Consider the following 288,358-nt stretch of genomic DNA (forward strand, 5'->3'; position numbering starts at 1 on the left):
CCTTACAAGTAAATTAAATGTGCCACTTGGGTAGGAAAAAAATTACCACGTTTAGGGGAGAAAGCACATGCACTTTAGCACTGGTCAGCAGTGGTAAAGTGCGCAGAGTCCTAAAACCAGCAAAAACAGGTACAGAAAAATGGAGGGGGGCAGGCAAAAACTTAGGGGATGACTTCCCTAAGGCTGTCAGGTCTAACATCCATTTATACCCAGTTTGTCTGCGGTGCACTTTAGCTGTGTTAGGGGCGAACTTTGTCTTTTATTCAGGGTGCTTTGCAAAATACCCTGGGATAGGCCAATAGTTTGATCCTGGAATGTGAGAATGTCCATCCTTTTAGCACCCCTCATTATTCTTTTGTTGAGTGGGGATGACAGCAAGTTAGCAAACATGTGACGAAACACGTGTCAGCTGTACTTTGGACTCACCATTTCTCGATAAGAATAAACCTTCATCAACTTCAATATAGTGTCTTTGGACTTTGTTTGTACTGTTCCGCTTGGATGAACACTTTTTGGACAACTTTGGTGTGCCCTGGTACTTAAAGTTATATCATACAAAAGTATGTAAGCATTATTGGAACTGTGCCATAGGCAATGTATCTTGTTTTAAGTCCTCTACTGTTTTCCTCATGGTAAGACTCAGAGGTGAAGCTCTAGGCTTACATTAATGGGCAGAGTTCTTAGAGTTAACTGCACTTTGTATTGTGTTAGATTCCTATCACCATTTTTATATCAGATTGAGGGCTTCAAAAACTAGTGGACTAAAGCAATAAGACCATGGTTGAAGTGTTGGGGCTCCTGTGTTGCACTTACCAGTCAGGCCCCCTCTGTAATTGTCTAGATGCTCCCACGCTTTCATGTGGGTTTCCGTTCCAATTTACACCGGCCTCACTTTTGTGGCCATGAGTCTCTGTCAGGTCGCAATATATCAACCACACTTCAGGAACCTGTGCTTAATGCTAGTGATCTGCTCACCCCAAGAGTCACTTATCGGTGCCAATTCGGGACGTCCTCGAATGCTTGCTGTGTACTGCTACTGTAAACGGGCTCACTCAGAAGACACCATATTGGTCTACCTGAAGTCGACCATCCCCTAATATTTTGTTAAGCTCTACATACACAGAAGTTTCTTAGCGCTGCCAGAATTAGTAAAATGAGATCAGACAAGCTCCTGGGCTAAAATCAGAGCTAGAGTGAAAAGTCAGGTTTTCATATTATTCCAAATTTCAGTAACTGAAGTTCCTTGAATAGGTTTAAAAAAAAGGAATATTCCATAGCTTAGCATACAGAAAACATAGGAGCCTGCAATCCCTGTATACAAGTCCATCCCTTATTTCCTCATTATGGCTGAGTTGTGGTGTCTCCAAACGCCTGTATAAACAAAATGACGTAGCAGCATGACTGTAAAAAGTTCTCACAGTTCAGCTGTTACGTCACAGTTAGTGACAGCGAGCAAGTTGAAAGGCAGTTTACTGATTACATTTACAGCTGCAGTTTGAAAAAAAAAAAAACAACCATCTTTTTCCTTCTCCTGTGTTGTTTTTTCGAAAATGAATAGTGACCAGCAAGGAGGTATTTATATTAACATGTTTAATTTTCAAGTTCTAGGTTGTTACAGGAAAGACAGTATTTCTCTACATGTTTTGGCACATTATGAGATTCAGCATTTTTATAACCTGTTCTAGATTATACTTATTGTAATATCTCCTTGCAACAAATTACTGACACCTTTTTGGTGTGCCTAATTTTGCACTGCAGATTAAGATTGTATTCTTCATATATGCAACCATTTTATCTCTTTCATATGAAAGAACAAGGCACCAAATATTTAGGCGATTTGTGTAAAGGACGATGTTGTGAATTTAATATAAGAAATAAAATAACCTGTTGTTAGGCTGGGCATGGTCTCCCCTAACTGTTTGCCTCTGCTTCCCAGGTTGTTGATGTGTGCTGGACTCTGTTTTTGATATTCTGGGCACTTTACCACTGCTAACCAGTGCTGAAGTGCAAGTGCTCCTATATAAAATGTATGTGTAATTGGCTTATCCATGATTGGCATATTTGATTTACTAGTAAGTCCCTAGTAAAGTGCACTAGAAGTGCCCAGAGCCTGTAAATCAAATGCTACTAGTGGGTCTGCAGCACTGGTTGTGCCACCCTCATTAGTAGCCCTGTAAACATGGTTCAGACCTGCCACTGTTTTAAACTGCCAATTTGACATGGCAAGTGTATCCACTTGCCAGGCCTAAATCTTCCCTTTTTATATATGTAAGGTACCCCTAATGTAGGCCATAGGTGCCCCATGGGCAGGGTGCAGTGTATGTTAAAGGTGGGACATGAGTCCAAAAACACTGCTGCATTGTCTATTGGTTTCTTTTACCAATAGAAAATGCTCCCATATTTGTGTTTTTTAAAGTGGTAACAACCTGTTGGTTTTCACAAGCTGTGAGAAGAGCATTGTGTTACAACTCCAAAAACATCAACATAAACACACTGCACTTTAGAAAGCCTGACTAAACGACAGGGTGCCTGTGCTGGTATTTTTTTAAGTTGTAACAGAATGTGGTGGGAGGATGTGGTGTTATGGCCACAACTACTGACTCTGGACCAGGAGAACCAGGATTTGCGTCTCAGCGACCCTCAACATCCTGTGATTCTGGGCAAATCACTTACTCTATTTCCCTGTGCATAGAACAAATTAGTGTGATCTTGTGCAATGTTACTGGTGCTCATGTAAAGCACTCCAGTACCGTTGGATCGAGTTCTTGCTATATAAAACATCAAAAAAGAAAAAAGAACTGTTGGTTTTCACAGGCTGTGACTAAAAACATCAACACAAACGCACTGCTTTTGTCTGTCTAAAGATGTATGGCCGTGTCGCCCGCAGGGGAAACTAAAGGGGACAGCCCCTTAGTGTTTCCTCACTGCACGGGGTAGTAGTTTGTCAGTGGCCACCTGGCTTAGTAAGGTAGACTCGGCCAGCGAAGGATTACTGCTCCCCCTTGGCCGCATGTATATGACATCACTTCCAGCCCCGAGGGGTCCGTCCGCCGGAGTATTTAGGTGGGTTCGCCACCTAGATATTTCTCTTTCAATGGCCAGCAGCAGAAGAATTAATACCCCATCAAATGGGGAGGGGGGGGCGCTAAATATGAGATCCTCAGGCTACAGGGGGGCATTAGAAGAATGCAACGGCGACCCCTTCATCCCATAAGGGGTAGTTAGTATCCTGACAGGTGGGGGTTGGCCTTATCTCGTTCCGTGGTGGCACAGGTGCAGTAACCACTAAAAAAAAATTTGCCACGGCCCCAATGCAAAATATACAGCACAGGACGGATAATTAGACGGCAATGTGGTGCCCGGTGGCTGTAGATTGTTTCAGGATGGGTGTCAGCGTTTCGTCCTAAACGGCGCTGCACTCATATGATCACTCGTAAGTTAACCCTACCTGTGTAATGCAGAACAAATTTGAATAAACATGCAACCGTTTTTTGCCCACAAAGAGCATGTGGTCTGTTTTTGTTGGTGTGCAACTGTATTTGGTTACAAATGTATGTCAGTAGACATGTCAGATGACAGAAGGGCGAGGGGTGGAAACCCTGAGACAGATCATTCATGTTGGTGTTTTTTAAAGCTGTAAATAAATGTTGGTTTTCACAGGCTGTAAAAAGTAGCACTGTGCTAAAACTTTAAAAACAGCCACCACAAGAAGTAAGCCACTGCTTTTTTGCACATCACCATGGACCTCCAGCCCAACGACCAAGTGGAAGGCATTACATTACAATGACCCTGCCGGCTCTGCCTTTTAACACATCAGCAAGACAACAGGGCAGACAATTTACTGGACTCACATCCCATCCAGCCCAATGCCCTAGGAGGAAGGCTGTGTTAATTACTTTATAATTAGCCTGCCCGGGTCATTCTTCAGTTTTTGCGGGGCTGGAAGCTGTGAGTTAAGTTTTCCTGGTTCCCATGCCGATTATTGTTTGGGGGAATTGGCTCGCAAGCAGGCTGGCTCGTAGAGCCAAGCCGGAGCCCTGGCACGGCTCGACCCGTCAATTCTTGAGTTGGTCCACCTCTATACCTCCCATTTCATTATCATTGCTATTCTCGATTACCGAAATTTGATGTGCGTTAGCACTCGTCACTGTATTTCGCTACAAATGAGCTAAAGTGCCGAATTTTGATGCGCGTCAGCCCTTGCCACTGTATTTCACTACAAAAGATCTAAAGTAAGTAACATTTTCCAAATTATCACTCGCAACTGTTAACAGTACTTAAATATGGAGCATAAACGTGAGTAGAAGGGTATACTTCCTGTGTTCCCAGGACTGTAGGCCACCTCGCCTTCCTCTCGGGATCCCTACTGTCTACTTATCAATCCCCGCCTCTCGTCTCAGACTAACCATTTCTCTTCTGCTACCATATGTTGAGCTTCCTACGTCACCTGTTCTGCTCTCCACCCTTCGCTTTTCAATATAACCTGAACTGTCAACTTGTACTTCCTGGTACATTCGTCAAAGGCACTGACTCTCTAGCCCTCCCCGTGCTACTCTATCGTCTTTTCTCTTCCACGCCCGCCCCTTGAGTCTTTCCTAAACCAATAGGATTTCGGAATAATTGAGGACACCGCCCACTGGGGGGAGTTGCAGCTGTATGGGAAGGTTTACGCTAAAGCAGTATGATACTTTGGTGGTGACGTGCGTAACATGTGGTTGTGGCCCTGGGTTGCTTCTTTCGAGTTGATGGTAGTCTGCCTGAAACTATAGATGCGGGTTTATCAGTCTGTTTCCCTCACGGAGCAGCAGGGTCATCATGACCGAGAGAGAGGAAGAGAACTTGCAGAAGCAGGTGAGCGCCTTAGAAGTCGCAGTCTCTTACTTGTCTGTCAAGTTCACACAGACCTGAGAGCTGCACTCTGCATTCTGGTCTCATAAACTAGTGACAGAATGCAAAGTACTGTGGTGGCTGAAACGCCTCTTGGCTGAAGGTATCACAATTTACGTGCCACTGTGTAATCTGTGCTTTCAAGGAAAGTGATTGGCCAATAGGGCTATCATTTCCCGTGGTTCGTATGATTTTGTTATACTGTTAAATTTTACCACCCTAAAACGAGGCCCTGAATTGCTTTGTGGACTGGCCGGACGCTACTCTGCTGGAGTCAAGTGTTTAGTCAAATACAAGGCTTGCAGTTAGTCATGCTATTCTCATTTGGTGCTAACCAATTAGAAATATTATTTTCTTGCAGATTAGCAGATCGCGCGGAGTCCTTATGCAATGCTAATTTAATTTACTTGATTTAGTTGAGTGCTCCCCCCCCCCCCCAAGAGTGCATACGAATGATAAATTTGTCAAACTGCATTCTAACATATGAATAATATCTAATTGTTGTATTGGGTGAAAAAGGTGCAATTTTAATTTAGTGTGTATGAGAATTTAATGCTGTATTGCCTTTCCCTAGTGTCACTCTGGATTTGTTTTGCCTTTTTGCTGAACCTTATTTATGCTGGCTATAAAACTCTGTGCACTTTGTCCTTGCTAACTAGTAGTAAAGAGCCCATGTCCTCCTTTCTACGTGATGAAATTGGCATCTGATAAGCGTAAGCATATTTAACTTACCTATATGTCCCTAATACATGATACAAAAGTGTAAGTTAAATGCCCCAAGTGGACTGCAGCACCCATTGTATCATCCAGTACAGTTATTGTGTAAGCATGACTGTAGGCCTACCATGTGTACTTTTAGTAGTGCAGTTTTAAAATGCAATTTTGACCTGCCAACATAACTCTTTGTGAGAGGCCTTAAACTTTCCTTTAAATATAAACAAGTCCCCCCCGCAGGCCTGTTGGAAATGGCTGTTTTTGCAGGGTTATCCCCATACTTTTTGCCTCTGACCTCCTGTTTTTGATCCTATGCTGAATTTCGTTTTTGATGGCTTTTGGACTTTGGGCTTTTTACTATTGCTGACCAGTGCTAAATTGCAAGTGCTTTCTGTCTAAATTATACTGGTGATTGGTTTATCCATGATTGGCATATTTGCTTTACCAGTAAGCCCCTAGTGTAGTGCACCATGTGTGCTGAGGGCCTGTAAATCAAATGCTACTAGTAGGCCTGCAGCACTGATTGTGCCACCCACATGAGTAGATCTGTAAACATGTCTCAGGCCTGCCACTGCAGCGTCTGTGTGAGCAGTTTAAAACTGCCATTTCGACCTGACAAGTGCGCCTACTTGCCAGGCCCAAACCTTCCCTTTTTCTTTATGTAAGTCATCCCTAAGGTAGGCCCAAGACAGCCTAATAAGCAGGGTGCAGTGTATTTAAAAGATAGGGCATGTAATGGTGTGTTTTACATGTCCTGATAGTGAAATACTGTTACATTTATTTTTAACTATTGCAAGACGTATCTCTCCATTAGGTCAACATGTGGATTGTCTTGAAATCTCTTTCAGGTGTAATGTTGTGCTGGCCTCCTGCTTGCTGCTTCTATCCTGGGAGTAAAAAGACTGGACTTTGCTTTCTACATTATGCTTCCAAAGGCTCTCCAAAGGTCTGGACTGACCTTTGCCTCCTGATAAAGGTCTCGGGGACATTAAAGACTTCATTGGCCTGCACCTGGACTCTATTGCTGAGAGTCCTGACTTGCCAAGTGACGCCAAATCCAGTTCCTGGGCCCTTAGGAGTGAGTTCTGGTGTATCCCAAAAGAAACCAAGTACATCAACTCCAGAGCGACTTCAGAACTGGTGCTGCTGTGCGACTCTGCGCTGCTGCCTGCTCTTGGGCCGTAGTCCCCACTGAGTGAAACGACTGCGAACGACACCGCAGGCCCGATGCCGCTGCAGCGCCTCTGAAGTCCCCCCACAGTGTGAGTGCTGAGTCTCTGACGTCCATGTCACCAGACTCTGCTGCAGCACCTGTGGCCCTGTGGTGTGATTGCGACACAGCAAAACCAATGCATTGCGTCTTTCACCTGCTGGGTTAATCGATCCCGCTGGATCATAAGAAACCAACACCTCGCAATTGACGCCACATCACCTCCCCTGCAATTGTAAGGAGCCGACACCTCACCTCCCTCTCGTAGCAGTAAGGATCCAGTGCTGCACGGACTCCAGTGACACCTCACCAACCTGACTTTGTGCAACATCTTTGTTTCCTCGTTTTGCAAAGGTACTATACCTAGGGTCCGTACGACTCTGTGACTGGCGCGCATTCCCTCGCGAGTAGTGTCGGGCTGTTCGGAACAACTCCTTTAAGATGCTGTGATAGCCCCAGTTGGAGCTATTGTGTTTCTAAGTGCTTAACTAAGATCTAATCTTTGAAAATTATTATCTTTGCTTGTGAATGCTGGATTTTTGACGTTTTGGTCTTGTTTTACTCAGATAAATATTGGCTATTTTTCTATAATTATGTGGAGTACTTTTGTGGTGTTTTCACTGTGTTACTGTGTGTGTACAAATACTTTACACATTGCCTCTGAGATAAGCCTGACTGCTCATGCCAAGCTACCATGGGAGTGAGCAGGGGTTATCTTAGCTGTGTGACTCCCTGACTAAAGTGAGGGTCCCTACTTGCACAGGGTGCAAACAACTGCCAACTAGAGACCCCATTTCTAACAAGGCAGTGCCCATAAAGTGAAGTGCATAATATTTAAAAGTAATACATGTAAAGGTTTAGTTAACCATGTCCTTACAATGCAAAGGCCTGAAGGCTATTTTCAGTGTAGCAAGGTTGGCTGTTCCATAGGAAAGCACTGGAAAACAATATTAGATGTAATAACGTTATCTCTTTCTAGGAAAAAGCTTTAAAAAAATCAATTATTGAATTTTTAAAAATATTTATTACGGCATCAATTCACTGGTGAAGTTGTATGTGTAAAAAAAAAATATATATATAAATATATATATATATATATATATATATATATATATATATATATATATATATATATATATATGTTAAAAAAGGTACTTTTAGAAACTTATCCTTCTATGCCTAAATCCTACAGGGGACTTTTCACATAAGCTTCAGTTATCTCCTAGCAGCTGACTAGGCCCTTTGATAAAGTGTTATCTTGCTCTCAGAGCTGGGACAAAGGCCTTGGTTGTGGGGAGGTCTTTTGTTCCTTTGGCAGGATGACCATGTGGACTGTGCCCTGAACTTGATTAACGTCAGTGAGGCCTACCCTGTCACATGCAAATCTGAGGCCTTTGTAGAGCCCTTCTTTGTTCCCCCAGTCTGTCAGATACCAATCCCAGCTGGAGAAGTGCTGTTCCCATAACTGGTTTAGAGTGACCACAGAGGAAGGGTTGCTCATTTCCCTAGCCAGACCTCTGGGGTGGGCACAAGAGCTCTACACCGGGGGAAAAAAGGCTCTACCATTTTGGTTTTAGGTAGAGAAGGTCACCGTGCGATTGTTTGCAGTTGGGCACATAGAAAATATTACAAACATGGGTAGGGCAACTCCTGGGAACTTTTACTTCATTGATTAGGGATTAGCCAAACGATTCCCCCATGCAGGCAAGGCATACATGTGGAATCCCTATAACCCTTCTTGAAATACTTTCTGGACCTGTGGAAAGACTGAAACTGCTGTCTGTGACCTGAGACGAGGCCTGGACCTGCTCTCCCTCTTGTATCCAGGACAAAGAAGTGGACTCAGGGTCATAAGGCTCACCCCCTGTTCAAACTACAGGGACACACCAAGCTACAAGAATCCTTTTATGGAATTGTCCAGCTAACCTGCACCAGCTGGACCTGCCCTGTTCTTGGCGGCTGGCATCTGCTGGAGTGGGCCATGAAACCCTCTCACCCCCAGTTGTGTCCCTAAGGTCCTGGACCCTTGGTTTGTGTCAAAAGCCTACTATCGACTTTTCCTGAAACCTGAGACTTAGAAACTTTTTTTGTTCCAATGATTTCCAAAGGACTGGGCCAGACCTGCCAAGCTGATCCAACTAAGGCGCATTGCAGTTGGGTGAAAGATTATCATAGCTCCCGCTTGAAGCTTTTCTGTAGCAGCAAATCCTTTGAGGAACCTCCTGCCAATTGTATTAGGAGCCCTGTTCATCTACAGTCCACAGCATTTGTCTGCAGAAGAAATCTGATGCCCATGAAGTGACTAAGTCCGAACATAAAAATCTCCACCGGGATAAGGTACCAAAAAATATGCACTAGTGAGGGACCTTCTCTGGGTGCAAAATTTAAATTTCTCCTGCTCTGAACTTTTACCCCTAAATTCCGGAGCTTCACTGAGGCCTCATCCAGGGCTAAATGGCCACATAGAACAGTCTTTGGCCACCGCCTGCTGTCTTGCCCCGCTGTAGATATTTGACTTCCTATTCAGAGATTATGGCTGAAGGTAAAACATCAGTCAGGTCGAACCTGGTTTCTGTATCCGACCCACACTCCATCGCATTCAGACTTAACTTGTCTCTAGGTACCAGTCAAGCACACCTAGTTGACTATGGTTGGTGATTAATGCTTTCTGGTACTGTTTTCACATTTAAACTTCAAAAATTCATAACTCTGGTTTCCCTTATCAGGTTTTTATTTGTTTTAGCAGGCATCTCATTATAGAAGTTGATATTCCGCGGTAGAAGCATTGGCATAATTTAGTTTCCATATGACGAGGGAAGTGGTTGTTCTATGGGAATCCTAAATGTGGAAACATTTGCCAGAGTGTCCACGTGGTGTCAACTCTAGTCTTTGTTAACTTGGTTAACCTGAGAGTTCATAGTGAGGAATGAAACCAAGATGACTCCAAGGGTTGATACATCTTTTGAAGTGGTGGTGGTGCTCCTAGTTCATTGGGTCAGATTGTCAATGGGCTGTAGTTTTTCTAATTTGTTCACTTTAAGATCTGAACTTTAGATATGTGTGTTTATGGGGGTTCTCTACCATCCGTTGGACTGTGGTACAATGGCAGTCAGATTATTTATGAAACTTAAAGGTCATAAGGTTTTTCCAATTTAATGATTATTTAGGTATCTTTGCTGATGTTCTAGCTTATAAGGTACACAGATTTGATGAGTTCTGGGAGAAGACTAATGCAAGGGTTGAAAAAGAGTAGTAAAATGATTTACCCATAAGGTACTTCTGCCTTGATACTGTATGGCCTAGAGGTGAATGAAGATATAGATATGATGTATGATCTTTCTATGAGTTAGAAAGAGATCCACTTAAAAATGTTTCGGACCATATCACTTTCTTTAATTTGTCGTGTAATGTTTAAGTGATATACAGTGGCGGAGGCTGAAGTGTGATATTGCTGCTTCCCCATTTCTGTCCACTGTAATTTTTAGGTCATGACAGATGGGAATCATGCCAGACTCAGCCCCCTTACTTTACGGATGCCTGTTTGTTGGTCCAATATTCATAAGTTTTATTTCAGAAACTTTGAGATCTGTGAGAAGCTTCCCTTTAGAATAGTTTTCAGAATAAGGGACTGTTAGGAAATGCCTCCTTGGCATGGTTACCCCCTGAATTTTTGCCTTTTGCTGATGCCAGTTCAGTTATGATTGAAAGTGTGCTGGGGCCCTGCTAACCAGGCCCCAGCACCAGTGTTTTTTTCCCTAAACTGTACTTTTATTCCCACAATTGGCACAGCCCTGGCACCCAGATAAGTCCCTTGTAAAAGGTACCCCTGGTACCAAGGGCCCTAATGCCAGGGAAGGTTTCTAAGGGCTGCAGCATGTCTTGTGCCACCCTGGGGACCCCTCACTCAGCACATGCACACTGCCTCATAGCTTGTATGTGTTGGTGGGGAGAAAATGACTAAGTTGACATGGCACTCCCCTCAGAGTGCCATGCCCACCTCACACTGCCTGTTGCATAGGTAAGTCACCCCTCTAGCAGGCCTTACAGCCCTAAGGCAGGGTGCACTATACCACAGGTGAGGGCATATGTGCATGAGCAAAACCTTAGCCATTTTAAGTGCAGGGTAGCCATAAGAGTATATGGTCTGGGAGTTTGTCAAACATGAATTCCACAGTTCCATAATGGCTACACTGAAATCTGGGAAGTTTGGTATCAAACGTCTCAGCACAATAAAGGCACACTGATGCCAGTGTGGAATTTATTGTAAAATGCACCCAGAGGGCATCTTAGACATGCCCCCTGAATACCAGTGTGACTCCTAGTGCTAGGCTGACCAGTTTCTGCCAGCCTGCCACAACCAGACGAGTTTCTGGCCACATGGGGAGAGTGCCTTTGTCACTCTATGGCCAGGAACAAAGCCTGTACTGGGTGGAGGTGGTTCTCACCCTGCCCTGCAGGCACTGTAACACCTGGCGGTGAGCCTGAAAGGCTCATGCCTTTTGTTACAGCACCCCAGGGCATCCCAGCTAGTGGGGATGCCTGCCCCTCTGGCCACTGCCCCCACTTTTGGGGGGAAGGCTGGAGGAGATAATGAGAAAAACAAGGAGGAGTCAACCACCAGTCAGGACAGCCCCTAAGGTGTCCTGAGCTGAGGTGACCCCTGCCTTTAGGAATCCCCCATCTTGAGACTGGAGGATTCCCCCAATAGGATTAGGGATGTGCCCCCCTCCCCTCAGGGAGGACGCACAAAGAGGATGTAGCCACCCTCCAGGACAGTAGCCATTGGCTACTGCCCTCCTGACCTAAACACACCCCTAAATTCAGTATTAAGGAGCGACCCAGAACCCAGGAAATCAGATTCCTGCAACCTACACAAAGAAGAAGGACTGCTGACCTGAAAGCCCTGCAGAGACGACAACTGCTTTGTCCCCAGCCCTACCGGCCTGTCTCCCGACTCAAAGAACCTGCACAGCGACGCATCCGACAGGGACCAGTGACCTCTGAAGCCTCAGAGGACTGCCCTGAAACCAAAGGGCCAAGAAACTCCCAAGAACAGCGGCACTGTTCAAAAACAGCAACAAATTTGCAACTATTTAACAACTCTCAAAGAACTCACTCTTCCCGCCGGAAGCATGAAACTTCACACGTTGCACCCGAAGCCCGCGGCTCGAGCTCCAGAGAACCAACACTGCAGAGAGGACTCCCAGGCGACTGCAACTCCGTGAGTAACCTGAGACAACCCCCCTGCACCTCCACAGCGACTCATGCAGAGAGGATCCAGGGGCTCCCCTGACCGAGACTGCCTGGAAAAAAGAACCCGACGCCTGGACCAAGCAATGAACCCGCAGCCCCAGGATCAAAAGGAACCAAACTCCAGTGCAGGAGTGACCATCCAGTGACCCTCGGCCTAGCCCAGTCAGTGGCTGGCCTGAGAAGCCCCCCTTTGCCCTCCCTGCACCGCTAGAGTGACCCCAGGGTCCCTCCATTGACTTCTATTGAAAACCTGATGCCTGCTTTGCACACTGCACCCGGCTGCCCCTGTGCCGCTGAGGGTGTGTTTTGTGTGCCTACTTGTGTCCCCCCAGTGCTCTACAAACCCCCCTTGGTCTGCCCTCCAAAGATGCAGGTACTTACCTGTTGGCAGACTGGAACCGGAGCACCCCTGTTCTCAATAGGTGCCTATGTGTTTTGGCCCCTCTTTTGACCTCTGCACCTGACCGTCCCTGTGTGGCTGGTGCAGTGACTTTGGGGTTGCCTTGAACCCCCAACGGTGGGCTGCCTATGCCCAGGAAACTGAACTTGTAAGTGTCTTACGTACCTGAGAAACTAACCAATACTTACCTCCCCCAAGAACTGTTGATTTTTACACTGTGTCCACTTTTAAAATAGCTTATTGCCATTTTAACCTATACCGTGTATATTACTGCTCTAATTCAAAGTTCCTTACTTATCTGTGTGGAGTACCTTGCATTTTATGTATTTACTTCAAATCTTGAATCTTGTGGTTCTAAAATAAATTAAGAAAATATATTTTTCTTTATAAAAACTATTGGCCTGGAGTTAAGTCTTTGAGTGTGTGTTCCTCATTTATTGCACATGTGTGTACAACAAATGCTTAACACTACCCTCTGATAAGCCTACTGCTCGACCCCCACTACCACAAAATAGAGCATTAGAACTATCTAATTATGCCACTATCAACCTCTTGGTTCCTCCTTGGACCCTGTGCACACTATCTCTCACTTTGAGATAGTATATACAGAGCCAACTTCCTACAGGGAATATTTGAGAACTGTCTACAGTTGTTAAGGCCAGTCAGATCTAGGTTACTTTTCTCAATAAGTGGTCATATGGAAGATGTCTAAGATGCCTTTAGTTATGGTAGAAACATGCTTCTGGTTAAAGACTTGTTGATTATATTCATTGTTGGAATTTCTGCCATTTGGAATTGCTGATAATAGAATGTAAATGAAAATGTGTGGTGGGGAGGGGGCAAGGCTCTCGTTGTAATGGTGAACCAGCAGGTCTACTAGCGTTTATCAGGTCATGGAATTCCAGAAGGGTCAGTTCTTAAAAAGAAGTTGCAGTAGAAGCCTTTCCTTTTTGGAGTGTTCCTCTATCCTGGTGTTCAGATTGGGAACTGGTTGTTTGTGTAGTAGATGTAGGTCTAATGTTTTTGCTTTCTTAAAGAAGTGATCTGCCATCATATTGTAGATATCTTGTAATTGACATGTTGACATAGACATAAAATCTGGAGTGTGAAATTCAGATAGCATTTTGTTGAGGTCCTTTTTTGTAGGGTACTTCTGTCAGACATCCTGTTTGGGTAGTGGGTCCTTTTGCTTTGATGGACTATTTCACACCTTGTGTTTTTAAAAGTGTATTATGTCTTGACCGTTTTTTTGATTCGTACCTTTGGCACTAATTAGTATATATTTGCGTTTTTGTCTTTCATCTAATTTGTCTTTTGTTTCTTTTTTGGTGTGAGGATGTGTTGATGTGGATTTTCTGTCAAAAGCTTTGTTTTTTCAGTTACACAACTTTTTACTTTGCTTATCTTTTCAAGGTCTAAGTTAGTTACATGAGGATTTTCGGCTCTTCAATGTTGAATTGTTCTTTGTATGTGGGTAGTTGAGTGTGAAGTTATTTACAGGTCTAAATGGGACTCTACAAGTGAAAGAGATGATGTGATGATCACTTCATGAAAGGTATCTGTACCTTCTGAGGTTGACTGATTCTAGTTTGCACAAGATCATGTTTAGTGTATGTCCTGGTATACTGATAGGTCCTAAGTTGAATTGATGGAAATTATGAGAGTCTAAGCCACTTGTCATTATTCATTTATGACCTTTTTTGTTTGACAAACCACATGCTGAAGTCGCCAACACTGCACAAGTTAGGGTGTTTAATACATTGTCTGATATGTGGTCTAGGACAGTGGGTCCCAGTCTGTGATCGGGGGACCCCTGGGGTCCGCAAAGTCTCCTCAGGGGGTCCGTGACCGCTTAGAAAATTTAATAATAACAGATTAGACTCCTGGTTTTCAGTAATGTCTCGTTGGGGGGTAGGTGATTCCAATAATGATTGAGTGGGGGTCCCCGGGTTCCAGTACTGATAAAATAGGGGTCCACAAAAGTCAAAAGGGTGGGAACCACTGGTCTAGGAAACTGCCTGTTTAAGTTCTGTTTATTTTCTGTGGTCTGTGTAGTAATAGAAATGTAGAGGAGACATTAGGTGAGGGGTTGCAATGACTTGCAGTCTGACAGCCGCATATCTTCAATCCGATCCTTGAAAATCATTACTAATCCTCTTATTTTGTCTCTCTTTGGTATCTTGGTGGATTTGCCTCTTGAAGCATCGGTGCCATGTTCTCTCCCTGTGAAATTTAATGAAAAGCAGGTCCAGACTTAGGTAATTTATTAGGCTGTGGATGTTTTGTCAATTTCTCCACATTGATCATGCCTTGATTTGTACAGCTTAGTGGAGGGTGAGCTAGTGTGTGAGTGGAAGGGTGTGATGAGTATGAGAGGCTATTGAAGTACATTTAGAGTTAGATGTCACTGTGACATGAAGTGGTGGAGTGAGTTTGCAGGTGAGGGGGAGGTTTATAAGAGTCGAGGGTGCAGAGATTATTGTGGTGATGCATTCAATGCTGTCTGTGAAATAATTCTTTTACAGAGACTTAGAAGAGATTTAGTAGGCATTGTATGGCAAACAAAATGTAATGTATCTCAATGATGGGTATTAGAAGCTCTAGAATAGTTTGTAGTTTGCAAAATGGTTGTTAGTGGTTGTGATTTGTTGGATTGAAGCATTAGAGAAGAATAACATTCAAGTTAGGAAGGTAAGCTATTACCTTTTTTATCTCTGGATACAGAAACATTTGCAAGTTAATGGTGGTGGGAAGAGGTTAAGTCCAGCTTGAAAGCAGTGGAAGCTGTGATTGATGTTAATCATGTATTTAGTTCTGTGTAGCACACAGCTGTTATAACAGGTGAGGATGTAGTCTATTAGTTTGAGAGTGTAGTTGATCTTGTGGAACAGTTACTGTTGTGCAATAAGATTATCACACAACATAAAGTGATACTGGTAGAAGGTGGAGGTGTAGACTACTTTGGTGACATTGAGGAGGTGCTGATAACTGGAGACTAGGAAGTTGCTAAAATGTAGTAAGATGTACAGTTCAAGGCCAAGTTAGCAGAGATTACTTGACCAAGTGGGGCAAGTATTGGTAGTCTTGTAGTCTGAGATGGGTATGAACAGATGTATGTGGGATGAAGGGGATTTTATTTTATGATGTGGACCCCTTAATTACCGTATTAATCTCAGGAATATAATAACAGTGGAATTAATTTTAGGATGCTTTGTTTTTCCTTTATTTAGAAAACCTATTGCACTAAACTGATATTTTTATTTATTTTCTATTTTTTTTAACAAGTAGATAAGGTCTGTTACGTCTGGTCTATTTCTCTTCTTTTTTTAAATGTATTTCGTATCTTCTTTACTTATTTGTAATTTTCCCTTAAGTAGGTATAGTGAGGACCTGGTTTCTAAACAAAAAGTGTTTTTTGTTTTGCTAATTACTTTGGCTCCATTTGATGAATCTTCACAAAATGTTTACAAAAATACGACACTCTTTTCAGGGTCTGTCTAGAAAACTTTTAGGTGATCCGTTTAGTGGGGGCCAAGAAAAAGGAGGGGGGTTTCCATAGGCAGGAGGTGGGGAGCCAGCTGGGACCGCGGAGGCCTTCAGGCTCCCCCAGCAGTCTCCAACTATATTGACTGGGGGGCAGCCAGATGACATGGATGGGACCCCTGGGGCCGATTTTGGCCTGGGGAGTGGGGCTCCCCCCCCCCCCAAAAGAATTAAATCGGCTCTCCACAAAAAAATATATATGAAGGCTGGGCCCGGGGGTCCCTGGGACGGAAAACAACTGGGAGACTAGGGCCGCCTGGCTCCTCCCCCCCCCCCCCCAAAAAAAATGTAGAAGGTGGGACCCTGGGGATAGGGCCCCGTGGCCAAAATTGGCCAGGGGAGTGGGTCGCATGACCACTCTACATGGAATTGTAGTAGGCCCTGGGGAATGGGCTCCCTAGGGCCAAATTTGGCCAGGAGAGGTGAGCCACACAGACCTGCTGCCAGCTCCTGCTGCACATGGCCAAAGGCCGTGCGCAGCATGGGATCGGGTGGTTAGTGGGGTTGGACATAGGGAATGGCTGCAGGCCAGGCCCTGCGGCCAACCAGCAGCCAGTCTCTGCGGCCAACCACACCACGCACGGCCGAAGGCCGTTCGCGGTGCAAGGTTGGGTGGTCGTACGCAGCAGTGATTAGATTAAAGTATAGTAATGAATATTTACTTTATGTTTAAAAATCATAGAAACTCACTGGAAAAAAGACAAAGGTTACAGGGACGTTGTAGTTAGGAAATAGAATAAAAAAAAACACATAGCAGTAAAATGTTTGACGAAAAAACTGTGCATGGCAGGGCCGCTAGTTATAGTTCTCTTAGGGCACAAGTTTTTATTTTTTTAATTTATTTTTGTATTTTAAATCAGGCAAACATCGGCAAACAACACAAACCAGTGTTCACAAACAGTATACGTAACACTGATTCCGTTGGGATGGCTCACAGAAACACGAACATGTACAAATTGCAAAGGAAACCGCAGGAGAAACTTGACTCACACAGGAGCACTTCTATTCTGTATTGCTGGTGAATTTGAGAAACAGAAAACAACAGAGAGGGGAAGGAAAGAGAGAACCGAGCAAGAAGAGAAAAAAGAAGTAAAGCAGCTCTGCCAACATACTGCCCGCATAGAAAGGGGGCACACGTTAGTAGCGCAGGAGGTATAGCTGTCGCCAAGTGAACCAACAAGAAGTGGCTCAGAAAGCTAGCCATCTCCATGCGCACGAGCTGCAAGAAACGTTTCCAAGGGGGCCCAGATATCCCTCGGTCAGGAAACCTCCAGCATCAACTCCCAGTACACCGGCAGCTGCTCCTGACAGTATGCAGCATCTCTCAGCCAATCATCACAGCCAGGCATCCACTTCCGCCCCCAGCACATTGCCACCCGGGGATTAGCCAGTAGCAGCAGCAGACCCACCAATCACTTGGACACAGAGGGGATCTCCTCCACATAGCCCAGAAGCGCCAGCACAGGAGCACGCGGCAACACAAGTCGTCATCTCCTCTATTGCATGCAATACATCCGACCAGTAATCACGCTGCGCCCACAGTCCCACGACAAATGTATGAAGTCCGCCTCTGATGCCTAATGGCGTGTGCAATTAGCATCCGCTCTAAGGCCCATTTTTTTCAGTCGACTAGGTATATAGTACAGTTGATGCAGAAAATTAAAATGGATGAGGCGCAATCTATAGTTAGGGGAAAGCGGCGCATTAGAGCACAACAATAGCGCCATTGCTCCTCCGAAATAGGCACACCCAAGTCTGCCTCCCAGCGGACTCCGGCCTTGGAATTAGCCCGGGACTCTGTAGCCTGCGAGCAGGCTTACAGACTCATAATGAGGCGGCGAGCAGTTGGTGCCTTGTACAATAATTCCAGCGCATGGCAGAGAGGGGGCTCTGCAGGAAAGCAGGTATACCGCGCCCGCAGCAGATCCCGGATCCTGAAAAAGAGCAAACGATATAGGGCAGCATCACCATGCACACCTAGCGCCACTTCCAAGGAGATAAACATCCCCGCCGAGAACCAGGACCCCAAAGTAACCATATCCAACTCCCGGAGACGTTCAGATATCTGGCCGTCCTCCAGCAGAGGGAAGCCTAATGCAATACGCACCGGCATCGAAGGCGCAAAGACCCCGTGCACTCCTGTCCGCCTCAGACACGTTCAAGCTCTCACCTCAAGGTGTCCACATCCCGTCAACGGGACCCAGCAGGGCTACCTAGTACCCCGTCCAACCTATTTGGCCAAACCGAGTCATGTTCTGCTGCCAAATGTGGCAAATAGCATGTAGGATACAACCAAAAATGGATAAAGTGGTCCTGTGCGCAGTAAAAATGCAGTTCCAAATCCGGGGCCGCAAGTCCTCCCTGCTCAAACGGCAGAGTCAGAGTCTCCTATGCAATTCTGGATGGTCCCCCCACCCACACAATATACACCAGCAAGGAACCCCCGCCTGCCGTCTCTAGAAACCCGACGTAAGCGACAGAGGCAGGTTAACAAACAAATACAAGAACTTGGGCAATACCACTATCTTGGCTATCGCGATGCGCCGAATCAGTGACAGCCAAACCGTCACCTTGTCCTCCAGCCATGCAACCGCCATACCGTAGTTAGCCGACCACAGCGCATCCACCTTCCGGCTCAACCAAATACTGAGATAACGCACCAGCCCATCCGCCCAACATAGGGGATAGCTAGACCGGCACTGCCCAGTGGCATCAGACAATGGCAGCACCACTGACTTGGACCAATTAATCTTTATCCCGGAGAGCTGGCCGAACTGGACAACCTCATCAAGCAATACATCCAGATGCGCCTGGATCACGGACGTACAGCGCCACGTCATCTGCATATAGAGAAATTAGAACATGCCACTGTTGAAACGCCAGCCCCCTATAATTATGGTGTTGCTGAAGTCGCGCCGCCAGGGGCTCCATGGCCACTGCAAACAAGAGCGGCGAGAAAGGGCAGCCCTGATGTGTTCCTCTAGCAATCGAAATAGGAGCCAACAGCATCCCGTTAATTCTCAACCGAGCAGACGGCTGGGAATACAGAAGGCGACCCACTCTGTCCAGTAGAGCAAACATATATGACCAGCCCAGCGAATCAAACGCCTTCGAAGCGCCCAGAAAGACTGCCGCAGCGTGATCGTCAGGCCCGCTCAGATTAGAAACCGCAAGAAAGGTACGCAAGTTAAACAGTGTTGAACGCCCGGGCACAAAACTGGACTGGTCCAGCAAAACCAAGGATACAAGCAAGGGTTGCAGACGCGCTGCAGTAAGCTTAGCCAAGATCTTATTGTCAGTGTTTATCAAGGAGAGTGACTGATGCGAGTCACAGCTGCGAGGATCCTTCCCAGGTTTCATAATCGTCACTATTAGAGCCTCCCGCAGCGAAGCCGTAAGAACCACCCTCTCGAGGTCCTCAGCATAAACCTCAAGAAGGGGCAGTGCCAAGACATCTGCATATCCCTTATAAAAAGCCGGCGTCAAACCATCCGGCCCCGGAGCCTTGTCGCCCGCCAAGCTACGTATGGCCTGGATCACATCTTCAACCGAAAAGGGGACGTCCAGGTAATGCCTATGAGAGTTCTCAAGCTGGAGCAGGCTAACCTCGTCGAAATAAGCATCAGTATCAGAACCACTCACACCTGGCCGCTCAGCGTATAGATCCGAATAGAAGTCAGACATGACACGCCGAACCTCCGTAGCACCCGTCTGAAGTGTCCCAGTTGAGTCAGTCAGCTCTACAATGTAATTCCCAGCACACGGCCTGTGGGGCATAGACGCCAGAGTCCTCCCGGCCTGCTCACCCTCACCATACCAACGCACCCTCGCCTCATTACAGAGTAAGCACACCTCGTGCAGCGCCGCCTCCTCTCAGCAGGACCACGCCTCTCGTATCTCAGCCAAAAGGTCCGCCGACCAGTCAGAAGCCAGCCGCCTCTCTAACTCGGCAAGGTGTGTTTCTAATGCCACCAATTCACGCTGAATTGTCTTCAGGACGCCATGTTGCTTAGCCAGGCAGACACTGGGGATCACAACCTTAAAGGCCTCCCAGAGAGTGCCCACGACGACACAGAGCCCTGATTAATCGGGAAATAATCCTTGACCACTCCACTAGGCAGCTGCCACATAAACGCGTGGCCGGGCCGCCCCGCAATTGCAACTCAAACAAAACTGGGGAGTGATCCGAAAGCGTACAGGACATATGCTCAATGGACGTCGTTCATAAGTCCACATCTCAAGTACCTAGCCATCTATCCAATCTAGACCAGCTGCATGTGTGTAATTAGCACACGTACCCTGCCTGTCTCCACCATGTTGGGCCCTCCACAGATCCACCAAAGCGTCCTCTTCCACGATGTGCGTCAATACTCTCGCAGCTGCTGCATGCTGAGGTCTGGCTCAGCTCTCGCAATCTGCCACTGGGTCCAAGACTGCATTGAAATCACCGCCCCACAAAATTGAACCCGGGCCCAGTGAACCAATGAAGCGCCAAACTTCCCCCAAAATCTCTGGGTCATCAACATTAGGCCCATAAAGAGATATCAAACAGAACGGTTTATCATACAAGGTGCCCCTGAGCATAACATATCTCCCTCCCGGGTCAATCACCACCCCACCAGTGCGCCATGGCAAGCCCTTCCGGTTCAAAACCACCACTCCTCGCGCACAGCCCGAGCACATCACCATATGGTTCTTTCCTATCCAGCCAGCTCTCACTCTCGCTCTCATACAAGTGGGTCTCCTGAAGTATGCAAATATCTATCGCATGGCGCTGCACATAAGCTGATACCAAGCGCATCTTGCGACCATCATTGAGCCCCCTGACATTCCAAGTGAGACACCTAACAGCTGTGGCACCGGTAGTCACCGCTCCAACAGCCATCCAGACGCACGCCCTCAACAACCATTCCACACAACGCAGCAGCTGCTAAGGAAAGAGGAAGAAAAAGAGAGGGAAAAAGGTAGAACATCAGCAACTCCTTCAACCCCCCTCACCCACGCTGGCCTCCCCAGTCGGGCCAGTCCGACAAACTCACCCTGACCCGAACACAAAACCCAAGACAACACAATGCTCAGTTTAAGAGGATTCATTCAAGGGGGCATCAGCGAGGCCATCCAGAAACCTCCCCAAGTGGACCGGTGTGCCCGCTCCACCACCAGCACCTGAGATAGCTCACCAGGGAATAGCGATGCAAACATAGTCTCCATACGACCCATAGCCGTCGACTCCGGCAGACCTAAAATACGCACATTTTTGCGGCGGGACCGGGCCTCAAAGTCCTCGTTTTTATTGCAGATAAGTTCTAACACCCGCTCCATCCGCAGCAGCTTCTCACCTTCTGCACACGACCATCCTCTAAATCCGGTGTGCGAGACTCCACGTGCTCAAGCCGGGTAGCGTGGCTGTCCACGCTCTCCTTCAAATGGTCCATCTGTTCAGTCCGGTGATTCAGCTTCCCATCATTGCTAGCCAGGCTATGTTTGAGGTCCACGAACATAGCTTTCACAGAGGGCGATGAGACGTCCTCCTCTTGAGGTGGATCGTCAGACGTCCGACCAACTTGGTTGTTCTTCTTCTTGCCCTCAAAGGTAAGTTTGGGCTGCTTTTGATCCGCCTTACCCATGGTGAACAGCACTTTCTACATAACTCAGGTGAGCACCTCAAAGGGCGCCAGCAAGGGCAGCCAACCAAGCGAGAAGGAGGGCAGGGGCACCAGCAGTCACCCAAGGCGCCTGGGGCCAGGCCCCCCCGCCTGTAGACTCCAGTGAAACACAGCACCTCGCAGCTGAAATGAGACAGGATGGCCTCCGGTCCGCAGCGCCAAGGCCCTCCAATGTAGGTGCTGCCTCTCTGTCCTAGACGCGGCAGCCAAAGCTGCAGCCACGTGTCCCCAGCCACAGGGGTCGCTCCAAAAGGCCACAACAAGAGGCCTGCCTCCGAGGCGTCAGGCAGGACCCCAGAATATGCCACCTAAAAAATAAATAAATAGGGGGGGTCACAGACCGAACGCTCCTCCCACGCAGCAGGGCAAGGCTGGATGGTCCCCAGCACGTAGCGCCAGGCCCTTCAATATGGGCGCCACCCCACAGGCACAGGCGCCGCCGCCATGCGCCATCGACCACAGGTGCCGCCTATATGGGCAGAGGCAGGAGGCCACGTCTGAGCGTCAGGCAGGGGCCCCCAAAATAAGGCACCCAAAAAATAAGGGGGGGTCACCTGTCACACGCGCACCCCCCCCGCAGCAAGTTGCGGCAAGACCACAGGGCACAAGCATACCGGGGAACCCAGAGCTTTTCCACTAGGCCACGTGGCGGAGCGGAGCACCAGAGTAGCCCAGCCCGTAGGCCCAGGCACTCCGCGCCCGCACTGTGACTCCCGAGGGCCTGTGCCGATACGGCCCCTCGGATGCACCGCCGGGCCGAGAATAGATAGGAGAACACGGGAAGGGAGCGGCCGCACCTCACTTCCAACCGCGGGAGCGCATCTACTCTAGGCGGCTCCCGCGTCAATTCAGGAAGGATGGCGCCAGGCCCAGTGCCGCCCTCGTGAGTCGTGAGGCGCACGCCTCACGCCTCACCAGCAGAAGAATCGCTTCTGCCCAGCGGAGCCTCACACAGTGGCGGCCATTTGCGGGACGGCCAAGCCACACCTACCAAGGCACAAGTTATAGTTGCTTGAGATAACAAATTAATTTCAGTGGTTTTGTATGTTTTAAAAGTGGGCCTAAATATAACGTCCCTGTAACCTTTGGTGATGTCAACAACTTCATTTATAATGTCATGAGAGATGTAATATGGTAAGGTTGAAGGTCATAAGCAGTGTATGCCAGGGGCAGAAGTTACAATTAATTCACTAAAATGTAGCAGGCGACTTTTAAGGGTTTTTCATTTTTTAACCATTATTTCTTATCTCATTTCAACACCTAACTATAAAGGCACTTTAACCTTGGCTTTTCCAGTGAATTTCTGTTTTTTAACTCAATTTAGATTTTATTATCCTACTTGGCTGTAATGTCATTTAATCCGTTGGTCTTTTGTTGTTTTTTTGTGATTTAGTTTTTTGGTCATATTCAAAATTGAGTATATACTCAGCACCTTCAGGTTACCTCTCACCAACGCCCCTGCTGGCCATGACTTTCAGCTGTGTGCAGTGGAGGTTGGGTGCTGAGCCTGACCACAACATCCATTCCCACACCCACAGCCCTCATTCTCCTCCTCCACAGCCACCCACCCTCCTGCTGCGCATGATCTTTGTTCATGCTCAGAATTGATACTTCACACGCTTCGATTTTCCACAGTCATAATGAAGAATTACCCTGTCCATCCTTACTTGTCCCAGTTCTCCTTGATGAGATTTGACTCTACATGCACAGACCTTTTAACAAGCAGATATGATGAAAGGTGCAAGGCCTCTTCACACCAGGTGCAATCTACCTTCAATAGGACATTTCCTCTTTACTAAGTTCTGTTGTTTCTCTGTGCCCATAGGGTACCTTTAAAGCAAGTAGGCTAGGGCTCTAATTAGATGCTGATTGTCATTTCTGCTTGATTTACTTGTGCAAATGCAGGTTATGGTCTGCTCCTGCACTGTGATTATCCGGGTAGGGAACAGTTTGGGTCTTTGGGACTTGTTTTTTTTTAATTTTTTTTTGTCTCCCCGCTTATGTTGCATTCCGCCTTACAGGCATGGTGCTTGTATGACCGTTCACCGCTCCATTACCCAACCTCAACTGCCTGCACATTTCATTTTGCTGGTGGGGAGTTTTAGGCAGACTTCCAGTAAATTGGTGGTACATTTTAAAATGAGGCTCTTTAAAGGAAGTGGCAGCTTGATATGCTGCTGGTATGAGAGACGCCAACACATTTTTGTTTAATTTTTATTTTTATTTTTTTAGAAATCTCTTTATAGATTTTCATACAACTGGATAGAGAGTGGCCATCCACTCCAACAAGTACAAAAAAAGTTGAGACCTAATATATAAAACAGTACACAATCTCACAACCGAGGCACCAATCATACTGAGCTAATTTGGAAGTATCCCAGAGACCCCCGCATATGGTGTTGACTGTATATCTCAGATGCCAATTGGGCTTACCCTGTGCCCCTGACCACACCCATCACTCAGAAAATATCCCACATGGCTTGTTACCAAGGCCATGAACGTGACCTAGTTCTTTAGCTGCTGCCCATTCCCTTTAAGTGAAATGTTGATAAAATAAAAAAATTATAAATAAAGTCAGCAGACCTAAGTTGCATCACTGTGAAAGATACAAATAAACACACCTGTGAAGATCTTATTAACAAACTATTGTGACAGTATACGGCATGGGGCAGTGGGTCAGCCTACTTCACCTATTGTCTCCCTTGCACTGTGAGTCACTGAATTTTTAGTGCTCGTGTGCACAGCTGTCTAAAAAGGTGCGTGCTTCATTATTAAGTCTGGTTTCTGAGCCACACCTTTATTTTTTAAACGTTTGCCACATTTCTTTCCATATTGCCTATGTTTTCAAGCTTGCAAAAAAGCCAGAATTAATGAGCATCTAAATGCTTATTTGCTATGACCTGAATTTTGGTGTTGGCTAAAGCTGCATCTTGCCAGACCCAAAAATAATCTCCATTTCCTTTTGTGAGAAATCGATCATCATTCAGGAGTATCCTCCTAAATATCCTTAATTGGCTGGGTGGGGGAAACCATCAGAATTTTAGGCCCTAGTATGATAAAAAACCAAGATCTAATGCAAACACTAATCTGTTGTTTTGGCCATATTATGCCAGCCACAAGTAATCAGTTTGGTATTGCCTTTGTGACTCAAACAAAAGACATAAACTTGTCCTTGTGGATTCTTGATTTGCCAGAGGCCAGAAAGGTCTAATACAGAATTTTAAGGTTTGATGGTACCTCATACCAGACATTCCCTGGCTCACCGGTGTGCATTTATGATGTTAAGAGAAGGACTAATTATGCATTACAAGGTTTAATTTGCGGGTTAATACCAGTGAGCCTCTAAGGATGACCATGTTAGTTAATTCCTCCTTCTAGACCCTCAACAAATCTAAATTGTGGCCATAAATAAAACATGTGTTAAATATTTGTGTATCACAGGCTACCGTGATCAGAGCTCAGTGGTAACTTGGGTCACATTTGTGAAATATTACCAAATAATCAGGGCTAAATAATAAGGTAGTCAAAAGTTAGCAAAGCTGTCTGGGTGGTAGTGAAGAGAGCTCTTCTATTGAGTCAGTATATATTTGGCATTCCCTATATGCTACACTTGTCTCCTGAGAGGAGGCAATGAACTGTTTGAGATGCTACAATTTAGCCCTGTGACTGTCTGGATTGTATATTTTGTGTTTTGACTTTGCAAGTAGTAATCCGAAGTATGAGAGACATAATGCATCACATCAATACCTCAAGTTCCACTGTTGTTTTCTATTTTCTACCCATTCTAACCCTACACCACCAATACCTTATGTCCTCCTTGATCCGATCCTTCCCCCTGCTCCTTCGTACTGTGCCCATGCTCCAACAGACCTCCCTCTCTCTCATCATTAGCTTACCCATACCTTCCTTGCTAACCTAGCAATAAACCACAATCCTGCTGCACTCCAGGCAAACCTATGTTTTTACCACTTATTCCCATGTATGCTTATTTTAATAATTTAAATTAATGACAAAGAGCTAACTTCAAAATTAACGTTAGATCAAACTGCAATACTGTTGTGCTGTCAATGGCTGTCAATGATGATATAATTGATATTAAAGAGATGAGACTTGATGCTTCTCACCTTCCCTTCGGTTGAAACAGTTCAAAAAAGCTTGCTTTAAACATCTCAATTCTGAGTCCAACATTTTTCTCTCTACACTTGTTACTGCATATCTGAGCATATCCCGGTCTCTGCTGGTATTGCCTTGTTTGGCTGAATCCTATATTTCTTGAAGCTTTGCCTTGGCTGAGTCTTGAAATTAAAAAACAGGCGATTAGGAAGTATAGTTTGTTAATATTTTTCTTTTTCTTTTTCTTTAACTGTATGTGCTCTGTATCTCCTGTATAAAAGCCACATCTGACAAGTTAGGGAGTGCTTGTTGTAGGAGTTGGCTCACAAAGTAGCACATGTCCGACACTTCTATGTTCTTATAAATGTTAGGTTGCTGTAGAGTCTGCCTTAGCTGATGGTTTTCTAGATTCTAACCCTATCTGGTTGTTGAATCACACCAGAAAACTTTTTCAGTCTTTGCCACACTGGTATTGCTCTTCCAGTGCAGCTTTATTTTGAAAAGGATGTGCAATAGCTCAATGTTTGTGCTTTCACTTCTATTATCTCCCAGAAACAGACAGCAAATTATTTTCTGGATCGCACCAACAAGTTGATAATTGCTATTAGTGTGGGGGTCACCAGAGACGTCTCTTGTGCATTAGCTCTGGTCAAATTCTCTTTGTCATGATAACATACTGAGTCTACACTTTCCGTAGCGTTGGGCAGCTGATATAAATGACATCCAGACCTTGCAATGTCTTTCCCAGTAATATTTATCAATGCCATGCTGTAGTTGGAGATGCAGTCCAAGTCTAAATTGATCAGTAAGTGTTACAGAGCCATGTGCAGCCCTAGCTCACTGCTCTGTTACTTTACCTTTTGTTTAGATAATACCATCAGCCACGCTGACAGTAACAGTCCTGATCACAGTCACTGTCACTCAATCCAGTCATTTGGAGCCATATGGTTCTTTGCATGTCACTGATGCAATGAGCACCCGGAGCCTTGGGCAGTGTCTTGTTCACCCACTGCCATCTCATTCACCCTTTGAGTGAATCTTTTATATTTAATGGGAGTCTGGCAGAATAAAAAGATACACTTTTAGACCTTAAATACTTGAACTAGTTATTTAATATTTAGGCTTTATATAGGATGTGCAGCATTTCAGTGTCTTTGTACTTCTGTCACCATGCTGTATCTCTTGGTATCCTTCATGGTCTTGCCATTCTGGCCTCCAAATCCAGTCTTCACATGATGAACCACTGTTCAATTATATGGACACATTTAGAGGAAAGCGTGTCTGCTTATTATGTTTTTGGGCTTTAGTGTCTGTCTAATAAGCTGAGAGACCCATCATGAAACTGGCTTTCTGACTTCTTGCATTTGCAACATGTTTAGTTGAAATACATTTTATTGGTTTTATTTTCCTTTTACATGCCAAACACCAAATATTTCAGCAGGGAACAGTAAAAAACAATGAGCACTCCCACTTCTTCTCTACCACCACGCCCGAAACAGTCTCCGATACCCTGACTACATCACATCTCTATTCACTCTCTCTGTCCTTTTGTCCACCACTATTTATTTTTTTAAATAGTTTGTAATAGTTTTTTTAGAAGTATCAACAGGTAGAATTGGCAATATTTGGCTGTTTTGAACGAACATATCCATACATGTTTTGAGACATTGAACATAGATAAGAAGTCTGCAGACATGTCGGGGAGATACGTTGCAGACGTGGATGTGTTCAATGTACATGTTAGAAAGTTAGGGGTGTGCTGTCATAGGAATAAAAACTGGGGTCTGGTTCGCAAACTGGGGTGTAAATGGGTTAGGGTAAGCAGGAGGGAGGGGAGCAACAGGATATGGCTTTAAACGGTTGAGACGAATAGGTGTGGGCCATGTGACTTGGAGCTGGTAGCTGAGGAAAGAAGGGGAGATATGTTGAGAGTATGGTGAGAGGGAGATTCATCATGGCTGCAGCATCGGGCAACGGGGTTGTCATGAGCCTGTCCCCGGGGGGTGATCATCTTTGCTGCTGCATTGTAGAAACTGCAAAAGGAGGGTAGCCCAGTGGGAGGAAATAGGACATTTGCGCAAATTGCGCACTTCCTTGTATTGGAGAGCGACCTGTTTGCCCATCCCCCTTTGCGTTGTAGTGGATCCTATTTAGTTCTAATGGGAATCAAGAGTTAGCTGAGCCTTGTGGCTTGCAGACCTGTGTCCCTGTCACCCAGTGACTTTTAACCTACCTAGCTTGCTCTGCTTTAGCACATCTATTTAATTAATGCTTCCAAGATGACTGCCATGTTCATAGTTAGGAAGATGTTTTAGTTTCACGTTATCAGTGCCATTCTGTAAAGGCGTCAATATTAGCTTCGAAGATAAAAGAGATACGTAGGTTGTCACATTCTGTACTTTCCCATTTTTGTGTGGCAGTAACACAATGTATCTTTTCAGGGAATTGTTTACAGAATTGTCACCCAAGCATGCCTTTTTATTTATTGTTTGGGAACATACCTGCGTCAGGTGCCCTACCAGATATGTATAAATACATCTCACACAGATAAGATAATCAGAGGTATTCCTACCAGATGTCATCGACACTATCTATGCTGCACGTCGCCTTGATGCTGACCCAGTCTTTGTGTCCCCACGGAGTTTGATCTAAAGGCCTTATTCCAAGGTAATGAGGGTTGGGGGGCTCTTCTCATGGACATGTTACGGGCAGATTAAGTTTAACACACCTAGCTCTCTTTAGGTTAGAGACTAGGGTATTCGAGCCTATTTCACATCTTTTTCATGTTGCATACTATTGCAAGATGGTGGGGGTCTTTGTGTTCATGACTCTCGTTTTTACCATTCTGTTTCTTGCATTGTTCATTATGCTAATCATTGCAGCACACTCAGTTTATCCTAGATTGCAGTCTTGTTATTAAAACCTATTGAAAACTTTACTGCATCTCTTTCATTGCCTGTGTTTGATGGAGACAAGTTTTTTATGTGAGAAAGTGGTAATCTCTGTTTAACCACGACCTCCCTGAGATGTCGCACACTTGAGTCTATGCGTGAAGGTTGCCACAAATCACCTTTTACTGTTTGGGTGTTTGGTGAGGTACTGTTTGTGAGCCGGGAGGGTTGGGACGACAGTTACGACTTGTTGTAGGATTGGCCTAGTCCCCTACAAACATAAGTACTGTCATCCTTAAACCAGCAGTCTTGCCTAGAGCAAGAGTCAAACTATGAGTTGGCACCACCAACGATGGTGTTTAGGCACTAATTTACGGATACCCTGACTATCATTGTCTCACATACAACAGGTACCCTAAGTACTATTATACGGAGACATCCGTGGTCTTGGGGAAGATCCTCCTCAGCTGGACAGGGAGCACCTAACTAAGCTGTAGTTTGTTCGAGCTTGAACTATTAAAAGGACTTTTCTCCCCACTTGGTGTTCCATCTCTTTACTGATTTCACAATTTGGCGAACACCATAGACATTCCTGAGAATGCCAGACAAGCATTAACACTGCACCTAGTAGCGCATGGGTTAACCGATGAGGGCAGGGATGTCACATTTATAGTAGAAGCTAGTGAAGCTTACCAGCAGAAACATTCTACTCTTGGGTCACCTTTCCTGAGGAAGACCAAAGATCGTTCGCATTTCACACATACAGAAATGTGAACGTACCTCAACGGTACCAAGCATACCAGTATCTTGAAATTCCGATTATTTATCAAGAACATCAGAACTGGTTTAATGGCGCCCTACCACACGTAATACAACCTGTGAGATTAGGTCCTTAGGTAACAAAGGACCAAAGTGGCCTATGTTTGCCACATATACACCTCACTCCGGTGTACAAAACATGCAGGCAGCAGATCTGCATAATCTATACCTTGAGATAGTAACGCAATATAGACGACTTGTTCAGTTCGTAATGCCAACTTTGAACACTACAGCAGCGCGTCCAGCACCACAAGCACCTGCTGGTTACCAGTTTGCTACTACTGGGATTAATCCACAAGCAGTACATTCTGTTGTGAGTAAAGTGCCCTCAGAACAAGAGAAAATCCCATTCTAGATAGCCCAGAAAACTAATCAGCTGGAAGCTGTGTTTCCCCATACGGGACCACAGGAAAAACATAGAATTCTTACAATGTGCTTGCTCTTCAGGATGGTGCCCTCAGTGGACGACTGTGCCACATGGGGTAGTCTTTGGTGCAATTTATACTACCACACATCGTATCCCGACACTTGCCAATTTACCGGAAGTGTTAAAACAAATTTATGGGTAACTTTTACGCAGTCTCCTCAATCATACTCAGTAATATTAAAGGGGAAGCGGTAGCACTGGCTATACTTCAGCGTCTCCGGGAGATTCCACATTTTGGATCAGGAGAAACAACTACTGAAAATTTCCTATACCAGTATAGGACGGCATAGTTTGGAAGCCAAGCCGAAAAATCCTGAAATACAAAGTACTACCCCTAACGAAGGTACTGAACAAGCACAGGAGAGTTCTAAAAAGAGCTGGGATAGACAAAAACAAATTAAAGACAGACGAAGTCGGAGAGCAGATTCATTACACCCGGAGAACTCCGACAGGAGATATAATCTCAGAACTAGAGAAACTATAAAAGCTCCTGACAGATATACTGATTCACTCAGGGCTCGAAAAATCTACTCGACCACTCACTATGGCGAGTTTTATTTTATGAGGTCGAGCTATGTTTACGCTCCACTCGTCATTTCTGGCAAGTGGACAAAGAAGAGGTGTTCCGTTCAGTCAGATACTGAATTAGCAATTAAGATGTCTTTAAATCTTATTCTTGTCAGACAATGTATCAAGCCACTCTGTGACTTAATACGCCCTGATTTTTCTAGCCAATACTGGACAATAGAACACACACTCATCCTTAGAGGACTGCAAAAGGACATGATAGAAGCAAAACACTTACACACCGGGAAAATAAAACCAATTTGGTCATCTGGTGCCATTTGGTTCACTTATGTCACCTTTCATGAAGGCGGCACCGTGCCCATAGCATATGAATCACACTTATAGTCCAATGCAGAACAATGTTTTGCACCCACAGAAAAAATTCTGACTGCTGTACAGATGGATGTCTTCAAGGAGAGACCACTTGCCCAAGGGAAACACATTATTGTTGTTACCCTGGTGCCAGCCTTAGAAGCCGTCACCAAAGCTGCCGTTCCTAATGCTAAAGCCCTACATCCACGCTGGATTCAGTGGGCAACCTCCGTGACTGCCACCTATGTTGATTACATCTTTGATCCAAAACTTCAGACACAAGAATTTCTCTAGTACAAACAGTAGTACCCCGCACCTCTCGACATCTTGCCACTTGACATATACCATACTGTCATCTACACTGATGCTTCAGCACAACCAGCTGTGGGTACTAAACATCAATACTCAGCCGCTTGCACAGCTGTGAGCGGAGTTATGAAGGATAGTGTATTCCACCCTCACAATACCTACATGCATACCCTAGGAGACTTCACAGCACACCTGGCTGAATTCAAAGCCCTTATTTTAGCGCTAGAGCATACAGAGCCAGGACTACTCACTTTGATTGTCTGTGACTCCTACTACTGCGTCCAGTCCTACAATGATTATCTTAATCATTGGCGACTGAACAAGTTTAGAGATTCCAAAAGGAACACCATGAAAGACAGAACTCTTTGTGGGAGGGTGTCTGACCTGAAGGATAAACTACCAAGTGCTCATGTAGTCCATACATTAAGCCACCAACGTGTAGGAGAACACGTTATTGGCAATAATTTGGCTGGTGAGCAGCAAAATCTGCAGTAGCTATGGCTTCTGTGGCTGCAGTGACTCGTTCTTAGACAAGACTGGATGATGACATTTTGGCTGCTGTGGAAGCTTCGGCTGAAGGCAAGCATTTCCCAAAAGCATGCCCTGCAAAATACTCTTACCACATCAGTGCACAGAATGTTGCCTACGCAACACTTTCTGGGGTTGGAGATGGAGTGATCCCCAACCAAGACCAGAGATTAGATCTAATAAAAGCAGCGCATGAGCGTGTTGCTTCAGCACATGCTGGTATTGCGGCCCTGGTCACACTCTTACAGAAACGCTTCTGGTGGCCCTGTCTATGCAAGCATACCAAGCAATATGTCCTTTGCTGTGACATCTGCCAGCAGATAAAGAGCTCAAACATCAAACTCCTTCTGCAGACATCTCTCTTAATGTCCAACAGGCCACTACAGTTTGTGTACCTGGACCATTGTGGTCCTCTACATCCTGATGGTGCATACAAATACATCTTAGTCGCTGTAGATTCTTGTTCTAGATTCCTGTGGGTATGGCCACAGCGGTTGGCTGATGCTTGAACTGTTATAAAAGACTTGCTGATCTTTATTGGTACATATGCAGATGCAGCATTCCATTCGGACCAGGGCCCTGCTTTTGCGTCTAAGGCATTTAGAGACACCATGGGGACGATGTGTCTTGAACTCTATTACTCCTCACCTTATCATCACGAAGGAAATTCGGTTGTGAAGACGAGGAATCAAGACCTAAAGCAGTCCTTAAAAGCTAGAGTATTAGGTTCTGGCCACAGTTTGCTTCATTACCTAAATGGGGTCCAGAGAGCACTGAATAATCTGCCAATAAGGTCCCTGGGGACGCCCTCCCTATGAGGTTCTCCTGGGATACCTGGTATGTCCCAGATCTTGGTGGCCCTGGTTTGGTGGCAGAAGATACACCTTTTGACATAAATGAGTGTCTCACGGTCTTACAGGAGGTTCAGCAATTTTATGATGATAAATCATCTGCCATTGCTGCCACCTCAGGAATAAGGGATTTGCCAACAACTTCTACAGGCTAAATTCCTAAAGTTCGGGATCTGGTTCGTGAGAAGATTACTGTGAAGAAGGATTTCGGCCCATCCTACAGAGCACCGGTCCAAGTCCTGGGAATACAAGGTACCAGAACTGTCATCCTACCACCGCTGCCTGTTTCCAAAGCAAACAGATTCATCTCGATTGACAACATCAAACTTCACCACATGGCTGATCCTGCATAGTAGACCCAGAGGTCGCTTGGGTAGTTCCCGGTCCTCTCTCACTACCCAACAGGACATACCTCTTTGAAGAAGAAATAACTCTTCTGATTGCAACAGCAGATCCAACAATGCTGGAAATGCCTCCTCGAGCATAGGGAAAGCAGAAAATGATCTTTTGCTGATTGTACTTGCCACTTCAATGACAACACCTGTCCAAGATGTGGCTATATTCAATTTCAACACTACACAAACTGACAATATCATCTGCTACGAGCCTCCACATGAAGTGGACTCATCCACTAGTAATGCATCAGCACCTGTGTTTGCAGAGACTGCTTCTGGTTACTTCATCGACACTGATGACTTTTCCTCAACTTCATCCGCACCTGCTATTGAAACTGTTTCAGAGACACTTAAGCTGTATAGATGGCTTAAAAATAACTATTTAATTTATCCATGGAACTATCTGTAGTTATTTCTGACATTGCTTGCATTTTTTTCTATGGATTGGGTTTGTGACTGTTTTCTTCCTGCTTATAAATGGTCATTTCCTTCCTGATCACTCCTCTGTTGAACCTTTGGATGAAGTCCTAACTCCATATCTTTTCTCACATAAGGTCCAAAGAGACTTTTCCCTTGTGAACATTTCAGCAGTACCGATTGCTGATTGGATCGTGTGGGGTAAAGTTCCATTTGATATATGTTGGCATACTGAGGTCATTCAAATTTCGTATGTCTTCAAAATTTCAGTGATTGATGCAATTACACCTGGTGTTATATCTGATGATTGGGATGCCCAGACAGTTCATTCCATGTTAACTGAAATGAAGGACTACACTGTATTTGAAAGTGATGATGTGTACACCAACACAAAGAATTATGGGGAAATGTTCTGTTATAACAACTGGGGACATTACTACCTGCACTGTGCAACTAGACACAGATCAGTATTCAATTACATACAGTGGGAACACTGTAGAACTCCACCTGTGGGGAGCCCAAAACATTATTCCGATAAATTAACTTATTTTTCTGGGCATGATACTAAAAATTCGGTCATACTAATACAAATTACCTCATTCAACAATTAAAAAAATGTTGCTAACTAACACAAAATTGAGTTATTTAGATTCCTTTGTTTCCCGTTTGGCAGTTGAAGGTTATGAATACTGGAAGAACACCATTGATATCAAGAGTGTATGGGGAACATAAGATTGGCAAATTCAGGGAAGGGAAGCTTTATTTAGAGTGTGCCTTATTCCTGTGCAAATGATCTTTTTAAATGACACTATTCAACAGACATCCTGTCTGTGGTAAGCAAAAATGAAGGAAATGAATGCGCCCAGTATCCCCACACCAGCGAAATCCACTGATTGGCAGTCCTTCCTGAATGTCACAGAGGAAGACCTAGATGCAAAGGTTCAGGCTGGTATCTATAATTCTTCACTTTCCAGTCCCGGCAGGTCATTATTATGGCCAGTGGACACAAATGAGTGTCGGGCGCGTTTTGGAAATTTCTCAAGCAGTTTCAAGATTAGCCGGCCAGACCCTCGCTTTGTCTCAGGTCAACACTCTAAAATAGTTAAAAAGTACAATGTGGGTAAGCTGTGCCAACAAAGGTTACAGACTAACACCTTAGCAGCAGTTAAGGAACATCTTAATACTCTTTCTGAGAATATAGACTTGTAGGACTTCTTGTTAGGTCCGAGAAAAACATGCTGTAAAAGATTCATCTATACCATAACAATGAGATCTGGAAGCTTCCTCAAATAGAAGATGCTGCGCGTTTAAGGCAAGTAGATAAAGAGAATTTAAAAAAGGCTTTAGCTGTTGTCGACAACAGCATGAACACTCTGTCCAGCAGGATTTATTCCCTTAATAACATTGTGTCATCTGCGATTGACATCATTCAGTATTACATGACATATCAGGGATATTTGCATATGCTTTTCTGCCGATACCACTGTTACACAGGGTGATCAAGAAATGCAGGAGAAGCAAGATGACTCTAATACTAATTGCCCCTCAGTAGGCAAGGCAGACTTGGTTTACAGGGCTGATGGAAATGGCACAAGGGATCATTCTAAAACTACCAATATAACAAGACCTGTTGTCAGTGGAAGAAGGAAGTGTGCTACACCCAGAACCAGAGCCTTTAAGCCTGGCAGACTGGCTCCCGAATGCTTAGAATTTGGTCATCTAAAAATACCAGAGAATATAGTGGCTGTTCTTAGAGACGCATGAAAGCAAACAAGAAAGTGCCACATTGCTAAGTGGAATCAATGCTCCTTATAGTGTCTTAAAAGAGGCTTATTAAATAAAAAAAACTAAGGACACAACAGTGTTAAAATATTTAACACACCTACAGAGCCACAGATAACTATCTTGTCTTCAGAAAACTACTTAAGAGTTGGCCCTTTCCTTCATAATCACCATATTCAAACAGCAATGGACTCATATGCCTATGTTGATAAATATTTTTTATCTGATTGTGTATATTCTAGTTATATATAGTTCTTTAGAAAATATGTATCACTACTATGTCATAACAATAAACTACACACATACTCTTTAAACCTGTTTAACTAATGTATATTTACTCATGGTTTAAATATGTACATGTATGCATATGTGTGTATTCGTGTGTGTGTGTATATTCGTGTGTGTGTGTGTATATATGTATATATATATATATATATATGTTTGTTATTCAATACTTAACTTGTTCATAGGTCATTGCATAGCTCCTAGATAAGTTATATTAGATACTTATGAATCCCTGCTCTCATTTTATGTCACACTTTGTCTACCCACCACCATATGTCATGTCTCTATCAATCTCCATTCCCACTCTGACTCATCCCAAATCCATTCTACTACTTCCATCTCCTAAATAACCCTGCCTAAGCTCTTCCCTCCTCTTCCACATCTAACTTGCCCAAACCTCACTTTACTACCATGATCTCCCAAACAACCCTACTAAATTCTCCCTCATATATTTCAACCTGCTACTATGATCTCCCTAACCCTTTCTACAGACTCTTCTCTCCTCCATCCCCCCTTTACTCATCCCAAGCCTAAATCCTATTACCATAAACTCCCATTTAACACTTCTGGATTCTTCCCTCCTCCACCCCTCCATTACTCCAGTCAATCCAACTAACAAACTCACATATTCGCGGCTCAAATTAACTCATATTAATACTAAAACTGTACTCATATTTCCCTATACTAATCCACCACTAATTCCTTTTGGGCTCCGGAGTAGCGTGCTACTAGCCGAAAAGCGTTTCTACGCCTCGTCAGGGGTAGTAAGCGCTATATAAATACTATCACAATACAGTACAATGTCCCTTTTACACCATGGACGAAGTCAGCTGCGTTCCATCATATAGTTAGTTTGGATACTACAGATTCTGAAAAACAGCCATGTTCCATGGAAGTACATTACCAGTAATGACTTGTTTTCTGCTTTTAATTTATCCAGGGAACAACAGACAATAGCTAAAAGGGAAGCAAGTTTTACAATGCTTCACATAGAAAAATTAGAAAAGTTGCCTTTCACAGTTGCAGAGAGTCCATTGACAGTTTGGCTCGTACATGGCATTATAAATGCGCCCATTTCCACTTTTCGTTTTTCGAAATGCTTGAAACACCTTGCCGTGGGCAGGTACGAGGAACTAGGCAATAACTATATTAAAGAAGGGAGGGAGTTGCCCTTTGAATATATGTGTCTGAACTTTCTTAGCGGAATTGAATGTGAGACTACTGTTAGTCATTCCATGAGCTGCAAACTGGTGTCCCTTCATGGCCTTTGCAATGCAGGGGTCGCAATCTTGGCCTGTGTTCTGAAGGGTACTACCGTCCCTTTGAGTCTTCCGGCATTTAATGTACTTTAGAATGGAAGTTATGTAACGCTAAATTACCAAAGCGAATGCGGTATGCGACCAGGAATTGCCTATGCAATTTCAGTCTCTAAGGTCGCGCACATGTTTTATTCCCTTCCCCCAACACAAGAGATAAGACTAGCAGAAATGTGGTCTCAGGTTGATACTACTGATGTAGATTATAACAAGCTCAGCAGACTAAAGGCGCTACTGTTCCAGAATCAGGTTGCGTTGACATCGGCTAGAGATCCGTATGCTCTCCAGATAGCGAGATCATCAGCCGAGCTACAATCCATATTAAATACCAACTTCCCCAAGTACTTTGGAGAGCTGGTATCCAGAATATTCAATGCTTCAAGCACTACTGGGATTGTCCATTTCTTAAATGCTGTTGGGTCTGGATTTGTGTCCATCTTCCAGACTGTCTTCAGAGTCATTCCATCAGCCATCCATTCACTCTTTTCCAGTGTGTGTTTGGTGGCTTCCCTGTGATTTTGGTATTGATTGGCGGGATACTACTGCTGTTGTTTCTGATACGCAGTGGTTGTGCCTTCCCAGCTAAGCGGAATGATGGAGTTACTACCACCAGCCCAGCTGTGCAATGATCGCATGGTACAGTTCTTTGGTGCTTCGTTGCTGGAAGAATTGGAGCATGATTGATCATTTTCATTTGACCAGTCCTACTGTGTGTGCAACCAGTCTTTCATTGCACCTGGTGCCTGTTTGAACATCTACCTTTGGTGTGCCTTGCCTTTCCGCCAGTGCCTCCTGTGGACAAGGGACTGCTGATGTTCCCGATGAGGTTCATTCACGGTCATGCCCTATGAGACTAAGGCTGATTTGCGAGGTTACTTAGTAGCTGCCCTTGGTGAACTGTCTGGCTCCTTTGGGCACTTTGGATGGTGCTGCCGTCGTGGGAGATCCTGCATCTGATACTTACTGTTGCTCACTACTGATTCGTGGATCCATCTGCCAATCTTGTCATCAGTCTAACATCTGACCATGTGGCTTCTTTCTTGGATGCCTTTCCTTTTGATGGCTTCGAAGACATTCTTTAAGATCATGACTTCTGTTAAATTAATTTGACCTTTTGCCTATACAAAAATTTAAAGTTTGCCAACATTGCCTTTAACTTTGGCCTGGTGTGCTTTTCATGGTCGACATTGTGTCTCTTTGTATGTTTTAGCTATTTTTAACCAGTTTTATTTAGGTTTTAGTTGTATTTTAATATGTTTTAGCTCATTTTAGTCCATAGCATTTTAGCTTGGGTTCATTCACTTTCTCGGGCATCATCATTATGGCGTCATACTTGTTCCGGCAATGGGGAGGGTGTAGTGGAGTCTATTTAGTTTTAATGGGAATCAGGAGTTAGCTTGGCCTTCTGGCTTGCAGGCCTGTGCCCCCGTCACCCAGTGACTTTTAACCTACTTAGCTTGCTGTGTTTTAGCACATTTATGTAAATAATTCTTCCAAGATGGCTGCCATGTTTATAGTCAGGAAGATCTTTTAGTTTCACGTTATCAGTGCCATTCTGTAAAGGTGTCACTATCAGCATCAAAGATAAATGAGATACATAGGTTGTCACATTATGTACTTTCCCACTTTCGTGTGCCAGTAACATAATGTACCTTTTCAGGGAATTTTTTATATAATTGCATGTCCCAACTATGCTTTCTTATCTATTGTTTGGGGACATACCTGCATCGAGAGTCCTACCAGATCTGTATAAATGCATCTCACACAGACAAGATAATCAGAGTGATTACTACAGAGAAGCCATCAACTCTATCTATGCTACACGTCGCCTTGATGCTGACCCAGTCTTCGTGTCCCACAGAGTCTGATCTAGAGATCTGATTCCAAGGTAATGAGGGTTAGGGGGCTCTTCTCATGGACATGGTACTGGTAGATTAGGTTTAACACACCTAGCAGTTTTTGCAACTGCGAATTGTGGGACCTTCGTGGGGTTGCGATGTGCCGCCTTACTCAAGTCTGCAAGAGGTTTCTCGGCATCTACGATTTCTCTAGAGCTTTGCGGACGCCAACTATCTGTTGTATGCATAGGCTGTGCATCATCGCTTTAAAGGCGTCCCATTCCAGCATTCTGGTGGAGGCTGTGTTATGATTCTCTGCAAAGTAATGTCAGATGTGGTTTCCCTGTTCTTCCTGGAAAACCGTGTTGTCCAAACAGTCATGTTGGGTCTGTCAAGTGGGGGCCTGAGGTCAAAGGGCCCCCCATTGGCATTGTGGCTTAAGTAATCAGAGTGTTGTATCAGGGGTGACAGGGGTGCAGAGCATAGGAAGCGATCAAGGCTCATATGGAGCTTGTAGAGTATTGAATAGAATGCATATAGTTTGCTAGTGGTGTTGTGAGGCTGGCAGGCATTTATCAGGGACCAGTGGTGTACCCAGCTTTAGAGGTGTGCAGTTTGTGTGTGAGGGGGAGAGTGTGGGGGTGTGAGGCCTGTCAAGGTTGAGGTCTAGGGTGCAATGATAGTCACTGCCAAGTGTCCAGGGGAGCAAAGTTTTGTGGGCCAATAGAGTCAAAATGGCAGCCCAGAAGGATCTTTAATCAGAGTTGGGAGCGCAGATGCTCCCAAGGAGTAGGGGACGGCCTTATAGGAGTCCTTCCTGGGGCACATAGTGGCCCTCTTTGTCCATGATGGTGTCTGCTACCTGGAAGGGGAGGCTGGGTCTGACCCAGATTAAGGCGACACGCTCATATGCTGAGTAGGTGGTTGCATACAGGAAACCTGTCCAGCGTTTACACAGGTGCTCCAGCTCTTCTGTCGTCATGTGTGTGTGTCTCTTGTAAGAAATGTATCTGTGCGTGCTGGCACTGTATGTAAGAGTATACTGAGTAACGTTTCCAGCGGTGTGCATGCCGTGCATGCTCAGTGGTGACTCGTGGTGGTGGTAGTGTGGAGGGGGAAGGGTTCTCACCATTTCTGCCAATATATCAGCCCAGCTGTCTTTTAATGTTTGATTGCTCATCTGTGGCCCGCCGTGCCATGTGTGGGTGATGGGTATAATGTGGGATGTAGAACCATCTAAAACTGGGTGGGTGTAACAGGGGGGAGCCTACTGCAACCAGGTATCTGCTGTTTGTGGTGTGACCCTCTGGGGGAGGAGGTCATTATCAGTTGTGAAAATATGCGGGCCTTTCTCATCATCTGTAGTGACAGTGTTAGTTCCCAAGTCCCCTGCCACTTGCAAGGCACCCCTTCTATTTTCAATGATCTGTTCAAAGTTTGGTATTGTTGCTGAGGTCGCCCACAGCGTCTTTTCTTTCTGCATTTTTTTAATGCAGCTTTCGTCTTCATTTGGATGAAGGCGAGGGGGGTCTGGGGCTGTCTGATGCTGTGGTTCCATGATGCTGATCCGTCTAGTGCCAGGCGTTTTGGGTCAGTGAAGAAGTGTGTAGTTCTGTCGGAATTACCGCGAGGCGAGCCTGGAATAGTAGTGTATACTGAACCTCCAAATGGCGTAAGCAGCGTTTGACCTCCAAGAAGGAGGTCTGCTGCGATTGAACCGCCCAAGTGTAATCGGGGGAAAAGCAGGTATTGTATGGGGTCCTGGCCTTCCACACCTTTTGGTAGGCCCATTATTCGTATGTTACGTCCCTGCGACTGACCTTCAGTATATTCTGCTCAATTTTACTGTTGACAAACTCATCCCTGTAGGTCCTGGGTGATTCGCTGATTGCCCATTGTGATGGGGTTGAGGCTGGCCAGTGTTTTTTTTCTCTCCCTCAGAAAGCCTCTCTGAGAGCTTACAGTGGTCATTGCAGAGGAAGCTTAGTTCAGTGGCTAAAGCACCCAGGCTCTCTGAGGTTCTCTGCGGTGACTCGCGAGTGATCTATGGCGTCCAGTACTTGGTCCAGAGAGTCTGATGTAGTTGCCATTGGAGTGGATCCCACTGGTGGTGTGTCAGGGATAGCAGTGCGTGGAATTGTGGTTGCTGAAGTTGGAGCCAGGGTGGCTGAGCAGAGTCTGCCCATGTTGAGGGGCTTTGCAAATGTCTGCCACATGAGGTGGACTGGGTGTGCTTGATGATTGGAAAAGCTGATATAGGTGCCTACTGAGCGGAGTGATGTAGTAGTTCTCGTGGGTGGTACAGCAATGGAAGGAGGAGGTGCTGTTGAGGAAATGTAATGCTGTAGAATCTTCCTGGCCCGCCCCAATCCCTGATGCCGTGGTGATGCATTAGTTCAGATGTAGTGAGACAGAAGTGGATGTCCCACCCCGCTGATTCTGCGGGAGTGCAGAAATTCACCTCTGGGGCCAGTGACACACAACCAGAATCACTTTGATGCTACGTTACAGGTGAAGTTAGCTGGGCCTCCCATAGGTCTCAGTGGTGATATAGAAAGAAGGGGAGGAGGAGGCTTCATAAACCAGGAAAGGTCCAGTCTGAGTGCAGGTAGTGTCCGACAGTAGTCTTTAGGGGACGCTCCTGCTGCACGCCACAAAATGATCATCGGAGTGGGGGGAGTTGGCGGGTTCAACATTGTGGGCCACGCACCAGTCAGGCAGATCTTTGTGGTCCTGGGCAATAGTGGGGCCCCTACAGTGGAGTCTTTGAGTTCTGAGCCACCTGTTGTGGCCCATTGGGATGTGCTGCTGTGCAAATGGGGTGGGGAGGGACACCACTCTGCCTGTGTGGGCTTGTTGACGCTGGGGCTGTCCCACCTTGCCATCAGGGAGGAGCTACCACGCAGTGCACAGTTGAAGTCCGGTACCTACCAGTGATAATGAGCCGCCAGGCTGCACCGCATGCCCCTTCCTATAATAGCACGTAGGCGGGGGCCCTACCGATGGTGAGTAAGGGGCTTGAGGGGAGAATGTTGGATTCAGGGGACCCTGGGCAGTGCGCAGTTCTTTTGTTCTTGCAGGCCCCTTCCAATGTGAATGGTGAGGAGCCCCACCTCATGCATCCCAATGTGAACGCCACTGTGGGGTCGTCTCTTTAGCAGGAATCAAGCATGAGGGAGGGTGCATCTTTTGGAGATCAGGGAGGATCGGGCGTACCGCAGGCGGCACTGCGATGGCCCACTTGAAGTTTTGCTGGAGCTCCCTGAGTCGGTGGCCCTTTCCTGTGAGGAATATGTGAGACTCCCCCTTGTGCATCCCGATGTGAATGCCGATGCGATAGAGAGAAGGCCTTCTGGAGAGGAGCTCAGGAGGCAGCTGGGGGGTATGCTGGTGAGGGTCTGGTGCTCTGTAAACCGTGCCACAGCATCTCACCTGGGGTTTCCAGGGCCTCCTCGGGTCGCCCGGCAGTGGTGCTCTGCAAGACTGTGATCAGGGCCCCGCCGGCATGCCTTCAGGGTGGCCAAAGTAGTCTTGGTGGGGGAGGGCAGGGCCCTGTGTTTTGGCAGTTCCCACATTCGTAGGTCCAACAGAGGGATTCCACCACCAGCAGGTTTGACTATGCGTCTAGCGGGAGTGGCGGCGGGCCCTCAGATTCAGCGGTTGTCGGGGTCATTGGATATTATTCTTGGCCCCAGGTGGTCCGCGTGTAGGGTCCCCATCCAGGATGAACTTGGATTTGCAGGCTGACGGACAGAGTTTCCAGAGATTGCTTCCGCATCTTGACTGGCTTATTCACGCCCCCTTGTCCACCACTATTTCTTAACACTCCTGCTTTAAAAATCTCTCCTTGCAATTTAACATTACATAATCTCTGTTTGCCTGTCTATCTCACCAGTCATTCAACTGAAACTACATGGCCTCCACAGGTGATCACCGCTAACTGGTATTAATTTAATCTATCACAAAGTATTTGGAGTAAAGTGTATGTCATTTATTTTTTTGAAGGTACATGACTAATCACAATAACCAACTTAACCACTGGAGTAGCCGGTAACCTAGGATCCGGAGTAGGGTGCTTCTCTCCGTAAAGTACTTCATCGCCTCATCAGGTATAATAAGCGCTATATAAGTACAATTTCAATTACAGTTTTCTCGTTCTGTGATAATCATCTAACCTCAGTTCCTATAGAGCACTCTGAGTGCCTCTGAGCAAACCATTTCCTTGACGTTTTAGCTGAAATATTGCAATGTCCTGCTCCTTTGCTTTCAAAACTTCTCCTTGCCCACCAGCTGTCTTTGCTATCTTCTCCATGCCCACTATCAGCCAAAACGTAGCTATCCATGTAGCTTTTGTTGGCACTGCCACTGAATCCCACATCCCTTTATTGATTCTCTTGCTGCCAGTAATATATGGGATATTATTTTATTCCTCTGGGTGACTAGAGGGTATACTTCCTCGGATGGGCTTCCAAACAATATCATCTCTGGACATTGTGGAAACCTGACACTTCTTCAATAGTCTTGAGCACATCTTCCAAATTGGGCTCCATTGTACACATGACCCCAGTACTTGCGTCTGCATATCAACTTCCATGCACGCCCTCCAATCCTCGCAGTGACCTATTTGTCCTAGTTTATCCGGGGCGTAGTACTAGCTATAGAGGATTTTAGAGAGTTTTTTTCCTCCACGAGTAACTACTCTAGTACACCTTTGTCAATATAGTCTCAGTGCTTAGAATCCAGGACTATTGCCAGTTCCTTACCGCAGGCCTTTTAAAAAGGATGTTTTCTGGACTTCTTGGCCATTAAGATGGCATGTATTAGGGCGTGTTTATTGTTTGTCTCATTGTTCATATTTTGCACAGTTTCAGTGCCTTCATTAGTTTCCACTGCTTTTAGAATTACTGGACTTTACTTTTTAATTATATATATATATATATATGATTGCACTGCCCTGCTTTTGAGAATTTTTTTCTCCCTTTATCTTGGGTGTGCGTTTTGTCAAATATGTATGTAATTGGAAGCTGGATTTCACGGTGACAATGTGCTTCTTTCCTAGTGTTCTGGTAAGGACTCGTGAACCATGTTTCTCAGAAGGCTACATTCTGTATATGTTTCTGTCTCACCCTTCCTAATGGCTAGATTTGTGCATATTGTTACAAGGAAGGAGTCTGTTCTGCATTGTATTTGCCTTCTTTGGGTTCTTGTTGCATCTAAGAATCGCTGTTTGTGTTGTTCGCTGGAGTAAATTTGCCTATCCGCTGTATCCAGACTCGCATCATTTGTCGTTCCTCTCTCCTTTATTCTGATTTCCCTACTATGCCCCCTTTCTGTTTTTGGATTTTCCTTGTGTTTTGTTAATTTTGGTTTTGTGGGACAAGTGGAGCAGGTGTTCCCAAAGTGGACTGATTCTCCCTGTCCTGGAATTAGGTATGTCTCTCTGATTGGGAGGGGCACATTTATTCCTTTCTATTGGATTATTCCCTTCATACCAAATGGAAATGCATGTTTTCCACTATAGCAAGGTGCTGTTTGGAATAGTTGAAGTGGAACTGCTTGTGGTTTTTGACACTCTGTTCTTCAGAAAGTAAGAGAAACTTGAACATGCTTCATTTCTGATAGAGGTTTAGGAGTCACAGGCATAGCTTCCACTTTAACTGTTGTCAGTATCGTGTTTTATACTTATTCTGTTATTGGTGCTACAGTTCACACAACAACATTGCTTGATCAATGATTCACATCTAAGACTTTTTTCATCTTTGTAATCCCTAATTAACTGCCTTTGGGTTGTGGCCAAAATGCACAAAAGAAACCTGTGTGAAAATGACAGCTTTCTTTGTCCACGGATCCATCAGAAGTTTGAAAGGCCTGTTGTGTGGCAGGTAAGCTTTCCCTGGGACTTTTGCTTGGTTGCCACACCTTCGAGCAAACCATTTTGTTCACCTTTTGTAGGTTAAAGGCACCAGACATCCTGCCTGGGAAAGCCCGTTTGACATCATGTCAGCTATCTCAAGCTTGTCTTCTAGGGAAATGAAGAACCCTGCAGATTCTTCTAAAATGCCAATTACACATGTTGGTCATTGCCTTGAGACATGGACAGGCCTAGTGATTGCATTACTGTTGCATAAAATTGTCATTTTTTAGTTCTTTGGCAAAATCAGAGCTGTACACTGGTGGGTTTGGTGTGATAAAGTGGTTTATTAGTTGGGGTGGATTCGTACCCCACAAGTAAGGAAGTCACTGTCTTGTTAGTTCTAGTCAGAGGATTCAATAATTTAAATCTGAGCTCATTCCCTCGTAGCTGTGGCACAGAGCAGCGATGCTTAACTTACAGAAAGTGTGTGAAGCATTTAGAAGTATCAAAACAATTAAAAAGTCAAAAAAATAACACAATAACAATCTCACTTCAATTCATAAAACTAGAAAAAATGTAATATGCAAAATGACACCAAAATGACAAAAATGCAATAAAGGGAAGCAGAGGTATGATTTGTTTTTTAAAGATTTAGTGAAAATAGCACCAAAAAGTGCCGATAGTAGTCAATGGTTGCAGTAGACTGGGACTTAGATGTGGTTTGATGCCTACCACAAAAAAGCACTGGTCAGTTACCACAACTACGTTGGCCCCTTGATGGTCCTGGAAGTAGAGAAATGAAAAAACAATCCAGGTCCCAGTCTGAAAACGAACTTTGTTGTTTTTCTGAAGAAAAACTGTTATCCGCATGGGACAACCCTGAAATTCAGTTTGACGCTGTGGAACTGCTCGTTGGATACTTTTTGTGGTCGATCCCTTTGAAGCTCTGGAGCAACAGTTTGAAAAAGTTCCCAAACTTCTGTTGGTGGCCCAACAACCACAGAAGTACATATGTAAGGACCTCAGGGGGAGCACTTTGAGTCTCTCATAGTGTCAGGCAGAGGCCAAACAATGTCCATGTTCAGTTACCACTGCTTGGATGGGAATCTTCAGCTTTTTATGTTCCCAGATCTGCCCAGAAGACCAGGCTTATGATTTGGAGATCCTCCAGTCAATGGATTTCCAGTGGAAAGGTTCCAAACTCCTCTTTCCTGCTCACATGTCCATTATGCCTAGTGCAGGAGGTTCAGTCCACCTGATATCCTTTTGCAAGCCCATCAGTTTTCTGTGGAAGGATGGGTGAGGTTCTAGCTTTGTAGGGTTCAGCAGTGTGTTGGTGGGGGACACCCTAACACACTTCTAGTTCCTCTCCACCAATGGAGTAAAGGTCCACACCCAATTGAGTAAAGGAACTACACATTTTTGCAGTAGTTCCTGGTGCTTTACTGCAACCAAGGCCAAAATGCAATGTGTTGGTGCAAATTCATGATAGTGAAGGACTTCGGCTTCACTAAACTTGAGCTCTGAAGCTTGGGTCGTGAGTTGGGAGTGTGCAAATCCTAGTGTCCTCCCACATATAAGACTAAAATCTAGTTTGAAGCAAGCACTGTACCTACAACAAACCCAGAGACTGGCATCTGGTAGGACAAAAGCAGGGTCCTTCAGTAACCAGACAGGCAATACACAAGAATTGTCTTAGCATCCTTTGAAGGGCACAAAACGATCATGCACAATTAGACACTGGGATATAGACAGGAGGGGCACAACCCTTACCCCTGGATAGGTTGTTGAGTTCAGAGGAGTCATCTCTGCCTATTCAGGTCAGCCTATTATGTTCTGTTAGGAGAATTTTCACACATTTTTTTAAATTATTCTCTGGGTTGAAAACAGACTTGGAACTGGCATAGGTTTATGCTAATTAGCCTTCTCACAGCTCAGGCAGATAAAGGGTAACTTTCTAAAAGTTAGGTCTACCAAATAAATTGAATACATTCTTGGAGAACCTTAATAAGAAAAAGCTAGCTGTAAATGTGAACAAGACCAAGGTGATGGGATTCGGGAAAAAATCTGTTAAATTTGAATGGTACTTGGGGCCTAATAAACTAGAAACAGTGAATAAATATAAGTATTTTGGGGGTATGGTTTTAAAAGAGACTAATGTGGAAAGAGCATATTGAATCATTTAAAGTGAGAGCCTTGGTGTCAGCTAGAAGTCTTAAAAATGCAATAAATGCTATGGAGATATGTCGCTAGGACCTATTTTAGATGCCCATTGCGCCTATAATCAGCCCGCAGTTCAAGTATGTAGTTGAATTGCTAAGCCTAAGTGTCAAATCAAACTAGGAATATGAAGAGGGGACATGTCTGAAAAGCCTACTACCAAGATCATCAATGACCCGGCAATAAGGATGGAAACAGGAATAACATCCAGGAGCTATCTAGCTTATGCCAAGACTGTAAGATTCTGGATGCGCTTGGAGACTGGGGAAATACAAAACCTGTTGTCATTATGTAAAAATGATATCATGCACAGTCGGTTGAAGTGGGCCAGAAAACACCTGAAGGAAATATGTAGGATGTTGATTTTGAATATAAGAAGCAAAAATCTACCGAAAGGGACCACAAAAGAGGAACTCTGTATACTGACGAAAAAAATAAATCCAGAGAACAAGGATAGTATTTGAAGGGGGAGCCGTCTATCCAATTTATGCTCTACCAAATCCCGCATTTAGATCTGAGATTAAGATCAAGAACAGATCTACATACGTGCTACAACAATAGCAAGGCAAAAGTGGTAATAATGGATAAACATGCGCTTGTGGGATAAACGTAAAGTGTGACAACCTGCACATTATTTTAGACTTTATAAATTTTCAGACTCCTCGGAAGGTGATCTTAAAGCCTCTTTTTCTGAAATATGGTATCCAAGAATGGCGCCAAGCAGTACCACTTTTAACTGATATGTAATATTTAGACATGACATGTGCCTTAGGACGATTTGCCATCAACATTAAGGCCATTTTATTAGATTTTTAATTGGACTTTTTAAAGCATTTTTAAGGAATAGATACATTTTATGTATAAATTGTGCAATATGATTTTATTTGTTTTTACATGCATCAGAGTGATTAATTCTCATATAGTTTTATGATGTTTTAAAACTAAGCTCAAAATAAACATTTCTTGACTGACTGGTAACTTTCTCAAAGTTACTTTTTCTTAATAGTTATTATATGGTCAGTTTTACTTTTCTTTAGTTTGCACCCCATTTTAATTGCACCTCTTTAGAGGGTGGTCTTATAGGTATTTTCACCAGCAATATCGAATATGTTTGTTAATGCGTGAGTATCATTCTGTCTGTAATGAAGTCATTTTCCTTTTTAAAAGAAAAAACACTCCCTGGAAAGTGAATTATTGTTGTTTGTTGTGTTGCTGAGTTGTCAGTGTCTACCCCTGCTCTGTGCCGGGAGGTGTGCCAAAAGGGCAGGAGCCCTTTAAAACTTTCTTCACGCTCCCGCCGTCGCGGGAAGCGCTGCTCTGTGCCGGGAAGTGTGCCAAAAGGGCAGGAGCCCTTTAAAACTTTCTTCGCGCTCCCGCCGTCGCGGGACGCGCGCGGGCGGCGCCCGGGCCAAGGGCGGGCCCGTCTTTGCCCGTCTTTGCCCGTCATTGCCAGGAAGAGGCAGGGCAGGGCCACCCCCCTGACATCCAACCAAAGACGTGGACCATACAGCAAACTTGTCTATGGCTGCCTGAAGGAGATCTCAAGTTCCACTGCTCGGTGCGTGGGTAGTCCTCTCACAGAGCCCCAGGCCCCATCAAGTACGCGGAAATCTATTAACCTTAACCGGATACTTGCAGACTTTTCCGTGTACCCAGTCTATTTCGGTTCATCATATAACTGCTTATTGAATCACGTTTTTTGGAGGGTGGCAGGAGGTGGCACCATTCTTCCTCTCCCAAGGGCAGGAGTCCATAATTCATTACCCGCCCTGTGCCCGTCTGCGCCCGATAAGTGGTTGGGTCTGGCGATATATATTCATATATACGCTTTGGGCATCTTACTGTGGTCCTGTCTTTGAGATTTGCTAACAGTAGGGTCAAAGAAGCTTATTAATCACACTATAGTGCCAGTTGCTGGGTCTCAAAGGCCTACACATCCACATAAGCCGGGGGCTCACTAAAGGCCCCTGATTTAAAGAATAATGGGCCGTCGACGTGGGGGTGGGTTGGAAGGAAAGCAGCACTCTAACAGAACCCTAGATGGTTTCTTGCAAAAGGCTGTTGGGGAACTTGAAAAAGAAATTGAGTTAGTGCAGCGACGCTTAGCTGCCCCCTCTTCTTCAACCAACATCCTAGTCCATGATAGCTCGGCCCTACAGTCCTCCCCGCGAATAGAATTTCAGCCTGTACTGACTTCCCCTTTCCCTTCCCCCTCTAAAAACTCCCAGGAGAACCAGGACGAAACCACAACTGTAATCACCACCTGCGCTGTCCCTATTCTGCCGGCCCAGAGTCTCATAAATGAAGGCCCCCTCACCTTAGCAGATTCCAATACCAAAGGAAAAAGGAAACAAAGGGAACCCGCTCTTAAAAATAAACGATCTACGACTTTGAGCCCCCCTATCATGGCCCAACCCTCTAAAAAGGATACGGCATTAATCCCCTTACACAACACAAACGAGTGCCATGCAAATGAGCACACCAGGGATCTCATAAAAGATGAGCTTTCCAAACTATTTCTCCCAATTCTAACTCGCCTCCAATCAATCGAGGACAAATTGGAAAGCCTTATTAATAGTCAGCCACCTAAAACTGTTACACCCGTAGAAATCCAATCCCATCCCCTTGTCAACCATGACCTCATCACTGCTAACAGATCCACTGGCCAAACAGCCAAAATCCCTTTTTCTTCTTTAAATCAAGATTGGCCCAGCACCGTCAAAACAGCTAGTATTTTAATGAATAAGCCCCACAGGGTTTCAGTTCCCTTCATAAAAGGAAACGCCCCATTGAATAATCCAGTAACTATTTTGGGAGTTGGCAACCCCACTTGGGAGTACCCGCATACAGAACACCAGAAGAGTGACAAGACCAGGGGCCTCCCTGATCAAAAAGTGCTTCATTTGCCTCCAGAATCATGTCATTATGCACTCATTATATCGAATGTCCCTGAACTCAAACCTCATTCCACTGAATCTTTTATCGAACTTAAAAACAAGGTTATCCATTGGTTGCACGTGAATGCAGGGTTTGCTTTTTCCATGACACCCTCAATACTGATGGTGAGAAGGGTAGGGTGGGTGGGCTCCCTAGCGAAGATCGGTTCAGGGGACTGCATAGTCATCAACTTCAATTCTCCTGACCTTGTTCAACGGCTCTTTTTAAATGCTAATAGACCTTATCCTACAACTGAAAAAACCTCCCTTTGCAGGCTACAAGTGTTTTATCCACCTCCCATGCCAGCTTGGAGTAGACAACTGCCAACGTTATACGGGGCTCCCTCGGCTATCCACACACAGTCTATCCCTGCACCTGGCCCTAAATGCCCTTCGTCATCTCTTTCTGAGACAGACTGACTAGGAGATGACCTTTCGGAAGTGGCTTTGAGCAATGGTGAGACTGAGGTCATTCATCCCACTGCCCTCAGCATCTCTAACTTTGTTGCCCCTTTGACCTTGGCAGATCCTGTTAATCAGGGATCACCCACAAGCATCACGAGTCAAGCTAGCAAGGAATGTATTCTGTTCCCGGCAACTGTTCTACACATTCTGGGGTCTAATCTACCTAATTCATATATAGCTGGGGATATATACAGCGAGGTTATCAAGGCACATATTGAGATAGCCACTGGTCCTAATATACCTGAGGGAATTAGCATGGTTCCTAGCAGTCCCCCCCCGGTGGGAAATATCCTCAGAATAAAGCAGGGTCCATAAAAACAGAGGATCTCGATAAGGTACTCAGCTGGAATATAGCAGGGTTGGAGAGCAAATTACAAAGCCCAGGATGGGGCTGTCTTATTGATGATCACCTGATCTGTCTCTTCCAAGAAACGTGGGCATTAGAACCCAAATATAGACTTGGCTTCAAAAGCTATTGGGTTCCAGCACGCAAGTCATCTCCTGGGAGACCATCGGGAGGGCTGCTTGTGTGGATCAACACTTCTCTTAGGTGCAAGATAAAAGAAATAGATACGGGTTGCCGTGACTTGCAAGTCCTATTAATAATGATTTCTGAAGAGAGACCTTTACTTTTAATTAATATCTATAACAGGAATGTGAGCTCCCATGCTGATTCTGATGTCCTGTCCATTTTGGACAGTCTCCTCAAAAACAATCCCTCCTTCTTTGTTTTGATTGGAGGGGACTTCAATGTCACTTTTGAACCTAATCCTCTAGTCCAAGGAATTTATAAAGAAGAGGATGCCCATTGGGGCATCCCTCAGCTAGTCTCCAACAAAAAACCAAGGCTGAACAAATCTGCGCGCTTACTGGCCGATATCACACTAGCCCATGGCCTCCGAGCCTGTAATGGTCGCTCGCGCTCGGATGTAAATTTGCAAGCTACCTTTAGGCGCGGAAGACTCAGCAGTCGCATTGATTATATACTTCTTGACATCCGACTGTGGAGCCACATGTTCGATATGAGGGTCCAAAAGCAAATTGAGAGTGATCATGACCCGTTGATTTTATCGACCAGAGGACTTTTTCCTTCGTTCAATGTGCCCTACTCCAAGAGTCATGCCTTCCAGCTGGCTCTAACTAATAACAGACGCAACCTAAAATGGGAATCTATTAGTTCTTCCCCTAAATATCTGGCACCTATTTACAACCTGCTTGCCAACCAGATGGAGTGCATGATCCGGCTAAATGAAAATGGGGAGGGTGACAAAGTCTTAGCAGCCCACACTGACCTGTTCCAATCTTTAAAGCATCTCTTTACAAAAAAAATTCTTAATAATCCTAACAAAAAGCACTGCGCTCCTTGGTTTGACAATTGTTGCAGAGAAGCACAACTGTCTCTCCTGGAAGCAATAAAAGATGGCCATGTTGAGCTGTTAAGAACAGCCAGAAAAGTTTATAAGAAGGAATGTTCTAAGGCACGCAGAAGTTGGGAAGAGGCCAGATGGGTTACTATTTTGGAGACTGCTAAATCCAATGATACATCTAGGTTCTGGAAACTAATAACTGACGATTGTAGCAATTCCCCTGCCGCACCTGGTTCTTCAATCCCCTCAGTATCATGGGTAGAGCACTTTGGGCAACTATACGAAGGGCCATCTGAAGCATCCCTGTGGGCCCCCGATGCCTCAATAAACCAAGAGACCACCTCGATCTCATTCTCTCTAACCGAAACAAGAGCAGCAATAGACTCACTGAAATGGGGAAAGGCCCCTGGCCCAGATAAGATTCCAGGCGATCTATTCAAATCAAGACCAGACATATGGGCACCATACCTCAACCTTATCTGCAATGCTATTGCAGCAGGGGCCCCCGTTCCACCCACTTGGAAAGGGGCTGAAATAGTACCCATTTTCAAAAAAGGAAATCCGAGCATCCCTGCCAACTATCGTCCGATTAGTCTCCTTGATAACTCCCAGAAAATCTATGCAAAGCATCTTCTGTTCCATCTCGAGGAATGGATTATGGAGTCCGAAGCTCTCTCTGACCTACAAGCAGGTTTTAGACCTGCAGTGAGTACAGTTGACCAAGCCCTAAGATTCATGTCAATAAAATGGAAGAACGTTGACCTGGGGAGGGGCAATCTTTACGTGGTCTTCATAGTCCTCAGAGCCGCATTCGATTTGATCCCCAGGAACCTGCTGTGGTCAACATTATCTAACATGGGAGTGCCATCTGGTCTCCTGAAACTCATTGCTCAACTGCATGAAGATACCTTTGCTCAAATTAGATGTGGCCAGGGGGGCGAGTTGACTGACCCCGTAGCTATTAAAAAAGGTGTTAGACAGGGATGTGTCCTGGCACCCACTATTTTTCTGCTATATATCAACAATTGCATTCACTACTTAGAGAACTGTATAAATGATTCACCTAAATTGGTTGGGAAAAAAATCCTGTGTCTGCTATATGCAGATGATACAATTTTGATATCTAAATCGCCAATGGGAATCCAAAACCTGATCAACCAATTTTGTGTTTTTTGTAGTGATTATGGTCTGGACATAAACATCAAGAAAACAAAACTCATGATATATAGTACCTCCAAGAAACGATCACGTGCTAGCATAGAAATGAACTCGATCCCTTTGGAGAAAGTAGAAGAGTTTGACTACTTGGGTTTCAGACTATCGACCACAGGCAAATGGAAGGCAGCCCTTGACAAAGGGGCTCTCATTATAAGCCAGAGAGGTGGGGCCCTTGTCCGTAGATCGAGAAAGGCTCCGAGCCCCCCCTTGAACATACTTGCAGAGATTTACAATGTCCAAATCAGAGCAGCGGCCCTTTATGGAGCGGAACTTTGGGGGTCCCACAAAAACCTTGATATCCTGCAAACCAAGGAAAACCATTTTCTTAGACAGATCGCCCGCCTAGGTATGGGCTCACCAATGACCCCTCTAAGGCTAGACCTAGGTTTAAACAGTATTAAAACCACTGCAGCCCTAAGGCCTCTTTCCTATTGGATTCGTTTATGGAAATCTGTTGAACTCGAACCATACAGGCTGGCCATAAGAGAGCTCATAGCCACCCCTCAGGCACTGGAGAAAATTCCATGGCTGAAGGAAATGAAATCTGCCTGGGTCAAAATAGGTTTTCCTTCCTACTGGAAATATCCGGAGCAAATCCCCGATAATGCAAGGAAACTTGTTACTAAAAGATATTGGGAGAAAGTAAATGAAGACTCCTTGCATCAAAAAGGGGCGGGCAGGCTAACAATGGAATTTCTCCAACTTAAGCACGAGCCCTGGCCTGAGAACTTCTTGAACCTTCCCATGCCTCCGTACGCCCGTGCTTTATATCTCCAACTAAGATATGGTACACTGCCTATCAATGGTTTTACGGCTCACTGGTCCTCTAACATCGTTTCAAATGATAGATGTATCTCTTGCCAAAATCGTAAAGAAACAATAGAGCACATACTATTTTTTTGCCCTTCGTATAAGAGTCCCAGAGGGAGGTGGTTCATTCCCCTCTGCAAAAATATGTCATTACATGATAGAGCAAGCGCCACCAGAATCTGTACATACGACACATCCTCCGTGGTAGCTATTACAGTTACCAAATTTTTAGCGGAGGCCTGGTACATCCGGCGTAGGCTTATTGTTTTAAAGGGCATGTGAGCCATCTTGACATTAGTCGACAGAAGGAGTCCCAGCTGTTATTTTTTAGTAGTATCAGTAGAAATTTCTTAGCAGGAACCTGTTGCCCCCTATATGAGGATTGATGATGACCAGGTCCTACGGGGAAACACTTGCACACATTGGTATGTTAGACAGAATTTTATATCCTAGTTTTTATCCTTTCTCTCTTAACATTTTAACCCATGTCTTATTTATTGTACTTTTTATCTACAATCAAATATCTAGTCTTGTTGATCTTATTCTAATACTGTCCTGATTACTACTGTTTTTATACTGTTATTATTATTATTATTTATTTATTTATTTTTTATTTTTATTTTTTCTCCCCAAACAAACACTATTTATTATGTATGATTGTTATCTCTGTTATTTTAAATGGCCTAGATTTGTAGACCGAATGAACTCAAATAAAATACCCCCAGCACCTCCCTTGAGTAAGCTTCGTACTCCTCTACCTTGCCACCCTCAGGGTCAAGTGCTAAAAAGAGTAATTGGTTCCCAGTTTTTCTGCCGCAGGGCACCAGGGACGAAAGGAAAGACCCTGGCTGTTACAACTGGGGCTCCGGAGCGTACCACCTGTCTGCACTGGTATGCTCCTACCCAGATTTCTCACGCATTGCATCTCAAGTATTTCTTAGCTGTACTTGCAAATGGAGGCCACCAGAGGGCTCTATCTCAAGGGTTCCCATATGTGACGACAGTACTCCCATGGCATGGCAGATATACCGCCACATTCTTTTTTTTCTGGCCAGTTCAGGGAAAAACGATGTCACACTGACTGCATCTTCAAGTTTAGGACTAAAGGTTTTACGGCTTGACATATCTGTTACAGGAAGAGGCTTATAGTAGTCAAGTAACATACCTATCACTCATTTAAAAAGTGTCAGAAATACAAAGAAGCTTTATAAATGTCTTGAAATTGGGCTGCTGAACATGTTTCAGTCTGTTATCATTTAACCATAGTGTTCGTAACAAAGTGCACTCTTGAATGGATTTTATTAAACTATTACTATTTTCATCATGGCCTTTTATGTGTTCAGTGTTTTAAATGACCATCCACATGCAAACTGTACAGGTTCCTGTGTAACCCCTAATTTTTGGCAGTGTTACCTTCACAACGCTTTGTTGGGCCCCTCACTTTCTTGTCAGTAACTGGTTAATTCAGTGGCACGCTGTTTATGCGGGCATAAGGTTGGATCTCAAAGCCACAGTTGAGATTCGTGTAAATGTTGAGTTTTATTTTGTTTAGATTGACGAGATTGAAGCACTGTCATCCATCTACGGAGACGAATGGTGCGTCATTGATGAAGCTGCAAGGATATTTTGCATACGCATCAGTGATCCTGCCAGCCTTTCTAAGTGCAGCCTTTGCTTACAGGTAACATGTTTAAAACATTTGAAAATCATTTTAAACTGACGTTTTGCTCCTTGGGAAATGTCCTTGTGAATGCTGAGCACGGAATTGTGCGAATGATGTATCAAACGTTTCTGCCCCTGTTGTTTCTGCAAAAACATTTTGCCAAATTTTGCATTGCGTATTTGCTCGCAACTGCTTTTATGTAATATTAGACTGTTGATCTCATAACTCTAATACAAATTATAATGTTCTATAATTATATTTTGTAGCAGAATGACAATGAACTTTTATTGGAAAAGGTTGGGGAAAGTCTGCAAAAACATTTTGTCAAATTTTGCATTGCGTATTTGCTCGCAACTGCTTTTATGTAATATTAGACTGTTGATCTCATAACTCTAATAAAAATTATTATGTTCTATAATTATATTTTGTAGCAGAATGACAATGAACTTTTATTGGAAAAGGTTGGGGAAAGTCTGCAGGTACACGTTTCTTAGTGCCTGTTGTCATATTTAATTTTATTCATAGTACACCTTCACGCTTTGAATCACTCTAGGATTTATTTCAAACGATAGTCTGCCACCGCATACAAAATGTACTCGCCATGTTAACTCCTATGCGCCTTCCAACACAGCAATCACTTTGTCAATTCCTGTTATACTGTCTTCAATTTAAGCTTTGTTACTGCAATGTTTCCTCCATTCTAGATCGCTTGCTATCGTTCTGTTAGCTTATGGTGGGCTTAGACCCCACCGATTGCTTACTATTGGTTGGCTTCATTGTCACTCTGATTTGCTTGCTTTTTAGGGTCGAGCGTGCAAAGTGCTCTGTCCCTGGTATAATTTCTCTGTGGGCTTTTAACCACGCCCATCAGTTTGATTGGTTCGTGGGCTTGCCCTTAAAATTGCACTTTTGCCGGTTACATGGATAATTGCACTTTTGCTGATACGTTTCACTGCAAGCAAACTTCTGTTCCCCTTTGTGTGTCTACTTTTGCGCTCATGGCGGCTCGCTTATGTGAAACTGTTTTACTTTTCATTTAAGGCCGGTTAGGAGTTTACAACGCTAATAGCTCCAACTCGAGCAAACGCGAGACACATTGCATTGCAAATGCTTGCTTATTTGTTACCATGTGTGAGCTTTCTTTCCTCTTTTTGTGTTTCGCTCTACTCTGGATTATGGGCGCATTTCTGTGTCCTGACATTGCTTTCTTTTCAGGTGCTACTTTTTTCTTTTTGTTTTAGCAATGTACAAGAGTGTTTTCTAGCTGTCTCCCATTTGTGATTCCTCCCTCAGCTCCATTTTCCCCTTTGCTTCTCTCTTGCCCTTCGCTTCCCTTCCTACGCCGTGCTTGTTCTTTACTTCATTCTCGCCATTTACTTCCCTCGCTGCACCTTGCTCGTCCTTTGTTTCTCCCTTCCCTCCCTGCACCTTTAATTGTCCTTTGCTTATCCATCGTCATTTGCTTCCCTCCCTGTACCTTGCTTGTCCTTTGCTTTTCCCTCGCCATGTGCTTCACTAGCTGCGCCCTACTCGGCGCTACTCCCAGCCCGAGCCTGTGTTGATTCCCCCACCCACACCCTCCGTGTTGCTTCTGCCTGTGTGTGCGCCCCCGTTGCCTGTCACTCTCCCTGTAAAAGAATAAGGAAGTAAATAAAACAGGAATCATACATTTATTTTCAAATTAAGTACTACGTTTGAAGTGAAGGTCCTGTTATGTTTAATTTAACTACTCAGTCCCTTACTTGCCAACATTTTGATATCGGAAAGAGGGAGAGCGAAATAAATATGGAATGTCTGTATTTTACCCATAGACTTAATTTGAAATAGAGGCAATTTTAGGCGAGAGAGTGAAATAACGCCAATTTAGGTACAACGAAGTCAGAAGTCTCCTGCCTGAATGGGGTCTGTACTCGGCTTTTTCTGCCCTAATTCAAAGCACTTGCTTTGGAATTGATTCGAAGTTGATAGGAAAGCCGATTGACGGCAGCAGCGGATTTGGTACCAGACGAATAGTGGTGCCAGGCTGCCATCTGCTGGACATTTTAGGAATAGGCTTTGAAATAAACAGTTCGGGGGGGGGGGGGGGGGGCGATTGTTGCTCACAACTAATAACAAGCATTTGCAATGCAATAAGTTTTGCATTTGTGAGAGTTAGACCTATTGGCGTTGTAAATGACAATGTATTTTACCCATGTGTTTTGGTTTGGAGTCTAGTGGATGTATGCCAGGTGCCACAGCAACCCCCCCAGGCCTGTTGTTGCAGGAGAGAGGACACAACAGGGAACCCATCTTGGGAGTGTTTTTGCCTCATTCTTACAGACTGGCTGTGATACAGTAGAGATGCAACCCTTTCTAGTGTGTTTACCTAAACTTTTATATCACCAAACAAGCCACAAATAGGCACCTTTGTGGCATTTAACCCGGAGAATGAGGGTGGGGGGTCAAAAGAATTAGGAGCAAAGAAAAGAGGGCAGCCATATATTTCTGTGTTAAACTTTTAAAATAATTATTCCTCTACATTGGTAGTACCAGCCTAACTTTTAAAAACATTGGCTGTACACAAAGAGAATAATAGAAGAGGCAGCTTAACTGCAAATGAATTATAGTTATTTTGTTAAGAATGGTACCTCCTTTTTTAGTGCTATTACATGGCAGAACCTGTATTAGCAAGTGCTATTTAAAAAAAATGATTTATCCTCAGACTGCCCCAACGTGCACCAGACATAGGACCTTCGGGGAGAGGATGTGGTGTAAGGGTCAGAGCTGCTGACCTTGGAGCTGGGGAACTCAGTTTGAGTCTTGGCACCGGCTCAACATCCTGTGATTCTGGGCAAATCACTTAGGGACCGATTATGATTTCAGCGGACCGAAAAGCCCGTCTATCAAAATCCTGACAGGTAGGTTGCCGCCAGTGTGGCAGCCTCCCTGCTGGGCCCATTACGAGTTTCCTACTGGGTCATCGGGCAGAACCTCAGTTTCCGCCCGCTGGTCCAGAGGGAAACGGCCTACAGCATTGTCTCCATCTCATAATAGAGCTGGTGGCAATGCTGTAGTGCCTAGGTGCACCAGCACCTGTTGCAATGTTCACTGTCTTCAAAGCAGACAGTAAACATTGTGATGGTGCTGGCCAGGGGGTCCCTACACTGCCTATGCGAAGTGCATGGGCAGAGCAGGGGCCCACCAACACCCCTTCTCCGTCAGCCTTTTCATGGCGGTGTTACTGCCATGAAATCGCTGGCAGAGAGGGGGACTGTAATCCCCAGGGTAGAGCTGCTTGCAGCGCTGCCCTGGCAGATTAGGCCGGCCACGACTGCCAGACCACCGGGACGCCTAATTCTGGCAGTCCTAATGTGTCAGGAAATGACTGCCACATTTGCAGTGGTCTGACCGCCACCGTAAGTCTGACGGTCTGTAGACAGCCAGACTCGTAATGATGCCCTTAATCTCCCCTTGCTACCAAAAATGAATGTGTTCTTGTGTAATGTAACTGGTGCTCATGTAAAGCGCTATGATACCTTTGTATTGGGTTGGCGCCACTTATTTGAAGAGGCCCAATTTTCATCCAGAGGCTGGGTATTTTTTGCTATCAAGCTTGAGGCAGTGAAGGCCTTGGGTCTGGAGACCCGACTCTTTTTTCACCATTTTGGAGGCAACACTTTTCACCTTCTTCTTGCCTAGAACTAACCTATGTGCTTCGTTGGTGACCCTCAGGAGGTTATCAAGAGCACGTGCTATCGCCTAGTGTTAAGCTCTACTCAAGTCATTTGGTTAATGCACCTACTGCAGGGGTCTTGACAGAACAAGAATGTCACAGATTACAACCCTGACATAGCTTTTTCACCTCTTCATCTCTGCAAGGTTGATGCAAATTAATTATAGCGATTTTGTTAAGAATGGCACCTGCTTTGCAGCGCTATGAAATGGCAAAATCTGTATTACCAAGCGATATATTAAAAAAAAAAAAAAAGTTATTCCCAGACTTCCCCAACATGCAGTAGACAAAGAACCCTAGGGGAAATGATGTGACGTAAGGGCCAGCCCTGCCGACTTTGAGTCTGGGGAACACAGTTCGAGTCTCAGCGCTGGCTCAACATCCTTTGATTATGGAAAAATCACTTGGGGTGCGATTATGATTTTGGCAGACAGAAAAGCTTGTCCGTTGAAATCCCGATGAGTAGGTTGCCGCCAGTGTGGCAGCCTCCTCGCTGGGCCCATTACGAGTTTGCTGCTGGCCCAGCGGGAAATGGCCTACAGCATTGTCTCCGGCTCATAGTACAGCCAGCGGCAATGCTGTAGTGCATAGGGTGCACCAGCACCTCTCGCAATGTTCACTGTCTGCAGAGCAGACAGTGAACATTGTGACAGTGCTGGCCAAGGAGGCCCCTGCACTGCCCATGCCAAGTGCCCCCCCTGCACCCAGTCTCCGCCAGCCTTTTCATGGCGGTGTTATTCACAAAAATGAGTGTGTTCTTGTGTAATGTAACTGGTGTTTATGCGAAGCCCTATAATATCTTTGTATCAAGCTTGTGCTATATAAAACTGCCAAAAAATAAAAATTAATAAAGTGCTCCAATATCTGTGTCGAGTTTGCGATACATAAAATGGCAACAAAAATAAATAATAGTAAAAGAGACCCCACAGGCATTGCAAAGAAACAGCAAGATGCCCGAAACCAATGAAGACCAAGAAACAGCATACTGCCATGAGTGAAGCAGTGTTTCAAAAGGAAAAATTGTGTGCCGTCACGCAGCTATCTGGCCGACGATACATTAATCCATGTAACAGCGTCCGTCTTCAAGACAATAGCAAAACAGCCTCAAGGCAGGGCAAACGTAAAGCATTTACTCACAACATCAAGGGATTTTTGAAAGGCAGGCCCAGGAACAAATGGAAGTAATGAGTGTGGTTAAAGCTCACAGAATAGATTTCAACAGGTCGGAAAGCAGCGCTTGCTCGCTGCTATACTCAACCTAAAACTGGATGAGTCCTTGCAGAATACAGTCTAGGCTCCTAGAAACTCGATGAAAGAAACCACTGTCGCCCATAACAATAAGTAATCATTTTATGACCTTTAGCTCACACGCTGTAGACCACCTTTTCACTTGTAAACTTGAGGGCTGAAAACGTGCCTGGATTTCACGCCACACCATGAGATCTAAACCATTTACTAAGGGGTTATCCTACGAATTTGAGGGATCGCTGCCCCAAATTACAAAGCTGGGCCCTTGTTGTAATGGAGGATGGGTACAAGTAGGCAAGTATTCAGTCAGGCAGTGATGTAGGTATATGAAGAAGGTTGATTGTTAAAGATAAGTCTTAGTTGCAGGAAATCTAAGTAAGATGGTAAATAGTAGCAGCCCCACCATGAGCAGCATCCTTGCTGCTCAGCCCACTCATCCACTGACATTAATTCCCAATATTCACCCATCAACTTTCCATTATATCACACTCACACTGGCTGAGCAACAGGGAACTGGTAACTAAGGAGCGAATGCATAGCAACAATTCAAGTGACAACACTTCTCCCCTCCTTAGAGAAGACACGTGATGGAAATAACATTGTCCTTTAACACCAGGACCAATAGATGATAGTACAAATTCAAACTGAAAAAAATCAGTAAATAGATAGGAATAAAGATGGAAATAAGTGATAAACAGTCCTAAAATATCAGATACAGTAATAATCACATAATGCAATCTAATTACACTCACCCCCTTTTGCACACCCAACAACAAGGAAATTAATACTAATACGAACACCCCCACTCACCCCTCAGCAGCACACTATAACAAGGAGGTGCAACATACTCATCAACGCAACACCACACTCGCCCCATTCTGCAACACACCATAACAAGGGGTGCAACATACCCAACAACACAGCAACAGAGTACACAACCCTGCAACGCAACACTAGGGTATACGACCCTGCAATGCAACACTAAGGTACACAACCTTGCAACGCAACACTAAGGTACTTGACCCTGCGACGCAACACTAGGGTACTTGACCCTGCGACGCAACACTAAGGTACTTGACCCTGCGACGCAACACTAGGGTACTTGACCCTGCAACGCAACACTAGGGTACTTGACCCTGCAACGCAACACTAGGGTACACAACCCTGCAGTGCAGACTAGGGTACTAAACCCTGCAGCGCAGCACTAGGGTAGACTGCCCTGCAGCGTCCCACTCACACTAGGATTCTCAACCCTGCAACACACACTAGGGTACTCAACCCTGCAACACAACACTAGGGTATACAACCCTGCAACGCAACACTAGAATACTCAACCTTGCAATGCAACACTAGGGTACACAACCCAACTCTAGAGTACACGACTCTACAACATAACACCAGGGTATCATGACCCCAAAAACTCAACATGAAGATACACAACTGTAGTAAATAGAACTTAGAGGTAAGTAGAACTTAGATTTAGAACATAGAGTGTTTTTATGTGTAATGTTCTATCACAAGCTAGGATGCATGTACATTGTTCAGCCTAATATGATGATTTATTCTTTCAGTGTTATTGGTTTTCATATGTTTACCCCTGATGTGCGTTCTACATACTGGAGAGATCTTTATTCAGTTGACTTCTCTCCTCTTGAGGTATGGATTTTTCAATAAATCTCTAATAATTTATTTCTTCTGGAAAGCCTTTCATTTACTGCAACGAATCCACAACAAAACACTGCCCTTAACACTCAACACCATTCTGCGTCACACATGCCACACACCTTACATGATCGGAGTAAAAGACCATAGACCCCAAATCAAGCATGGCATAGTACACCTACACAGGCAGCAAAAGAAATAGAAATACATTTGGGAAACAAATTCAGCATGGCATAGATAAACAAAAACTTATGCAGCAAGTTCAGCACGGCATAAATAAAAATATGGTTAGGCAGAAAGTTCAGTATGGCACAAATAAAAATATACTTTGGCAGCAAATTCAGCATGGCATAAATAAAATTACACTTATGCAGCCAACTGATAAACGCTCTAAGACAAATGCTGACATGGCAAGCCGAACTAGATGTCACAGGACTATAACCAGCAAAACAACATTTTAAAGTCCTCAGTGAGCGACCTCTCACCCAAAATTTATTTCAAACCTCGGATACCTGGAGACACTTCACCACATTTTTTCCGATGCACAGTTGGAAATCTTATGTGACATCAAGTACAATAGAATTGAAGTTAAGTTTAAAAAAAAAATATATATTTTCCTCACAAACTGCCATGGTGATCTACTGCTCACAGATTAAAAACCTTACTTTCTTAAAAGGAGTGGTGCACATAGAGAAATTTTTATCAATCGGAGTGCACACATCTAATTGTGTCAGTACCAGATGTCAATGCCTCTTCAAATGCAGTTCTGTATCGTGTTCGCAAAGCACCTGGGCGAGTGCAAAAGCGCGTCCTGCTACTGAAGCATTCCTGGACAGCACGTGTGATCATTTTGTAATACTGTAAGCGTTCAAGTCAGCCCACCTGTGACGCCACCTCATAGGCTGCACACACGTTCCTTCCGCCAGGGGTGTGGAATTTATTAAAATATCTACTTGTCCAGGGGACAGGTTGCTTCTCAAATCTACTTGTCCTGTAAAAAGATCTACTTGTCCCTTTGGTGCCATGTAGTGTGGCGACAAATTATGGCAGCAATCTCATTATGTAAGAGCTCTGATAATAGCCTCTCTGATTATGCCAGGGCTACTACCTTAGTAGGGCTTGAATACTTGCAGTTTCAATCCCTACTGTAGCAATTTCCTTATTTTGCCACCTTTCTGCAGATCTGCATACTGGGGCTGGAGGAAGCAGTAAGCAATAGTTCCAGGGCTGGAATGCCTTTGAGTCTGCAAACCTACCAACCTGCATGTTTTAAAGATTTTCACCAGCTTCTCTCTAATATTTTCCCATAATAAGAAAGGTTGGACATTTACTCCTGACAATGGCAGAATTAGAACTTCTTCTAGGGTTGGGAAGAAAGTGGCTGGAGGGAAAATGAACTTGCAAATGCTCAATAGATTTTCACATGAGCAAATCTACACATCGTATTTACCCATGCTAAAATACAGTTCACAAATATTTTATAGGGGTACGACATATACCATGGGTGCACTTTTGTGATTTTCTTTAAGAATTTGGGGCCACATGTCGGTAGGTTCAGATTTGCGACCTGCAAATTGCGAGTCAGAGTGACTCGCAATTTGCGAGTCGCAAATCCGAATGTAGGATGGTGTCCCTGACACCATCTGTGATTCGCAAGGGCTTCGCAAATGCCCACCTCATGAATAATCAGGAGGTGGGTCGCAATTTAAGACCCCCTTACGAATGGCGGCCCTCACAGGGATGGTGGCCTGCTGGAGACAGCAGACCACCATGTCTGTGACTGCTTTTCAATAAAGCAGTTTTTGTTTTTTTTGTAATGCAGTCCGTTTTCCTTAAAGGAAAACGAGATGCATTACAAAAACGAAAAATGAAACGTTTTCGTTTCATTTTTTCAGAGCAGGCAGTGGTCCGCTCTGAAAAAATGTTTACAGTGACATTCACAATGGGGAAGGGGTCCCCTGGGGGCCCCTTTCCTTTAGCGAAAGTGTTAGCACCCATTTGAAATGGGTGCAAACTGCGATTGGTTTGCTCCCGCGGTTACAAAACAATCCTACATTGCACTGCGAGTCGCAATTAGGAAGGGAACACCCCTTCCTAATTGCGAGTCACAAACCCGTTTTACGATTCGATAACCAGGTTACCGAATCTCAAAATTGAGTTTGTGCATCGCAATGTGCTTTTTGCACGTCGCAAACAGCGAAAGTCGCTGTTTGCGACATACAAAAAGCTACCTACATGTGGGTCTTGGTCCCTAATTAGGTCTGGTGTTAACAAAGACATTTTGTTTTTATTAAACTTCTATTTCTCTCTCTTTCGGCTGGCTTTACTGTGAGTGATCGCATTCTGCTCTTCCACAAGGAGCATATTGGCACACAAAGTAGTTTTGTTCAGTGTCGGGAACTACAGTGGCAATCAGTGACGTAACGAAACTGGAGGGTGCCCCTTTGCAAAGAACATGGAGGAGCCCCCTCTCCAGACTCACTCAGGCCAGGTGCTGTGCTGAAGGGGCCCCCTGGAGGGTGGCTGCGGGGCCTTTGTTATGCCACTGGTGGCAACGTGTGCTTTTAGAGTTCAAAAACTTTTTTTTTTTGCCAGTGTTTGTTACAGTGTTGAGGGCCTGGTAGCTCCCACAACAATAAAGTGTTAGAAAAGCCATGTCAAAACAAGACACACATTGATGAAACTAAAAGACTTATAAAAATATGTCAGATCAGTTGGCTTTGTCAGTGTTTGTTTATTTTCATGCTTCCCATAATCATGTTGAAAATTGTTACACTGATTTTCCATTAGAAATATTTTTGGGAAATACTAGCATGCATCAACACATTTTACTAAATGACACTTCATTTGCATCTAATCAGAGAGCATTCTGGGAGCATTATACTTAGCCTCATAGCCTAAACTTTTCAAACATGTGTATACACTTTTTTTTTTTTTTTTGTACTGGAACCAACGTCAGTAGTGAAGTGTGACCTTAAAACATCTATTTACAGCACTCACCCTAATAATGAAGGCTTTCAAATAATGAACCATAAATACAAGTTCGAACAGCATTATCTTTTGGAAACACATTACCTCAACTGCAGAGAGTTCCACTCTCTGTAAACAGGCAGCCAAAGGGTTTATGCTGCAGAGGGTTGGGCCTACTTGTCCCAAGGACAAAGTAAACATAAAAACTTGTTGCCCTTGACCCCAAACAAGATGTCCGGCGATAGGAATTCCACATCCCTGTTCCGCGCATTCAGTTTCTTGTTCTGCTCTCGTACCGGGGACTTACTAGAATGCAGTTACATCTGTTTTCACAGCAACAGCGCACACCAGCCTTGGGGTTCGTTTCAAATGCTGCATCCATATCCTCGCTCTACTAACGAGAGGAACCTGTGACCCTCTCTGAACCTATGGACTTAGGCTGGTAGTCTTCAGTAGTGGTTGCCCATTCAATGTCCACTCAATAAAGCTTCACTGCAGCCCTAAAGTAGCTGACTGCACACACTGCCGGTTTGCTTGCAACGCTTGGTACGTACCTCCATTTCTTGATCACCAGCACTGCCAGCATGTTCACATCACTTAATGCATTTCTTGAGCATCAGGGCTACTGGTTTCATTCTCCACCAGCATGTATATCAAACCGATGAGATGCTGAATACGCAAACTTTACTATTGTTGGCACAAAAGTCACAATAAATCAGCTTACATTGGCGTTAATTAGGTCAAACACCATTCACACTAGAGGAACCGCAGAAGTTACAGACACCAGTAGGGCTTCCAGGTCGTTCCTCTACACTTCAGGCTTCCACAACTTTACTTTTAGTTTCTTCAGTACTTCTTTTACTCTTAGTTTCTCTTCCTTTCTTCCTCACACAGGTTCTTTCTCCAATCGTATCCAAGTGGTGTAATTGAAGATGGGCACTAGGGCGCAATTATCCAGGTAGGCAGTGATGTAGGTATATGAAGAAGGTTTATTGTTGAAGATAAGTCTTAGTAAGATGGTAAATAGTAGAAGCCCCACCAGGAACAGCATCCTTGCTGCTCAGCCCACTCTCACCAACTGACATTCATTCCTAACAGGTGCACATCAGTATTCCATTCGATCACACTGGCTGAGCAGTAGGGAACTGGTATCTAAGGAGAGAATATCTAGCAACAATTCAAGTCACAACAGCTTCGGTACTATTACTGTCAGCATTTTGTGCAACACCTTTTCGATTTGGTAATAATTAAAAAATGCAGACAACCTGCATTATTCTCAAGCATTTTTGAATTTTAGTGAGTGATAAGTCAGACTGCAAATCTCTTTTTTATATGCAGTCAGACATGGAATTTTTCTTAGAACGCTATTGTGCTTTTTTGTTTTCCTTTTTAGTTATGTACATAGGGAAGCTAAGAAGAATAATGCACACCCACATGGCTTTGTAGGTGCTAGAAAATGGCGTAGGTGCGTACATGCCAACAGACCCGATTCAGGCAGGAGACTGTCTCGATGTTTGAACCCCAAAATGGCCTTATGTTTTCTGTCTCCCACCTGAAATTGCCTCCGCTTGAAGAGAGGTTAATGGGGGGAAATAAATTCTCCTGGTTATATATATTTTTTTAACTCTTCCACTTTACGCTTCTAAAATGTTGGCATGTATGAAGGTGGCGCAATTACTGGCAAAGCCAATTAGTCCCAAAGAAGGGTCCCATTGGCTTTGCCAGTGCTTTTTCATTTTTACAGCACAATGCAGCAAATGTACAAATAGCCATGAAATCTTTTTTTTTCTCAGAAGTGGCGTAGATTGACCTTACCTTTGAAATTCCCTCCAACCTCTGCAGTTGTCTCATTATTGAATTTATAGGTATTGTACTATCCTGGGCAGTGGTGGAAAGTAGGGGAATATGTTATGTTATGTTATGTTAAGTTATGTTATAATGGTTTATATAGCGCCTAACTGCCCAACGGCCTCGTAGCGCTTATACTGCCATGGCAGTGACATACTGTTTATATTTATACAAGAGATTTAAATTTTAAATAGCCAAGTCTTCAGTTCCTTCCTAAACGACAACTCTTGAGGGTTTGCTCTCATCTTGAGAGGGAGATTATTCCAAAGCAAAGCGCCTTGGTATGCTAGCGATCTTCCTCCCCATCTGGCTTTCCTCGTTGTTGGAATTATGGCCAGATTAGCTGAGGAGGATCTAAGTGGCCTGGCTGGAATGTAAACCTGTGCCAGTGTTTTCAGCATTTCAGGTCCCTTATCAAATATGGATCTATGAAAGTGGCACAGGGTCTTGAACTGAATCCTTTCCGCTACCGGGAGCCAGTGTAGGGAGACAATTCCTGGGCGTATCGAATGTTGTTTAGGAATATTTAGTAGCATACGAGCCGCTGCATTTTGTACCCTTTGTAGTCTTTGAATTACATATTTCGGAGAGCCTATAAACAAAGCATTGCCATAGTCAATCCGAGAACCTATCAGTGCCTGGACAACCATTCTTCTGGCTGAGAATGGTAAAATAGTTAAAACCTTCCTCAGGGTCCTTAGCAGAGCAAAAGCAGTTCCTGCTATTCTATTCGCATGTTGGGCCATTGAGAGAAGAGGGTCCAGCCATACTCCTATGCTTTTAATGAGACATTTAGGGGGTGGGAGGGTAGGCACCCCTCTCAGTAGGCTGGAGTTGAATGGGAGCAATTTATTTCCAAAAAACATGACTTCCGTTTTGTCATCGTTAAGCTTCAATTTACTTTCAGACATCCAGGTTGCAACTGCTTTCATGCAAGGACCTAGTGCTGAGCCCATATCTGGGCGGGCATTGGAAAAGGAGACTATCAGTTGCGTATCATCTGCATATGATACCAGATTCAGTCCAAAAGGCTCGACTATACCTGCTAGTGGCCGCATATAGATGTTGAAAAGTAATGGACTTAGAGCCAAACCCTGAGGAACACCACAGGTACTGAAGGTGCTCCTAGAGATATACTCTCTCTCAAGTACCTGAAATGACCTCCCATATAAAAATGAGCAAATCCAGTCTAACGCAGTACCGGCAATTCCATATCCTCGCAATCTGTCTATGAGGATTTTTAGGTCAACTGTATCGAAGGCCGCACTTAGGTCAAGGAGGATAATCGCGGTTTCCATACCTTTATCCATCCTCTTCCTTGCTTCTTCTGTGATGGCAATCAGTGCGGTTTGTGTGCCATGTTTAGGTCTAAAACCCATCTGAGTATGGTGTAAAAGTTTATTTTCTTCCAGAAGCGTGGATAACTGAGAGTGTACGTGTTTCTCCGCAAGTTTGGCAATTAGAGGCAATAATGAGATTGGTCTATAGTTGCTCAGAATCTTAGGATCTAGATTAGTTTTCTTCAAGAGCGGCTTGACAATGGCCTGTTTCCAGTGGTCAGGTACAGTGCCGTCACTTAATGAGGTGTTAATAAGTTTTGTTATTATCGGTCCTAATGCTGAAATTCCCAAGGATAAGATGTGGGGGGGGGCAGGGTCTAATGGGGAGCCCGATTTCGTTGAGCTCAGTAAGTTGATAACTCTATCCAGACTGATAGGTGTAAAGTTTGTGAGAAGAGTTACCTCCCCGACCTCTTGGTTCATCTTCTGTTCTTTACTAGGGGGGTTAGGGAAGGCTAGATAAATATTCTGAATTTTATTTAGAAAGAAACTGGCCAGATCTTCTACATGTTGTTGTGGGGAGTCCCTAATTTCTGCTTCCTCCCTTGGATGAATGAGATCTTTTAGGGCAATAAAGATCTCCTTGGGTGAATTAGCTGCTGCTTCAATTTTTCCTGAGTAATAAGTTGCCTGCGTTTTTTTAATTTCTAAATGATATTCTCGAATCAGATTTTTATAGTCCCTTTTCATGGATTCATCTTGGGTGCATCTCCATCTCCTCTCTTGCTTCCTACACTCTCTTTTCTTCTCTAATAGGCATGCATTGTACCATGGAGCCGACTTCTTTCGATGGGTGCTTTTGGACGAGGAGAGAGGTATAGTCTCCTCTAGGCTGTCCTCTATCCATTTATTAACAGAGTGCGAAAAATCTGTTATATTATTTATATTTATACTTCCTGGTCTATTTTTCTCCAAAGCGGAGATGAAATCTGTGGATTTTAATCTGTGCCATTTCCTTCTGCGGGGGGTGCCCCTATGTGGGTGATCTTTTAGTAAGTGAAATGTAATTCCAGTTCTTGAAGGAAGTGATCCGACCATGCTAGTGGACAAGATGATAGAAATTTTATACTTGGGTCATTAGAGAAAACCAGATCAAGTGTATGACCCTTAACATGAGTAGTCCTTGAATAAGTTGTCTTAAGTCACATGCATTCATGTCTGCTATCAGCATCTTAGTGGAAGCATTATCTGTATTCTCAGCATGTAGATTAAAATCACCCAGCACTAAGAAGTTTGATTTAGTATATATTAGTTGTGAAATGTTTTCTGCCAGTGACATTATGAAATCTCCCATGGGACCAGGTGGGCGGTAAATCAAAACACCCGAAAGGGTGTAATGAGGGTTCACATTGATGGAGAAAGACATACTCTCGCAGTCTTTAATTAGGGAGGAAGCGATATTGATCTTACACGTGTCTCTGAAAATGACTGCAATGCCTCCCCCTCTACTAGGTCTGTCCACTCTGCTGATCTTATATCCTGTGGGAAGGGCCATAGCGACATCTGGAGCAGAGCTTTCATCCAACCAGGTTTCTGTTAGAAACAAGGCCAGGGGTTTAATTTGTTCAATTAAAAGATGAATATCCATTATATGAGCTCCTAATGAACGGCAATTAACTAGGAAATGGATAATTTATCAGAATTCTCCGCTTGTAGATAATCTGTGTGCGTTTTGAGAGACCATGCGCACCTGGGGCATCTAAATTTGTCCCTGTGTGGGTCTAGGCTTTTACTACACAGTGCATGAGATTTATTGTTAAGGAGGAGTAATTCATCTTTGGAGTAAGTGATAACTACCTTTTCTGTTAGGACTCGGGCATAATGTTTTGGCTCTTGGCTCGTTCTGGCGCGGACGGGCGGATCCCTGGGTCCAGCAGCTATTTCTGTACTAGTTCTGGGATCCGGCCAACCCAGGGAAACATGCTGAAACTGTCTTGGTATCACATTCTGGTACTGGGACATAATTCAGCAGCCTGCATTCTGTTCGGAGCAGCAAGCTGCAAGGGGGCTTTCTTATTTTAACATACATCTGGGCCCATAACAAAGGCCTGATTGAAAGGGCCAACAGAAGGCCTTAGAAAGAATGGTAGGGAACACTAAAGGCCTGATTACGTCTTCGGCGGAGGGGATTATTCCGTCCCAAATGTGACAGATATCCCACCCACCGCATTACGAGTTCCATAGGATATAATAGACTCGTAATTCGTTGGGCGGGATATCTGTCATATTTGGGACAGAGTAATCCCCTCCGCCGAAGTCGTAGACAGGCCCTATGTCTCTTAGGTCTAGGGGACAGGGTAAAGTACAGTACTGTCTACACAAAATAAACCCCCCATGACCTATATTTTTCCTACACTACTTCTAGCTAGCTTGTACATTTTATGATCCAACACTCAGTAATGTTTTTTAAAAAAGTTTTTTGTTTGCCAAATTTAATTCATACCTAGGCTGTATCTATCCAGGGACAGAAGTTAACAATATAAAAAAATAATTGAATTATATACCTCAAACCTCCAAAAGTGAAATGAGAGCCTGTACTTGAAGACAGGAGAAAGTCAGTTCATTTATTGCATAGGTCAGCTCCAAACCAAAGGACAAGCATTGGCAAGGCCAATAGGTTTTGTCTTTGTTTTTTATTTCTATCTAAGTGGATTGTAAAATATCAGGAAATGTTATAATAATTTTTGTTTTACATTTGATAAACCGTTAATAGTTTATCAAATTATGAAACAAACATTATTATAACATTTGTGTAATATTTGTATTCCAGTAAAATAGAACAAAGAAACGCAAAATCTATTGACATGACGCAAAGTAGACAGAGAACCAGCTCCCTGTATTGTAGTACTGATACGCTTCAAATACCCTCAATACGCTGCTCCCTGTATTGCAGTATCTTATACTTCTGATATGTTTTAAGTGCCCTCAGTATGCGCCTGGATGCGAGAGAGAGACAGGAGAGGTAGGTGTAAGTAGAAGGAGGTTTAGGTAGAAGGAGTTGTAGGTAGAGGGAGGTAGGTGTAGGTAGTGCTAGCTGTCGGTTTAAGTAGGTGTAGGTAGAGATAGGTTTTTAGTTTTGTTCCTTTCAATGATATAATCATCAAAAAACATTTACATGTTAGGTTTGTTTTCTTTGTGTTTACAGCTTACCTTGAGTATAGCATTTTATTGGTCAGAAGAGTTCAAACCCAGTGATGTGATGCTATAGAAGCAGAAACCCTTGATTCTGAGTTCTGTAGCATTTTTATATCTGGTGTTAGCCAACACTTTTTTGTTCAAATATCCTTTAAAAATACATACATACGTACATACATACATACATACATACATACATATATGTGCAAACCACCAATACTCCTAAACTGGACTGACCACTTTACATCCCTATCTTTCTGCTCAGCACCCTACCAAAAAGGAAAGTTAAACTCAAAAGAGCAGGTCAAACGTACAGATCCTTGAAAATCTTCTCCATGGAGCTTAAACTCATGACTCACCCTTGTCTGATGCCAGCAGCCTTCTAAAAGATGTGGACATTTTGTTTTAGAAAGATACATGAATACCCATGCCCTAGTTGCGACACGCAAGTGCAAGCCAAAGCCTTAAGCACTATGGTACTCTAAAGAACTTGCTGACAGTAAACAATTCCTTTGCAAACAGATCAGCCACAGCAAAGTACTATATCAGCATCCTCAATGAAGCTACTCAAGTACTTCATCAACGCCTTGTCAGACTCCGCTATCCCTCACTCCACTTCTTCAATGAACAAATACAAATGATCCAAACCGATCCAAAAGCATATTGACGATACCAAGTCTGCTTCATCTTTTACATCAGCCCTTTCCCATAGAATCCCTCAATGATCAGCCTTCAAAGACCTTTCTCTCTAAGATCTCACAGACATACTCAACTCCCTCAAAGTTACTTCTTATGAATACATCATCCTTCATCAAAGCTCTGTCTGTAGATGCTCTGTTACCCCTACTTATCATTGTCTGGGCTTTCCTCACTTAAGGCATTTTCAAAGAAGCTCTCAAGACGGGCTGGGTCATTTTATTCCCAAACAAAAAAAAAAGCTATACTAGACCCTGATGACATCCCCAACTACTGGCCTATCACTCACCTGCCTTGGCAAGATCTTTGACAAAGCATTCTATATTCACCTCCACAGATGCAGATGACCCATGCATCCTGTTATTTATAGACCCCTCAGCTGCCTTTGGCACTGTCGAGTATCCCACCCTCATACATACTCTAGAGTCTCAAATGGGATCACCAGCAATGCCCTACACTGGTTCTCCTGCTACCTTTCCAATCAACACCTTTGTTCAGATGGGGACCTCTAATTCGCAGATGATCCCTATCACATGTGAAGTCCCTCAGAGTTCCAAACCGTCTCCTGTCGTCTTCAATCGTTGCATGTAGCCCCTTGGTGCTCTACTCCTAGATACCTAGATTCACCAATATGCAGATGATACACAACTCTACTTGAAAGTCTCCACTGCTTCAGAAATCCAATACCTCAAGCACTGCTTGCACATCATCCAGACCTGGATGCTCAGCACCGAACCAAAGCTCAACCCAACCAGGACAACATTCCTATCAGTTGCCAAGAACAACAAACAAAATACAGTACAAACCTAGCTCAATGACTTGAACCTTGGCTGCTTCAAACTCAATCTTCACTGAATGCCAAATCATTTGGATTCACAGTGGATACCAACTTCTCTCTTGAGGCACACATTACCAAAAAACAAAGACGGTCTGGTAGCAGCTCCCTCTTCTAAAGAAAGTCAAACCCTTTTGTGCAGAAATCAACTTTGGAACTGCTGCTAAAACCCTTCTACTCTCTCACCTGGATTGTGGCAATGACCTAGTCGATGGTCTCCCAGACTCCACACTGGCAGGGGCATGTTACACACCACAGCATGTCTCATCCAGGGCATGTAAAAATATGATCACTTCATCCCTATCCTGGTGGAATTCAATTGGCTTCCCATGCCAGCTGCACCATCTTCAAATCCAGCTGCATCATTTATAAAGCCATCACATCGAGCACCCCTGCTTTTTTTGCAGACAAGCTTACCATTTCTGGTGGTTCTCCGCACACCCACAGCCAGAACACCATCAAACTGGAGACAAAGAAGTAGGAAAAAACAAAGAAGCAGGCCTTTTCCATCTCTGCACCCCAGATCTGAAACAACATCCCTATATGCTTCAGGATGCCCCAACACTACTCCAGTTTGAGAAAGAGTTGAAGGCTTGCCTCTTTAAAGAACACTACCCAAATGCATTAACAATCCATAACCGAGCTTCCTTTCCCATTGCTCTTTGACTTTATGCTGGTCTTTGACAATGCTGCCTTTTGGTTAGGTTTGCGCTATAGAAATACAATATACATACACATCCACCTATATTCCTATTTACAAGGGTTTTCAGTTGGACTGCTTCATCCATTGGTCTGTTTTAGTGTCAATAACATTTTGTTTCTGACCACTACAGCACACAGCATGGGGATCTAGGTGAGCCCACTTCAGCCATTGGTGCCCTTTATTGTGAGTGATGGCATTCAGCTTGTGCACATGTGCCAAAAAAGTAGTTCACTTTGGTGGCAGAGGCTCGTGTGCCTTTGTGGGCTTTTTATGAAAATTAAAAAAATGTTTTCCCTTTATTAATCTTTTTTTGAAAGGTGTTTATGCCACTGGAATATATGGCCATTTACAATGCAGTTATGCAAAGTACCAGGAATACAAAAAAATCAGAAAAAATTATATTTCAGAACTTTAACATTCATTGCTTGCGGATAATGTCTCCTTTCCATGCACCAACTCTCAGATTTTCTTTTTCCTTATCGACGAGTGCCTGGCAGGAGAAGAAGGGGAGCTACTTCAGATGAATGCTGAGTTTCATAAAACTTCTGTCGGCCATCATATCTCTTGACAGATTCTCTCCCTTCAGCCCTTTAGAAGACCTGTATTACTGGCTGACGAAGCATTCTGATGGCATGAAAATAGGGCCACTTCATGCAGTGTTACAACCACAGCTGGGTTGGCCTATCTGCCTTGTCGTTAGCCCCTTTGCTCTGCCTATTTTTAGGGATGTATGTGTGTGTGTGTGTGTGTTTATATATATATATATATCTATCTATATATATATATATATATATATATATATATATATATATATATATATATACGTATGTTACTCTCTAAGAACTTACAGCCTCAGGCCTTGTGGGAAGTATGGGGCATACTTCCTTCCTGTAAGACGTGTGCTTCCTTAAGTGGATGAAAAGGTAAGGTTATAACAATGTTGTGATGGTACAGTGGGTTGAATTGGATTGTTTTATAGGTTTCATGTATCAATTATCTAGTTAAAGACTACGAGTGTTGATGCATAGGTATTCTGGACTAACTGATTCTTCATAAGAACTTGTGAGTCTCCGTAAGTCTAAAGTCATATCAGATAACTTATGTGAGACAGGATGCCAGGTTAAACCTTTTAGGTTTATTCAAAGTCAAGATCATTACAAAAGGCAAAAAGTAGTCTGCGTTAGGAGAGTCAGTCCCTGAATCAAGCCATTAGCCATAACCAAGCCAATAGCCATAACTGAAATCAAATAAATAAGGTATGAGATTATATAATTCTATGTCTGGACACCTCGTGTCCTTAGAGCCACCAATCCATCTAGGTATCCTGTTTAAGAATGCTTTAAAATAGCCCCCTGATACTTTAAAATCTACATATTCCAAACTATCATAATAATCTCACAGTCACAAGAACATGCTACTCAAATAAAAATGACTCCTGGGACATCTAGTTCAGTTTTTGGTGCTCTCTATCTGTCGATACCTGGCATTTGTGTTGCAGTCTTATTCTGTAAGATGCCTCATGCTTGCTCTACACCCACTACCATTTATACCCAATGCTTTAAGCAGCTCCTTCAACATCTTCCCAAAAGCCATTGATTTCCATGCATTGGTTTCAACAGTAGTTATTGTTTGCCACATCAGCTAGTGTGTAATTTGTAAAAGAATAAGTGCAGATCCCAAGGTTTGGCTCAGAAGCTAATGGCTGAACATACAGATTATCAGGGGTGCCAAGCACCAAAGCTGCCTAGTCTTGATCTGACCTCATACCTCTTTCATTTACCATAAGATATTCCCTGCCTTTTTACCTCACTTTTGCAGGTTGGTTTTCATCCCTGCTTTCTGCCTGTTTATCCTTTTTTTCTCATGCTTGTTTCTCAGTCTCTTGCACTGGGCCAAAATCTGATGAGAAAAAATAAGTGTCTATCCCTACAAATGAGAGCTGGTGGGCCCCACCTGCAACCACTGGGTCAAAATTAGCACTTCCTGTCACCCCCCCTCATTTGTTCCACTATCCTGCAGTATGAAAACCTCATCCGCGACCCTTTCATTTTTAGATCTAGCCTTTGTGATCATGCACTAGCACATGCACACTTGCTGGAAAGAGTTTTGTGTTAGTAATAAGCTTGAAACCCACCCACTGCTCACCATTTGGTGTTATCATTGCCCCTATTCTTTGCTGCCTTTTAATTGGACAGCACTTGCCATCCCTCACTTCCTTTTCTTTCTGTGGTGCATGGATCAACCGCACATTAGTTTAGTTTAATTAGAGTCCCTCTACTGTCCACCCATTGCTTGCTTTGTGATTCCCCAATCGGGCAGGAGAAGACTCTGGATATGTGTGGATCTTGTTTCCAAGCCTGGAGCTCTCGTAAGGGTCTCAAATGAGTTGCAAAGCCTGCCCTCCTTTTACTGTTTTCAAGTCTGTACATTACAGACATGCTAATTTCTTGATGTTGTGAATTTAACATTTAAAATAATTTATTGTTTTAGCAAGATTGGGAAATTGGTAATAATTATTCAGATTACATAGAAGGCACCTGAGTAGTTACTAAATGTTAATGTTATGCCTTACATCAACCTATCCAGGGGCATTGCACCAAAAAACGTGATGGGTTGTCCTCACACACCACCAGGTGTCATATTCATCATAGGACTTCCCACGCTCCTCAAAAACCCGGTTTGAAGAAGAGCAGGCGTACACCTACATTCAGGGACTTCACAAAGCCGGCATCAGAGACATGGCCCTCGACTAGATCCAATCCTTCCTCTCCGGCAGAACTCAACGAGTGAGACTTGCCCTCTTCATCTCGGACCCCACACCTACCACCTGTGGAGTTCCCCAGGGATCCTTCCTCAGCCCCACGCTGCTTAACGTCTACATGGCCCTGCTGGCCACCATCATCAGAAGCTATGGAATCAACATTGTCTCCTACGCTGACGACACCCAACTCATCCTCTCTCTAGCCAACGAACCCAACACAGCCAGACACAACTTCCGCGATGGCATGGGAGCAGTCGCCAACTGGATGAAAAACAGCTGCCTTCAACTCAACACGAACAAGACAGAAGTACTCATCATGGGCCGTCAACCCGACGCGTGGAACGACTCCTGGTGGTCACCCACCCTCGAAAACCCACCCACCCACACGAACCAAGCCTGCAACCAATGGATCATCCTGGACTCCAAACTCAACATGGCCCGCCAAATCAACTCCATCACTTCCACCTGCTTCCACACCCTCTGCCTCCTATGCAAGACCTTCAAATGGATCCCCCTCAAACACAGAAAGACCATCACACATGCCCTTATTACCAGCAGACTGGACTACGGCACCAAGCTCTACGCCGGGATCAACAAGAATTTCACCTGCAAACTACAGAACATCCAGAACGCCGCCGCCAGACTGGTCCTCGACCTGCCTCGACACTGCCACATCTCTCAACACCGCCACATCTCTCAACACCTGCGCACACTACACTGGTTTCCCATAGAGAAAAGAATCACCTTCAAGATCCTTACCCACGCACACAAAGACCTCCACGACACCGGACCAGCCTCCCTGAACAGGTTACTCAACTTCCACGTACCCCACAGGACTCTACGCTCCACCCATCTCTCTCTCGCCGAAGTACCCCGCATCAGGAAAACAAGAACAGGGGGACGCTCTTTCTCCCACCTCGCAGCCACCACCTGGAATGCCCTTCCGCTTCACATCAGACAGACCACCCCCTCCTCAACGTCACGAAGGAGCTGAAGACATGGCTTTTCGACATGACATTTGAAGAACCACCTCCATGTTGATGCTACACGTCCCCTCCCTCCCCCCCTTCAGCGCCTTGAGACACTTGTGGATGAGTACTTGTGCTTAACAAACACTGACTGATTGATTGAGGGAGGCACTTCTACTTAGCTGTGAACCTGTGACATAGTGAAAATTAAAAACCAATGTGGTATATCCAAGTGACTCTTTTAATTGAGGGATACAACTTAGTTTTAAAAATTCAAAGTGGAGATAAGGTGAACTAGTACCCAATTGCCACTCACACCAGCAACATATTTCTGACTGTTGGCTCAATAGTAATCCACGGCGTTCTTCAGACGGAAACACGGAGTCTCTATAGAGCACACCATCTAGAGTGTGCCACTATACCTCAGGTTAACCTCTGTCAACCTTCTCACTTCAATAGGTCTTTATGTACCTCCACTGCGGGTCTACTGTGCTCCATGGAGGAAGAGTCAAGTAACCCCTATAGTCACACATTCATCAAGCTGCGTTCCTTTCCTTCATCTTATGTGCATCGACTCCTTCCTCCCAATGAATCGTTAAGATTGGAGGCCATGTTACCCTTGAGGCCCCATAGCCTCTACTTCCCTACCACGGACAGTGTCCTAGGTTGATGTGTATCGAAAATAATTATTCAGGAGGCTTTATTCCTGTGTGCCTTTTGGTCATAGGTGTTTCATTGGGACCCCCATGCTCGCCACCAACCTTTTTTGGAGTGTGGAAAGAGCATTGCTAGGTGCTTCGTGGCAGACACAGGCACGCACCAATGTTATTTGATTGATGACGTTGTTTTGATAAGTACATGCTTCCACCTCATCCACATAGTTGATGAGGGACTTCAGCCAACCAATGCCCTATTTTTGCATTCATCTTTTCACTGGCAAAATGTGTCTCACCTCTGTATCTGGACAAAAGGGAACGTCCACCTTTTTCCATTAACCATGTGTGAACATCGCAAGACCATGCACTGACGCAAGGACGTAGAACTGTTCTTCCAAAATATAGCCATACTTTGCCTCCTACCGCTGTCTGCATCCAGACTTATCTAAAATAGCACCCTCTGCAGCTCTTTCTCTTTGTGTGTTTCTTCCCCTGCCCCACCCCAGCAGGCAGAAGCACTGTCCACTTCATAGTGCTTTTTTAGCGTTATGCTTTCCACCAACCACATGCCCTCCAGTTCACCACCCCCACTCCATTGCCAAAGCCAATATCTCGCCCATAGGCAAGACTTATTAGCTTTGCCAATGCTTGTTTTTCTTGCAACAAAATAATTTTGCAATGGTTGCAATACATTTTACTTATGTTTAACATCAATAAAACCACGTGTTTTTCTGAATTTCAGCCTGTGTTTCAGCATCGTCTCCCACAAGGGATCTCCTACCAGCCAGTCAATGTTATGAGAGCTCTGTTTTGTGAAATTTCAGTGATGATGAACTTCTTTGATGTTGGTGAGATTTTTAGTTTAGTATTACATTACCTGGATTGCTTGTAGGCACTTCTGTGGATATAGTACACAAGAGAATGGGTGGCTGGTAGTACTGGAGAGATCCGTGAATGAATGCTGTGTTTCCTGAAAGAACACCCATGCTCTAGCTCTTGGAGCTCCCCTGATATCTTGCTGTACCAGGACAATCTGTGAGGAACTTGATACGTAAGTGCAGAGCAGACACTTGGCAGTTTGCTGCCAGATGGTCTGCTGGGACAGTGGAGTCAGTAGGATAGTACGATGTCAAGTAGTCTCGGTGGACAGTAAAGTCTGATGAGTTCGAAGGCCAGTACACAACCAGGTGGTTTGGTGGACACTGCAGTCTAGTAAATGATATGGTAAGGCCAGTACACACCAAGGTGGTCTTGTGAACAGCACCGTCATTGAAATAGTATGCAACCTAGTGGTCTGGTTCATAATAAGGAATCGTGAAGAGGACAGTCAGGGGGTCACTGCACATCCAGGTGATTTGGTGGACCGTACAGCCGGACAGTGTATACCCTTGCAGTCTGGTGGACTGCACAGTTTGGTTATTGGGTCATTCAGTATGATTGTACACAGTGATATGATCTGGTGGACAGCAGTCTGGTAGTGGTTGAGTTAGGTCATAACACAGCCAAGTGGTCTGGTGGACATTAGATTGAGGTAAAAGGTGCAGTCAGGAAAGAGCATGAGGCAAAGGCATGTCTCCGTGAGTGCAGGGTAGGGTGCATCTCTCAGTTTGGAAGGAGGGGTATGTCTCTGCGGAGGGTTAGGTGCCTGCCCCTGTAATTGTAGCTGAGCAGTGTGCACATTCAAGCCAGACCATGACCTATGGGCATTGCAAATACTTTTTTGTATTTATAGTGCTTAAACCTTCAAGAAAAAAATAGTGGGGCAAGGTTTTGAGATGCCTAATTTGCAGCAATGTTCAACTTTTTCCTTTGAAAAATAGTTTACTTTCCATTAGTGCTGATGCACCTAAAAAGCATTATTTCAAGTTGTGAAAAGCCATTTGGATTAAAGCAAGTTGATTTTTATCTTCAGCACTCCAACCAAAAGGTAGAAGCAGGCCACATTTTACTAGAATGTGCAATTTGATTAAGAAGTACTGAGTGGGCGCTATGTTACCCATAACAGCAGTCGCATCACAAGAAGAGGGTGTAACAAAAGAGGTTATAGAACCTAACAATGAGCATGTGTGCTAGAGAAGATAACTATGTTAAGTAGATGAAGATGATGAAGAAGACTTCTCTATTATATCTGGGGCTGTGTTCACTGTATCTGCTCCCTTTACCAATTAGTACAGTCGCACAGAAAAACTTGCCTGCAAGTGATTACTGAATGGATTGAAATATTTGTCTTCGCCTGTAATCAGTAATGCCAGTTGCCTACTGTGCTGTTATATGCATTCCCTCTGGGACATGACCAGCAAGTTCTTCCTGGCAGAGCCAGAATAATTCAGGGCTCTTTGGTTCATTGTGGAGGGGCAGGATGCATCTGTGTATTTAATTTGAGCTGGCCTGGACACTACAGATATAATTATCATACAAGGCTGAGTGTCCTGATGCCATCCCAAAAGACACACTCGACATGGCACACTGCCTATGTGCCCTGTCCTCTACCCACTGCATGCAGTATAGGTAAGACACCATGTGGCAGGCCTTCCAGCCCAAAGGCAGGTTGCACTACACTGTGTATGAGGGCATAGTTGCATGAGCAGTATGCCTCCCCTGTGTCCTTGCCAAACCTGGGACCTAGTATGTGAACAGAGCAACTGTTTTTAAGAGCATGTGCTGGACACTAGTCAATGCCAGTTTCACAGCTACATAATGGCCACTTGGAACGCATGGTTGTTTGGTATCAAACAACTCAGTATGATAAGGCCTAGCTGGTACCAGCATTGGATTTATTACAAAATGTACCCAGAGGTCACCTGTGAGGTACCCCCTGCAAAAGCCAACTACCGTGGCATGGTTTCTGGCCGGTCACAACCAGCCTGCCACCACCAGATAAGAGCCTGAATCCCTGGGTGTGAGATATTGTGCTCTCTGGGATTCAGAAAAAAGCCCTTTCTGGGTGGAGGCGCTAACTCCCCCTCCCTCAGGAATGTGCTCTGCCCTGCTAGTGAGTTTCAAAGGCCTTACCGCCCATGAAACTCAACACCAGGGCCTGCTGCTAGCAGCAGTTGGCTGCCCCTGTTGCAAACCCCACTTTTGTCAGGAGCAACGACGGGAAAGCAGACAAAGGACAGGAGGAGTGGTCAGTTCTGGCTTGCACGGCACTCTAGGTGTTGCATGCGAGGTGACCTCTCCATTTCATTTTCCTCTATCTTGCATGGAAGGAAAATAGCCAATCAGGTGTAGGGAAGTGACCACTGCTCACAGAAGTGTCACTTAGTGGGTGTAGCCATCCTAAGGTAGATAACCCATTGGTCATTAATATGATCCTCACTAAAACACCCACAAAATATAGTATTTAGTGGCCATCCCTAGTCCAAGAAATCAGATTCCACTGACAAAAGAAGACCAGCAACAAAGAAGACCCAAGGCTCGAGAACTGAAGTCCTGCTGCGCCAAGTAAAGGTGCCAAACCCTGCCTGCTGCACCCAGGACTCGCCAATTGCTGCTGAGGGGTTGCTTGGATGTCGGACAGACTCTACAAATCCCCAGAGGACCTCCACTGTTCGAAAATCGCCAAAGATCTCCCTCCAAAGTGAATGTATCGCTCTGCAACCCCAAGGAACCAAAGACCCAGTGAATGCCGCTTCACTGACCGGCTGCTGACCAAGGAACCGGACACCGCAGCCAGACCAAACTTCGTTAGTCGGACCATAAGGATAAAACCTACCAGTGTGCCTAGTTTGGTGACACTGCGACCTCCAGTGGCCAAACTGTGCAACAGACCCTGGTACTGGTCATCTCACAGAAGGACAGTGCATTCCGGACTGTAAAAAGATCAGGAGGAAGCCCCAGGCGAGTCACTTCAGGAACCACCCGCACCTCCCACCAGAGTGCCTCTGCCGACCTGTAAGTGACCCTCAAAGTAACCTACCTCCTGCTTCCAAGGGAACCATTGCGGACAGTTCCTGGCTCACCGATTGGCTCTGCACCCAACCGCCCTGTGCCCTGCACTGAAGATCCAGCTGTGCCCTAAGGGTCCTCCACACCTTGTGACCTCAACACCCTGAGGTGTCTGACCAGACTTACCTTTAAGTCCACCTGTGCAGTGCTTTTGTAAGTGGTCTCCCACAGTGGCCTACCATCAACACCATCGACTTTATTTAGCTGCTCCCGCCAGAACCGGGAATCGCCTGAACTTCTCCAGCTGGTCCAGGGTTCCAAACGACAACTTCGACCTACCTGCAAAAGGAGAAATTGGTAAACGAATTGCCTGATTTACTATGAGTTTTCAAGGTATTCTTCGATTGTACGTAATTATGCACAGAAAGACTAACTTTATTAAAACTTAAAAAATTCATAACTTAAAACATACTAGCCCATTTTGATGATCTTGTCTTAAACATTTTTATAAAAATCTGAAGTATTTTTGTAAATTGGTCTCGAGTTATTCTTTTGAGTTTGTGCCTTGGTTTATTGATACTGTGAGTACAACAAATGCTTAGCACTTCTACAAGATTAACCTAACTGCTCGACCAAGCTACCATAAAAATTAGAGCATCAGGTCGTCTAGTTTTTACCTCTGTAAACCAACATGTGGTTAACTAGACCCCCTGCACAGTGTGACTAGCTTTTCACACTACATTGAGGGCCAGCCTCCTACAGTGCACACCAAAGTGTGGCTTTGGTCTTGACAATTGAGCTCCCTGGGTGATAAAACTGCAAACTTCGTAGAAGTCTCAAAAGGGCCTCCAATCCTGCTTCAGTCTTACCCAACTGTGGCTTTCAGAAGTGTCCAGGAGCTGTGGGTGTCAGCCCCGTGCTCCAGTGACAAACAGCTTGCACTACACCCTCCCTGTAGGGTTGCGCACTGAGAAGGCCGCAAATGCCAACAGCTCCCAGGAGAAGCAGCTCTTAACTAGCATTTCTCTCCTATAAGGTGGCAAAGCAATGGCTAGTCTTCAGGATGGCCTTTGATCTTGCTTCTGTGTCCTTCTACGGGATGCGGGAACTCCTCTGACATGGCCCCAATGGTCCTCTCGACCTAATCCCGGTGTCCTGGGGACCTGGGCACGTGTGACTGTCCCAACAAGATCTTATCTGGATGGCTGCCCCGACAGATTCGGTGGCCCCCTCCTAGTTTACAGGTGTCACAGACACAGAGAAGAGCCCCAATACTCTTAGTTGCAATGGGAGGTGGTTCCAACAGTCTCTGTATCAACTGGCGACGGTCTCAACAGTATCTTAGTTGGTGGTTCACAGACATGGACAACAGCCCCAATGAGATCAGTGACACCGGGCGAAGGCCCGCAACTTCACAGCCACCCCAACTAGGGTTTCCGACTTCCACCAGAGAGCAGATTGCTCTCTCGCAACACCAGTCCCAACTAGACCAGACACCTCACACTCTGCTCACCAAGATGCACTTGGCAGAATGTCTGCTGGGCCTCGCTCCCTTCCAGCCATCTCCTCCTCCTCATAGGGCGCATAATGGTCCTGGCAGAGAGACAGGACGCTGGTGCTCCAGGCACAGCAAAAACAACATTCTTGGCTTCCTAGGTGATAGCCCTTAACCCAACTGGGATACTGGCAATCCTTGGTCCCCAGACCTGGTTGCAGCAGCTCACAGTATTGGTCACCTTGTTGATAGGACTGTTGAACAAAGAGTGAAACTCAGGATCCCACCTTGTTTTTTAGTGATACAGTGTCTGAACCTTTGAAATTCGGTTTGTGGGTGTAAGCTCCTCTTGAAGTACTCTCCTCTGCACTGCCCTTTGTCAAACGGACAGTCTGCAACAGCAGATGTGGCTCTGATATGATTGACCGATAACACAGGCCAAAGATATAACCAGGCATCACGTCTTGCTGTCGACCTCCACTAAATTATGCCCCACTAAGGTTTACTTGCCTAAGCCTCTCTCTCTATCAGGATACCCTTGCCCACATGCCAACCTCATCAGTGCCACCATCTTCCTACAGTGCCCCACTGACCTGTAACTCTTCCTGGAAACAAAGAAACCGTTAATGTGCACAGAGGATGCTCTGCTCCCCTCTCCTCCAGTGTGTGTGTTACCACCCAGCCCTCAGCATTACAAATATCCTGTCTAGGGTTGCAGGGCTTACCTCCATAAGTCTCTTCATGCCCTGTGCTTCCAAAATAGAACCCACAGGGCTCCATGTTCTGTATCATACACAGGCACACATGCAGTCCAGCTCACATATGCAAGTATCATGCTTGTCCAACACTACACACAGTCCATGTAGGCCAAGGGTAAATTAAGTTAACAGAACTTTACATGAATGGACTAGTATGCCCCATTCCAGTGACACAGGTAAAAAGGCGTGTACACACTACTTAAGATGAATAAACACAAACCTATGCTGCCACCGCCGTGCTTGTACCTCTTATCTGCAGGTGAGGGCAATATGCCACTGCCATCACGAGGGTACCACTTAATGTGCCCTCTCAATCTAACCAGACCACATTACTGTGAAACAGTCCTAGGTTATGGTGCACATGCATGATTCGTGTTCACCCACAACCAGAAATTATCATCAGAGGACTAGCTCTCCATGCAGCTGGGCACTCTGAGCAGGGCAACACATCTGTCACAATGCAGGGGACTTTTTTTGTCCCATTTGTCCTTTGCATCATGATATCCTTATTCCGATATAAAAACACACAGGTCACAAATATAAAGATTATTTTTATTATTTTTTGGCATTCCAGAAAGATGTTCTCTATATGAAGTCTCTAGTTAATACGGGGTTCAACCAGCATGTGCTTCACAGTTGAGATCCACTTAGGGCCGTAAGAACAATGACCGACAGAGGATTCAAATCTATTACATAAATTCTTAGTAATCTCTATTGCTCAAAATATGCAATATTTACTCTAAATGTTCTGTACTAAAAATATTTGTAAGCACATTTAATCGTTTAAACATTCTAAGAGTATTCTAATTGCTAATTTGATAGGCGATAGTTCATTGCAGACTATTTTGATTCTGTGAAACTTTGAACTCGTAGTTGTTAGAGTGTTCTGCAGAAGAGATCAAAAAAATATTTGCTCACCTGTTTGATTGAATGCTACACAGCCAAATGTAAAGCAAAGTGATGCTAATATAATGTCATATCAAAACGTGTTCTTACACATCCTTTTTGTATGCACTTGAGTGAATAGGGTTCTTCCTATATATAGTTCATCCACATTAAAACTAATGATACTTTTGAATGGTACAGAAATTCTCAAACTTTGAATTATGCACATAAGGTGCTGTTTCCCCCTAGAAGAAGTTAAGAAATCACTGAAAGTTTAATCTAACTAAATCAAGATTTCTTCTTAATTGATTTCGAAAACCTCAATTATTGTGGCACCAAATGGAAGTCTAGCCTCACAGTAACCTGCCTCCTGCTTCCGTTGATAATAATGGTAATGTAATAGTTTTCGTCAACATGTAAATTTCAGTCTCTCCGCAACAAAATTAAAAACCCACAAGCCAGTCTTTAGCAGACTGAAAATCTCAACATATCCCCCACCCCCAAGTTAGGCCTTTGCATTTTTTATAATTTGCTTTGTCAAATATCGACCCTGTTCTCACAGTTTTTAACCATTATCTCCTCAATTTTATACTATTAATCTCCTCTTGGACTCTGGTCAATTTACTCCCTAGTATACTCACAAAAAAACATAAATATTTTCAAACTCACATTTACTGAAAAGTGGTTGATTCGAATTGTATAAATTAGATCAGAACAAATTAATAGTGTAAGAACTATACTGTTGTCGATGCACAATTATGTATAGTACTGCAAAACCTTGTTAGACTCCTTAGCGCTTGAAGCATACCTGTTTCAGTGAACGGATTGCTTTTAGACACACGTCTGCGCTATGATGTGACCAAATGGTTGGTATTTGCTCTGTTCATTGAGTTAAATAATTTCTGTGGTTTTTATTCCTTCTTATTGATGCATTAACTTCTGAATGCAGATCACACCTCCTAGGCAGTTAGGTAGAGGGAAATAGCAAAGGTATCTAATATAGGACAGCCCGAAAATTCAATGTACTGTATAAAATTTTAGCTTTACTTGTTTAACATATTTCATTTTCTTACAGGTACTACTCCCTCCCGCATACCCAACAGAAGCACCACCGATTTATCAACTTAAGTAAGGAATGCCCTTTCACATATGATAAAATTCTGATGATCGTGAATCGCCTGTAGATTTCACTGTTAATGTCATTCTCGTGTACTGCAAACTCAGTATCCACAGCAGTTTTGTCGACAACCTTGCATATGGCTTTCGTTGGAAAACTTTAGCAGGATTAACCAGTTATTCACAGCAGTGACCTGACAACAGTGGTTAACCACTGTGGTGACATCACAAAGGTGAAGTGCTCACTTCCTCTTTGTTTTCCCATGTTACCCAGTTCTTTAGAGACCTGATTGTGGCGGCGAAAAAGGCAGTTGGCAGCCTCACCCTCCTTCCCTTGCATTTCTCTTGTCTCCTGAAAGAGAGGTAGAACGCTGCCGGCGCTGTGACTGCTACAGTCACCTTCTCCACTGTCAGTGCAGGTTTCTGCAGATCCACACTGAGGGGGAAATGCAGCTTTGGTGACAGATGGCTCTCACAGACCTTATGTCAACCCAGCGCTGGGTCTTTGTTCTCAAGCTGGGGTCTCAGCTTTGGACCGGAGGGGCGGGTTTACACAGATGGTGGTATGCGTGGGTGGCAGTTGGTGAAGTTTTTTTTTTCTATTCATTTTTTCACAAGTTCCCTATGGTTTCCCATTTACTCCTTTACCACTGAGTATATGTTGGAAGCAGGAGAAGATAATTTTGAGGGCATATACAACACACAATTATAAATTGGTAAAATGTGAATCGAGGCGATGTTTTACACCAAGGTGTTCTGAGTGGCATAAAAGTCTATTTGATATTGCTGAGAACCCCTCTTGGAAAAACATCCTTGTAATTCATAGTTCCCATCTTTAATTTTGAAAATCACGTCCGTTCTCACACTATTGTTACACCACAACGAAGTTTGATGATGGCATTTTATTCCAAGGGCTAATATCACAATATTATCACAAGGATCACCTTGCTTGCCTGAATGTTTACCACCATGATTCGTCTGTGGGCTTCTAGAGCGAGGAAGTATTACCACAGCATACTTAAAAAGTCAACGTTCTGCACATTTTCAACTATATTTTTCTTATCTTTGTTTCTTAATACATATCAGGGCCTGAGGTCAGTGTAAACATCAGGAGAAAACACTTTTTTGTATTAATGATACTATTTCCCCTCTTTAGAGTTCTACAATGAGGGCTTAGTTGAGCAGGGAAGTGAGGTTACTCTCTCTGGAGCAAGTCTATAGAGGTGTACTGAGGAAGACCCACAGCATGAAGAATAATGTATCTTTATAATCCGGTATTTAATAAATGAAAAGGCTCTTTTACCCACACATGTATTGTCTGAAGTTAAGAATTGTTCTTTTTGTGGACACAAGATTGCTCTTCCTGTTTCTACTCAAACTGATTTTCTTGTACTCTAGTGCTCCATGGTTGCGAAGAGAGGACCGCTTAGAAATCACTAACAGCTTGGAAGAGATCTATGTGTAAGTTAACGTTTTAATTTGCTCCTGTTTGTGAATTATTTTACTGTATCAACTATATCACCTTGAGGTCACTGCCAAGTACTTTGCAGCTGTGAGAGAAAAAGTTTATTTTATTTTGAAGGAATCGTAATGGTAATGCTCATGAACTTCACATAGGTCGCTTTTGCAATAGCGATTGTGAACATTCCAGTGAGAGCAGATACAAGACTGATCGTGACACATTTGTGCACAGTAGTTTGTATGCCTACTCTTAAAGGTCCTGAACATCTTTTTAAATGAATGGTAAGGTGAGGATGATGCTGTTAGAAATGGGGTCTCTGGTTGACAGTCAGTTTGCACTCTGTCCTAGTAAGGACCCTCGCTCTAGTCACAGTGAGGGAGATACACACCTAGGATAACCCCTGCTCACCCCCTTTGTAGCTTGGCACAAGCAGTCAGGCTTATCTCAGAGGCAATGTGTAAAATATTTGTACCATCACACACAGAAACACAGTGAAAACATCACAAAGGGACTCAATGCCAGTTTAGAAAAATAGCCAATATTTATCTGATTAAAACAAGACCAAAACAACAAATATCCAACATACACAAGCAAAGTTATGAATTTGCTAAGATTAAACTTCAATATAGCGCTTAGAAACACAAATGCTTCAAATTGGTGTTAGCACGGCGACATGACTGAGTCGTTCCCAACAATCCAAAGCCAATGGTGCATAGTCGCATGGACCTCCAGGTACAATACCTTTTGGGAGTGAGGAAACCAGCCGGTGCACGGAGTTGGGGAAGCGAGGCGTCACTGGATCCAGTGTGGTGTCGGTTCTGATGTTATGGAGAAGTGGAGCAGAGGCATTGGTGCGAAGCGTCGGTTCCTTGCTGCAGAGTAGTGGAGATGAGGAGGTGTTTGTGCGAAGTGCCGGTTCCTTACGCTTCAATGGGGTCGCTGTCCGGTGGGTCAAGACGCAGTGGGGTGACCTCACAGGGTCGCAGTCATGCCACCGGGCTGCAGAGGCTGGGGCTGGGTTTGGTTTCACGGATGTTTGTGACATGGCTGTCAGGACTGACTAGATAACGGGATGTCAGAGGGGCTGCAGCAGCGTCAGGCCTGCAATGTCAGTCAGGGTTATCGCACTCCAGCAGGGACCACGGCTTTGGGTGGAGGTGGCATTGCGGGGTCAGGCCGCGGCATCAGTCCGGCGTCGCCCGAAGCCAGTGCACTTGGTTTTTCTTGGTTTTAAAGCAGCTTTTTCTCCGAAGGGCCCAGAAAGTGGAATAGGCACCACCTGGCGAGTTAGAGTCCACAGCAAGTGAACCCAGAGGCTGGTAGCTGAAGTCTTTGCTGTCACTGACACTTCCTAACAGGAGGCAAGCTAAGTCCAAGCCCTTGAAGAAACTTCACAAGCAGCATACACTGCAAAGTCCAGTCTTTGTCCTTGAAAGGCGAAAGCAGCAACTGCAGGCCAACCCAGCAAAGCACACGCAGCAAATGGGCAGTACTCCTCCTTTAGCTCTTCATCTCTTCTCCTTTGCAGAGGTTCCTCTTGATCCAGAAGTGTTCTAAAAGTCTGAGGTTTTGGGTCCACTACTTCCTTTGAAGTAGGCAAACTTCAAAGTAAAGTCTATGTTGTTGACAAGATCCTGCCTTGCCCAGGCCTGGCCCCAGACACACACCAGGGTCGGACAATGCATTATGATAGGATAGGGACAGCCCTTTCAGGTGCAGGTGCCGGCTCCTCCCTCCCCACTTTAGCCACTCCCCTGCTCCCATTGTATCACTGTCTAGATGGAATTCACAAACAGCCCAACTGTCAGTCTGACACAGATATGGAGTCCACAAGCAGGCAGAGGCACAGATTGGTTAAGCAAGAAAATTCCCACAAAGTGGCATTTTCAAACTGACAATCTGAAAAACAACTTTACCAAAAGATGTATTTTTAAATTGTGAATTCAGAGATCCTAAACGCCACATCTCTATATGCTCCCAATGGGAAACTGAACTTAAAAGATATTTAAAGGCAGTCCCCATTTTAACCTTTGGGAGAAATAGGCCTCGCAATAGTAAAAAACAAATTTGGCAGTATTTTGCTATCAGTACATGTAAAACACACCAGTACATGCCCTTCCTTTTAAATACACTGCACCATGCTCATGGGGCTACCTAGGGCCTACCTTAGGGGTGAGTTACATATAGTAAAAGGGAATGTTTGGGCCTGGCAAGTGGGTACACTTGCCATGTTGAATTGGCAGTGCAAGACTGCACACACAGACACTGCAGTGGCAGGTCTGAGACATTTTTACAGGGCTACTCACGTGGGTGGCACAATCAGTGCTGCAGGTCCACTAGTAGCATTTGAGTTATAGGCCCTGGGCACCTTTAGTGCTCTTTACTAGGGACTTACTAGTAAATCAAATATGCCTATCATAGATAAACCAATCATCAATACAGTTTAGACAGGAAGCTAACAAAAACTGGTCCGCAAAAATAGGAGGAAGGAGGCAAAAAGTTTGGGGATGACCCTGCAAAAAGGCCCAGGTCCAACAATGGCGAATAAAGAATGGGTGCTGCCCACATACAAACCATATTGTCAGACTATTCCCTTACAGTCTTTTCCTCCCTCTTGCCTTTTACCTTCTGTATCTGTCTGGACCAATACCACAAGGATTTCTACAAGAGCAGACTCTGGAAAAGTGTACTTGTGCCATGCCACACAGGCACCAGCCTCACAAAACATTTTGAGAGCAGAGCAGTGCCTGCTGTTTTTCAGGTCCTCTCTTAGGTGTTAAAGGCTACTCCGTCTTGACAGGTTTGATGCCCTGCTGAAATTCTGCTGGCCTGCCCTGCTGTTTACTTTGGCAACCTTAGACTGCCTTGAACTCTTAGGCATGCAAAGTTGCATACACAATTTCCCAAGGTGGCCTATCTACTGTACATCCTATCTGATGGTCTGCTCATGATAAACCTACAATTAGGGTGGATCACAGTCAGTTTTTCATCTACTTGATAACATTTTATCAAATGTATATGCTGATGGTTATCTGGCAGCGACGATTTCCCAAATTATGAATTGCGACTATAGCACAACTTGTATACGTTAATAAGAACCAGGAAGGGTAGTACCACCTCGTCTGTGACTTTATGCTTATTCATTACAAGGCAGTCTGGCTGAACTAGTTATCCTACCCATATTCATGGTGTTTATCATTGCAAGTGTCTCAGAGCCTTGGGCATTTCTTTCTTGTTCTCTTTAGACTGGAGTTAGTGCAAGGGGGCATTTGGGATGTCATAATCCCTTACCTAGTCCTCTGGTGCGAGCACATGTCCATCAGCCTCCACAGTGGCCTAGGTGGGTGGAAAAGGTACCCCAAGCCATGGTTGGGTTCACTTGACCCTGCTTTCTGCTGTGTAGGGTCAATTGCCTGTCAGGCTGAGTGAGCGTTTTATCATAAACTCAAAGCAGTTGTGTGTGGTAGTTGTGGGTAGGGTTGGGTGAAATAATTAGTACAAAAGTGAACTGGCCGAAATCCACCCTTTTTATTTCAGCAGTGTAGTGGGCTAAAAACTCCCAACTCTCCTTTGTATAGAGACAGATCTGAGTTCTAGAGCAGACTACCCAAACTGCCTGAAATTCCCAAACTGCTAAAATCCCATGGTAATTTCTTAGCAGTTTGTGTTCTGCTGTTGAACTACTGCCGACAGATGGCCTTTTTGTGGGCTTTATAGGTGAAGGCGAATCCAATGAAGTATGCAGATTTGCTCTGTGACTTGTATCTGCATACTACAGATGAAAAAAATTACATGCATCACTTAAATGTGTGGAAACTAAGGCTGAGAAAAAGAACGTCTTTTCTCTGTAACTTGGGTCAATTAGAGTCAATGGACTATATTACACAAAATACTGTTGGCACGCAACAGGTGTGTGTACCTGTTATTTGTGGCTCAGGCCATTTTGGGATTTCAGATTGGGACCCCGGATGTTTGTGTGATCTCTTCTGTGGTATGGATCACAGCACAAAATGTTCACTGTCGTGATTAAAAGGGGGCATGCCTTCATTTGCATGATAGTTTTGCCCCATCCAAATGATAGAACCCTTTGCCATTGGGCCTGTGCCATATTACAGAGGTGCAGTAACAAAGAAATTGTCAGGACATGCAGTGACTGCTTCACACAGAAGGTGTCACACAGTCATGGTGTCCTCCGAAGGGTGCACCTTGGGACAGTGATTGAGGTCACAGCGACCTCTCAGGTAGATCCCTGAGGGCAGGTGCACTAAGTCACTATGCCAACTATGAGAATCATTGCATCGTCTTCAAAGTGAGGCCAGTCCGCCACCAGTGCAAAAACTGAGCCCAGGTTTCAATGCGTGGTTTTGTCTTTCACTAATGCTTTCTCAGTGCAGGTGCATACTGTCAGTGTCTGTGCTGCGTTCAGCACATTTTGTAGCATAACTGAGCATCTTGGTCTGCGCCAGGGCGTACTGTGGCACAAACTGAGATAGTGCCTTGATGTATAATTGGGGTCCTGCTAGGAGAAGGTGGAATGCTAATGCTTTCAGATACCCTTGTGCTATCTGCCTTCACTCGAAAATGTTGGAATAGTGCCCCCTTGTGCACGCCACCAGAAAATATATTACAGAAACACAGCTAGTGTTCCTCAGGTTCCTTGTGGCATGCTCTTGTCCGCAACTTTTTTTTCTTCACTTTAAACAATTTTCTGGCAGTTTGAGGGCTCTGGATGGGCCAAAGTAGCACTTTGTGGAGGCCTGGAGATGTAAGATCCTGGTTTTAAAGCACTCAACATTTTTTTGATTTTGTATGTTTTGCTTTTTTTTTAAATATTCTTTTTATTGAGAGTTTTGTAAAGCAGTAATAGGTACAGAAAATCAGCAAGGATAGACATCTATTATAGCATCAATAGCATCACCCAGTAATAACTGTAGAAAGTGCTACACATTATTTAATAAGCAAAAGGAGCCCCTGCAAGACAAATCTCATAATCAAGAATCGTAGAGCAACAAATATCAACTCAATAACTGGGAGTGGAGAAACGGTTGAAAGCTGTGCAGCAGTTGGCTAGAGAACATGAAAGCAGTGTGAAGCTGAGGAAACCGGCATGAGTGGTCGTGCTTGGGGTGTAGTTGGGCGGGGAAGCAATGCCCGCATATGGGAGGGGGCCATGCATAGCCCTTTCCAGTGTACGGTTGATGTCCGAGGGCTGTAGCTAGGGACAGGTGCCTTGGATTGTTAGGGGGAAATGGCTTGTGAGTTGGGTGCTGGGGATCGGTCAGCTCGGGAGGAAAGTTGAAGAAAATGAGAGAGTATGGTATCCCACGTGGGGGCGGGAGGTGTAAGGCATGTTGAACGATGCGTCTAGCCTCTTCATAGGAGAGGGCCATGCCCTATGCTGTTCCCCATTGCCACACAGGGCGGTATAATGCCTCTTCAGTGGGGGCAGCAGGCACTTTCCAGTGTATGGCTAGTAATAGGGCCAGGCTGGCTAACTGGATGCAAGATACTTGGTGTTTCTTGCATCTAAAGATTCTGAGGGTTCTGGCCTCCCAGGAGTCGAGGTCAGTAAGTTCTGAGATGTACCGGAGGATGGTATGTATGTCCTGCCACAAAGGGCGGAGTATGGGGGATGACCATAACATGTCGAAGGTCCGCCTCGCTTGAACTGCAACGAGGGCAAATCAGATTTGCTGTGGGGAAATATCTACTAAGTTGTGCGGGAGCGAGGTACGCCTGATGCAGAAGGTAGAACTGTATATATATTTTTGGGATAATGTTATTATTAAACACCTGCACAGTATATCTTACATAATACTGATAAATTAGCAATAGTTACAACAGCATTGGCGGCTCAGTCTTAAGAGATACAGCAGAAGTTGAACACATTATTATTATACATATAAACATTGCAACTCCTGTACCAGAATCCCAGTCCTAATAGCAGGGTCCAATATCCCCACAGCTTCTGTCCCAGTAAGTTAGCCAATTGCCCCATATCTTCTTCCATTTTTTTAGGGCACCCCTGCTTTGGTATATCACCTGCTCAGCACGCTGGCACCAATCTAGTTCATATTACCAATCTTCTAATCTAGGTGGTCTGTCAGCCCCCCAGAAACTGTATATTTTTAAACCTCTCATTCCCGGAGATGGTGTGTAGGAATGCCAGAGCCTGGGCCCACTCCTTATCGTTGAACATCCTTCCATTTGGCTTGGAGGGGACCCAATGAGATGCCCGTGTGGCCGCGGAGCCCTTTGTAAAGCCAACTAATCAAATGACAACCAGTCTGTGGGACATTATGTGTAGGGGGCTCCTCATCTTGCGTTCCCCATAGCCTACTGCATTTATTGTGTAATCGATAACAAGTGAGGAATTGCCCAAGGGGGAGGTCAAAGTCCTCCTGAAGCTGGGGGAAGAAGAGGAGGTGGCCATCCGAAAACAGGTCTCAGACTGTGGTGACCCGATGCTCCTACCAGTTGCGCGAGACCCAACTGGAGTAAGAACCAGGATAGCAAGGGAGGGCTACTGGTGAGTAGCCAGAGGTGTATGGAACAACATGGCATGTAAGAGTGCAGAGTCTGCGCAGGCACCTGCTTGCCACCCACAGCTGGAGAGCCCGCTGAGGGCGGGGCGGCTGGTTTGAAAGGAAGAGCCCCCTGATAGCAGCGGGAGTGAGTGTGAGAGGTTTCAGCAAAGTTTTTACCTGCTATCCGCCAGGCGACCCATTGTAGTTGGGCCATAAATAAGTACAGTTCAAATGAGAGGGCCTCCAGCCCACCTCGTCTGGGGGTAGTTGCAGCTTGCGTAGGGCCACCCTTTGACACCCTCCTACCCCTCCGTTATAAGTTCAATAGATAAGGAGTCCAAGTCATTAAAAAACAGGTGGGATGGGGTCACGGGAAAATTGTTAAAGTATTACAGGAGGCGGGGCAGGATAACCATCCTTGACAGCCAAATCCTCCCCATTGTGATATAGGGCAGCTTAGTCCAAAATGCTACTTGAGCGAATTAAGCACTGCGCACAGGTTGCCCTCAAAGAGAGCATCCGGGGATTGGTATAGGCAAATGTCCAGGTAACATACTGATGATTTAGGTCTCCTTGACTTGGAGGCCGGACACCTTGGTGGATGTCTGTAACACGTCATGAATGGGAGAGGGGGGGGTCATCCGGACATCACGGAGGAACAGGAGTAGGTCATCCGCATATAGTGAGACCACGTGTGCCTGTGCCTGTGCCCTGTCCTTGAGGGGATTCCCCAGTGTGTACCATCTGTGCGGAGCTCAGTCTCCAAGGGCTCCATGGGCATCATGAAAAACAATGAGACAGAGGGCATCCCTACCTGGTACCACACACTATCACGAACGTGTCCGAGACGAGTCGCCCACCCATACCAGTGAGAGGCCAAGGTCGTAAAAGAGATAGGGCCAGAATATGGAATCAAAAGCCTTTTCTAGGAACAGCACCAGACATACCGAGAAGGGGTAACGGTTTTGCTCATGGTCCTTAACATGGAAGAGGCGGTGGAGATTGTGAGACGTGCTGCAACCTGGGACAAACCCGTTCTGACCTGGATGTATGAGGTCCTGTTCGATACTGGCATATCTAGTTTATAATAGCTTACCCAAGATCTTGTAGTCCGTCCCCAATATGGCAATGGGACGATATGATGCAGCATCTGTCACATCTCTGTGGGGCTTGGGAAGGGAGAACAATACCAACTCCCTCAGCTAGGGGGGAAGCTCGCCCATCTGGAGGGCCTCATTGTACATGGCAGCTAGGCGGGGTGCAAGAAAGTCAGCGAACGCTTGGTATTATTTAATAGGGAGGTCATCTAGGCCCGGGGATTTATTACTGGCTAAGTTCAGAGTAGCCTGTTTAATGTCTGCCGGCGATATGATCCTGTCCAACTCATTCTGAGTTGGCGTATCAAAAAAGGGATGGTGAGGGGGTCTAGGAATGTGGCAACAGTGTCATCCTGGATGTCTAATGGCATTTTATACATGCCGGAGAATGATTGTAAAAGGTTGAGAGGGTTTTCTTTTGTGTATGGAGCGATGCTCCCAAGGGAGAGCGAAGCTCCAGGATGGGGGTCTCCCTCTGCTCTTGACAAATTAGCCAGGCAAGGAGTTGTCCTGACTTATTACATTTTATGTCAATTTTAGCCTCATATTCAGTGAAATTAAAGCAGTGCAATTGCTCCAAGAGGGAGACATGTTATTTCTTAGCCTCTACCTGTCACACCGCGGCGGACCGCAGCGCGAGCTGAGCATTCAGCTCGGGGTTCGGCCGAGGTCCGTGGCAGCTAGGTGTGCCACGCCCCTGCCATTCTTTACTTTTCTCAAGGCCCCAAATTGGGCATGCCTCGGCGAGTTGCGGGTGCGGTGCGCCCTCACTAGTTTCTTGGACACCTCCCCACACACCCCTCACTTACCTCATAGTCTATCCTTTTTTCCTTCCTTCTTTTCTTTCTTCTTCATTTCCTCCTGTATTTATGCACTTCTCCAGCTGCCATGTTCTTTCTTCATCCCAGCATACCTTCTTTTCCCTGTATGCCTTAGGAACCTTTTTTAACATGGTGTCTTTCTCTATATGTTTCTATGATGTATTCCCAATCCATTATGGTGCCTTTCTACTTCCTGTTGGTCACTTCCTGATCTTGGGTATATAAGGTGAGTGATTCTTGTTCTCCTTGCGCTGCAACACTTCCTTTGGTGGTGATCTTCGCTCCTGCTTCTTTCTTCGCCAGTTATATTTTTTCCTAGCCCGTTCCAGCTTTTTTCAGTACTATTTTTTTGTCCTGTTGGAAAGTCTTACCTTTTTACTTTTTGTTCTTGTTCCAGGGAGTTCCTTCTTAGAGGTTTTTCCCTTTTTAGGTTTTTTCCCGTCGGCAGCATCATGGCTACCAGAAAGGGCCGCCCCTACCTGGGTCAAGGCAGAACCTGCAAAAATCAAGACCTCTCTGCAGTTCCAGTGGGCCAAAGACATAAATGATGTGTAGTCCATGACAGATTGCAGCGCCCAATGAACCAGACTTCATCCAGCGGAATGGAGAATACCGCAACGGCTGCTGCAGAACCAAACCAGTCACTACTCTTAACTATTCAACAACAAGCTCAGGAACTGCAACAATTAAGAAATGAAAATGTGGCTTTACGACAAGCTCTGGCATCCCGAACTACTGATTTTCCCACCGTCTCTCTACTACTACGCCTCGGTTCTTAGGAGACCCAAACAAGCTATTTTGCCTTTAGACCAACACAATTGGCGTAAGATAAAACAAAGGTGGGTTATCTCATCAGTGCCTTGTCTGATCCTGCCTTGGCGACTCAGTTAGTAGCCTCCATCGACCCTGTGCTGTCTGACTATACAACTTTTGTGAGAGCATTTAAACAAATGTTTGAACACCCAGGATTGGAAGCATCAGCAGAAGAAGCGCTATGTGACATTCAACAAGGTAACCAAGATGTTCTCCAATACATCACACGTCCATCATCCTGAAGAACCTCGACCTGCATTAAAGGAGACAACCGAAGGAGAACCTATGCAAATAGACACTGCTCATGGTCCTCTCTCTACTAGCGAACGTGAAGATAGACGGAGAAGAAGATTATGTCTATATTGTGGTGCTGCTGGCCATTTGCTCCGCACTTGTCCAGTTTGTTTTGTGAAGACTTCGGGAAATGCCACTTCCCGTCCTCTGTGAGAAGGGAGAGGATGGGCTATTCTGCGATACCTTCCATCAGTTCTTCTAAGGAAGATGCCACTGTCCTGTTTCTGTTACCTGTTACTCTGCAATTACCTGATGGTCGTGAAGAAAGGACTTTGGCATTATTAGACTGTGGAGCCAGTGGTGTTTATATGGATGTGACCTGGGCTAAGAAACTACAAATTCCACAAATACCAAAAGACGTTCCAGAACAAGTGCATACTGTAGATGGATCCCTATTATCATCCGGTCCCGTCATCAAACTGCAACTCTAGGTCTACACTTTGAAAAGCATCAGGAACATGTCTCTTTTGATTTAATCTCCTCTCCCAATCATACCATAATCCTACGAATACCTTGGTTTATGAGACACAATCCGTATATTAATTGGTAAACCAGACTTGGGAAACCAGAACCATTTCTCTGTCTTCTAAATTCTGTCAAGGTCATTGCTATGCTTCCGAAACTTATCGGTCCCCCAGAAATATATTATCCCCAGAACAGGAATCAGGACATTCTATAAACTCCATCCAAGGAGTACCTAGTCATTATCTGGATTTTATAGACGTGTTCCAAAAACCATCGAAACCAGTACTACCCCGCACACAGAGACTATGATTGTACCATTCTCCTGGAACCTGGAGTGAGGGGTTCCCTTTGGTAGAATGTATTCTCTCACAGAACCTGAAAAACAGATACTCAAGGACTATCTGCAAGAAAATCCACAGAGTGGTCTTATTACACCATCTTCTTTTCCTGCTGGGGCTCCCTCTTCTTTGTACCCAAGAAGACAAAGGATCTTCGTCCCTGTATAGACTTTCGTGGATTAAATAAAATCACTATAAAAGACCGATATCCACTACCTCTCATCAAAGACATTTTGGAGGCTGTTAGAGGGGCACAGATGTTTAAGGAAGGAGATGAGTGGAAAACTACCTTTCGAACACCCTTTGGACATTACGAATATAAGGTAATGCCTTTTGGTTTAACAAATGCCCCCTCAGTTTTTCAAAGATTTATGGATTCGATATTCTCCGGCTTATTAAATCACACTGTGGTGATTTATTTGGATGAGATCCTTATATATTCCAGACACCCTGAACTCCATCCTGAACACGTAAAGCAAGTTTTAAACAGACTTAGCAACATCAGCTCTACTGTAAACCCGAGAAATGTGCATTTGAGAAGACCGAGGTGAAATATTTAGGCTTTCACATTAATCAGATTGGTATCTCCATGGATCCAAAAAAGGTTCAGGCCATTCTAGATTGGCCGTCCCCTTCATCAGTCAAAGAAACTCGATGTTTCTTAGGGCTGGCCAACTTCTACTGTCAATTCATCTCAGACTTTGCTAAACAAACTAGTCAAATCACACAGTCGCTCTAAAAAGAGAGTTTGCAAAACGGTTTCATCTGGACGGACATGGCTGAGACTGCTTTCCAAAACTTAAAACAGGCCTTCACCCAAGCACCCATACTAAGACATCCAGACACCAATAAACAATTCATAATTGTTACTGATGCTTCAGAAAGAGCTATCGGGAAGCATTAATACAACAACAGGATGACGACGGATTAGAACATCCAACCAATCTTTTATCTGTCTCATGTGCTCTCTGATTCTGAGCAAAATTATTCAGTACTGGAAAGAGAACTCTTAGCTCTAAAAACAGCCTGTCAAGAGTGGGGACAATTCCTCATGGGTTCAAAAGAACCCTTTGAAGTAAGAACAGACCATCGTAATTTGCAATGCGATGCTTTATCACGACTGTACCCTGACAGTTCTAACACTCCTTCACAATTTCTATTTGAACCAGACAAAATAATTAATGTAGTCCATTTATTCCTCGATTAAGTACAGTCTGAGTACTCAACTCTCTCAGAACAAGAACTAAAGGATCTACGTCCAAAAGTATACAAGAATAAAGGGTACTATTATCATAAAGACACATTATTTCTACCTTCTAAGAAAGTGCAAGAAAAGGCACTACATATGTGTCACGATTCCCCTGTAGCTGGTCATCGTGGTATTAAAGCCACACAGGAATTGCTCCTGCGCTTTTTTTGGTGGCCTACACTGAAACAAGACGCTGAAAGATACGTGGAATCTTGTCCCATAGGCGCCCAAGTAAAAGTACCCCATACAAGGCCTGCAGGACTACTTCAACCATTACCGGTTCCACAAGCCCCCTTGCACACATTATCAACCGATTTTATGTGTTCTTTACCTCCTTCGGTGGGAAACCAAGTTATAATGGTGATAGTATATTTGTTTACTAAAGTGGCTCATTTTACTGCCTTGAAGAAGTTACCTACATCTCAAAAATTGAGCCAGATCTTCATCCAAGAAAATGTTAGTCTCCATGGCCTCCCTCAAATTATTATGTCAGACCGGGGTCCTCAATACATATTGCTGTTCTGGAAACACTTTTGTAAGATCTTGAATATCAATGTAGCTTTATCTGTTGGATTTCTTCCTCAAACCAATGGGCAGACGGAACGTCTGAATCAAGGACTTGAGCAATATCTTCATTGTTTTTGTAATTCCACTCAGAGCAACTGGACCACGTACTTACCCATTGCTGAGTTCTCTTACAACAATACCGTCCATAGTGCCTCTAAACTCACTCCTTTTCTCTGCTCATATGGATTCCATCCCACATCTTTTCCTGCCGCTCCTAAGTCCTATTCTACACTTCCTGCTATCACCTCTTTTTCCCAAAGACTGCATAGAGTTCAACGTCTTATTCGGTCTAATCTTTTATTTACTAAAAGACACACGAAAAGAATGGCCGATAAGAAACGATGTGAGGCTCCATCTTATCAAGTCCAAGATAAAGTCTGGCTTTCTTCCAGATTTTTGCCTCTACGTTTTTCCCAAAATAAGTTTAAACACGTTAGTATGGACCCTTTTGTATCCTTCAAAAGATCAATTCCGTATCTTTCCGTCTCCGTTTACCTAGAACATGGAAAATCCGTCCAGTTTTTCATGTCTCTCAATTGAAACCCTATACACCTGACCCTTTTCTTCGTCAATTTACATGTCCTCCCCCTTTGTTGGTGAATGATGAACCGGAATATGAAGTGCAAGAAATATGTGACTCTCGCATATTCCGGAACCATCTCCAATACCTCATTCACTGGAAAGGCTATCCTCTTAGTTAATGTTCTTGGGAAGATGCCTCTTCTGTTCACGCCCCAGTTTTGATCCATTGTTTTTTTTGTCTATATCCGCACAAACCCAGGGCTCCGGGGGGGGGGGGATGGGAAGGTCCTACTGTCGTGCCGTGGCAGATCGCGGTGCGACCCGAGCATTCAGCTCGGGGTGCTGCCACAGTCCGTGGCAGCTGGGTGTGCTGCGCCCCTGCCATTCTTTACTTTTCTTGAGGTCCCAAATTGGACATTTCGGCCTCGCAGATTGCGGGCGCGGCGCGCCCTCACTAGTTTCTTGGACACCTCCCCCTACACCCCTCACTTACCTCATAGTCTATCCTTTTTTCCTTTCTTCTTTTCTTTCTTCTTCGTTTCCTCCTGTATTTATGCACTTCCCCAGCTGCCATGTTCTTTCTTCTTCCCAGCATGCCTTCTTTTTCCCTGCATGCCTTAGGAACCTTTTTTAACATGGTGTCTTTCTCTATATGTTTCTATGATGCATTCCCAATCCAATATGGTGCCTTTCTACTTCCTGTTGGGCACTTCCTGTTCTTGGGTATATAAGGTGAGTTATTCTTGTTCTCCTTGCGCTGCAACACTTTCTTTAGTGGTGATCTTTGCTCCTTCTTCTTTTTTCGCCAGTTATATTTTTTCCTAGCCTGTTCCAGCTTTCTTCAGTACTATTTTTTGTCCTGTTGGAAAGTGTTACCTTTTTACTTTTTGTTCTTGTTCCAGGGAGTTCCTGCTTAGAGGTTTTTTCCCTTTTTGTTTTTTTTCCCCTCTGGGACTCCTTCTGGAGGGCACTGACTGCTTTTGGCGTTCCCTCTGTCGGCAGCACTGTGGATACCAGAAAGGGCCGCCCCTACCTGGGTCAAGGCAGAACCTGCAAAAATCAAGATCTCTCCGTAGTTCCAGTGGGCCAAAGACATAAACGACTAGTAATCCGTGACACTGCCAGCATTGGGAGGCAGGAGGAGTCCAGCGCCACCTGATCTTCCAGCTGTGGTAGGCAGCCCTCAGCCTCCCTAATAAACCTGTGGAGTGAGGGGCGGATCCTGACGATCACCTGCATGCAAACTCTGCGGGTGACCACTTTAAACGTGTCCCATTCGAGGATCCCGTTGGAGGCCCTGCTATCGTTTTCAATAAAATATTGATGAATATGAGAGGCCTGGGAGTCCCTAAGAGCTGGGTCCTCCAGGAATTCGAGGGGTAGACGCCACATGGGTGTGGGAGGGTGGGAAGCACCCCAGGAGATTTCCACAGTGTGGGCATCATGGTCCGAACCTAGATAATGAGCCTTTGGCAAAGAAGACCTGAGGGTTTGGGACCAGAGTATGCAGTTCAATTGGACATATAGATCATGGGGTGGGGAATAAAAGGAGAACACCCGAGTGTCGGGATAGAGGGTACTTCAGGTGCCCAACAGCGCCCAATGCTGCATTCAGTCGACATATCTGGTTGAGTGTGAGGGGAATTGGAGGGGGATCGATCCAGCAAGGCCTTGAGGACGCAGTTGCAATCTCACCCTATGATCCAGGGTAGGTGCATTCTTTGGACTAACAGACCATGGCATTTAAGATAGGAATAAATTGAGTAGCGTTTCCAAGCAGTGTGCATGCCCTTAACATTGAGGTTGACGACTCTAGTGTAGTCAATTGGCGTCATTGTGAAAGATGTCAGGTAGTTGGGTAAGAGGTGATGTCCTCGAGTAGTGGTATTACCCCCTGACCAGTGCCCTGTATGTGCGGTGTAGTCAGTGTTCTGTGTGCTTCCATAGTGTCCAGACACAAGCAGGTTATTGTAAACAGACAGAGCCTTCTGCAACAAGCAGAATGCCCAAACCAGGTTTCGTGAATCCCCAATCTTATAGTGAGGGGAGTGGCCTAAAGATGTGGTGTGTGTAAGCATAGCTGGGTACCCCGTAAGTTGCAAGTGAGTGTATTGAGGCTGTCTGTGATCTGGATGCTTCTGAGTGTAACAGTGCATTGGAAGGTACTTGTCACATGAAAAGGAGGAAGGGCAGTACAATGTTGACATAAACAGGCTGCAGAAGTATGTAGCTGGCAACAACCATTTCAGGAAGAAAAGTTCAGATTACAGCATTGCCATTCTGAGGGGTGGCCAGAGTGAGATCATGAGAAGGATGAGAGGATGCCTGCGAGGAGTCCGACTCGCTGTCCAAAGAGAAAATCTGTGGTCTGTTATCGACATTGGAGAAAATGGAGCCCAGCTTCAGATGTTTAGCTGCTGCCAAAACTTGGCATTGTTCCTCCATTATTTGCTCCAGGTCAGGGGTTGCTGAGGAGAGAGATTCAAGGCCAGAGGAGGTCCCTCTGCCGGCAGGCTCCCAGTTTTCATCTCTGTGTAGCTGAATTGGAGACGCCAGCAATAGGATGGCAGAAGGAAGTACTGAAGTGGCGGTCTAGCCAGTTCCAAACCTTCTATGGGTCCGTGTAAAATTAAGTCTCGCCCTGATATATTATTTTGAGTCTGGCTGGGTACAGTAGGGAGTACTGGACTGCCAGTTGACTGAGACGCCGCTTAGCTTCAAGGAATGTGGTGTACTGGTGTTGCTCTGCAATAGTAGCGTCCGGTAAAATCATCACACATTTATCCTCTATTAGGAGGGGACCTTTCACGTGGGCTGTGTGAAGAATGGCATCCCAGTAGTGGAGTTTTGCCAGCATGAGACGAGATGGAGTCCCCAGGGTACCCCCGTTGCGCTGGGATTCAATGCACCCGTTTCAGGGAGAAGAAGGCAGGGACAAAAGAGCAAAACCATGTGTCCAAGGACTGCAAGGGATTGTTCCCCTCAATCCCCTCCGGTAAGCCAATGATGCAGACGTTGCTTCTCCAGGAACGGTCCTCCGTGTTGTCCGCTTGTTCCTCCAGCATGTGTACCGGATCTTGGAGATCTTGGATAGCTTACACATTATCCAAATTGTTTGGTTGAATTGCAGACAATGTCTGTTCCCTCACGGTCATGCGGTCCTTAAGCTTTCAGTGCTCATCCCTAAGTAAAGTCAGTTCTGTTGCCATGGACCCCAGGGTGGTCTCCATGGTCTTGCAAGAGTTTTCGATGACTGATAGAAAGTGGTCAAGGTTGTGCTGCATGGGTTGTGCAGGGGCAGCAGATTAATCCCTCTGGGGGTATCAGGGACCGTGGATGGATGGTCCGGGAGGGGATCCCTTGGTGTCGTCGCGGATGTCTTCAAGCACCCCATAGTAGCCACACCCCAGTCATGGTGCAGAGGAAGCCAGAAATGGTTGGTGGAGCCGAGGGAGGCCTGTGGGGTCGTGGTGATGCTCTGCCACTCACTTGCACTTTGCCCTGATGTGGACACCGAGATTCCCGCAGCTCACGCTGTTTCCCCGCCTCATGGCACATGGCACATGGTACAGATCCAGGAAAAGGGGGGGAGGTGGAAATCTAAGCAAACTTCACTTGTCAGTCTATTGCCTTGGGCGCTACCGGTTTCCGTGCGTTGCCCACGGCTCACCTGAGTATCTCCCATCCAGCCCCAGTCTGCCCCCAGAGCTGTGCAAGACCAAGAGTCCCTTCAGTGGGTAGGTGAGTGCCAGTACGCTTCAGGGTGCAGGGGTGCAGGACCCTCCGAGGGTGATGCAGCCCTAGGCAGGAGGCAGGGTCGCAGCTGCGCCAAGAGAGTAATTAGGGGAGGTTAAGAGTTTTGCCTGCGGACCCCGACCTCTCCTGCCCAGTCACGCAAGTTCACCCCCCCCGCATGTCTCCTCTGCAGGCGCTGTAATGTTAGCTGGTTGTTAGGAGGTACCTCCTACTCCCAGATGAGCCTTGAAAGTTGATTGAGCAGGGTGGGGAGGAAGGCCCTCCCCTCCCTCTGGTGCACTGTGGTCTCGTCGCAGGTCTAATGGTCTCACCAGGGCGGTCTGAGTGCAGTCCCAGTCCTGGGCAGCACTTCCCCTGTCACGGTTCAGCTGGCGAGTAGGCGAGGGCAGGTGAACAATCCTCCCTGAGTCCGCACCAGGCGTGTGTAGCATTGTCCCTTAGGTGTGGGCTGCGCAGCGATCAGGATCTTGTACGCGAGTCAGAATCAAGTCTTGTAGACCCTGACGGACATGGGCAGCCTCAAGGATCTCCCAGGGCACCTTCTCAATATTACCAGCGCTCCACATGCATGGGAACTCAGCGCTGGATTTCAGGTGGTGTCTCCCCAGTGACGCTGTCACAGGCCTCTGGGATAAGGGGTCGGCAAACCGCAATGTGTCTATAGGTAGGCTGATGTAGTGAAGTTGGGTCAGTCCAGTCGTGGTCTGCCCCAGATGCAGGAGTTCGGCAGTTGGTGAGGACATAGTGAACTACTGCGCCACCATGATGGATGTGAGGTTGCTGACTGACCTTGGATGCGTCTGTGCCAGCAGGGCCAAAGATGCAGTGAGCGGGAGACTGGTCCGTCAGGGTATCTTTCTTTTGTCTGTCGATGATGGGGCCCCCTACAGTATATCTCTGTGATGTGGGGTGACAGGCACGGAGCGTCGTTAGGGCGCGTTCACCTTTGCTGCCTGCCAGGACACATCCCTTGTCCCTCCTGCTCTTAGTGCAGTATTTCGGTAGCTAGATAATGCCACTGAGGACTGACTTTAAAAAATAAAGTGCAAGTGTTGGAAGTGTCTGATCTTTTTATGAGAAACCTCAGGACCACCCAAAGAGCCTGCATTCACCTTTGTGATTACTGTTAAGTACTCCTTCGTATGCAGTTGTCATAGTTCACAACGAGATCTTTTTGAACTGCATTTAGTGTGCATGATGCAGTTTCTGCTCATCAAAGCGTCATAGCCTTGTAATTATGGGTGTGAGGGGAGGGGGATTTTCTACGGCATGTTGTTTCAAGAGATGAATCTTCTGTTACAAGAAAGATCATTTCCACTGAGCACTTTCAGTCCCTTCTTGCATGCTTGAGTAGACTCTCAAATCATGGACTATCCCTTAGTTAGACAGTATTCCAGTATCTAATGGATAATAATATATGCCGTGCAGCCAAGAATGAAGAATGAAAAAGCCTTGAGTGTCACGCAGGTCAGTGGTTTCTCTCACTATCTTTGCTTTCCTAGGCCCTTGTCTTTCACCATCCTGCTGCCTCCATTTCTTATGTAAGACCTGCGTGGTAAACCTTCTACTACGTTGCAGTAGTTTAGATTGGGGCCACTAATATCATTCTAATGTTAAGCAAGTAGTGTCCCTTAGCTCTGAACAATTGCACAATCTTTTAAATGCTCCTTGTCTTCCTATACAAAAGAGTTTATTTTTGGTTTAGCAAAATGAGAAAGTCATTGTAAATCAAAAGGTCTCCACCACTCCATACTTGCTTCACTGCTTGCCTTTGCCTGATTTGGACTTGGGGTAACTGGCAGGTTTCCAAAGGTGGAACCTCAGCTGGCTTATCTGTCTGAAACCTTTAACTGGCAGCCCTCGAACCATGGGGCTGCCGGCCCCAGTGTACCGGGAGGATTGCCTATTTAGCGAGGGCCTTCCAACTTAATTTTTTTTATATTTTTTTTTTATCTGGGACACCCATACGAGTCATAGCAGATAGGTGCAAGAAAAATATCAATCGCCCCCATATGCTCCGAGAAAATTTCCTCTGCACCTGTATGGTAAATTCTTCCCTAAAAATGCCGACCAGCTGTCATTACGTAGTGGCCAGAGGTCATCTTGTTTTACAAAAGTACACTAGCCATATTGGTGGAAGTGCGTTTGAGCTAAACAATGTCCACCAGACTGGCAGGAATATCTAAATTCAGTGGGCAGCCTGGCAGTGGGTGGGTTTTACAACAGATGTCGTGCATGTGCGAGGTTATTAAACAGAGCTAATCCGACAGGATGCCGCCATCTGTTTCTCCATAACTTTACAACTTTAAAGGAATACCCAGTATTGATCACATTAAAAAATTGTGTTATAAGCCTGGAGGAGTTCAGTGATAAAGTCGCTGATTAAAAATGCACAGGAGGAGAAAACACTGACACTGATGTGTCAATATTTCACTCAAGAAATTAATTAGAAACCATATTCGTAGGCAGGATTGATAATTCTGTTGCTCAGGCGGGTAACCATGACCTTTCCTTAAGTGATTTTTTTTTCTTCTTTCATATTAAGGTGAGGAGGTGAAACTGGGTCCGTTTTTTTTTTTTTACTTCCGAGCCAAGTGAATTTCGAAGCGCCCCTCCCTCACCTACTACAAAAGCTATGCTTTCAGCCCTAAACTGACAAAATGCAGGTTTGTCTGCATTTCAACCTGCACAAGAGAGGTTGGTTGCAATATCTTGACAGCTTCCAGATGGTTGCAAGTTGGATGAATGCCAGTGCTTTACAGTTTATTTGAGTTAGGACTGAAGTATTTCTTATTGTCTCTCATGTATGACATTCCCTACTTTTGAGACTGTCCTTGTAGGAGAGTACCATCTTGCATGGCATGTTACCCCCATTTTTACATGTATGTAAGTTTGTTTTTGTCTGTCTTACTGGAATCCTGCTAGCCAGGACCCCAGTGCTCATAGTTTGTGGCCTAAATGTGTGTACCTGTGTAGTGCCTAACTGTGTCACTGAGGCTCTGCTAATCAGAACCTCAGTGCTTATGCTCTCTCTGCCTTTAAAATTGTCACTATAGGCTAGTGACCACTTCTACCAATTTCAATTGGCACACTGGAACACCCTTATAATTCCCTAGTATATGGTACCTAGGTACCCAGGGTATTGGGGTTCCAGGAGATCCCTATGGGCTGCAGCATTTCTTTTGCCACTCACAGGATGCTCAGACAAACCTTTACACAGGACTGCCATTGCAGCTTGAGTGAAATAACGCACACGTTATTTCACAGCCATTTTCACTCTACTTAAGTAACTTATAAGTCACCTATATGTCTAACCTTCACTTGCTGAAGGTTAGGTGCAAAGTTACTAAGTGTGAAGGTGCCCTTGCACTAGCAGAGGTGCCCCCCACATAGTTCAGGGCCATTTCCCCAGACTTTGTGAGTGCGGGGACACCATTACATGCGTGCACTACATATGGGTCAATACCTATATGTAGCTTCACAATGGTAACTCCGAATATGGCCATGTAACATGTCTAAGATCATGGAATTGTCCACCCATGCCAAATCTGGTATTGGAGTGCCAATTCCATGCATCCCCAGGGCTCCACTATGGATCCCGGGTACTGCCAAACCAGCTCTCTGGGGTTTTCTCTGCAGCTACCACTGCTGCCACCCCACAGGCAGGGTTCTGCCCTCCTGTGGTCTGGGCAGCCCAGTCCCAGGAAGGCAGAACAAAGAATTTTCTCTGAGAGAGGGTGTTACACCCTCTCCCTTTGGAAATAGGTGTTAAAGGCTGGGGAGGGGTAGCCTCTTCCAGCCTCTGGAAATTCTTTGAAGGGCACAGATGGTGGCCTCCTTGCATAAGCCAGTCTACACCGGTTTAGGGAACCCCCAGTCCCTGCTCTGGCGTGAAACTGGACAAAGGAAAGGGGAGTAACCACTCCCCTTTCCATCACCAACCCAGGGGTGGTGCCCAGAGCTCCTCCAGTGTGTCCCAGACCTCTGCCATCTTGGATCCAGAGGTGTGAGAGCACTCTGGAGGCCTCTGAGTAGCCAGTGCCAGCAGGTGACGTCAGAGATCCCTCCTGATAGGTGCTTACCTGACTAGGTGGCCAATCCTCCTCTGAGGACAATTTAGGGTCTGTCCAGTGGGCTTTTCCTCAGATAACGACTTGCAAGAATTCACCAGAGTTCCTCTGCACCTCTCTCTTCGACTTCTGCCAAGGACCGACCGCTGACTACTCCAGGACGCCTGCAAAACTGCAGCAAAGTAGCAAGACGACTACCAGCAACATTGTAGCGCCTAATCCTGCCAGCTTTCTCGACTGTTTCCTGGTGGTGCATGCTTTGGGGGCTGCCTGCCTTCATCCTGCACTGGAAGCCACGAAGAAATCTCCTGTGGGTCGACGGAATCTTCCCCCTGCTTCAGCAGGCACCAAACCTCAGCGTCAGCTGTACTCTGGGACCCCTCTCATCCTGACGAGCGTGGCCCTTGGAACACAGGTGGTGGACCTAAGTGACCCAGACTGTCCAGTGGTCCAACTATCCAAATTTGGAGGAGGTAAGTCCTTTCCTCCCCTCTCCAGACGGTAATCCTGTGCACCGCGTGAACTGTAGCTACAAGGGCTTCTGTGCACATTTCCAAGAAATCCTGCATGCACAGCCAAGCCTAGATCCCCAGCACTCCGCCCTGCAATGCTCAGCTCCCTGAGTTGATCTCCGGTGTCGTGGGACCCTCTTCTGCAGAGTTGAGAGGACCGCTGTGTTTAGACTTCTTGAACCTGTGTTCAAGGACTTCTGTGGGTGCTACCTTCAGGTGCGTGGGCTCTCTACGTTGCTGAGGGCCCCCTCTGTCTCCTCTCCCAAGTAGCGACATCCTGGTCCTTCCTGGACCCGGGCAGCACCCTTTTCCTTCAACCTCGACTCTTGCAGCTAGCAAGGCTTGTTTGTGGTATTTTGCCAAGGAAACAACTCTGCATCCTCCAGCACTCCGTGGGGCATCTTCTGCATGAAGAAGAAGTTCCTAGCACCTTTCGTTGTTGCAGAATCCTCAGTTTCTTTCATCCAGAGGCAGCCATTTTGCATCTTCATCTGGGGTTTAGTGGGCTTCTGTCCCCCCTGGACACTTTCGTGACTCTTGGACTTGGTCCCCTTCCTTTGCAGGTCCTCAGGTCCAGAAATACGTCTTCAGTGCTTTGCAGTCTGGTGTGGTCTTTGCAAAATCCTCTATCACAACTCAAGTGTGTTTCTGGGGAAATAATAGTACTTTACTCCTACCTTCCAGGGTCTTGGGGTGGGGTATCTTGGACACCCTTAGTGTTTTCTTACACTCCCAGCGACCGTCTACACACTACACTAGCCTAGGGGTCCATTCGTGAAAAGGCATTCCACTTTCTTAGTATATGGTTTGTGTTGCCCCTAGGCCTATTGCATCCTATTGTATTCTACAGTGTTTGCACTACTTTCTGACTGTTTTACTTAACTGATTTTGGTTTGTGTGTATATTTTGTGTATTTTACTTACCTCCTAAAGGAGTATATCCTCTTATATATTTTGGCATATTGTCACTAAAATAAAGTACCTTTATTTTTATTAACTTTGAGTATTGTCTTTCTTATGATATGGGCCCTCATTACAACCATGGCGGTAAATGCCGCCTACCGCTGTGCTGACGGCCGCCAACATACCGTGTCCGCGGCGGTATTCCGCCACGGGTATTATGACCCACACTAGGAATTCCGCCACTAAACAGACACCCACACAAGTCCACCACACCAAAGGTCAGTGATAAACTGCCGATAGCAAAACCCACACTGTTACGCCAACAGGAAAATGCGGCAGTATCATGACCCACGAATCCCCGCGGCGGTCTTTCAATCGCGGTAAACCATTGGCGGTACACAGTGCTCAAAATACACACACACTTCCAAAACTATACCACATTGGACAATTCAAAATACACAAACCTGACACACATACACACACCACACCCACACACTCACACCGCTATGAAACACACACTCACATTACCCACAACCCCTTACAGCGAAAAAATAGATATCAGTTAGAGAGAGACAAGGCAGGAGCACTCACTCAATCAGAGCCACGGAACCTCATCACTTATACACCATTCACGCGCATCACAGCTTACACCCCAACACTTCACCCCACACATCCTCACACATATCACACACACCACATCCATGGCACCCCAAAGACACCCCAGGTTTTCTGAGGAGGAGCTAAGGGTCATGGTGGAGGAAATCATCCGGGTAGAGCCACAGCTATTCAGATCACAGGTGCAGCAGACGTCCATTGCAAGGAAAATGGAGCTATGGCTGAGAATCGTGGACAGGGTCAATGCCGTGGGACAGCACCCAAGAACCAGGGATGACACCAGGAAGAGGTGGAACGACCTATGGGGGAAGGTGCGTTCCGTGGTAGCAAGACACCAGGTAGCAGTACAGGGGACTGGCGGTGGAGCCCCACCTCCTCCCCCACAACTAACAACATGGGAGGAGCAAGTCTTGGTGATCATGCATCCTGAGGGCCTCTCAGGAGTAGCAGGTGGACTGGATTCTGGTAAGTCAAATCTTAACTACTTTATCCCCCCCACCCTACCTGCATGCCATCACAAACTCCTACCCCTACCCTCACCCCATATCTCCACCACCTCACATATACCCCTCTAATACAACCCACCCATCCCAATACCAAGCCCTGCATGCAACAACAATGCATGGACACCCATCACAGACCTGCATGGACATCCATCACCACAGTATGCCCAGTAGAGAGACTCACCCAGCCCACAAAATCACCACTCACACAAGGCCAAGCTGATAGGGAAATCACAATCATACAGGGAAACACACCCATGCACAAGATGGCACACGCAGACACATTAACAATGCATTTGCATTCCCACAGGCCCACAGTGTCTACAGCAGCTCTGCGCGCCTAGATCAGGATGACCAACCTGGCCCATCCGGAACCTCCGGACAGTCGGTTCCCCTGCCACAATCCCAACCCACCACAGAGCCTCCCCCCTCAGGAAACACCAGCACAGCACCCACCCAGCGGGACCATGCCACTGTCCCCAGGACACGTCAATCAGCAGTGTGTCCACCACTACAGGACCCCAGGCAACCCCACAAACCAAAGACAATCAGGGACCTGAGGTCGGTAGCAGTGGGCACACTGTTCAGGGGACAGAGGCACAGGACAACAGGGAAGCTGGGAAGCTGGGAGCACTGCTGTGCGACAGGGGAAGGACAGGCCCAGGGAACCGACCCTGCAGGAGGCACTCACTGCGATCCTGGGAGCATACCAACATTCCCAGTATACTCTGGGCCAGATCCTTGACATGTTGCAGGAGAACATGCGGCTGCAGGAGGGACAGTATCTGGGGGTCATGGAGGACTTAAAGGCCATGAACACCACCCTGGTCTGCATTGCAGGGGTCCTGGCTGACATGGCAAACACCATGAGGGAGGCAGTGGCACAACAGCGGGCCCCTGACACCAGCCACACTACTGAACAGCCCTCCATCTCTGCTGTTGCTGGTGGACAGGAGGCCCCGCCACAGGACCAACAGGCACTCTCCAACATCCTGGGAGCATACCACCATTCCCAGGAGATTATGGGCCAGATACTGGCCAAGTTGTAGGAGACCCAGCGGCTGCAAGATGGACAGTAACAGGGGATCAGGGAGGACCTAACAAAAATATACAGCATCCTGGTCACCATTGCAGGGGTGCTGGCTGACATGAGCAAGACCATGAGGGAGGCAGTGGCACAACAACGGGTGCCTGACACTAGCCAAACTGAGGAACAGCCTTCCACCTCTGCCTGTGCTAGTGGACAGGAGGCCCCGCCACTGGAACAACAGGCTAACCACACCCCACCCCCTGCAGAAGGACAACCACCCCGCAAATGGTCCCTGCGATCCAGGCAGAAGCCAGAGAACATTGCAAAGACCCCTGCCAGGAAATAAGACTCTACTGATTGTCACCCCTGTGTCCCACTCTGTTTCCCTGTCCACCTTGAACTGCCATTGCTCCCCTTCCTATGCCCAATTGGACAATTCACCTGCGATACCAAGAAGCTGGACTCTACCCTGGACTTTCCTCCACCATCACCCCAGCCCCTTGCACATCCCCCTCTACTTATGAGCACCTAAATAAACACCCTTGGAACAAATACCACTCTGGAGTCTGTCTAATGATTCACAACTGTATTAGTACAAAATTATCAAAGCATTGCAACTCAAATGTACAGTGAAATATAGTTTAGGATGACCTTTGGTGGGCAGCAGTACACATAGCAGGAGCCAGATTGGGGCACAGAGATCTGAAAATAGAGATTCTATAGGGAACAGTCAGTGGCCATAGGCATAGGGAAAGAGGCTGCCTTGTACAATGTCCAACAGATAACTAAAATGTAAAGTGGAGTTACAGTGTCTTACCTGTGTGTCACTGGAAGTACTGCTGCATTATATTGGTTCTGTTGTCCACATCTTCTTCCTCTGCCTCCTCTTCCTCACTGTCCGCATGCTCCACCGCTGCCACAAGACCATCTCCAGGCACATCCTCCTGCAGAAAAGGCACCTGGCGTCTCAAGGCCAGGTTGTGCAACATGCAACGATGATCTGGCACACCTTCTTGGGTGAGTAGTACAAGGATCCACCTGTCAGATGGAGGCATTGGAACCTGGCCTTCAGGAGGCCGAAGGTCCTTTCAATGATCCTCCTTGTACGCCCATGTGCCTCATTGTAACGTTCCTCTGCCCTTGTCCTGGCATTCCTCACTGGGGTCAGTAGCCATGAGAGGTTGGGGTAACCAGAGTCACCTGCAAATATCGAGGGGTAGCTGTTAACCACACAGTCACCCTTAGGGACAACCCCATACCCATACCCCAATTCATACTGGCTAGGGACCTTTGGCTCACCTATTAGCCACACCCGGTGCCTCTGGAGTTGTCCCATCACATATGGGATGCTGCTATTCCTCAAGATAAAGACCTCATGCACAGAGCCTGGATATTTGTCATTCACATGTGAGATGTACTGGTCCGCCAAACACACCATCTGCACATTCATCGAGTGATAAAGTTTTCTATTCCTGCAATCCTGTTAATTTCTCCGGGGGAGGTCTGGCTCCAATTGGGCACACAGTTCTTGGATTGTGGCACGATCAAGTCTGTAGGAAATGATAATGTGTCTGTCCTCCATAGTCGCAAGGTCCACCAGGGGTCTGTACACCGGAGGATGCCGCCATCTCATATTCTGCCTCAGCGGTTGAAGCCTATGGAAGAGAACGGTGAGCAGAGGGTCATATTCCCACATCTACTGCACTATTGTTGATTTGTTTACTTTACAGAAACAGTATGTGGACTCAAGAGTCAGTTGATGTGCCAATGTCTGCTGTGACGCAGTTAGGTGCCATGCCCTGTGCCCCCCTGAAATGGCGGCTGCCTGACCTGTGAGGAGGGACAAGTGGAAATGAGGTAATTGCGCTGGTGTTGTGCACCGTTGCGGTAGGTGGTCGATGACGGCGGCATAACTTTGCATTGGTTATCATTGGGCCCTATGGGTTCTAGGAGCCAATGGCGATGTACGCCGGCAGTGACGGTACGCACCGCCGCAGACGTGACCACCATTTTCTATCTGTTCACTCACTTGCTACCTGACCTTCAACAGGAGAGGACCTACACTGCAAGTGCTGCTGTGAACTGTGTCTGGAACTGACCATGGCTCATGTGTCTGGGGAAATGGACCCTGCCTTCACTGCGGAGGACTTGGAGAAACTGGTGGATGGGGTCCTACCCCAGTACATGTTAATCTACGGTCCTCCAGACAAACAGGTGAGTACACTGTGAGCATGATGCGTGGGCCATGAATGTATGGAGTGCTGTGTATGTAAGCCACATGTTGGCGGGTGCAGAGGCATCCTGGCCAGAGTGCAGCATGTAAGGTGGTCAATGTATGTGCGTCAGGGGATGGGTGGGATCTGGTGGGCAATGAGTGTAACGGTCCGGATGGATAAATAATTCCCTTTTCTGCTGTCTTTTCCCTCCAGGTCAGCGCCCACCAGAAAAAGGGTATTTGGTGTGCCATCGTCAAGGAGATGCGGACCCTGGGGGTCTTTGACAGGCAGAGCACCCACTGCCGCAAGTGATGGGAGGGCCTGCGCCACTGGGCAAAGAAGACGGCGGAGGCCCAGGTGGGGCCGGCATCCCAACTAAGAAGGGGTGCCCGTCGCACCATGACCCCCCTGATGTTCCGCATCCTGGCAGTGGCCTATCCGGAGTTAGATGGGCGCTTGAAGGCATCACAGCAGCCACAAGGGGGTGAGTACAGATTCTGAAAGCTGACTTCGCACGCGTTAGGAGGTACATGGGTGGGAGATGTGGGTTGTGGGTGCCCCTAGGCCAGGGCGAACATGGCAGGGTAGGTCCCCTATTGGGCAGGCTCTGGAGCACTCCTACCCTAATAGTGTAAGTGGGCATCTACTACTGGGCAGGGTCCTGTGGGTTTCTGGTGTGCAGATGCTGGCGTTAAGCATTGTACCCCATGGGCTGGTAATTGTCTTAGTAAATGGTTGGGCATGGCCTAGTGCATAGGGCTGTTCCCTGTGTGTTGTGGTGTTGCTGACATTGACCAAGTGTTTCCCTGTCTCTTCCCCCCCCTTTTTGTTTTGTCACCTTGTTCTTATGTGCATTAGCATCATCTGGTGGAGGAGCAGAGGCACCGGAGACGGAGGGAGCTGCATCCCACATGGGCCTGGAGGACTAATCCACCAAGGGTGAGGGCACCAGTGGGACAGAGGGTGAGGGGAGCACAACTACGGGGACAGGAGGGGAGACCACAGACAGTGACTCCTCCTCTGATGGAAGCTCCCTGGCGGTGGCAGACACCTCTGTGCCCACCCCAACAACAGGTACAGCCGCCACTCCCCCTACCAGCACCGCCCTCCCAGCAGCCCCTCAGCGTGTTTCCCGTGCCCGCTCACCCAGGATGGTGGGCATCTCCTTCGCCCCAAGCACCTCAGGCCCTGCCCCAGTCAGCCCTGCAGCCCTCAATGAGGAGGCTGTTGACCTCCTGAGATCCCTCACTGTTGGGCAATCAACCATACTGAATGCCATCCAGGGTGTCGAGAGGCATTTGCAACAAACAAATGCATACCTGGAGGGCATTCACTTTGGCGTGGCGGCCCAACAGAGAGCATTTCAGGGTCTGGCCTCAGCACTTGATGGCAGCCCTTGTCCCTGTGTCTAGCCTCCCCCCTCCAACTTCCTCTACCCAGACCCAATCCCCACACCCCCAGCCTATCCCAAGCACACCCTCAGACCAGCATTCACCCAAATCACCACACAAAAGTGGCTCAGGCAAACATAAGCACCACACTTCATCTCACAGGCACTCACACAAGCACCAGACCCATGCAAACACATCAACCTCCACTGTGTCCCCCTCCTCCTCTTCGTCCACCTCCCTCCCAGTAGCGTCTATACTCACACCTGCATGCACTAAATCTTCATCCACTACCTCCATCACCACCACGCCCATCACAACACACCCCTCACAAGCAGTCACTACCGCCACAAACATGCACACGTCCCCTGTGTCCTCTCCCAGTGTGTCTGTGACCCCTCCTCCCAAAGCACACAAACGCAAGCACCCACCCACCCAACAGCTATCCACCTCACAACAGCATCCAGCCCATGCACCTTCACCCAAACTCAGCAGACAGACACCTCCTACAACCACTCCCTCTTCCTCCACTCCCAAACCCTCTCCATCTTCCCATCCCAGTGTGTCTAAAAATCTTTTCCTGGCAAACATTGACCTGTTCCCTACCCCTTCCCCCCCTGTCCTTCCCCTCGGGCCAGGGTGTCCAGATCCCAGGCCAGGACCAAAGCCACCAAGTCGGCATCCGCTGTGGTACCTGCAACTCCCGGAGGACCAAAGGGGGCATCTGTCAGGCCAGCCAGTGTGTCACCGACCCCTGCAAAGGACCAAACCATTCCGCCACCTGCCAAGGTGAAGAAGGGGACAGCATGCAGCAAGGGCAAGGAGCACGACCCACCCAGCAAGGCCTCCTCCAAAACTCTACCTGCCTGAGCCAAGATCCCAGCAGCATCTGCCAAGGTGAGGAAGGGGCAGAAAAGCCAAGCCAAGGCACTTCAGGCTTAGGAGGCTCCAGGTGAGGGCCTGGTGGCCACCATCAGAACCGACAGCCCCGCCACCTGTACCACGGCCAGCATCCCAGCTGCAAGCACCACCACCTGCACCGCCGCTGCCACTATGACTGTCAGCAGCAGCATCCCCAGTGGGCAGCCGTCCGAGGCTGCAGGAGACGGGCTGGTGCCTCCCTCCACCACTGGCAGCACCAGCACCTGCACCCCGGGCAGCACCGCCAGCATCACCCACCGCAAGCACCGCCACCTGCACCGCTGACAGTAGGACCACTACCAGCAGCAGCAGCCCCAGTGTGCGTCAGTCAGAGGCTGCAGGAGATGGCCTGGAGCCTCCCACCACCACTGGCAGCACCCCCACCAGCACCGGCACTACCACCAGTTTGCAGCCTCAGTCGCTGCAGGATGGCGTCTGGCCCTGCCTTCATGGAGTATCATGCTACCTCGTCCCTGCAAATCTTGTGCCTCAGACACCCAGGTGAGGGAATGTGAATTGTCACATCCCAAGTGCTGCATCACTGAGTACAAAGCCCCCTCCAGAACCAGTGGAGATATGCATCCACTCACCCTATCCTTGGCAGGATGAAGCGAAGCACACTCGGCACAAAACGCCTCCAGAACCAGTGGAGATATGCATCCACTCACCCTATCCTTGGCAGGATAAAGCACACTGGGCACAAAGCCCCCTCCAGAACCAGTGGAGAAAGGCATCCACTCGCCCTCTCCGTGGCAGGATGAAGCACACTGGGCACAAAGCCCCCTCCAGAACCAGTGGAGAAGCCTGTGTGTTTTCAACCTGATGCCCCTGCAGTGTTTTCTCCGTATTGAGGCAGGAGTCAAGTGTGGACTTGGCCCATGATTTTTGGCCCAGTGCCCCACGGACATTTGGAAAGGACAATGTACTTCCTTTTGTACATACTGTAAATATTTGTAAATACTGTTTTTCTATTTGTTACGTATATCTGCCTATTTCTAATATATCACTGATTTCACTCAATTCCTTTTGTCCTTGCGTTCTTCCAGGGGGTTACGGGTGTAAATGTAATGTTGTTGCATGTGTTTGTGTGTGTGTGGTGTTGTCGGTGAGGGTGGGGGTGTTGCATGTGTGTGTCACTCTCTTTTTCCTTCCCCCCTCCACTGTGTGCTAGGTGCAGTACTCACTGTGGTCGTCGCTGCCGCCTTTGATATTCCTCGTATATGTGGAGATAGACCATCATGGGCAGGACCTGTAACTCGGGTTCCATGGCGTCCTGGTTCTTCGTTGAGTGTCGAGAGGTGAGTGGTTTCCCTTTCAAACACTGTTACCGCCGTGCTTTTGATGGCGTTGGTACCGCCTCGGAAAAGCTGGCGGATTGGCGGGTTGTAATGGGGTAGGCGGTACATTGACTTCCGCCTGTCTGTTGGCATTTACCGCCGCAGTGTTTGTTGCTACTGCCGCGGCGGTCGGAGTGTTAAAGTGGCTCTCTGTGTTGGCGGTTTCCACCGTGGTCGTGATCCCATTTTTTTTACCGCCGGCCTGTTGGCGGTATTACCGCCGCTTTAACACCGACAGCCAGGGTTGTAATGAGGGCCATAGTACCTATATGATATAAGTGGTATAATAGGAGCTTTGCATGTCTCCTAGTTCAGCCTAAGCTGCTCTGCTGTAGCTACCTCTATCAGCCTAAGCTGCTTGAACACTACTAATCTACTAATAAGGGATAACTGGACCTGGCACAAGGTGTAAGTACCATTGGTACCCACTTTAAGCCAGGCCTGCCTCCTACAGTCCTCTCCCTCCTTTTTCGGTCTTCTGCAAGCTCTGGAAAATGTAGAGCATTAGTAAAGGGTTTCCTTTTTAAGCTTTGATGACTCAAACATGCTGTTCTATAGCTTGTGATGAAACATCAAAAAGTCATGGTGGAAGCTTTAGTTAACACTGGTCAGGAACCGGTGATCTTGGGTAAGAAAGGTCCTCCACACCTTCCAAAGCACTTCAGTGTTCACATTACCTTAAACAAAACTAAGGCCATTCACTCAACAATTCCAAACCCTAGTCTCTTGGACATTGATAAATGTGACTTGTCTCTCTAAGCTCTATTCTCTCCTAGGTTGTTCATGCCGCATTATCTGAGGTCTCCAAAGGTTTGTCTATTTCAGACACAGCTTGCCAATTATAGACATCTACAATGCTAATCTAGCAAGCCTTTTGCCTCTTAGTATAGGCCCCTTGTCTCACCAAATTGATAAATATCTTTCAGGCCATTGGAATCATTCTTCTGAAAACCAAACACTCCATGTTTCCTCAAAATATCTGGATTGGACTGACACATTCTTCTGTTTGTCTGTTATGAAGATTTCCCTGTTTCAGACATGACTTATCTAAATGCTCACCTCATTGCTCACTCTGTCCTTGGTGATGTTCTTTCTGGCTTCCGCCTGACTGAGGGTGAACTGCCTTTATTATTATTTATTTTATTGAATGATATGCAACAACAAACAAAAGGTGCAATTGAACCACCATTTGCATTCAGAATGGTGACTGAACAGATATCCTCAACCATTAATAAGCAGCCTGCTAAATAGTTTGTAATGCAGAAGAGAGAGCCAACAAGTTAAAACATAGAGGACTAAGAAAACAACAAAAAGATGAGGAAAAAAGAACAGAGGAACAGCAAGACATCTCCATGATCGTAGGCGGCACTGTATATAGTGTACTGAGGAGATCCATGAAGAAAAGGATTTTGGCATGCATGCGCTCTCTTGCATGACAGTCCCTTGGTGAAAAGCATGCAAGTACATAACATGTACTAGTTACACATTCACACCCAACCTACAATAGCCCCAAATATGTAAACAAGTATCAAATCTAGTCTCACCTACGATCCCTGACCCAAGTGACTCAGCCATTTATGTTAACGCAGGTGACCTGGAACCCATAGGGGAGGCCAGGTTAGTCAAAGGTCACCATGCAGTTGCCATTTGGAAACACCCAGTAGTGGCCCAGGCCCGTCCTCCTGTTTTGTGAGAACTTCATGGTGGGACCCATATGTCCCTGAGCCTGGAGGGTTTAGGCTGCAGCAGTGCATAGGTAAGGGCCATATTATTGCGCATTGACGTATTCATAATCTGAACTGCCATAATTAACATCAAGGGAAAAACTACTGACATCCCTGGATCAGGTCAACCCTGGGTTTCCCTGTGTACTTAATAGTTCTAATGCTTTGTTTAAATAGGGCATATGATTTAAGTCACTCACTTAGTTCCAGTGTGATATTTTTAGGGAGAGTTTCAGATTTAGCCAAATATTTGTGATTTCAAATACCAAGGGCCTGATCCACAAAAATGCATTGGTGTATTTGCTAAAACTTGATTGCTCTTATGGGTCAATTATTTTTATTCGTAGCCATATCAGAACATGCATATAGATGATGGCTATCTGCCTACAACATTGGGGCTGGCAGTGTCTATTATTATACAGTTAAGATCAAGACTTAACACAGCTGTCTGCCTAGAAACTTGGGGCCGTCAATCTCATTAAGGCATTTTCAAAGTAAAACAAAACAAACATCCCATGAAACACCCCCCCCCACCCGATCTCCTTCAAGAAAGATAGTTGCAGCGACCTATGACTTAAGTGTGGTAGTGTATACAATAGACTAAAGTGAGTGCATGTCAGCCTGTAATGGTTAGGTCGGGGATGAGCCTTCGGGCGACTCACTCTCTGGGAGCAGATATAGGCCCTCATTCTGACCCTGGCGGTCTTTGACCGCCAGGGCGGAGGACCGCGGGAGCACCGCCGACAAGCCGGCGGTGCTTCAATGGGGATTCCGACCGCGGCGGTAAAGCCGCGGTCGGACCGGCACCACTGGCGGGGTCCCGCCAGTGTACCGCGGCCCCATTGAATCCTCCGCGGCGGCGCAGCTTGCTGCACCGCCGCGGGGATTCTGACCCCCCCTACCGCCATCCAGATCCCGGCGGTCGGACCGCCGAGATCCGGATGGCGGTAGGGGGGGTCGCGGGGCCCCTGGGGGCCCCTGCAGTGCCCATGCCACTGGCATGGGCATTGCAGGGGCCCCCGTAAGAGGGCCCCTACATGTATTTCACTGTCTGCTGCGCAGACAGTGAAATACGCGACGGGTGCAACTGCACCCGTCGCACAGCTTCCACTCCGCCGGCTCGATTCCGAGCCGGCTTCATCGTGGAGGCCTCTTTCCCGCTGGGCTGGCTGGCGGTCTGAACGAGACCGCCCGCCAGCCCAGCGGGAAAGTCAGAATTACCGCCGCGGTCTTTCGACCGCGGAACGGTAACCTGACGGCGGGACTTTGGCGGGCGGCCTCCGCCGCCCGCCAAGGTCAGAATGAGGGCCATAGTAGTTTAAGATAATTCGGACAATAAAATAGCAATGAATGGTGCCCATGTTTCGGAATAAGAGTCACTTTTCTGGTCAACAGCTAGAGGAATTTTTCAATTCCCAGGATGAACCACAGTTTATGGAGCCACTCTGTATAATCAAGGACCCTATCAGAATCCCACATGGAAAGAATAGCTTTGTGGATGGCCCTCTAGGCCTCCCCTTCAGGGGATTCATGAGAAAGGTGAGAGGGTTGGGAAGCCCCAATATAGTATAGGCCCGGAACCTCAGGATTGCGGTGTTGAAGGCCTTGTCTATGACATTTAATATAAGTTCCCAGTATCGAACCAATTTAGGACAATGCCAGAAAAGGTGGATCAAGGTGCCCATTCCTCCACATTCCCTCCAACATTCTCTCAAGCGCACTGGAGACTATTTTGTATGCCGTCTCCGGGCTTGCCATGTTGTGAGCAGTGCGATTGGTCTGCTAATAGATGTCTTCTCAGTCTTTGACAGAAAGAGCTCTGACCAGTCCCTCCCTGCTCCCACTTTTTCTGTCCTGTGGACCTGGGTGGTGTAGTCCCCCCACCCCACCTAGTAAGACGTAAAGTTCTGTAATAAGACGTTTGTCATTCCTTTTAAGGAAGACCCATTTTTCAAAAGGTGTAAGGGGCCTTTCTGCATGCAGCTTAATGATAGGCTTTAGAACCCAGTGTCTTATTTGTAGATATTGGATGCGTTCTGTCTCTTCTAAGGCATAATCGTTTTTTAATTGTTCAAATGGGATTATCCCTTGTGGGTCGACTAAGCAACCTATGCCTGCCAACCTCCCTCTCGCCAGCGTTTGAACTTCTCCTGTTGTATCCAAGGAGTAAAATCCAGGTTAGCTAGGCTTGGCGTCATGCGGGAAGATAACGAAGTCTGACCGGCCTTGGACGCCACTCCGTCCCATACCTTGGAAGCTGAGCTAGTCAATGGGGAGAAATAGAGACCCCCTGCTCGATGCCTCCGGGGAAGCCATGGCTCTTTCCAAATCTGGGAGCCCGCTACAGCCTGGTCCATAAAGCACCAGTGCATTTCCGAGGCCGATCAACCCCACTGTACGAGGAAACGAAGTTGACAGGCATGGTACTAACATGTCATCATAGGTACAGCAAGTCCACCTTCTTGTGTCATGAGATAGAGTAGGTGTTTTTGTAGGCAGGATTTCTTCCCATCCCAGAAATCTTGTTGACCTCTATTTGCATAGACCAGAGTGTGTGTTTTGTGGGCCCAGTAGTAGGGCCTAGAGATATAGACATAGAGAGTCCGGGGAGGATTGTCATTTTGACAGCCTTTATTCTACCCAACCAGGACAGGCGCAAGTGGTGCCAAGCAGCTAGGTCTGCAAATACCTGTGAGGTGGGGATGGCATAATTGAGAGTCACAGTCTTAGGAACAGATTGAGCTAAAGTAATACTGAGATAAGGTATCGTTTTTCTGTCCAATCAAAAGGGAACAATGAGTGGAGGTGGGCCTCTAGTGGTGGGGCTATCAAGAAGTTAAAGATGTGGGATTTTTGCACATTGACCTTAAACCCGGACACTTCCCCAAAGGTGTGAAGTTCTGCCACAAGGGCAGGGAGGAATGATGCTAGGTCAGTGGGGGGGAAAAATCACATTGTCCGCATATAAGCTCATAAGGTGATTTCCACCAAAAGGTATCCTAGAAATAGCCAGATTGGCCCTACATCTTCATGTCAAAGGTTCCATGTCTAAGACAAATAGGAGGGGGGTGAGGGAGCGCCCCTGCCATGTCCCCCTTGCATAGGGAAGTGTTTGAACATTATGCCATTGACTCTCGCTAACCCTTGGGGGGCACTGTAGACACTGTGGATCCATATCCAGAATTTGTCTCTGAGGCAGAATTTTTTTAAGTCTCAAAGAGCTAGGGCCATTGTACTCTACCAAATGCTTTTTCAGCGTTGAATGAGAGTAAAAGGGACTCCTTTTGGGATCTGCGGACCTTGTCCAATAGGTGGAGAATGGGTTTGGTGTTGTCTCCGCATTGGCTTTTGGGTATGAAGCCTGCCTGATCTGGGTAGATCAGGCCAGGCATTAGAGGGTTTGGGCGGTGGGCCAGAATGCTGGTAAAATGTTTAGCATCAATGTTCAGGCCTGAGATAGGCCTATAGGACCCACAGAAGTCAGGGTCCTTGCTGGGTTTTGGAATTACAGGGATTGAGGCCTCTAGCAAGATATCCGTCAGGGACCCGGAGTCAGCAAAAGAGTTATAAAGTCATGTAAGCAATGGGGCCAGTCTTTGCAAAAAAACTTAATAAAACTGTGGCGAATAGCTATCAGGCTTGGGGGATTTCATCAGTTTTAGGAGGGCAATGGTTGAGATGACTTTCTTGATCTGAATGCGTTTCTTCCGACCCTCAGTGTCATGATGCGAGAGAGGGGTAGTCAGAATTGCCTTGAGGGAACCAGAGAGATCACAGTCATGGCAGTCAGATACTTTGTATTGTGTACTTTAGAAATCTTGGTAAGCCCTTGCAATTTGAGCGTCCCCGCAGACTTAAAAGACCGAGCTGGTATGTATGATTTGGACAGTTCCTGCATGGGTTTTGGCCCTGAGACTGTGCAAGCATGCAGCCACAGCGTTTGCTCCCTAGATAAAATGTATGTTTTAGGGGGTTCCGTTACGTGTTCTGCCCTGTTGAAGTCAAGTGTTTAAGGAGTAGGCTGCCTTTTCCAGTTCCCTTCACACTCCTGGGGCCCAATGGGCTTATGTATGGGCAAAAGTTCTACGACTTTCTGCTCCTGCTTCTGTCATCTCTCCTGTCGGTGGCGATTGTCAGCCGCTGAGAGTGCTATCAGTTCCCCCCATACGACTAGTTTCAAAGTCTCCCATATAGAAGCCAATGATATCTCCCCAGTATCACTGTTCAGGAGAAAGTCAGTGATCACCTTTCACAACATTTCTATTGTTGGTTTGGACTGGAGGAGACTATCCCAGACTGGCCAGTGGGAAGCCCAAGTTGGACAAGAGTCTAACTGCAACACTACAGAGAGAGGAGTGTGGTCAGAGAGGGACATGGGAGCAATGAAGGCTTTTTGGATGACTGTTTGCAACGCAGGGGTCCCTAAGTAGTGGTTAGTGCAGGCATAGATTTTTTTGTGCCGCAGAGTAGTTGTGTAGTAATGTGTTAGGATGGGATAGACGCAAGATCTGTCCTAGGCCGCAGTCAGCGAGCCATCTAAGACCCTGGGTTGAAAAGGCGCCAGATTGGCCGAAGCATTGGCCAGAGCAGTCCATGTTAGTGTCCATAGCTAGATTCAGATTTCCCCCCACCAGTATAGTGGCGTCAGGAGATTGTAACACAGGTGTGAGGGCTCCCATGATAACTGATTCCTGTTGTTTGTTGGGTGCATACATGGAAACAAGTGTAAAGTGGAAGTTAACCCAGCTGTAACCTATAGGCCAGGAGTTGCCCTTTAAGTTTGACTACCTTAATCAGGATCTCTCCCCTGAAACCTCTGGAGAGAAGGATCGACACTCCCCCCTTATTCGTAGCATAGAACCTGAAGACCAGTACTTGCATGGAAACCACTAGGATGTCATCCTATTTACATCTTTGGACAGTAAGTAGGTCTCTTGTAGGAAGCATATATCATTAACTGAGTGTTCTAAGAGAGATAGGACAGCAGACCGCTTGGTTGGGTTATTGAGTCCCCACTCATTGAGGCAGGTCATTTTGAACTCCAGTAAGAAGACATGAGGCTCTGTGGCGTGCTATAAAAAGGTATTGCTATGATGTGAAATATATAGGGCTGGCATGATAATGAGTGGTTGGTCTCGGAAACCTGCTTGGTAGCATCGGTAGGTCGTGAAGTGTGAAGGAGTAAAAACAAACAAGAACAGTTTTCCAACAGAAATTGTATCAAAACAATAACAGTGAAAAGGCCATTAGCAATGGAGGGATGCCTATTGGGCATGGTCTGGTTAGACAGGCAGGGTGCGCCTCTTGGTAAGCGTATTTATTCAGCGAGCCCTCCGTCATCACAGGCCGTGGTTGGAAGGGAGTGACCCTAACATGGTGTAGGTGGGCCGAATGCAAGTTGTTGATAGGTTTGAGTTTCCCGAAGTGGCCTTGCTAGCCCCTGAGTCTAGGCTGTCCAGAATCGCCAGGCGTTCCTCTGACCCAGAGCATGAGTACTTCTTACGTTTGACAGTCTTTTACCATTGTGGTGCTCTTATCAGAGAGCCAAGGAGAGAGCCAAGGGTAGAGTGGGAAGAGGAATCGTCTGGCAGGTTAAGAATGCTGTTGGCCTTTTTAAGCGTTTAGAGTTGATGGACATGGCCTTCCCAGCAAAAAACTAGACTGAAGTGGTGTCTGCAGCCATGAGACACCTCTTTTGAGCGCAGGAAATCAGTGACCAGTTTAAATTCCCTGTGGCGCTGGAGGGTGAGGAGTGAGATATCTTGGAAGAGCCCAATAAGGTGACTTTGGAAGTGTATGGGTTGTTTAGCTCTGGCTGTCTTCAGGATATCCTCTTTGGTTTGAAAGTCACGTACACAGGCCATGATGTCTGGTAGTTTTGGCGTTAGGGCCCCCAGGGCAGCTGACCCGGTGCACTCTATCCAGACGCAGTTCAGAGTCCTCTGCCCAGCCCAGGATTGAGCAGAACAGTACCTCTGTGTAGCCCTGGATATCAGAGCCCACGGGGGTCCCTCTGAAGCAGGTGTTATTGCGTTGGGATCCGTTCTCAAGGTCTTCTGCCTGGGTCCGAAGATTGTTGTGTTGCTCGTGGAGGCAAGTAATCTCCTGTTGCAGCATTTCCTCCGCTTTGCCTCTCGTGGATTTGTTATCCTCTAAGGCAGAGACCCACTCTCCTACCAGAGGACAGGTCCTATCTTACCTCCCACATGTTTTGAGAGACGTCTCTTTTGAGGTTCTGAATGTCTTCAGTGAATAAAATAGGGAGGCCAGGAAGGCCCGGGTCACTGGTCTTGCTGCGAGTTGGGGGCCTCCTCCACATCCGTTTGCAGAGATCAGTGCGGGTCTTAGGCTGAGTCTTTATAGGAAGCCGATGTGTAGCAGGTGAGCATGTCCTGGACCGATTGGTCACAGTTGTTTTTGGCCACTGCCATGGCTTGAGGTGCGAATGTGCATGTGTGGACCCTGTTCCTTGTGCTGTCTATCACGCCTCGTAGCAGGGGGTCTCTCCTGGGGCAGTGTTTCAATGTGCAGTGGAGTGTCGGGGGCAGAGTGGTCCGGCACCGCACGGTGGTTCGCTGGTGCATGCAATGGCCCTAGGCTTGAGTGGGAGGGCAGCGAGGCCCATCCAGCACACACAACTCCTGTCTGGACCGCCCCCACAGAGTACCCCTGCTGGGTGCTGTCCTCTGCCCCTGACTTTCTGTATTCACTGTGCTGGGTGCTGTTTGTCAAAGCTTGTCTCCAGTTAAAGGTGCAACTCAAAGTTAATATTGCTGCACCGCTATGGACCCATTTACTGGGCAGAGAGGGGGCTCCTTCTCTGAGCTCTGGTTGTGGTTGGGATAGTCTGGTCAGCAGTCCTCACAGGCTGCTGCTCTGTGGGTCTCCGACCCCCTTTTCATTGTGTTGCAGGCAATATGTGATGTTGGGGCCCGAGGGAACACTCCTGGGGCCCATGTTGCAGTCACCAGGCAGGTGGGGCCCCAGCCAGGATCCAGTGAGGTTCATCCATTTCAGTCCCCCCCACCCCCATCTGGGGTGACTTGCCTCCTCGTGTGATGTTGCCAGGGTTCAGGGCCTGATCTCAGAAAGCTCCTACCTGCGTCTCTGGTATCACCGCCTGGGTGCCGTGGGCACCATATGGGACATAGCATGGGGCATTAAAATGGCCAGAAGGGTCTCCTGGGGTCAGCTGGCTCGTCCTCTATGAGCGCAGCAGGAGAAGGCGGTATGGTGCGGCCGGCAGCTCCCTGTCTCCATTAGCCACTATCTTGGTCAAAGCACGGTGTGCCGCTCTGGCTGTGGCAGTACAAGCAAAGTATCCCTAAGGCCTGGAGCTGTTTCTCAGCTGTTTAATGGCAGTCCCTGGAGCCCGGGAGAGGGGACGTGCCGTGATGGGATAGCCTGGGGCACTGCTAGGCATAAGTCCTGAAGGCCTGGGTGTCAGAGAAGCAAGTAACATGTCCTACTCTGCCGTCATCCTGGCCACCCCCCCAACTTTTTTTGCTCCTAAAGGTTTGGAGTGCATTATTTCTGTTAGCAGGTCTGAAATTGCAAAATTACCTGCATGAAGTGAAAAGGTCTAGGCCAATGGCATTAGTTCCAAGCTAAAGTCCTATGCTACTCTTACTGAAAACTAAAGCAAAGAACATATCAGCTGCTCTACTCCCAAGAGCCATGTTAGTGGAGGCACAGTGGCGGGTACATGCCATCAGATTCCCTTCCCTACATGGGTCAGCGAGCACTTGATCCTACATGGATCTTAAAGGGCCTGCACAGAGATAGGTAAATTACTTCACATCTACCCTTAATCTAGGAATAGACATTATATTGTACACCCCAATGCTCATGCCAAGTGGTATTGGTATACGAAACCTTCATTAGAGTCAGTGAACTATTTTGCCTTACTTGCCTTTTGACTAAGAATAAGCGTAGTATTAAATATGTTCAGCTTGGCCTTTCACACAATACAAGATGGGGTTGTGGGAGGTCAATTTCCATTTCTTTTGGACTAAAGTGTGTATCCTTGCTACTAGCATTTGTGGTGAGTGTGTATGACAAGCTTTTGCGGGGTGAGTTTGAAATTTATTTTACGAGTCTTGAGAGAGGAACATGGCAAGGTTCTCTTACTTAAAAGAACACACCCTTTTAGGTTACGAAAATGCTGACGTAAAAAGACTCATGCGAAAGGTAAGGCTCTAATACAGGTTACTGATGTAGCATGTGACCCTGCAAAATACCTTGGTAAAAGCACACTAAGCGTTTGCATTGACCGTGAAAACAGCAGGGACATATACAGGGAAATCCTGCATGTGGCCCCTTGGTTGGTTAAGATGATGCTGATGGCCTTGCCACATTAGAACCATGATAGTGTTACCAAAGTTTGGGAGGACCGCTTGGAACGAGACTGAGTGCCTTTTACATGTTGGTAACACATGCAGGAATTGCGCTCTAAACACGCAAGACCAATAGAATATAAAATGGATGGATGTTGATAGTGCACAAGAAAAAAATATAATGGAGTATGATTTAACTAAATGTACATGTTGAAGATTGAAGAACAATTTGAACCTTTTTCATTTTAAGTTGGATGCACGGTGGGTGAGACAACAAAAATGTTGCCCACTAAGGACGTGCATGTAAGGATCTCAGTGTTGAAATCTGAGTAGAAGGCACCCATGCACATGCTGACAAGCTACTGTTGTTTCTCTTTAGTGTCTGGTGAATGAGGCTGATAAACCAAAAATTATACAGTTTTGTTGATATATCTTTGAGTTTTTATCCACTGAGTAGTGGGTGCTTAAGCAGAACTATCTTCACTCTGAGCTGAAGAACAGTGTAATATTTGTATATCCCACCTGAAGAACATACAGTCTTTTTCTGTTGAATGATCCCCAGTAGTTGCCTCACAGCTCTACAGGCTTGCTTAGCACGTCTTAGTTTGTAAACAAGTTTAGAAAATAATTTGAAATACACTTGTTTTTTGTAAAATGCGTTGTATTATGTCACTTATTGTAAAGTTGCGAGCTGTATCACTGCCATCCCCTCACCACATGAACTTCAGAATAAGTCTACCATTTCTGTGAGTGTTTTGCAGGTTGGAATGGGGTCTTTATGATGACGCTGAAAAGGTTTTGTTTTGTTTGTTTTCTAGGCAATGCCTTGGCGAAAGTATTCTTTACCAATGGGTGGAAAAGATTCGTGAAATACTTGTAGAAAAATCTTGCTTTGTTGATTCAGGTAGAGTAGAATGCGTATGATTTACTGAAAGGTTTGTGCCATATTATTCATTCTGAAAAGAATCATTACAATAATGTTCCATCATGAGTGACTTTGCCCCCTTACAGTGTGTATTTGCCCGTTGTCTTCAAAGTCAAAAACAAAACACAGTAAGGTCAGGAAGAGCTTCTTTATAAAAAAAAAAGAAACAAACAAAAAAAACGTTGTTTCTGTTTGTCTTTGCAAAAAATTCAAAATAATGTTGCACAGTACATATAGCGTGCACCTGTGGTCACACAATAAGGGATAAACATGTGATATACCAATAGAGACTGAAGACATTGCGCATATGTGGGGTGTCACGGGCACAACTTAAAAGCAGAGACACAGAAGGAGTATAAAGGGGGCATAGTGCATGTACATTCTACAAAGATCAAACGTCTACAGGGAACACAGAAGATCAGGAGCAACAAGCTCAGTCAGCGGTATCCTCAAAGACATCACATTCTAAAGTTAACAGATAGTCACTTAAGGGTTGCTAAATCTCTTTGGCCCTAGAAGCTGTAGGCTGCAGTAAGGCGTAGATTTTTCTGGTGGTGTTGCACGAAATTATGTCTTTCAGCCATTCATTCGTGGTGGTGATTATACTGCTGCCCAACCAAAGGGCTATCCGTCGCTTGGAAAATAGTAATGTGATGGCAGTGAAACACCTATGACTGGGTCTCAATGGATTAACATAACCTAATAGTGCCAATAATGGATCAGGGTCAACTATGTGCTCTGTCATGCCTGGAATCAAGGCAAAGATTCTCACCCAGTATGTACTAATAACAGTGCAGTTCCAAACAAGGCGCATAAAATCAGCATAGTTAGTTGCACATTCAGAGCATTGGTGTGATCGGGCAGAATCAATCTTCACTAGGGCCTGTGGTATAGCGTATGCACTGTGCAGATACTAATAATGTAATAGTTTGTGTCTATGGTTGGAGACATTTTTTGTGTGTGTCCCAAATCGTGCTCCCACGCCGCACAGGACTTCTCAGTACCTGTTGGCTTCAATGCCAGGCAACACTGGGAGTCTACATCTTTCTGTAATTGAGGTCACTAGTGTGGTGGGGGGGGTTGGGAGTCAGCAGGCTGTTCGCTTAATGTGGGTAGTTTGTTGTGCATTGTACCGTGCAGTTGGCAGGGATAAAGTGATCCATGAGCATGGAGACCCCTGTGGCCATGACTGCAGTGTGTGTGATCACCTGGCTGCCCGATAAAAGATCCCCCATTGTGCATAGGTAGTGAGTTTCCAGAGTACGCTACACTCGTCTTTCTTGGGTCAGTGGTAACAAGGGTTATTGATGAGTGGAAAGGGTGCAGAGTATAGCATTCTACCTCCCAGGCATCTCCGAAGTTTGGACCATGCCCAGCTGGTCGTGGAAAGCATTTGGATGTCTGCAGGGTCATATGACAGCTCGAATGGCAGGAAAGAGGGGTATTCTCTGGTTGGTTCCATTCTGGTTTTATGCATGAGAGTCCGGCATCAGGGTTCTGCCAATAATATAAGTGACATTGTGCCTCCAGATAATAAAAATTAGAATTCGGGACACTGAAGCCACCTTACCTGTATGGAAGTGTCAGAGTATCCCATTGGCTCCTAGGGCATCAGAAGACTCCGCAGAGTGACAAACTGTTACCTAAGGTGAACGGAATATTCAAGAATAAATACAGAAACTGCAGAAGAACTAGCATTTTAATAATAGTGATCTGCCCTGCCAAAGACAGTGACAGATTAATCAATTTTTCAATCTGAGTGGTGAGTTTGTCGATTGCAGGGCTATAATTCAGATTTATCATGTACTCTTTCTGTCTATGAAGAATAATACCTAGGTATCTGGGGGTGTCCACGCACCAGCTGAGAGGATAATCTAGGTCAAAAGGTACAGCAGGTCATTGAGTGGAAAGAGTTCGGATTTGCTCCAGTTTTTATAGAGCCCATAAAAGCGACTGAACCAAATAATCTCTTGGATAAAAGGGGAGAGATGGGTGACGGGATCCTGAACAACTAGCAAAGTATCATCAGCATACATAGATACAAAAAGTGGTCCTCTCCGACACTGCAATCTGCTGTGCAAGGGGTGTTCCTAAATTTGTTGGACCTATGGGTCCAGGGCAGTGATGGAATGCTAGGGCGACAAGGGGTAGCCCTGACGGGTCCCTCTAGTCACCGAGGACGTATCCTTGAGGGAGCTGTTAACTCTCAGATCAAGAAAGCCATGGGGGGGGGTCCCAGTTTAGCTAAAGTTGCCCTCGGGAACTGCCCTTCCTACGATACAAACGCCTTCTCTGCATCAAAAAGTGCAACAGCCACCGGGAGAGTTGGGGAAATGTGGTTCAGGACAGCAAATATGGAGCGGAGATTGGTGGTGTCAAGCGGTGCAGTACAAAACCTGTCTGGATGGGCAATATGATCTGTTCCATCAAAAGAGAGACATGTGGCAGTGACCTTGGCTAGTGTTTTGTTATCTTGATTCAGTGGGTGCAGTTGATGGTCAATTGGTACTGCGGCCTCGCACTCAGGCTCACCTGTGTCCCTTATCGCCGCGGGCCTCCGAGGGCTGCATCAAGTTGCAGCGTTCATTGGCATGTTGTTTTCTCAAATCCACGCCCTCAGCAGCCAGGAACGCAGCCACCTGCAGCAGAGAGCATTGTCTTCAAAGCAGTCCATCTGGAGCATGAGGATGATCACAGATTACCACCAAACAGCGACAAGTTTGGGCATTTGGTCCCGGAGCTTCAGCACTGTGCGGCTATCTCGGTCACTGGCTTGCCCGTGCCCCCCAAGAAGAGCTTTTTAACCCTGTAGATTAAAAAAAAAAATCATTGAAAATTATCTGTGGCTGTGCTGCAAGCATCTTGCATCATTAAGGGCCTGGGAAATCAAACTGTTACATATTAATAACTGACATCCCTGGAAATGGTTTCCCTGAATGGTAGCATCCCAGCAGTTACCTGAACAAACTCACAGCAAATTAGTAGCAGTACCAGCTTTCTAAAAAAAATGGTTTGGTTCCTTCTCCACAGGACTCTTTATGCACACCCTGCCACTTTCTTCTAAGCCTTTGCCCTAAAATGGTGTAACTAGCACCATTAAAAGTACCTGCATTATGCAGCTATTTCACTATGTAGCATGCAAGTTCGCCATAAATCTTTTGTCTATGCTAGAAATCGAGTCTTTAGGTGGCAGAGGTATGCACCCTGTCCAAGTAGGGACCATAATCCTAGTCAGGGTAAGTCAGATACACACCCTAAATTAACCTGTGCTCACCCTTTTGCTTGGCACAGAGCAGCCAGGCTTAACTTAAGAGACAACGTGTAAAGTATTAGTGCAACACTTAAGAACAGTAAAACAGTGACAACTCCACACAAAAGTAATCCACACCAGATTTGAAAAATAGATCTCAATTTAATGAATAAAACAAGCCCAAAATGACAAAAATCCAATAAGTAGAAGTTTAGATATGAATTTTATAAAGAATAGCTGCAAGTGTAGTACTTAGGAACTTAAACGGCCAACCGGAGCTATCTGGTCATGCTAAACCAGGGTAAATCCAAAGTCCAGACCGACCGCAATGGAGTCTGGGCCAGCTACAGGGACCAACCTTGTCGTGCTAAAACAGTACCTTGGATAGAGAGTTGTGTTGACGTTGAACATCTGATGCATGGATCACAGGAGGTGATGCGAACATGATACGCTGGTGCCTATAAGAGTAGTCAGGGGATGTGTCCTCATCGAGCCTCGCAGTAACTGATGCGATGTTCTTGAGGTGCGGTGTCGAACCCTTTGCGATGAAGGCAATGCATCGTTGTTGAGTCACAAAGCCAGGGGATGCGAAGGTAATGTGCTGGAGCTGATGATGATGATGCGTTGATCCTGAGCCGCTCAGTCACGATGTGAAGTCCTCGTCCTCAGAGACAACGGTCATGCTTCAGCATCGAGGGAGGATGCAGCAGTTCTGATCAGTGCAACGGCTCTGATGTGTCAATTTTTGTAGACGAACAGATGCAAAGCCCACTTTCAAGGCCATGGACTGGATTGGCACCTCTTGGCAGGGCAGGGCTCTCAGTTGGCAGAGTCCAGCAGCTGAAGCAGGATTGAAGGAAGTCTTTGATGGCCCCGAGACTTCAGAACAGGAAGCAAGCTAGAAAGCCCTTTGAGCCACTTGGCTTGGGGATGAAGAGATGCAAGTCCAGTCCTTCTCACTCCCAGGAAAGGAGGGCTTCAGGGCAGGCACAGCAAAGCAGGAGCCCAGGAAAGTCTGGCGAGTTCCAGCAGAGGGGCAGTCCTTTCAACAGCTCAGCTGTCTTTCTTCTTGGCAGAGTATCCTCAAGCTCAGAAGTGTACTGATTTGATAGGGTCAGAAGTCCTGCTCTTATACCCAGTGGTGTTCTTTGAAATGGGATGACTTCAAAGAGGGGATTCAAAGTGCACACAGGTCATCCATTTCCTGCCCTGGCTCCAGACCCACTGCAGGGGGTGAGCAGCTCTTTGGGTGGGGACAAGTGCTAGTGTCATTTCCTCTGTCTCATCTAGCTCAGAAAGGCCCATCAGCCTGGTGAGGGGCCATCAGGATGTAAATGGCACCCCTCAGCTCCCTTTGTCTAGAAGAAATGCACAAAGCCCAGCTGTCACCCAACCCGGACGTTTACTGGAGGCAGGTAGCAGGCACAGGACTCAAGAGCTGAAAAATGCCAACTTTCTAAAAGTTGTAAAACATAAATTCAACTTTACCCTCAAAGAAGATTCATTACAAGTCAATAGGTACCAAACATGACTGTCTTACTACTTCTCAATCAGGGATTACCCTTAATAAATGTATTAAGGAATACTCATGCTATCCTATAATAGGGGTAAGCCTCACAGTAGTGAAAAATGAATTTAGGAACTGTTCACTACCAGGAAATGTAAAACTAAGAAGCATATGTCCTGCCTTTTACTTACTCAGCACCCTGCCCTATAGGCCATCTAGGGACTACCATAGGGGTGTCTTATGTGTAATAAAAGGGATGTTTAAGGCTTGGCAGGGGGTTTAAATGCCAAGTTTTCATGGCAGTGGAGCTGCACACACAGACTCTGCAGTAGCAGGCCTGAGACATGTTTAAACGGCTACTTAACTGGGTGGCACAATGAGTGCTACAGGCCCACTACTAGCATTTAATAAACAGGCCCATGACACATATAGTGCACTAGGGACTTATAAGTAAATTTAATATGCCAAGTGGGGATACATGTTACCATGTTTTAGGGGATTGAGCACATACACTTTAGCAGTGGTAAAGTGCCCAAAGCCCTAAGGGCAACAAATACAAAGTCAGCAAAAAGTGGATAGAAAAAGGCAAGAAGTTTGGGGGTGACCCTGTCGAGAGGGCCATTTCCAACAGTCTGGGTTGCTGTTTTGTGGGTTCAGTTCATGGATTGGTGAAGCTAATCTGTGTTATGCAAAAACAACCAAAGATGACCTGTCCCAGTTCTTGGAAATTCACCCAAGCAGTGTTGGGTTTGAAGGGAATTAAAAATGCAAGGTGGTCCCCCACAAGCTTGATACCGTGGAGGTCTCACATTCTACCCAACACAGAAGATGCTTTGGCTCTTAGATGGAGATAACCAAACTAGAATCCTGTCTGTTGGCGTCAGAGGGGTTTTATGCGCTGCACCCAATTCTGCGTATCGCTTGTTAGTGAGCAATACTATAGTCTGACAAATGAAGATTGTCATTCAATTTAATACTCAAATTTCTTACTGAAGTAAAAGGTGTAGGGTGGGCCAAGCTCACCTGGCCACCAACAGCTGGGATCTGGAGAGTGTTAAGCCCCAAAGTAAAGGATTTTCATTTTATCTGAATTTAATTTAAAACAATTATTGCCCATCCACTTAGCTACATCTCTCAAACAGCATTTAAAAGAAGTCAGAGAGATGGCGTGCTAGATGGCTGTACTGTTGTGAGGCTCCTGCCGTCAGGGGGGAAAATTCGTCATTTTCCTCCCTTATTTGGCCCCATCACAGCTAAAACCCTGACAATCTACAACCTTGATGACTGCAGCGATCCAGTCGTATAACCCTGGTTGGAAATGATACTGCACATCCGTAGATCCTAGTCTGTTATACCCCAGCCCGCATGGACAAAATGGTGGCTACCCTTTCAGTTTGAACGCGCTCATCATCACTTGCCAGTATGTAGAAGCTGCCGCCTCCCTGAAGGATCGGGAAAGGACGCTACGTGCCGGACCTGTCGTAGGTTGCTGCTTACAACTATTGTTACAAGCCGGACAGTGAATTGGATGAATCGGACGAATCGTCTGATGCCGTACGCAGGTGTGTGGCTGCTGGGGGCTGGCGGGACTGGTGCAGCCTGCCTACCGATTGCCTTGTGGGGCTTGGGGCACCGGAGGTGAGTGTGCTGGCCGACGGTTCGTGCATTGCTGCGCTTGTGGATGGGGCAGCTGCAGCCCACCGTGGGCCATTCCTGGAATAACGAGGCAGTAGTCAAAGGTATCGGCTACATTGCTATGGGCCTCGGCTAATGGCTGATCGCTTGCTGTGACCTGGACTGTGCTGACCTTGCAACACTCACCCAGGGCCTCCGCCCTGCATCTGCCTGCTTGCCGGTGCCTCTGGGCTCAGCGAGGTCTCTCTCGGTTCAGGGCCCGGCACACCATCCTGACCAGCTGCCCCCAGCAGGGGACCGCATTGGAGCGTCGGGGGAGCACATCACCACGCCTCTTGAATCATCTTCCCCCTGTACACACAATGGCGATCATGCTGTTGCCTTGATGGGTGCAGACCTGCGGGGACAATCCCTGTACAACGCTTCTGCTATAATGCTGCCACATTGTAAGCAGGCCTCTCTACTTGGACATCACAGCCTCACTGCTTGAGCCTCCAAATTTCCTTCTATTGTAACACTGCATTAGTAAATAGACTATAATAAGGGATATCTAAATTCAGTAGTCAGGTGGTAGTTATCTCCTTTTGGCCTCAGACTTGGCTGGGCAGTGGGGCGCAGTGGATGAACCCAAGACTGCTCGTGCCCCCCCATTAGAAAAACTGAAAAAATGAATTGTGGGAGTGAGACAAGATTGAGCAGCCGAAACACATTCAGTCACTATCATGCCGCAAATACTAGTTTAGCAGTGTTCCATCTCTTGGCAAACTGGCACAATGGGTTGCTATAGTCTCCCCTTTCTGCTGTCCCTACAAAAACAGTGGCTCGTCGCTCAGGAACGCCTGCTGCTGCTGGCCCCAAGTAATTTATCCTTCACTTAACCATCATGGGAAAACACGAAAGGCGGCAGACTTAACTCCAATTTGACTCGCAAAGAGCTGCTAGGCGCAGCTGATCTTCCTGTCTAACCAAATGTGGAGGATGCATCTGCAGAGAACCCTGGTGGCGCAAAGACATGGCGGCATTACTTCTGGCCATGCAGCAGAGCCTTACATCTATCGAGGAAACAATAGACAACATGTGCGCCAGGATAGATTTAATCACAAATACTGCAAAAACATGACAGTCGCATAACAGAGGCTGAGCAGAGAATATCAACAGTAGAAGACACTATCCCCCAACCGAGGCGAACAGCTGCTGAATATGGAGAAAGTATTGAAATTCATCCCTTCCAAAAATGAAGTTATCGAGGTGCGATGTCGCAGAAACAACTTGTGGATATTGGGTATTCCGGAATCCATCAATACTGGAAAAATGGAGGAATATGTGGTGATGCTGCTGATCATGCTCCTTGGTGCCAAATTATTCTCAAAAATGCTTATGGTCGAACAGACCTACCGGGCCTTGATAGCTCACCATTCGCTGGGCACCCTGGTGAGACCAGTCAACGCTAGGCTTCTGAACTCTCGAGACCGAGATGTTGCCCTTTTTTGGGGGTGGGAAAAGGTCATTCTCCAGTATGATGGCAACACCCTGACCATATACCCAGACTTCATAGTAGCTGTACAGGAGACGCAGAGGAATTTTACACCGGTCAGGCCGAAGCTGAGTCTAGCCTCTAGCCTCCATACCATATACTTCACATTTCATTCCAGGGTAAAGATCATATTTTAACGTCTCCACAGCAAGTAACTGAGTTTATGCATCGCAGTGCCATACCCTCATCCCTGGCAGGCTCAACAAATACATCATCTAGACTGGCTATGCCAGTGTCAGAGACTGGCTGATTAAGCACCTTGGGGACCTACAGTACTCCTGGCTCAACTATTTTCAGTGACACTTTGCGGACATATTTCACAGGTGCCTTGATTGTGGGCCCCTCGATGGGCTACCATGGGTCAGCTCGGGTGCACCCAGACTGTCCCCTAACTTTGCATTAAGCCCACTGACTCATCCTATTCCCCTATGTGCTAAGTAATTGCAGTGGCACTATGGGCTACCTCAGGGACCATATGCTACACCCTGATAACCCCTGTTCATGCGGGGATAAACCCGACAGACTCTCTGGATGACCCCCTGCGGGAGATCCCCCTAACTCATTTCAGTTGTAATGTACTGCCTTGCTCTCTTAATCATTTTTTCTTTACAAAATTTACTGTCTTTCCCTGTCGTATTTCTCTCTATCTCGCTCTTACTCTACCCTTATCCACTTTACACCCCTCTGTCTCCTCCTGAAGTTTTCTATTTCCTCAAGACGTTCTCTCTTAAAAACATGTGTCAATGTCACTGTGTTGGTATTATGGATCTTGTTCTGTTAAGACGTTTATCGGAGGGTTACACATTCCTGACAGGATTGGGCTGTCAAGTATGGGAGGTGGTTGGAAAAGGAACTGTTTGACTAACGTGCACATGCTCTGCTTCTGGTGATGCCACTCTGCATATTGTTCGCTGATTTGCGCCTCTGCATATATTATATCCCATGTAACCTCTACACCTGCCTTCAGATGGCTAGTACCGACACTGCCGGGATCAATGCCACACTAATAAAATACAACTGGCTCTCCTGGAATGTCAGAGGATTGTGTGATCCATGTAGACATAAAGGGCCTCATTTGGACCTCGGCGGTCTTTTCCCAAGACCGCCGAGGTACCGCCGTGCTGAAGACCGCCAGTGCAGGCGGTTTTCTGCACAGCGTATCATGACTGCTGGCAGCCCTTCGCCCTTTTCCGGACGGAGAGCTGCCAGCAGTGATACTGGCGGTCAGCGGTGAAGTGGAGGCTGCTCCACCTCCACGTCATCAGAACACCGCCCACCGAATCACGCCCCAGGATTCGGTGTGGTGGTGTTCTGGTGATGGGGAGCTGGCGGCGGAGCAGCCCCCATGGATCCCGTTCCCTCCGGGAGGATAACTGGACCAGATAAGGTGATCGTCGGTTAGGGGAGGGGGGTGGAGGGGTGTTGTGTGCGTGCATGGGGGTGTGCGTGGGCGTGTGTAGAGGGGGTGTATGTGTGCGTGTATGCATGCGGAGAGTGTATTGTGTGTATGGGAAATGTGTGTGTTTATGTGCGTGTATGTGTGTGTGTATGTGTAGTAGTTGTGTGAGTGTGGAGGGGTATGTGTGTGAATGTTTGGGGGGTGTGGGTCCTACTACCTTTGGGGGGTGGTAGGGGGGTCGTAGGTTTGGGGGGAGGACTCTGGGGATGGGGTGGGGGGTTGGGAGACCCCTATCGGTGCCAGGGAACTAATTCCCTGGCACTGATAGTGCCTACAGCCATGGATTTTGTGGTGGTACAGAACCCCACGAAATCCATGGCGGTATGCGGGGTCATGATACCGCCGGTGGTGTAGTGACGGCCGTCGGGCTGGAGACCAATTCTCCAGCCCAGCGGCCGTTACCACCCTGGTGGTTGGAGTGGAGAAGTGGCGGTTTGGCATGGCGGTCACCGCCATGCTTGTAATTTCATTTTTTTTTACCGCCGGCCTGTTTGCGGTATTACCGCCACTTCTCCACTGACCGCCAGGGTTGTAATGAAGGCCATAATCACCTATCTGGAAAGACAAAATATCCATATCGCCCTATTACAGGAACCCCTTTTTAAAGGATTCGGCATGCACAACATTTGTGACTCGATGGGCATCCCATAGGCAGTTTTCTACTTTCTTCTCTTATGCACGGGGAACTATTATCCTTATTCATATGGGAATCCCATACACACCACTGGGCGCTATGAATGATGACCAGGGGCAGTACACATTGATGTGGGGGCGGCAAGCCTCAACATTGGTCACTTTTGCAAATTTTTACGGCCCCAAAACAGACGATCAAACATTCTTTGATAGACTCTGAGGATGGATTGTAGACATTGGTTCCATGGATGTCATGTGAGGTGGAGTCTTCAACATATCATTAAATGTGACATTAGATAGACCAGACACCCAAGCCATATATCATGGTACAGCAGCAAGACGTATTCGAGAAATAATGGAAGAGCACAAATGAGTGGATGCATGTAGGGCACTGCACCATTCAGACACGGAAGGTACCTTCTACAATAGTTGGCCATGCTTAGACTATTGGCTGGTTTCCAAGCGACTGAGTAGCTGGATACACAAGGTCACTCACCTGGCATATAAGTACTCTGAAGTCCTAATTGAATTGTGAGCCACACACTTGTATCCCTAGGGGATCAATTGGATGCTATCCCCTACTTTGTTACTTGACACTCCTCTTTGAGAGGAAACAAGACAGGAAATTGCAGATTTTTTTTGATCGGGAGAAAGGCTCAGTCCCGGCAACAGGTACTATGTGGAAGACCTTCGAGGTCACCTGCGAGAAATCTGTCTAGCTAAGGGTGGTGGGATACTGAGATCAATACACAATCAGCTTAGTAAATTGGAGACCAGCTTAAAGGTGTTTGAGTCTAGACTGAATGCTTCTATAGACCCCAAACTTTCTCAGCAGATACGCCTCACCATGTCCGAGTATCGGGAAATGGTAGAAAGGTAGGTTCTTTACTGTGGTAAATATGTAAAAGTTCGGGCCTGTGGTGAGGGTGAACACCTGGGACACACGCTGGCGACCATGGTCTGTAAACCGCGCTTCACAAATGATATCATGGAGACACAGGATGCAAATGGTACACTGCTTAGAGACATGCCAGATGTCCTACGAGCATTCTCTACATTCTGTGGTGCTCTGTATACGGCTTGTAGCCTGCAGACCCTGGACATTGATGCTTATCTTGAGGATGTGGCACTGGGATGGCTAAATGATGGACAAAGACAATTCTTGGCAGAATTTGAAGATGACCAAATCAGGGCGGCCATAATGCAACTGCAGTCTAGCAAGTCCCCAGGCCCAGCCGAGTTGCCTGATAAATTCTGTAAGACTTTTATTGATGCCCTGCACCCAGTTCCGAAATCGGCCCATCAAGAGGCACAGGAGCTGGGCCTCCTTTCGCCCTTTATGCGAGAGGCAATGATTATCACTCTACTTAAACCAGGAAAGCCGGCAGAATATTGTGAATCACATAGGCCTCTCTCACTCAGTAATTGTGATGCCAAGATTCACACAAAAATCCTAGCTGATCAACTTTTCCTGCCTATGTCCTTTCTGGTTCAAGCAGACCAATCGGGCTTTATACCCAGACAGTCCACATCACATAAATTGCGGATCCTTTTTGTGCTATTGCAAGATATAGATCCAGATATTGCTGCAGTGGCAGCCTTTCCAGACGCCACAAAGGCTTTAGATTAATTTGAATGGGACTATCTGATGATAGTACTTCGGATGGGATTGCTGCTTTCCTTTTTGAAATGGATAGCTCTCCTCTATTATCAGCCCATGGCGAAAGTCAGAATCAGTGGTGCAGACTCAAGGCTGTTTTGATATCTTGGGGCACAGGACAGGGATGCCCACTCTCGCCATTGCTCTTTTCGCTGGCGATAGAGCCACTACCTGCGAAGCGCGTGAGCACCACTGGGAGTACGCCATCTATTATCCATTTTGCCACATATTAGACTCATCATATGCAGACGATATAACGACATACCTGAGAGGACCATGTACTAGTCAAAATGTGGTATTACTCGAATGTTTTCGCTTTGGAGAGCCCTCAGTCATCCACATAAATTGGGGAAAGTCCCAGTTATTCCCTCTAACAAGTGCTACAGTACAGTTCACTCCAGACTTCCCTTTAGAGTGATGCCATTCTGGGTTGTTATGTAGGAATATTGGTATCCAATGACAAGAAAGATATTAAATGTGTGAATTAGAGTCACTCTTTCCAAAACCACAGACAGCATCACACAATGGATTTTGTTACCTTTCTCCTTGGCGGGGAGCATTGCACTTATGAAGATGGTATCCTGCCCAGATTGTTAGATCTATTTCTCTACATCCCCTACTATGATACTTCTTTCACTCACTCAAAACACAATTGGTCCGCCTGGCATGGGCAGGTAAACAACCTCGCATGGATGGGCCACCCATACAATACCATTTTGTAAATAAGGCTTTGAGGCTCGGACATGGGGAACCCTACTACTTATGTGCCCAGGTGCACTACGCCATTCACTTGTGTAAGCCCACCCCATAATTGCTGCACCTGGCAATTGATCAAGGGTACATGGCCCCTATACATCCCTCTTCATATTTGGATTCACGGATGCCCTCCTCCCTCTATGCAGATGCCACTGTTGCATGTATGTCATTGGCATGGGGCAGACTTCCTAAAAAATGAGGCAAACCGCTGCTTTATTCCCCACTGTTGCCACTCTCCTTCCCAGTCACACATGAAGAAACTTGCAAACAGATGTTACAGAAATACCATCCTAGTGCATGGGGACATCTATACCGCAAGAGCACTTTTATCACACAACAGCCACTATTTGAGGTGAGAGACCTGACCTCCTTAGAAATCTTCCTGTACCTACAAATATGGCATATTGTGAGGGCAGTCACCACTGAGTTCCCGCAAGAGCCCTCTCCTCTAGATACTCTACAAATGCTGCTTAAGTCCACAGGTCCCAGACGCCTAGTATCGATTTTGTACCATGCCATCCAACAAGAGTATCCCGAACCTAAGGGCAGAGCACACACCCAGTGGGAACTGGAATTGGCAATATCAACAATGGAAAAACAGTGGCAATACTGCTGTACGCAGAAAGGGCAGTTAACCCCCAGCTGTAGATTACACATAATACACTATACATTTCTACACAGACTCTACTATACACCTGTCAGGTTACACAGATTCCGCCTGCGTGCTGATGATCACTGAACACGATGCAGGATGGAGGTAGCCATCTTCCTTCACTTGGCTTGGTCATGTGCCCCAGTACCTGCATGTTAGAATGAGATAGAGGTATTGCTGACCGTTATGATAGGGCAAAATATTACCGTCACCCCGCTTATAGCACTCCTAGGATATGTTGGGGAAATTGACCAAAACTATCGGAAATATACAGCATTGGGTCTACTCTTAGCAAAGCGCATAGTTTGGGGCAGGGACGGGCACCCAAATTTAAGTACTGGCCAGGTAACCTGCTCTATTGTCCAGACCAAATGACTATATATGCTGAACTACTACCCATGAGGTCTAGTCCCAGAGACATAGGGGATTCCTTGCAGTCCTACCTCTTGACTCTGTCACCAGACACGGAGCCAGAGACCGAGCTTACCACCTCACGTTGAAATTCCTCACTCAACTCATATACTCACTGGGGCTACCTGCAACGATGTGGACACGTTTACAAAGTGTTGCACTTGTGATTCCAATGTTCATCAATGCAATAGTTTGTAATCACAAGGCTAGCTGCCGGTACGGTGAAATGCAATAAAATGAGACAAATCACATGGACACCTCTCCTGTTATGTGCACATGCCCCCGCTGTTGAATGTTAGTCTGTTCCTGCTCAGTGTAAGGTAGTGTGAACCAAATGTTGGCATAATATATCAGAATTGAACAATGCCGAGTTGTAACACAGTTGAACATAAATGTCATGGATTACAGTTACATTATGCATTAACTGAAGACATTAATCAAGTAATAGAAGTCAAAGGCCCTTCCTGTTATTCACCTGAAATGACATACTGAGTTGGTTATCTTCTGCAGATGAAATAACTTGTATGTCCCAGGATTCAATAAAACTGGCCAAAGGTTCTATGTATGTTTTGAATAAAGTAGGGTTTAAAGCGGAGCCCTGTGGGACACCATAAAAACAACTTTTGTAGTAGATTTGAAGGGCGGGAGATAAATCACCTGTTTCCTGTTCTCCAGGAATAATTTTAGCCAGGCCAAAGCTTGAGCTTGTGCAACACGCTGGGAAACGTCTGGTCTGCAGTACAGCAGTAAGAGAGGCGCTGGATACACCTACTGACAAAACACAAACGAAAGACAGTACATAGCCCTCTGGGCGTTGCTAGCTGCTTCTTGGTGCACCTTGCAGCACTCTGCTGCCCAAGACTTCCCAGCCCAGGGCAGACATGCAACAAGAGTTTGTAGGCACTCTCTCCACTCCATGGCTTGACTGGGATGACTCGCTGGCCCTAGACGGGGAGACTGGAGGACTGCAGTGAAAGACTCCTAGTTTGAATATACCCTCCTCCCCAGTTCTACAGATGCTTGAGGAGACTTGCAGCTGAACCAATATGAAAGCTGCTATAGGCAGCCAAGGGAGAGGGAAGACCACTAAAAGACTTAGGGACTGCCACCATATTCGAAATCCACAAAAAGGAGAAACCCCTGGACCAATGTGCCTCTTACAGGCCGATCACCCTACTCCATTCTAAAGTCAAAATCCTTGCAAAACTTTTAGTCAACAGACTAACGTAAGTCATTGACAAATTAGTGGCCCCTTCCAATCAGGCACCATGCCCTCATGTTCGATCTGCAACAGTCTGTGACGTCTTTGGCTTTATGGCCAGGAGACAGAGCCTAGGAAAGCCAGAGGTACTGTTGGCTCTGGATGCCCAAAAGGAGTTTGATTCAGTCGAATGGGACTTCCTATGGGCGGTATTGGGTAAGATTGGGTTTGTAAAGAATATATGTCATAGATATGCCTGCTGTACACCAGTCTGGTGGTTTGGATCTGGCTAACGGGTCACTCTCCAAGGCATTCAACCTGAGACAGAGAATGAGTCAGGGTTGCCTGCTCTCCCCCCTGCTGGTTGCCCTGGCCCTGGAGCCCCTCGGTTGCTGGGTGCAGGCTGATGCGGAAATATGGAGCCTTAGCTGGGAGGCTGACTGAGGAGACATCTCCCTGTACGCTGAGGATGTTCTACTGTACCTGGCAGACAAACTGTGCTCTGTGCTCAGGCCCGCAAGAAGATTCTTGATATGTGCGGAAGATATTCTGGGATCTGCATAAACTACAAAATTCAGTGCTGTTCCTCATGACCAGCTGGAGACCCCCCGCTAGGCCCCAACAGGAGTTCTCTCTGATGGTAGACTGACAATGCAGTGGGACAGGATTGGGATAGTTAGTTTTGGAGTCATCTAGGGTCCTCAAGGACTCCTTGCTACAGTGTTCCCCATAGGGCTTTTTGTACTTGGGGATTCACATCAGTGGGCGATCTGAAAGACATTTTGAGTTGAAACTTTGAACGGATCCTGGAAGAATATAGGGAAGACGCCAGACGCTGGCAAACACTCTCTATATCGCTCATGGGTTGGGTACCCTGTACAAAATGATTGTACTCCCAAAGTTCCTTTACCTACTCCAAAATACACTTTTTGATGTCCCAGAGGAATTTGGGATGGTATGTGGGGTTACTAGATCCCAAGTTTGAGGGGAGGGGGAATGGGCCCCCCTGCATTGCCCTACTCATGCTGACCAGTGACCCAAATGGGTGAGGGATCTGACTCCAAGACCATTGGTTATACTGTTGGGTAGTGCAACTGTTCACCATCAATGACTGGGTGTTCACCCCTCAGCAGGAGCCTTCTGTGATAGCAGATTGACAATTGATGTGACCCTAGGGATACCCGGGACTGCCTATGACGCTGGCTGCCCCGCATATCCTTCCCCAACCAAACTAGTGATACATATTTCGAATAAAACCATAGACAATGGGTTGAAGAGGAGGTACCACACAGGAGACCCCGCTGTGGAACTCCGTGGTCCTAGAAGAGCTCCAGGAACTGGAGTGCTGAATACAGTGGGACAGGATTGGGCTAGCTAAGTTGGGAGTCATCTGGGGTGTGTAGGAAAGTACCATCTTGCCTGGCATGTTACCCCCATTTTTAATGTATGTATGTTTGTTTTTGCCTATGTGTCACTGGGATCCTGCTAGCCAGGACCCCAGTGCTCATAAAGTATGCCCTGTATGTGTTCCCTGTGTGGTGCCTAACTGTATCACTGAGGCTCTGCTAACCAGAACCTCAGTGTTTATGCTCTCTCTGCTTTTAAAATTGTCACTGCAGGCTAGGGACTCATTTTACCAATTCTCATTGGCACACTGGAACACCCTTATAATTTCCTTGTATATGGTACCTAGGTACCCAGGGTATTGGGGTTCCAGGAGATCCCTATGGGCTGCAGCAATTCTTTTGCCACACTTAGGGAGCTCAGACAATTCTTACACAGGACTGCCACTGCAGCCTGAGTGAAATAACGTCCACATTATTTCACAGCCATTTTTCACTGCACATAAGTAACTTATAAGTCACCTATATGTCTAACCCTCACTTGGTGAAGGTTAGGTGCAAAGTTACTTAGTGTGTGGGCACCCTGGAACTAGCCAAGGTGCCCCCACATTGTTCAGGGCAATTTACCCGGGCTTTGTGAGTGAGGGGACACCATTACACGCGTGCACTACATATAGGTCAATACCTATATGTAGCGTCACCATGGTAACTCCGAACATGGCCATGTAACATGTCTAGGATCATGGAATTGTCACCCCAATACCATTCTTGTATCCCCGGGTCTCTAGCACAGAACCCGGGTACTGCCAAACTTGCTTTCCAGGGTCTCCTTCAGCTACTGCTGCTGCCATCCCCTCAGACAGGTTTCTGCCCCCCTGGGGCCTGGGCAGCCCGGTCCCAGGAAGGCAGAACAAAATAATTTCCTCTTAGAGAGAGTGTTACACCCTCTCCCTTTGGAAATAGGTGTGAAGGGCTGGGGAGGAGTAGCCTCCCCCAGCCTCTGGAAATGCTTTGATGGGCACAGATGGTGCCCTCTCTGCATAAGCCAGTCTACATCGGTTCAGGGATCCCTCAGCCCTGCTCTGGCGCGAAACTGGACAAAGGAAAGGGGAGTGACCACTCCCCTGACCAGCACCTCCCAGGGGAGGTGCCCAGATCTCCTCCAGTGTGTCCCTGACCTCTGCCATCTTGGATGCAGAGGTGTGAGGGCACAATGGACAGCTCTGAGTAGCCAGTGCCAGCAGGTGACGTCAGAGACCCCTCCTGATAGGTGCTTACCTTTCTCAGTAGCCAATCCTCCTCTGTGGGCTATTTAGGGTCTCTCCTGTGGGCTATTCCTCAGATAACGAATGCAAGAGCTCACCAGAGTTCTTCTGCACTTCCCTCTTCGGCTTCTGGCAAGGATCGACCGCTGACTGCTCCAGGACGCCTTCATAAACGCAACAAAGTAGCAAGAAGACTACCAGCAACATTGTAGCGCCTCATCCTGCCGGCTTTCTCTACTGTTTCCTGGTGGTGCATGCTGTGAGGGCTGTCTGCCTTCACCCTGCACTGGAAGCCAAGAAGAAATCTCCCATAGGTCGACGGAATCTTCCCCCTGCCAACGCAGGCACCAAACTTCTGCATCACCGGTCCTCTGGGTCCCCTCACATCCTGACGAGCGTGGTCCCTGGAACACAGGAGCTGGGTCCAAGTGTCTCCCACAGTTCAGTGGCCCTTCTGTCCAAATTTGGTGGAGGTAAGTCCTTGCCTCCCCACGCCAGACAGTAATCCTGTGTACTGCGTAAACTGCAGCTGCTCGGGCTTCTGTGCACTTTTGCAAGACTTCCTTCGTGCACAGCCTAGCCCAGGTCCCCAGCACTCCGTCCTGCATTGCATAACTCGCTGAGTTGGACTCCGTCGTTGTGGGACCCTCCTTTGTGACTCTGAGTCAACCGCTGTCCTCAGATCTTCTGAGTGCCTGTTCAGGTACTTCTGCTGGTGCTGCCTGCTTCTGCGGGGGTTCTCTGAGTTGGTTAGCGCCCCCTCTGTCTCCTCCTCCAAGGGGCGACCTTCTGGTCCTTCCTGGGCCCCAGCAGCACCCAAAATCCTCAACCGCAGCCAGCAAGGCTTGTTTGCGGTCTTTCTGCGTGGAAACAACTCTGCATCCTCAAGCACACCGTGGGACATCTTCTGACCAAAGGAGAAGTTCCTGGCACCTTCCGTTGTTGCAGAATCTTCGGCTTCTTCCACCCGGAGGCAGCCCTTTTGCACCTTCATCCGGGGGTTAGTGGGCTTCTGCCCCCCCTGGACACTTGCGTGACTCTTGGACTTGGTCCCCCTCCTTTACAGGTCCTCAGGTCCAGGAATCCGTCTTCATTGTTTTGCTGGCAGTTGTTGTCCTTGCAGAATCCCATATCTCAACTTTACTGTCTTTCTGGGGTAGTAGGGTAACTTTACTCCTACTTTTCAGGTGTCTTGGGGAGGGGGTATCTTGGACACCCTTAGTGTTTTCTGACATTCCCAGTGACCCTCTACAACCTACACTAGGCCTGGGGTCCATTCGTGGTTCGCATTCCACTTTTGGAGTGTATGGTTTGTGTTGCCCCTAGGCCTCTTTCTACCTATTGCATCCTATTGTGATTCTACATTGTTTGCACTACTTTTCTAACTGTTACTTACCTGATTTTTGGTTTGTGTACATATAATTTGTGTATATTACTTATCTCCTAAGGGAGTGTATCCTCTAAGATACTTTTGGCATATTGTCACATAAATAAAGTACCTTTATTTTTAGTAACTCGGAGTATTGTGTTTTCTTATGATATAGTGCTATATGATATAAGTGGTATAGTAGGAGCTTTGCATGTCTCTTAGTTCAGCCTAAGCTGCTCTGCTATAGCTACCTCTATCAGCCTAAGCTGCTAGAACACCTCTATTCTACTAATAAGGGATAACTGGACCTGGCACAAGGTGTAAGTACCACAAGGTACCCACTATAAGCCAGGCCAGCCTCCTACAGGGTCCTCAAGGATTCCTGCCTTTTATGGAACTAATTGGCAGCCTCAAAGCACTTCTGTTACAAAAGAGCCACCGGAAGTGGCAGATGAAGTGTCTCTGGAGTTCTGACTCCTTTCGGCCCTCCTGAAAAAACATGCCATATCCTCAATATACTGAACATTGGTGTCAAACTGCCAACAGTCCCTTGATGAGCTGCTAGACCGGTGGGAGGAGGCTCTAGGGATCCTGTTGGATGGGGAGTGGGCGGGAAGGGTGCCGCCACTGGCAAGAGATCACCATTAGGGTGGGCTTCCACCTGGTACAATTGAAAATCCTGCTTTGAGTCTATTACACCAGAACAGAGCTGTCCTCGTGGGAGGGGCAAAGAACGTCAGATGCCTATGAGGCTGTTGTCTCAAGGAGACACTGATACATACCCTCTGGGACTTCCCATCGATTCAGAGTTTCTGGGCAACCCTCAGTAAAAACCTTTTGTCAATACCGGGGAAGCTAGTGGACCTAACTCGCAAACTATGCATTCCAGAGGTGTGGGGGACCTGATTCTACCTAAACATGCCCTGCACCTTTGTAATGTGGCTGCTACTGTAGCCAGACTGGACATAGTCCATGCGTGGGGAAGGTCAGAGGTAACAACAGTCTCTCAATGGCAACATGGGATGGATTGGTGCATATAGGCTGAGCGATGCATCAGATGATTTTTTTTTAACCTCCTCCATGGTGACGGCCACTGACCCGCACCAGGGAGGTAGTCGCCCTCACTGTAGAGGTTAAGGCCAGACTTTCCTTGTGGCTGGTTTTAAAATAAAACGATGTCCAAATCCAACTTTGGAATTAAAAGTGCACTCTCTTTTTATAACTTATGTCACCCCCCTAAGGTATACAATAGGTGTCCCCAGGGTAGGGTGCCTTGTTATAAAAGGAGGGGCAATTTAAAATATGCTTTATATGCCCTGGTAGGGAAAAACTGCCAAATGTGTTTTTCCCTATTGAAATGCTGCTAGCTCCATTGGCTAACATGGGAAGACTTTAGTAAAGTTTAATAAAGTCTATCTTCACTCGGGAGCTAGCTAGCAATGTCATTCAAAGTATCAAAATAATAGTTGCAATAAGCTCAATAACTTGCCAAGGTTGGCTTTATTATAACTATTACCTGAAAGTAGTTTTAGAACTTACTATCCTGAAGTTACCTAAAGCAGCCCTGTAGCAGCCTCTTCTGATTGGTTGACCTTTTTTACACCCTGAGCCAAGCTGTCCCCTGAGTAGGTGTGAAGAGATCTGGGGCTGAATCAACACAGCCATTTGGTGGGAGGAGATCTGTATCCTGGAGAAGCCAGGACTTGAAAGGGGGCTTGGTATATAAACTGGACTTAAAAGGTAGAAGCACAGATGTCACAGGACCCAGACTGCCCCCACAATCTTGATCCCCATCCAATTACATTAGAAGTGGGGCTGCAAAGGGGTGTGTAGGGAAATGTTAGCCACACCTGTGGGTTGTATTTGCCAGACCTGCACTCCAAGGAGAGAATTTCTCTATTTCGATTTTTGAAGAAATGTGCATTCTGGGACAGAAATATGCTACACTTCCCTGGAAGTGGTCATAACAGAGGGTGGCAGCTTGAATCCCACTTGTTTGGGTGCCCCCTCTTGCCATCCCAGAATGTGGAATAAATGTGGGAGATCTGCAGGAGCCTCTCAGATCCCTGCCTGAAACATCCAAAGAGGGACTGCCTTGCTGGACCCTTGGACTGCACGACAGAGGACTGCACTCAGAAGTGCACCTGCTGCACTTTAAAGGCTTCAAACAAAAAAGATTTTGCCTGTCTTCAAGGATAATGATAAGGATTGGATTCCCTGAGCAGTAGCTCCAGAAAAGTGCTGGAAGAAGCTACCTGCAACATCCACTAAGAGGACAACTTCAGCTGACCAACTTTAACCTGGAATTTTGTGGACTGACCAAGTGTGTTATGGGAGTTGGAGTCTCAAAGCTCCAAGAGGCAAACCAGAGCTTCTGAACCCTTGGCTGGTCCTGTGGATCCTTTCTGACCATCAGGGAACCTGTCAGAAGAACATCTGAAAGTTTGGGAACTTTTTGCCAAGTTTTGTGAGAAAAGAAGACTGGCATTGACAAGGAGTCAAGCCAGCGATGTTGAATCGGAACTCGGCCTTATTGTGGTAGGTTTGCGTTGCTGAAAGCTCCAGAACTTGTCACCGTTGACGATGAAAACAATGGCCTCCAGGACTCTCCGAGGCATTGCGCTGCAGCAGGCCGCCGCCGTCGAATATAAATCAGGATGCGAGCGCTCAATTTGAGAGAAAAAGCTCTGAAAAAGGACCGAAGTGCAAAGGTAAAATCTTGACTGGGACCTCTCGATTAACCTATTCGACTCGCACTCCATTGCGGGCGGCCAGCAAAGCTTTGACTTTGTCCCGGTCCAGCGTGACCAGATGGCCACATTAGGCACATTATGCTTTTTTTGCAGTAGAATGCACATTTTTAAAATTGAATCTTTAAACATTGAAATCTCTGATTCCTTCCATTTGACTTTTGTCATTTTGCTGTCATTTTAAAGATCAAAATATTCTCCATTGGTATAAACTGGTGTTGGACTTTTGTTGTGTTGGTTCATTTACTTATTTACTGTTTGGTGATATTAAATGCTTTACACTTACCTAAGGTAAGCCTGACTGCTCATTGCCAAGCTACCAAGGGTTGAGTAAGGATTCATTTATCGAGACTTGACTGATTTTATTAGTGATTGTGGTATTATTAATAGCTGAAGGTGCATACCTCCACCTAATAATCCACTTTCCTACAGTGGTCTTATCCATTCAGATTTTTGGATGCTTAAATGTCTTCTCTAACACCATTTAGGAGAGTTGGAAAAAACCTTCCTGAACTCAAGGGTGGGGAGACCCCCAGGGAAAAGGGTAAAGGGACACGTTCTCCATACACTGAACCATTACTTTTTTTTTTTTAAATCCGTTTATGGCGATTATCAGATATTATACAGTGATTACAATATGTCATCGGATCAATATTTCAGGTTACTCAACCTGAAGAAGAACGCTTTGCACTTGTCACTATATATTAAAAGAATCTATGTTCCATATTTAAACAATAAATGTAAATTGACTATTGTTTTGTTAACTGCTAACAGAAGAGAACAAGCATTTGCAATGCAACGGGTCTCGCGTTTGCTCATGTTAGAGCTGATAGCGTTGTAAACTCCTAACCCGACTTTTCACCTATCGGCAAAAGTGCATTTATGTACGTAACCCGAAAAAGTGCAATTAACTGTGTAAAGCGCTCGACTTCTGCCAAGCGAAATCGCGCTAGGAAAATAGAGAAAAAGTAGTCCACGAGCCGGACAGAAAACAGCGAGCCTCGCATGTTTTCTGTACTTGGTCGATGCGCTCGAGGAGGGCTAGCTACCGGAAAAGGCATGACGTATGCATGCCCTCGACTAATGAAAGCAAGCAGATTTTAATAGGCAAGCCCACGAACCAATGAAAAACACTGACGTGACGTCGACAGGGCTCCGAGCCCTTTTCTAATACCTAAAGCGTCTCACTGCGATACGCATGCGCGAGCGCATGCCACGCAGGCTCGACCCTAAAAAGGAAGAGAGAGGGAATAAAAAAATTTAAAACGAATAACCAAAGCAAAATGATAAATTAAGAAAACTGGTGAGGAGCCGATCGTTTGGAAAACCACCTGCGTGCGTGGGTGATGGGTAAGGGAGCGGAGGCAATGGCGTTGAAAGGGGCGAACCCGTAGCACCTCAGTGCCCGATCATCGAGCAGAAGAAAGCACGAGGGAGAGGGGGGACACCCCTGTTTTTCATGTCACGCCGGGTTAGCCCCACCGAGAGGTATCGTATGTGTTGCCTGCAGACAGGTCCGCGTTTTAGTCCTGTAATTCTAGCATCTCTGGTGTATAGTGATTGCATCAATCTGTATGGGTATTGTGTCTGCGGTTCATGGGGGCCTGGTGTCGTCTTTTTCCTTCAGTTGATCTATGAAGGAGTCCCATATATCCGCTCCCTTGACCACCACTCCAGTGTCACGTAGTGTGTGCAGTACTCGTGCTTCCGCGTTGGCCCAGTGTAACAGGTCAGTTACCCATCTGTGTGTGTCAGGGACGCTAGGTGATTTCCATTGTGTTGCAATGAGTCGCTTAAATATGATAAACGCTGAGTCTGCGCACCTGTGTTTTTGTTTATCTTTTATTGCTTATGGCGTATTCCTAATAAGCAGGACTCAGGGGTAGGAACTAGGGGCAGGTTAATGCATGTTGCAGTCTGTTGTGTGATATCGTGCCATACTCAGAGTATCGGTGGGCAGTTCCAAGTCATGTGATAGAAGTCTGCTTCTGCGTGACCACATCTCGGGCAGTCAGAGCTAGCTTGTAGGTATCTGCGTTTTATTCGTGCTGGGGTCAAATATGTCTGATGTAAGTAATTGAGTTGAGTATATCAGAAGCGGAGATTACGAGACACCTCCCGTGTAGTTGTGAGGGCCATGGACCATGTTTGTGTATTTAGGTCCGTCTCCCATTTAAGCTTGGCCTGTAATTGTGCTTCCCCTGGACAGTGCTGCAGTGTGTTGTATATCCAAGATATGCCTGCTTGCCTTCCGGAGCCTGCCAGCAATTCGTGTAGGATAGGCGATGTTTGTGGTTCATTGCTGCCATTCCCCCATGTATTAAGTATTAGGTATTGTAATGCCCCGTGTGTGATGAATTCGCCTGGCCCTAGTTTATATGCTTCCGCCAATGCTTCGTATGGTTTTAGTCGGCCCTCAGCGAACAGTTCACCAATTGTCTGTATACCTTTTGTGGTCCAAGACGTTAGACCCAGTCGACCCTGTAGTGTCTCCACTCCTGGCGCAGCCAGCAGTGGAATCTTTGGTGAATATGGCGGTGTGCGGGCTCCCGGTGCCACATAGCGGCACCAGACGCATTCAGCCACTTTCATCAGTATGTTACCATTTTGCGGAGAGGTCACACGTCCTATGAGGCAACTCATCACGTCTGATCGTCCTAATTGTATTTTCACCAAGTGGCTTTCCGGGCTGAGGGGATCCAGCAGCCAATGCATGATCCAGTGTATTTGCGCCGCTGCATAGTAGAGTTCGAATTGTGGCGCTCCCATCCCGCCCTTCTCCAGAGGGAGATACATTTTAGTCAAGGCCACGCGTCGGCGTCCGCTTCCCCATATCAGTTCAGTCAGCTGTGCGAAAAAGGTTTTTGGGAGCACGAGTGTCAGTGCAGTCAAGTAATATAAGAGCCGGGGAAGGATGATCATTTTAGCTATAGCCACCCTTCCCATAGGTGAGAGTGGTAGCGAACGCCAGAAGGGTAGTGACCCTTTTATTGATCCGACCGCCCTGTCGAGATTCCCTTCCATTACATCTGATTCATCATGGTATATGTGCACCCCCAGGTATTTGAAGGTGGTGCAACTCCATTGCAAATTATGTACGGGGGCATGCTGTCCTGTGTGTCTAGGTGCGGCTGCATGGGGAACAAGCATGTTTTAGTCCAATTCACGCAGAGACCAGACAACTCTCCAAAAGAATTCAGCAGGTGTAGCAAGTTTGGTAGGGATTCAGAAAAATTGCATAGATATATTAGTGCGTCGTCTGCGTATAGGGAGATGATGCGGTGCTCCGCTCCATCAAGGATACCCCAGCGGGTTGCCTCGGTTCGCAGTCTCGCTGCAAGGGGTTCGATTGCTAGTGCGAACAGGAGTGGCGACAAGGGGCAGGCCTGACGAGTGCCTCTCCTTATCTCGAACTCCTCTGAGATAGTAGTGCCGGTTTTGACTCGTGCTTTTGGATTAGCATATAGTATTGATATCCAGCACGAGAACCCTGCACTGAATCCCATTTCTTTCAATGTGGCCATCAAAAAGGGTCATCCTAACGTATTGAACGCTTTTTCAACGTCAAGTGAGACCGCTACACATGAGTGGTCTGTTCCCGGGGTTTCAGCGATTAGGCGCAGGAGATTTCTGATGTTGGTAGAGGTACTTCGTCTGGGTATAAAACCGGATTGGTCCGGGTGTATCAGGGTGGGCATTAGTGGGAGGAGGCGATTCGCCATCACTTTCCCAAAAAGTTTGCAGTCCGAATTTAATAGTGATAGGGGACGGTAAGAGCGGACATCCAAGGGGTTGTGGCCCTTCTTGTGAAGGACCACGATTATTGCTTCTCGCTGTGTTTCCGAGAGAGTTCCTAATTCATATGCCTCCTGAAGCATTGTCAGATAGGGTGTAAGCGTTTGTGTCGAGAAAGTCTGATAATACTCGATTGGTAATCCTTCTCCCCCTGGGGCCTTGTTGCGAGCCAACTGTTTCAATGCTTGTAGTATCTCATCCCTTTCTATGGGTCTGTCTAGGTCCCGTTGCTGTTCCACCGTCAGGCGAGTCAGTGGGGAGGTCCGAAAGAATTCTCCCAATTGTGTCACGGACAGGGGAGGACCCGCCTTGTAGAGGGCGCTGTAATATTGTCTGAACGCGTCGTTAATCTCTGATTGGGTGTTGACTATTGTGCCCGTGTCTAGACGGATGTCATTTATGGGAGTATGTCGTTGCTCGCCGTTCACTAACCAAGCTAGCATTCTACTAAATCGATCGCCCTCAGAATTAAGTGACGATAGTCAAATTTTCTTAAACGGGTTTTGGCATCGCCCCATTGTTTTTTGAGTTTGGTCGCTTCTATGCGAGCGTCTACGCTCGAAGCAGCTCTACATTCCGCATCTCGTAATTTCCCCTCGATGTCGTGCAGTTTGAGGGCTAAGGTGCGCCGGACACCCCCGCTATTGACATGCACATGCACCTTATCACCACCTTATGTCCGTCCCACTCGATCGCGCGCGTTGTGGCCGTGTTGTTATTTATTTTGAAGTAGGACCCTATAGTGTCTGCTAGCTTTTCGCAGAAGGGGGGATCTTGCAGTAGGGTAGGCTGCAGGCGCCATGATGGAATGCATGTGTGCTGTCTGCCCCATCGCATTGTAACAATTAGGAGGCAGTGGTCCGATAAAGTTTTGGCCAAATAGGAAGCACTGTGCATTGAGTGTGTGATCGTGTCCTTGCATTGCAGTAAGTCGATACGCGTGTGGAGTTGGTGCACCGGAGAGTAGAAAGAGTATTCCCTGTCTATGAGGTGAAGGTCTCTCCATATATCGTGCAATCTCCTCTCCGACATCTAGGACCGTAGCATCCGGGACAATCTCCTACTCTGGGCGCCTGTTAGTGGGGGATGAGATCTGTCTAATGACGTGTCCGCTATGCTGTTGAAGTCTCCTCCCCAGATGATGGGCACTGACGGTTCATGCGATAACAGTATAGATGTGGTCCGGAAGAACTCTCCCTGTCCCGTGTTTGGCGCATATATGCCAGCCATAGCTAGTTGTTTGGCGTCTAGGTTTCCCATTAAGTAGACATACCTGCCATCTGCATCTATATGTGTGTTTTGGACCGAGTAGGGGACTCCGGGGCGATCCATATTAGTACCTCTTTCGTATATGTGGATGTTTTGGTACCGTATATTGTGCCCGACCACCTCTTGCCGATGGTACACAGTTTGTGTGCAGTAGCATGAGTCTCTTGCAATATGTACTTTGTGGCGTTTGAGATAGGCGTGTACTCTATGACTTTTAGTAGTGTTGGCCAATCCTCTTACATTCCATGTTGCTATGTTATAGGACGTCATTTTGTTTTGGAATTGTGTTGTGTTGTGGTCCTTCCTTCCCATGCAGTCCCCCTGTATCCCAGCCCCCGCCCCCCTACCCCCAGCCCTCGTCCTCCCCACGAGCGTAAAGGAATTGGTGCATGTTGAAGAAAATGAATACAGTGACACAACTTATAAGAACTCAAATAACTGTAAACAACCAGGCACAACAGGTGCTGGCATAAACGTGAGTCCTAACTAGGTCCATTCGGTGAACCATCTGGGTTAGGGGGCACCACATGTATGTGGTTGGGAGCTGCTCCTAGTTTCGGCCCATTCAGATGATACTGTTTCCCTTACAAGTTTCTGAGTTACATCCTCCGGAGTCTTTCCATGCGTATTTCAGTGGATAATGTGGGATGCTGACCCTCGCATATCTCCTGCGAGGGTTGGTGGGCGTTAGCGAGCTGCAAGATCTGTGTGAACTTAGCCATAGGGTGTCCCGGTTGCTCAGAGGCGTCTCTGACTGTTGCTTTGTGCTGCAGGGATCTAAAAAATATCCGGGAGTCCTGATTTTTACTTTGTGGTTCAGAGGTCATTGGCCGAGCTTGGTGTGAACCCTCGGCAAGAGGTCAGTGGTGATGTGGGGGGACTCTGCTGGCTTGTTATTGATTCCGAGTCTGTAGCACTAGTTTCCTCGTTGTGCTGCGATCGTATGGTCACAAACATATTAGCTTCCTTTAGTGCTCGGGCTTGCTCGACCGCTGCCTGTGACTTAGTCGGGCGAGTCGTGATCCCATTGTTCGATCTCTTCTTCCTCATTGAACCATTACTGTTAGAAATGGGGTTTTTGGTTGGCAGTCAGGTTACCCTCTGTCCAAGCAAGAACCCTCACTCTAGTCAGGGTAAGTCACACACAATCCAAAATTATCCTGTGCCCACCCTCTGGTAGCTTGGCACGAGCAGTCAGGCTTAACTTAGAAGGCAATGTGTAAAGTATTTGTGCAATAAATCATACAGTAACACAATATAGCACGACAAAAATACACCACACAGTGTTTAGAAAAATATATAATATTTATCAGGATAATTGCAGGTCAAAACGAATAAAGATGCAATGTGAAATTGTAGAGATATCACTGAAAAGTGATATAAAGTGTCTTAAGTCTTTAAAAAGCAAACAAAGTCTCTTTCAAGCACAAAGTACCTGGTTTAAAGTGGAAAATCTCCGCAAAGGGCCGCAGAAGAAGAAATACGTGGAAAAATGGTGTGTGCGTCGATTTCTCCCCTGCACATGGACTTGCGTCGTTATTTTTCACGCGGGGAAGTTGTGCATCGTTTTCCGGCACGCGGACAGTCTCTTTCTGTGGGTCGTGGGATTACCAGATGTCCCGGGGTCTGTGCGTGGATTCTTCGGCTTGTTTTCCGTCTGCGCGTCGTTCCGGGAGGCTGTGCGTGGAATTCTCGTTCTCACGGCAGGCGTCGCGTCGATTTCCCCTCTGGAAGTCGGGCGGCGTTGTCCTTGCGAGGCCGTGCGTCGAAGTTCCGGTCGCCGCGAAGGTGTCGCGACGATCAGCGTCGGTGTGCGCCGATTTTCTTGCCGCGGAGCAAGCTGTGCGTCGAAATTTTCAGCGCACGAAGAGTCCAAATGAAAAAGAGAAGTCTTTTTGGTCCTGAGACTTCAGGGAACAGGAGGCAAGCTCTATCCAAGCCCTTGGAGATCACTTTTACAGCCAGACAAGAGTTCAGCAAGGCAGCAGGGCAACAGCAAAGCAGCAGTCCTTTGTAAAAAGCAGTCAGGTGAGTCCTTTAGGCAGCCAGGCAGTTCTTCTTGGCAGGATGCAGGTTCTGGTTCAGGTTTCTTCTCCAGCAAGTGTCTGATGAGGTAGGGCAGAGGCCATGTTTTATACCCAAATGTGCCTTTGAAGTGGGGGAGACTTCAAAGAGTGGCTAAGAAGTGCACCAGGTCCCCTTTCAGTTCAATCCTGTCTGCCAGGGTCCCAGTAGGGGGTGTGGCAGTCCATTGTGTGAGAGCAGGCCCTCCACCCTCCTAGCCCAGGAAGACCCATTCAAAATGCAGATGTATGCAAGTGAGGCTGAGTACCCTGTGTTTGGGGTGTGTCTGAGTGAATGCACAAGGAGCTGTCAGCTAAGCCCAGCCAGACCTGGATTGTAAGGCACAGAAAGATTTAAGTGCAAAGAAATGCTCACTTTCTAAAAGTGGCATTTCTAGAATAGTAATATTAAATCCAACTTCACCAGTCAGCAGGATTTGGTATTACCATTCTGGCCATACTAAATATGACCTTCCTACTCCTTTCAGATCAGCAGCTACCACTTCAATACTGTATGAGGGCAGCCCCAATGTTAGCCTATGAAGGGAGCAGGCCTCACAGTAGTGTGAAAACAAATTTTAGGAGTTTTACACTACCAGGACATGCAAACCACACAGCACCCTGCTCTAGGGGTTACCTAGGGCACACAGAGGTGACGTATATGTGGAGAAAGGGGAGGTTTAGGCTTGGCAAGTACTTTTAAATGCCAAGTCGAGGTGACAGTGAAACTGCACACACAGGCCTTGCAATGGCAGGCCTGAGACAAGGTAAAGGGGCTACTTAAGTGGGTGGCACAACCAGTGCTGCAGGCCCACTAGTAGCATTTAATCTACAGGCCCTAGGCACCTATAGTGCACATTACTAGGGACTTATAAGTAAATTAAATAGTCTAATCAGGTATGATCCAAGGTTACCATGTTTAAAGGGAGAGAGCATATGCACTTTAGCACTGGTTAGCAGTGGTAAAGTGCGCAGAGTCTAAAAACCAGCAAAAACAGTGTCCAAAAAGTGGAGGGAGGCAGGCAAAAAGTTAGGGGTGACCACCCTAAGGCTGTCAGGTCTAACAATTACTAACACTAGAGTATCCATGAGGCACTCAAAAATAGAAGAGAAGATTGCTTGCTTCACATGTATGCCACACCTATAGACGTGGCATGCTTCATTATCGGCTTCACCCTGACTCCTAAAGGTCAGGGTGGGCTCAAGCCATCTTCCAGGCAACTCTTGTCAGATATAGGAAAGGGGCAAAACCTTAAGATAAAACTTTTTCAGCCAAACCCCAGGTATCCCTTAATTAGTAGGGTGGATAGGAACAGCTAAAAATACACTATGAATGGGTTTTAGGACATAATAGTCCTATGACCCTAAAATCTCCAATTACAGCAACATGTTTCAGCCCTACACTATTGTCCTTTGTAGCGCCTGGGCTTTCATCAGGGTGGGTTATAGCTCCTCATGCTTTCCTGTGACATGTTTTACATAAAAGTGTGGCATGCAAAAACACTTTAAGCATGCATAGGCAGTGAAATACTTGCCCCTTTGATTTGTACCCGATAAATGGGGGAAAACTGCTTACATGGGGTGGAGGGGGGTTGGCCCGTAGTCACACCTTATTCAAGGGTCCTTACCCTTAGATGCACCTACTTGGCTCTGATCTCCCCAGCTTGTGGCTTGAATTTCTTCCCAGTAGCCTGGTGAAGAGTGGACCCAGGCTTAGTTCATGCCACTGTAATGACTCGTGCCCACTTAGCCCTAAACCCCTCTTCCTTCAGATGGCCCACTTGCTGTCTTTGTTACTTACTTTCATTTGTTCTTACCTAGGCTTGATGGGGATAGGATTTGGTGCAGTGCTGCGCTGCTGTCGGGATTCTAGAATGACCATGAGCACAAGTCATTGCACTGAGTAAATTGTATTTTATATTTCACAAGTTATTTGCAACTGTGTAGTGTATTGAATAAAGTGCAATTTCTGACATCGGTACCATGCCATTGTATACAGGTGGCGCCTCCGAAGTAATGTCTGCATTCTGATCGGGTTTACTTTTATCTACCAGATAGGAGTATTAAAAAGACAACTGAAGAAGTTGATGTGCATTTTGAAGATGAGATGTTTGCTGGGTATCAGCCAAACCAAGACCTGCCTAGCCCACCAGCTGTAATATTCAACTTCACTGAAGGTACAATTCACCGGGTTATTTGTGTTGTGATAAGGTCTTCTATGCTTTGCTTTTTGTAATGTTTTATTTGTTGCCACACACCTGCACACAAATCCTGATCATTTTGATGCCTTTAATAACATTTGAATTTCGTGTCTCTTTCTTCTCACCAAAATCAAATAATGCCTTTATTCCATATGCGTAGACGAAGAACTACCACCAATAAATCATAATGAACCCATCACAGACCGTAGAAGTACATTTCAAGCTCATCTAGCTCCTGTTGTGAGCACTAAACAGGTTAGTAGCACTAGTAATGTAGGATTTGTTTTTGTCTGCTTAGAAACACTGTGAATGTCCCTCTCACACTAATGAAATACGTGTGTTTCCTATAACATCTTGCATGCCAGTGCATTCAAATAATCATTGCTGGGGGGTGTCACCTACATTGATACCAGCAACATCCTCCCATGTTATGTAGTGCCATGTTTCAGCCCAGCCAGAACTTTCCTTTGTCGCAAGCCGAATGTGAATTATATCTAATGGTAGGAAAACGGTAGGAAAACAAGGTGATTTCAGAATGACACAGTTCCTGAAAAGCAGTGTTTTTTTTCCTAGGGCCAGGCAATATTGAAGCATATATATTAAGTCAGGAGGCCGCTGCATGTACTAATGCAGGTTCAATATACTATGATTAACCGTATTGATCTCAGTTTGTTTGGCAGAGGCAATTAACTCCAAAATGGTAGCCAAAGATAGTAAAACTATATGTTTTCTACACCGTGTGAAATCCATAGGCAGACTGAAACTGTTCACTGCCTCTGTTTTATATACATCTAGGCCCCCCATATTCCCTTTCATAGTTGTTAGATCAGAAGGCCACACAGAAAATAGGCCACTGAAATTTTCACTAAAGTGGAGTCTTAACTGTGAGCAAATTCTCACTGAATATAGAATAGTTATTCTTTGATGAATTTAAAGTAACCACATGACTGCAGCCAAATATAATGCAACATATGTGTATTGTTTTAACATATATATCCCTTTGAAATGTAAGCCACTCGCTCCCCTTTATTGCCAGTCGGTGAGTCTTCTTGATAATAAATCAACGTTTTCCAAAAGCAGATATTTCTATTTTGCTTTACTAATAATGAATAAATAGATGAGACAGACATCGAGCTTTATTTTTCGATGTCTGTGTTTGAAGGCATCTGATTTGCACATATTTATAAAGGATTTGGATATACTTTATACACTGGTGCATTATGAATGCATGGCAGCCTCTCAGGCGAAGTTACCATATAATAGGGATAATGGCTCGCACGTTTGTTTCTGATCCAAACTTACTCAAGCATATTCAATGAATCTGAACAATTAATGGAATCAGATTTGAAAATATCAACATTTTATTGTGCCTCCCTCACTCGGGAAAATGTCCATTATCACATGAACATTAAGTGTGCCAGAATGCATGGGTATGCAGATGAGCTCTGGCTTTCCAAAGGTGCTGAGTAGTAGGAAAATAGCAGCAAATTCACAAGGTATAAACAGTAGGAAATTAAACCTGCAATTTAAGTAGTTATATTTAACCTGTACTTTCTGTTATTCTACGCAGCCTGAGAATTTAGTGGATTCATAGCACCAGTTCTATACCTTGTTATCACATAAGCAAACCTTGGTCAAAAGATTGATCTCAATTTTTACAGTCGAAATCTTTATTTGCTGTTCTACCTCCTGCCCACAGGAACAAGCTAACTCACAAGTGAATACTGAAGTTTGTCTTCCTGTATCGCATAGGTGAAGAGGTACCAGATGATCAAGTAATCCATTAAGTCCTCCACATTAAGTGGTAGGGTATACCCTTTCATGGAGCAACAAAAATGTAACGAGATATTGGAAAGCAACGTTAGGCCTTTTCCACCAAGGGACTCATTATTGAACACAGGAAGTATTCTTATGGTTGCGTAAGGTTACAATCTCCATCTAAACAGAGCATAGGCATCTTCTGCATAATTGTAGACGGTATTCAGGTTTTTAGACGTATTATGTTTAGTAGAGCAACAATAACTTTGCACCAAATTTCAGAAACACCATATACATATTCCACTTCCTAAATAATCCATGGATGGGTGACAGACACCCGTATCATTTTGGTGGTTGTTTGTTTAAGTAATAAAAACAAAATGGAACATGGAATTCTTATACTACTTGTTTTGAAGGTTAACATTTCTGATGTGTTTTCCACTAAGTGCCTGCCTTTGAGTTAGGTGGAGACATGGAGCTCTACCCCTTGATTCCCTGAGAGTCTGCACATAATTCGTCTCGTTTTTGTGAGTGGTAGAGTATCAAAAATATAGATTTGCAGAGATATCAGTAGCGCCACACATAGTAAACTATAATTAACGCCTGACAGTTTATATAGTAGGTCGCTATGTAATGTTCCAATTTTCATGTGAAAGAACATAATCACATAAATATGCAGACAATATGCACATTGATAAAAAAACATATTTTATGGGTAGTAGCTGTGGAAAAGCAGTCGAAGTGCAGTGTGAAATGTGTGGCTTGGTGACAGCACTGCAGTAATAGCTGTTGCTGTCTTAGGCAAAGTGACAGGCTAAGACCTACATCTGGAATGGTAACATTTGCTGCTTAAAAGGGTACTAATCTAGTGTGTTCAAGGGGTACTGATGAAAAAGTCTATGCCCCTGCATTATTTAGTGGTGAGTCTAGTCATAGCCGATTTGGGTGGGAGAGTTCATGGCACCCTGATTATAGGTGGTGATGAGTGTTTGTTGCACCACTACTTCAGCAGAGCACTATATCCTTTGGGGACTAAATAACAAATCAAGAGTGTATCCAAGGTCTCAAATTCCTAGTTTATGAGAAAAAATACACTGTGCGCCAGGAAAAGGGGTAACTGGCAGGATGTTATAATCTGCTCCTCATGCAATGACTTTCATTTCACAGATATCAAATAAATCAGAATTGGCAAATTCCTCACATTCTCCATTCTGAAGGGAATGAGAGGAGGTTAGTAATTATTCCATATTTGGTTTAATAACTGCAATAGGAACAGAATACATTTGGTGCAATTAGATACATTTACATTTTGAAAGCAAACTTGAGGAGACGGGTGGAGGATGTACTTCTTACTGCTCGCTGCAGCTTATATGTGTGGAAGCTGTGCTCCAAATCCACTCATGCCTTGTTCATTCCAGTGAGGAAAAGGCAGGCGTTCTTCAGTTAGTGTGGGTACTGTTTGAACTGAAGCTGCGTGTGTGAGCATGATGCTCTGTGGCAGCATGCTGGCAGTGAACTTCCTGGCAGGCCACAAACTCTCAGGTTTTTTTCAGCCATCTTGGACTACCTCTTGTAACTCTTCTTGCGGTTCACACATTCGTGCCTAGGCAATCGTGCTATAATTTTGCCACAGCCAGGAGCATGCTTCTTGGCTTCTGTATTTCCTGGCAAATGCCCATCGTGTTTCTGCGGATTGCTTTGAATGAACAATTGTATTACAGAGCAGTATCCTGAAGTCGTGTTATAGATGTAAAGGATCTTTGAACTATTCTCTTAAACATATATCTGAACTGTTAAGATTGGTGCTATATTCTACCAAGATTACCCAAACAATGTGGACTCTCAAGGTGGATTATTACATATGTATTTATGAATGCCATGTAGAAGGTGTCAGAGTTTCAGTGTGCACATATAATTGCTAATATTAGGGAGCAACAGGATAACACCAATATTGGTTAGTTTGCCGTTCTGTAAAAGTCAAGTTGAAACTATAACTCACAAGAGAGTGTGTAGTGACGAAGGTGGCAATAATTATCCAGTACATAGGGAGAAATTCTAGTGCATGTGTGTATTTGAGGTACTTAGTTTTCAGGAATTAGTAGTCTCCAATTGAAGTATAGAGCGTGGCTTACACGGAGACAGTGCTCGGTATATCCATTCACAACTACAGTTATAGTCAGTACTTTAAACAGCAAGCCACTCAAGATATGTCCTTGCCTTGTATCAGTTCTACTACAATCTGCAGAACTCTGGGACCAGCCGAAGTGGCGAGACAGAGTGCTTCCATGCTTGTGCCACTGGTCCACATGTCCTGTATATTTGGTCACTGGTGAGGGTGGCAAGAAACGGAAAAGTCATTGCTTCCATTAGATCATCTGCACAAGGTTAGTGCATCCTGTCAAAAGATACATTCTGGTTTTACTTTATCAATTTTCTCTGTCACATTTTAGGGAGCCAGGCTAATTCCCATGGAATACCAGCTACAATTGTTTGGTCCAAGTGGTTCATTGTTGTCAGAACAACATTCAGACCATTCTATAGTAACTGTGCACTGTGTAGTAATTAAATAAATTTGAGAGTGATTATAAGTATTTGAAGTTTGTTTAAATTACTTCAGTACTTCAGAGCCATGCAATGTAATATTTCTGCCGTTTTGTGTCGAGGGTCTCATGATTGCTACTCCTTTTTAAAAATAAATAAATAAATGTTATTGGTATTGACATGTTATTATGTACAAGCATAACTGTTATAAATCCACTTTAGTCGTATTACCCTCTTCCCTCAACTCAATCTGCTTATCAGTGGTCTCTTCTCCCAACCATAGGATTACAGAACTCATAAATGATTTAGAGACAAATTCATCCCCTTTCTATCTCACATGGATAGAAGTAGCAAGTAGTGTAGGAATCAGTCTTGGAGGGTACCAGTCATCAGTGCCAGCGATTGGTGGGGTCAGGAGCTTCTTGGGCATCTACCAGTGTTTCTCAGGCCCATGCTACGTTCAATTAACCTTGACCGTGCCGGGCAGTAAGCTCTCTCTTCGCAAGTAGAAGAGCAAGGTCCTGGAAGATACTTGTGGTCATAGTTTTAGGAGTGTGCAGGTACCATCTTAAGAGACAGAACTCTGGGGTACATGGGACCGCCCTCTCAACTATCTCAGTCAGTGTGCCAGTGATGTCCCTCCAATAGTCAGTGAGCATCGGGCATCTCCAGAACATGTGTATAAAGTTGACCCCCATTTCACCACATCGTGGTCAACGCGCACCCTTTATTGCATATTATCTATTCTATCAAGTGTGAGGTATGCCCTGTGCAGTTCATACAAGTTTATGAATTTGAATCTAGCATTTCTAGAAACCTTGGAGATCCTGTCTAGTATGTGCACCCAGTCCTCATCTGGAATCAGAATTCCCAGGTCCTCTTTCCAGTGGATTTTGAGGACATTCAAGAGTAGTAGTAGCAAACCTCCCCTGATTTTCCTATACAAACATGTGAAGGCTTTAAATGTTCCCGACGAGGTGCCCAGATACTGGCAACTCGTGGCTTGGGGGATGTTCTGGCAGTCCCGACGCTCCGTGCTTGTGGTCATCACTACTCTCTGCAGGAGAAAGTGGCCCTGTGGTAGATCATAGCCTGAGTGGAGCTCCTCAAATGGGAGGAGAACCTGCCCCATTGGAATAAGTCCCCAATGGTCGCTGCACCAGAAGCCACCCACTCTGACAGCCCTCTCTAGGCAGCCACCATGCAAAAGCACCTCCAACAGCCACACTTAGATGTCCGCAGTGTATGGGATCTTCACCGCTATATTCGGCGGGCTTCTAAGCCAGCATCTTTGTAGCACTCGAAATTCTGTGGAGGCAGGCACAACATGCTGCTGGACACTAAGAACTGTTCTAGCCAGGGTGTGCAGATCGGGCACCCCCAGTCCCAGTTCTCATACTAGAGTAAGTCTCCCTGCCATCCAACGTGTCAGCCACTGTAGCTGGGCAGCAAGTAGTACAATTCAAAATCGGGGGTTACCAGCCCTCCGTTCCCCTCAGGACTCTGAAGCGTAGGCCACATGCCTGTGACCCAAGCCCCAAAGTAAAGGTGTTGTTTGTGAGTCAGGTTCCCGGAACATCATCTGGGGAAACCAAATCAGAAGTATCACAAAATAATTGAGCAGGCGGGGGAGGACAACCATTTTCAAAAGGGCAACTCGGACTGCCACTGATAATGGGAGCAATTTCCAGAACTCAGTGTTCACTTTGAGTTTGCTAATGGCCATTCCTGTATTGCCTTCCAGTATGTCTGCAGGCTCATGATAAATCTGTACCCCCAGATAATGTAGACATTGGGGCTTCCATAGCAGTTCTTCCAACCACATGGAGGGGTCCTGAGCAGGCAGCACAGGAAATAGTCAGGACTTCGGCCAGTTAACCCGCAGCCCCGAGAGGGAGACGAAATGTTCCAATACTGCCCAAGCAATTTTGAGAGCCCACGACATGTCATGCAGGAATATCAGAGGTCCTTGGCCTATTGTGCGATGTAATGCATCTGGTTGCCAACCAATGTGCCCCCTGATCGCTTCTCCTAGCAGAAATTACCTTTGAAATATTTTTTGGGGGCAATGTTTATATGTGAGTGGGGGACATTTTTCTGTGGTTCTTGAAAGGTTGAAAATGTTGAAAGTCCTGTGCAGCGATGGATAAGCTGGTGTACAAGGCACGGTGGTCCGTCAAAAGTACATCTGTATTTGGAGTGCATGGACTGGATTTAAGGATTAATAGGCAGAGACCGTGGCCAGGTGGTGAAAAGCTCTTAACATCTGAAGGGACTGCAACTACACTGTCTGCTGGAGTGGAGACAGTGCATATGTACTTTGGTGTGGGTAACTCTGCTTGCATTAAGTGTCAAGATTGTTGTTTATACAATGGCCCCCCAACCCTGAGCTCTGATACTGTATGGTTTGGTTTTCATACTTATGCAAAAAAAAATGTTATAAAAAAAGAACAATTTGAAAGTGACTAAATATTATTATGTAAGTGTTAGACCTGACAGCCTTAGGGTGGTCACCCCTAACTTTTTGCCTGCCTCCCTCCACTGTTTGGACACTGTTTTTGATGGTGTAAGGACTCTGGGCACTTTACCACTGATAACCAGTGCTAAAGTGCATATGCTCTCTCCCTTAAAACATGGTGACATTGGTCCATACCCAATTGGCTTATTTAATCTACTTGTAAGCCACTAGTAAAGTGCACTACATGTGCCCAGGGCCTGTAGATTAAATGCTACTAGTGGGCCTGCAGCACTGATTGTGCCACCCACATAAGTAGCCTCTTAACCATGCCTCAGGCCTGCCATTGCAAGGCCTGTGTGTGCAGTTTCACTGCCACTTAGACTTGGCATTTGAAAGTACTTGCCAAGCCTTAAACTCCCCTTTCTCTACATATGTCACCCCTAAGGAAGGCCCTAGGTAATCCATAGGGCAGGGTGCTATGTAGATAAAAGGCAGGACATGTACCTGTGCAGTGTATATGTCCTGGTAGTGTAAAACTCCTAAATTCGTTTTTACACTGCTGTGAGACCTGCTCCTTTCATATGCTAAGATTAGGGCTACCATCATATACTGTTTGCATGGTAGATTCAGATCTGAAAGGAGCAACAAGGCCATTTCTAGTATGGCCAGAATGGTAATACAAAAGCTGACTGGTGAAGTTGGATTTAATATTACTATTTTAGAAATGCCACTTTTAGAAAGTGAGCATTTCTCTGCACTTAAATCCTTCTGTGCCTTACAATCCACCTCTGGCTAGGTTACCTGACAGGTCCCTTGTGCATTTCACTCAGACAACCCCAAACACAGGATGCTCAGTCACACTTGCACACATCTGCATACTGAATTGGTCTTCCTGGGCTGTGAAGGTGGAGGGCCTGACACTTACATTTGAAAGTACAGTGGCCTGCCCTCACACAGTGGACTGCCAAACCCACCACTGGGTTCCTGGCAGACAGGATGCAACTGAAAGGGGACCTGGTGCACTGCTAAGCCACTCTTTGAAGTCTCCCCCACTTCAAAGGCTCATTTGGGTATTTAAACAGGGCATCTGACCATACCAACTCAGACACTTCTGGACAAGATACCACTGGTGAAGAAACTTTTAACCAGATTCTGCAACCTGCCAAGAGGAAATGCCTGGTTGCCCAAAGGACTCACCTGACTGCTTTTCTGCAAAGGACTGCTGCCTTGCTGTTGCCCTGCTGCCCTGCTGCCTTGCTGCCCTCTGGCTCTGCTGGGAAGTGCTCTCCAAGGGCTTGGATAGAGCTTGCCTCCTGTTCCTTGAAGTCTCAGGACCAAAAAGACTTCCTCCTGCAAAGAACTCCTTGTGCTGTGAAAATTATACTCAAAACCTGCCAGAAACGATGCACAGCCTGCATCGCGGTGAGAAAATCACTGCACGCCTAACCGGAACAACGCAGCCCGGCTCCCCGAGTGGAGATCCATGCAGCGCCAGCGTGGCGACTGGAACTTCGACACATGGCCCACTGGATTAATGCAAAGCCGAGCCGGAACGACGCAGCCTGACTTCCTGAAAGAAGAATCGACTCAGCGCCTGCTGTGTGACAGAAATTTCCATGATTCGCCCACCGGATCAACGCAGCTCCTGTGACTTCATCCTGCAATCACAGGATTTCTTCCCATCGTCCCCGGGGTGTCCAAAAAGCCTGCAACAGGAAGAGGATACAAGTCAGCGTTCTAGAAATCGATGCAAAGCCTTCCCTGCATGGAAAATGATTGATGCATCGTCTGTGCGGACCTGGAGAAACCGATGCACACCTTCCTGTTTTCCACGCATCTCCTCTTCTGCGGTCTCATGCGGAGAATTTGAACGCAAACCAGGCACTTTGGGCCAGATGTAGCAAAAAAGCAATTTGCGACTTGCAAATTGCGAGTCCCTGCGACTCGCAATTTGCAAGTCGCAAATTGCTATGCAGTACGGTGTCTCAGACACCGACTGCAACTCGCAATGGGGTCGCAATGACCCACCTCATGAATGTTCATGAGGTGGGTCGCAAATTGCGGCCCCATTGCGAGTATAGGCACTCGCTAACATGGAGGCCTGCTGACGTCAGCAGACCTCCATGTTAGCGACCTGCTTTTAAATAAAGCAGTTTTTCTTTTTTGTAATGTAGCCCGTTTTCCCTAAGGGAAAACGAGCAGCATTTCAAAAAAATCCGAAACCTTTTGTTTCGGTTTTTTCAGGGCAGGGAGTGGTCCCTTGGACCACTCCCTGCCCTGAAAAAATGTTTTGGGGTCCAGTCTCAAACTGGAAGGGGTCCCATGTGGACCCCTTCCAATTTGCGAGTGGGTTACCATCCACTTGAAGAGGATGGTAACTGCGACTCCATTTGCGACCGCGTACCACTGCGACTCGCAAATAGGAAGGGAACACCCCTTCCTATTTGCGATTCGGAAATGCATTTTGCGAGTCGGTAACGACTCGCAAAATGCATTTCTGCATAGGAAACACACATTTGCGAGTCGCAAACGGCAGATTTTGCCGTTTGCGACTCGCAAAGTGTTTCCTACATCTGGCCCTTTGTGCTTGCAAGAGACACTTGTTGCTTTTTAAAGACTAAAGACTCTTTTTATAATTCTCTGAAGTGATATTTCCATGTGTACTTATTGACTCTTGATTGTTTTGACCCGCATTTATCCAGATAAATATTCTATATTTTTCTAAATACTGTGTGGTGTATTTTTCTGGTGCTATACTGTGTTATTGCATGATTTATTGTACAAATACTTTACACATTGCCTTCTAAAGTGAAGCCTCACTGCTTAGTGCCAAGCTACCAGAGGGTGGGCACAGGATAATTTGGATTGTGTGTGACTTACCCTGACTAGAGGGAGGGTCCTTGCTTGGTTGGAGGGTAACCTGACTGCCAACCAAAGACACCATTTTTAACATTAAGATTCATCAGATGCATAAGAGCCACATGAAGTTAGTGGGCAATGTGAATTCTTAGTCTCCAGCCCATATAAAGTACACCTCAAACGATTTAAAAAAAAGAATCCTACCATACATAATTCACTATCTGTGGACACCAGTGAAGTTTGCATTTTGTGCTATATTTGTAAGTTGCCTGACCAGTTAGCAGGACAAGCCCCATCTTGCAAGTGGTAACAGTGGCATAAATGTATGACTTACTGTGACGTTTGGAAAGCCACAGACTTTAACATGGGTTAGCAAAGCAATGGATGTGGCTTTAATGTGATAACACATTAAAAGCCTGATTTATTAGATTTGCTAATGCTAAGAACATTTGCTTTAACTTGTTCATTTTTGCATCAGGAACGTAAATATATTTAGCCCTAGATTTTGTATTTGGGTTGCATCACTTTGTGACTCGGACCTGATGCAATATCCTTTTTGGTATTTAAAAATCTTTGCAAATGTTGATTTGCATGATTTTGTAAGAAACAGTAACGAAATGCAGTCCATTGCTCTGCCTTGCATTATTTTGCATCAGGTAGGTGTTCCTTGGGTGGCATTTCCTTGCATCTACCCATGCATTTGGATATAAAAACTATATTTACACAGGACCATACTTACAAAGATTTTGCGTCTTGGTTGTGTCACTTTTTTGACGCAGCCTGAAGCAATTACAAAGTCATGCCAGTGTCATTTTACGAGGCTTTGTAATGAAAAGTAATGGAGCACTTGCTGCCTTGTGTTTTTTTACGTCACTTAAACGTTCCATGGTTGGTGCATGGGCTCTTCTGAGGCAGACCCATATTTTAAGAGTTGTAGACATGGAAAATGGTGTGCCTGCCTGAGGTTGGCATATCGAGGAGAAATATCTTCATTGCTCCTTGGTATTTCTTGTTTGCATGTGTGCTGCATTCCGTGGCATAAATGCAAAGCAGAAAAAGCCTCCCTATAGTAGGTTTTGTGCAGGAAAGCTACCTTCCTGCCCAATAACTATCCTGATCATAATGCAGACTCCCTTGTGCAAGGGTGCTGGCATTGCTGCTGGTCGGCCTATAGCTCGCATGAGCGTGGAGAGAGTATAACCGCATCATTTAGTTGAAGATATGGAGCAGTTCTGCTCTCTTCAGGTGACGCAACGCAGTGCAGGAACTTTTTCCTACACTGCCTTGCACCACTTATTTGTAAATTTGCCCCTTAGTGACTGGTTTTCCAAAAAAGTAGATACAAATATACTAGTTTTAGAACTCATAAAAATTGGCAGTAGTAATTCACCCAAGTCTTCTTCCATAGTGTGGAGGCAATTTTTGTTTTTTTGTTTTTTTTTGTTTTACTGTCCTTCACAATCTATGATTTACCAGGCTGTGACAAACAGTTAAAAAAAAAAAGTCACTTGACCATCAACTCTAAATAGGATGGATGGTGGATGGCTTACTTCTGATTGTACATACTCTAGCAGGCTGTCTAAAGAAGGTTTATACTGACAGAGTACATTTTATTCGGTTGGCATAAAAATTGCGATATGCCCGACTCAAAATCGGGTGGGTGACGTTTAGTGTAGTGGACGGGGTACTCCATTTCCATTCCAACAGAGTACCTGTCCGGCAAATTCTAAAACAGCCGCATAAGCCCAGTACTGCAAATCAGTACTGACCCTGCACCTCATAGGAACAGTCCCTCCTGAACCTTGGTCAGCTCACACATTCATCCTGTGGATTGATGCTTTTTTTGTTGGGAAATTTGAGGTTCATAACCCAAATCTTACTGAGTTAGTCATACCCCTGGAATTGTTGGAATTGCAACATTGCAGTACCAGCATTCATGAACGCAGATTATGTTAATTTAGATTAGTTCTAATTAGCATTTGACCTAAATTGTTCCCTATAACAACAGGTTGAATTTGAGGTTTTTTTGTGCCTTACAGGCCTCCATCTCTACATGCACAGCTGGCTGCGATGATTCGCAAAAAGAAGCAAGTCTTATGGAAATTGATGAAGCTGGATTTCAGAAATTGCGAGTCGCAAGTTCCGAGTCGCAAAACCTAGTTTTGCAACATCTGGCCCCTTAACCCTTAATTTAATTTCATTAAAACATTATCCCTAGCCTAGCCACAATACCAACAGTAACCTTTTTCCTAATTTATATTTGTGGGTAATGAAATTAAAAAATAATTTAATCCTAAACCTAATGCTTGCTTTATAACAATGTTACTCAGTTTACATTGAATTCAAGTTTAGTAATTTCAATTAAATAACTAACATTTAAATACATTTACTTAAAGAAATTGAACTAAATGATCATTATTATTTATTGTATTATTTAGTGAACAAGTTATTACCTTACAGTGTCTTGTATTTGAATGAAATGCTATTTTAGTACCTTCGAAATTGTAGTGGCATTCTGTGCAGTGTTAATACATTTAGGGGGTCATTCTGACCCCGGGTCGGCGGGAGCACCGCCGACAGACCGGCGGTGCCCCGCAGGGCATTCTGACCGCGGCGGTTCGGCCTCGGTCAGATGTGGGAAACCGGCGGTCTCCCGCCGGTTTCCCGCTGCCCTTGAGAATCCTCCATGGCGGCGGAGCGCGCTCCGCCGCCATGGGGATTCTGACACCCCCTACCGCCATCCTGTTCCTGGCGGGACTCCCGCCAGGAACAGGATGGCGGTAGGGGGTGCCGCGGGGCCCCTGGGGGCCCCTGCAGTGCCCATGCCAATGGCATGGGCACTGCAGGGGCCCCCATAAGAGGGCCCCACAAAGTATTTCAGTGTCTGCTATGCAGACACTGAAATACGCGACGGGTGCCACTGCACCCGTCGCACCTTCCCACTACGCCGGCTCAATTCTGAGCCGGCGTCCTCGTGGGAGGGTTGATTTGCCCTGGGCTGGCGGGCGGCCTTTTGGCGGCCACCCGCCAGCCCAGGGCAAATCCCAAAATACCCTCAGCGGTCTTTCGACCGCGGAGCGGTATTTTGGTGGGGGAACTTCGGCGGGCGGCCTCCGCCGCCCGCCGAAATTAGAATCACCCCCTTATTGTCACACTAATGTAGTATCATCAGTGTAGAAACTCATCTCATGACAAGATCTAAGGTGGGCTATTCATGGACTTTCCCTTGCCCTTGCAAAGCGACAAATATCCATGACCTGGAGAGCTAGATTCGCTCCCGATTTAGAGTACTGGAACTGTGATCTATATGCATACGCTAAGGCTGAGTCTGACCTGTCTTTGGATCTGGCCAACACCACAAGCAGAATCGTATTGAAACTTTACTGGGAACTGTACTGGCGTGCCCTAAGCCCCATCTGACGAAAACCGCCCTAGGGGAATAACCCTATTACTGTAGCATATATATTTGTGGGAATGATTGACCTTTAGTGCCCACCAAAATGCATTCCTGATCATTACAATATGCCGGTTTTGGTGTTTCAGTTCTAGAGAGATGGGAAGAGGCTTTTTGCATTTAAAGGCTGGATATGTTTTTGGTCAGTGAAGGGGAGTTCAGGGAGGAGATTCATTTGAGATTAATTCTGTTGGCTCTGTATTTCTCATATAAAATGGCAGTAAAGATGAATCTACAAAAAAATCAGTGTAGCAACCAATAAGTGCAGTGACCCGTCATAAATCTAGGAGGTGGGGGTGCCCCTCTGAATATCAACCTTTTCCCTCCAGCCCCTCGCCCAATAAAGATGCACTAATAGTTCAAAATAATTAAGACACCAGATCTTTCCTTTCACTTTTCCAAGGTCAAACACACCTAGAATCGGAGTTCCCTTGCCAGCAACCCTGAGGTCTTGGTAAAAGCAATATTCAGAATCTCTTAAATTATTTTTCGTTTAACTCTCATTTTCAGATTTCCAGCTCTCTATTTAGACTAGCTTTCCTTCTATAGTTTTAACAGGTGTTTGAAATTGGGTTGTTGGTTGAAGGGGTGTGATTCCCTCGTCAAGCAGCAACCACAATTCCTGTCAGGATAAGGCACAAGCAAACTCCAAATTAACCTGTGCTCACCCTCTGGTAGCTTGGCACAGACCCGTCAGGCTTAACTTGACGGCATGTGATGTATTTGTACAACACTTCAAACAGTAAAACAATAGAAACAACACACAAATATACCCCTCTCTAGGTTATTAAAATAGAGCATCATTTATTTAATAAATAAAATAAGACCAAAACTTCAAAAATCAATCAGTAGAACCGGAGTTATGAATTCTTAAGAAAAAACTGCACTTTAGTGTTTAAAAGCGCAAAGCGTGGCAATCTGGTCGCGCTTGACCAGGTCAAAGTCAAAGGTTTAAGCCGACCGCAATGGAGCGTGGGTCAGATACAGTCACAGATTAGTCCCGCTGAAGGTTTACCCCCGTTTGGGTGGAAGAAGTTCGCCGGGAACAAGGAGAGCGTCGCTCGCAATGGTCGTCATGGCGTGGGGCGCAGGCTAGGCATCGTGGACTGGCAGGAGCCTCATGTTGACGATCATTGATCTTCCGTGCAAAGGTGCGGTTCTGGTGTGAATGGGCCTGTTCACGGTCACAAAGAGCCCAAAAGCTTGAAATAAAGAGCTTGAAAGCCGCATGAAGGGCCCAGGACCCTCGTGAGGGTCAGGAATGTGGAAACAGGTCCAGGAGCTGTGGGGAGCCTGTTATGTCCCTGAAACTCAGATCAGGAAGCCAGCAGACTAGCCTTTTGAGTTACTCTGAGATCCTGGGTTTAAGACGCAGTTGCAGATCTAATTCGTCTTCCCCAGGCAAAAGGGCAGCAGGCCAACACAGCAAGACAGTAGTTCCTTCAGGGTCAAGACTGATTTGCACATGGCTGGGTCCAAACTGGGGTGGCATGGTGAGCAAAAGAGCGATGGATTAAACCCAGATCTTTGACTGGGGGTGAGTGTTTGACAATGTTCAGCATTCCGTCCATCACTTGTTATTTTTGCTTTGTCGCCCTTAGTGGGAAGGGTATGCCCAGACTTGGGTCCTGTGCTTCCCATGCCACTGGATTCAAGCTAGCCTGGCTGATGAGGGGTGAAACCCCGAAACCAGTCCCAGGATGCTTGTTTCCGGTCCAGTGAGGACCTGGCTTGGCAGTTCGGGCTGGACTGTTCCCATGAGGAACAGGGTCAAGACTGATTTGCACATGGCTGGGTCCAAACTGGGGTGGCATGGTGTAGGAAGTTAGCTCTGTATGTACTATTTCAAAGTATGGAATAGCATGCACAGAGTCCAAGGGTTCCCCTTAGAGGTAAGATAGTGGCAAAAAGAGATAATACTAATGCTCTATTTTGTGGTAGTGTGGTCGAGCAGTAGGCTTATCAAAGGAGTAGTGTTAAGCATTTGTTGTACATACACACAGGCAATAAATGAGGAACACACACTCAGAGACAATTCCAGGCCAATAGGTTTTTGTATAGAAAAATATCTTTTCTTAGTTTATTTTAAGAACCACAGGTTCAAATTCTACATGTAATACTTTGCATGAAAGGTATTGCAGGTAAGTACTTTAGGAACTTTGAATAATCACAATAGCATATATACTTTTCAAATAAAACACATATAGTTATTTTAAAACTAGACACAGTGCAATTTTCACAGTTCCTAGGGGAGGTAAGTTATTGTTAGTTCTTGCAGGTAAGTAAACCACCTACGGGGTTCAAATTGGGGTCCAAGGTAGCCCACCGTTGGGGGTTCAGAGCAACCCCAAAGTTACCACACCAGCAGCTCAGGGCCGGTCAGGTGCAGAGTTCAAAGTGGTGCCCAAAACGCATAGGCTTCAATGGAGAAGGGGGTGCCCCGGTTCCAGTCTGCCAGCAGGTAAGTACCCGCGTCTTCGGAGGGCAGACCAGGGGGGTTTTGTAGGGCACCGGGGGGGACACAAGTCCACACAGAAAGTACACCCTCAGCAGCGCGGGGGCGACCGGGTGCAGTGTGCAAACAAGCGTCGGGTTTGTAATAGGAATCAATAGGAGACCAAGGGGGTCTCTTCAACGATGCAGGCCGGCAAGGGGGGGCTCCTCGGGGTAGCCACCACTTGGGCAAGGGAGAGGGCCTCCTGGGGGTCACTCCTGCACTGGAGTTCCGATCCTTCAGGTCCTGGGGGCTGCGGGTGCAGGGTCTTTTCCAGGCGTCGGGATCTGGGAGTCAGACAGTCACGGTCAGGGGTCGCTGTGGGGGCTCAGGGGGGACAACTTTGGTTACTCACAGTCTCGGAGACGCCGGGGAGTCCTCCCTGAAGTGTTGTTTCTCCACCAGTCGAGTCGGGGTCGCCGGGTGCAGGGTTGCAAGTCTCACGCTTCTGGCGGGAAACTCTGTTGTTTTCAAGTTGCTCCTTTGAAACAAAGTTGCAGTCTTTGGTGAACAGGGCCGCTGTTCTCGGGAGTTTCTTGGTCCTTTTAGAGCAGGGCAGTCCTCTGAGGATTCAGAGTTCGCTGGTCCTGGGGAAAGCGTCGCTGGAGCAGTTTTCTTCCGAAGGGGGGAGACAGGCCGGTAGAGCTGGGGCCAAGGCAGTTGGTGTCTCCGTCTTCTCTGCAGGGTTTTTCAGCTTAGCAGTCCTCTTCTTCTTAGGTTGCAGGAATCTGAGTTCCTAGGTTCAGGGGAGCCCCTAAACACAGAATTTAGGGGGGTGTTTAGGTCAGGGAGGGCAGTAGCCAATGGCTACTAGCCCTGAGGGTGGCTACACCCTCTTTGTGCCTCCTCCCAAGGGGAGGGGGTCACATTCCTATCCCTATTGGGGGAATCCTCCATCTGCAAGATGGAGGATTCCTAAGTGTCAGAGTCACTTCAGCACAGGTTGCCTTAGGGGCTGTCCTGACTGGTCAGTGACTCCTCCTTGTTTTTCTCATTATCTCCTCCGGCCTTGCCGCCAAAAGTGGGGCCTTGGCCGGAGGGGGCGGGCAACTCCACTAGCTGGAATGCCCTGTGGTGCTGGAACAAAGGGGGTGAGCCTTTGAGGCTCACCGCCAGGTGTTACAGCTCCTGCCTGGGGGAGGTGATAGCATCTCCACCCAGTGCAAGCTTTGTTACTAGCCACAGAGTGACAAAGGCACTCTCCCCATGTGGCCAGCAACATGTCTCGAGTGTGGCAGGCTGCTAGAACCAGTCAGCCTACACGGGTAGTTGGTTAAAGTTTCAGGGGGCACCTCTAAGGTGCCCTCTCGGGTGTATTTTACAATAAAATGTACACTGGCATCAGTGTGCATTTATTGTGCTGAGAAGTTTGGTACCAAACTTCCCAGGTTTCAGTGTAGCCATTATGGTGCTGTGGAGTTCGTGTTTGACAGACTCCCAGACCATATACTTTTATGGCTACCCTGCACTTACAACGTCTAAGGTTTGGCTTAGACACTGTAGGGGCACAGTGCTAATGCACTGGTGCCCTCACCTATGGTATAGTGCACCCTGCCTTAGGGCTGTAAGGCCTACTAGAGGGGTGACTTATCTATACTGCATAGGCAGTGTGAGGTTGGCATGGCACCCTGAGGGGAGTGCCATGTTGACTTACTCGTTTTGTCCTCACCAGCACACACAAGCTGGCAAGCAGTGTGTCTGTGCTGAGTGAGGGGTCCCCAGGGTGGCATAAGACCTGCTGCAGCCCTTAGAGACCTTCCCTGGCATCAGGGCCCTTGGTGCTGGGGCTTGGTTAGCAGGCCTCAGCACACTTTCAATTCAAAACATAGCATCAGCAAAGGCAAAAAGTCAGGGGGTAACCATGCCAAGGAGGCATTTCCTTACACAACCCCCCACACCCCCCAAACGAAAGAGGATGAGACTAACCTTTCCCGAGAGAGTCTTCATTTTCTAAGTGGAAGAACCTGGAAAGGCCATCTGCATTGGCATGGGCAGTCCCAGGTCTGTGTTCCACTATAAAGTCCATTCCCTGTAGGGAGATGGACCACCTCAACAGTTTTGGATTTTCACCTTTCATTTGCATCAGCCATCTGAGAGGTATGTGGTCAGTTTGAACTACAAAGTGAGTACCAAAGAGGTATGGTCTCAGCTTCTTCAAGGACCAAACCACAGCAAAGGCCTCCCTCTCAATGGCACTCCAACGCTGCTCCCTGGGGAGTAACCTCTTGCTAATGAAAGCAACAGGCTGGTCAAGGCCATCATCATTTGTTTGGGACAAAACTGCCCCTATCCCATGTTCAGAGGCATCTGTCTGCACATTGAACTGCTTGGAGTAATCTGAAGCTTTTAGAACTGGTGCTGTGCACAATGCTTGTTTCAGGGTGTCAAAGGCCTGTTGGCATTCTACAGTCCAGTTTACCTTCTTGGGCATTTTCTTGGAGGTGAGTTCTGTGAGGGCTGTCACTATGGATCCATATCCCTTCACAAACCTCCTGTAATACCCAGTCAAGCCAAGGAATGCCCTGACTTGAGTCTGGGTTTTTGGAGCTGCCCAGTCCAGAATAGTCTGGATCTTAGGCTGGAGTGGCTGAACTTGGCCTCCACCTACAAGGTGTCCCAAGTAAACCACAGTTCCCTGCCCTATCTGGCATTTGGATGCCTTGATAGAGAGGCCTGCTGATTGCAGAGCCTTCAAAACCTTCTTCAGGTGGACCAGGTGATCCTGCCAGCTGGAGCTAAAGACAGCAATATCATCCAGATAAGCTGCACCAAAGGACTCCAAACCAGCAAGGACTTGATTCACCAACCTTTGGAAGGTGGCAGGGGCATTCTTTAAACCAAAGGGCATAACAGTAAACTGATAATGCCCATCAGGTGTGGAGAATGCTGTCTTTTCATTTGCTCCAGGTGCCATTTTGATTTGCCAGTACCCTGCTGTTAAGTCAAAGGTACTTAAGAATTTGGCAGCACCTAATTTGTCAATCAGTTCATCAGCCCTAGGAATGGGATGGGCATCTGTCTTGGTGACAGAATTAAGTCCTCTGTAGTCCACACAAAACCTCATCTCTCTCTTTCCATCTTTGGTGTGAGGTTTGGGGACTAAGACCACTGGGCTAGCCCAGGGGCTGTCAGAGTGCTCAATTACTTCCAATTCCAGCATCTTGTGGCCTTCCACCTTGATGCTTTCCTTAACTTGGTCAGACTGTCTGAATATTTTGTTTTTGACAGGCATGCTGTCTCCTGTGTCCACATCATGGGTACACAGGTGTGTCTGACCAGGGGTTAGGGAAAAGAGCTCAGCAAACTGTTGCAGGACCTTCCTACAATCAGATTGCTGTTGGCCAGAGAGGGTGTCTGAATAGATCACTCCATCCACTGAGCCATCCTTAGGGTTTGATGAGAGGAGATCAGGGAGAGGTTCACTCTCAGTTTCTTGGTCCTCATTTGTTACCATTAACAGATTCACATCAGCCCTATCATGCAAGAGCTTTAGGCGGTTTACATGGATCACCCTCTTGGGGCTCCTGCTAGTGCCTAGGTCCACCAGGCAGGTGACCTGACTCTTCTTCTCTAGCACTGGGTAAGGGCCACTCCATCTGTCCTGAAGTGCCCTGGGAGCCACAGGCTCCAAAACCCAGACTTTCTGCCCTGGTTGAAATTCAACCATTGCAGCCTTTTGGTCATACCAAAACTTCTGGAGCTGTTGGCTGGCCTCAAGGTTTTTACTTGCCTTTTCCATGTACTCTGCCATCCTTGAATGAAGGCCAAGTACACAGTCCACTATGTCTTGTTTAGGCTCATGAAGAGGTCTCTCCCAGCCTTCTTTCACAAGAGCTAGTGGTCCCCTTAGAGGGTGGCCAAACAGAAGTTCAAAGGGTGAGAACCCTACTCCCTTCTGAGGCACCTCTCTGTAAGCGAAAAGCAGACATGGTAAGAGGACATCCCATCTCCTTTTGAGTTTTTCTGGGAGTCCCATGATCATGCCCTTTAATGTCTTGTTGAATCTCTCAACAAGGCCATTAGTTTGTGGATGATAGGGTGTAGTGAATTTATAAGTCACTCCACACTCATTCCACATGTGTTTCAGGTATGCTGACTTGAAGTTGGTACCTCTGTCAGACACCACCTCCTTAGGGAAACCCACTCTGGTAAAGATACCAATGAGGGCCTTGGCTACTGCAGGGACAGTAGTCGACCTAAGGGGAGTAGCTTCATGATACCTAGTAGCATGATCCACTACTACTAGTATGTACATATTTCCTGAGGCTGTGGGAGGTTCAAGTGGACCCACTATGTCCACACCCACTCTTTCAAAGGGGACCCCCACCACTGGAAGTGGAATGAGGGGGGCCTTTGGATGTCCACCTGTCTTACCACTGGCTTGACAGGTGGTACAGGAGACACAAAACTCCTTAACTTTCTGGGACATGTTGGGCCAGTAGAAGTGGTTGACTAGTCTCTCCCACGTCTTGGTTTGTCCCAAATGCCCAGCAAGGGGAATATCATGGGCGAAGGTCAGTATGAACTCTCTGAACTCCTGAGGCACTACCACTCTCCTAGTGGCACCAGGTTTGGGATCTCTTGCCTCAGTGTACAGGAGTCCATCTTCCCAATAGACCCTATGTGTTCCAGTTTTCTTGCCATTGGACTCTTCAGCAGCTTGCTGCCTAAGGCCTTCAAGAGAGGGACAGGTTTCTTGCCCCTTACACAACTGCTCCCTTGAGGGTCCCTCTGGGCCTAAGAGCTCAACCTGATAAGGTTCCAACTCCATAGGCTCAGTTCCCTCAGAGGGCAGAACTTCTTCCTGAGAAGAGAGGTTCTCTTTTTGTTGTTGTGTTGCAGCTGGTTTCCCAGTTGTCTTTCCTTTTCTCTTGGTAGGCTGGGCCCTTTTTCCAGACTCCAGCTCTACTTTTTAACCCTGAGCCTTGCACTGTGCCCTTGTCTTGACACACACCAGTTCCGGGATACCCAGCATGGCTGCATGGGTTTTCAGTTCTACCTCAGCCCATGCTGAGGACTCCAGGTCATTTCCAAGGAAACAGTCTACTGGGATATTTGAGGAGACCACCACCTGTTTCAGGCCATTGACCCCTCCCCACTCTAAAGTAACCATAGCCATGGGATGTACTTTAGTTTGATTGTCAGCATTGGTGACTGGATAAGTTTGTCCAGCCAGGTATTGACCAGGGGAAACCAGCTTCTCTGTCACCATGGTGACACTGGCACCTGTATCCCTCAGGCCTTCTACACTTGTCCCATTAATTAAGAGCTGCTCCCTGTATTTTTGCATGTTAGGAGGCCAGGCAGCCAGTGTGGCTAAATCCACCCCACCCTCAGAGACTAATGTAGCTTCAGTGTGACACCTGATTTGCTCTGGGCACACTGTTGATCCCACTTGGAGACTAGCCATTCCAGTGTTAGCTGGAGTGGAGTTGGAAGTGGTACTTTTCTTGGGACAGGCCTTGTCTCCAGTTTGGTGTCCAGACTGATTACAGCTACGACACCAGGCCTTTTTGGGATCAAAGATTTTACCCTTGTACCCAAAATTGTTTTGTGAAGAGGCTCTGGGCCCACCCTCCTGTGCAGGTTTTTGGGGGCCTGTAGAAGACTCTTTACTATTTTTGTTTTTGGATGTCTCAACACCTTTCCCCTGGGGAGGCTTTGTGACCCCTTTCTTTTGGTCACCCCCTGTGGAAGTCTTGGTCACCCTAGTCTTGACCCAATGGTCCACCTTCTTTCCCAATTCTTGGGGAGAAATTGGTCCTAGGTCTACCAGATGCTGATGCAGTTTATCATTGAAACAATTACTTAATAGGTGTTCCTTCACAAATAAATTGTACAGCCCATCATAATTACTTACACCACTGCCTTGAATCCAACCATCCAGTGTTTTCACTGAGTAGTCTACAAAATCAACCCAGGTCTTTTTGAGCCCCCCTGAATCTAATCCTATACTCCTCAGTGGAGAATCCAAATCCCTCAATCAGGGTTCCCTTCATGAGGTCATAAGATTCTGCATCTTTTCCAGAGAGTGTGAGGAGTCTATCCCTACACTTTCCAGTGAACATTTCCCAAAGGAGAGCACCCCAGTGAGATCTGCTTACTTTTCTCGTTACACAAGCCCTCTCAAAAGCTGTGAACCATTTGGTGATGTCATCACCATCTTCATATTTAGTTACAATCCCTTTAGGGATTTTCAACATGTCAGGAGAATCTCTGACCCTATTTATGTTGCTGCCACCATTGATGGGTCCTAGGCCCATCTCTTGTCTTTCCCTTTCTATGGCTAGGATCTGTCTTTCCAAAGCCAGTCTTTTGGCCATCCTGGCTAACTGGATGTCCTCTTCACTGGAGTTATCCTCAGTGATTTCAGAGGTGTTGGTCCCTCCTGTGAGGGAAACAGCATCTCTGACTAGTATATTTGGAGACAGGGCTTGAGTGGCCCTGTTCTCCCTAAGTAGGACTGGAGGGGGGGAATTCTCCTCCAAATCACTATCTTCATCCTCTGTGTTGCCATCCTCAGAGTGGTTGGCTTTTTCAAACTCTGCCAAAAGCTCCTGGAGCTGTAGTTTGGAAGGTCTTGAGCCCATTGTGATTTTCTTTATTTTGCAGAGTGACCTTAGGTCCCTCATCTTAAGATGGAGGTAAGGTGTGAGGTCGAGTTCCTCCACATTCATCTCTGCACTAGACATTATGGGGGTGATTCTGACCCCGGCGGTACTAGACCGCCGGGGCCAGGGTCGGCGGGAGCACCGCCAACAGGCTGGCGGTGCCCCGCAGGGCATTCTGACCGCAGCGGTTCAGCCGCGGTCAGAAGAGGAAAACCGGCGGTCTCCCGCCGGTTTTCCGCTGCCCTTCTGAATCCTCCATGGCGGCGCAGCTCGCTGCGCCGCCATGGTGATTCAGACACCCCATACCGCCATCCTGTTCCTGGCGGTTCGCCCGCCAGGAACAGGATGGCGGTATGGGGTGTCGTGGGGCCCCTGGGGGCCCCTGGAGTGCCCATGCCAATGGCATGGGCAGTGCAGGGGCCCCCGTAAGCGGGCCCCACTTTGAATTTCACTGTCTGCATTGCAGACAGTGAAATTCGCGACGGGTGCAACTGCACCCGTCGCACCTTCCCACTCCGCCGGCTCAATTCTGAGCCGGCGTCCTCGTGGGAAGGGTTTTTGCACTGGGCTGGCGGGCGGCCTTTTGGCGGTCGCCCGCTAGCCCAGTGCAAAAGCCAAAATACCCTCTGCGGTCTTGCGACCGCGGAGCGGTATTTTGGAGGGGGGAAGTCTGGCGGGCGGCCTCCGCCGCCCGCCAGACTTAGAATGACCCCCTATGTTTCTAAAAGTTGGAATACTTTTTAAGAATCTAAAACTAGTTCTAGGTTCTAATTCAAACTTTCACAAAACTTTTAAACTCTAAAAGAACTGCTAACAGGGACTAACACAAGGCCCTAGCAGGACTTTTAAGAATTTAGAAAAATATTTCAGATTGCAAAAATCAATTTCTAATGACAATTTTTGGAATTTGTCGTGTGATCAGGTATTGGCTGAGTAGTCCAGCAAATGCAAAGTCTTGTACCCCACCGCTGATCCACCAATGTAGGAAGTTGGCTCTGTATGTACTATTTCAAAGTAAGGAATAGCATGCACAGAGTCCAAGGGTTCCCCTTAGAGGTAAGATAGTGGCAAAAAGAGATAATACTAATGCTCTATTTTGTGGTAGTGTGGTCGAGCAGTAGGCTTATCAAAGGAGTAGTGTTAAGCATTTGTTGTACATACACACAGGCAATAAATGAGGAACACACACTCAGAGACAATTCCAGGCCAATAGGTTTTTGTATAGAAAAATATATTTTCTTAGTTTATTTTAAGAACCACAGGTTCAAATTATACATGTTATACTTTGAATGAAAGGTATTGCAGGTAAGTACTTTAGGAACTTTGAATAATCACAATAGCATATATACTTTTCAAATGAAACACATATAGCTATTTTAAAACTAGACACTTAGTGCAATTTTCACAGTTCCTAGGGGAGGTAAGTCATTGTTAGTTCTTGCAGGTAAGTAAACCACCTACGGGGTTCAAATTGGGGTCCAAGGTAGCCCACCGTTGGGGGTTCAGAGCAACCCCAAAGTTAACACACCAGCAGCTCAGGGCCGGTCAGGTGCAGAGTTCAAAGTGGTGCCCAAAACACATAGGGCCTGATTACAACTTTGGAGAAGTGACGGTAAAGTGACGGATATACCACCAGCTGTATTACGAGTCCATTATATCCTATGGAACTCGTAATACGGCTGGTGGTATATCTGTCACATTTGGGACGGATTAACACCTCCTCCAAAGTTGTAATCAGGCCCATAGGCTTCAATGGAGAAGGGGGTGCCCCGGTTCCAGTCTGCCAGCAGGTAAGTACCCGCGTCTTCGGAGGGCAGACCAGGGGGGTTTTGTAGGGCACCGGGGATGACACAAGTCCACACAGAAAGTTCACCCTCAGCAGCGCGGGGGCGGCCGGGTGCAGTGTGCAAACAAGCGTCGGGTTTGTAATAGGAATCAATGGGAGATCAAGGGGTCTCTTCAACGATGCAGGCCGGCAAGGGGGGGGGGCTCCTCGGGGTAGCCACCACCTGGGCAAGGGAGAGGGCCTCCTGGGGGTCACTCCTGCACTGGAGTTCCGATCCTTCAGATCCCGGGGGCTGCGGGTGCAGGGTCTTTTCCAGGCGTCGGGATCTGGGAGTCAGACAGTTGCGGTCAGGGGGAGCCTCGGGATTCCCTCTGCAGGCGTCGCTGTGGGGGCTCAGGGGCGACAACTTTGGTTACTCACAGTCTCGGAGTCGCCGGGGAGTCCTCCCTGAAGTGTTGTTTCTCCACCAGTCGAGTCAGGGTCGCCGGGTGCAGTGTTGCAAGTCTCACGCTTCTGGCAGGAAACTCTGTTGTTTTCAAGTTGCTCCTTTGAAACAAAGTTGCAGTCTTTGGTGAACAGGGCCGCTGTTCTCTGGAGTTTCTTGGTCCTTTTAGTGCAGGGCAGTCCTCTGAGGATTCAGAGGTCGCTGGTCCTGGGGAAAGCGTAGCTGGAGCAGTTTTCTTTCGAAGGGGGGAGACAGGCCGGTAGAGCTGGGGCCAAGGCAGTTGGTGTCTCCGTCTTCTCTGCAGGGTTTTTCAGCTTAGCAGTCCTCTTCTTCTTAGGTTCCAGGAATCTGAGTTCCTAGGTTCAGGGGAGCCCCTAAATACAGAATTTAGGGGGGTGTTTAGGTCAGGGAGGGCAGTAGCCAATGGCTACTAGCCCTGAGGGTGGCTACATCCTCTTTGTGCCTCCTCCCAAGGGGAGGGGGTCACATTCCTATCCCTATTGGGGGGATCCTCCATCTGCAAGATGGAGGATTCCTAAAAGTCAGAGTCACTTTAGCTCAGGTTGCCTTAGGGGCTGTCCTGACTGGTCAGTGACTCCTCCTTGTTTTTCTCATTATCTCCTCCGGCCTTGCCGCCAAAAGTGGGGCCGTGGCCGGAGGGGGCGGGCAACTCCACTAGCTGGAATGCCCTGTGGTGCTGGAACAAAGGGGGTGAGCCTTTGAGGCTCACCGCCAGGTGTTACAGCTCCTGCCTGGGGGAGGTGATAGCATCTCCACCCAGTGCAGGCTTTGTTACTAGCCACAGAGTGACAAAGGCACTCTCCCCATGTGGCCAGCAACATGTCTCGAGTGTGGCAGGCTGCTAGAACCAGTCAGCCTACACGGGTAGTTGGTTAAAGTTTCAGGGGGCACCTCTAAGGTGCCCTCTGGGGTGTATTTTACAATAAAATGTACACTGGCATCAGTGTGCATTTATTGTGCTGAGAAGTTTGATACCAAACTTCCCAGGTTTCAGTGTAGCCATTATGGTGCTGTGGAGTTCGTGTTTGACAGACTCCCAGACCATATACTCTTATGGCTACCCTGCACTTACAACGTCTAAGGTTTGGCTTAGACACTGTAGGGGCACAGTGCTCATGCACTGGTGCCCTCACCTATGGTATAGTGCAACCTGCCTTAGGGCTGTAAGGCCTGCTAGAGGGGTGACTTATCTATACTGCATAGGCAGTGTGAGGTTGGCATGGCACCCTGAGGGGAGTGCCATGTCGACTTACTCGTTTTGTCCTCACCAGCACACACAAGCTGGCAAGCAGTGTGTCTGTGCTGAGTGAGGGGTCCCCAGGGTGGCATAAGACATGCTGCAGCCCTTAGAGAACTTCCCTGACATCAGGGCCCTTGGTACCAGGGGTACCAGTTACAAGGGACTTACCTGGATGCCAGGGTGTGCCAATTGTTAAAACAAAAGTACAGGTTAGGGAAAGAACACTGGTGCTGGGGCTTGGTTAGCAGGCCTCAGCACACTTTCAATTCAAAACATAGCATCAGCAAAGGCAAAAAGTCAGGGGGTAACCATGCCAAGGAGGCATTTCCTTACACATGGTGAGCAAAAGAACGATGGATTAAACCCAGATCTTTGACTGGGGGTGAATGTTTGACAATGTTCAGCATTCTGTCCATCACTTGTTGTTTTTGCTTTGTCACCCTAAGTGGGAAGGGTATGCCCAGACGTGGGTCCCGTGCTTCCCATTCCACTGGATTCAAGCTAGCCTGGCTGATGAGGGGTGAAACCCCGAAAACCGGTCCCAGGAGGCTTGCTTCCGGTCCAGTGAGGACCTGGCTTGGCAGTTCGGGCTGGACTGTTCCCATGAGGAACAGGGTCAAGACTGATTTGCACATGGCTGGGTCCAAACTCGGGTGGCATGGTGAGCAAAAGAACGATGGATTAAACCCAGATCTTTGACTGGGGGTGAGTGTTTGACAATGTTCAGCATTCCGTCCATCACTTGTTGTTTTTGCTTTGTCGCCCTTAGTGGGAAGGGTATGCCCAGACGTGGGTCCCGTGCTTCCCATGCCACTGGATTCAACCTAGCCTGGCTGATGAGGGGTGAAACCCCGAAACCTGTCCCAGGATGCTTGTTTCCGGTCCAGTGAGGACCTGGCTTGGCAGTTCGGGCTGGACTGTTCCCATGAGGAACAGGGTCAAGACTGATTTGCACATGGCTGGGTCCAAACTGGGGTGGCATGGTCAGCAAAAGAACGATGGATTAAACCCAGATCTTTGACTGGGGGTGAGTGTTTGACAATGTTCAGCATTCCGTCCATCACTTGTTGTTTTTGTTCTTCTTATATAGACATTTTTGCCTTTGAAATGGGAGGAACTTCTAGAGCATGCTTTTGAAGAGCACAGATGCCCTGCCTTCCCAGCCCTGGCTCCAGATTAACTACAGGAGGTGAGCACCCCTTTATGTGGAGACAGGACACAGCCTATAGGTATAGGTGAGGCTGGGTCCAGACTCCCGCCACCTACCTTCCAGCAATGGCCCATTAAGTCACATTTAAGCTCCCATTGTGTGTGGCTGTCTTGGAGGAATACACAAAGCCCAACTGCCAACTACACCCAGTCATGTGACTCCGGCAGGCTGCAGGTGTCAAGTGGCTAAGGCAAGAAAATGCCAGCTTTCTCAAAGTGGCATTTTCAGAAATGCAATTTAAAATTTGACTTATTTATAATTGATGATTCCAGGGATGCCAAACATGAAGGAGCTATCGCTTCCTATTTAGAAATTACACTTATAAAATGTAATAATAAGGCAACTTCATTGTTATCCCGTGAGAGAGATGGGCCTTGCAGTAGTGAAAAACTAATTTGAGTTTTTCACTTGCAGGACATGTAAAACTTAAAAGTACGTGTCCAACTTTTTAGATCTATTGCACCCTGCTCTCTGGGCTACCCTGGGCCTTTCCTAAAGGTGATTTAAATGTATTAAAAAGGAAGGATTTGTCACTATATACTCTCTTGTGGAAAATTGGTTATAATATGTACTTAAATTCTGAAGAACTGTAAACTTCCTGTTATTCTCTACGCGTAGCTCTTTGTATGTGCATACGAGATCTTTATTAGCCCTGTTTCAAGAGATCTGTATATATTTATTTACTGTGCAATATATTCAGTCCAAGAGTCCTTCCTGTATACTCACAAGATAATCTTTAAAATAAAGCAACAACCCCAGCCTCACAGAGTTTAATTAAACTTTTGAAGTTTTCCTTCATCAAAAACATGGCTTTATGAGTAGTAATTTGTGTTCCTAAAGCCTTTCAAAAGCAATACGAAATCTTTAGGAAGCTGTAGATCCTGGCACTGGAATTCCAAGGCATAGGTAGTGAGGTTCTGGCTGCAGCAACATTGTATCATAACTTCATATCAAAACATGTTCTGACACCACAAAGGAAGTTAACCCAATAATCAAAGTGGCTGCCATCTAACCAGAATACTCAAGAGTTTGTGGCATGCTTAGAATCTTAGTTCATTGCCAGCATGCCGCCACACAAAGCATTCTGCACATGCAGCCTCAGCTTAGCTAATGTTGACACTCACTGATAACTGCCAGGCTTTCCTTCATTGAAAAGAACTTAGCTCTAGAGGGTAAAGGGTGGTGCAATTAGGCTGCACCACCCTCGAGCCACACTAAGCGATAAACATTATCTCTATCCGCACTCTCTGACAAACAGGACCTTAACTACATCCCCCTTCATTGGGCCATGACGACACTTGGTGAGTATCTTAATACAAAAAATTATTTGCTCTGAAGTTAGACCTTATACTATGCATATTCAAAACATATATTGCATTATTCATTAGAGAATAATGGATTTAATATGCTTCTTGTAAAATAGCCATTTTTCCTCCTGTGCAAAAGGTAACTTTTGTTACTTTCATTAGGCCATCATCTTTCTTCATATGGTAGAATCTGAGTGTCTCAATTGTATTTTCTGCAATTTACAAAACAGAATATTTGTTTTTCCTATACTTTATACCGTAACAAGCAACTTGTTTTATTTTAAGGTGAAAATGGTTCTGAATAAATTGTACGAGAATAAGAAAATCGCAAGTGCGACTCATAATATATATGCATACAGGTGAGATCATCTTTTAGATACAATCATTGAATATTTGCATCAATTTTAATTTGTACCTTCTTCTTTCACTGTTTGAAATTTTGTGTTCAGGATTGTACCATTCATTCCCTTAAGCCTAGGGTGCATTGTACCAAAAGAATATTCCCTAACCAATATTCTTTGTCAGTCTGATTAATGTTGTAGTTGTCTTTTTCTGAATGTAGGCTGCACTTCCTTATCAAGGAATTATGTATTTCAGCAGCACTATAAATATCCACTTCAGTTTCGAGATATCTATCAAACAGATTCCCATTCCTAGAAATCTTCCTGCTAAATTGTTTGCAATGCCTGCTAATGTTGAACTAATTGGTGTAGAGGATTTGTCAGCAACTTTGAGTTTGCACTCCACTTAATATACTCTGGAGTACAAATCACATATTTGTCCAAGGCTTAGGACTGTACTATCTATGTGGTCAATCTTCTTCTGCAGAGCCTGGGGGAAAGCTTCCATGATTTGTTCCTTGTTTTTTTGCACATACCTATTTAAATTTAGATAACAGTCTGGTTTTACTTTAATATCTGTTGGGATTGTACTGTTGTTTTTAACACAGAGGCTTATATTCTCCTTATAAATTTGAAAAACAGGAGGACTGTCTGGGGGGTGGGGGGGCTAAATTGATTCTTCTGAAAACATGTTTATTGCCCATTCGTTTATGGCCTTAAACCCTTTGCCGCTTCTTTTACATGCAATTTGATGCATTAGGGGCTTTCCATTTTCAGTCTGAAAATAAACTTTGAACTAAATCTTTTGTAGATTACTAATATGCTTTGAGAGGACTATTGTTCTTGCATGTTTTTTGAGAAGCAATTATATAATGATATATAAGATTAAATTAATCTTGCTCTTGTAGTGGGCTTCTCAGCAAAGGATCCGCCTCTGCTTTACTATCTTTGGATAGTTCCCTCTTATCAGGCTAGAACTCTGAAAACAACCCATTATGAACATTTTGCAAAACGTTTAACATTAGAAATAGGTGGTCCCTTTTTTATTTTTGGAACATATGGTAAGTAATAGTTATTGTTAGAAAAAAACTGTTGGAAGCTACGACTTTGTATAATATGTTTGTATTGTAAATGTACAGTCACCATACCTCCATTGAGCTTGTGATTGGAAGCCTGGAAAGGAGAATGCCTTAGCTGGAAGGCTGTTATTAAAAATACATACATTTTTTTTTTCACCTGGAGGTAATCCTGACTTTTATCTTGATCCAAACAATAGTGTGTGCAGAAAAAGTGAAATCCAGGTAATTGCTTTCAAATCTTCATTTATGGGTCATTGTAGAACAGAGCAGCTATTGCAACTTCCTTGCTTGTTGAGTGCCCTCTTACCTTTCCAGGTAGCTATTGACTGAAAAGCCATTATGGATTTCACAATATATTTTACAGTAAATTGCTCGTGAACTGATTTTCTTACATTTCTTTTGTCATAAGAAACCAGAAGGTGCCTAGGTATCTTTAGATACAAAACTGTTTTAAAGGTGAATAATCTTATGGTAATATTCTTAATCACTGGACTACATTGTTGACCGAGAATTTATTTATGAATAATGCAGTTGTTCATAACCTAGTAATAGTGAAACACCTGTAAAGATTCCACAGTAACAGTGGAGCACAATTTGGAACAAAACCCATAAACGGGTTGCTACCAATTTGCTTCATCTCTGTCTGCTCAAATGCTGGAATTCCACTTGCTGGCATAACTAATCTGGGATCTTTCTTGGCTTCCCTATTTGCCTTCACCAATACAATAAGGCTCTTTGATTGTGTTTCCTTCTTACACTATGAAGAAAAACATTGCCTAGTATGTCACTAGCTTTTAATCCACTGTTAACGTTTGCCCAATTCTCATCAGTACAAAGTATTTACCTGCTCCTGGAACACACTGATTTTTAAAAAAAAAATTTGCTCACCTTGCTGGCTTCAAGTATTGGCTTCTTCTCAGCCCCTGAGTGCAAAAACTGACCTATACGTTATTCAATACAGTGCACAATAAGAATTGGCTGATACCAAGTAATTTATCCTTATGGCCTCTTTAGTTTATCTTGATGTTTGACTAGTGCTGCAAACAGAAATTGTCTTGCAAGGAATAATCTTTTCACCAGTCATTTTGTGATGCATTACAATTTTCAGGAACGCTTGTGTGGTACAGGTAAGCTAGCTTCATTACTCTTTAAATATCAGCTTCAAGAGCAGTGGCAATGTAGTTGTGAGTTGTTCTTGCATCTGCCTTTTAAATTGATCTGGAGCCTCATTTCAGCTGTGAGGTCACTCCAATTTAGAAAGCTGATAACATTTTCGATATGGACCTAAACGGGAACCTCCAGGCTCACTCTCAGTTAGTCAGCTTCTCCCCCACAAGATTCCAACTGTCATTACAATAATGGAATGTGCCATTTGTGGAATACCAGGAGGAAGGGGGGACAACAATCAATTGAATTGAAAGAACAGACCGTTAAAGAAAATATGACATTATGAAAAGTATGTAGTTAAAATACAGCACATCTCCTTTCCATAATGAGAAAAAAGTATATTATTGTTTTCACATTTAGTCTAGAACACAGAGAAGAGGAAAATCTTACTTACTTTTGAATGTAGATTTTAACAGCACATAAATCTCATGCCAATTAGGCTCAGTTCTGGTTCTTTGAATGTGTTTTTCACTTACCCCTTCCACTTCATAGGGACAGTTGTGATTGGTTTGGATTGGAACTGTGTACCTCTGGAAGAGTAGAGCACGTAGGCCAGTCCGTTCTCTGTGTTCTCCCATCTTTCAGAACAACTGCGTTCCTTTTAACCTAAATAATTTTTAATGGTTTGGAATATACACTTTTTCCTTCATGTGGAATAGATAACCACTACAAGATCTCTCCTCTCCCATTCCTGTATCTTTGTACTGTGTTTCATGTCTTATATTTTTCTTGTAATTTAAGTAAAGATGGATCTCCTGCTCATTCACATCATCCCTTTGTACCCAAACTGGTTCTTTTCTTTTCAGCCAACCGGGAGAGAGCTTTGTTCCTTCTTACCTACCTTTTAGTGACATGGAATGCGATACCCTCGTAACGGAATTGAGTGCAATATAACCATAACATGTTTTAGGGAGACTTGTGTGCTGGTTTTCTTAAGACACAAGAGCATTGCACACATTCTTTAATCATTCTGTTCATGCATTCCACCAGCCCGTTAGCTCTCGGGCAGTATAACACTGTCTTAATGTTTCATATTGACATTTTGGATAGGAAATTCCTCCTCTCACCTGAGGTGAATTGCGCATTGTTATCCATCACAATTGTGTTGGGAATGACTTCAGCTATAAAGGTGTCTGTCAGAAATTCTATAAAGTCTCTCATGGCAATGAAATTTTGCTAGTTACTATCCAATAGGAATGGTAATCCACCAACAGTAGCATGTACTTGTCAGCCCATGCAGAGTGTCTGAAAGGTCCAGTTACATCTATGGCGAGCTTGTCCCAAGGTTATTGGGGATGCTTACTGGGGACAGTGCAGTCTTATTAGTGGTCTTAGTTTTATCACTTATGGCACAACTTGCACTGTTCCTTACCCTGTTCTCCAGAACTGAATCCATGCTAGTATACCAATAGGACATCCTTGTTTTACTCTTATTAATACTTCTGCCCAGGTCCCATAGTTCTGCTGTTGTACTAAATTGCTTCCTATCTTTATCAGATTGTTTTCTATACTAAATTCATGTCTGTCACTAATCTTGTATCTCATATTGTTGGATTGAGCAGGCCATCCTTGAAGAATGTTTTCTTTCAGTGTAAAATGTTCATCATTACTTATACATCTCTCCCATTTCACCTTTGTGGTACCAGAGATTGTAACTGATAGTATAGGTTCTTCAACGTTGCATTTCTCTTACTCAAACCATCTTAAGGGCAAATTGGAAAGACCGTTTGCAGCCACATTTCTATTACCTAGGAAATATTTGATTTTAAAAATGTATGCTTCCACACCCAACATCCATCTGGCAAAGTAGGTTGTGGTGTGTTCCATTCCTTGATATGTTATAATGAAAGTGAGAATTTTGTGTACTGTGCGCAAGTTAAAAGTTAATCCCCATAGTAAATATGTAAAATTAAGTATGGCCCATTATCAAGCTAGAGTGTCCTGCTTTACGGTGGAATAATAGAGCATTGAATCCTTAAGGGTACGTGATGCAAATACAAAAATTACCTCCTTGTCTTTCACTTTCTGTGTAAGTGTGCGTCTCTATACCTTTAGTGCTGGCATCTGTAGTTACAATGGTTCTGTGGTTGACATCAACATTTTCTAGGGAAGGGGTTGCTATTATCGCTTGGTTGACCTTATGAAGAGTATTTTGACAATTAGGAGCCCAATTGAGCTGAATACTCAAAAGGTCTTTCGGTGGGGACACAAGGTCTGCAAAATTCTTTATAAATTTGGACATATATTCAGAAAGAACAAAGAAGGGTTTGAGTTCTTCCTTGAATGTGAAAGGAGGGGCTTCTCCAACTGCCTCAGTCAGGTCAAACTTAGGTTTGGCCCCATCCCTGGACATAATGTGGCCTAAGTAGTCAACAGAACCAACCATGGAATTAGCATTCCCAGGTTGGCTCAGCATTTCATTACCCCTGGGACAGGGAATTCGTTAGCCCCATATATTTGCATTATGATCTCTCAAGTTGAGCCAGCCATTCTGAACTGTCAGTGGGTTCAATAACCCTTTGCCATACATATTTTTTTTTATTTATTTTATTAATGGCTCTCATCAGAAAGTGAATGGGCCTGACTTACTGCACCACTGATACTGTGTTATTTTTTAGGCACATTTTATGTTGGCATTTTAGGAGGAAGCCCAACCTGTCTTTAACTAACCCAAGGAATTCCTTACATACCCTTACATACCCCTGTTATTTACATTTCAACTAGGAGGAATTGTTCAGCATTGTTAAGATCTGATTTCATTCCAAGCTCTGTCTGGTGTTGCAACTCTAACCAATTAGATCTTTAGGGCCTGATTTGGATCTTGGTGGTAACAGTCCCTTTGTGGATTTCTGACTGAAAACCCATCCACCGCCTTAGCTGTCCGCCGACCTGATTTAGATGTTGGCGGTCCTACAGGCGATAGCCTGCACTGGTCCTGCCGTCTTCGCCAAGAAACTCCACTCATGTCTACGGCACCATAGGAAATAGTGACTGCCGGCGGGACTCCAACCACCTTTACCGCTGTGCAGATTTGGATGTGCCTTACCACCAAGCCAACTGTGGCTGTCTGACCTCCACACCTGAGTTGCCATATTGAGGGGGGAAAAGAGGCAAAAACATACCTTTTTTCCCCCAATCCCATTTTCGACTGGACACAAGTGGACAAGACCTTCCATCACTGCTGCCACTGCACCATGGAGAAAGCACAATCCCCCATCACCTAACTCGAAGATAGGGAACTCGTATTGCCAGTGTACGCTTTGTGGTCACAGCACATGAGCCGGGACCACTGCAGTCATATACATGTCACAGTAATTCTTTAAAACTACTATGACATACATATGTCGGGATCACTAATGTGTCACACATGGATAGGGACACACTGGTACAAGATACATATTGCACACATACAGAAATTTCATTTTGATTTCAGTATTCAATCAAACCAATCAAATCACTTTATTCGGTTAAAAGATTTTCAACCATAAAAACATACAAATAAGCAACATATCTCATAACTCTCAAACCTCATCTCCCCCACATATTTTACAAGAAACAATTAAGAAAAACAATTACATTCAAAATTACAGTACTCATTTCATGGTTCCATAAAAGGATAAAAAAATATATATATCAAAAGTAAAAAATGAACACTATCCCTCCCTATTACAGCTCCCTTTAGAAAGGAGCCTATCCCTTGCCATACCAATACATCAGAAGTCATACACAACCACATAAAGTCTGGGCGATATTGCACAATACCCCATCCCTCAAAAGGGGTACTAGGTAACGTGTCCTAAAAGGTGCATAAAACTCACAAAACATGATAAAATGAATTAAGGTCTGCGGGGATGCTCCGTCACACGGACACAGTTTTATTGAATTTTAGTCAAACTGCCCTAATGGAAAACACAAATTGCTTCTGATTACTTCCAAGCGCAATCGCGTAATGAGGGTCCTTTCCCATACGTTTTTAACCTCCAAGCGGTAGGTCTCTGGGCCCACCCCCATCTTTATCATAATAAAGTCCCTCACTGATTTTTTCCTAAGGTCTACCTCCTCCCTATTAACCCCTAAAATGTTTAAAAAGTTCTCCTTCACCCACCATTTATCATATCTAGTTAAACCCTCTGGTGCGTCAAAAATGTCTGAGCGCCCCAATACACTGGCTACCTTTCTTATATAAGCCAACCAGGGAATTTCCTTAGCATGAGCACAAAGTAAACAATCCCGCAGGATTTCCCTTTTGAGAGACGTAAATTCATTGGTCCAAATAGAAACCCACAATAAAAGGGTAGCTATTTTAATGGTGTCTTCTATGAAATCCAGACCCAGTTCAAAATGCAGGCAAAACCCAGGAATATTTTGACCCACCCCGAGTAACTTTCTGCAAAATCGATTTTCTTCAATCACGAGGGCCCTATTTTCTGTCTAACCCCAGAGTGGGGCCCCATACATCAGAATTGGAAGGCATTTATGCGTATGCCCCGCGTAAGGGCTTAATGGGTTTATTGCCCACCCTAGCAGAAAACTTAAACGTGGCCCCTACAGTGGAGTTAAATAACCTCCCTCTCTTAGAAATGCATGGTTTCCAGGTACCCTTTTCATCAAAGTTCACCCCTAAGTAGCGGAAATCCTAAACTTTTCCAATTACCTGTTCCTTTATTTTCAGCACTCCCACATGAATCCTGCCACCACAGTGACATTACACTCACACTTGCCAGCTGTGTCCATGTATGCACAATGCAAGGGGACCTGTACCTGTGATGTTGTTCTAGTGGTGGATGTGAGTCAGTACGTGTGTGTGTGTGTGTGCAATTCGATTGGCTGGTTGGAGTGGAGGGAGCTGGAGTGGGTGATGTGGATGTGTCAGGATGCGTGCTACTTGCATATGGGTCCGTTTTTTGTGTCTTGTTGTGTGCAACATTCAGGTGAGGGTTTTTGTGCGGCAGTCGTCGTGATGTGTGTAATTGTGCTTTTATGTGAATGTATTTATGTAGACAAGTGTGTGGTTGTGTCATCTGTGGGTGCAGTGTCCATGGTGTGTGTGTTTTGTGTCATGGATGATTGGCAATGTATGTTTGTGGCATGTACGGTTGTGTGATGTTGGAATGTCAATGTATAATGGTGTGTATATGGTATGTTGTGTCGGGTGTTGTGCAGGTCGGCACATGGCTAAAGTACTGTGTGTGTGTGTGTGTGTGTGACTTACCTATATTTCATAGCCATTGCACAAAGTCCCTTGGGTCCAGCGACAGCCTCACTCATCAGCAGTCCGCTGACAGTACACCACCACTCATCTAAATATGGCTGGCAGAACACCGTTGACTTGACGGAGTACTTGGGTCTGCCGCTGGCACGGATTAGTGGTAATACCGTCAAGATCTAAATCAAGGCTCTAACCAGCAACGCATACCTTCCCCACAGTGGACCAAACTATGAAAGAAACACGCATGGGTTACCATCACTCCTGGGGAATAGGATCCGTGTTATATTCTCCTGGTTTTACACCTCCTTCTTGTAGACCATAATACTTTTCAATAAGCTTTTCTAAGATGTTTAAAGTTTCGAAGTTTTTATCTTATAAGGGTATTGCAGGAGCATGAATCGGCAAAAACATTAACCTCCTTCCCATCAAGAGTGATAGTAAATGTAGGGTAGTTAGTGTTGGTCCCTTTCTCAACATCATCGATCTGAAAAACATAATTCCCTTTATTTTCTTCAGTATTTATAACAGCATGTATTTAGTTATAATCCATGTTTCTACAAAATCTAGCAAAATATCCCCTTTTGCTACACTTCCTGCATAAACTAGAGCGAGCTGGACCATTAGAATTATTAGCAAGGTGGTAGCTGTTACCACATCTAAAACACTTTGCTTTAGGATTGTCCATATTTGTGAAAGGTTTACCTTTGGTTTGTACTTTGTGTACTGTCTGATGTATTTTTGTATCCTTGTCAGTCCCATTGGTTATTCAAAGCTCCTTAACTTGGTGTACAGCATCTGCAATTGAGGGGTGTTTCATTTCCGTAATGTTCCACATTCTTAGCAGTCTCAACAACCTCTCTGAGATCAGTGTTATGGGTGAGTAGCTTTTGCTAGATCCTCAAACTGTTAGTGCACCTGAAAAGTTGGTCTGTTATCAAGGAACCACCAAACTTGCAGGTGTTAGAAAGGCCTTTTAATAGTGCAGTGTACCAAGTCAGTTTTTTATTTTTCCTTAGTACTGACGAATACGTGTCTTTCTAAGACTACATTAACCTTGTGCCCTAAATGCTCTTCTAACTTGCGATATGGCAGCTGGTATACCTTAAGTTCTGCTTCATCATTCCCACCGCCTCTGTCACAAGATCTATTAAGTTTTCAAACACCATCCTGACCTGAACTCCTAAATTAAATATGTTTTTTTCTGAGTGAAGTAACTTTTTTCACACCAATCTGAATGAGATATGATTCAAAGAGTTTTGCCCACTCCTTCCATGGCAGAGTTGGATCCCGAGTGCCATTCAAGAAAGGAGGGGGCTGAGCCATGCTTGCTTGCAGCATAGTTATATATGTTATCAGAAGGACTGAAAGTAACTCCGAATGTTCATATGCCATTACACTGGAATAAAATAAGGATTTATTGTAACTGTCACTTTCAGTAAGACAATTGTGCTTGTGGTACTGCAATTATTTTTCTTTGCTGATCGTAAGTTTGATGAAATAGTCCTCTTTTAATGGTTGTGACTCACTGGGAGAAGGTTGGAGCACCACAGTGTCAATGGTGCTTGCACCCTGAAGGACAAGCCTAATGAGGTGGAGCAATCAGAGGGTGGAGAATATCGAGTCCAGGTAGCAAGAACTTGTCACGTCAGGATTCCCTTCTTACTCCTCTTCAACAGGCTGCTCCCTGCTCCTGAATTAACCTAATTAAGGTGATACTTATTAGGACATGCTATCTCAGTGCCTCTGTGATGGTAGTGAAGGGCCAACACGGTTTGCAGCTTCACTAAACCCCTCCCAGTCTTTTCAGTCTAATCTAAATGGGTGCAAAGCATCCCCAAACTGCCAGCACCACACAATAACCAATAGGTGGTGAACAGTTTTGAGTATGAGCTCCTTTCTTGCTGCAGTCCCCCCTCGGGGCATTCAGTATGCAAGTTATGTGCCCCCAGTGACAACAGAAATGGAGCAAAGAGTGACAGCTCTCCAGTGTCCCTGTATCCCGGGGTGACACAGAGGGCCACTCAAGCACGTTGATTTCGGATCATAATATGAGCTTGCTCCACCAGTAAGTGCTAATTATAATGTTTACATTATGTGTATATTATATGATATTGAAGACATCACCAAGTCCCAGTCATTATGATTGATCAGGTAGATAACTCTTTAATACAGCATTGTCCTACAATAAGGCACTTGACAGTAAGGTAATTACTTGGCAGGAGTAGAGGTGTTAAAGGTTGTCCGCTGCACATCCAGATCCCCTCCTCATCACCAGTGTTAAAAAGTAAACTCCTCTCCAGTTTAGAATGCTGATGACATTTTCAATATACACTTAAACGTAACCCTCCAAGCTCACTCTGAGTCAGCTTCTCTGCCCAAGACTCCAACTGTCTTTACAAAAATGATTTGTACCATCTGCGGGATAACAATAGTATTGGGTTAAAGGGAGGACAACAATCAAGGGAATTGAAAGAACATACTATTAAAGAAAATATGAGGATTTGGAATATGTAGTTAAAAGACAACAGTTACATTTTTAATTCTGTGCTTTCAAATTCACCCAGAGTTATGGGGATATCTGATGTCCTTGCAGATTAGCATGCCATTGCAGTGCCTCTTTTGCAAGGACCATTTCTAAGTCCACAAATTTATTATAAACCATCTTCTAGCAAGGGTGAGGCATTCGCCCCCAGTAGATCTATTTTAGGCTTCAAGAACATCAGTCCCTTCTCCCCAGTACCCTCCAATTACAGGGCAAGCTCAAACCATATAAAAAAAATACACATGCTACATAAATTATTAATCCGTATCAGTTTAAATAGTGCATTTCAAGAGATCTTAGGAGTGTGAGCAAATATCAATTGCTAGTATTCTTTATTCAGTTGCCTATTTACAGCTGCCAACCATTTTTCTTGAAATGGTCTTTTGTGCACTTAGATTTATCTAATCCATCTCTGTACAGTGATGATACTGCATGCATCCTTCACCACATTGACAGTAACTTTTGTAGTAAACCACTGTCTGTGCATATTATATCAAAAGAGCTGATTGTTAGATTGGGGTTTGGTGAGTCTCAAAGAGGTGAGAGCCCTAAACACAGTCTTAGAATTTAGCCAGAGGACAAACATAAGACCAAACATGTGAAAATCCACACATGAAAATGTACTTGAGGCAAGATTCTCAGAACACACTATGAAGACTTATTTAAAATTTAGAATCCGTACAGAAGGCAAAAGACAATGATTGGTAAATAAAATCAAATATCGCAAAACATCATTAGCAGCGGAATTAGAACCGTAGTCGAGCCGTTAGCCAGAACTGGTCACAGATCATGCATAAGGTGAATGGAATTTAAACTGACATGGACTGCTCAGGTCAAGGTAGGAAAGAACATGGGAATATTCAATAGCAGTTAGATAAACAGACTGACAGAGATATGCTCTCAAAAAGGACAAGGGGAAGTCTTGTCTTTCCCCCAAAATGGTGAATTTGTATACATTTGTAGACCAAGAATCATGCATTCACTGCAGTGTGACAACGAAAACTGCACTGCTAGATCCAATAGTAAAACAGAACACACATCACATAGTGTTCATAACCTCTGCTCTTCATCTAATGAATACGCTGTACTATGCCTTACACAAAAAACAAAAGCACATTCAAAAAGTATATAAACCACAACTATATTTTACTGAAGTAAGTGGCCTACGGTTGTGTACAGTTGTAAACCTGTTTCTCCAGGAATGTTAGGAACACAAAATAAAACGTTTATAAATATCACAGAGCAAACAATAATGTCGTTTCTGAGGGTCTTGGTGCATAGGCAAAGAAAGAAACAAAGCACATTTTATTATGCTTGCAGGATGCACTGAAATGAAAATAAAAACACAAGTAGGCCAGGAGGTCCATCTTGGCTAACTTAAACATTTTACCGTGTTAAAACGAAATGCAAGCTACATTTATTTAGTCTGAATTGAAACACAAAAATACTAATTTTAAATTTATCACGCACACCAACCGTTGCCTGGCTGCTGTCATTTCAGTCATCTATCTGCCACCATTTCACTTTAATTTTGTTCTCCTCCCAGTAGGGTCTGTCAAGGATCTTCATCCAGTCCCACTCTTTTCACCAACTGTGGATTGCCCTTGCTAGTCTTACCCACTCATATGACCTGTCACGGATGGCTTACGTAAGGATTTTGGCAGACCTACAGGTGACTCTCATGGATCTTCTGTTTGATTGCTCCCTCCACTTTGGCGATAAAGCTGACTCTGACTTGGAGAGATAAAAGGTTGTCAGAGCGACTGCTAGATGTCTAGGGTTGCAAACGCCTCAAAAAGATTATAAGCAATTTTGCTACTTTTGAATCTCCTGAGAATCTTCAATTCTTGTCAGTGGCAGGCCGCTACATCTTAGCAGCAGCAATCCTAAATTCCCCTCACCAGGGGCAGAGGAAAAAGTTGGGGCTGATGGTCCCCAACACCTCTTTCCCCTCCTCCTTCTCCACCTTCTCCTCTTCTGCACTATTGTGGAATCAGGCCTAGTTTGCCCCTACCAGAGCACCACAGCGATAGCAGAAATGAGTGTAATCTACCATTCCTAAAGCCCCTCCCATTTTCATCCTTCCCAGTCTTCTTCCCCATCTGCAGATCACCTCTCCATCTTGCAGCAGGATTTGGCAACACAACTTTTGAAAGGAGCAGTGGAATTGGTGCAGGAGCAAGAATTGGGCAAGGATACCACTCGCTATACTGCTTGTTTCCAAGAAGAATGGCAATCTGCATCCAATTCTAGACCTCAGGATCCTGAACTTTTTCCTCAGGAAGGAAAGTTTCAGGATGTCGACCCCAGACCAGGTCCTCTAGGCGTTGTAAGCTAAAAGGTAATTGGAGTCATCCAATTTGCAGGATGCATACTATCATGTTTTGATCGTGCGGGCTCATCGGAAATACCTAGGGTTTATGGTGGGTTCTACCCATGACCAATTTACGTTACTTCAGTTCAGCTTGATGTTGGCATTCGGGGTTTTCACTGTCTTCAGGGGATCGAAGACATCCATCCGATGGCTCCTTTTTTTCAGTAAGGCACTCATGTTCCAGTCCTGATGGTCTTGCATCTGCTAGGTCTGCTGGCTTCCTGTATTCTCCCGGTTGTGCATGCACCTTGGCACAGGAGAACTCTGCAGTGCTGTTCAGTAAATGGGGGATCCGTTTGGCACCCTTAAGGTTTCCCAGAATGCTCCTGTGGATGAGGTCTGGTGGGGTAACAAGGAGCACATTCTCTGATGGAAACCCTTCTGAACCCTTTCATCTGTGGTCGTGGTAGTGACAGGTGTGTCTACGTTTGGGTGGGGAGTCAGGAGGATCTGGAAATCAGGCGCCTCTGGTCTTGAGAAGAGCCGGTGCTTCATATCAACCTGCTAGAGCTGCGAGCAATTTTGCTGGCATTCCAGGCCTTCTCCTTTCCATTCATGGCCAGCTCTTCCAGACCTTGACAGACAATTCAACAGCGATGTTGTATGTGAGCAAGCAGGGGGATTAGGGTCTCAACTCCCTCGTCAGGAGGCATTGAGGCTGTGGTCTTTTGCACAGCATCAAGAGATCTGGTTAACAGTCACTCACCTGGCAGGGTCTCTGAACTCAGAGCCAGCAGCCTGTGCCAGTGTTACCATGCTGATCCCTAGCGGTGTCGTTCACCAGAGCTAGTCCTGTACATTTTTGCCCTGTGAAGTTCTCCTGAGGTGGACTTGTTCACTTCCTCAGAAAGTGCTCAGTGCCAGCAGTTCTGCGCCTTCCATTATCCACTGAAAGGAGCCTTGGGATAACATTTCAGTTGAGGTGGAACTTTCCGTTTCATTATGTATTCCCCTACAAACCCTTGATTACTCGATTTCTGAGGAAGGCTTGCCAGGACCAGGCCTTAATCATCTTCATCATAACAGATTGGCTGAGAAGAATGTGGTAAGCAGACTCCCTGTGTCCTCTGCGTGCCTCCCTGTGTCTTCTGCTTTGTTTTCCTCTCAAGGCAGAGCTACTCTGTCAGGAAGAATGGTCCTGCACCCCGTTCTCCATAGCTTCAACCTTCATGCCTGCAGACCCAAACTCCTTTCAACTGCCACAAAAGGCGGTGGGCACCATCTTGTCCAATCTCCGCCCTTCCACAGAATTTGTATATTCTGGGAGATGGGACAATTTCACATCATGATGAGCGGACAGCATTGTTGATACCTTTAGGATTTGACTGTCAGATTGCAATTTCTCTGACTTAGTGTTGTTAGCATTCCTATGTCTCCCAGGCCAGCCTTCTCTATTCAAGTCTCCTATTTTGAGGACATTCCTAAAGGGGCTGACTAATTTGTACCCCAACTTCTTTTTTTATGCCCCAGTGGGTCCTAAATATTTTTCTACCTATTTTGAATGGGGCACTGTTTCAGCATCTTCATATGTACCAATTAGGTTGTTGATTTTTAGGGTAGCCTTTTTGGCCTCCATTACTTCTGCAAGGCTGGTGAGTGAACTGCAAGCAGCGAGTGTCCATCCACCATTTATGACCTTTACACTGACAAAGTTGTGGGTGAACCAGAGCTACTTTTCTTCTTAAGGTATTTAATTACTTTCACTTGGGTGAATCCATCACTCTTCCATCTTTCTATCCTCTGCCGCATCCCATGAAGAAGGCGGACTGGCTACATCACCAGGATCTTTGACATGCCATCAGTTTTTGTATCCACCACACAAAGGACTTCAGGTCATATGATCAGCTCTTTGTTGGCTACTGTGATAGTAGGAAGGGCAAAGCAGTTCAGGAGCAGGCGTTGGCCCACTGGTTAATTGTAAAAAATTGGGTTGTTGGTTGACTGGGGAGTAAATCGTAGTCAAACAGCAACCACAGTCCTAGTCAGGGTAAGTATCGGGCAAACCCTAAATTAGCCGTTGCTCACGCTCAGGTAGCTTGGCACAGGTCAGCCAGGCTTAACTTAGGGACAGTGTGTAAAGTATTTGTGCAACTCTTCTAACATTAAAACAGCGAAAACACCAGACAAAGTGAGCCAACATCAGTTTAGGAAAAATAGGTCAGGATTCAATTAAATAAAACAAGCCGAAAATAACAAATCCAATAAAATAATGCTTAAAAGCAATAAATGCCAATCAGGGATATCTAGTCATGCTGGGCCAGGACAAAGTCAAAAGTTCAGGCAGACCGCGATGGAGAGCAGGCTGGCTACACGGACCCAGATAGGCCCACTGAACCAGAATACCTTAATTGCTGGTTGCAGAGCGTTGCCTCAGTTCGGAACCATGCAGTAGAAGGGATGCGTTGGTTCTGTCCATGCAGCAGTGGCGATGCATCGGTTTGGAGCTGCGTCAAGGCAGTGGTGTGAGTTCTTGATGTGCCTGAGTCAAGAATGAGTTGTGCAGTTGAGGCGATGCATCAGTTCCGATGAATGCAGATGGCTGCAATGCAGAGTTTTGCCGTCGTCTGCGATGCTGCCATCTTCCAAGATGAGTCTCATTGCACTGGTTCCGACCCACGCAATAGAGGTGATACATCAGTTTTGTTCCTCGCAACAGCAGTGATTCTGCTCCCTTAGCAGAGGATGAAGCTGTTCTGCTGAAGCAAACACCTTGGCCCCACCTTCAAGGATCCAGGACTGGGGTGGCACCACTTGGCAGGGCAGACTAACAGATGGCAGAGTCTAGGTGCAGGAGCAGGGTGGTTGGAAGTCTTTTATGTCTCTGATACTTCAGATCAGACGACCATATAGCTAGTCCTTGGAGTCACTCTGGGTTCAAGTGATGCAGGTCCAGTCTTTCTCACCAAGGCAAGGGAACAGCGGGAAGCACAGCAGCAGTCCAGCAAAATGGCAGTCCTTTAGCAGCACAGCAGTCCTTCTTCCTGGCAGAACATTCACAGGTCCAGAAGTGTACTCAGTTGGTGGTATAAGAGGTCCAGAACTTATACCCAATTGGGACTTTGAAGTGGGGGGGAGACCTAAAAGACAGGCCTTTGAAGTACACAGAGGCCCTTCCTGCCTTGGCTCCATATTCACTACAGGGTGTATGCAGCTCTTTGTGTAAGGACAGGACACAGCCTATTCAAGTGTAAAGCTGGGTCTAGCTACTCCCTCCCATCCTCCCAAGATTGTTCATCTATCCATGCCTAAACTCCCATTGGGTGTGGCTGTCTACGGGGAATACACAAAGCCCAGCTGTCACCCATCCCAGACAAGTAATCAGAGACAGGCAGTAGACACCCAAATGACTAAAGTAATAAAATGCCCACTTTCTAGAAGTTGCATTTTCAGAAATACAATTTTATATTCAACCTTTCCATCAGTTGAGATTTGAAATTGTGATTACAGACACCAAACTCGAAAGGCTAATCTCTTCCTGATTGCGAATTGCACTAATAAGATGTAATAAGGTATCACCAGTGTTATCCTGTGGGAGAGATAAGCCTTGCAGAAGTGAAAAACAACTTTAGGATTTTTTTCACTACCAGGACATGTAAAACTAAAAAGTGCGTGTCCTGACTATTAAATACATTGCTCCCTGCCTTCTGGGTTGTCTGGGGCCTGCCTTCGGGGTGACTTATATCTATAAATAGGGAAGGTTTGGACCTGGCGAAAAGAAAATTTTGCCAGGTCGACATGACAGGGTAAAACTCTACATACAGACTGTACAGTGGCAGGCCTGAGACATAGTTAAGGGGCTACTTGAGTGGGTGGCACAATCAGTGCTGTAGGCCCACTAGTAGCATTTCATTTACATGACTTTGGTACATGTAGTACCACTTTACTAGGGACTTCTAAGTAAATTAAATATGCCGATTTGGGATAAACCAATATTCCCATGTTTAGGGGAGAGAACACAACACATTAGCACTGGTTAGCAGTGGTAAAGTTCTCAGAGTCCTAAAATCAGCAAAAACTAGGTCAGAATAATAAAGGAGATAGGCAAAACGCTGGGGGAAGGGGTAACTAAGGCTGTCAGGTCTAACGGTCATCATCTGCATCAAAATGTATTTTGTCCTTTTAAAAAAAGAAGCACCTCCAGGTATCAGGGCCCATTCATCATAATTGGCTCTTGCAAGAGATGTTCCCACTGCAGAGATTTGTAATGCAACAATGTGGGTATCCTTCCACATTTTCACCAAATATGACTCTTTGGAGGCGTGCAGGGACTGACACTTTGCCAGATCTGTGCTGTATGATTTCCTCATCTGATCGCCGGTGAGCCAGCCTTCTACGAAGGTATTGCTTGTGAATCTGCTCAACAAGTGAGGAATCTGTAGGTGGCAGTCTTCATCAGAAATAAAAAGTTCTGACCTTCGGTAACGATTCCTCTGATGCATACCATGTTTACTTGCGGATTCCTGACTGATCCAAACCACCTCCATGTCTGATGGATGGATGGATATACAGGGAATCTATTACTAAGGTATGAGTAAGGGAGTATTAATAAGTTATGAGTTAGGGTTTTGCACTGCACTGCACTGTTTCTGATTGATGTTGCTCTGTCAGTTCACATCCAAGGCACGAACAAATAGATAGAAACTGACATTGTTTCTCTAGAGTAGGAGCTTATGGCTCTGATGGCAAGATGGAGCCATCCCCACACCGACATCAAAGAACTTTGAAGCTTCCAGATCCAGTCTGACACCAAGAATTAGTCAACAGGTGAGGAATCTATAGGTCGATAGAGAATCCACCAAAAAGGTAAGGAACATTTTCTTTTTGACTTGTTAAGGACTAAGGCTCACTGAAGCAATATGGAACTTTTAATATGAACTACATTCTGGTGTTGTGTTCGACACTGAAATCATGTGTAGCACCTTTGAAATATGTATACAAGAACTGAAAAATAATGGTTTGAAAGTTGATTTGCTCTGACAAAACGTTGAAAATAAAAATTGCTAGTGTAAATTGATACAATGAATTAAGATGAATCCACAATTACTGCATCAAGGGAAATTTATTTAACCTGTTTTTGCCATTTATGATTAATTAGATGGATGAAAATTACAACACTGTGGTGGTTCTAATGTGTAAATAAAATATTGTGAAAGTAATATGTTTGCAGTCCAGTAATGACAATAGCATTATTAATGATCACAATACATATGTGTATTTATCCCTTATGGAGTCTTTCCCACTTTGTGTAATTGTAAATTCACCCAGGTAACATAAGGGTCTGTCGGACCACCCGACCTATACCTTATGTAGGCAATGTAGATAATGAATATGACAGTGTACAGTATGGAACTTTTGGATACTGCGCAGGTGAGAGGGATCTTTTGGGGCCTGGAGGTGCCTTTTTGCGCAAACTGGTGTTGGCAGGAACACCTGTGATGAACAAAATAGGTGACTCCCGTTTGAGCCTCCAATGTACTTGTGAGGGTGGGGATGGTATGGAAGGCAGCTGAGTGGTCCCACAAAACATGTAGAAATAAAGCAGAGCAATTTATTTCAGTGGAAAGGGAGAAGCAATGTTAAAGAAACTATTATTTACTCAATATCATCATCAATCCAAACAGAATATACTGTGAAGACAAGCAGACGTTCCTGCAGGATTGCGAAGATGATGGTGAGACAGCAGCCGGTGGCCGCCTTCTACACTTGTTGCAGGTATTACATGATTCTAATGGTATAGCTGTTGATTAGTTTGCTGCATCCATTTCCATATCCAGTTGATTTTTAGGTAGATATATAGTGCCCTAAAAAATCTTCAATTAAACATACATCATGGTTAAAAACCTAAAAAACCTGAGAAATGTGCTATTTTGCCTTGTTTGGTGAGCCGTTGAATCATGTCTTCCACCTTCTCGTGAAGTGCACTGATCAAGCTGATCAAGTCTTTATAAAGGAAATTACTTATATAATCTCAGATGACAACATCAGTAATATTACTGGTGGCATCACTTCATCAGTGAGCTCAACAGTGGTATTTCTGTTTTAAATGCAGTTGCAAGATGGGAGCATTGCTCTCCACAGTTCTTAGTCCTTTAAAAAACAGAAACTAAAGGCTGCTGCAAGTACGGTTACTTGTAGTAAAAGTCTAATTGAGATTACTTGTAAGACTGCTGGACCACTTAATCATACATATATCCCCACAGTGTATTCGTATTGAAACTCAGCTATGTTTCCATGGCCGGTCAATATAAGTTAAAAAGAGCTGATTTTGTTACATAATGTGTGATGGCATGTGCAGTATGTTGGGGGAGAGACACGGTTGAGCCACTATTGCACTTACAACTGGGGCATATCGTACGAGACATGCAGACATGCAGGCATGCAATGCCGCAACTGAATTTTCAGTGTCTTAATCAGAACAAGGTACTCTGGGCTCCCTTCTGTGGCAAAGGAAAACATTGTAACAACACCTCATGTGTCCCAATACAAGAATGTAGCTGGGATAGAGGAGTACAGCAACACAGCCTTTACTGGAACTGTGCCATCAGTGCCTTGGACACTAAAATACATCTTCACCATGGACGTTCAGTTGTCTGGCAATTCTAATTAAAAGTACCAACTCTGAACATCTGTCGTTTTCAAATAGTCATGCATATATTTCAGGGTGCTCCGCCTTCATGCATCGTCATGATACCCCTATGGTTCTCAAAGTCACACCGTATGACTCTATCTTTGTCTCATGGAAGACTATAGTATTGTAATTAGTCAAATGAACCGTGACGATCATAGGAAAGTTTGTGGCCCTCTTGTGCGTCAGTGGTACATGGATCTGCGTTCTGCTGTCAGAGCCACCTTTTGCCAGAAAGTTCATCCTACTCTAGTTTATTCACTAGGCTACTGGGCAGCCACAGTTTCAATCCAATTCCAGACAGGCATGGTGGCACTATTTCCATAATTAGAAGAGGAGGGCAGTCTCTCTGAATGTAAGGACATGACCCCTTATATCTGGGCCTGACGTACAAAAGTAACGTCTCCTAGTGGGGGCTTGGAGGTCATCTATACATCCATGGCCAAAGATTTCAGAGAGACATGTAGGATCCTCAAATTATGAGGAAACTAAGAGAAACTTTGCATTGTACTGAAAATCATACCCTTGCTGGTTCCAGGGGCTGTTTCACAAGGTTTACAGTCCTTGGGGAAATATTCCTCATTTTTAGTAGCGTGTTCTGCAGTTAATACCCTGTTGCTATTACTGGAAAGAGGAAAACAAAACGGGGACGCGTGGATTCATTGAATTAATCTCAGCCACTAGCAATCCAGTCCATTGTTTTTCCATCCACCATGCCATCTCAGACAGAAGCTAGCCATTTGCAAGTCAATCTTGGTCCTGCTCCAGTTGGAGCAGTCCATCCCTGAGTTTCCAGGTCTATTGGAGTCTCTTCAGTAGAGTGCAGCTTGTGTCTAATGGCACACAGTGCTGATCCCACATCTAGGTGTATCTGTCGTACAAAGGGCAGCGCACTGATAAAAATAAAAAGGTGATGGGTGAATTGCTTGAATTAATCTCGGCCACTCTAGGGCACAATGCAGTCCATCACACATCCCATCCAACTCCTTATTGTTTGTTTAAGTTGGCTATGGGTTTAACTGTAGAGAGGGCAATATGCTTCTGTTTTTTTATTTAGGGTTTTGGGTTTTGCACCGGATAGAAAATAAAATCACCAGTTTTTATATGATAGTTTCAGATATTATATCTACATATCATCAGAGTGACAGCAGCTTCCATGCTAGTAAGAGGGGGCTGTCTAATAATAGTGGTGGGTGGCTGAGTTAGCTTGTTTAGTGTTTACTGTGGCTTTTGAAAAGTTTCCAGAGATGAATGATTTTCAGACCCAGAAACTCCGAGCCAGATTTATATCTTTAGTTTCCTTCCTGCCAAGACTGTGGTACGTCCGCCTGATTTAAATGTTTTTTCAAACATCTCTGCTGAGTCAGGGCTGTCATAGTTTGGGCTACCTGTCCACCCACTTACTTTAGATGGGACATATAGCTGTTTTTTAATGCCTGTCACTGCCTGGAAAAACCTGGGGGATATTGTGTGTCATTTTTTTTTCTTTTATTAAAAATCAAAATCTGCTTTAAGATTTTCTTTTGAAAATAAAATAAAAGAAAAATGTAACTTTGATTCATAGCACCATCATATTTGATGGAGCTGTCTGGGAAAATGCACTGGCAGGAACTACCTTGACATCGACTCCTGTCAATAAGTGAAATGTAAGCCAGGCTGGCGAAGATCTCAAAATTAGGCACGCAATACCTCCGACCTCCGTCAGGATGACTGAGAAATGTACTCCATTACCCTGGTGGAGGATGGCCAATCTGCCAAAAAATAAATTGGTTCCTCTGTTTCAGGCGCAGCTTAGACACTCCCTCTCTTCTCCTGGGTTCTTAGAGTAATTATTTGTGTAAGCCTCAGTCGTGGTTAGCAGAAAGGAGATCTGTCTGCCTAGTAATAGTTGACTTCCTGCCTGGTGATGAACAACCACTTTCAATAACAGTACAGAAATCTATTCCAGGTATGTATATATTGTCCTGTCCGACTCACCCACATTTTAGGACACTCCAAGTAAAGGAAGTAGTGGTACAGACATGCCAGGATTCATTCCCTTTTGGTCCATTGACTGTATAGCATCATTTAGAGAGGTACAATACAAAAAAAAAACCTTTATTCGACTTTCAGCAAGTCATAAAGTCATAAAAACATAAATAAAGATCTCCAATTATAATACATTTCATTATATAATAAAAAAGATTGAATAAATGAAGTAATAAAAAGAATAAAAGGATACAACAATAAACTGTCTAGTGTATCAATAAAAAACCCTGTCACAGTAAATTACAATTGCATCATCGCCCCCATAGATTTCCTTATCTTTAATACTATACATAAAAAGTTAGCCAAAGTTCCACACATCTCTAAAGAAGGTAGTAACTGAAGGCAGGCATAGGCTGTGCGGCACTGGGGGAGGTTGATTGACCTTAGGAGTGGGACTACTAGGCGCTTCCTCTGTAAGGCATAGAAATTGCAAAATAAAACCACATGAATTGTGGATTGAGGTGTCTTTGCATCACAGGGGCATGGTTTTAACGAAGTGGACCAGTCATTCATAGTTGGAAATGAAACTAAACGGTGAAACGTATCTAGCCTGAATCTAGTGAGAACGTAACGATGGCGAATATTTACCACGTTTGCCAAGTACGGCTGCATGCCCTCAGCCGTCAGAATTGTTTGGTTGTGAATGACAGTGTTTTTTTTTTAGATTCAGCCCCCCAACGTATGTCTTCTAGATGCTTTAATGCCAAGATACTCAGGTCCTTCCTGGATATCTTCCCCATTGAAGCTGGGTTTGTATAATAGTCTTTATTGCCCATTTTTTCGAAAAAAGTCCTAATATATTTTAACCATGGTGCCCTTGATGTATATAATGACTTCATACAATCGGTCAAGATGGCCTTATTAAAACCAGTATGTTCCGAGGTCCACACTTTATGCCATAATAACAGTGGCTGTATCTTTATCGAGTCTACAATAAAGGGAACCCCGAGTTCCGAATGAATGACATACGATGAAGTGCCATTTGGTACACTCAACAAGTGTCTTAGGAAATCGTTTTCCACTGTCTGCATTAAATCACAATTTGTATATCCCCAAATTCCTGCCCCATACGTGGCGGCCGGGATGCACTTGGCTTTATAGATCTTTATCATGTTTGATGGTGTAATCCCCCCAAGCCTTTTGGAGAAGAGTCGTAATGCCATCGTTGTTTTGATCAGGTGCACTCTCTTCGTCTTCCTACAGTTGGACCAGGAACCCAGCTTATCGAACATTATGGCCAAGTACGAAAAAGATTGCGCGATCTCGACCTTGCTTTCCGCAGTAGTGGTGTTATAGGTCTTACCGCGCTTCCCTCCACAGTTCATGATAAAGGTTTTGGAGCGATTGACAGTAAGACCCAGGTGTGACATATATGTGATACAAGTTGTTAGGAGTTTCTGGAGTGCTATTGGGGTCCTGGCCATTAATACTGCGTCGTCTGCGTAAAGTAATACCGGAACAGGTCGGTTGTCTATTTGGGGAAGATCTTTACACTTGGTGGCCATTTCTTTATCTAGGTTATTTATATACATTGAGAACAAGAACGGAGCGAGAACGCAACCTTGACGCACTCCTCTGTAAAGACCAAAGGGGCGAGTACATTCTCCTTTTAAGCCATACCTCACTCTTGCTCTGCACCCTGTATACATTTCCCGAATAAATTGGATTAAGGCCAGTTCTACCCCCATGCTATTTAAAAATGTCCCATAACTTATCATGAATTACACAGTCGAAGGCTGATGATAAATCAGTATACTTTCCAATGATGAGACTTAAATTTAAACTTTGCTCCACTGTTCCGATTCCTTTCCGGAATCCGTACTGAACCGGGGATAAAACGTTCTTTTCTTCCGCCCATATTTGTAGCCTATTCAGTATTATTCTCCCTGCTAATTTAGCTGTTGTGTCCAGCAGGGAGATTGGCCTGTAGCAGGCTGGATTAAGGCGGTCACCCTTTTTGTATATTGGAATAATGTTGGAATCTCTCCAAGATGGTAGGGGTCCGCATATGCAGATAGCCCTCAGTGTCTGCGTCAGTACAGGCCCCCATAGCTTAATATTGGCCTTGAATATGTCGATCGGAACACCATCAGGGCCCGGCGCTTTCCCTGGTTTGCTTATTTTTATAGCTTCCTCTACCTCCTGAAGGCTGAATTGGGGGGTTATAACCAGGCGCGGACCTTCCTGTGAATCATGGTCATGTGTACGGTCTGTTATGTCACTCGTCAGGGAGTATATTTTAGAGAAATGTGCAACCCAGTCTTCGTCAGAAATGGCAATTTCCATTCTAGGAATGTCTTTCTCCCCTAACACGGGGGAATTTATTGTCTGCCAAAAGAGTATATTATCTTTCTTGCGACTTGCTAAGTGGAGAGTTTCCCACAAGGTTGTTTTCATGATCAGTTTCCTTTCCTTTATTGCTGTTTTATATTCCTGTCTGCGTTTGCGGATATCACTTAAGAACCTTTTTGGGGCATTTAGAGCCTTTTTCAGTCTCTTATGTGCTTGAGTGCAGTTATGGTCAAACCATCTGCACGTCGTTTTTTTTCTACATCTTACTGCTTCTAATAGTGAGGACTTCTTTTATGGTTTGAATAATCATCATAAATGCAGTTAGACATTGCCCTGGATGTGGGTTTTCTCTTAAACAGTCTGCAAAAGCGTGTTTACATTGGGATATTAACTGTTTCAGCAAAAACTTGGGGTCTGTCTGTGACCCCTTCATAGTGCATCCATTGCGCGGCACCAATTCAATATCGTCTACTAGTGTAGTACTATCTTCCCTAGCTGCTGAAAGGGGGGAATGTAGGAGATTCATGCTCTGGGGGTAGTGATCACTAATTGCAATATCGTGCAAAGTGTAGTTTGTAAGATAGTGTGCGAAGTGAGTTGACATTAGGACATAATCGATCACAGTATTTACGCCCCTTCCGTTATATGTCGGTTTAAACCGTGGATCGTCCAGAAATAATTCATTTACGAAGGATAGGTTATAGGTTTGAGCCAATAGGTTCATTTCGTCTCCTTGAGTGTTATGAGAGAAATGAAGGCTAGCATCTACACCTTCCAAGACCCAACCACATATCTTATCAGAAGATTCTTTGCACGGATGGACGTTAAAATCACCACCCCAAATCAATAGGATCTCCCAGTTATTTTTTTTACATATTTTTTTTAGGTCATTTCCCATTTCCACTAAGATGTTGGAGAATTTTCCTGGAGCAACATTATTATAAAAATTAATAATGACTAAGTGGGTCTTGTGGTCTAGGTTACTCTCTATCATTGGGTAATATGGGCTCGTGAAATTCATCTCTAAATTCTGTAAGGATAACTTATTGGAGATATATGTACACAGTCCCCCTTTAGGTCTACCATACCTGGACTGCTCAGCAGGAGTGTGAGATGTTTTGTAGCCATTTGGATGGGCAGGAGTTAAAAGCCATGTCTCTTTTAGGTAAACGCATGAATAGTCTTTTAAAAAGTCAGCCCAGATCTCATTGCCTAACTTATTGGCTAGGCCTGCAATGTTCCGGAATAGTAAGACTATTTCCGATTTCTGAGTGAAATTCTGTTTTAAAGTTGCAGTGCTGATCCTTTGGGGAATGAAGGGGGATGTCGCTGTGAGTTATATTTAGTGTATTTCTGGAATCGTCACACTGGCTTGGATAAAGTAATATCTCATTCCTTATAGGGACCATTGTATATGATGTGTCTTCCTTTTGTAAGTCCGTCCCTGGTATATGTGTTATCTGGGCTACTCTATCAGGGAGCGGTAACTGTTTCATATCGAGTCAATCTATATTTTCCAGTGCTGAAAGGGGATAGAATCTGTTGCATGTTATAGATAAGTCTGGGCTGGGTGAGGATGCTACAGCTCGCTGTGGATAGATGGGTTTATTCCCCGCTGGTCTTTGATAGAAATAACCCAGGGGTAGTAGCGAGATTCCTTGTAAGGTAACTTGTCTGGCTCCTAAATCATGGATAATCCTATTCACTAGATTCGGTGAGCCAAAAGAAAGGACCACACAGTCTCCAGTCAGCACTTTCCTGCTGTTACCTATCCATTTAATTCTTCTGACCATTTTTATATCATCAAAAAGGGTCCTCACCGTTCCAGGGCTCATTCGGGCCCCGATCCAATTGAGGGCCTTGTTTCTCAAGGCCATCCATGTTTCTCGTTGTTGACCATCTATCGGTGGGACGTTAGCCAAGACCACAACATATGGTGTAGCCTCCGGGGGGAGATGTAACAGGTCACTAGGGAGGTAAGCAAGATTCGGGGATCTAGTCCTGCTAATTGTATTTCTCCCTCGATTTAAATGGGGATGGGTAGTCGCTGCCCTACGCATAGGACTACTTGCTGTCTTACATAGTGTGGGATTTAGAAGTTTTTTATCTGGGGAAGGATTATGTGGTAAAATAGTTGGGAAGAAGGGTTGGGTGTATTGATTCAGAGAAGGAGCTATTGGTTGGGGTTGTGACTCATTCTGGAAGTTAACGATCTGATTTAGACCGACTGGCCTATTGTACGGGATAGGTTGTGTTTTGTTCTCATGTTCTGGGGACCGCAATATATTTCTGGTGTCTTTACTTTCAAAATGCATGTCTTCCCATTGTAAGGACTTTATTATTTCCAGACCTGCCTTGAGGCTACACTCTACCCCCTTTAGGCGCTCCGACATAGAGTCCAGCGTGGCTCCGATAGATGATTTCAATGAATTTACTAACTCGTGGAGGTTTAAAAGGAGCGATCGTATAGTGTCTCCTGCTGAAGTTGAGGGTTTCTTCCGCGTTAGTTTTTTAGAGTGTTTTTTAATTGGGGTAGTTATTAAGTCTATCACTGGGTTTTTTTTTTAGGTCTTGTCCGCCAGGTCCGTCTCCGGTTTCCTTGGTCGCTTAGCAACAGGGGATATTTCATCCATAGAATAAATTAAATTTGATGAGTCTTTAATACAGCCATTTGTAAGCCTTACTCTTGAATGACCATCCCCAAGTTCACTCGATGGAGAGTTATGTTGTGATGGTACATACCCTAATGATTCATGAGGTTGCTCTTTAGGTAATGACATTATCCCTTCAACGGTGGCGATTTGCTTATCTATCATTCCCATCACCCCAGAGATGTATTTTAATATAGATGAACTGTCTTTTAGATTTGTTGAGTTATTTAATTTGGAGTGTTTCCTTTTACCCATGTTTTACGTAATGGCCGGTAACTCAGGGGACTGTATAGGCTAGGAGGACGGAAGCTTCCTTCGTTTAATAGGCCTCACGGCCAGTCCGATCAAAATGACCTAATTTAGAGGGCTCCTGCCCCCTCGGCAGAACACAATTCGACAGGTAGAAGGGGAAGTTTAAAAAAGAAAGAAAGGGAGAGCAAACAAATCACTTCACAGTACCTTCAGGCAACCATGCACTTCTAAGGTGCCTTATCCAGATGTCCAGAAGTTTTTTTAGTGAAAAATGTCAGGGGGGTGGCCCTGCCCTGCGGGGTGGGAGCGCGACCAAAATTTAAAGGGCTCCTGCCCTCGGCTTCATTCTCCACTCAACGCGCTTCCCGCGACGGCGGGAGCGCGACCAAAATTTAAAGGGCTCCTGCCCTCGGCTTGATTCTCCACTCAACGCGCTTCCCGCGACGGCGGGAGCGCGACCAAAATTTAAAGGGCTCCTGCCCTCGGCTTGATTCTCCACTCAACGCGCTTCACGAGGTTCACAAACAGCAGAAATACATTGGTCATTTGATCTTTGATTCCATGGTTCGACTTTTTCCTGGGGTTCCATTTTATATGAGTGTTTAATTGGTATATGCAGTCACGTGCCTGTGAAGATAGTCCCTTATCACCAATTCACATTTTGTGAGGTTAGGCTTGAGAACTGGAATGTCAGTGGTTTCATATCATCCCCCTTCTTTTGTACTAGAGCTGCATAAAATTGTATGTACATTTTCACAACATGTTGGAATCATGCAAAATGTGACTTGTTTGTATCTCAAGTGAAGATGCCACGAGGACAATACCTTCTATAAAGAAAACTAATGGGATATACCATCATGACACTGGTTCAAGCGAAAAATGCCTAGCAAGTGATATATTTTCTGTGCAAGCAAGTGCCAATAATTACATTAAATCACATAACATGAAATTTCAGGGAATTTTGTGAATTTAATTAACGTAATTAAAATCTCACATACTCCTAATTTATTTAACTGTTTCTTCTCTTTTTGCATGTTAGAAGCTCTTTTGCATGTAAAGACTGACCCTTGAGTAAGAGATTTCAATATCTGCCATTCCGAGAGCCTCTAGGTGTCGTGTACCTCATACATTTTAGACCCCACTGTTATCACTTCCACTAATTCTTAAATTCTCATCACTGAACTTGGAGGTCCGATGCTGTGGGACGAAATGGTCTCTTCTTCAAGCAGGGAACTCTGTTTGTATAAATGCATGTGTAATGGTGCAGACAGTAAAAAGGCACCATCTCTACCTATAACATGCCTGAGTGGGAAGAAAGTGTTTCAGGACCTGTGCATTCCCAAAATACATCAGCCCAATCTGTGCTTCCCCTGATTGCTGCTTAACTGCTATAAAAGAAGTTATCCACCAGAGAACATCAATTTGCAACAGTGCATTCCCTGCAGTCTGAAGCTCCCGAATTCCATAAGACGTCAGTTTGCTTTCCTTGTTTCTTCGTCCTGCTTTTGCCTTGCAATTCTGTGTTTATTTTACTGAGCCGCCATGCAAGGTTTCCATGAACCAGAACACGAGTAACCCAAGACTGGTTCTGTCCCGTTTGAGGCTCTTCAGTTGGGTTTGGCTTGGTTCCAGTAGCGCAGTGAGCAAAGGACCTGTGACTGTGCATACCATTGACCATATAAGGTGTTACATCACACACAAAGCTGATGGGAGAAATGCTTGCAATTTGGCTAACCACTAGCAATGGCTCAGGGTACCATTCAAACCCATTGCTCTTTTGCTTATCATGCCACTTCACTTTTCTTCCTCTTTCACTGGCAAACCTCATGATTGCAGTGGCATTTGCAGAGAGGAGTGGCTTGTCATTTAGAGAAGGATTTTCGTTGGGCCTGGTCTGTGTGCCAGCCTATAGTTAAACTGTCTCTAAGATAAAGCTTTAACTGCACCAACTACAATGCCCTTCCAGTGACTAAGTTGACATGCTAATTCTGTAAAATCTATGCACTAAGTTTTTGTTTTTGTCAAGCCCTTAAAACGCCAGGTTAACGATTTCGCTTTATTTCTTTCCCTGAGTCATGCACCGGCAGTAGCTGCCCAGATTATCACTGTACTTGAGCTTTCATCTCCCCATATTTCCAGTCCTGTACCTGACATTATATTTATTAGAGTAGATTGTGGTTACTTGGTAGTGGCTTAAGCGAGGCAGTAGAATTTGCGCGCAACCTGAACACTCTAATGTTGAAGCAAAACTTAACAGCTCACCTTCCATGATTGTGTTGACTAAATTAATAAGGTGTAGGCAACCTGAGTGTGGGTCTACAAAGTTTTTATTGGGTAAAATTTCTTCAAGGGAAAGTGTAAGTGTGTAGAGATCCTTGACTTGATGTGTGAATGAATATAGGTGAATATTTCCCATCTGTGGGGCTAGAGGCTGTAGAAAGAAAGGCAGGTTCACTGTGGTTGACACTGGGCACTGTAATGGCAAATGAAGGACTTACAAAACTCTGACCCTTGTACAGTATCCTTGTACTATAGATTGTATTAATAAGTAAACATGTAAAAGAAATACTAAGGAAAACTGGCCCATTCTCTTTACTTGTTAATGGGTTTGGCAAAAAAGCAATATATACAGTATCCCAGTGGTGTGCATAGATGCATCAATTGTCGGTGTCCTGGGAGGTGCCCCTACTGGCTCGCAAATGCAAGAATTATAAAAGACTAGAATTCATATGCCCCGAGGAGAGCCAGAAGCATGTCTAGCTGAGGGCTAAGTTGTAGCTGCCATTGGATTGTAAATCAGTTCTTTCAGTCTTTCTGTAACAGCAGTCATGAGCAGGCTGATTGATTCAGGGTAGTGGGAATTTGCAACGTATTGTAGGAATAAATTAATCTCAGACTTTTCATGGTATTTCCACTCTTTCGTACCACTCTGTCTTACCATTGCTTTAACTGCTGGAAGGCCACAGTTAAAGTTGTGCAAATACTACATAAAACCCACATGGTATGTTATAAGTAAAGAAGAACTAAGTGTAATGAGGCTAATTATGCAAGTTTCCTTTACAGTGAAGCTCAACTTGGGGGGGGAGGGAGTTGCTTTATTTCTTCTTTATTTATATAATGTTTTATAGTGTCCTCGCTGCTGCATCACCCGTTAAATGAGCGAGAGAGAGAGAAAGAAAGAAACTGGAGATCAGTGAAGAGCTGAGGCTGAAACCTAGCAGAGGCTATTTAGCAGTAACCATCGAAGTGCATGGAAGTCAATTTCCGAATGTTTGCACTGTTCAAAATTACAAATGGTTTGGTTCTAGTTGGAGTAGAAGCAGAATTGATTTTGACTGTGAAGTCTTATGTTTTTTATCTCCAAGGTGCTTTTGCCTTAGTTTACTAATAATCAGTATGAATGTCAAGTTTAACCATCTAGAGAGGTAAGTAGGTTCTAGCCTTGGAGAGCTTTGAATCCACTCATTATTTGATGAAGAGCCAGTGAAGTGAAAAATGCATTGGTGCAGTAATGCAGATGGAACTTTACTAACCAAAGTTCAACTTGGTGATCACCTGTTGGCTCAAAACTGACCTTTGTAGTAGAAGATGAAGATGATGTACTTTTTTACAGCATTGTTATGAAATGTGAAGTTGGAGTGAAAGAGTTCTCTCAAGTCGTGGACCTTACACATGGGTTATGTTGGCTGCCAATGAATGACAGCTATTTGATTGACAGGGGTGAATAATCTGGTGGAGCTAAAACTGCATATATGTTTGATTTCAACACAGTTTTCAATGAGGTCTTCTGTTATCGCCCTGCAGTTTGTTGTGAATTTGTGCATCATCAACATGTTTCTATATGTTAGCTGCATTGTTAGATATGTAGCGGGTGTATTGAAGGGGCCATTTGAGTATTGAAAAGTCTAGACCTCATATCCTTCCGCAGCTCTGCACCAGGTTTGTTCATGGTGGAAAGAATAAAGCAAGTTTCACTGGATTAGTGTAAGAAGAGTTTGAATCATCACTAGGAGACTACCATGATGGTCAGCGAATCATAGGCACAAAAGCTATGGTCCACGATGTCAAACATCATGGAGAGATTGAGTAAGACCCGTGGGCAGGCATAGTCTTGGTCAGTAGATGTGAGCAGATCTTCCTAAGTGTTTACAATGGTAGTTCTGTTGCCATGTAATTGGTTGAATTTTGACTTTGTTTCTATGGAGACCATTCAAAACCAATAGGATGATAAATGTGAGCTGAACTTAGATTGAAGGACTACAGCAAAGCAGAGGAGCCCAGAAATTACTCTGTTGTAAACCAGGTGTTCTTGGCCTGTCTATGGGATTAACTGGTGTGTTTAAGCCTCCTATTGACCATTCTATTACAAAGTGAATTGCTAAGGAGTTTTTCAATTATCTAGGAATTGAACAGATCACATTTAGTGGTGGAATCTAAACATACATTGAGTCGAGCCATTATCTAGTATGACAGATTTGCATCTTGTAGTGCAGCTTTTTCTGAAAGCCCTATTGGTTGAATATCAGTCAATTTGATTTTTTTTTAAACTTTTTCTTTGTCACTGCCCAGTACATGGTTTTCAAAAACCTGCATGATTTTAGTTTGATGTTACCTTGTTTTGTGAATTTGATGCACATCAATGGCATATCAATTGTATATCTTAGAAATGTGGCTAATTTGTACTGTGTGTCCATAGTTACTTTTTTAGTTAAATATGTTAAAGAATCAGTATTATGAAATACCAACGGGAAATGCTACTTTTTCATGCTACAGATTTTAGATGCACGGAATGTTATGGTGGTAGTCTCTCGTTGGTATGGAGGAATTCTTCTAGGACCAGATCGTTTCAAACATATCAACAACTGTGCAAGAAACATATTGGTGGAACATCACTATGTCAATTCAGGGGTATGTATTAGAAGTATAGTTTTTTAAAAACACTTGATGTTGGTATTTTGCTTCATAATATATTCAATTTCAAACACTGGATTTATTGTGGGAAAAAAGCAATGCAGTACTTAACTTTGGACTTTTCTTTTAAAATCTCCTTATTGTCCTCTTGCCCCAAACACTACATATCTACTATCGGAAAAAAAACAGTACTTGCTATTAATGTTTTCCTGAGTTGCTTAGAAGATACCCCCACAACCTTAATTGTAGAATCAGAATTGTGGACTTTCCTTTTTAATTACTCCCACCCTGCTGACTCCCTCAAATCACTTTGAATTGTTTAGCTGTGGTTGTTGTAGTTTACCTTTCAAAAATGTGCTGTACTAAATGACAAAAACAGTTCTGAATATTGTTGATAATTTGTGTTTTTAAAGAAAGTTACCTCATTCCCATGCCTACACTATCTACATATGGTGTGACTTCTTCCTTGTACTTGGATCACTGAGCACACAGTGTGACCAAAGGGCATGTCTGTTCCCACATTATCTGTCTCTGGCAAAGCCATGTGGGTACTGCTTGTAGACCCATCAGCTATATCCCTACACAGCCCTACGCACATTTCTTTCTATTCATGGATATTTGGTTTTCTTACTGCATCACTTGCACTACACTCTATGGTATTGAACCAATGTTATGCCTGTTTTTACTCTCATTTCATGTGCTTACAGCCTTGAAAAAGTCACTTATCGTGACAAAACACGTCAGCTGTTGTATTGATGATACATGTACTAGAGACTAAAGAGGTTTTCACAATTCAATAAAATCCCAATATTGGACTTACTGCCTATGGAATCCTATGTCATGGATTTCTATTTGCTGGACTTCTATTTTGAGTGCTGTAGTATCTTCATTGAAGTCCATTACATTTTTCTATTCATCTTTCTTGTATTCTCAGTTTTCATGTTTGGAAGCATATGTGAAATTATATTTGGGAGTGAATGTTAATGAAAGAAGGAGGACTTATCTAGGATTATCTATATATGTTGTCGCTTCCCGAAGTTCGCGGGCGTTCTCAAATGGCCTGCCCTGCCATTTAAATGTCTCCAGCTAGTTATAGTAAAACTGATAAATGGAGAAAATCTTTCTCCAGCTTTGAGGTCTTATTGAGTTGGCTATTCAGGTTTTTAAGCAAGTGCATATCTAGAGGATGATTCCAGAGAACCAGAAGGAGATATGTTACCATTTGTTTGCGAATGAAATCTCTCGATGACCTAGCTTCATATAGGCTGTTTGCGCTGTATCACTACACCAGAAAAATCTTAGCAAATTATCCTATGTTCTTCCTTGAGAAGTACAAGTCTGTGAATGATACAAGCCTGATGCACATCTGAATCACAGGGCTGAGATCTTCTCAAACAGAAGGGCAGCAATAAACCATAAAATATCCCATTTATAATTTGAGGAACTTAGTGATCATGGACCTAAGAAGCCTGCCTGAAGCAGGCCTCTATGTTGGTGTGTGATATGTCCTATTGAAAATTATGCTGTGCAGAGGTTCGGTTTCTGATCATAGAGTGGGATACGAGTTTCAGAACCTCCTCCTACAGCCCTATCTTTGTATCCTTTAATGAACGTGATAGCATCCAACCTCCTTTCCATGTAAGCAGTTCTCCTCCGCAGCCTGTTATTGTACTCCCTGATTCTTGATGCATCCTGTGCAACACTTGAACTGTCTATGTCCTAGGGATGCAAAGATATATTCCATGCCAGTGTGTCTAGGACTTTGCCAAGCAGTTTGTCCTCTTCCTTGAAAAGTGCCTCGATTCACCAGCAACTCCTATGTCATTAAGTTGCTACTGGCTGCAAAACTGATTTCAGTTTTATATTGCCTGTTCTAAGTACCAACTTGCTAACTTCTCTACAGTCTCCCATTAGGATTTCTAAAATGCTTTTCAGTTTTGAGTATATTTTACTACTGTTCATCAGACAATCAATAAAACACATTTTGGAATTCAGAGATATTGATGTGGTGCAGGTCTAATTGAAAAATATAACCAGCTACTGTGGAATGATCAAGCAATGGCAAGCAAAGAACTCTCACAGCAGCTGACTAACTCCCTAATATGCCTGTCACTTTTCCCTCCAGCAAGCACCTGAGATGAGGTCAGGATAGATCAGTGGCTCAGACAGCCCAAACAGACTGGAATGTAGGCTGAGCATTCCGATGAAAGCGCATCTTTGGGTTTATGCAGTTGGCCCACTCATGCTGGGCTTCAGTACTGGTAGAGTGGGAAGCTATATCCCAATAAAAAGGATGTGCAACCACTTGTGTCCAGAAGTGGCCCAGTAAGTGTTGAATAGTGCACAGTGACCACTGGGATTTTACGATTACTGTGACCAACACAGACACTATCTTGTTTCCTCCTCCCCACCAGAAACATTTGCCCTGAACAGAAGTACATCTTGAGTCTTTTGGTATTTGCTTGTGTTCATGGACGTGCAGGGAGATCCGAGCTATTCCTCTGAGATCAAGGCACAGTAAACTACTATTATAGCTGATTAAATCTATTTTTAATTCAACTGAGTGACCTGGGGTAATGAGTACTGAAGTTCTGGAAATAACTGTGACTATAGAGAACATCTCACATTAAAAAGCAAATTACAGTACAATAGAACTTCTTTCACCGGTAAACAAAGAGAAGAGATTTCAGAATCTACAACCCTCTACTATTGTCATAAAAATGAGAATGAGATGCCTGATGACAACAATGATCAGGGAGCTGACTAATCAGTGTAAATCCAATTTTGAGGCCTTATGGTATATTAGGAAGGATTTTAACGGATTCCCTGGTAGGACACATAGCGCTCAACAATATGTGATGACCCACAACTAAATCATTTACTTAGCACCTTATCCTCACAACTGCCCCAGGAGTACTTCTTGAGACTCTCTTAAACATTGGATGATTTCCTGAGGAAAGGCCAAAATCTGAGGATGGGTCTCAAAACTCTTTAGAAAGACAATATCCACATGTGAACGATTTGCAGTGCCATGGGTTGGGCCGTCCTAGTAGTCTCCACCTGGAAAAAGATAGGGAAGAGAATAACTCCTTTGGGCAAACCTTGAGGTGTATTCATTGTGTCCTTTTACCGCATTAGCTTGAATCATGCAGTCTTTAGGGCACTAGAATATAGCTACATACTGCAACAGCAGAGACAACATAGACTTTGGTTCATTTATATGTGGGGGCACTAGACCCTGCACTGCAACATAATTATAATAGATGAATAAAACACATTCAAATAAAAGCCAGAGTGATATTCTGGCCATTCTGACATTAAGCAGACATTGCTTGGACAGCAAGTACTCAATCGTCAGAGTCACATGCCAGTCAAGTTGTCCCACGTCAAGCTTTTATTAGCCAAAAGGATAAATAGTTTCTCCTTTTTGCAACATGCACAGGCGTTCTCTGTTTCAAAACCTTAATTGAAGTGGGAAGAGGGTATAATAAACTATCACATGGAGACTTGAAAACTTCTCTCATGAATAGCAGCCTTTTTGACACAGACACAAAGAAAGTTTCATATATTATACATGTACCCAAAAGGATTACATGAAATACATCCTGTGGAGGTAGACAGAGGGGGTTTGTGCACATATTCTGGTACTTTCACAGAAGTTGTGAAGTGTAGTCCTGCATTTGGGACTGATGTTGAGAAAATAGTATGACTTGAGTCAAGGAGGATATTATCCTTTGCAGGGTCTCACTTCTTGCCTTTTTAATGCTGAACATTGGTGGGCCTATTGAAACGTGTTGCCTTTACATCGTGAGGAAATCTTCCATCTATGTCATGGCCATGTCAGCAATTGTTCTCCGATGATCGTGCAGCTATGCTAGCTATATTTGATTATCCCCTGTGTTATACGATGGCAAGAGGCACAACAGGCTTCCTATTGGCACTTAATTTTACACCATGTTCAACTTCACCCTTGGGCGTCTCTAGGTTTTAAAGTATAAAGGCACTGAAATGCTTTTTATTGTTTATATAATTTGTAGGGGTGGGCAATACATTTTGTTTCGCCATCGGAGTTTGGAATACTGATCACTCTATGTTACACTTGTAACGTGGGGTTCTGGTCAAATTCCGGCAATTGCCACATGGCAGAGTTCTTTTTTGTGCGTGGCTCAAAAGCGATAAGTTGGCAAGCTAGATTTGGCGTCCCCTAGCGTGATTAGTAGGTCACCTGGCGAGATTTCTCCAAAGTGGGCGGTCCCGACAGTTCACGGTCCGAAAGCTGCTGTTTCAGTAGAAAAATTACTTGAGCAGCAGAAAAATCAAGTTGTGACACAGCGCCCTCTTGTGCACCATGTGGTGCCATTTGCGTTGATTTGTTTTTTTTTTGTTCAGAATTAGCTTCCAGCGCTAAAAATCAGTGTGAGCAGTGCAACATGCTTATTTCCTCCTGTTCGTGTCACTTTGTGGAATCTCACAGCGTTTTCATGTAACTCTGCGGAATTCCATGAAGTAAAACTCTGTGAGCTATGCCCACCCCTAATAACTTGGCAGTTGAAATATTCAAGTTATGCTGAATAATATTTCCTTTTTGTTTTAGGAGGAAACGTTAAAACAACCTGGAAAGAAAAAAAAGGTGAAGACGGCCAGCAAGAAACAGAATGACCACTAATGTGTATGGAAATGTAATTGTTTTCTGAAAAAGTCTTTTTGCATGCAGTAGATGGCATGTGATCATACCACAGGCAACAGTTGGCATCATCACAACTCCAGAAAGCAGACTTGGGTAGTAGAAATTCAGCAGAAGAAGCAGTATTCATGTCAATACAGTATGTCCGTACCAGTATGAATGACGGTACCTGACTTCGAGGGGTTCCACTAACTGTTATGGTTCTCAGTTCATTGGACAACTGCATGTGTTTGTATCACATAGAGGGAAGGGATTCTGCCACAAGACTGACCATTCTATCAACAAAGCCACCTTCTTCAGACTTCTGCTGTTGAGGAATCCTAACCCACCCACCCCTTCTCTGGACTTCGAAACAGCTGCAAGCACTGGTAATTTACCATCTAGGTGGTGAAAATCATATTTTATCTTACCTGCTCAAAATAATCTTAGTATTTCACAAAGCCTTTCTACATTCAGCAACTCATTTGGTGTAAGGTTTAAGGAAATCAGACATTACCGCTATTTCGAAAAGTGTCCATTGGCTTCTCTTTTAAGATAGACTCCCATTTAATTTTGGTTGATATGATTCACAATTCCCTACATCTTGGCCTTCCCAGTTCCCATGGACAAATTACTTTTCACAAGAGGCCTAAGAGACTTCAGAGGAAAATCGTGCTTGCTTTTGAAATTGCCACAAAAGGAAAAAATATATAAGACAGTGATTTGGGCATTCAGCTGCTGGGCATTGTGTTCATGGAATCATCTGCTAGAAGAGCTTAGAATCACCCTAACTTGCTATCGTTTTGGAAAAGATTAAACCCTGACTAATTCCATACCTATCTAAATGTATAAGTTTGTTCTTCTTTCCCATTCTTTCCTCCCTCTAATTAGCCTCATTGCTGCATGGATGTTCCCACTGTGTATGGAGTGCTGCATTGCCGAGGGCCTAGGTCCATGCTTTATAAACACCTTAAGAAATAATTGAATGATTAAAATCATGCCATTCGAACTGAATTCACCACTGAGAATATTCACCAAAGCCTTGCTTGAAGTTGCAGACGTTATTCGCCTCCAGTGTTTGCATGGGTAACGTTACCTAAATTATCAACAAATCTGGCCTACCAGTGGTATAATGCAACCACAATATTCACCATTGCCGGAAAGAAGTGCTTTCATATGGGAAACAGAGACCCGCTTCTGCTCTCATGGACATATAATGACAGTTGTAAATATTTGCACCTACCAGAATTCCGATAAGACAGTTTCAACTCCATTTCAGTGACCATTGTTTCGAAGCTACCTGAAACAATTCCTACACATAGAGATTTTAAATATAATTTATTTTTAGGCAACTGCTTCGTGGTCTGTGTATTTTATTGTACAAATTGTATATGAATGATATTTGGCTATTTGTGCCCATACTAATGCAACATATTAACCTAACCTAAATGTGGAGGAAGTACGCGTTGAAACCGTTTTAGGATCTGATTTGAAGTTGCAGCTTTAGGTAACCTAGTGGGTTGAGGGACAGCTAACTGCTGTGACTATCCTGTGGGGTTATGGAACAGTATACTTTCTTGGTTTATTCCTGCACCCATAAAGCAGCACTGGCCTATTGGTGTGAAGGGAAATAACAAGGCATGTATCTGGTTTAGCCCAATTCACCTGTTGCTTCTTCCCAACCACCCCTATTCTCCATGTAGCATAAAACAGTAGGAGGGTGTTGCGTCAGGAATATCCCTTTGGTAGCGGTTTTTAACCTTTTGACTTCTTGGGACACCCATTAGAAACTGGGACCCTCACCTAAGCAATTTCTATGGTTTGAACCTCAAAACAATACACGCAAATACCGAACCAAGTATACATCAAGCAAATGCATTATTATGGACCATTTATTTTACTTCACAAACAACAAAAATGTGCAAATCAATTTATTATTTTAATAGACAGTTGGTGCTTTTAAATATTTAGCTTTATTTCTAAAAGACGATGTGATAAGTTAGAACATTTTGTTGTTTTTCACTTCTAATGTATGCTGTCATTTTGTCAGCACTTAACAGTGCTGCTTCAATTAAAACCACCAATCGTCCATACTGGATTCCGTTTGCTGTACTTGTATTTCTCTCACAAATCCAGATACAGTTACCAACTTAATCTGTAGCTTTCAATTTCAAATTCCTTTGTTTTCATAGACTGTTTTAAAACTTTAAATTGCCAATTTAGCTTTTTTGTACTTGTATTAATCTGCTAATGATATTTAATTTTATAAGCTGTTGCAGACCCCCCCCCCCCCCGAGTAGGTGCTGCAAACCGCAAAGGTCTGCGGACCACAGCTTAAGAATCACTGCCCTGTGAGACTGCCATATGCATTAATATTGTCTTTTTGTTTTAGTTCTGGGAAACGTGCAGTAGCTGCTCATGTATGTGCCCATAGTTGGAATAAGCAGCCTTAATGCAAGCACAGTGCTTTAAAATAACACTTGCTACTCAAAGGATAAGGGCGAGCTCCATGAAGGTCCAACAAAATATGGCAGTAGCCAAAATGAGTTTTCATGAACAGCAGTAAGGCCATAGAAAAGTAATTCAGGCTTTCGTTTGCATGCCTTTCGTGCCTAGCCAAAATGCTGTTTAAAACATAAAACACACACTGAGATCACACATCCGTATACTCAGAATGGGAAGAATAATCAGCAGTATATTTTAATTTCAATTATTGATCATAGACGCTTACCGAGATTGCTAGCTGACTTCTTACTCATGTTTTGTATGTTTGGATTATTTTCAGCCTTGGAAAGTCGATGGTAAATCATGTGTTGACTGAATGCACCAGCATTTCAAACAGATTTCATTGGACGGTTTTTCAGACAGTCTTCTGATAAAGAGTGTAACAAATATATTATGCACCCTCCTTTTTTAAGGAACTTTTAATAGATAGGATGAGGAGGCCAACAACAGAGCGTTACATCACATTCTTTAGTTTTTTCAAATTTAAAACTCACGTTTGTGCAATGCATATCAATGGCATTTGCTTTTAGATTGGTGTTTGATATTTAAAATGTATAATATATGCTGCTGTGTACAGTGGTCATTTAAGGACACTGGAAGAAAACTGTTGACAAATAAAAATGACAAAATATAGGCACACAATTTAGTGCAAACAAGTAAACACAATGGTTTGAAATTTGATTGATTAATAAGGAGATTCTTCAACTGGAAGGAGAGAAACCTGCTTAAAAATGCTTGGATGTTGGACGTATCCTCAGGTGGCTGCGAAATGTAATCTTTCCAGTTTTGTTGATGGTGATACAAATTTACTATCCGATAAAGATGACTGCAACTGACGCTTAACATACTATGTTGGTAGTGCTTATCAACATGATGAAAATGTTTAAAAGTGTAACGGAAAGAAGCTGATGCTTTAAAGATTAAAATGAGCTTATGATGGTTACAGAAGTGACTGAAATTATAGTAAATGTTATTCTGGAAACATATTGATCAATGTTTAAAAGACTGCAAATTGGAAATGCAACAAATTCCAAATTGAGAAGATGAACGACAGTATTGGTTGTTAAAAAAAACAAAACACTTTTGTGGAAGATATTACCATGTGCCATTACAGATATAGTAACCATATTGACACCTGAAACAGTGCCATCCACATGGCTTGCAGAGGAACTGGAGAGGAACAAATTGTCTTTTTTTATTTTGGGATGAACTGAATAGATGATGTACAGACAGCTAAATTTTTATTATTGACGATTTTATGAGAACTGTCTGACCACAGTTTGGACAACAAACCCAAAAGAAAAATCAAAATTTAGAAGGGAAAATGCTTACCCCGTGTCAAAACCATATTTGCCATTATACTTTGAGACAGACATTTACTATTAGTGATAGCTTTCTTCAAGAGAAGATTATTGTTTTATTTCAAAAACGTGCAATTTTGAACACACATGTTGATATGTTCAAATTAGTCAAACAATAAATTGCAGTGGTGTTGCCAATGTCCTGGATAAATCCCAACATTTTTGGTGGTGAAACTAGCAGCCTCACTCACTGACATACACTTGCAAGATTAATTATTTTACATTGGGTCTTCACTTGCAAAGTCAATTATGTTCAGTGAATTGGAAACTGACTCTTACAGGCATTGGAATAGATGACTTCAGATGGAATCTACACAATATAAAACAGTATTGATATTTTTCTCAGCTGAATCACAGGACCTAATGTTATTCAAAACCAGATCTTTCCATATGTAAAGGTATTTTAGCAGCAGTTTGGCTATTAGACAAGGAGCAATACACCAATATTATCATCACTAACCCAGGTGAAAATATCCTAATTATAAAGCATATCAACATTTAAACTGTACTGTGCATAATTACAGCAAATAAAATTACACATATTCATTACAGATTTTTCAAAACATTTAGTTGTATTTAGGGTAATACATTTTGAGGAGTGCAAATGTTTGAATGTACCGATTTCTGTTATGCAATTAAGTACGTACTTCTAAAAACCTAAAAAGGCCTACATTGCCTGCCAATGTGTCTCATTATTGTGCTCACTGGCTCTCCTAAAAAAGCCTCAATAAATAAATAGCTTCTGATCCCCACTCATTACATCTATTGCATACTCTAACATCACTCATTCTTCGATCACCACTGTCCACCGTGTTAAGAATTATTAAATAACTCCTTTATTTGGAAGCTGTTACTCCATTAAATGTTGAATTGCTGACTACAGGGAGTGCAGAATTATTAGGCAAATGAGTATTTTGACCACATCATCCTCTTTATGCATGTTGTCTTACTCCAAGCTGTATAGGCTCGAAAGCCTACTACCAATTAAGCATATTAGGTGATGTGCATCTCTGTAATGAGAAGGGGTGTGGTCTAATGACATCAACACCCTATATCAGGTGTGCATAATTATTAGGCAACTTCCTTTCCTTTGGCAAAATGGGTCAAAAGAAGGACTTGACAGGCTCAGAAAAGTAAAAAATAGTGAGATATCTTGCAGAGGGATGCAGCACTCTTAAAATTGCAAAGCTTCTGAAGCGTGATCATCGAACAATCAAGCGTTTCATTCAAAATAGTCAACAGGGTCGCAAGAAGCGTGTGGAAAAACCAAGGCGCAAAATAACTGCCCATGAACTGAGAAAAGTCAAGCGTGCAGCTGCCACGATGCCACTTGCCACCAGTTTGGCCATATTTCAGAGCTGCAACATCACTGGAGTGCCCAAAAGCACAAGGTGTGCAATACTCAGAGACATGGCCAAGGTAAGAAAGGCTGAAAGACGACCACCACTGAACAAGACACACAAGCTGAAACGTCAAGACTGGGCCAAGAAATATCTCAAGACTGATTTTTATAAGGTTTTATGGACTGATGAAATGAGAGTGAGTCTTGATGGGCCAGATGGATGGGCCCGTGGCTGGATTGGTAAAGGGCAGAGAGCTCCAGTCCGACTCAGACGCCAGCAAGGTGGAGGTGGAGTACTGGTTTGGGCTGGTATCATCAAAGATGAGCTTGTGGGGCCTTTTCGGGTTGAGGATGGAGTCAAGCTCAACTCCCAGTCCTATTGCCAGTTCCTGGAAGACACATTCTTCAAGCAGTGGTACAGGAAGAAGTCTGCATCCTTCAAGAAAAACATGATTTTCATGCAGGACAATGCTCCATCACACGCGTCCTAGTACTCCACAGCGTGGCTGGCAAGAAAGGGTATAAAATAAGGAAATCTAATGACATGGCCTGCTTGTTCACCTGATCTGAACCCCATTGAGAACCTGTGGTCCATCATCAAATGTGAGATTTACAAGGAGGGAAAACAGTACACCTCTCTGAACAGTGTCTGGGAGGCTGTGGTTGCTGCTGCACGCAATGTTGATGGTGAACAGATCAAAACACTGACAGAATCCATGGATGGCAGGCTTTTGAGTGTCCTTGCAAAGAAAGGTGGCTATATTGGTCACTGATTTGTTTTTGTTTTGTTTTTGAATGTCAGAAATGTATATTTGTGAATGTTGAGATGTTATATTGGTTTCACTGGTAATAATAAATAATTGAAATGGGTATATATTTTTTTTTGTTAAGTTGCCTAATAATTATGCACAGTAATAGTCACCTGCACACACAGATATCCACCTAACATAGCTAAAACTAAAAACAAACTACAGCCTACTTCCAAAAATATTCAGCTTTAATATTAATGAGTGTTTTGGGTTCATTGAGAACATGGTTGTTGTTCAATAATAAAATTAATCCTCAAAAATACTACTTGCCTAATAATTCTGCACTCCCTGTATAGATGAGATTTACTGCTTCTGTAGAAAGATTGTCCAAAAAAATCAAAGAACATGCAGCTTTGCCTTCCAGAAATATCCAAAACAGTATACCACAATACACAACACTTAAAGACTTTAAAAAAAAAATATGACCAGATCTGTTACTTCAACACATGCTACAACTTGTTAACATCTATCTAAAACACAACATAAACTGATGAATAATTCAAAACAGTAAGCTCATCTTTTCAAAAACAGTGTATGTTAAAGAAGACCAAACAAAATATTGCCTAAGCAACTCTAGGTCTACTATGTTAAAGGCTCGGCAAGCCAGCATAGATCTAAGATTTCCATTAGGTTTTCATGCTGTTTAAATTAACATTTACATTAGCAAAGCTCAAAGAAGCATTGGAAGATTATTTATGTACGCTGCAAATTCACTTTACCCAAGGTAACTGAACAGTTATAAATTAAGACTGCCTAATACAAAAATATACTTTGAATGTTGAAGAACTACCATAACATACCACATAACCATGCAACCACTATTACACATAAAATAGGAGACAGGCAACATAAATGGCAAATGCAAGGCTGCTTTACCAAAGGGAATGTCAGTGCCAATCTTCACTGAACTCAAAATGCTTTTTTGTCCTCGGTGGAACAAAGAAAGTATTACAAACAACCAAAAATGCTACAGTACACAGAACTCAAGCAGTGATTTACAAAAACAATAAATGTAACCTTATCAGTGGAATGCTTAGAGCATTAAAACTCTGAACATCAATATGCTATTCCTAACACTTCCAGTGTTGCCACCAGAAAATAAACTGTGCTACACATGTTTCAAAAGCATCTAGCACTCTGAATTAGTGTTTGGCATGGGACTTCAACTAACGTACTTTGAAGACTTACAATGCAAACAATATTCAGTGACCATGGTACAAATATTAATCTAATGAACCACAAACTCATTAATCTAATGAACAACAAACCTCCCCCTACAACAAACCTCCCCCATTCATATTGGTTAAAACTGCTACTCATTCTGTACTGATGAAAAAAAGAGTTGGCAAAATCTTTATTACTAGACTATATAAAATACTGTGGAGATACTGTAACAGATGCTGTAGAAAAAAACATGGTATAAATAACTATCAAAGTTGCTCAAAGTGTAAATGGACACAAGTTAAATAGTTCAGTCAAAGGGCTAATTTCTTAAACATTTGCTTACAAATGACTTTTACGTGAACAAATATTTTGTCAACTGAATTGCTGCACTTAGATGTTCTAGTGATAGATGAAATATCCTAATTTATTCAAATGTGTTCAGTTTCAAACAGAGCAGACGGCAAAACATTTAATTTTCATGTCTGCCATTTTGAGGGAAATTAAGATATGCAATTTTGGGACATTTTAAAACTCCTGAAACCTTACTAAGCACCACTAGGACAAAATGCCGATACACATTTCTACTTCTAAGGACATAAAATTGTGCACCAACAAAATGACCTTTCTTTTACTTAATTGCTCAACAGAATGCATTGCTGTAAAGACAGACAAAGACAGTAACATAATTAAACCACACCTAACAGATACACAAGCTACAGTAATGCTGTTCTATATATCATGACAACAAACAAAACGTTCACAATAAAGTTCTACTACAACACATAATTATTCAGTCCTTCTAGGGTTTTGTGGCTTTGGGTGGCAAATTTTACTGCCAACAAAAAACAAATTTTGTGGCCCAAACTTATAAATTCATGGTATTTTTCGCAGTGGCCAAAAATATGCCTGCCACAATAATACTGCAAGGCCTGTACTTGTCACTGCAGGAGACTGCTATGCCACAATCTGTAAGCTTATAGAGTCTCCAGCAGCACTGCACATCGAATTGGAAGATGTGTGATGGCAAAGAGAGCAGATTACAGTATGAAACCTGATCTTTCTGTCATAAGACAACCTGCGTTCCTTGCTGTTTGCAGGGCAGCATGGACTGGAGGTAGAGGGCCGCATCGAGGCATAGAAAATGCAAAAAAAAGATGAGACATGGGAGAGAGTGGGGGTTAGAAGGAGACGAGAGAGGGGCTGGGGAGAGTAGTGTAGTGGAGGGTGGGGGACAAGAGAGCCTTTCAGGGGCTTACAGAGTCCGCAGGGGGTGCATGAACATGAGGTGGGCTGCAAACTATTACCACAGGAAGGGGATTTGTGCATTTGAAAGACAGGTAAGAGTAAGTTAACACTTCTGCTGCCTGTTAGCCTGTTGCTCACCTTTCCTTTACTGGCTGAGCAGTAGCGCAGAGCCAGTAAAGCACTGGTCAATCCCCCTTTTTTTTTTTAAAGACACATTTTGCGGGCACTTTTGTTAAAATCTCAGAATTTTTACAAAAGTGCTTATTTCATGATTTTTTGTCAAGCACAATATCCTGGAGGATTTGATTATTACCCTATTTCACACACATAATAACACACAATTAAATTTGATTATCAACATCAAGCAGACACTAACATTTCACAGCTCAACCACCTCACTGTCAGTGGGAGCTAGATTCTTTTGACTTTAGATATTTGAGGAGAGGATGGGTGTCAGTCTTCATAGGGTGGGAGTATGATGCTTGTACTTTAAAGTGAGTTTGGATGACATGGGGCTTGGGAACCTCTCAGGGTGTTTAGCTATTCCTCCTTGTATTTAGGGAGTTCAATTGGGCTTTGAAATTAAGTAAGTAAACCTCATTCGTTTTGGGCAGTTTCATCAACTTGGAAATACTTTTGGAAACATAGCTTCAGCTTGTGAGCTGCCTTCTACAGTGAATCTATGGACTAAGGGTATTTTGCCATTTCTTACGCAAACTACTGATATACATCATGTGTTTGCCCAGGCTTGTATGTCGTAAAGGGATTTGGAAATGATCCCCTGATCCTCTTCGAAATGGTTAAAAACCATTAGTCCAGAGTTGAATTGTCCTTTAATCTATGTGCTAGGTTTTCTGAGCTTAAGGGTCTATAGATAATTTCATGGCACATTTACTCTAGTTTAAGCCTGACTCTTCAGAACCCATGGTGAAGATGGTGGGTAGCATCTTAGCATCGAAGGACACTGCTGAAGCTAAGGTGGAAACTGGTCTCAGGGAGGAAAAGGTGATGATCAGTACTTGCAGGTGCTGGAAGGAAACAGAAGGAGCTAACTTTTTCCTAAGGGCTGGTCATGAGTGGATCTAATTTATGGATAGTGGTCAATGATTCAGGTACTCATAAAACAGCCTTCAACAGTCTTATCTATCTGCATTGCATGTTTACCTCTGCTGCTTAAAATCAACTATCTTAGTTTGATCACCCTATAAAAATGTACCTCAATCCAGCCTGATGCTAGCCATTCTCAAAATGACCTCACCAATGAAAAAAATACCAGTACTATCAACCTTGAATAAAATATCGTCTGTTTGCCATTACTAAAAGGACATTGAAGAAGCAGTTCTAATGTGAATTAGTTGCATTCCACTTATAGCTTGACTTATAAAATACTTTCTGCTTAGAGAACATTTTAATTTTGATAAATAGCCTTCTATCTCAATTGCTTCAGAGCGCTGCAGTGTAATCGGTTCAATGATTGTTTATATTCCAGTCCTTTTATTTTCTCATAATTCCCTGCTTCAAATATGCCTCTAAATCTAAAGGTAACGCAACTTTTTGTGCCGCATACTTTACTATTTCCTTCCAGGACACACATAATTTGAATGCCTATGTGGTTGCTTAAATTCGCTGTTTAAGAAGAAAGCACTCCCTACGTTTTCGTTAGTGAAATGTGCATATTTATTGATGATAATTAAAAAGTAAAAGCTGTATTTTTATAAAAATATGAGTTACTTAGGCCAACTGTTAGAATGAACAATGAAGCAGATAAAAGCGTTCTATAGCAGAAATTAGCTTGTCATTTCACTACTGGCTTTTCTGCTGAATGTGCAAAAAATCAAATGTTTAGGTCGGTATAAATGTTCATGTCAGCCTAACTGGTTAATTGGCGGTGGAGGTACACATGATTTGGTGCATGTTACTGTTTGTCAGCGGAACAAACGAACGACTGAGAATGTGTTGTAATTGCAGATACGACTTAAAGCATTGTTGTTACATACCCTTTCGTTATTTGGGGGTACACTCAATTTGATTTCCCTAGCCCCTAGAGTTATAGATATAGGAAGTCCCATGTGGAAACAGGACATGTATCTCACACCTTCTCTGTGAGGTTTTCGAATTTAGAAGAGAGGCGTTTGGAAGACCGCCTTCCTTCTAGATGACCTGCAGGGAATGAGAGGACCTTGCCCCACTTTAGATGCTCCAACACAGTAAACACATAGCAAACTGTTATATTAATGTAGTTTAATATATGCTAACCAATTGTAGAAGGTATGCATTAGAATCACCATTTCATAAATGCACATACAAGTCAAGATTAAATCACAATAAAAAGACGGAAAACATGAAACCTTATTATTTATTAATTAGAATTCTAGCCTACTGCCATTCTCATATTTGCAGAGTTATTTAGACCTATCCTGCTTAACTTAGTAAAGCCAATGTGACCGGGCCGCTGGCTTATTGTCAGACGTGTCTTTGGGATACCTATGGCTCCAAAGTGCATAGCTGATCCTTCCCCTTTCTCAATGGAGAGATGAGGTATACAGTCTTTGTGTCTGGATGCAATTGTTGCGTAGTGAGACTTTGTGTAGGTGCTAGATAACCCTTTTCTGGGCAGCTCCATTATTATGCTTGGTCAGTTGGTGAACTAATGCTGAGCATGGTGGAATGGTTACCACTTAACTTAAAACGTTTTTACAGGATTATAGCCTGGAACCTGTAAATCAATTGCACATTAGGAGGTATTATTATTGCTATATTTAACTTGTGTATACGCCTTAGTATTAAAAAGCATTGTATTAGTTGCATTATATTATTGGACCAATATGTACGCAGCAAATCTTATTAGATTCTAAAGACTTATATCCTAAGAGATAGCCTGTGCAGGTAGTATGCTATACCATAGATTACAATGCTCATATGTTATGTTTGGATGGTGTGAGAAAGTAGCCTCTTTCTAGCATGGTTACCCCCACTGTTGGTCTGTTTGGGAGTGTGTGTCAGTGTGTTTTTTACTGTGTCACGGGGATACTGCTAGCCAGGACCCCAGTTCTCATAGTGAAAACCCTATTTGTCAGTGTGTTTTGGCTGTCTCACTGGAATCCTGGTAGCCAGGACATAGTTTGTGGCCAAATGTGTGCGTTGCCAGTAGTACTTAACTGTGTCAATGAGGCTCTGCTAACCAGAACCTCAGTGCTTTTGCTCTGTCTGCTTCTAAATTTGTCAATATAGGCTAGTGACTTCATTTACCTATTACAATTGACACACTGGGCCCCCCCTTATAAGTCCCTTGTATATGGTACCTAGGTACCCAGGGCTTTAGGGTTTCAGGAGATCCTTACGGGCTGCAGCATTTCTTTTGCCACCTATAAGGAGCTCAGACAAACCCTTTCACAGGACTGCCATTGCAGCCTGCGTGAAATAGTGCACACATTATTTCAGAGCCATTTTCACTGCACTTAAATAACTTATAAGTCACCTATATGTCTAACCTTCACTTGCTGAAGGTTAGGTGCAAAGTAGTGTGAGGAACCCTTGCACTAGCAAAGGTGCCCCCACATAGTTCAGGGCCATTTCCCAGGACTTTGTGAGTGCGGCGACGCCATTACACGTGTGCACTACATATAGGTCATTACCTATATGTAGCTTCACAATGGTAACTCCGAATATGGCCAAGTAACATGTCTAAGATCATGGAATTGTACCCCCATTCTAAATCTGGTTTTGGGGAGCCAATTTCATGCATCCTGGGGGCTCCACCATGGACCCCCAGTACTGCCAAACCGGCTCCCTGAGGCTTGTACTGCAGCTACAGCTGCTGCCACCTCACATACAGGGTTCTGGGCATCCCAGTCCCAGGAAGGCAGAACAAAGCATTTCCTTTGGGAGGAGGGTGTTACAACCTCTCTCTTTGGAAATAGGTGTTACAGGCTGGGGAAGGGTAGCCCCCCCAGCCTCTGGAAATGCTTTGAAGGGCACAGATGGTACCCTCCTTGCATAAACCAGTCTACACCGGTTCAGGGACCCCTTCTCCCCTGCTCTGGCGGGAAACTGGACAAAGGAAAGGGGAGTGACCACTCCTCTGTCCATCACCACCCCAGGGGCGGTGCCTAGAGCTCCTGCAGTGTGTCCCAGACCTCAGCTATCTCTCTTTGCAAGGTGTGGGGGCACTCTGGAGGGCTCTGAGTGGCCAGTGCCAGCAGGTGATATCAGAGACCCCTCTCGATAGGTCCAACCCTGATAAGGTAGCCAAACCCCTTCTCAGGGCTATTTAGGGTCTCTCCTTTGGGTTCTCTTCAGATTCTGCTTGCAAGTTTCCTTCAGGAATCCTCTGCAACAACTTCAGCATCCTCTGACCTCGGATCAACTGCAGCCTGCTCCAAGAAACGCTGTAACTGCAACAAAGTGTCTACAAGAGACACTTTTCTTCAGCAACCTCAGTTCCAAGTCAGCAACTGCAACAGTTTCCACAGTGTGCATGCTCTGGGGACTCCCTGTCTTCATCCTGCACCAGAAGGACGGAAGAAATATCCTGTGGAGTGACAAAGTCACTCCCCTGTTCCAAGCAGGCACCTTCCAATGCGACGACTGGTACCTTGGGACTCCTCTCACGGTGACGAGCCTGCTCCTAAGGACACTGAGGGTGGACATCATCGACATAGACTGTCCTGAGGTCCTGCTGACACAGTTTGGAGGAGGTAAGACCTTGCCTTCCCTGAGAACGAAGGTACCCCTGTGTTTTGTGTCTTCTTCGCCTCCTGAGGCCTCTGTGCACTCTGCAAAATTCCTTTGTGCACAGCCTGGCCCAGGTCTCCAGCACTCCACCCTGCAACGCTCAACTCGCTGAGTTGTTTTCTGGGGGCGTGGGACCTTCTTTTGTTGTGCTGCATCAACTGCATTTTGCACCTCCTTTGAACCCGGATCCTGTGGCTTCTGGGGGTGCTGGCTGGCTCTTTAAACTGCTGAGAGCCCCCTCTTCCTCCTCACACAGAGTTGAGGCCCCCGGGTCCCCCCTAGGTCCATCCAGCGCCATTTTGATAAAAAATGCACTTTTGCCATAGCCAAGGCTTGTTGGCACCTTCCAAGACGAAATCTCGTCTGCAACGATTCTCACGCTGTGGGACATCTTTTGCATCATGCAGGAACCCACTGGCATCTTCCTAGGGTGCATTTCTGCAGTCTTCAACTAACCAGGGACTCTTCTTTTGTACCCTCTTCTGGGTTGGCAGGGGCTCCTGTCCTTCCTGGAACTTCTTTTGACTTCGGGACTTGGTCCCCTTCCTTTGCAGGACTTCAGGTCCAATAATCCAACAGTTGTTCTTTGCAGACTTGGTTGGCTGCTGCAAAATCCCCAAAACGAGTTGTAGTGTGTCCTTGCAGTAATTACTCCTGTTTTTCTGTGCTCTGGGGTGGGGTGATTTACTTAATTTTACTGTATTCTTACTCTCCCAGCGATTCTGCACACACTACACTTGTCTAGGGGGGAATTCATGATTCACATTCCACTTTTTTTAGTATATGGTTTGTGTTGCCCCCAGACCTATTTTCTCTTATTGCATTCTATAGGAGTTCCTACTGTTTGCATTGTTCTATGACTATTTACTTGTCTAATTTTGGTGTCTAGTGTATGTTGTGTATAATTCTTACCTCCAGAAGGAGTATTGTCTCTAAGATATTTTGGTACTGTGTCGCTCAAATAAATACTTTTTTTCTTGGTAACACTGAGCATTGTCTTTACTTGTGTATAAGTACTGTGTAACTATAAGTGGTATTGCATGAGCTTTGCATTTCTCCTAGTTCAGCCTAAGCTGGTCTGCTATAGCTACCTCTCTCTGCCTAAGTTGCTAGAACACTACTACATTTACTAACAAGGGATAACTGGACCTGGTGTAAGGTGTAAGTACCCACGGTACCCACCACAAACCAGGCCAGCCTCCTACAGTGACCTACATGTCCGCTGCTGGAGGTGAGGGCTGCACCCTCCCAGCTGAGGTGAGGGCTCCATGACCACTGGTGGCGGTACCCTGCCAGCCTCTGCTGGAGGTGAGGGCTGCTGTGTCTCAGCTGTGGAAGGTGCCTCCTGGGAAGCCTCCGTTGGAGGCAAGGGCTGCTGTGTCTCAGCTGTGGAAGGTGCCTCCTGGGCAGCCTCCATTGAAGTTGAAGCCTGCTGTGTCGCTGCTGGAGGTGAGGGCTTCTTCACTTTTATGGCAGGAGGCTAGGGCTCCTTCCCTGTCCTGGCTGTTGGGAGTGGGATCCTTCCCCTTCCTGACTGTTGTAGTGGGATCCATCCCCTTCCTGGCTGTTCGAGTGGGATCCTTCCCCTTCCTGGCTGTTGGTGTGGGATCCTTCCCCTTCATGGCTGTTGGTGTGGGATCCTTCCCCTTCATGGCTGTTGGTGTGGGATCCTTCTCCTTCATGGCTGTTGGTGTCGGATCATTCTCCTTTGTGGCTGGTGGAGTGGGATCCTTCCCCTTCCTGACTGGTGGAGTGGGATCCTTCCCCTTCCTGACTGGTGGAGTGGGACCCTTCCCCTTCCCCTTCCTGGCTGGTGGAGTGGGATCCTTCACTATCCCCATGACTAGGAGGAGCCTCCACTGTCCCCGTGGACTGTTTGGCTGAGGTGGTGGGCTGGGTCATTGGGACCCTACTCTTACGGGCAGGACGGGGGGGGGGGGTGGGAGGGAAGAGGTCAAATTGGGCAAGGAAAAGTTTCTTGGGGACGGTGGGGCAGGATGAGGGAGGTGGGATGGTAGTGAAGGAGCGGTTGTTGGAGGAGTACGCCTGCTGGACTTGGGTGCAGGTGCATGGGTAGTGTGCTAATGTGAGGTGGGTGGCTGTTGGGCGTCTGAGTGCCTGTGTTTGTGTTCTTTAGGAGGAGGGGGCAGACAGGGTGGGAGAGGACACAGGAGATGCGTGCATGAGTGTTGTGTAGGTGTCTGGAAGTGAGGTGTGTGCTGCTTGGTGTGGTGATGCTGGTGGTGGATGTTGAAGCAGTGCATGCAGGTGTGTGTGTGGATGTGACTGTAAGGAAGGAGGAGGGGGAGACATTGGAGGCAGTGGATGTGGTTGTGTGTGCAGCAGTCTTGTGTTTGCGTGAGTGCTTGTGGGCTGAAGTGTGGTGCCTGTGTTTGACTGTGCCACTCTTGTGTGTTGTCCTGTGTGCGAGCTCATCTTTATGTATGCTTGGGATGGGTTGGGGTTGAGGAGACTGGAATTGGGAAGTGGTAGTTGGAGGGGGGACTGTAAGAACAGGGACAATGTCTGCCATCAGAGAGGAGGCCAGAGCCTGAATCGATCTCTGTTGGGCCGCCAATCCACTGTGGATGCCCTCAAGGAATGCATTGCATTGCTGCATCTGGGGTGCCAGTCCCTGGATGGCATTCACAATGGTTGACTGCCCTACAGAGGTGGATCTCAGGAGGTCAATAGCCTCCTCACTCAGGGCAGCAGGGCTCACTGGGGCAGGGCCTGAGGTGCCTGGGGCGAAGGAGATAGCCACTCTCCTGGGTGAGCTGGCACAGGCAACTCGCTGAGGGCCTACTGGGAGGGCGGTGCTGGTACCGGGTGGCAGCTGCACCTGCAGCTGGGGTGGTCACAGAGGTGTCTGCCACCACCAGGGAGCTTCCATTGGAGGAGGTATCTGAGTCAGTGTTGTCACCTCCTGTATCCGCTGTGGTGCTCCCCTTGCCCTCCGTCCCACTGGTTCCCGTCGGCGACGTTGGACTCTGCCTCCTGGGTCCTGTGGGATGCAGCTCCCTCTGTCGCAGGTGCACCTACTCCTCCACCAGATGATGCTAATGCACACATGGGCAGGATGACAGAAGGAAAAAGGGGGGAGAGAGAAAGAGAAAGGGAACACTGGGTCAATTACTTTACCAACACCACAGTTGGCGTACAGAGCACTGTCACACACAGGGATTAGGATTGAGCACTGTGCATTGCACTGCCATTGATTTGGGTAGATGAGGGCCAAACACCGCTAACTGCACACCTCCTGGGACCCACAAAGCACTGACTGACATGGAGTGCAAACAAGCTAAGTTACCTGCAATTGCCATACACCCATTACCCTTAAGCTGGATCACGCTGCAGTGTCAGGCCTGGCATTAAGGGGCACCCACTAACTCACACGCAGCACCCGGATCCCATGCCACCTACCAATTATTGTAGTAATGGCGACTGTACTCATCCCATTGTGGCTGCTGTGATGCCCTCAAGTGCCCATCCAGCTCTGGGTAGGCCACTGCCAGTATGCGGGCCATCATGGGGGGGTCAGGTTCCGACGGGCACCCCTTCCTCGTTGGGAGGCCATCTCCAGCTGGGCCTCTGCGGTCTTCCATGCCCAGTGTACTAGGTCCTCCCACTGTTTCATGCAATGGGTGCTCCGCCTGCTGTAGACCCCCAGGGTCCCCTCATCCTTGGCGATGGCACGCCACAATCCCTTCTTTTGATGGGCGCTGACCTGCAAAGGGAATGCAGCCAGGAGGACACCATCGCACATACAATCCAGCTTGTCACACATATGTCCCACCAATCCTGTTTCTATCACCATTGGCACAAACATCGTCCGGCACCTACCATGTACACTACAACCAGACATCTCCCCCCCATAACACGATGCTTGCACACACATCCCCATGCATCCTTTCCACATGCATCGTGCCCATGGTGTACTTACCTGTTGGTCTGGAGGCCCACACAGAAGTCAATACTGGGGTAGGATCCCATCCACCAGTCGCTCCAACTCCTCCGAAGTGAAAGCAGGGGCCCTTTCCCCAGTCACACGGGCCATGGTAGGTTCCAGACATAGGTCACAGCAGCACACACAGTGTAGGTGTCATCCTGTGGAAAGTCAGGAAACAAGTGAGGATTTGAATAGAAAATGGCAGTCATCTCCGCGGCAGTGTACACTGTCACCGCTGGCGCTAATCCCCATTGGCCACTGTACTCCATAGAGCCCCATATTAGCCAATGAGGAATTGCACGGCGGTGCAAGACCGCCTTCCGCCACGACGTCCAACGTCGACAGAGTTACCTCACTTCCACCTGTCCCAAGATACAAGACAGGTGGTTGCCATTTCATGATGGTGGACAGCTATCAGATAAACCATAACTGCATCATTGTCTAAAATAGCACATACATTGCCATTCCCACTGTCCCATCACGTTGATGCTGTATGTACACTGAGGTGGTGGTTCCATTGTTCAAATTGTGACAGCCTACTCAATCTTGTGTCCCTTAGATACCTACCGCTGCGTTTGAATAGGAGGAGGAGACAAACTCCTGTGTACAGACCACTTGTGAACTTGGCTACGCTGGAGGACAGCCACATTATACTCACCTACAGACTGGACAGGGTCACAATTACAGAGCTGTGTGCCCAATTGGGGCCTGACCTGATATCAGCTATCCGTCATCCCACTGGGATCCCCCTTCTTGTGCAAGTGCTATCAGTGCTCCATTTCCTGGCAACTGGTTCTTTCCAAGTGACAGTGGGCTTGGCAGCAGGAATGTCACAGCCAATGTTCTCAATGGTGCTGGCAAGTGTTCTGTCTGCCCTGGTGAAGCATATGTGCAGCTACATTGTTTTCCCCCAGGTGGAAGATTTGGCCACTGGTGAGGGAGGATTCTATGCAATGGGGCATATCCCCAATATTATTGGGGCCATTGTATGTACACATATTGCGTTCGTCCCCCCTACCAGAATGAACAGGTGTTCAGGAATCGGAGGAGTTTCCACTCAATGAATGCGCAAACAGTGTGCCTGGCGGACCAGTACATCTCCCACGTCACTGTCAAGTATCCTTGGTCGGTGCATGACGCCTTTGTCTTGAGGAATAGCAGCATCCCAAATGTGATGGCCCAATTACAGAGGCACAGGGTGTGGCTAATAGGTGAGCCAGAGTCCCCACCCACTGTATGTCAGTGTATGCCTGCAGGTGTTATACCATAGGATTGTGTAAGGCTAAAGTTTGTCACTCACTATTTGCTGGTGACTCTGGCTTCCCAAATCTATAGTGACTCCTGACCCCTGTGAGGAATGCCAGGACAGAGGCTGAGAACCATTTTAATGAGACACATGGGCGAACCAGAAGAGTAATTGAAAGGACCTTCGGCCTCGTGAAGGCCAGGTCCAGGTGCCTCTATCTGACAGGTGGATCCCTGTGCTTCTCACCCAGGAAAGTCTGCCAGATAGTACTGGCATACTGCATGTTGCGCAACCTGGCCCTCAGACGGCATGTGCCTTTTGTGCAGGAGGAGGAGACTGGAGATGCCCCTGTGGCAGCAGTGGACCCTGAGGACAGTGAGGATGAGGAGGCAGAGGATGAGGATGTGGACAACAGAACATCAGTTATACATCAATACTTCCAATGACACACAGGTGAGACAGTGGAATTGATCATGTCTCTTAATATTGATTTCACCTGTGTGACTGTGGCATGATGGCATTCGCTTCCTTTGCATCTAAACTTACTATCACCTATGGCTTGTCATTTAACAGTTGTTGGTGATATGACAACAGCGTCCTGATGTGATTACTACAGACAGTCACAAGTCATTAATTGTATTACAGTGTCTATATCATTTGCACCAGATGTGACTGTTCCCCTAAATGCACATTTTCAACACATAAAATTCTATCAGTTAAGTTGTGTTCAAGGGTGTTTATTGTAGTGCTATAAAATTGAAGGTAAAGTGCAATGGAATGGGGTGATGGTAGTGGAAAGTTCAGGGTATTGTTCCAGTCTGTTTGTAGCACAGGTGCAGTATCCAAAGGGCGATAAAAAGGGGAGCAAAGGCAGTTCAGAGTGGACAAGGTGGGACACAAGGGGGACAGTCAGTAGAGCCTCATTTCCTGGCAGTGGTCTTGGTGTTGGCAAATGACTCTGTCTTCTGTCTGGGTTTCAGGGAACGTTTGTGGGGTGGTTCACCTTCTGCAGGGGAGGGGTGCTGGTGGCCTATGGGTCCTATGGCGGGGCCTCCTGCCCACTAGCTGCAGGGGATGTCGTGGGCTGGTCAACAGACTGGCTAGTGGTAGGGGCCCGCTCGTGTGCTGTCGATTCCCTCATGATGTTGCCCATGTCTGCCAGAACCCCTGCAATGGAGATCATGGGGGTGTTGAGAGCCTGCAAGTCCTCCCTGATCCCATGATGGTGTTCCTCCTGCAGCCGCTTGTTCTCCTGCATGTTGTCAAGGATCTGGCCCATCGTGTCCTGGGATTGTTGGTAGGCACCCAGGATCTTGGTGAGTACCTCCTGGAGAGTCGGTTCCCTGTCCTTCCCCTGGCACACATGGTCCTCCCAATGTCCCTGTTGCCCTGTGCCTCTGTCCCCTGAACGGTGTGCCCACTGACCCCAGGTTTCTGATTGTCTTGGGTGTGAGGTGTGGACTGGGGTCCCTTTACAGGTGGGCACACTGCTGATTGATGTGCCCTGGGGCCAGAGGTGTGGGGATCGGGGTAGTTGCTGTGGTGTTGGATCTTGATGGGGGAGGCTCTGTGGTGGACAGTGAGTGAGCTGGAAAGACAGACTGTCCAGTGGTCCCTGATGGGCTAGGTTGTTGATCCAGATCCTGAAGTCCAGAGTTACTGTCATCACTGGGGGCATCTTCTGTTGGGGGGCTGGATAGTCGTAACCCCTCCTCTCCACTGACATTGGCTGGGGCACCTGAAGGGATGTAAGTGATGGATTATGCTCCATGCCCATGACATATTGTACATCCCTAGCTTCCCCTCTATTGTTGCTGTTACCCTGCCACCTTGGTTTGTGTACGTTGATGTTTTGTGGGATTGTTAGTTCCCCTATGCTCTGTATGCTTTATTGATGGGTGTCCATGCAGGGCTGGGAGTGCTGTCCATGCATTGGTATAGCATGCAGGGCTGGGCACTGGGGTAAGTCATATGTGCAGGTTCAGTGTGTGGGATGGAGTGGAGTGAGGGCATGCAGGTATGGGGCTGATAAGTAATAAATATTGACTCACCAGTGCCAGTCCTCCAGCAACTCCAGTGAGTCCCTCAGGATGCAGTAATGCCAAGACTTTCTCCTCCCATGCTGTGAGCTGTGGGGGAGGAGGTGGGGGTCCACCGCCAGTCCTCTGTATAGCAAGCTGGTGCCTTGCTGCTATGGAATGAACTTTCCCCTGAGGTTGTTCCACCTCTTCCTGATGTTGTCCCTCGTTCTTGGGTGCTGTCCCACGCCGTTCACCCTGTCCACGATTCTCCGCTATAGCTCCATCTTCCTGGCAATGGATATTTGCTGTACCTGTGCTCCAAACAGCTGTGGCTCTACCCTGACTATTTCCTCCACCATGACCCTCAACTTCTCATCAGTGAAACGGGGGTGCCTTTGTGGGGAAATGGGTGTTGTGTGGTGTGTGAAAGTGTGTGGGTGTTGGGTACTGTGGTTGGGTATGCTTAGGGTGCGTGAGGGATTTATGAGTGTATGTGGTGTGTGTGTCTACTTGTCAGTGGTCTTGGTGTCAATCTGGTGGCAATGATTTGTATTCATAAAGGGTTGTGTGTGATGTGGGTGTGTGTTTTATAGTGCTGTGGGTGTGCTGTGTGTACGAGTCAGGTGTGTGTTTTTGGTATTGGCCAATGTAGTGTTGTTTTGTATTTGTGTGTCTATTCTGAGCGCGCTGGTGTGTACTGCCAATGGTTTACCGCCATTGAATGTCCACCGTAGGGATTCATGGGTCATGATGTAGTGGGCATTGATTTGTTTGTTTAACGGTATGGGTGTTGGTACCGCCACTTTAGCACTGACCTTTGGTCTGGCAGATTTGTGTATGTGGCAGTATTCTGTCTGATTGGTGTGTGTGTGCCATAATATGGAGACCGGATATTCACGATTGCGGCGATATGTTGACGGCCGTCACCGTGGCAGTAAGCGGCATTTACCACCAATGTCATAATGAGGGCCATATTGTTATTTTCTGATGTCTAAGCCTGCAGAACCATTTGGGAATTCAAGATGTCTCTATTTTGTCACTGTTCACACATAACAGTTTCCCAATCATCTCTAAGTAGTGTGAGGACAGAGGCATTAAGATTAGACCTTGAATATTAATTTCAGACAGCATTTTTATCTTATAATCTCATTTTGAGAGCAGCTCTGTTGTGTGTATTGGTTTAAATCACCAGATTGCGTTGTAGCTTTTCACATATTTGTGCATTAGGACCATTATCATGATGACTAAGAGGTTTTGTTTCTGTTTAATAGTTCATTCATTTAGGGCCTGTAATAAACCATCAATATGGACATTCATGTAAAGCCTCAATATCCAAAGTGTATGGTATATGGGACCTGAACAGTTTTGGTTGGACCCAGGATGTGATGTTGTAGCTTCCCCCAGAATACTCCATCTTCGTGTACATCAGGAGTAGCTCCTCCATGAGAGTGGAGGAGTGTCACCCCGCTAAGAAAAAATGCCCAGGAGCAGCTGAAAACGTAAATGGTAATAAAGTTTATTTATTACCATTTTATTCAGCAACCTGTCCTGAACTGAGTGTCATGACTGGGCAGCAGAGAGATCTGCATTTATGTTTAAAGTGTGCATGTTCCTTTGGTTGGCCATCATGTGACAGCCAGCTAGACATGCGCATTTTAAACTTCTCTAACCTAGCTGTCTTAGACAGCTGGGTTAGACAAAGCACTGGCCACTAGGGTGTTCCCTTCAATTCCGAAGCTTCTCTTTATGCTGTTTAACAGTATGAGAGCAGTGCCAGGATTGGGTAGTGCAGCTTCCTGGGTCCAGAGCTTAGAGGAGAGAAGACACCCGAGTGAGGAGGTCGCTGTGGCAAGTCAGGAAGGGGAGCCTTATTTTTAGGTTTCACCTGCACAGTGATTGCGCTGGGCTTGCGAAGTCTTGTGTTACAAAAAAAAATCTTTAAAGGAACTTAGAGCCCGCCCCTCCTTATCCCTTACTTACCTGAACTTTCTGTTTGTTCATAAAAATGTTGCTCAAATAGACTTGCTATTTACTGGCTATCAGGTTACCTTCTGCTCTTCTGTTCTGCTTTTTGCTGTCGCGTGGATCGTGGCCTAAGTACACTTTGGATTTTGGTGATTAGTTACTTGTTAGTGTTTGTACGCGAAAAGGTGAACTGAACACAAGTCAGTTTGCTATGAAATGTGTGTACACATGTCGCCCATCATGCAGTGAAGTATTGAATGCAGATGCAAAGTAAGCAGCGAAGGGGGCTCATTATGCTGTGTTTTGCATTACTTAATAATTATATTTCTGATGAATAAACATTGTAAATATTAAAATTATTTGTGTGTTTGTTTCTGAAATTACCACTCACTCATTTTTAAAGAAAAGTAATTTGTATAATTGGGTGACATTTTATTTTGAATTGTTATTCTCTCAGTGACTTAATAACAGTGTGAGAGGACGGTTCTGACCATCTGGTCCGCCCTGATTTTTCACTTTTTGACCACCTGATTTTTGACCTTTTATTGTGAGGGAGCCTCCTAGTCAGGGACTCCCCCACAGTAAACTCATGATAAAATGGACTGCGTGTGTGACTGCCTGAGCTGCCTTGCTGAGGAAAGGCTGCTGTGGCGCAGCAAGAGTGGGAGTCCCCGGCTGGTTACACAGGATCATGTGTGCACACACGTGTGCACCAATGTAAGGGCTGCGCGGGGAGGCCTCCTGGAGTGCACAGCCTAAGAACTGCGGTTAGTGAGCCTGGCGCAGAAGGAACTATGCAGGGTGAGTGGTGACCTGGAGTAGGCCTCATGAGATGGGTGTACACTGAGGAGGAATAGTCAGTGTGCTTACTGTATTTTTACTGTAGCGACGCTCCAGGACATGTCAACATCAGTGTGCTTACTGTCTTTTTTTCTGTGGGGACACTCCATTCAATGTAAATTGGAAAGGGTGGCCTAGGGCATAACTCAGGTCCCCTAGGGCCCACAGTGACCAGAGTCACACCAATGTGCACTGTAACCTGTATGAAAAGAAAGATGCAGTGGGTTACAAAAGCATAGTTGTACAACTTATGGGTCATCCTGGAAGGTCATCTTTCTCTGACTCAGGATTAGGGTAAATTACTGCTCTATCCAGCTGCCTGAGCAGGGCCTTGCATCAATCAGCCAGCTGTCAGCCCCTACCAGGAAATGGGTGGAGAAACCTGGAAAGGAATGTTAGGAAGGAGGGGCTGTGTTTCAGAGCACATGTGGCCCAAGCTCCTGGACGCTGCCATTTTGAGCTATCCCAGAAGACTGTGCAGGAAGGAGCGAACAGGGGCAAGGAACTGATGTGGCACGTATGGATTTGCTAGAGGTGCAGGCCTGCTGGACACTTCTGCCCCCACTTAAAAGATCCTGCACAAGGGAGTGCTCTCTCTTGGCTGTGTTTCACTGCTGGACACAGTCTGCAGACAGGCGTCATGGACAACTGGAAGGAAGAACCCCATGACTGCCCCCTGTGGCAGGGACTCTGCCCCTTAAGCAAGGAGCATGCGTTGCCCAGAAGGAAACAAGGGCACCCAGTGCTGGCGCAGGGAGTCTGTGGGCCTGGCTCCCTCTATTATCTGGGACCCTTCTAGGCCAGGAGGCCTAAGGAGAGTGCTCCTGGTGGCAGGAGCTCATCACCAGGAGCGAAACGACACCAGAACCATCTAAATCAGCCATTAGGGGCCCGAGATATCCAAAGGAGAAGGTCCATGACCTTTGCCCTACTTCTGAGCCAGCGGTGAAGCACGTGGGGCTCCGCCGCTACTCCGGGCGATACCCCCATGGTTGACCAGGGCCTGGGGGCTGCTCCCAAAATGAAGCAAAGCCGGGGGCCACTGTCGTGGGGTGGGATCGGACAACCCCCAAACCAAGAGAAACGCAGTGGCGTGAGGCCGCATGAAAGGAAGCAGAGGGCTCTCCCTGGCACAGCGGGAGAGCCGCTCATTAGAAATAAGTACCTCCCACAAGGCCTTGCGAGGCCCAACGTTATTCTGAGCTGAGTGCTTAGCTCGTGGTGGCCCCAGGAGGATGGGGTCACCACCATACAAGTGCCCGTTGCCAGGGGGAGCTGCAGGAACAACGCAGCATCCCCCCATGCAACATTTGTGTCCCCACCCTAAGAAAAGTCGGGGGACACTTGCATCCCCTGCAAAGATGGTCGCTGGCTGAGGAAGAGCCAGCAGCCGAAGACTAAGCCGGGAAGCGCTGTCGCCCTCGCTGTGAAGGTGGTGCTGGGGCCTCAAACCCCATCCAGGGGCCCCACCAGAAGACAAAGTCGGGGGTGACATTGTGCCCTCCCTCTGAATATGGCCAGAGGGGGCCTCAGACCCCATCCCAGGGCCCCACGAAGAGGTTGAGGGAGGGGTGTACCATCGCGGTCCCGGGAGTGGTGAAGGGGGTCCCATACCCATCCTGGGGCTCCAATGCAGCAGTAGAGGAGAGGGGGGAGTGCGTTGCACTCCCCCGGGCGGCCCTTCCGGTTGCCTCGCAGCACGTGTCTGCCCGTAGACGCAGGCAGACACTAAAGGAAAGGCCAGCTCCCGCTGCGGCACCTGGAGGTGCTGGGCGTGCAGGGAGCCGGCAGGAGCATCTGGGGGTGGGCTCCCCGAGCCACTCCCCCACAGCACTCACCTGACAGGGGTGTCCGTGTGGGACCAGACACCCACCTCCCAAAAAAACACGAGGGCAGCTGGGGGTAGCCTCACCACGCTGCCTTCCAACGATACCACCATTCAGGGGGTGTCCAAGTGGGACCGGACATCCCCCAAGCCAAGAGGAACGTGGTGGAGCGAGGCCGCATGAAAAGAAGCAGAGAGGCTCTCCCCGGCAGAGCAGCTCATTATATATGCATATATTCCACAAGGGCTTGCGAGAACCAACATAATTCTGAGCTGAGTGCTCAAATTGTAGTGGCCCCAGGAGAATGGGGGTCACAACCAACCAAGTGCCCATTGCCAGGGGGAGCTGCAGGAACAGCACAGTGTCCTCCCCCACCATGCAATGTTTGTGTCCCCACCCTAGGTTGGGTAGGACAAAGGAATCATAACCCCTCAAGGGTTCCAACATACTGCCTAGCACAAGCCTCTTAGAACTTTTGTTCTTTGTTGGGACTGCACCCTCTAGGGGTGTAGGATGGTATTACACCAGATTAATCAAGGGAATGATATTACACCAGGTTAATCCAAAGTAATTAAGTAATTTAACAGTAACCTAAAAGTAATCTTCACTGTTTAAAGTATTTAAACCTGTCTCTATACATTTCTTGTAATGCTGACTTGGGTAAGGAGACTGTTAACCACTCTCTTGTACTGATAGCCGCTCTCTTGCCCCGTAGATGTGGTTATTTGCCAGATTTTGGTGCTTTCATTCTACAGTACAGGCAACTGTTGCATTGGGATACCAGGGATTGTTTTGCCATGTGGGTTGTTGGATTATATTTCCCCTAGGGGGAGACATGACAGATTACACACTGTCATGCAAGGGTAATTCCATCAATTTGTGTGTAGTAAATATATTTTTACTTTATCAAAAGAAAAAGCACAGATTGGACAATCATTTATTGAGTGCATGCTTGTGTGCTCATAAATGGGGATTACTAGCCCACACCACCTCCATTGAGTAAGCCGTGGACTGCTCTGCGACGCTACCCTATGAGAGTGAAGAGCTACAATGGGGTGTTTGGTTCCCAGTGGTGGTCGTGTTCGGACCCATTACTTGTGCAGGCCACACAACTAATGACCCACCTTCCAACAAACAGGCAGTCACAAGTGCAGTTATCATGCAAGCCCTAGGTCACGGTTTGAATGGTGTAGCAGTTGCAGTGACACAGGGCCAAAAGTTGTCAGAACTTTTCTAAACACCAGATATTGGTATATTTTACTACCAAACAGGCAGTCACGTGTGTAGTTACCTTGCACACATTAGGGTCATGATTTGAATGGCACTTGGGCCACAGGGTGTCAGAACCCCCTCTAAACACAGATTATTGTTTAATATTACTACTAAACAGACAGTTACAAGTGCAGTTCCTTACAGGCACTAGGGTCAAGATTTTAGTGGTGCAGCAGGTGCAGTGACACCGGGGCCAACATTTTTAGGAACCCCTCTAAACACTAAGTATTGTTGTATTTTACTGCTAAAGAGGCAGTTACAAGTGCAGTTATCTTGCAGGCACTATGGTCATGATTTGAATGGTGTAGCAGGTGCAGTGGCACCAGGCCCAATAGTTTTCAGAACTCCTCTAAACACCAAATATTGCTATATTTTACTATTAAACAGGCAGTCACAAGTGCTGTTATCTTGCAGGCACTAGGGTCATGAGTTGAATGGTGCAGCAGTGGCACCAGGCCCTAAAGTTGTCAGAACTCCTCTAAACACCAAATATTGCTATATAGTACTACTAAACAGGCAGTCACAAGTGCAGTTACCTTGCAGGCATTAGAATCATGATTTGAATGGTGCAGGAGGTGCAGTGGCACTGTGTCCAAAAGCTCAAGGGACTCCCTCTAAACAGAACTTATTACTAAATTTGACTGTTAAACAGGCAGCCACAAGTGCAGTTATCTTGCAGGCACTTTGTAATGGTTCTAACGGTGCAGCAGGTGCAGTGACACAGGTGCCACAAATTGTCAGAAACTCGCTAAACAGATTATGGCTACATTTTACTACTAAACAGGCAGTCACAATTGCAGTTACTTTGCAGGCATTAGGGTCACAACTTGAATGGTGCAGCAGATGCAGTGGCACCGTGCCCAAAAGCTCTTGGAACCCAACTAAACACAAATTATTACTAAATGTTACTTCTAAACAGGTAGTCACATGTGCAGTTATCTTGCAGGCATTAAGGTCATGATTTGAATGGTGCAGCAGGCGCATTGGCACCGGGCCAAAAGTTGCCATAACTCCTCTAAACACTAAATATTGCTATATTTTACTGCTAAACAGGCAGTCACAATTGTGGTTACCTTGCAATTAAAAGGGGCATGATTTGAATGATGCAGCAGGTGCAGTGGCACTTTACTAACTACACATTACTATACTCTAATACACTGCTATATTAAATAAGGTACACATTACAAGTTTGGAGCCCTGGGATATTAATTGAACATACATCACAACATAAACAACTATAAATGGTTTATAAAATTGAAAAAAAACATTATAACATTTTTCTAGTATTTATAATCTCGTTAGTAAGATGGAATGCAAAAGAAAAAACAAAGGTCAAACCTATTGGTTTTGCCAATGCTTGTTTTTATTGTTATTTTAATGCCTCCTGTATCTTGCCTGCCACACTACTCGAAATACATGCCAGCCGTCACTGGTGTAGATGTGTGGTTAGGTTGAAAGGGGACAGACATCCTACAGTATGGTGTTAGCAAGAAAGAGGGTGGAGTTCCACTTCAGCCGATTCTGGTTCCTCGAGATCGGGCAGATAATCCCCATGCCACATTTGGTATGATACACAATGTAAACCACAGAGTGACGGTTACAGCCATGGCTACAATCTAGAAATAATCACATGGCAGTTGTGTCCCCCAGAAATACGTCAATCTGCTGTCAGGGCCGTCAATGCGGACACAAGGGCTATGGCGGCTAGGCAGGCGGGCTCCTCATGCATCCCAATGTCAGGAGAAAGACATTTTTATACCTCAACTTAAAATTCCGTGGTATCTCTGGTGCAGGTGCTGGTTGTTACAAGAATTGTTGTTGTGTGGAGGGTCAGTGCCCTGCCCTTTAGTTGCAGAAGGTGTATGGTCATCCTCCTCATACAAACCTATAATTTTGAAAGTACTTATTTCTTCAGGAGGGGCATTGCTAAGTAGCCATTACAGCAGCTAAGTTAGAATGCTGTTGAAAATGGCAACAAGATTACATTATTTTTGGCCCTTGGCAGCAGAGGTAAGATCATAGCATGTGCCTTTTACCTCAGTTACTAGTACTGGTGAGCAGAAGACAAAATCAAATGCTTTCCTGTCAGGATTCTTACCATGGTCACAGTGTCTGGGATTTGGTATCCAGCCTTTAGATACAGTTTCAGATAAAGTAGATCGGAAAGGCTGTTGTTGAATGGAGAGGTACTACTCTTGCTTGACATGCAACATGATTGAGCCTGATATCTGAGGCCCTCCTGAGGTCCAGAGCTTACATAGGAAGCCCATGTAATATTTTAGTTCAATAATTAATTTCTCTTCAGATTATTTAAAGTGCTCTAGGCACTCTATAGTTTATGCCATTACTTAAAGTTAAAGTCCATGTGTGCTATTCGACCCTTCCCATGACTGTTTGGTTCCAGGTTAAATTGATAAAATAATTTAAGTTGCTTTCCCACTGCAGAGAGAGCATCTGTAAATGCTTTGAAGTGAAAACCGACCCCTGGCTGAGAAATCACGCATTTCTCCTATTGCTCTAAAGTATAGTAGATCTTTTATGAACTGGAGAACAATCATCTGGCACTGTGGCTAAACCCATACAAAACAAGAGCAAGAATCTAATGCAGATTATTACATATGTGTGTGAACTGCTTGACAGTGGGATGTTGAAAGATGTGATAAACACAGACCACTTTAAAGGGAGTGGTTGCATTAGGAGAGAGGGGCTGATTGTGGTTCTGCTTTGGTAAAAATCCTCTCTGACATCTGGCGGGTTTTCTGCCACTCTAAAATGGGCAGATTAGGGATAAACTTCCTAAGTCTGCCAGGCCAGCGTAAAAAAGACTATGGGGATCATTACAACATTGGCGGTAAAAGCCGCTTACCGCCGTGCAGAAGACCGCCAACACACCGCCGCGGCTGCGGAATTCCGCCACGGTCATTATGACCCACTGCTCGGAATCCGCCAAAATTCAGACACCCACACAAGTCCGTCACACCAAAGGTCAGTGATAAACTGGCAAAAACAAAACCTCCACCGTCACGCCAACAGAAATACGCCCACACTATCACGACACACAAATCCATGCGGCGGTCTTTCAACCACGGTATTCCATTGGCGGTACACACAGCCGCGCTCAAAATACACACACTCTTACAAAACACAGCCATATTGGACAGTTCAAAATACACACACCTGATACACATACACACACCACTCCCACACACCCAATACAATATAAAACACACCCACATCACCCACAAACCCCTACGACCAAAAATCACGAACGAAGGCCAGAGAGAGACACCACCATCAACAATACTAGCATCCACAGGCACACAACACCATCACCCACACAACTTCCACGCACCTCACACAACACACCACTACATATCACCACACTTATCACCACACACACACCACCCCACACATCACCTACACCACCCCATGGCACAGCAAAGACAGCCCAGGTTCTCGGAGGAGGAGCTCAGGGTCATGGTGGAGGAAATCGTCCGGGTAGAGCCACAGCTATTTGGATCACAGGTGCAGCACACCTCAATTGCAAGGAAGATGGATCTATGGCGAAGAATAGTGGACAGGGTCAACACAGTGGGACAACACCCAAGAAATCGGGAGGAAATCAGGAAAAGGTGGAACGACCTACGGGGGAAGGTGCGTTCCGTGGTCTCAAGACACCACCAGGCGGTTCAGCGGACTGGCGGCAGACCCCCACCTCCTCACCCACAACTAACAACATGGGAGGAGCAGGTCTTGGCAATTCTGCATCCTGAGGGCCTCGCAGGAGTTGGTGGAGGAATGGACTCTGGTAAGTCAAATCTTAAATATTACATCCCCCACCCTACCTGCATGCTATCACATACCCCCACCCTCGCCCTCACCCCTATCACTCTAACTCCTCACAAATGTACCAATATCACAAACCACACATCCCAACGCCAAGCCCTGCATGCAACAACAATGCATGGACACCCATCACTAAAGCATGCCCACTGCACATACCCATACACCCCCCTAAACCATCATCACACAAGCTCACACACAGGAATGCCAGCACTGGGGTACACGGTCACCCACCCATTGCACACCATGACACACACAGATGCAATAATCATGCCTTTCCACCTCTGCAGGACCACTACCCAACGTCACCAGACAGGACGGTCCAGACATGTCCACTCCACCCACAGAAGAGGCCCACAGTGATGACAGCACCTCTGTCCAACTGGATGTAGATGACCAGCCCGGACCATCGTGGGCCTCGGGACAGTCGGTTCCCATCACACAGGCACAGGCCACCACAGACCTTCCCCCCTCTGGAAACACCAGCACAGCACCCACCCAGCGGGCCCATACCTCCTTCCCCAGGACACATCAATCAGCTGTGTGTCCACCACTACAGGGAACCCAGGATAACCCACCACCCCAACAACAACAGGGACCTGGGGGCAGTGGCAATGGGCACACGGTCCAGGGGACGGAGGCCCAGGAACACAGGGGAACTGGGAGGGATGCTGTGCGACAGGGGGCGGACAGGCCAAGGGAACCCACTCTCCACGAGGCCCTCTCCTCCATCATGGGAGCATACCACCACTCCCAGGAGACAATGGCAACGGTACTGGCCAAGTGTCAGGAGACCCAGAGCATGCAGGAGGAACAGTATATGGGCTTCAGGGAGGAACTCAGAACCATCAGCTCCACCCTGGGCACCATCGTAGGGGTGCTGAAGGAAGTACTCAACACCAGGAGGGACACTGTGGCACTACAAGAGGCCCCTGACACTAGCATGGACGATGAACTGCCCACCACCTCCGCTGGCGCTAGTGGACAGGACGCCCCGCCACAGGATCACCACACCAGCACCCCACCCCCTGCAGACGGAGAACCACCCCACAAACGGTCCCTGAGATCCAGGAACAAGACAGAGCACGATGCCAAGACCCCCGCCAAGAAATGAGACAACCCTGATTGTCATTCCACTGTCCCACTTTGTCACCCTGTCCATAATTAAACTGCCCCAGCTCCACTTCCTATGCCCATATGGGCAATGCACCTGTGAGACTAATAGACTGGACTCTGCCATGGACAGTCCTCCGCCATCACCCCTCACCATTTAACTTCCCCCTCCAATATTTTGCATTTAAATAAACACACCTAAAGCACAAAATGATCTGGAGTCTGTCTGTGATTTCGAAATAGTGTATTTGCAATTACAGTGACAAAATGTTCTTGAAATAGTAATGTCAACATACCTATGTCACACAGCTCTAGTCCATGAGGAATCTAAGCAGATGACACACGTTGGGACCCACATCTGTGAAACCGTAGGGGTAAGTGACAACTCAGTGACCATACACTGGGTGAAAACGACAGACAGGAGAGAGGTAGTAGTGTAAAAGTACATGTAGTAGGCAGGAATGTATTCTCACTTGTGTTTCACTGGAAATATTGCTGGATCACTGAGTCCCTGTTCTGCATGTCTTCTTCCTCTGCTTCATCCTCATCACTGTCCACAGGCTCCACAACTGCCACAACACCGCCATCTGGACCATCCTCCTGCAGAAAAGGCACCTGTCGTCGCAAAGCCAAGTTGTGAAGCATACAGCAGGCCACGATGATCTGGCACACCTTTTTTGGTGAGTAGAATAGGGATCCACCTGTCATATGCAGGCACCTGAACCTGGCCTTCAGGAGGCCGAAGGTCCGCTCGATCACCCTCCTAGTTCGCCCATGGGCCTCATTGTAGCGCTCCTCTGCCCTGGTCCTGGGATTCCTCACTGGGGTCAGTAGCCATGACAGGTTGGGGTACCCAGAGTCACCTGCAAATGGCGAGGGACAACTGTTAAACACACACTAACCTATAGGGATAACCCCAGACAACCATTCCCACTGTCTTGCTTCCAGGGGCTCACCTAATAGCCACACACGGTGCCTCTGGAGTTGACCCATCACATAAGGGATGCTGCTATTCCGCAGGATGTAGGCGTCATGCACTGAGCCAGGGAACATGGCATTCACATGGGAGATGTACTGGTCTGCCAAACATACCATCTGTACATTCATGGAATGATAACTCTTCCGGTTTCTGTACACCTGTTCACTCCTGTGGGGGGGGGACCAAAGCCACATGGGTCCCATCAATGGCACCTATGATGCAGGGGATATGTCCAAGGGCATAGAAGTCACCTTTCACTGTAGGCAAATCCTCCACCTGAGGGAAAACGATGTAGCTCCGCATGTGTTTCAGCAGGGCAGACAACACTCTGGACAATACGTTGGAAAACATAGGCTGGGACATCCCTGATGCCATGGCCACAGTTGTTTGAAAAGACCCACTTGCAAGGAAATGGAGCACTGATAGCACCTGAACTTGAGGGGGGATTCCTGTGGGATGGCGGATTGCTGACATCAGGTCTGGCTCCAACTGGGTACACAGTTCCTGGATTGTGGCATGGTCAAACCTGTAGGTGATTATCAAATGTCTTTCCTCCATTGTCGACAGGTCCACCAGCGGTCGGTACACCGGAGGATTCCGCCATCTCCTCACATGTCCCAGCGGACGGTGCCTATGAAGGACAACAGCGACCACAGAGTCAAACAACTCAGAGGTACGTACCCACAGTTTACCCAGAACACCAATCATACACAAGAAGTGGCCTGTATGTGTGTTGAGACTAGGCCTAGGTATGTGTGACGCAGTTGGAAATTAGGCCATGTGGGCCCCTGAAATGGCGGCTGCCTGACCTCTAAAGTGGGACAATGGGATGTGAGGTAACTGCGCTGGCGTTGTACACCATCGTGGTAGGCGGTCGGAGACCGCAGCGCAATGCTGCATTGGTTAACATTGGACCCTATGGGTCCCAGGAGCCAATGACGATGTACGCCGGCGGTGATGGTACGCACTGCCGCGGACGTGACTGCCATTTTCTATCTGTTCAATCACTCGATACCTGATCTTCGACAGGAGAGGACCTACACTGCAAGTGCTGCTGTGACCTCGGTCTGGAAGAGACAATGGCTTGTGCATCTGGGGAAAGGGCCCCTGCCTTCACATCGGAGGAGTTGGAGAAGCTCGTTGATGGGGTCCTCCCCCAGTACACGCTACTCTACGGTCCTCCAGACAAACAGGTAAGTACACAGGGAGCATGTTGTATGGGCTATGCCGGTGTGGAGAGGGCTGGATGTAAGAAGGAAGGGGGCAGAGTTCTGCGTGCATGAAAGACGGTGGGTGCATGTGCCACATGGCAAGGGTAGGGATGGGGGCCACTCACTTTGACGGTGCAGTTGGTAATGACTTCTCTTCTTCCCCTGTACATTTCATGTAGGTCAGCGCCCACCAGAAGAAAGATATTTGGCGTGCCATCACCAAGGACGTCCGGACCCTGGGGGTCAACCACAGACTGTGCACCCACTGCCGGAAAAGATGGGAGGACATTCGCCGCTGGAGCAAGAAGATGGCGGAGGCTCAGCTGGGGATGGCCTCCCAACGTGGGAGGGGTGCCTGTCAAACCATGACCCCCCTGATGTTCAGGATCCTGGCGGTGGCCTACCCGGAGTTGGATGGGCGCTTGAGGGCATCACAGCAGACACAAGGGGGTGAGTACAGTCTTATTCATCTGACTTTGCTTGCAGTGGAGTTGTCTGGGTGGGGGAGGAGGGCTGTGGGTTTCCCTAGGCCAGGGCGAGTTCCGTAGGCTAGGCCCCTCCGTAAGTCATGGCCCTGTGGCCCCCCACCCCACCTCTGTAGAGTGCCAAGTACAGCTATTCATGCCCCTGTGTCATCTATGTGTGCAGATGTCGTCCATAGCCTTGTAGGCCATTTCCCAGGAATTGCACTGTAGAGCCCAAGAGCGCGGCGTAGTGCAGGGGGCATGCACTCAACATGTCTTTATTCTGTTCCCCCCCCCCTTTTTGTGGTCTCTGTGTTCTTGTGTGCATTAGCATCATCAGGCGGAGGAGCAGTGGCACCGGAGCACGAGGGAGCTGCATCCCACATGGCCATGGAGGGCCACAGTACGGACTCAGAATTCACCAGTGGGACGGAGGGCGACGGGAGCTCCACGGCGGGGACAGGAGCTGACACCAGCGACACGGACTCGTCCTCTGATGGGAGCTCCCTTGTGGTGGCGGCAACATCTGTGCCCCCCGCATCTACAGGTACAACCGCCACCCCCCCTACCAGCACCGCCCTCCCAGCAGCCCCTCAGCCTTCGCCCCGTGCCCGCTCACCCAGGAGGGTGGGCATAACCTTCGCCCCAGGAACCTAAGGCCCTGAACCAGTCACCCCTACTGCCCTCAGTGAGGAGGCCATTGACCTCCTCAGGTCACTCACTGTTGGGCAGTCTACCATTTTGAATGCCATCCAGGGTGTAGAAAGGCAGTTGCAACAAACAAATGCATTCCTGGAGGGCATTCATTCTGGTCAGGCGGCCCTTCACCGAGCCTTTCAAACTCTGGCCTCAGCACTGATGGTAGCCATTGTCCCTGTGTCTAGCCTCCCCCTCCAACTTCCTCCACCCAGACCCAATCCCCTGTACCTCTGCCTATCCCAAGCACACCATCAGACCAGCTTGCACACACCTCACCACCTAGGGGAAGCTCAGGCAAACATAAGCACCACACATCCCACAGGCACTCACGCAGGCATCACACACATGCAGACACACCAACATCCACTGCCTCCACTGTGTCCCCCTCCTCGTCGTCTCTGTCCTCCCTCCCAGTCTCGTCTACACACACACCTGCATGCACTACCTCTACAGCCACTACGTCCCTCACCAGCACACCCAGCTCACGTGCAGTCACCACCCCCACTACCATTCACACATGCCGTGTCCTCTCCCAGTGTGTCTGTGACGCCCCCTCCCAAGATACACAAACGCAGGCACACACCCACCCAACAGCCATCCACCTCACAACAGCCTCCAGCGCATGCACCTGCACCCAAAGTCACCAAACGTACACCTCCTACTACCACCACCTCTTCCTCCACTCCCAAACCCCCTCCAGCTACCCGTCCCAGTGTGTCCAAAAAACGTTTCCTGTCCAGCCTTGACCTCCCCCCTGTCCATCTCATAGGTCCCGAACTAGCACCTCAGCCACAACATCTCCGGGACCAGTGGTGCCTGTAGTCACAGGTATGTGGAGTGCACCGCCACCAGGACAGCCAGTGTAGCACGGAGCCACAGCACAGCCAGTCCGCCCCCTGTGAAGCATCAGAAGTTATCAAGTGCCCGGCGGGAGAGGGGGAAGACTCCAGCCACCCAAGCCGCTCCCAGGGGTCCCGGTGGGAGTGTGGACTCAGCTGTGACACCTCCCAAGGTGGGGAAGGGCCACAAGAAACCCGGCAAGTCTGGGAAGAGCAGCACGGCGGAGAAGACCGGCATCATCCCCGCTGCTCAGGAGGGCCCCGCCAGCCCCATCCCCGCTGCCCAGGAGGCCACCGCCAGCCCCATCCCCACTGCCCAGAAGGCCACCGCCAGCCCCAGCCCAGCTGCCCAGGAAGCCACCGCCAGCCCCAGCCCAGCTGCCCAGGAGGCCACCGCCAGCCCCAGCCCAGCTGCCCAGGAGGCCACCCCCAGCCCCAGCCCAGCTGCCCAGGAAGCCACCACCAGCCCCAGCCCAGCTGCCCAGGAGGGCCCCGCCAGCCCCAGCCCAGCTGCCCAGGAGGGCCCCGCCAGCCCCAGCCCAGCTGCCCAGGAGGGCCCCGCCAGCCCCAGCCCAGCTGGGCCATGAAGGACCGCCAGCACAAGACCCGCTGGGCCATGAAGGACCGCCAACTCAAGCACAGCTGGGCCATGAAGGACCGCCAACTCAAGCACCGCTGGACAGGGCACTGCCAACTCAAGCACCGCTGAACAGGGCAAGCACCGCTGAACAGGGCACCGCCAACTCAAGCACCGCCAAATCAAGCACCGCTGAACAGGGCACCGCCAAATCAAGCACTGCTGAAGAGGGCAAGCACAGCTGAACAGGGCACCGCCAAATCAAGCATCGCTGAACAGGGCAAGCACCGCTGAACAGGGCACCGCCAAATCAAGCACCGCTGAACAGGGCACCGCCAAATCAAGCACCGCTGAACAGGGCACCGCCAAATCAAGCACTGCTGAACAGGGCACCGCCAAATCAAGCACCGCTGAACAGGGCACCGCCAAATCAAGCACCGCTGAACAGGGCAAGCACCGCTGAACAGGGCAACCCCAAATCAAGCACCGCTGAACAGGGCACCGCCAAATCAAGCACCGCTAGCCCATGAGCGGCAGGGGCACTGACGCAACTGGGACCATCACGGGGTGAGTGATGCACTCTGGGCACCAGTCCCCCTCCAGAACCAGTGAAGAGATCCATCCACTACCTCTGTCCTTCACAGGATGAAGCACTCTGGGCACCAGTCCCCCTCCAGAACCAGTGGAGACATGCATCCACTACTTCTGTCCTTCACAGGATGAAGCACTCTGGGCACCAGTCCCCCTCCAGAACCAGTGGAGACATGCATCCACTACCTCTGTCCTTCACAGGATGAAGCACTTTGGGCACCAGTCCCCCTTCAGAACCAGTGGAGAGATCCATCCACTACCTCTGTCCTTCACAGGATGAAGCACTCTGGGCACCAGTCCCCCTCCAGAACCAGTGGAGACATGCATCCACTACCTCTGTCCTTCACAGGATGAAGCACTCTGGGCACCAATCCCCCTCCAGAACCAGTGGAGACTGTTATCCACTTGAGAGACTGTGGCTTTGCACTCCCCAGGATAATGCAGTGGGCAAACCACCCACTGTATAGACTTGAGAGACTGTGGCTTTGCACTCCCCAGGATAATGCAGTGGGCAAACCACCCACTGGAGAGACTTGAGAGACTGTGGCTTTGCACTCCCCAGGATAATGCAGTGGGCAAACCACCCACTGTAGAGACTTGAGAGACTGTGGCTTTGCACTCCCCAGGATTGAACAGTGGGCCAGCCACCCACTGTAGAGACTTGAGAGACTGCGGCTTTGCACTGCCCAGGATTGAACAGTGGGCATTGAGCCCCCTCGTGGATCTGGCATTGTGCACTCATCTGGCTGAGGTGCCCCCCCATCCCTTCCCCCTGAGGTGCCTGTTGTATTTCTATCTGATGCCCCTGCAGTGTTCTCTCTGTTTTGATCTGGTATCGAGTGTGGCCCTCGCCCATGCATTTTGGGCCCAGTGGTCCACAGACTATGAATGGTGCAATACCTGGACTACTATTCTTGGTGTATATTTTGTTAATAGTGTATATATGTATATTTTTGCGTACTGCATTTTAATATATTACAATGGTTACACTCATTTCCTTTTGTCTTTGCATTCTTCTGGGGGTGTTGGGGGGTGTAACTATAATGTATAGATATGTATTAGTGTGTGTGTTGTTGTGGGTGGGGGTGTTGCGTGTGTGTGTCCCTGTTTTTTGCCTCCCCCCTCCCCTGTGTCGTAGGTGCAGTACTCACCGTGGTCTTTGCCGACGGCGTTCATGCTCTTGGTACAGGAGCATGAAGACTATCGCAGGTAGGATTCTGAGTTCCGGGTCCATGGTGTCCTCCTTCCTCGTGGAGTGTGTAGAGAAGAGCGTTTTCCCTTTGAAATTCCTGTTTCTGCCGTGTTTTTATCCACGATGAATCCGCCCGCAAAAGGTTGCGTATTGGCCTGTCATAATAGTGTGGGCGTTACATTGTCCTCCGCCTGTCTGTTGGCGGTGACCGCCGCGAGGTTTGTTTGTACCGCCATGGCGGTCGGAGTGTTAAAGTGGCTGTCTTTGTTGGCGGTTTCCGTCACGGTCGTAATTGCAAATTTTTTACCGCCGGCCGGTTGGCGGTCTTACCGCCGCTTTAACACCGTCCGCCAGGGTTGTAATGACCACCTATATCATATGCCAGAGTTGGTGAGTGTAACCTGGTTCCCTGATCGGCTGGACCCATCCACCCCACTGATTAAAAACAATAATACGCCTAGCTTCTTTTTGGATTTCCTCTCCGGGGGGCTGATTGGGGGTAAGCCTTGTACATCTACCCTCAGGAGAGAAGGCTTTGTTTGCTTCTGCAGTGAGGGACATGAACCAATCCCTGAGAGGGCTACACCTCCACCCCATTGATTAGAACAAAATATGATCGAGTAGGTTTTCTAATGAAGGAGAATCCAGCAAAACAATATACACATACAACAATCAGTTCTAATATTGAAATAGTAGAAAATATGCATTTGAGTTGTCATGAGTATAATCCAAATATCAGTGAAGGTGAGCAGAATCGAGGTAAAAGAATGAAACACCAAACATTATTTGTTAAGAAGAATCCTAGCCTCCATTCGTTCTTAGACCATCTGGGCTATGTAAAACCTTCCCTGCATACCTTCATATAGCCATGTAGGTCTGCTACTAGCTTACTGGCAGACATGGCTTCCAGACATATACAAGGTACTTCCAACCCTTCTCATTGAAGAAAGGGTTGTACAGTGTTAGAAATGGGGTCTTTGGTTGGCAGTCAGGTTACCCCTTGTCCAAGCAAGGACCCTCACTCCAGTCAGGGTAAGTCACACAATCCAAATTATCCTGTGCCCACCCTCTGGTAGCTTGGCACTGAACAGTCAGGCTTAACTTAGAAGGCAATGTGTAAAGTATTTGTGCAATAAATCATGCAATAACACGGTATAACACCACAAAAATACACCACACAGTGTTTAGAAAAATATAGAATATTTATCTGGTTAAATGCAGGTCAAAACGATCAAGATTCAATAAGTACACGTTGAAATATCACGTTTAAAAATGATAAAAAGAGTCTTTTAGTTCTTAAATCAACCAGTGCCTCTTGCAAGCACAAAGAACCAGGTTTGTGTTTAAATTCTCTGCAAGGGACCGCAGAGGAGGAGAAGCGTGGAAAACGGGGAGGTGTGTGTTGATTTTTCTGGCGCATACAGACGATGCGTTGTTGAGTTTTCACGCAGGGCTGGCTTTGCGTCGATTTTCTGGCACAAAGACTTGGATCTTCTTTGGGTTGCGGAGTTGTCGGACGCCCGGGGTCGATGCGTGGAAATCCTGGGCATGCAGGACGAAGTCACAGGAGCTGTGTTGATCTGTTGGGCGATGCTTGGAAACTTCTGTTGCACGGCTGGTGCTTGCGTTGATTCCTTGCAGGAAGTCGTGCTGCGTCGTTCCAGCTCAGCTATGCGTCGATTCCGTGCATCGGAGTTCCGGTCTCAATGCTGGCACTGCGAGGATCTCCACTTCGGGGAGTCTGGCTGCGTCGATCCGGTTTGGCATGTAGTGATTTTTTTCACCGCGATGCAGGCTGTGCGTCGTTTCGTGCAGGCTGTGAGTTGATTTTCGCCACACAAGGAGTTCTTTGCAGAGATGAAGTCTTTTTGTCCCTGAGACTTCGGAAAACAGGAGGCAAGCTCAATCCAAGCCCTTGGAGAGCACTTCTCAGCAGAGCCAGGGGCAGCAGGCCAACAGCAGGGCAGCAGTCCTTCTCCGAAAAGCAGTCCAGGTAAGTCCTTTGGGCAACCAGGCAGTTTCTCTTGCCAGGTTACAGGTTCTGGTTCAGAGTTTCTTCACCAGCAGGGATCTTGTCCAGAAGTGTCTTGTCAAGCAGAAGTGTCTGCTTTAGAAGTGTCTTGTCAAGCAGAAGTGTCTACTTCAGAAGTGTCTGAGTTGGTAGGGTCAGAGGCCCTATTTAAATACCCAAATGAGCCTTTCAAGTGGGGGAGACCTCCAAGAGTGGCTTAGAAGTGCACAAGGTCCCCTTTCAGTTGCATCCTGTCTGCCAGGGTCCCAGTAGGGACTTGCCCCCCTCCCCAGACAAAAACATCCGTATTTACTACCATATGTGAAAACTTTTTATTTGTTGCATCATCTTGTTATGACAATATGCACACAGCCCATCTTGTTGGACCCCATTGGTTTACACCCTAAGGGCTAGTTAGTATACGTATTAAATATGACACTGTACCATACATTAGATTCTCATATGTCATGTATGAGTTATCTCATTAGTGGTATAATCATAATATCTTCTGTTAGCTCCGCTCTTGTTTCAGCACTGATGAAATATTTTCAGTGCATCTGCACATTAGATTAACAATGAATATATAATGCATGTAGTTGCATTGGTATCTAGTGTACTAGTGAGAGTAGGTTTGCACAGTGCTTAATTTGAGTCAGTGATTTCCTGTGCTTGGCACTAGCACTTAATTGTCAACACCAGCACCTAAGACAGTCTGCCACATGGTGGTGGTGTTTGTCTCATTTAGAGATGAGCACAACAAAAGTTGTTTATTAATACAATATACATTGAAAATGACTAATTCCTGCTGCTCAAGCCTTTCTTGAAACTTTCGGGGGCCTGGAACAGTCTGAATGCCACATGTGTAGGAGTGTGAGGGTTAGTAGTTGTATTGGTACTGTCATTGGCAGTGCTAGCGGGGAAAGTGAATGTTGCAATCTGCAGTGGTCTCCTGATGAGGGCCCTGGCATTTTATTTTTTTTAACAAATCAAGCACTGGTTATATGCAGAAAGGGATACTTTTATCTATCTCATTAACTAAGGATAGGGAACTAAGAAAGTATGTTTGTGACAATGGCTGTGAGGCAAAATTATTACACATCTAGGGACTCATTTAAGAGTTGCAGCTAAATAAAGTAGTCATTTCTCACAGGGGTAATATTATTACTTCTTTACTTAGAACATTTCTGAAAAAAGGGAGGATAACTTGTAGTCTCTGGTTACTGAAGCATTTTTTTTGTACACATTTACACCCTACAATAGCTGGTGGTGCACCTTTTTTTTTTTTTTTTTCAACTGCTGGCATGTTCCCTTCATAGGTTTGAGTCACCTTTTAAATCTATCAGACTCATAAAAGATAGAATCACAGTCATAAGACGTGGCTAGTGATCAGCCTCTCTACAGGTATCTATAATAAGTTTATGTTTAAGTTGAAGAGCATTGAATGACTGAATTTCCTGTCCATAAAGGAAAGGTACATCACTGAATAATTCCCACAGCTACTTTGCATTTCACTAGCCAGTACTCTGAGGACATTCAAACAGAACCTTACAAGGAGAAAAAGCTAGGGGACTGCTAGAAGCGCAATTTTGACATTGAGAGACCTAGTTGGTGTTCCTGGTCATTCACACCACACTCAAAGACATAGTGACGCATCCAATAGAAATAGTTCAAGCTTTTGCTGATTACTACCATGCACTACATAATTCACATCATAGTGACAATTTAGTGGTAGGGATAGACTTTCTTTCTCAGGTAAAGCTGCCCTGCTCATAAGAAGAAGTTAGAGCCATTCTGGAGGGAGAAATCTCACTGGAAGAACACCCCAAATCACCAAGGGCCACATGTACCAACGTTTGGTTTTGTGACTCGCAAATTGCGAGTGAGAATGACTCACAATATGCGAGTCGCAAAACCGAATGTAGTATAGTGTCAATGACACTATTAGCGATTCGCAAGGGGGTCGTAAATGCCCACCTCATGATTATTCATGAGGTAGGTTGCAATTTGCGAACCCCTTGGGAATGGCTGCCCTCACAGTTATGGTGGCCTGCTGGAGACAGCAGACCCCGATGTCTGTGACTGCTTTTAAATAAAGCAGTTTTTAAAAAAAATGCAGCACGTTTTCCTTAAAGGAAAACGAGATGCATTTCAAAATCAAAAAATTTAATGTTTTAGTTCAATTTTTTCAGAGCAGGCAGTGCTCATCATCCAGGCTAGTGTTGTGCCACAGTGTCCCTCCTGGTGTTGACAAGGTCCTTCAGCAACCCTACAATGGTGACCAGGGTGGTGTTAATGGACTTCAGTTCCTCCCTGATCCCCAGATAGTGTTCCTCCTTCAGCCGCTGGGTCTCCTGAAAGTTGGCCAGTACCGTTTCCATCGTCTCCTGGTAATGATGGTATGCTTCCATGATGTTGGAGAGGGCCTCGTGGAGAGTGGGTTCCCTGGGCCTGTCCTCCCCCTGTCGCACAGCTGTCCTCCCAGTTCCCCTGTTCCTCTGTCCTCTGAACCGTGTGCCCACTGCCACTGCCCCTGGTCCCTGATTTTCTTGGGGTGGTGGGTTTGCCTGGGTTCCCTGTAGTGGTGGACACACTGCTGCTTGACGTGTCCTGGGGACAGAGGGATGGGCCCGCTGGGTGGGTGCTGTGCTGGTGTTTCCTGAGGGGGGAGGCTCTGTGGTGGCTTGTGCCAGTGTCAGGGGAACCGACTGTCCCGAGGTCCCTGATGTCATCCTGCATTGGCAATGTCAGTCCTAGGTCTATGTTCCACTGTGAAGTCCATTTCCTGTAGGGAGATGGACCACCTTAACAGTTTAGGATTTTGGCCTTTCATCTGCCATCTGAGAGGTATGTGGTCACTTTGAACAAGGAAGTGAGAGCCAAACAAACATGACCTCAGCTTCTTCAGGAACAAAAGCCACAGCGAAGGCTTCCCTCTCAGTGGCACTCTAATGCTGCTCTCTGAGGAGTAACCTCCTGCTAATGAAAGGAACAGGTTGGTCATGGCCATCATCATCGATTTGGGATAGGACTGCTCCTATCCCAAGATCAGAGGCATCCGCCTGCACTATGAACTGCTTGGTATATTCTGGAGCTTTGAGAACAGGTGCTGAGCACCTTGCTTCTTTCAGGGTGTCAAAGGCCTTTTGGCAGCTCCCTATCCAGTTAACCTTTTTGGCATTTTCTTGGAAGTCAGTTCTGTGAGAGGGGCCATAATGGAACCATAACCCTTCACAAACCTCCTGTAATATCAAGTCAAGTCAAGGAATGCCCTGACTTGAGTCTGTGTTGGAGCTACCCAGTCCAGAAATGTTTGGATCTTGGCTTGCGATGGTTGAACTTGGCCTCCACCTACAAGGTGGCCCAAGTTTACAACCTCCCACTGCCAAACCTGATACATGCTTGTCATGATCGTGAGGTCTGCCTTTCTCAGAGCCTTAAGGACCTTCCCCAGGTGGATAATGCGATACTGTCAGGAAGAGCTAAAGACAGCAGTATCAACTGCTGCACTAAAGTCTGATAACCCAGCTAGGACTTTGTTCACCAACCTTTGAAAGGGGGCAGAGGCGTTCTTTAGTCCAAAGGGCATAAAAAGTGAACTGATAATGCCCATCATGAGTGGGGAATGCAGATTTTGTCATTTGCTACAGGGGTCAGACCTCTGTCTGTAACCTGATATAAGATCAAAAGTACTGAGATATTTGACTGCCCCGAACCTGTCAATTAGCTCATCAGCCTAAGAAATGGGGTGAGCATCGGTTGTGTTACAGCATTGAGACCCCTACAGTCCACACAAAACCTCATGTCGTTTTTTCCACTCTGGGGATGAGGTTTGGGGACTAAAACCACTGGGCTGGCCCAGGGAATTTCAGAGTGCTCAATGTCTCCCAATTTCAGCAACCTGCTGACCTCGGCGCTGATGCGTTCTTTGACATGGTCCGGCTGTCTGCAAATTTTATTTTTGACAGGTAAGCTGTACCCAGTGTCCACATCATGTGTGCACCAGGTAGTCTGGCCAGGGATCAAGGAGAAGAGCTCTGCATACTGCTGTAAGTCTTGCTTACAATCAGTCTGCTGTTGGCCTGTGAGGGTGTCTGAAAAGGCTCCTCCCTCAACTGAGCCATCCTTTGGGTTGCTGGAGAGGTGAACAGGGAGAGGTTCACTCTCTGCTTCCTGTCCCTCATCAGTGACCATGAGCATGGTCATCTCAGCTCTGTCATGATAGGGGTTGAGGCGGTTTACATGGATAACTGCTTAGGGACTTCTACAAGAGCTGAAGTCCACCAGATAGATGACTTCCCCTTTTCTCTCTAGGATGGGGTAGGGTCTGCTCCACTTGTCTTGGTGGGCCCTAGGAGCCACATGCTCCAAAACCCATAGCATCTCCCCTGGTTGTAACTCCACCAGTGCAGCCTTTTGGTCATACCAGGGCTTCTGGAGCTCTTTTCTGGCCTCCAGATTTTTGGAAGCCTTTTGCCTGTACTCAGCCATCCTCGAACAAAGACAAAGCACATAATCCACGGTGTCTTGCTTAGGCTCTCTGACAGGCCTCTCCCATCCCTCCTTCACAAAACAAAGGGGTCTTCTTACAGGATGCCAAAAGAGAAGTTCAAAGGAGGAAAACCCTACTCCCTTCTATGGCACTTCCGTGAAAGCAAAAAAACGGGTATGGAAGTAAGACATCCCATCTCCTTCTGAGTTTTTCAGGGAGTCCACCAATCATACTTTTCAATGTCTTGTTGAATCTCTCAACAAGGCCATTGGTTTGTGGGTGAAAGGGGGAGTTAACTTATAGGTCACACCACACTCAGCCCACATGTGTTTTAGGTAGCCGGACATGAAGCTGGTACCTCCTGTGGAAACCCCACTCTGGTGAATACATCAATGAGGGCCCTAGCTACTACAGGAGCAGTAGTTGTCCTCAGAGGAATTGCTTCAGGGTACCTGGTTACTTGATCCACTACAACCAGTATAAATCTGTTCCCTGATGCTGTTGGAGGGTCAAGGCGACTGACAATATCAATCCCTACCCTTTCAAAGGGAACCCCAACCACTAGAATAGGAATTAAGGGGGCCTTTGGGTAGCCGCCTGTCTTGCCACTGGCTTGACAGGCAGAACAGGAGTTACACAAATCCTTCACCTTCTGGGGCATGCCTGGCCAGTAAAAGTGGTTTACCAACCTACTCCGTTTTTGCCTGGCCAGGATGTCCAGCTAGGGGGATATCATAGGCCAAAGTGAGGAGAAACTCTCTAAACTGCTGAGGCACTACCACTCTCCTAGTGGCACCAGGTTTGGGGGTCTTTAAATTCAGTGAATAGGAGTCCCTCCTTCTTATAGGTCCTGTGGGAGCAACTGTTATCTTCCTTTTCATGATCAGTAGCTGGCTGTCTCAGGTCTTCAAGAGTGGGACAGGTCTTCTGCCCCTGACACAGATCCCCCCAAGATGGTCCCCTTGGTCCTAGGAGTTCTGCTGTGGTAAGGTCCAAGCTCCTGAGGGTCAGTTCCCTCTGAGGCTGTCAGATCTTCTCCGTGTGGAGAGGGAACCTGTTCTGGTGTCTGAGTGGAAGCTGCCTTCCCAGAATTTTTGCCTTTCCTCTTGGTAGGTTGGACCATTATTCCAGACACCAACTCTACTTTGTCATTCTGGGCCTCGCTTTGTGCTCTTGTTTTCACATAGACCCATTCAGGGATACCCAGCATATCTGCATGGGTCTTTCTTTCTACCTCAGCCCATGCTAAGGACTCCAGATCATTTCCTAGCAGACTTTACACAGGTATAGCAGAAGATGCCACCACCTTCTTCTGGTCAGTAACCCCTCCCCATTCTAAGGATACCATCGGCATCAGATGCACCTTAGCCTGACTATCAGGGTTCAGGACTGTGTACGTCTCTCCAATCAGATACTGTTTTGAGTACACAAGTTGCTCAGTCACCATCGTGACACTGGCCCCAGTATCTCTCAGTGCTTCAACTTGCATCCCATTAATATGAGTCTGTTGTCTGTATCTCTCCAGATTACTGGGCCAGACAGCCAGGTCAGCTGCATCCACCAACCCTCTGAAACTAAAGTTGCCTCACTAAGCTCAATGATATGGTCAGGGCATACTTGGAAACCCATCTGTATTTACTGCAGGTGCACTAGAGGCATTATTATTGCTAGGACAGTTAAGATGTCCAGTTTGGTGTCCATTGGTTTTGCAGGTATGGCACCAAGCCTTTCTGGGATCCTACGTTTTACCCTTGTACCCACTCTTGCACTGGGGAGTGTCTTTGGGCACTCCCTCCTGTGCAGATTTTTGGGGGGCTTTAGAAGACTCCTTATTTTTGTCCTTGTTTTGGTTACCCTCTTTCCCTTGGGGGGGCTTTTTGACTTCCTTTTTGTGGTCTCTACCACCAGTTGATGTTTTGGCCACCCTTGTTTTGACCCAGTGGCCTGTCTTCATCCCTTATTCTTGAGGAGAAATTGGGCCTAGGTCTGCCAGGTACTGATGCAGCTTTTTATGCACACAATTACTCAACTGATGCTCTTTCTTTACCAAATTCTAAAGACCTTCATAATCGTGCTAGTTGTTGTAGGTAGGTACCATCTTTCTTGGCACGTTACCCCCAATTTTACATGTATGTCAGTATGTTTTTGCCTGTCTCACTGGGATCCTGCTAGCCAGGACCCCAGTGCTCATAGTTTGTGGCCTGAATGTGTATACCTGTGTAGTGCCTAACTGTGTCACTGAGGCTCTGCTAATCAGAACCTCAGTGCTCATGCTCTCTCTGCCTTTAAATTTGTCACTATAGGCTAGTGACTACTTTTACCAATTTCAATAGGCATACTGGAACACTCTTATAATTCCTTAGTATGTGGTACCTAGGTACCGAGGGTATTGGGGTTCCAGGAGATCCATATGGGCTGCAGCATTGCTTTTGCCACCCATAGGGAGTTCAGACAAAGCTTTAAACATTACTGCCATTGCAGCCTGAGTGAAATAACACACACGTTATTTCACAGCCATTTTCACTGCACGTAAGTAACTTATAAGTCACCTATATGTTTAACCTTCACTTGCTGAAGGTTAGGTGCAAAGTTACTAAGTTTGAGGGCACACTTGCACTAGCAAAGGTGCCCCCACATAGTTCAGAGCCATTTTCCCAGACTTTGTGAGTGCGGGGACACCATTACACGCGTGCACTACATATAGGTCAATACCTATATGTAGCTTCACAATGGTAACTCCGAATGTGGCCATGTAACATGTCTAAGATCATGGAATTGTCCCTCCATTCCAAATCTGGTATTGGGGAGCCAATTCCATGCCTCCTGGGGACTCCACTATGGACCCCCAGTACTGCCAAACCAGCTCTCTGGGTTTTTCTTTGCAGCTACAGCTGCTGCCATCCCACAGACAGGGTTCTGCCCTCGTGGGGTCTGGGCAGCCCAGTCCCAGGAAGACCGAACAAAGCATTTCCTCTGAGAGCACTCTCTTTGGAAATAGGTGCTAAAGGCCTGGGAGGGGTAGCCTCTACCAGCCTCTGGAAATGCTTTGAAGGATCTGTTCCCTCCTTGCATAAGCCAGTCTACATCGGTTTAGGGAACCCCCAGTCCCTGCTCTGGTGGGAAACTGGACAAAGGAAAGTGGAGTGACAACTCCCCTGTCCATCACCACCCCATGGGTGGTGCCCAGAGCTCCTCCAGTGTGTCTCAGACCTCTGTCATCTTGTTTCTAGAGGTGTGGGGGCACTCTGGAGGCCTCTGAGTGGCCAGTGCCAACAGGTGAGGTCAAAGACCCCTCCTGATAGGTGCATACCTGACTAGTCCTCAATCCTCCTCTGATTGCTATTTAGTGTCTCTCCAGTGGGCTTTTCCTCAGATTATGACTTGCAAGAATTCACCATGGTTCCTCTGCACTTCTCTCTTCGACTTCTGCTAAGGATCCACTGCTGACTGCTCCAGGACGCCTGCAAAGCTGCTACAAAGTAGCCAGAAGACTACCAGCGACATTGTAACGCCTAATCCTGCTGGCTTTCTTAACTGTTTCCTGGTGGTTCATGCTCTTAGGTTTGTTAGGGTTTTGTGTGTTTTGGTATGGATTTGTCTTTTTGTGCTTAATAAAATGATTGATTTCAATTAACTTGCCACATACCCACTTTTACTTTTGTGTAAAAATATTTTGTATTAGATAATATATCTATATTGACATACAATTCTATATTGATACTGTTATTTTGGTGAAGTTTAGGAATTCTTATATATGTGTGCTCCGCTAAATATTCTCTGGTTTGTGAATAACTGGTTTAAATATATTTTATTCCAGTATGCGTACTTTGGCAGCAGGTACTTGTTTAGTGTTTGAGCACCGTTTGTTTAAATATTTGAACTGATAGGAATGTGCTCCTAAGAAACAGTCATTGTTGCCATAATCTTCAGTGTTTTTGAATGACAGCTTGTACTTCCTGAGTGAATAACATATTGCTGACTGTTGACTATTAGAGTAGAAGAAAAAGAAATATCTATCTCAATGGATCCATTTGGAGATGATAGAGACAAAATGTTTTTGGAAATGTTCTCACAACGACTAGAGGAGGATTCAAGGGCAAAATCAGGTATAAATCACTCAGAAGGAATGAAGAAGAAATATATGAGGTTAGAAAAACTTCGCAAACAGGAATTATCCCAATGGTGGGATGCAACAGTACTGAAAAGATACATCGGAGATAGGAAAGTACCTAGGGGGCTTAGGATAATAATTTTTCCCTCATTTGATGACTGATCGCCCAAACACATGTTGGATTGGGAACAATTGCTTTTTGAGGCATCTAAGGGAATGATGGAAATACTGATAGAGCATGCTGAATCCAAAAAGAGAAAGGTTATTGAAAGAGATACGGGAACTAAAGAAGGAAATTCAAAATGTAAATTTACCGGAGGTCAAGGAAAAAAATGACACAATATTGAAAGATGTACTGGACAAACATCAAATGTACATCAAGAATAAAAAAATGACTAAAATACAAAGAGATGATAGGGACTATAAGAATGGCCGAGTATACACCTTTGCTAAAAGATTTGATGGTTTGCCTACCAAGCTTTCAAACCAGGATATGACTGAGATCAGATATACATCTGAAAGTGAATCGGAAGTTTCGATTACATCAGGGGAACAGGAGAGGGAAGAATCAAGTGATAACATAAGTATAGCCTCCAATTCAGATTTAGGAGCATCCTCAAGTTTTTTTTACGAGAGGCCAGAAGATACCGGCTAGGCAACAGAAGAAACTTTCCACAACAAATACAATCAAAACGAAGAGACAAACACGTTGAGGAAAAAGGAAAAGAAACTGCAGGGGAAAACAAAGCTGCCGGATTACAAACCAGAGCTGCCAAAACCAGGCACTTGAACAACTGACAGCAATATGTTCTCATGAGGGAAATGCAGTTCCTAATGATGTTTGTAAGAATGATATCTCCATTGTCAATTTATCGAATTGTGTACTAACTGATGAACAAATAAATGTTTTAACTAAAGGATTAGGTTTCTCACTCTCTAGTCATTGTAATATGACTCAGGTATACATTGATTTTTTAAAATTTGTACAACAACTTAAACTTAAAAAATATTTTTGGGACAAAAGTAAGAGATCTAATGCCGATATGATAACCAATATTCCTAGCACACACATGATTAAAGATATTGGATATATTCAGACTTTACTTTCGTTAGATGACACAGAACGTGAACAAATTGACATACAACAAATATTAGATGACCTAGCAATTGAACAAGACTTATCACTGAACAGTGGATTTAAACCAAAATCCAATTTTATACAGAGATTACCCATTGATAATGTCATAAATACTTTTGAAAAATTGGTTAAAGCGGATTTAAATATTTTAGATAAAAAAATTAAAGAGGGAAAAATACATACCTCACAAAATATAACTGGAAAAGAAAGATTGGCTTCACAAAATCTGTGTGACAATCAGATGCTGGTTATCAAAGAGGCAGATAAAGGAGGTGATGTAGTCATTTTAAATAGATCAGACTATGTAAATGAAATTAATCGACAATTGGCTGATGATTTATCATACGTTAAATTGAAGGACAATCCGTTAACTCATATAATTGGGGGATTGGATGAACTTCTAAAAATGTGGGTGGATAAATGTCTTATTTCAGATTTGGAATATAGATATATACTTAATATACACCCCAGGGCACCCTGTATATATACACTACCTAAGATACATAAACATAAGACGTCACCCCCGGAAGACCCATCATATCGGGCACAGGTTCACCTACTGAAGGGCTCTCAGAATACATCGACAGTTACTTACAGCCGATTGTAAAGAATTTACCATCATACTTACAGGACATAAGAGATGTCCTAATGAAATTGGAGGACATTGTATGGGCCCCAAACATGTTATGGGTAACTATGGATGTCAGTTCTCTGTACCCATGTATACCTCAAAACAAGGGTTTAGAAGCAGTGAGACATTTTCTTCATAACCGATTGGCATCACACTTGGAACATACAGAAATGCTGTTGGTTATGATTGATTTCATTTTGGAAAATAATAGATTTATTCACGAGGGAGATTGGTACAAACAGGCCCAAGGAGTAGCTATGGGTTCAAGATTTTCACCATCGTACGCCAATTTTTATATGGGTTTGTTTGAAAAAATACACATTTGGCAAAATTGTGCCCCCCCCCCCCCCCCATCTAACTGAACATATTTTTTTGGGGGGTTGAAACATAGATGATGTCCTAATGATTTGGACAGGAAGGGAGCCATTATTGACAGAATTTGACAATCATATTAATACAAATGATTTCAATATAAAAATGACACATGAACACAGTAAGGATCGGATACAATTTCTAGATTTGGAGATTTTTACTGAGAATAGTACAGTTAATTCTCAAACATATCACAAACCAATGGCTTGTAATGCGGTATTACGTGCAAATAGTTCACATCCTAGGACTCAGATAAATGCTATACCTTTTGGAGAAATGATCCGGACAAAAAGGAATTGTAGTAGGCCAGATTCATGTGAAATGGAATTGGAATGTCTGGAGAAGAGAGTTATCAAAAGGGGTTATTCGAGGCAGACCATAAAAGAAGCCAGAGATAAGATCAATAAGTTGCCAAGATCCTCGCTTTTGAAAAAATGAATAAAGACAAGAAAATTCCACATTTCAAAAGTTGATATGTTTTTGCACACCGTTCAGTCAAAATAGTCAAGATATCTATAACATTTTACTTAAACATTGGAATATTCTACATACTGATGGTATTCTAAAGCAAATTTTACCAACTAAGCCCAACATGATTCATAAGAGGGTTACAACCATCAGGGATCTGGTCTGCAAAAGCTTTCTACCACCAAATAAGGGCAACCTGAATACATGGATGCCGGTGGAATCAACTGGCTTCTACAAATGCAGTAATTGTAACATGTGCCATAGAGCTCCACACAAAACATTCGCCTTTAATTTTAATGACAGCAAATCCTATAAAATTCAGGGGCATATTTATACTCTGTTTGCGCCGAATGTGCGTCAAGAATTTTGATGCACATTCGGCGCAAACCGTGCACCATATATAAACTTTGACGCCCGAGCCCGCGTACGTCCAAATTCCTCTGTGTGCATCATTTTTTGGATGCGGGAAACTGCCTTGCGTTAATGACATGCAAGTTAGGCGTTCCCAACCAAAAAATGACTTAAAGGCCTGTGCGCCTTATTTATACTTCTGCGTCATTTTGACACACAGGAGGGGGCGGGCCTTAAAAAACAGCGCACAGCCTGATGTGCGCCATTTTTTAACACCTGGGTGAGGGCAGGCGTTAAGGGACCTGTGGGCTCACTTCCATGGTCTCTGACCATGGAAGGAGTCCAGAGGTGCCCTTCCCTGCCCCCAGGGACACCCATGGATGGGGGGACCCATCCCAGGTAAGTTGAGGTAAGTATTTTTTTTTTTTAATTTTAAAGTGACATAGGGGGGTCTAATGTGGCCCCCCCTACATGCCACTGTGCCCAATGACCATGCCCAGGGGACAGAAGTCTCCTGGGCATGACCATTGGGCAAGGGGGCATGACTCCTGTCTTTGCTAAGACAGGAGTCATTCCAATGGGGGTTGTGCATCAAAAAATGGTGCAAGTCTGGTTTGAGGTATGATTTTTGCCTCAAACCTGACTTGCACCATTTTTAATGCACAACCCACATTTTCCCCTACGCCGGCGCTGCCTGGTTTGAGTCATTTTTTTTTTTACTCTGACCAGTCTGCAGCGCCAGCTAACGTCATTCCTTAAATAAGGCACCTGCATGGTGCGTAGGAATGGCGTTAGCCGGCAGTAACATTTTTTACTCAAACCAGCGCCGGCGCTGGTTAGCATCAAAAAGTATAAATATGGGCCTCAATCCTTTATAAATTGTAATATCAAATATGTTGTGTATATATTGCTATGTGATTGTGGTAAGATCTACGTAGGGAGTACCATTAGGTCCCTGAAAGAGAGGGTCCAGGAACATATACAATCTTTAAGGAACAATGACTTGTCATCACCTGTTATTAGACATATGAACAAAGAACATGTGACATCAGAAATTCCTGTGATTAAATATATGGGCATCAGTCAGACACCCTCACATCCTAGAGGAGGGAATCGAGAGAATGAACTTAGAAAGAATGAGGCCAATTGGATAATTAGACTTAAGAGCATCGAATTGGGCATGAATTTGGATCATGAAATGCATCATTTCCTATAACTGCATGATCACCATGTATTGTTTTGATCTAGAGAAGTTGTTGTTGATACTAGCTATCCATCTTTATAATAGTTGAATGATAAGATTTTAATTTAACAATTATGAATAACGATGTTGGATGTTTGTTTGACCACCTGACATATGTCATCTGTACCTCAAAACTTTTTATATAATGTTTTTTACATCTAATTCTTTCTTTTTCTTCTTCTTTTGAGATTGCTTTATTCGTATTAATACTAGTATTATTTACTGTGTTTAAGATGATCTCATATATCTATGTCATTTTTCACTTTCTATGTATTAACACATCAGTCCATTTTCTAATAGGATATTGTCCCTTGGTTTTGTATTTAGATTCCTCAGAATTTGAAAGTATACTCTTATATATGTTTGCATTATAATTCTTGACGATTGGTAGAGTTAGCTATATGACTAAAATATACACTAGTCATATGGAGTTTTTTTGTTTTGTACTTAGAGATACGGTCACAATACTGAATCAGGTATATACATCTGGACTTATATTTGAATTTTGGATTGGCTTATGAAATTTCTTTGGCGATTGGTTGAGATAGCTCTGTAATGATGATAAAATTCTTTCTAATTAATATGGTTGTATAAGAAGTTTAGAAAAACAATACATTATTGAACCATTTGATGTACATGAGATGACTTTACCTGTAAGTGTGCTTGTTATAGTTCCTTTTGGGCTAATTCAAATATGGCCGCCATATTTTTCGATGAACATGCTGAGGATTTGGGGTTAATTGCTAACAATTGGATCTGTAAGTTAATTGTCATATCGAAGTCTTTGATAATTGCATAAGTATTAAATGAGAACTTATGATTTATTTAGGTCATAGTGTTATTTTTCAAGGATAGTTGAATACCAATACATTTTTCTGGATCAATGTAGGTTAATGTGACTACACCCGTTGGCAGCGTACTTGTTGTGGTTTCATTTGATTCATTCTAAACTGGCCGTTTAATTTGAAGCGACTATATTGTTGTTTTAGGGTCGTTTATCAACAGGCAGCTGTTTCATGTTAATTATAAGGTAACTCATTGGCAACTTTTAAAAAACGTCAAATAGGATATCTTCTTTTTTCGACCTGTATTGTAAGGTTTTACCTAGAGCATAGAACGAATGCGTGCAATTCCAACATGGCGACCATTATGACTAAAACAATGTCTGATGCTTCTTTTGATGATGTCAGTAGACGCACCCAATTATAGTGGCTAGCACTATATGAGGATAGAACTCGATTTGCTCGGATTGTTTGGTGTCTCGAAGGATACGACGTACCCATGAGGTTTGAGCACAACTTTGCGGATCATACAGGTAATGGGTTTGAGTTAGTGGCTTATTTCTTAATTACAGTTTAAAATGATAAGTATATAGCGATATTGTAACGTTAACTTTGAGTATCAAAATGTTTTTTACTTACCAAATATTGTCATCAGAAGATATCACTTTTAGATATCAACTGCAGTAAGAGTACAGCATCTTGGAATAGTGCCAGCAATAACAGCATTGGGGATAGCCATCCTTCTTTGAAAAAGGTCACTTTGGTTAGGATTGCATGTGTAATAAGTTAAACTATATACTTGTGGGCTATTGGATTAAGTTCAGTGTTTTTTTGTTTGACTATTTGCTGGATTATATTCCTTACATACTTATTTTGGTTGTTATGTGTTTATTTTTTTTTATTTTTTACACTTATTAGGGGTTACCGTTATGTTGTTCTAAAATGAGAAGTGGCTACAACTTAGATGGATATTCCCTGTTGAAATGATGGCCTTGGATCATTTTTACTGAACAATTGGATTATACTTGCTAACTAAACAACTATTTATAAGGTTGGTGTGATTAATAGATTGGTTACCCAGGGGTGATATATCAGTATAGTGTATGGTTACATGACATTGGTCTTTTCTCCTCTAGCATTAGTGATGTTACAGAAGAACATGGATTACATTTCTTGTTAAGAGGTACATTTCAAAACATTAAAAAATATATTATTTTTGATTACAGGAGACAATATCTATTTACAAATTATTTGTTTGTTGCACAATTTGAACTAATTTACCATGTAGTTATAATGGGTTCTATCGCTTCTTGCGGTTGCTTGTCTTTTCTCATTTTTTCTATCTTCACTATATCTTAGCATCTTTAGTGACTGGTGTAGGTTTTAAATAGTCTTATTTAATCACTTGGTGTTTCTTAGGGGTATGTGGTTTTTATGGATTGGTATATATGTTGGATTATTTTTAATATTTGTACATGTATTGTTTGTTTTAACCATACAACGAAATGTGACTCGATAGTGTCTAACAAGAACTTTGGTTGTAAGGTTTGGTATTTGTGTTGGAGTAACAGAAATCAAGATTATTTCACTTTTTTAATTATAACCTTTTCATATGTTGGTATTCGATCAGCCTTGAAAAAGTCCTATAACAGGACGAAACACGTGTCGCCTGAATCCTGTCAAACTCAACTATTGGCTGAATCCTGTCAACATCAGTAAAGACTGCTCGTAGTTGGACCTCTTTTGAATTGGTCACAAATGTGATTGAATATTCGAATTTGCCTACCATTCATGAAATGTATAATATTGCTTTAGGTTTGTTAGGGTTTTGTGTGTTTTGGTATGGATTTGTCTTTTTGTGCTCAATAAAATGATTGATTTGAATTAACTTGCCACATACCCACTTTTACTTTTGTGTAAAAATATTTTGTAATTAGATAATATTTCTATATTGAAATACAATTCTATATTGATACTGTTATTTTGGTGAAGATTCGGTATTCTTATATATGTGTGCTCCACTAAATGTTCTCTCGTTCATGGTCTGGGGGCTGCCTGCCTTCACCCTGCACTGGACGCAAATGAAGAAATCTCCTGTGGGTCGACTGAATCTTCCCCCTGCTCCAGCAGGCACCAAACTTCAGCTTCACCGGTACTCTGCGTGCCCTCTCATCCTGACGAGCGTGGTCCCTGGAGCACAGGTGGTGAGCCCAAGTGACCCAGGCTGTCCAGTGGTCCAACTGTCCAAATTTGGAGGAGGTAAGACCTTGCCTCCCCTCCCCAGACAGTAACCCTGTGCAATGCATGATCTACAGCGACAAAGGGCTTCTGTGCACATTTCCAAGAAATCCTACATGCACAGCTGATCCTAGGTCCTCAGCACTCCGTCCTGAGATGCTCAGCTCCCTGAGTTGATCTCTGGTGTCGTGGGACATCCCTTTGCAGTGTTGAGACGACCACCATGTTCAGACTTCTTGAACCCATGTTCAAGGACTTCTGCAGGTACTTCCTTCCTGTCCGAGGGCTCTCTCCATTGCTGAGGGCCCCCTCTGTCTCCTCTCCCAAGTGGCGACATCCTGGTACTTCCTGGGCCCGGGCAGCACCCTTTTTCTCCATCCCCGACTCTTGCAGCTAGCAAGGCTTGTTTGTGGTATTTTGCCAAGGAAACAACTCTGCATCCTCCAGCATGCCGTGGGACATCTTCTGAACAAAGAAGAACTTCCTACCTCCTTTCGTTGTTCCAAAACCTGCAGCTTCTTCCAACCGGAGGCAGCCATTTTGCACCTTCATCCGCGGGTTTAGTGGGCTCCTGCCCCCCCTTGGACACTTTAGCGACTCTTGGACTTGGTCCCCTTCCTTTGGAGGTCTTCAGGTCCAGGAATCTGTCTACAGTGCTTTGCAGTCTGTTGTGGTCCTTGCAAAATCCTTTATCACAACTTTAGTGTGTTTCTGGGGAAATAGTAGTACTTTATTCCTACTTTCCAGGGTCTTGGGATGGGGTCTCCTTTACACCCTTAGTGTTTTCTTACATTCCCAGTGACTCTCTACACACTACACTAGCCCAGGGGTCCATTCGTGGTTCGCATTCCACTTTCTTAGTATATGGTTTGTGTTGCTCCTAGGCCTATTGCATCCTATTGTGTTCTACAGTGTTTGCACTACTTTCTGACTTTTTTACTTACCTAATTTGGTTAGTTGTGTATATTTTGTCTATGTTACTTACCTTATAAGGGAGTATATCCTCTGAGATATTTTTGGCACATTGTCACTAAAATAAAGTACCTTTATTTTTAGTAACTATGAGTATTGTCTTTCTTATGATATAGTACCTATATGATATAAGTGGCATTGCATGAGCTTTGCATGTCTCCTAGTTCAGCCTTGGCTGCTCTGCTATAGCTATCTCTATCAGCCTAAACTGCTAGAACACTACTACACTCTACTAATAAGGGATAACTGGACCTGGCATAAGGTGTAAGTACCATTGGTACCCATTACAAGCCAGGCCAGCCTCCTGCAGTTGTAACCTTCTAACCAGCCACCTAGTGTCTTCACTGAGCTATCCACAAAATAATCCCAGGACTGACTCTGGGTTTTTCGAGTCTACCTGAATGTGATCCTGTACTGCTCCGGAGTAAGCCCAAAGACCTCAATCAGGCTAGCCTTCATGAGGTCATCGGGCCTTGCATCTGCCTCATTCAGTGTCAGTAGTCTATCCCTGCACCTTCCTGAGAACAGTTCCCACATAGGAAAGCCCCAATGCTATTAAGCAGGTTTTCAAACTAACCAAGCCCTCTCATAGGCTGTGAACTATTTGGCAATATCATCACCTTCCTCATATTTGGGGGCAATCCCTTTGGGGATTTTAGGGTCAAAGTGCTCTACTCTGTCCCTGGTTATGAAATTGCTGCCACCATCCATTGGTGCTGAACCCATTTATCTTCTCTCTTTCTCTATTGCTAGTATTCTTTCTTCCAGGGCAAGTCTCCTAGCTAATCTTTTGAAAGAATCTCCTATTCAGGGAGTGTTTCTCTGGACCTTGAGGAACCTGAGTCCTCACCACTAGGGGGATGTGCCCTAGACACTTGCAGTACAGGCTCCACTTTTTTAACTGGTGGAGGGTCCAGTTCTCCCTCACTTGCACTGACCTGATCTACAGGGTAGTGACCTCATCCGCAGCATGAGCCGGCTCCTGCTCTATCAGTAGCTCCTGGAGCCTTGCACTGGTAGGGTTTGAGCCTATTTTTATTTTGTACCCTTTACAGAGGGTCCTTAACTGTTTGTGAGGCAACTTAAGGTAAGGGCTGAGATTGAGCTCCACAACCCTGTCCTCTGAGGTGCTCATTAGTTTACTAAAGTGGGACCTTTTTGAGCTAGACAAAAGAAATTCTAACAGGGTTTTGCAGTCCTAACTAAAATAAGTTTTAAAAACTTTTACTGTTAAGCTACAGGGACTTAACAAGGGCCCTAACAGTACTTTTAAGAATTTGGAAAACTACTCAATTGAAAACAATGCAATTCAAGTAAAGGCAATATTTGGTTTTACTCCTGTAGTCACTTATTGACCAAGTGATAACAGCAAATGCAAAGTTGCAGACCCCCACTGCTGTTCTTCCAATGTAGGAAGCTGGCACTTTAACAATGGAGTACTCTGTGCAGAGAGTTCAGTGGATCCCCAATTGGTATTGCAGAGGCATAAGTAGACAAGACTAATGCTCTATTTGTGGTAGTGTGGGCAAGCAGTTAGGCTTTTCACAGGGTTGTGCTTAGCATTTGTTGTTCTCACAGAGGCAATAAATGAGACAAACACTCCAAAAATAAATCCGAGACCAATTAAGAAAATTTAAATTCTTTTAAAAAATGTTTCAAACCCAAGAACTTCGTAATCAGGTAAGCACACGTTTGAGCATAAATACTTTGCAGTTTTAGAAATAGTGCAATTTTAAGTTTTTTTTTCAATGTTATCCTATGGAGGAAACAATGTTCAGCAAGCACATGGTTAATGACTTACAAAACCAATCTTACAAAGTTAAGGTAAGTACTGGGCACTGATCAGAACCACACCAACAGGCCAAACTGGGCCGTACTGGGCAGCTGGGTGCAGAGGTGCAGTAAGGCATTGGGTGCCCAATAAGTTCCTAAGGGAGTTTGGTCCTTGTGAAGACAGGCAGCAGGCTCTGGCAAGGAATCCAGTCAGGGCCACTAAACAGGTAGGTTGTAGACTTGAGGTGCTCAGGGACGTGGATGCACCTTTGGTCCTGTTCTCCTGTGCCCAGGGGCTACAGATGCAGGGGTGTCTTTAGGCATCAGGTTTTCACGTCCGTGTGCACTCGCGGTCAGGGGGTCCTGTGTGTTGATGCTACAGGCGTCATGGAGGAGTACAGCAGGGGTGAACCCAGGGTGGGCTGAAGCTCTTAGGAGCTAGGAGACGTCGTTGGCACCAATGACCCAACTCAGCTGGGGTCAGGAGTCACAGGTGCAGTGGTTGCTGGAGCTGTTAGATTTTGTCTCTCTACACAGGCACGTGGGAGAGGAAGCCTGCGTGCAGAGGCTGCAGGTGTCTTGGGGGAGTCCAAGATGGGTGAGACCATACTGGACTTGGTTTCTAGACAGGTAGGGAACCACGTTGGCCCTGTTGGTTGGCTTCACCTCGGTTTGTGGACTTCGGGTGCAGTAGTCACTTCAGGTGTCTGGTTTCTGTGGTTCCAGGAGCTACAGAGGCTTTTCCTTGGAGTTTGTTCTTGCAGGGCAGGTCTGATGCCCACAGGAGTCTTGAGCCTTTATTGAATTCCGGACGAGTTGGCTTCTTATGCTGGATCCTTCAAAGTCAGCAGGCAGGCCGGAGGGGCTGGTTCCAGGTCGACTGCGGCTTCTTTTCCTCTTCTGCCGGTGCAACTCTTCTTTGTCCGTGTCTTCTTGTATTGCTGAAATCTGAGTTCCAGGGTTCAGGTGTGCCACCTAAATATTCAATTTAAGGGTGTTAAATGGAGTGCGAGGCTGTAGCCAATGATTTAGAGGGAGGTGTCAGCCTTGACTTCCATGGCAACAATTCACCCACCAAACTGCAGAGTGCACCCAAACTACTTGTATAAATATGTTTTCCCTTCAATTCCTGTTATTTAAACATTTTAATTATTTTGAGGTATAGGTAAATCCTTTCTTACTAGCAAAATTACACATAAAGAACAGATTACACTGATATTGTCCAAAATAAATTCAACATTCCTAAACTGAGGTACTCTTACAAAGTGACGGCGAAAAAGTGCATGTGTGAATATTTACGAATATATACACATAGTACTGTGGCTGATAACTCATTCCGTATTCACAATAATACAGCATCCATTATTTGCATGTCTTAAATTGACAACTTTTTTTAATGCAGCCCACGGTAAAATATTGTCGACGTTTCAACCCTAAGGATAAATTATTTGTCAGCTGGTCATCATCAGGACCAAAGAAATACAGTAGGAAGCATCTAAAAGAAAAGTAATCGGAATCAAAAACCATAGTCCGGATAAGACCTCTGATGAAGTGGTATGTACGGGTTGTGCATGGCCCCACCAGGAATATAACAACAGGGGACCTACCCAACTATCCAACTAACAATTTACTGACACGTTACGAAGATCAATCGCCTCAGAAAACTGGTACGTAGTAACCATCAGCGTGTATCCTACAGGCCTACAAGGGATAAGCAGGAGAAGGCCCACGTGTGAAAATGTCCTTTGCTAATGTATACCTTGTATTAAGAAGCCCAAAGGATTGTCCAAACACTTGTCCCGAGAACACAAGTCCATTGCATTAGATCTGAAGTGATTATAAAACCAGACATATAATATGTTACACTAGACAGTTCTTATACCAAGAATTCAAAAAGAGTATCTATTAGTTAGTGACAATCCCTCAGTAAACACATAATGCTCAATATTAACTAAACCACTAGTAAGCTCTGGGCAAACAAAAATCCCTTTTCACAAGTTCTCATGTATTAGTGTCATAAAGACAAAATATAGTAGCGAAAACTACTGCCAAGTTAATCACACTCACCGCAACTCCTTCATCAGACGACAAGAAAAAGCCGGTACATATCTTAACCGGACCAACAAGCACTCGATCTCATGAGCAGACAGGAGGTGAATGAAAGCTTGATGCACAAGAAAACGGAAGATTAATAGTTTTCTAATCCCATGTAACGTGCAAGTTATGGACTCAGAGCCCCATCTACTGACAGAAGATGGTAAAATAAACTTACAAAAGTCAATGTTCATGAAACCTCTTTTGTAACTGACGAGCGTCGTCCCTGAAAGAATATACAAATAAAAATAGACAATGAAAATAGAACGAGGGGCTAATAGCTCATTCATCACAAAACAGCCACCAGCCTCTACAAAACACCAACCAGTTAAAGCTACTAGAGTATAGGAGGGCATGCATCACAAAAAAAAACTTTTAAAGAGCTATGACGCTTCAAATGGGGTGTATGACTTAAATACTCTGTAGAATTATTATACTATATGTGAAAATCGAGAGAGAGCTGGCTATAGGAAATATACCACCTTTTCAGATACCTCAGCCTCTGAAAGTTCTGACAGTGAGACTCTGGGTCCAAGTACATTAAATAATCAGACAGGTCAGAACAATCCGGACACCTCTTTATTAGCCAAAGGAAGAGGACACACCCCTGAGACGGAGAACCAGAGCCCGAGGGAGGGGTAGCGGCTATTTTCAGGAATCACATGGAGAGAGACAGACCAGGAGACAACAATACAGATGGTAACTATTCCCAATAGTTTGGAGAGGTCAGAGACCATCCTGTGGCTGTAGTGATAGCAGTGTTCAGAGTTCATTAGATACAATTGAGTCTGTAGCCGCAGTAACACCTCTAGCAGTGCTCCCATTTGTTATTTATCCAAATATAGACTATCACATGAAGAGATATCGGTCCTCAGCCAAGGCCTCTCTTTCGTGCCAACTACCCGCACAATTTTCTTTCAGACAAAGTTGGAGTTACAGCGGTGCTTCAGAACAATAAGACAGAGCCACTCCTTTGGAAGTGAATCGGATTCCATCATAAGAAAAGATACAGCTTCTACTTTTACACCAGCACCCCACACTATGCTGAGTAAAATCCTACCTTTTGAGAAGGTGGTAATGAAGGGTGTAGATGTTCTTAGCAAAAAAAGGAAGTACATTAAATATAATCTGTCACTCAAGGAGAACAAGGCAATTAGCAGTCTCAGTAAAAATCCAGAGGTTGTAATAAAAGCAGCCGACAAGGGAGGCGGAATAGTCCTCCAGAATTTGACTGAATACCGCTAGGAGTTTCTTAATCAACTGACTGATGAAACTTGCTATAAGAGGATTGGTAGTGATCCTACAGAGTGTAGGAGGCTGGCCTGGCTTATAGTGGGTACCAATGGTACTTACACCTTGTGCCAGGTCCAGTTATCCCTTATTAGTGGAGTGTAGTAGTGTTCTAGCAGCTTAGGCTGATAGAGGTAGCTATAGCAGACCAGCCAAGGCTGAACTAGGAGACATGCAAAGCTCATGCAATACCACTTATATCATATAGGTACTATATCATAAGAAAGACAATACTCATAGTTACTAAAAATAAAGGTATTTTATTTTAGTGACAATGTGCCAAAAATAACTCAGAGGATATATTCCCTTAGGAGGTAAGTAACATACACAAAATATACACAACAAACCAAATCAGGTAAGTAACACAGTCAGAAAGTAGTGCAAACACTGTAGAATACAATAGGATGCAATAGGCCTAGGGGCAACACAAACCATATACTAAGAAAGTGGAATGTGAACCACGAATGGACCCCTAGGCTAGTGTAGTGTGTAGAGGGTCACTGGGAGGGTAAGAAAACACTAAGGGTGTAAAGGAGACCCCTGTTCCAGTATGCCAATTGAAATTGGTAAAAGTGGTCACTAGCCTATAGTGACAAATTTAAAGCCAGAGAGAGCATGAGCACTGAGGTTCTGATTAGCAGAGCCTCAGTGACACAGTTAGGCACTACACAGGTATACACATTCAGGCCACACACTATGAGCACTGGGGTCCTTGCTGGCAGGATCCCAGTGAGACAGGCAAAAACATACTGTCATACATGTAAATTTGGTGGTAACATGCCAAGAAAGATGGTGCTTTCCTACACAACCCCGTCCCCCAAACTAGGGACAATATGGTTAACTTTGCCCTGGTGAGTCTTCATTGTCTAAGTGGAAATATCTGGAGAGTCCATCTGCACTGGAATGGGTACTCCCAGGTCTATGTTCCACAGTATATTCCATTCCCTGTTGGGAGATGGACCACCTCAACAATTTAGGGTTTTCACCTTTCATTTGTTTAAGCCACAATAGAGGTTTGTGGTCTGTTTGAACAATAAAGTGAGTACCCAAGAGGTATGGTCTCAATTTTTTCAAGGCCCAGACCACAGCAAAGGCCTCCCTCTCTATGGCAGACCAATGCTTTTCTCTAGGAGTCAACCTTCTGCTGATAAAAGCAACAGGTTGATCCTGGCCCTCAGTGTTTAGCTGTGATAGAACTGCCCCTACTCCTAATTCAGAAGCATCAGTTTGAACTATGAATGTTTTGGAGTAACAAGGGCTTTTTAGGACAGGTGCAGAGCAAATGGCCTGTTTGAGCTCATCAAAAGCCTTTTGACAGCTAGCTGTCCATAATACATTTTTAGGCATCTTCTTTGATGTGAGGTCATTAAGAGGGGCAGCTATAGTGCCATATTCTTTATGAACCTCCTGTAGTACCCAGTGAGGCCTAGGAAGGTTCTCACTTGGGTTTGAGTTGTAGGGGGAGCCCATTCCATAATGGTTTGGATCTTCCCCTGCAGGGGTGCAATCTGTTCTCCACCTACTAGGTGGCCCAGATAAACCACTTTCCCCTGCCCTATCTGGCACTTTGAGGCCTTGATTGTGAGGCCTGCCTTTTGCAGGACCTCCAAAACTTTCCACAGGTGGACCAGGTGATCATCCCAGGTGGAGCTAAAGACAGAAATATCGTCCAGATATGCTGCACTAAAGGCTTCCAATCCTCGGAGGACTGTATTCACCAACCTTTGAAAAGTGGCAGGTGCATTTTTCAATTCAAAGGGCATAACTGTGAATTGATAGTGCCCTCCAATGGTTGAAAATGCTGTTTTTGGTTTACCATCTTCTGATAACTTAATCTGCCAATACCCTGCAGTTAAATCAAAAGTGCTTAGATACTTGGCAGAAGCCAGTGTATTTACCAGCTCATCTGCCCTGGGTATAGGGTGAGCATCAGTTTTTGTTACTTGATTGAGACCCCTATAGCCCACACAAAACCGCATGTCCTTTTTTCCATCTTTACTATGAGGTTTGGAGACAAGCACCACTGGGCTGGCCCAGGAGCTCTCAGAGGGTTCAATCACTCCAAGATCTAACATTTTCTGTACCTCTTGTTTGATACAGTCCCTGACATGGTCAGGCTGTCTATAAATTTTACTTTTGACAGGTAAACTGTCTCCAGATTCAATTGTGTGCTCACACCAGGTAGCTGTACCTGGAATTAGTGAGAAGAGGTCAGAGAACTGATCAAGGAGATGTATGCAGTTGTCCTTCGGCCCAGCAGTATGGCAATCTGCCAATACAACTCCCTCCACTAAGCCATCAGCTTCAGTGGCGTAGAAGAGGTCAGGGAGAGGGTCACTCTCTTCCTCCTGCCCCTCATCTGTGGCCATGAGCAGGGTTAAGTCAGCGCTGTCAAAAATAAGATTTAAGGCAATTGAAATAAAGCACCCTAAGGGGGCTTCTGGCAGTGCCCAGGTCCACCAAATAGGTGACCTCACCATTTTTGTCCACAATGGGATGGGGTCCAATCCATTTGTCCTGGAGTGCTCTTGGTGCCACAGGCTCCAATACCCACACCTTCTCTCCTGCGTGGTACTGAGTCAGGACAGCCTTCTGGTCATGCCATTGCTTTTGGAGGTCTTGGCTGGCCTGAAGGTTTTTACTGGCCTTTTTCATGTACTCAGCCATCCTTGATCTGAGGCCAAGCACATAGTCCACAATGTCTTGTTTGGGAGCTTTTAAAGGTTGTTCCCAACCCTCCTTCACAAGAGCAAGGGGACCTCTTACAGGGTGTCCAAGGAGGAGTTCAAAGGGACTGAAGCCCACTCCTTTCTGGGGTACCTCCCTATAAGCAAAAAGGAGGCATGGCAACAGGACAGCTCATCTCCTCCTGAGTTTTTTAGGGAGTCCCATGATCATGCCTTTTAGTGTTCTATTAAAACTCTCAAACAATCCATTTGTTTGTGGATGATAAGGGGTGGTGAACTTGTATGTAACACCACACTCCTTTCACATTGCCTTTAGATATGCAGACATAAAGTTACTACCTCTGTCTGATACCACTTCCTTAGGGAAACCCACTCTGAAAAGATTCCCAGGAGGGCTTTTGCCACTGCAGGAGCTGTAGTGATCCTTAAGGGTATAGCTTCAGGATACCTAGTTGCATGGGCCACTACTACTAGGATAACTCTGTTTCCTGAAGCTATTGGAGGATCAAGGGGGACAACAATGTCAACCCCTACCCTCTCAAAGGGCACCCCAACCACTGGAAGTGGAATTAAGGGGGCCTTAGGTGTGCCACCAGTTTTGCCTCTGGCTTGGCAGTTCACACAGGAACGACAGACTCCTTGGTGTCCTCTGACATAGGAAGCCAGTGAAACAATGGTAAAAGTCTGTCTCGTGTCTTACTTTGGCCCAAATGCCCAGCCAAAGGAAT

The 288,358-nt window shown here is 45.5% G+C and overlaps 1 protein-coding gene across 2 annotated transcripts; it reads left to right on the forward strand.

The window, feature by feature from the left end:
• Positions 1-4,631: 4,631 nt before the first annotated feature.
• IMPACT (impact RWD domain protein) lies at positions 4,632-224,545 on the forward strand. Of its 2 annotated transcripts, XM_069220039.1 has the most exons (12): positions 4,711-4,851; positions 54,946-55,074; positions 61,588-61,672; positions 85,692-85,744; positions 87,131-87,193; positions 128,016-128,101; positions 158,729-158,851; positions 159,036-159,130; positions 187,345-187,418; positions 205,393-205,483; positions 218,393-218,527; positions 223,125-224,545. In XM_069220039.1, the coding sequence occupies exons 2-12, from the start codon at positions 55,001-55,003 to the stop codon at positions 223,194-223,196; spliced, it is 951 nt and encodes a 316-aa protein (XP_069076140.1). In that variant the 5' UTR covers positions 4,711-4,851; positions 54,946-55,000; the 3' UTR covers positions 223,197-224,545. The 2 variants fall into 2 exon arrangements, with proteins under 2 accessions (XP_069076139.1, XP_069076140.1); XM_069220038.1 differs by lacking the exon at positions 61,588-61,672 and having other exon boundaries at positions 4,632-4,851.
• The last annotated feature ends 63,813 nt before the right edge of the window (positions 224,546-288,358 follow it).

The sequence above is a fragment of the Pleurodeles waltl genome, chromosome 2_2, assembly GCF_031143425.1.
Source record: "Pleurodeles waltl isolate 20211129_DDA chromosome 2_2, aPleWal1.hap1.20221129, whole genome shotgun sequence".
NCBI lineage: Eukaryota > Metazoa > Chordata > Amphibia > Caudata > Salamandridae > Pleurodeles > Pleurodeles waltl.

Bases quoted from the DNA above. Each gene is read 5' to 3' on its own strand.
- IMPACT (XM_069220038.1), top strand. From the start codon at position 4,816: ATGACCGAGAGAGAGGAAGAGAACTTGCAGAAGCAG. The intron at 4,852-54,945 runs GTGAGCGCCTTA...TATTTTGTTTAG, and splicing joins AAGAGAACTTGCAGAAGCAG to ATTGACGAGATTGAAGCACT. The intron at 128,102-158,728 runs GTAGAGTAGAAT...TTTATCTACCAG, and splicing joins ATCTTGCTTTGTTGATTCAG to ATAGGAGTATTAAAAAGACA.